Source organism: Thalia democratica, chromosome 5, assembly GCF_965202585.1.
Source record: "Thalia democratica chromosome 5, ktThaDemo2.hap1.1, whole genome shotgun sequence".
Classification (NCBI taxonomy): Eukaryota; Metazoa; Chordata; class Thaliacea; order Salpida; family Salpidae; genus Thalia; species Thalia democratica.
In genome coordinates, this window is record NC_139169.1 from 4,261,141 (window position 1) to 4,549,498 (window position 288,358).

At 22.7% G+C, this 288,358-nt stretch overlaps 2 protein-coding genes across 2 annotated transcripts; one reads left to right on the plus strand and one right to left on the minus strand.

The window, feature by feature from the left end:
* Nucleotides 1-55,319: 55,319 nt before the first annotated feature.
* On the minus strand, nt 55,320-65,784 carry LOC145835644 (kelch-like protein 23). The gene is made up of 3 exons (XM_082943323.1): nt 65,184-65,784; nt 58,262-58,444; nt 55,320-55,447 (listed from the first exon to the last, which is right to left on the minus strand). The coding sequence occupies exons 1-3, from the start codon at nt 65,782-65,784 to the stop codon at nt 55,320-55,322; spliced, it is 912 nt and encodes a 303-aa protein (XP_082799449.1).
* Nucleotides 65,785-77,507: 11,723 nt separating this feature from the next.
* Nucleotides 77,508-211,483, plus strand: LOC145835645 (outer dense fiber protein 2-like). Its single transcript, XM_082943324.1, has 25 exons — nt 77,508-77,627; nt 79,788-79,940; nt 83,413-83,510; nt 83,953-84,094; nt 85,902-86,048; nt 86,354-86,491; nt 86,967-87,098; nt 87,227-87,393; nt 89,060-89,128; nt 89,435-89,581; nt 89,865-90,021; nt 90,351-90,485; nt 91,498-91,596; nt 93,278-93,460; nt 94,547-94,660; nt 103,099-103,191; nt 103,575-103,691; nt 126,749-126,841; nt 127,187-127,303; nt 166,089-166,181; nt 166,511-166,627; nt 184,750-184,842; nt 185,236-185,352; nt 210,856-210,948; nt 211,352-211,483. The coding sequence occupies exons 1-25, from the start codon at nt 77,541-77,543 to the stop codon at nt 211,481-211,483; spliced, it is 3,033 nt and encodes a 1,010-aa protein (XP_082799450.1). The 5' UTR covers nt 77,508-77,540.
* The last annotated feature ends 76,875 nt before the right edge of the window (nt 211,484-288,358 follow it).

Below are 288,358 nucleotides of genomic sequence, written 5' to 3' on the forward strand. Positions count from 1 at the left end.
ATCATTATTATTGTCCCATTGATAAACGGATTTAAGCATAGAAGAAAGCTGTTTTCCCATATGTTTATATTGTGTTGTATTATTAAAACTACCTGTATAATTAAGATGCATTATCTGATAGTTTTTTCACATTGTAGTTATAAATAGCAAAACTGTTTCAAAATTCAATGCAAATTTTTTAAATATAATTTTTGAATACTATAAACATTTTATAAGTTTAAATTAAAAACTTTTTTTTTCAATTTCATAGCTTTTTTAAACTTTGTTTAACACTTTTTTGTCCGCAGGCTTTTATTTTTATAAATTTAGAAATTATCATTATTGTATAGCTGAAAAAATAATAAAAAACTTATTCTTTTAGTTCTTTCTAAACAATATTGCTTGTTCTATTCCAGCTAACTAATTTATTATTTGTTTATAACTTATTTCTAGACTGTTATTTGAATTATAAAAACAAAATTTGCAAATTTTTCTGTTTGCATTATAAAGATATTAATTAGTAACTTAATAATATACTATTTAAAAAACAAAAAAAGGACCAAAATGTTTGATCTTAGGACCCGAAGCACGAAGATTTTTGGTCATCGAGTCGCACATCTTATATATACAATTAAAGGTCTTGTCCAGGACAAATATACATACAATAAACAAAGGACAATGATATGTATAATCAATATCTAAGCAATTTTATTTTTTAATGTAAATATTTTTTGTTGCTAATAATTTATATGTTTAAAATTATCTATTTAATAGACAACAATATGAATAAATTATTTAAACTAATAGTTAATGAAAAGTAAAATAGTAAAACAAAATTTTTGTATATCATATGCATAGTAATATATATTCAAAAATTAAACTCTCTACTGACTCTTTATCATGTATACACACAAATATTACTAATCAAAAAGTTTTAATTAGTAGAAATCATCGAAATAAATCAGAGCCTGTTTTAGTATTAAATTTTATTTTATCCTGAATAGTATTTCCCATTTAATTTTATTGTCTGTGTTGTTGTTTCTAAAATTCAAAACTTTATTTAGAATTCAATAATAAAAAAACAAATTAAAATATAAACAGAAAATACTATTCAAGACAAAACCAAAATTAGATACTAAATTCGGCAGCAGGCTTTACAAATTAGAAAATATTAAAACTTGTAAATCAGTCAAGACCAAAAAACTAAAAAAGAATAGCGAAAAGAAAACATATGCATTCATTACAAAAATACTTTTTAAACAAGGTTAAACTAATTTTTACTAATTCAAAACTAAGTTAAGCCACTAACACGAGCAGTTTAAACCATTTTTCCATACAGCCTTTTCAAACTTCAAAACATGCACAAATTTTAAAACCAACAACAAAACTAAAATCAGCATATTTAAAAATTACATTTTTATGCACAAAATACTTATATAATTATTACTTTTTAATACTTATAAGGTTTTTAAACTCTTAAATTTTGTTAAACCATTTTAATAAACTTAAGCTTGATTTAAAAAAGTTTTGAATAATATAAAAAATACAAAACGGTCATAAATATTTATTGTTTTTTTATATAACCAAATAGATAAACATAATTAAACAAAACATACTTTTCATAAAACTGAAAGCTTTAATCTTCAGCTAGTACGGTTTAAAATAAATACCATTTTTTCAAAAAAATGCTATTTCCTAAAACCAAAATAGCTGAAGATTAGAACATATAGTTTTACGTATGTTCTGTTTTTTTATAGCTACTTTTCTTAATAGTTTATCTAAACAACCCTTAAATGGGCTCTTTGGAAAGTTTTTGAATTCAATTTATCACACCAATTTTATTAGTTTTTATGGAAACTGATCAGTTTTGCTCAAAGACACTTTTGCACGAAGACACTTATAAATCAATGACAATTTTGCAATTGATGAAAAGAATATGATATTCAATAATAATATAAATAGTAATAAAATGACTTCTGACCAAAAGATAAGGTATAGGGGTATCAGGGACAGTAAAAAACGAATTAGTAATAAAAAGAAAAAGATGAAAAAGTTACAGACCAAGGGTAAGGGTAGCTTAGGGGTAACAGTGGTATTAGAAAAAAAATAGTTCAGAAAAAATAATGAATAAAGAAAAACCTTAGTAATCAAGACTATAGATTAGGTGTAACAGTGATTGTAAAAATTAAGATAAAAAATGTATAAATTTATAATACGTTTTTATATATTAATACGTATAATAAAACAAAAAAAAAACAACCTGTAAAAATAGTCTTAGTATTAATGTGATCATTCGTGCAAAAGTTTCTTCATGCAAAAGTGTCCCGTCTTGCATTTTTGACACATTCTAATATATATATATATATTATTAATAAATTATTCATAAATCTAATGAATTTTGATTGCCTTGGATCGTTAATTTTCTATCGTTTTACAGAGCGATAACTTTCTAATCTTGCTTACAATAAAAAATCTCAAAATAACTGACAATTTCAATTAAGTAAAAATAAACTATGTAACTGTTATAAATTGAATATATTAAAAATAGTATGATTAATCTTATATTTTTACAGGGTTGCCACTGTTTTTGCCAATAGAACTGTATTGAGTAATCTTGAATTTTACCGAATGTTTAAAAAACAATGTTTTTAACTTTATTTAATCAACAATTTTTATTGAGAAAAGGTAATAAGAACTAAATTAAATTTAATTCAACTAAATCTTACTTAAACTCAAGAACATTTATTTAAAAACTAAAATTAGCATGAAATTAATAAGTTGAGCAACATTTAAAATGTACAAATTTTTATAAAACATTTATATGCATAAGTATTAGACATAATGTTTTAACAATGTGCAGAAAGGGTTGACATAAATTTTATTAAAAATCTGTCCTGAGTGAGTTTAAACTGTCTTGAGTCAACCTGATTTTTTGATATTCTTAAAAAAAGTTAATTTTAACTTTTTAAAATTAATAAAAATCTAGTTTTTTTACAAAATTTGTTATGCTATAAAATTAAAAAAGTTAAAGATGAATTAAGTAAATATTATTTAAAATCTAGAAAAAAATCTTTTGTCAGATTTTGTTGAAGGAAGCAAATTATTTTTAGTCAGCCTCAGTTTCAAATGTCCAAAGTGTCAAATGACTCTCAAATTTATATTGAAAAACCTTATTAAGTTCAAAACATAAACAAAACAAGTTTTTTTTATATTAAAATTCAATAGAACTTTTTAACAATAAGTTTTAGTGTATCATAAAACTATTAACAAAAATAATGTTATTTAGTATTAAAATTATTTAAAGGTACTAATTAAAAATATTTTTTAAAAACATATACAACATTTTTATTTATGAAAAATTTGTGATTAGCAGTTAATTTTTAATATTAGTTTAACTTAGATCAGAGAAAAGCTACTATTTTAAATTAAATTACATATTTAAAAAAAAATCTAAAAAATCAAAAAATATTTTTTTTTTAGTTCCTAAATTTAAGATTATTATTATAAAAAATTAAAAACTTTTCTGAAAATAGTCAAATTGATATTTAATTGTCAAAAACTGCAATTTATTCCATGACGTCTCTTTTAACTTCCAGGTATTTTTTTTATGATAATAATAAATATAAAAAAATTTATATTTGTAGGTTGTTTTACTTAATGTTCTCAATTCTAAATTTTTAGTGTATCATGTATAAAAAAAAAAATAGCACAAATTTAAAATATGGTCGCCTTCATAAATTATAAAATAGTCCTACAAAACTAAAAAAAATATTTTGTAACCTAAAACTGGCCTGAGTTATTCTAATTTTTAATATCTTAATAAAATATTCTGCTATCAAAATACTTCTACCTAGGACTTTTTTATCTTTAAGAAAGTTATAAAACAGTTGTAAATCATGAGTGTTGTTGAAGTTAAAAAAAGTAAAAAAACACCCTGAGTATCCTAAGTGTTATTAATATGTTGGGTTTGAGGCTGCCAATTAAGTTTTTTACAAAAGTTTTCCTAATAAATATACTTTGTTTATCTATATATATATAAAGAGTATATGTCATAAATTATTTAGTTTAGAATATTAGTTTGCTATAACTATAAGCGGTAGCAGTTGTTCAACTAAATTCTATACTTTTAACAGAAATTTTTTATACCACTGTATAATATTTGTCATCAAAACCAGGGCTATATATAAATTTAATGAGTAAAATTAATAAAAAATAAATAAACAACTGTTGAAATATTGAACAACTGCACAATGAAAATTTTGCTCGGAGGGTTACTTTTGCACCAAGGGTCATTTTGGCACAAGCGTATAAATTAAAAGAATTAAATTTTACAGGAATATGCTTTAAAAGTGCACAATAAAATTAAAAATCAACTAGTTTGAACTTAAATCAAAAAATTAATCATGTTAGTAATCAACATTATTTAAAAGAGAAGTTCACAATAAACGGCATATTAAAATTTTTATTTAGTTTTGTAACTACTTCTGTAATGTCTTGATTAGTATTTATTTGTAGCTGGTTTTAATAGTTCTGTGTTATAAATGTGAATACTTCATAGGATCAACTTGCTTTCTGGTTGACTTGTTTTACATTTTTTGATGTTCAGTAAATGGAACAGCAATAAAACTGGTGGTCAGTTACACAGTATTTAAACTTATATTTAGAACATTATGGCCTAATGTCACTACTAGATTTTAGCAGCTGTTTACGATATCTATATAGTGTAGGAAGACACTAAACAAATCAGTTAAAACTTTCGAAAAATGAAACTTTTTAACTTAATTATTTTAAAACAAAACGTTTTTATTCAATGTGTTTTATTTCGAAAAGAAAAACTACAACACTAATTGATATATATTATTGTTAGCGGTTTTGTATATACAACAGATTAAACAAGAGTTTTCAGAGCTTTTTTAGATTTTTATTATTTTTTTTTTTAGGTTCTTATTTAATTTACTCTTATCAAAATTTAGATGTAAATAACAATAACTTTCTAACAGAACACTTTCTTTGAACATTAGATAGGTTTTACAAAGTTAACATAATTTAATTTTAGAAAATTTTATATTCTTTTTATAATAACAATCTTAATTTATTTATAAATAAATGCTTAAGTTGCTAGCGTTTGTACATTCTATGATAATATCGTAATTAAAATATTGATAAAAATTAATATCTTTATTACATAATTTGTTATTTTTGCTTATATTAAATAGTAATTAGTTAAAATTAAAATATTGTGTCAGAACTAGTCAATTAATGCTTATTTTTATTTGTATACGTAATTAGTTATCTGTTTTGTTTAACTTTTTTTGCTAACAATATACAACTAGCCCTGGGTCATAGAAAAAATTAACTAAGAAACACTTTAGTCATAAATAACTAACCAACTAAATAACAGGATTTAGAATTTTCGTTACTATACTACACAAGCGGTTTTAACTGAAAATTATGAATTGAGATTAGTAACTTATCCTATTGAAAAAAATACTTGTTTAACAGAAAAGATGTTTGTTTTATTTTGAAAATATCATAAATGAATGATAACCAACAACTTCTCAATTTAAGTTTATAATACATTATATAACACACTAGCTTAGTCTGATGTTTGTTTATTGTTGCAAAGGGTAGGGTATGAGACTGATTTATTTAAAAAAAAAAAAATGTTAATTTTTTTTCATTTTTTAACTTAGGCTTTTATTTTTCGTTAGAATGTTTTTGATAAATTTATTAAAGTATGTGATATATATAACTGTTTTTTTTTTGTATATATATATTTTTAAAATATTTGTTTATTTATTTTTTCTATGTTGGCAACTGTGTTTAACTTCAACACATTTTTAATCTTCCAAAATTGTAAAAAAATGGTAAAACTAACTTTACTTGTCTTAATTAACATTTATAGTTGTAGAGGTATAGTTGTATTTATATTGCTTTTTTCTATATTTCTACCATAGAAAATAAATCTTTAACTTTTCAAAACAATCATTAGGACCCTTACTTTATGTCCCAAAAATTTATATAAATAGTTTGTTTTGCTTGTAAACTTTTCATTTAAATATATCAACAAATACTTTTAAGATTGTTTAAGATGAAGCTTTTTCAGTAAAATTAATTCCCTTAACTTTGGTTGATAACTAAAAATTCATTTTTTTGTAAAGAATAAGATTTTATTATTTTTGTGTTGTTTTTGAACTGTTTTATGGTTCCCTTTGTTGTGAGTTGATTGGCCATAGGAGTTTCATTTGTAAAGTTAGTAATAGTTTTTACATAAAAATCAATAGGTCAGTTTTGCATAGAGGTACTTTTGTACGTATCACTGTTGCATTGAGAATTGATTTTGGACAAGACACAGTTTTGCACTAGTGCCAGTTTTATACAGGTGTCACTTTTTCCAAAACGTCATTTTATGCATCATTGATTTCATCTTTTTTAACTTCACCACTACAGTTGTCACTCACCAAGCAGAAGAAACCGGAAATGGTTGGTGGTAACAACGTAAGTAAAAAATAAAATCTAAAAGAAGGAAGAAGAAAAAAAGGTTTACTTGTGCCAAACTGGTGCCACGCAAAAGTGACTACCAACGCAAAAGTAAAAAAAATGTAAAAGTTTCCTTTCATGCATATCCAACACTTACTTTGAAAAATAGGAAATCAGTTGATATGATTAAGAAAAATTCAAAGTCCTTTTTCTTTATTTTGATGTATAAGTGATCAAAAATTTAGTAAGTTCAATAGGTTCTTTATGCACAAATTCAAAAGTTTAAACATTGTGTTTGACTAAAAGTTTATTTCCTCTCCTTTAGATTTTGAGCAATTATTTTAAAATTTTCTCAGAGTAATCATTAATAAATATTAAACAACTTGTTATATACAATTTTATAATTTTTTTATTAAAAAAGTTTTTTTTTTAATTATATCAACAAAACTAACTTTTTACTTATTTTTGAAAAATCTGTTTTTAATCTTTCATCTACTATTCATTCTTTAAAATTTGAAGTAAAATGATTTACAATTACAATACAATGATTTAAAATGATTTACTATAAATGAAAAAAGATAATTTTAAATTTAAGAAAATTTATTTGTAGCTTAGATTTTAAATAAAAGTCTGTATTAAATTGTGTAAAAAAGAAAATGACCCCCTGTGGCCTGAGCCTCTGTAGGTGAAATTGTTAAATAATTAACCTAATAATTAATCATTAACTTGTTAATTAATAAACCAGAAAATTTATAAATATATATTACTTGATTGAAGACCATTAAAGACAGAGTAACAAATAATTTAATGAAAAGAAATAAATTTTACTTAATTTGTAAATATTAAAATGAGCCCGTATTTTCCTAACAATAATTGAATAAGTATAAGTTTAAAAAAAAAAAATAAAAAAAAGTATAAACACTTATCACAAAAATCGTACTATATTTATGACATTGATTTATTTTAAAGTAATGTTTTTAACTCTAATAGTATAAATATAAGGCTACTTTGATATTACATTGAATCTATTAGTGTTTACCAGGCACGTGGCTTGGTACGTTTCTGTAAATCTACAGAAACGTATACTTGTATGCGCAAACACTTGCTTTTATTTCAGCTTAAAAAGACCTTGCTTTCTTAGCTTTTAGTATTCACTTTAACTTAGTTATGCACTCCTGAAAGATAATTTCGACATGTATGTATTCTCTAGCGTATTTAGTGTTTAAAAGATTAAACAAATTAAATACATCAAAATTGTAACATTTAGCACGTTAAAGCTTTTAATTTGACAAAAATCTGCATGCAAAATTGATCCTAATGGAAGCTGTAGCTTCAAAAATCAAAATCATATAATTTTATGTTACAAAAAATTGCATAACTTGTTGTTACTATTGACTACGTTAAATGTTTGATTTAATGAATATAAACGTTTTTGAGTTAAGTTGTGATTTTTTTATACTTATTTTTATGTTTTCTGGGTTTACACAAGTGGCAACACATAAAGAGTCATAGAGGGTTTGGAGCAAAATAAATTGCCTTGTATACACTTATCACTCGTACTTCAACATTCCATTTTTAATGTATTAACACAACTGCAGAGTTTCAGATTAAATTCAATAACATTAGAGGTAGCTGTGTTCCCGTTAGGACGTTATCACGCGTCATTTCATAGGTTGAAATTTTTGTAGATTCGTAACTTTTTTGAGCTAGCTACGTCCCTGCTCGGAAGTATTTGACGCAAATGTTATTTATAAATATACCTGCTCTGCAGATCAGAGCATCTCTTACATTGGATAAACATCAAGGCAAATATTCCGACAAATTACAGACCACTGCGGAACAGATAAAAACTGCGCTATATTTGAACATCTTTTTAATTGCACACCCTGTCAAAACTCTGACATTGTTCAACACTTTAAAGGTTTAAAACGATGAAAGCAAAGCGAACTCTACAGCCTGAAATCAATATTAATTGTTGAAGAGCGACCTAATTTAAATACGCAAGTAGGACTAAATGGAAAAACAAAATTATCAACAATCTACTAATAAAAATACCTTTAGTTTTTAATTGCTAAATATATAATTTTGTAATTTTTGTATTTTTGAATCTATTCATACGTCATAGTTTAAAGTTATTTTCCGAGCTGTTCACTTAACAAAAAAAATTTAAATTTCATTTAAAATTTATCACTTAAGAATGAAACTCGTATGGTTTTGAAAAGTTTTTTGTAATAAAATATAAAAAACAAAATGAATAATCTATTGAAATTAAGTTGCAAATGGTAGATAAAAAAGCAATTAAAATTTTAGCTTAATTTGTTTTGGTAAGAATACTTAATTTTTAGCCATACTGATCGGCTACATGTAAATCTTATTGAAAAGAAGCTACAATTTATTGAACACATACGTTCATAACGTAAAATATGTTTTTATTTTCCTAACCTATATGAAAATAAAAATATATTAATAACTTTGCATAAATTTTAAGTAAACTTTATAACTTGGTGCTAAAATTTTCATTAAATACTACCATAGTTAAAATTTTAAACTGCTGTGATAAAAACACTTAAATTGTTTCTATAAGTTTATTGAACACCGAAAAGAAATTGACGATCAAAAGTGTTGGTCTAAGGAGATGGTGCACTGATATTTTAAAGCATAAGATTTAAGATAATAGAATAAAAAAATTATGAAGAAAGCTAATCAGTACAAACTTAATTAAAACAAACATTTTAAATTTTAGTAAATGATAGTTGGTTATTTTTTTGTCATTTGTTGGTAAAATAAAGTTTAAAAAATTTATTTAAAGAACTTAATTAGAAAGAATCTTAGATATAAATTACTGAAAACTTTCACTTAATTAGTTTTCCCAACTCCACACAAGAATAACCATATATTCTTTTTTCAGGTTTAAGAAAATAATTATCAGACCAATTGTTTGTATTTATATTGTATATATAATATTGTCTACCAAAAGTTACAATAACATTGTTATCGTAAGATTGAGTACAAAATAAACTAATAGAACATGGTATTTCAGAAATACTTGCAATAAAAGTAAACTTTTGTGATATCGAATCATAAACTTCAGATGTTTTAATTGACTCATATTCGAGATCAATTCCACTAAAAACAAACAATTTGTTTCCTTTAACAACAACACCTGGACAACGCCTAGCAACTTGCATATCTTCAAGAGATGACCATTTATTGAGGTAGTGGTCATATGACTCAACAGTTTTAAAGATTTTACCAGAAAAATTTTGACCTCCTAAGACAACGCATTGACCTTGGAAAACTATACAAGAACATTTATATCTTTTAAAATTCATTCTTAAAATTTTGTCCCAATTATCTTTAAATGGATCATAAACCCAACTATTGTAGCTAGAATATCCAAAAAAGTAAATCTTACTCATAAAAGAACAAACACTAACAAAATAAGTGTTTATATTTGGTAGAGGAGTTGTATAAGTCCATCTTTTAAATTTTCTACAGTAAACTTCAACAGAGTTTAGATTTTCTCCCTTAAAATCTATCCCACCGAAACAATATACTTTTGAACCGATTACAGCAGTTTTGCAGTAACGTCTTTGTACTAACATTTTACTTGTTTCGATAAATTCCGTAGCCATTGATTTTCTAAATTCGTATTCTATACCATTTTGTATTAAATCGTCGTTGATTAAAGATCTTCCTCCGATAAACATTATTTTTTTTGTTTCAAATTCACAACTGAAAAAGCGATTTTGAAACTGTAAATCTGTTGCATTGTCTTTACAATTAGTTTTACTTTTGATGGCGTTATCAACAATACTTTTACACTCAAGACAGTCTTTGCAAAGCTTATTGTTTTTTATGATATCTGTTAATATTTCAATAGTCAGCAAAGGTAGTCTTATTAACTTTAGAAAAGTTTTCATGTGATTCCTCCTTTCAATTATTTTGTAATTTATCCAATCGACTGCTGCATTAAAAGGTTCCAGCTCTGAACTTATTTGCAGTTCTTCACAAGACAGTACATCAATTAAATCTTCATACTTTCGTTTGTAAAATGTTGAAATGTCTTCATTTAATATATACTGTTGCAGTAAAATTTGAATAAAGAATTCTTCAAACTTTTCAAATTATATAGTTTTGTTAGCTTGTAATTAAAAAAGTAGTTTTCCATTGTTAATTTATCATATGTGTATTAATTTATTCTTTTCTTTGTCTTTTCAGATCCTAAATAATTTGCTGTTTTCAAAAGTGAAATTATATATTCTTCTTTTATTTCCTCTATACCTATAAAGTATTGAACGTAAAATTTTTTAAAACTTTATGATGATCTTAAAATTTTTAGAAACATAAACAAAAGCCAAGTATATTTCAAATTAAGACTTACCATTAGTTGCTAGATTAAGTAAAGTTTTAAAACCAGCTTTAGATAAATTTGTAGATTAAGAACATATTTATTGTCATCAAGCTGTTTTAGATTACTTTTAGTTATAAGTAAGCAAAACTATCAAAAAGCTTATTTAGGTTTTCATCAGTTTTATAACTATCTGAATCAAATAAAATAGTAACTGAGTTTTCTTTTGAATTTTTTTTTTCTTTTTTTGAAATGTTTTCTTTTATTTTATTATCAACTTTGTTCTATCGGTAAACGGATTTAAACATAGAAGACAAATGTTTTCCATATGTTTTATACTGTTATTCAAAATATTGAAAGTTATTCAAGTTGTAGTTTTTATTAAATAAAAAGGTAATAAGAACTAAATAGAATTTCATTTAACTAAATCTTACTTAAAATCAAGAATATTAAAAAAATAAGATAAAATGACCTCATCAAAATTGAAGCCGTATAATTTCATTCAAATAAACTAAAATTCTGAAAACAGAGTGAATTAGATTATTCGTTATCCTTATTTAGCTAATAAGAGCTTTTATTTATGTTTAGTTGTTTATTTAGAATTTTGATTACTTTTTTGTTTTGCTTGATTAACTAATTTTTGACACGCAATTATTAGGCTATATAAATTAAATATTTTCTTTAGTTTGTAAAGATTGTAACACACTGAAAAAAACTGTTGAATTATTTTTGTGTTTAGTAAAAGACCTTGTTTGTTTTTATAAAGTACAATAGCAGACCAATGTTTAATATTCATTTAATCATGATTCTGTATCTAAAGTATTTAATGATGTAATTAATAAACTTTAGCTTCATTTACTGTTGTATAGTTTACTTAAGTTTACCTCAAATTTTACGAGAGTTATTCAATTTTAAACATCTAATCTGATGGTAAAATATTTAATTTTTGTTGAATCTAGATACGAAAGTAGTATTATGTAAAGTGTAAATAATATAAGTTAATTCTTGTTCTTTAATTAAAATTTATTAACATTGCTGTTTTCTACATCTGTTTTGTATAATTCTTGTTGTTTTTCAAAAAAAGCTTTGCTGTAAAATATTTTTATTAATTGTTTTCTAAATAGTAAATTTAAAATTAATAATAATAGTAGTCTTATATCAAGTTTAGTGCTTTTATCAATAAAAGAACATTTGTTGTACGTACTTAACATTAAAACGCTTATGGAATATTTTCATTTTGAAGTGTATTCATTTTTGTTGCATGCAACATTTAAAGTTAGTATTTTTGAGTTGTTTTTTATTATTTTATTTAACAAATAAAGTTATATACGAATTTGAAATTTTCATTCTATTGTAACCAAAACAAAGTTTTTACACTTATTTTTTAAATTATTGTTTCTCACACTTAATTTCTTATAAAACTATTTTGTTATAGATTTAAACAAAATATACTTTAATGAAATAAATACAAACGTTTTAAAACAGTTACATAACTAAAAGCTGTTGAAGAAACAAAGTTATATTTTCAATACATGTTTTAATTGAATTTTGTTTTACCGATTGTATAATATATTAATGACGTAGTATTTTCAAAATCATTAGCAGTAGTTTTCTATAAAAACATATTAATTCAACTAAATGTGAATTCAGTGAGTAAACTATTTTAGTTTTATATTTGTAACCACTGTCATAAGTGGTATTATACAAAGTCATTAAATTAAGAAAGCGTTTAAATTCACTTCAGTTATAAGAAAATTTATAAATTTTTTCATTTAGAAAAGAAAACTAAACATGTTTTTATTCGAATAAAAATACTATAAGTAATTGTGTGTCGTTTTATTTTGTAATACTAAACGTCATTTACTCTCAAACAAGACGTTATAAGGTATCCAAGCAATGTTGATATCCAAAGGATTCTTTGTGCAATAGGTCCTACGACCAAATATATTTAGCGCTTTTTTGTCGTTCTTTTATACTATATTTGTTGCGATATGATTTGATTTTGTAAACAACTAAATATTAATCTACTATTGACAAAATAAAGTTTGCTCTTTTTTTACATTTTCTTCATAATTAAAAATACAATTTTATACTTAAAGCATTGATATTTTTTAATTTATAATTATTAAATGTTTGTGTCATTCGTAACAATAATTATTTTGTTTATTAAACAACAATAAAAAAGCACTCAAAAATATTGGTCTTAGGACCAAGTGTTTAAAAAAAAACATTTTGATTATTTAAATCGTACACTACTTGGATACAGTTTTAAATTTTGTCAAAGACATATTTATACAATAAACATTTATAGACTATTTTATTATTAGTTTAAAATCAAATTTTAACACAAAATTTCAAAAACTAAAACGTAATATGTTATAATACTTTCAATTTTTCATTTGATAATATAAAATGTCATTTCTTAAAATCGTATAAAACAGACCATTCTTTAAGTTTTTAGTTTATTAAGTTTGAAAAAATTTTTAAGTTAATATTATTATACTTTAAAGATATTTGACTGCGATTATTTGTTAGACGTATTTTGGTTAATAAGACTTAAAATTTCAAAAAAACAATTTTGTAATCATGCATTGTTGATGGTAGTTTTAAATATTTTTTTTTGCATTTATTTTGTAAAGAAAACTGGTTTTATGCAAAATTAAAATTAACCAATACCCTTAATACATGCGCAAAATTACTAAAGAGTAAGCAAAAACACATGTTAACACCTCGAAACTTAGTTTTTTACACTTTTGTTTTTTAATTGTAGTGTTTGGAAATTTAATTAAGAAGGTTACGTCATGTTTATTTTACAATATTATTAAATCCAAAGTATCAAATGACGTAAATAATTGAAAATATCAAACTTTAGGTGATTTTTCATGTATAAAAATTGAACAATTTTAATAAGAATAATTTTCTAAAATGAAATCTAATTTGTATCCATGTAAACAAATGGAAATACACAAAATTACAATTTATTAATTTATTGCTTAGAATTTTTAAGGTGTTGATATTTTGATATAACTGTTTCTGTTTTTAGAATAATTTATGTGTCAAAGTTTTTTTTTTCAATTTTTTTTATCATATTTGCATTGTGATCATTTTTTGCTAGTTTTTTAATCTGTTATTATTTTGAACAATTAAAACTAAACAAATAACTTTAAAAAGATAAAGCAAACATTTAACAATAATAAAATATAGTTCAAATGAGTAGAAAAAAAACAGAATAAACCTGATTTTTCTTTAAAGTTTGTTTATAATTTATGCATATATTGTTTTGTTGGTATACTATCAAAATGCAACCGCGTAAAAAATCCATCCGATTTTTATTTATATTTTCTTTATTTATTAATTTATTTTATATATTTTTTGATAATTTATATATTTTTTTATTCACTATCACTGTTACCCCTAACCCTTACCCTCGATCAGTAAGCGGTTCTCAAATTTGATCGGTCGGATTTTGATCGCGGGTGGGTTTTGAACGTAATCCGTTTTATTTTTGTCAAAAGTTGTAAATCAAACGTTTTTTGTAAGCCTAAAATTAATTATTTTAAGTTCTTTTTAAATTAATCATTTTGTTTTTAAATGTTTATAGTAAAAATCGTAAAAAATATTTACATTTGAAGCTAAAACTTTTTATTTAACAGTGTTAAGTGTATATATAATGCATTTAAATGACTAGATACAAGGAAAAATTAAGTAAATTATTACAAAAGCAGTTGGTTTGCATATAAGATTACAACATTGTACTTTAAGTTAAATAAACAATAAAAGAAATTCTATTTTTTTTTTCATAGGACCTGGTCCACGTAAAATACTTTCGGTTATCGAGTTGCATAACTTGGATAACTTCTAACGTCTTTTTTGTTTAATTGGGTGCTATATTAATAATTTAAAATCAAACATTTTGAACCAATATAACTGTAAAATATTTTTAGTAACAACTTTATAAAAAATATAATTATAAAAGTCTATGTTACCTATTTTTTAGTATTTCTTGATTTTTACTATATTTTGTTTCAGACTAAGTTAACTAGACCATATGTATTTTTGATATTTAAGGGTTATTAAAGAATTCTAATACATAACTCTTACAAATTTAAAAGAAGAGAACTTCAAACTTTAAACGTTTTTTTTTAAGAACTTGTTTAGATCTAAACTGTCTAACAATTTGTAGCTTACTTTAAAAATTTATTTAGTTTTTTAAATAAAACTCACAATCATATTCGTTCGTTAAACAGTTGATAAACACTTAAAGATTTAGTTAATCAGAACTGTTAATAAAAACTTTGAAATGTTTACATTTGTTTAAAAACATATTAACCTTGTCTAAAAAGTACTGTATTTCTATAAAAAATATTTATATTTATAATTATTTTTTAAAAAGAATATAAGTTTATATTTAGTCCAATTGAAATATATATTTATATTATGAAATACAAATCACAAGCTGCATCTTTTATTTGCTATCTGTGTTTTGTAGTTAGTTATATTTTTTTTAGTTTTTTCATCTATTTTTTAGTTTTCTAGTTTGAAACTATCCAAACCGGTGGTAAAGTAAACTACTAAAATTTACAAACAGCCAGCATTTAAGGAAAACATTCGTTAAAAAGGTTTTATGTTTAAAACAGTAAAAGTCTAACATAATAATAGTAATAAAATATTGATAATAACTATACTTAATTAAAATGTGTATAATTTTAAATGTAAGCTCAAAATTTTAATTTGTAATTTTTTTTTGGTTATAAATAGTAATATATAGTTTCTTTGCTAAACATTTATTTACTTGACTGATGTACTTCTCTATAAAGTCATTGCATTTACAATTTTTTAAAAATTTTAGTTTATGTTAAGTTCATATTTGTATCTAATCCATATATATATTTTTTATTGTTAACTTTTCGATTTTTTAGTTTTTATCATCTGTTTTTTATTCAGCTTTATAGTATAAACATTTGTTATACAATGAAGTCTCGTAGCTAAAATATGTATCTTAAAATGTGTTTTTTTTTACAAATCTGCTTTAACTATACATTTATTAACTGTCTAAAAATTTATTAGTTGTAGGACCAAATTATATAAAATTAAAAACTTTTAATTATCAGTTAAGAAACGTATTAGCTTATTAGTTTTTACTCCTTTATTAAGGTCTTAAATACAGACTTTAATTAATTTATGGTCTTGAGTTCAAATAATTTTAGTTTTTGTTTTTTGTTATTGATATCTTAATATATATTTAAAACTATTTAAAAATGATACATTTGTTTCTTTTAGATTGTTCTTGATTTCTCGGCATTTCAAATTTTGTCTTATCAATAGGTCTGCCCAAATAGAAAAGAAAAAAAAAAGAAGAAGTAAAAGTATACTCATTAAACGTTCAAGTGTTCAGATTACACTTGTATGAAATAAAATTACAGTGCAAACGTTTGAAATTTGTAGTAGTAACTTTATAGTAGATCTTGCCATTTACTTTCAGAATTTTTTTTTTAATAAAATACTTCATCTAAACTATTTATAAAAGTAAAAAAAACAAGTAAACAACAAACTTGTTTACTTAATTTTAAATTGATAATATTCAAGTTAGTATGTAAAACAGTTTAGAACTGTTATAGTAGGTAGTAAATTTGTTAAAAACTAAAAAAAAATATAACTTGATATTTAGAAAAAGTTAATTACACAACTTTAATATTCTTTTATAAATTAGTTTACACAGAAAACTTTTCTCATAACTAAATAAATGAAGAGCAGTCTCAAAACTTTATACTAAAATAATTACAGTTTTTACAAAATATTATTACATACACAAAACTTGCTGTCCGCAAAAAGTTACAGTATGTTAGTATTTCGTTATGTTAGTACCTTTTTATTGTTAGAAACATTGTGTTAGTCTTAATTTTTTTTTGAATAAACTTTCAGCATCTATTGACGTATTAAAACGAAACCAACAAACAGTGATTTTTATTTGGTAAATATGATTTAGTTATTTAAAATATTACTGTCAATAACTTGCCATACTTATTTTATAACCATCGAAACTGGTGGTAAACTAATCAAGTAACATTGTAACGTTCAGTAAAAGTTAAATTGTTTTATAATTTTAATTTTTTTTCGTGTAAAAGCCGTATATATACTTTTTACTTCTTTCGCAAATTTTAATAGATTTTAGAAGAATACCCACAATACTTATGCTAGCATTCATTAAACATAAATCGATAAGTAATTGTAAGTATCTTCATAATAAACATTTAATAGAGCTAAATTCATAAAATTCTTTGCTAGTTTTACAAACGTTTACGATTTAAAAAGTGATTAGGTTTTTAGCAGAGAAACCTCATTTTAAAAACTTATAACTTATATTGAAAAATAAAGTTTTCTAATCAGAAAAACAACTAAGTAATTCGAATTCGTAATAGATTTGGACGCACGTTGCGTTATAAACTAGGCCCTTAACATTGTATAAGTAGCATACTCCCCGTTAGCGACAATCTAACCTGATAGTAAAATTATTAGCATATTGCAACCGTTTATTTTATTTAAATTATTCAACTTATTGTTACAATAATTTGATGTAGTATTTTTAAACTAGTCTTTTTCATTTATTATTTACTATCATTTTTGTGAAAATACTATTCTAATGATTTGTTCTTTACTAGTTTTTAATATTATTTATTTTCGGAAGAATTAAAGTGGTCAAATTGTTGTAACTGTTTATTTTATTCAAGTTGTTTAACCTAATGTGTTTAAATACTTTCTATATTTTTTAAACAAATTTTGTAAATTATACTCATTTTGTATAAAAATATATTCTTTTTTTTGTTTATTTATATCATTATTTTTTTAGTAATTTTTTTCTCAAGAATAAAACACTACCGCTTATATTCTTCGGAAAAAAATTACTAAAAAAATAATGATATAAATAAAAAAAAAAGAATATTATTTTATACAAAAGGAGTATAATTTACAAAACTTGTTTAAAAAATATAGAAAACGTTTATGAACTTCTAAAACCTACTGGTTAGGTTACTAAAATTTTAGCTACAAGTTTACGTTTTGTTTTTGTGTATGTTAATTAGTTTATTTTTGTTTACTTGAGCAGATAAGTTTTATAACATTTTGTAACTATTTAAATTGTAGTAAAAATCACTTTCTTACACTACTTAGATAGGAAGCTAACTAAAATTAAATAAATTTTCAAAAAATAGATGTCGGAAAACTGCGGCTTGTGAAATATAATTCAAATTTGCGAAAAAAAAAAATGCTTTAGATACTCTTGGCATCGGAATAAAGAGTAAAAAAAGGGTTAAGTATACTTGGTGTTAGTTTTTGTCGGGTAAAATGTGTTAATTTTTTTTTGAAACTTATATATTTTGGGTCCATAATAAAGATTAGAAGCCGGAAACCATTAAATTCTTTACTTGAAACTTTAAATCTATTTGTGATGTTTTTAATTTAAAACCACGAGTTTTAGTTTTATATAAATTAATTGTTTTTTTTTGATAGCGATAACATATGTAGACTTTTATTTGTAACTATCTATAAACTAATGATTAAGTATTTACCCGTCAATATAAAACTATTTAAAATTTGTTGTGTTTAATGAGCTTTAATATACTTACACTACTTGTTTTAGTTTAACTTGAGTATGTGTTATGTGGATAATTTTTGACCAAAATATAATTTCAATGATTTTTTTCTGCTAGTTATATCTATTAGTGCTTTGTTAAAAAATAAATGCTTGTAAAAATTTATTACGGATAGAATAGACAACAAGTATAAAGTTAACATGCCATTAGTTTTAAAACAAAAGCACTTTGAAAAACAATACAATATGAGTATAAACAAAAAAAAAAGTAATAACTTGATATTCAGTTCTTTTTATTTGTTTTACAACTTTATTTTGTAAACAAATTAAGTCAAACTAAACGCAAAACTTGCATTATATTGTTTATGTAATTTATATATTTAACTTTTGTTGTTTTAAAATTTTGATTTTAAACTAACAGTTATTATGGTGCATTAATTATCTTCTATGAAATATTTCTTATGAAATACTTATTCTCAAGTATTTATTCACTAAGCTTATATCATTGATTGACATTATCAATATAGCAAACGGCTGTGAAAATTAAAAAAAAGAATGTGTTTAAAAACATTGGAAAAACTTTTTAGCATACAAGAAACAAATAGAATAAACTTTATTAATCCACACAAATATACTTTTAACCTTATTAAACAAACAAACATGTCATTACTTAAATTTCAACAATAACTAAAAATAATTACTATACTTTTTGTATATAAATTTGAGCTAATTGTTTTTTTTTTTTTTTTTAGAGCTTAATTGTTTTTTAGCTCAATGAGTCTAAGTTTTTTAAATAACTACTTTTGGTCTATAATTTATACTTATGTAGTTTTTTGTTGGTTTAACTTATTAAAATGTAATTGTAAAATTTACGTTTAAAAAAATTATGCTTAATCGTAAACACATTTGTAAATAGTATTTTGTTTTATTATTTAAAAGTTGATCATCACGTTTTGACATTTTAACTATTTGAATTGCGTCATTAAATGTAAACCACATATTTTTATCTTTTATTTTATCATAAATTTCTGTCAAACTTTTAATTTAATCGATACAAAACGTCAGACAGACTTTGTAACCACAGAAACTGATGGTAAATTAATTAATTAATATTTATCTAATCTTAAAACTTTAATTTACGTTTTGATACACAAACTTGAAACTTTTTACCTAAATGTATGAATTTATGAGAATTATGAGCAGGAAGTATTTAGTTAGAAACACGTTTAAAGTTGTGTCTAATATATTGTTCTTATTCAGTTTTGTTGACTACATGAAAAGTTTAGATATTTCTTTTAAATTATTATTCAATAAAAGTTTTTCAAAACCGTTTTTGAAAACCATTCTACCTTTCGAACACACTCTTTTTTATTTCTTTTTTATTCTGATTTTAAATAACTTGTTTTTTATATAAATAAAGTTATTGTTAAGGAATAATTATCTAGCTGTACAAAATTTGGTTTTAAAACATACGCTTTGGTACAATTTTTTCTTCCTTAATTATATCAAAAAAAGTTTAACTTAAATTTTCAATGACGTATAAAACGTAAAATCACAAAAAGTAGTTTATTATAGTTTTTTAACATCGAAACTAATGGTAAAATAATTAATTATCATTTATCTGATCGAGAATTTAACAATGTCTTGTTTTCTTAAGAAAAAAATGATTTTCAAATAACTTAATAAAAAAAAAGTTGAATGCAACAACATAAACTATAAAACTACACAAAAACATTTGCAACAACATTACAGTTAAATGCTATTAGATATTTTTAATGTTTTGGTTTAGCTTTTTCATAACAATGTTAGTAAACTATATAATGTATAAAAATTTGTTTATTTCATATAAGTTTTTTGATCGCTTATATCTCAAAAACTACTTTGAATATTTTGAAGCGGTTGAAAATGTATGATAGCTCTTATTAAGTTCTATAAAATAAGGTCAACTGTCAAAAATCAAGATGGTTCTCTAATATGTCCCTAACGTTTTTACACTAAAAAAAGCTGAAGAACTAGTTTTGCTGTACTTTTTTTCTTAATTTTTAGAGCATCTAATATTCTTAGTGATATAGTGATTAAAATCAATTGAGAAGTGAAGCATTTATATCCTATAATAAATATTTTTAGCCCTAGAATAGACTGAAATACTTTAATTGTTAAATCATACTAAAGTTTTGTTGTTTCAAACAAACTTATCAGAAACTATTCTTTTTTTAAATGCGTAAAACTGATTTTACTTTAATAGTTAATGAAAAAAAAATTCACATTCTATTTCTAATCATATAGCTAAAAATTTCTACTTGAACGTTTTTTGAATTAAAATATTTCAAAAAAAAAAATTAGAAAAGTGTTTGTTTTAAAACATTCTAATCTATTACTTTACAAGTATTTATTTAAAATCCATAAGTATTGTAGGAAATTTATAGAATTTATCTTTTTTTTAATGATAGTGACCAAATGAGTGTAATTATAAAAGTTCGAAAAACAAAGTTTTCAAATAAGTAACTATTTATTTATTTTATTCTGTGTTTTAGATCTTTTGTCTCAAAAATAAAAATTTAAATCTAAAAAATTAACACAAAATCTTACTTAGATCATCATTCATGAGACAACAACTATATATAACTCAGTTCATAAAAAATAATTGCTAGATATAACCGAATACAAAAATGCATATTACAAATATTTATGCTTTGAAATCTGAATTTATTTTTAAAAGAAAGGTTTTATGATACGTAACTGTATTACAGTACATTTCATACTTGTATAAGCTTTTTGTAAACAATATAAAAATTATTGCAACAGTACTAGACCTAATTTTCACGTCATTAGTTTAAAGTCACAAGTCAAGGTATTTATTTTGTTTATGGATTATACTAAATATTTGTTTATGTAATGCACTTGCAAAGATAACAATTTATAACCGTCTTAACCGATGGTAAAATAACTAGTTAGCATTGCAACTTTTCATATGGATTTAATGATTTAATTTGAAGCGACTTTAAATTAAATTGTGTTTTAATCTTTTTTGAAAAATATAATGGAGAACATGTAATACAGATAAAATTTTTGTACCATTTTAAACATTGTGATTAACTTTAAAAAAAGTAATTAGCACAAAAGATTTTATTATTATTATTATGATTATATTATTTATTGTGCAATGTTGGACTCAGGCATCAAAACCTGAGCCACTTAAACAGAACACACAAAAAGAGAAAAAGAGAATAAACTTATATTCAAAACTTTAAGATAAATTATATATATATATATATATATACAAACATAATTTAAATGAAAACACAAAGTTAAACACAATATGATAAACAAGTGAACTAAATTGAAAATTCAATTAAAAAAATTCAAACTTATATATTACTTAGTACACGCAGTAAAGAAGTTTGTCTAAAATTATGGCTTATAAAACAAAATTCATAACTACAAAATATATAAGTAAACTAATAATTTGTAGGGGGGAAACGTAGGGAAACAAATATTTTTTCTTTTGTTTACAGTGGAAAATTAGTGAATTTTACTGGTATTTATCGTATTTAAATCAAATATTTTTAGCTTTAACCGAAATTGTTCTACCCTCTCACAAGATTAATTTTAAATTTATTTTAAAATAAGTTTCAATATGCAGAAAAATCAAGTTATGAATTAAAACAAGAGTTTTAAGATTAAAGTGTACAAATGTTATCACATTGACATTTGTATGTGCACATTTGACACTTTGAAATATATTTATGATTAAAACTTCAATTTTTATAGTAATAAAAAACTAAATTTGACTTTTTATTGTAAAACTTTACAAAAATAAATTCTCAATCTACAATTGCATGTAACGTCTTTAAATGCTAACCACAAATGTCAGCTTCATTTTTTTGTAAAAACTTAAGTCAACATATGTTGCCAGCAATGACACGTAACTTTTAAAATTTTAAATCATCTCAATTGATGGTAAAACAATATTATAATATTTTAATCAATTTGTTTTTTGTTATTTTGATATATTTTATTTTTATGATTAACTGTAATGTTGTACTATTTTTAAAGTCTTTTTCTTTTTTATCAATAATAACATCGCGATGATTTGTTACGAACAGTTTTTCTCCTATATAAATTAAATATTGAAATAATATAAATCAATGTTTACTTTAAATGCTAACCAATAAATGTATTCACAAAAACAAAATTTTTGATCGCAAGTCGAATATTGCAAAAATAACCTTTATGCAAATTTCAAAAAGCTGGTGTATTCGTTAGCACTAGTAACATTGTGCTTTAATTTTATTTTTATTGAATTTGAGTTGCTGTGCACTGTGCAGTATGTTCAAAAAAAATCTTCACTATTTTGCTAAGTTTGTTTTATCAATAAATTTTCTTAAAATAAAAGTTTTGCTCTTCAACTTATATATGTCAAACAATTTAGAACTATCTAAGTTTGTATTAAATTTATCTACAACTAAATTAATTTAAAGCTTGACATTAAAAAATTAATTACATTACTTTCTTTTTTATTAAACAGTCCAAACAAAAAATTTTTTTTTCTAAACTAAAAACTAAAGTGTAATCACATAAATTTCTAGCATTCAACAGATAATTACAAATTTGACAAAAAATTGTATAATGCACACAAAACTTTGTTGTGCACAAAAAATTGTTGGTTTACATTTCGATAGTAAATTTTTTATTGTTAGAAAAATCAAGTTAGCTATAATACATTAGCTTGAAGAAAAAAATTGCCTTTCAAAAATAACTAGTGACGTAATGAAATCGGACCCACAAATTTTTTAATTTATTTAGTATATAAATTAAAGCTTATTTCTAGACAAATTTCATTTTTTTACAAAACTAACTTGTTTTCCATTTAAGCTAATTTTTAATTCTGTTGGTGTTTGAAGCAGCGTTTATTTTTTTTCAAAACACCTTCTCCAACCAAGTTAAACAGCAAAGGCCCAGCAAATAACAGTTATCAAAAAGCTAACCTCAAACACACCTATTTTTTTTTCCTTTGCCGTTCTTCATTAACTCCAGATTATTTGTTTACAAATTACAAACTTATGGCCCTCTTATGGCTCCATAGCATAAATAGATCATTGCCCCAAGTTGCCATATGACTCTTTTTGAGAAACCCTGGTGAAACGATTTGTTTAAATTATAGTTTATTGAAAATTTTTTGGTTTATTTTAAATGTTTACTCAGATATAAGGCGAATACTGAATAACTTGTGCCACAGTTCGTATTATAAAAGTTAATAGTAAGTACCATGAAGTTTATAAAAATGTGTTAGTTGAATTTAAAAATAAAACAAACTTTTTGAACATATATTTTCCAAAGACTAAAACAGCAAAATTTATTTTGAATAACTATATAAAAAATTATACAAACCTTTTTCCTTGAATAAATATTTGTGCAACAATGATACATTTAAGCAACCAAGTTGAGTTAAAGCCAGAAGTTTTAAGTTTTATTTCGTGATGCTTTGTAATTAGAAATTGTTGAAACTTATGATTAAAACGAAGTATTTTTAACCACTAAATCTGGTGGTAAAGTAGAATAAGATTTAACAGAAAATTAGTTTCATGATTTTGATATGATTTAGTTTTTATATAACATTAATTTAATATAGTTGCCTAGTACAATCTCGTATATAATTCTTTTATACTAAAACAATAATGTGATAATATTTACTCATAAATTACTTCTTCTAGTTAGTACTTTTTTGAAGATTTAAAATGTAAGTGAGTATTAAATTTTTACAAATACAGTAGACATTGAAAAAGATAAAAAAGTCGTTCTAAATACATAAAACTAATATACTTAAAAAAATTGTTTATGATTGAATTTTAGAGGTTTAAAAATTAATAGTTATAAATTTCTCTTCATTTAGTGATTTAAAAAATTGTATTTATAAAGCAAAAGAAACCTCTGGTAACTTAGTATTTCAACCAACCCTTTTTAGCCTTTTTTGTTTGCCTTTAAAGCATCTTTTCTGTACATCAAGTATTACTTTATAAGTCTTGCATGTCATATAATACTAAAAACTTTTTATACATTATTATTGCTTTTAAACTTACTTGTGATGTAAAACAGGGATAACAACAAGTTTTAGCTTAAACTTGTTTGTATATAAATTACTAAGTTATTGTTTTAATATCAAATAGTTTTTTTAGTAGTTAGTAGCTATCAAAATTGATAGTATAAGTTATCATCAACTAATAAAACTTATGACAGTAAATCAAAATTATAAGTACAGACTAACTAATTTAGACCTTTTTAATATTATATTTGTATAAATAATTAGATAATAAAGATAAGGTTAGCTCATTTTTCGTGTTATTAAAAAAGTTATTATAAAAATTTCTTTATTTAAAAAAAAATCTTTTTGTTTATTTACACGTAATTTTTTTTTACATACTAGTTCTTAATTTATCTATTTGTATAAAGAAAAAGAAAATGTTAAAAGATTAATTATTAACTTTTTTTCTTAGAAAATCATAACCTTTTTTTATAGATAATCTTTAAATTTAACAGAAGTCTATACGAAGGGTAACAAATTTACAACCACAAACAGTTGCTTTCATAAAAGTATACGATTTTGATACATTTTAAACTATTTTCAATGGATTTGAATATGATTACTTATTTTAACTAAGTTTGTTAACGCAAAATTTATATTTGTTATTATTTGTTATTATTTGTTATATTTTTATTTTTTTTTTACTTTGTTATAAATTAACAGTTTGAACTTTACTTTTTTAAATTTGGAAAAAAATACAGAAAAAAGTAACATGTAGGTTATTTCAGAATAGGTTTTTATAGTTGCCCACATAATTAATATAGTTAAGATAAATTCTATTTGTATTAATAACTTTATAACCTATTTATGTTACTACTTAATTAGATTATTTATTTATACGTAATATACTATCTATTGATATTCATTGTGATTATTTATTCTAAAATTGCTTACTATTTAGTTTTTTATAAAATACTTCATCTAAACAATTTATGAATGTAACAAAAACATTTAAACAACAATTTTAATATTTTTAATTATAAATTGATAATAATAAAAGTTAGTATGTAAAATAGTTTAGAACTATTAGAGTTTGTAGTAAATTTTTCTGAAACTAAACTGAAACTTGACATTAACAAAAAGTTAATTACACTATTTTAATTTTCTTTTATAAATCAAATAAAGAGTAGTCACAAAAGTTATACTAAAATAATTACAGTTTTGACAGAAAATTTTTACATACACAAAACTTGCTGTCCGCAAAAAGTTACAGTTTGTTAGTATTGCGGTAGTACCTTTTTTTTGTTAGAAACATTGCTTTAGTTTCGAACTTTTTTTAAACAATTTTATACATCTATTGACGTATAAAACAAAACCAAAAAGTAGTGATTTTTAGCTGGTAGATATATTTTAATTAATTTTAAATATTCGTGTTAATAATTTGCCATATCTATTTTATAACATTCGAAACTGATGAAAAACTATTTAAATCACATTGTAACTTTTAGTAAAAGTTAAATTGTTTTACAGTTTTTATTTTGTAAGTAAAAACTGTATTGATATTTAATTTGTTTCGCACATTTAAATAGATGTTAGAAGAATACCTATAATACTTATGCTAGCATTCAATAAATATAAATCGCTAGGTGATTAAAAGTATCTACTAAATATTAAATATAACTAAGTTCAAAAAATTCTTTACTAATTTTACGAACTTTTACAATTAAAAAAGATGAAAAGATGATATAATTGATGATTAGATTTTCATCACAGAGATAACTATGATTTATAGTTTTTTTAAAATGCATATAAATCTTTCGGTTTAAATTTGCTTTTTTTTTTTGTTTAATTATTCTTTTTTTTATTGTAAGATTATGTTTTAAGATCTATAATAAGATTCTGTATTTAATAACTTTTTACAAGGTTTATAAATAGTTAGCTAGTTAATTACATTTATCAGAGTTTTGTTAGTATCATAATCAAATATAGAAATAGAAAGTGGTTGTAACTTAATAAATAAAAATATGTAAGATTCGATTAATTTCATAAAGTTTTTATATTTACAAATGTGTTTGTTTTCAAAAGCTGTATTATTTTTGACAAAAAGTTAAACAATAAGACACAAATTTATTAAAGTTATTTTTTAGATAGATATTATTTAAAATTATACGATTTAGTATAGTCATAAAATGATAACTACAAATGGCAGCTTTTTATAGTAGATTAAATAGTAAGTAGACTTGTACGATTAAAATCAACGGTAATTTGAACTTGTAACCATCTTAATAGATGGTATAATGAATAGCCAAAATATCAATTGACTAAAAGTCAAAATTGCTTTAACTACTAGGTTGTAGTTTAATGTATAATAAGTGTAACCCAGTACTAACTATTTAAAATAAAGTTAAAAACAAAAATGTATAACTATAGTAAACATAATTCTTAATGTTATCTTAAGATTTAAATTTATAAACACTATGTTATACAATTTGTTTTTGTCTATTGTGTTATACTTTACTTGTTTAGTAGTTCTTAATAGTTTTTTTATTTAAATAATGCTTATTTTTTAATTTTTTTTACTTTAAATATATTAATAATTTTACAATTTTTTTTTTGCATGTTTAACAATTATTGTAAGTCTATCATTTTTATTTGTTTTAAGATTCATAGTTTCTAATACGTCATATACATTGAAACTTGGTATTTAAAAATAAGCTAACAAATGATTAATCTCAACTTGAAGTTCTTTGTCTAATAAAATGAATTTTAAAAAACATGTAACATTTTAAATTCAAAAGCTAGATATTATTTAATCACCAGATTAAAAACGTTGCTAGGATCTATTACAATAGTAAAGCTTTTTTTTTTTGCAGAGTTATACTTTAAATATTCTACAGTTTAAAGATATATGAGTTGCTTATAAAAATAAAATTCATTATAAAAATGTTATATTTTGAATTTTTTTTATTTAAACTTTTTTTCTGCGATAAATCTGAAAGTACATTCAGTACTAAAATTTAATATGTAGCATTCACTACAAAGCTTAAAAAATTAAAACGTTTACTGTTTTATCTTCAATCTTTTAAAAAATTTATTTCAAAAGTTACATTAATTATAAGCAAATTTATCAGCTAAAAAAAAACTTTTTCATTAAATCTGTATGTATTAATAGTATTTGGGTGCATTTTTTTTGATTATACTTTTTTTTATTCATAAAAAATTTCCAAGTTATCACTAAAAACGGTTTTATACACAAAATTAAAACTTATTATTTGTATGTACTAATTTATGAGAATACCATGAATAAGATATCAAGCTAGAAACACGTCTTAAACAGTGTCTATTTTATCTAGTATTTAGTGCTCTATACTACGTTCAAAATATAAGAACCAATTTTGAATTATCATTCATAAAATGGTTTTTAAAATACATTTTTTAGTCATTGTAAATAATTATACCGTACTAATATGCTTTAATTTAATATTCTTATCTTTTTAACTTACAATAAATGTATACGATCATTTTTATAAAACAATGTTATCAATGCTGAAAATAATTTTGCTGTAAAATCTATACTCTCAAAACATTTATTTTATTTTAAATTTTTCTTCTAACAGTAATTTACTAATTTACCTTAAGTTTTCAAAGAATTTATTTGATTTTCATTATTATGTTGACTTTTTAAACTATTAATACACTCAGGATTATTTTTTTTTGTAATCACCATCATACGTGTATAACATTACTACTTTTGTTTCTAGGAAAATCTAAAGTTTCGTTTTTTTTTTTAACAAATATAACTAAGGATAATCAGAAAAGCTGTAAAGCTCAGAAATAAACTGTCTTAAAACAACTATTAACTCACTCAGCTTTAATCAATTATTGACATTATCAATGTAGCAAATGGCTGTGAAAATTCAAAGTAAAATAAAAACAATTATTTTAAAAATATAGAAAAAACTACTAAAAAAGCTACAAAAAACAAATAGAATAAATTTTACTAATCTACATAAATATATTTTCAACCTTACTACACAAACAAACATTTCATTTACGGCTTACTTGAATTTCCACGATAACTAAAATAATTACAATATTTTTGTATTTAAATTTGAGCTAATTGTATTTTATTTTGTTTCTTTTAGAGCTAAATTGTTTTATAGCTCAATGAATCTAAGTGTTTTTTGTAACTATTTTTTGTCTATAATTTAGACTTATGTAGTTTTTTGTTAATTAAACTAATTAAAATTCACTTATACAATTTATTGTTTTTCAAAATTAAGTTTAATCGTAAGCATATTTGTTCGTAGTATTTAACTTTATTATTTAAAAATTGATCTTCACGTTTTGATATTTTAAGTATTTCAATGACGTCATTAAATGTAAACCACATATTTTTATCTTTGTTTTATCATAAATTTCAGTCAACATTTAAATTTAATCGATATAAAACGTCAGGCATAGTTTATAACCATAGGAACTGATGGTAAAAAAATTAGTTAACACTTATCTAATATTAAGTTTACGTTTTGATGCACAAAATTGAAACTTTTTCTGTATGAATTTATGAGAAATATGTGCGTTAAGTATCTAGTTTAACTATTTTTTATCTATTTTATCTTGTCTGTTTATTTTATCTGGTCTGTTCTATTTAATTTTGTATTCAGTTTTGTTTACTACGTACAAAATTTAGATATCTCTTTTTAATTGTTATTTAATAAACTTTTTTCAAAACCTATTGAAAAGCATTTTAGTTTATAAACATACTCTAATTTGTTTCTTTTTTATTGTGACTTTAAATAAGTCGAACATATTCTTTTATGTAAATAAAGTTATTTTTAAGGAAATAACTATCAAGCTGTACAAATTATGGTTTCAAAACATACGCACTACTTTGATTTTTTTCTTCTAACATTGTATTAAAAAAGTTTAACTAAAATGTTTTACGGCGTATAACACCTAAAATCACAGAAAGTGGTTTATTTAAGTTTTACTTATATTGTAAAATACAAAATAATAATATTTTTAAGTTTTTGTAATCACCAACATAGGTTTTTAAAACTAATAAAACTTTGTCTAGGAACACTTTAAAGTTTGTTTTTTGATTTAAGTTGGTATAACTAAGAACAGTTGCTGTTTTTTTTGTATATAAATTTCAGCATACTGTGTTTTTTTATCTCTTCTAGAGCTTAATTTTTTTTTCTCAATGATTAAAGGTTTTTTCAGAAATTAATTTTAGTTCTAATTATTATAGTTGCATACTTTTGTGTTAATTTAAGTTATCAAAAGTGCAAAGATACAATTTATATTAAAAACAAATTATCATACTCGTAAAAACAATTATTCGTAATATTTATTTAAAAATAGAAATTGATCATCTGACTTTCTAAAATGTTTATGCCAAGTTTTGACATCTTAAATATCTGGTGCGTCATTAATTAAAATCCAAAAATTTTAACCTTTTATTTCATTATACGTTTTTGTCAATTTTTGTTTTCTATTTTAAAGAACCTTTACAATTTGTACACATCGAAACTGATAGTAAAATAATTAACTAACATTTATCTGATCAAGAATTTAGTTATTTAAATAATATCTTGTTTTCTACAGAAAATGGTTATTTTTAATTTCATCGCATAATTAAATGGTTTTTAGATAACTTTATGAAAATAGAATAAAGTTGAACGCAAAAACATAAACTATAAAACTATTAAACTCAATAAAAGTATATCAAAAAAACTCAATAAAAACAAAAAGGTATGAAACAACGTTATGGTTAAATGCTGTTGATATTTTCAGCTTTATAAATTTAGCTTTTTCATAATAATGTTAGTAAACTTTGTAAGGTACAAAACTTTGTATACTTCATATAACTATTTTTTGATCGCTTATATCTTAAAAACTACTTTGATTATTTCGAAGCGGTTGAAAACTTATGATAGTTTTTATTAAGCACTATAAAATAAAATCAACTTGTAAAAATCATTGTAGACCCTATATATATATATCACTAATATTATATCCCCTTAATATTTTTACTTTAAAAAAACTGAATAACTAGTTTTGCTGTTCTTTTTTTCTCAATTTTAGAGCACCTGATAATCTTAGTGATATAGTGATTGAAATCAATTGAGAAGTTAAGCATTAAAGTTTTATAAGTAATCTTTTTAGACCTAGAATAGACTAAAATACTTTAATTATTGAATCATACTTAAGTTTAGTAGTTTTAAACATACTTATCAGAATTTATTTGTTATTTTGAAATGCGTCAAATTGGTTTTACTTAAATATTGAGTGGATAAAAAATCATATTTCATTTTTAATCATATAGCTGAAAATTTCGTTTTTTAAATCAAAAAGAGTTCAAAAAAATAACAAAAAGTGTTGTTTTCAAACATTCTTATTTATCACTTTACAAGTAATTATTAAAAATCCATTAGTATTGTTGAAAATTTATAGAACTTTTCTTTTTTTTATTAACAATAGAGACAAAACGGGTTTAATTATGAATGTTTGAGAAACAAAGTTTTCGAATATTTTACTATTTTTTTATCATAGTATGTGTTTTTTATCTTTTGTTTTTAAAATAAAAAGTTAAATGCAGAACATTAACACAAAATTTACTTAAAACATCATTTATGAGACAACAACTAGGTATGACTCAGTTTTAAAAAAAATTGCGAGATTTAACCAAATCCAAACATGTATATTACGAATATTTATGTTTTGAAAACTGATTTTTTTTTTTTAAACGAAGCTTTTATAAAAAGTAACTGTATTAAAGTACTTTTTATGATTTTTTGAGCATTTTTGTAAAAAAATATAAATGCAATTATATTTTTATAATTAAAATTAGACATTTGATTTTTTTTTCAATAATAACCTATGTTGATTGTTGTCTCGATAAGATAACCCGGGGTGGTCTTCAATTATCCCGATAAGAATAGCCGTTGTGATGTCTAATGTAACCAATCTAAATTGCTAGGGGTAGTTAAATGAGGATAGATATGGTTAGATAAGATAAATACATTTAAGATACTTAAAAGTCAACAAAAGTTTATTTACAAATATAAAATAATCACACGACACACTAAAACTACAATTGAACACAAGTAATAAGAAGTATCTTAAACTAAAGAAAACGAAGCATTTCAAACTTAAACTTAAACATTTTATAATACAACATTTCGAGCTTTACCAAACACCAATGATACTGCTACTGCCGAAACTTCTACTGCTACTGCAAGTAAATGCAAGTAAAATACTGTTTTATAAGCACTGAAACAAATGTAACTCCTAACAATAAAAAATGTTTGTTTTTTCAATACTGGAAGCTCGTCACGAAATCTGCGTAAAACAGTTTACAACATCCGCTTTTAAATAAATTTGAAAAAGCTTGTTTTGAGAATAATGAAAAATGTTTTGGAAAAGCTTTTAATGTTACAAAAAAATTACATATTTATTCACGAGCTTTAAAATATTAAAATGAAATGTTAGTTTCATTACATTGTGATGTACAATTTTTTTTTAAATTTCATTTTTAGCTTAAGCAATGTTTTCAACACTACTTATACTAATGTTTTTTGTATAGTAACTAGTTTAAAGGTTACAATTAATTTATTTTTATTTATTATTATTTTTTTAATTTTTATTTGTTATATTTTATTTTTACTATCACTGTTACCCCTCACTCTTACCCTGGATCAGTAAATTACTTTTTCATTAACTATTCAATATATTTTTTTACTTTATAATACATTGTTTGTACCATAAATGAAACAAAGTAATTAGTTATTTAAAACATATTTTTGACTTAGACAATAAAAAGTGATGAAAACATACTACTAGTAAGACTTTAAACTAGTTTTTGTATCGACTTGTTCTAAATAATTTTAGCACTGGAGCGTTATTTTAATGGCCAAAAAAAGTTCTTTAAGTAATTTTTAAATTCATTTTAAACTGTGTTAATTATAATAAAAAAAGGTTTATCGAAAGAAACTCTACTGTCTACAGGGACAAAATATTTTATTAGTTTCTAAAGTTAAATAATACTTTATTTAAATAAAATGTTTACTTTGTGTTCATACCTTAAGAAATTATGTTTTTTTTATTTTAACGTTAATTAGTTTAACTAAACATTTTTAAGAAAATCTTAATAGTTTTGTCATGTTTTTCTACTCTTTTAGGTGGCTAAATCTTTCATCATTACACATTTTGTTTTTAATTAGGTATAGTAGACTTATCTACAGTTCAATGAAATAAGAGTTTGTGTTTTAAGTAAAATCTAAACCCTTTTTTTAATTTTTTATTTATATCTTAGAAATAATTTATTATCTTAACAAAAGATTATTTTTTTTTTTAAATTGATTTCACTACAGACGCTATATTTTTTTTTTGGAAATTTTAAGATTAATTCACTGATTATTTTCACCTTTAGACTAATTTCTTGGATTTGTAAATTATAGCTTATTTTAAATAAATTCTTTAATTACTATATGTTTAGTAAAGGTTTTTTTTGTTTTAGTTGTAGAAAAAAACTATTAATGAATTCTATTAGACAAGCAGAAACACAAAATAACATTCAATAAAAAACTTTATTCTAATACATCAATATGTACTAAAAATTATTAAAAAAACGAAAGTTAAACAACGTCAACAGTTGAAAAATATTTTTTATCTTTTCTAAACCTAGACTATTCTCTAGTAAAGTTATTCATTAATTTTCTAAATATGTTTAAGCTTGATTTGTTTATAAAGAACCATAAACTATTTTTTTTTCTTAATTGTTATTTAGACATATTAACGCTATTTAAAATTTCAAATCTTCAATAAATTATAGCTTAGACTATTTTATTTGCGGTATTATTCATTTTAAATTACAAAGTATCTAATAAAAATTCGCTAAATTAAACCAATTAATTTTACTGGTTTTTTTTTATTTATCACAAAATATCTAAAATAAGTTGCATTGAAATTCGACTTTTAGGTTTAAATTTTCGAGGTCCGAAGTTTTACTTTTTGCGGGCTAAAATTAATGTAAGTTTAGCGGGTCGGGTCTGACCCTTCTATACTTTGAAATATTTAATTAAAATATGTTATATTGTATCAAATTAAGTTCAAAGCAAACTTTTACCGTGAAATATAAATTTTGCTCTTCAAATACTCAAGAAGTATTAATTGTTTGCAAAAGTAAATATTACTACCTATTTAACAGATTACTAAATGAACTTTAACAAAAACGCTAATTGTGTCATCTTTTTTAAATGAACGTGTTTTAGCTGTAAATTGTGAGATAGAATTTTTGGAAGAAACAAAAAAAAAGTATTACAATTTTTAAACAACGCCTTGTGACGTTTTAAAACTTTGAAGCTTGTTGTACATACATTTAAAATACTTTCGTTCATTTTAACTTTGTTAATTAACTTACATCAAAATCTGAAGACTTACTATAGTTTTTAAGAGATGTCATGTCTTCAAATAAACACCAAAAAAACTTTTAATTTTATTCATTATTTACTTTTGTTGTTTTCCAACATTTGCAACTTTTATTGAAACTTTATAAAAAATGGTATACATGTATAAAAAGATTAATTTCAGTAGGAAATAACCTAAACTATATCAGTATAATGTTAAATATTATTATTAGTGTTGTTTTGGTAACTTGGCATTATATTTGTTTTTCAAAATAGTTTATTAAATTAGGTATTCTTGATGTAAAGACTACACTTATTTTATTTCTTATTTTATTTCTTCTTATTTTATAATTTTACTTCTACAATTTCTTGTTTAAATTAACTAATTCTTTAAAAGTATAAATAAAGCATATCTTTTAAATATTTATTTTACTTTAGATAATGTTATATTTCAAATCAACATACCTCTATTTTTCTCAGAAAGTTAATAATAAATATTTTTTTGTGTCATTTTACAAGATTTTTATTTTACTTTAATTTTCTTTTTGTATATAAATTTAAAAACAAATTTTCATTAATCTTGATGAAAAAATTTATTACACTATAGTATCAAATGACAGTTTATATTTCCTTTATAAACAATTTTTTAGACTTTGATAAAACAGTTTGTTCAAGAAACTATAGTTTGAAATTCCTTATAAAGATAACAAAATTTAAACTAAACAATTAATTAATTTTTCACTTAGTTATAAATAAACTATATTTTTATGGTATGTTTTACAATTTTAACTAACTTCCTATTTTTACATTTTTCATTAATGCAAAAAAAATATTTATATTATTAAATATTGGTAAACAAATATATATTTTATTGTACCATTTCAGACTTTAAAAGACTTAGTTAAGTTTAAACTTATGACTTTGAACGAAATTAAAACATTTAGAAATGTTAAAAAAATATACTAGTAAATATCGTATTAAGTTCAGATAAACAAACACTCTATACTTAATTTTAACAGACATAAGTTAAGGTTTGATCTAGGTAAACATCTATTTTGTATTAAAATATTTTGTTACTATCGATATAGATAGCTAAAAAAACAACTCAAGTAGAAAAACTAATAATCACCAAAAAACTTATGATTTAAAAAAACTACTGAAGTAATAATTTGTCGCTAAAACTTTACCACTATAATCTTTAGTAGAGAAAATTGCATATACTATTGTGCTTAAATATTGTTATTTTTGCAATTTTTACTTAAATTGGGTTGATTAAACTTTTTAAATCTTAAAATTTAATAAAAGACTTTTTTTTTGTATTACTAAGTTTTAAAACATTCTCTATGATATTTTACGTGAAAGTATAAATAAAACAAATAAAAAAATTATAAGCTGTGCATCAAATCAAAGAAAGTTATTTACTTTTATAAAATAAATTATTTTTAAAGTTATATCATCATCAGCAGTAAGCTTGGTATCATCATCCAATTTTTTAATAAAAAAAAAAGTAATTTAGAAAAAAGGAAATTGTTTTCATTGCAAAATTATGGGAGCTTTATAACAAGCATAACAATTTACAATAGGTTTTAAAGATTAGTTGATTAGCTTTATATAAATTTGAAAAAAATAAATTATAGTATTTTATTGATGTAAACCGAAAAATCATAATTGAAATTAAACAAAACTTTTTCACAAAGTATTAACATCAACAGAGCATTAGTGTTACTAGTTGCTAACTTAAATCAACTTTGGCAGTTATTTTCAGTAGATTGTTTATTATGTCATGATCTTATCACACATTACAAAAGTCAAGAATAAAAAAACATTATACTAATTAGGAAATTTAAACATATATACCATTAATTAAAATCGAAGTTTGTGATTTTGGCTTCAATTTGTCTATAAACGTTTATTTTAATCTATAAATTGAAAAAAAAAATCGTTATCTTAATTGAAAAAAAACAGTTATTTTGTCAATAAAAATATTTTGTGATTTTAACAATATATTTATAGAAACCCTAGTTTTTTTTTTATCAATTTGAATTAATTTAAGCAACTTCTTTATAATCGAAGTGTCTAAAAATTACAAATGTCATGTTTTTGCCACACTTGTCAGTATATATAAACTTCAAAAAAGTATAAAACTAATGTGAACCTGGAAAAGTAAATATATATTTGAGTCAATTTCGACAGATCATTTTCATCGGAAGTATTAAGCTCTTTTTAAGTGGTTTAAAGCACAGTTGTTTTGTTCACATTAACAAAAACATTTCGTTATGTTCTTTAACTAACTAGTTTGTTGTATAACTTTAGTTTCTTTGTACTTATATGTTGTAAATTCTAATATAAATCTGTTTCTGTTATTAAATATTATGCATGTGTTAATTAACTGTTTTTATTAAAATAACATAGCGGTACAATTTTTTAAATTATATAATATACAGTAAATTATTTAAAGTGTTAAGTATCAAACATTTAGTTTAACATTTACATTTAAGACTTTTAATATAGAAAGTTTTTAGTTTAATAGCTAGATAGTTTAATAATTTAAGAGTCAGGAAAAAGAAAAGTTTATTGTAAGTTGTTCAAAGTTTTAAAACTTTTTGTTTGTAGATTACATTGTTACAAACGTTAGAAACTGTTGTACTACATTGTAAATAAATATTTACAAGTCAGTATGTTGTTTAAACTGATAAAGATAATTTTAAATGTTTAGAGTCTAGTTTACTTAAAACAATTAAAAAAAAAAAGAGTTACCTGCAATTTTAAATACTTTTACTTTTTATTAATTTCAAGACTATGTTTAAGAGACTTCGTCTGTTTCTAAACTGTAAAATTAATAGTTTAATAAATAAATCTAAAAAACTACACATTAAACGTTTAAGGCTTAAGGTATTCTTACTGCTCTAAGAACTTGAACAAATTTTCATTTTTAAAGATCTTATAGCTTACATAAAAATTAATTATATTTAAGAGAAATCTCGAAAAACTTTTGCTAATTCCATACAATGGAGCTTAACAAGTGACTGTGACTTTTTTCATTAAAATATGTTAACAACAATTAACGAAAAAAAATATTACCAGTTTGTATGTCCTTAGAGTTATTTTATTTAAACAAAAAAATATTTATCAACAGTATATATTTAGAATATTACTATTATTATTTTTTTTTCTTTTAATGTTTTATTTTTTAACAAGAAAACATATTAAGTATCATGCATACGTCTTAAACTTAAAACAACAATTTTAGATTTTTATTTAGTTTTAAAATAATTTGTAATTTTATCCGAAACTGATGGTTAAATAAATTACCAAAATTCTTACGTGTAGTATAGTATCTATAATTTATTGTTGTTGAAAATAAATATTATTTATCGTTTATTACATTGTTATGTGTTATTTTATTGTTTCAAAATAGTGTTGCAATGATATTTTCTCATTAATTTGTCAGTTTTAGAAAAAATTAGTGTTAACTTTAAAATAAAATTTCACGATTAAATATTCAAAACATCTTTTTTAATTATATAAGACAGAACTATATTAGTTATACATAAATTATTTTTACATAAAACATTTAAATTTTTAGTTTTAAGCTTTTATTTGGAACACCTTTATTTAAAAATAAAAGACTGACTCAATTAAGTCAAACAACTTTATATATGTTTTTTTTAAATTTGATTGAAACCGATATACATATGTGGCTTTATAACTTTTCTTTTTTTTACTTTAGTTTTAATTCATTTAAGTTCATACAGTCTAACATATATGTTGAAAATTAACTGTTTTGTACTACTAACTTTTAGGTTTAAATTTAAATTTTTAGGCAGAAAAACTTGTTTTAAACCCAGCCTATTTTGGCATTAAAGAGTAACTAAACAGCCATGCGTATCAAAGAAAGCTAATTTTACAAAAACAAAACTGTGCTACTTCACTGAAAAAGTCCAGACACGCCCCTGTACTATACTAAATATGTGTGTATTATTATATCTAGTGACGTGGTTTATTGAAAACCACAAGTCTAAGTATTGTTTTAAAGTATTATAGTTAGTTTTTGTTTATCCACATAACTTTTATTTCTTCAAAACAGTTTGTAATTATCTTATTTGTTAAATAAAATATCGATCACCCAACTTATGATAATAATTAAAAATATTTACAGTATTAACTACATATGTAAAATATTAAATATAGTGACATAACACAATGAAAACAAAAAGTATATGCTTTTTTTGTTTGAAATACATGAAGTATATTGTTTCTGTCTACTTGAGATTTTTAATTTCAGAAAAGTTTCTAATCAAAATTAAAATTAATAAAAGTTAAACATATGATCGTAGTTTTAGGAAAAGTTATAAAAGTACTGTACTAGAACAAAAAACATCGGCGAAAGTCTGCAAAGCAGAAGTCCGGACTTTCGTTTGCCGTGAGACAAGCTTATGTTTAACAAAAGCATGTGAAAACATGATAAACCGTTTGTAGATTGACGACTGCAAGTTTTTCGGTTGTGACTGACTGACGAGTCCTAATAAGGACGAAACCTGTCTCAGTCTACCGAAACTTGTAGTCTGATGATCGAATTGGCATGATCAACTCTTTTGTTTAGTACTGTACTAAATGTATCAAGTAGTATTATATATGTAGAAATCGTAAGATGAAACCACAAGTTTCAGTTTTTTTCATTTATTTAAACTAGTTATTACTGTTGACAAAAGTAAGCTTAAAAACATTTAAATTTGTAGTTGTAAAAACTGATGGTAATTTCTAAAACGTTAAGGTTGCAAATAGTTAGTCATTTAGTTGAAGCTGTTATGTATAAAGTATTGCCAATTAAACATAATTTTATTCTGTCTTTAGTTGAATGCTGTACATCTTTTATGCACAGGTTTTATGTCAAAACAGTATTGCTATAAAAAAAAAATTCATTATTTTTTTTAATTAGTACTTCTAGAAAGATTTGAAACGTTTGCGCTATCTTTTAACAGAAGAAGTTTAGTACACATTAAAAAGCAAGAAATCTTTCTTAAGTAAGAAAAACTAAAAAACTTTTAAAACACTGTTTTAATAAAGTACATAAACTTTTGTACATAAACTAGTAAACACTTATTTGAAAAAAAGAAGATGAGTTAGGTTTATTTTGCATTATATTTATTTTTGCAAAAGTGCTTGTTTAAGTATACAAAATCCTAAAAATTTTCATTTAAATTTGAGACTTAATTTTTAACAAATCTTTTACCATTTACATGCTAAACAAGATATAAAGTGTTTTAGTTCCAACTTAATTATAAATATAATTTTAATTTGATCAAATTTTTATAATACAATACATACATAGATAACTTTTATCTATATTAGTTAATAGTAAAACTGTTTGTACTTAGCTCAACTTATTGTAGAAAGATAATAAAAATATTTACAAAACTAAACTAATTGTGCTACGTAGTGTATAACGTGTTGACGTCCTTAAATGCAAAACAAAAAATTTTTTTTCCTGTATATAAAATAGCAAAACCTGGTGATTTACGCATGGTAAATAGGAAAATAGTTTGTAAACATGTTAAATTATGTTAAAATAATATAGCAAGTTATAAAACGCTATGTATTTAAATTATTTTGTGAAAACTTATGTTAATTTTTTTTAGTAACGTTACAAACATATTATGTATAACTTTTTGTACCAAAAATAGAACTGAGTTGTTTTTTTTTTACTTTAGTTATTTTCTTATAAGAATTTAAGTAAATAACTAAAATAAAACTATTAACTTTAACAGATTAGTTGATATCTAATATCAATAGTCTGCTATAAATTTAAAAAAGTGTCACATTTTATAAAACATTGTTTTGTGAAAGTATATTAACTATTTCAGAAATACATAAAAAATTTTTATTTGTTTATCAAGTTTTTTAAAAAATTCAAGTTTTCATAAGCAAAGTGAAAACTTTTATTTTTGGGTTTGAGAAAAATAAAAAAGTATTTACTTGTTGAAGACTGGCTTATGTTCAATTTTATTTTTCATAAGCTCAAAAGTATTTATTTTAATATTTTACAAAAATCTACAAAACTCAATTAGTTTAATTTTAACTATGTTTAACTTTTTATGAACTTATAAGAATTGCAAATTATCTAAAAACTTTAACTTTGACACATTTTTATCAGGAAAATATTTATTTACATATTATAAAACTAGTACAAAATTTAAAATTCTATTTTTTTATTGTTTTATAGTTTTAATATAACGAAATGTATTCTAAATTTATTTTGAAAATTTTAAACTAGCTTGAGCATGCTTTAACTATAGTGAGTTTTTCTAAAAAATTTCAAATATCCGAGTTACCTGTGTACCACCTTCTTAAATAGTTTTAATTAAAAAATTTACAAAAGTGTCTTAAACTAGATTGCAACTAACTAAGTGCAAAAAAGATAACCAGATTCAATCTAAAACAATAAATTAAATGTAATCAGTACTAGGCTTTTGACATAAGATGTAGTAAAAGAAGTGTTATATAAAAACTAAATGACTTTATACAAGAAAACTTTAATTAAAATGAAATAAAATTAAGTAGTAAACTATAACTTGAGATTATAAAAAAAAACTGTAATTTATCCTGAGATAGTTTAGGATATATCAAAGTTTTTAAGTTTTAGTAGAGTAAGTAAAAATTAAAGCATTGAGTTTTTATCTTACACATAATTGATCAAAAATTTATAACTTCAATGTCTTAAAACTAATACAGCATAAAGTCTAAAAACTAATGACGTCGAAGTATTTTATATTTTTCTTCTGACTTAAGTTATTTTTTTTATATCATAATGAAAATAATATAATTTCAATAATTTTTAGAACAGCAAAAATAAGAAGTTATTAACAAACAGTAAGTAAAATAGTACTTAAGTCAATTAAATCTAACTACAATATACTTGGAAACATATTAATTAAGTTTTAAATTTATCAAAACCAGTTGTCTAAATGATTATGGTAACAATAATTACAGCAGTTAAAAAGAACTGTGTCACAAACATAGTTTTGATTTTTGTGATACTTTAAAATAGAATAAAACAAATGAACACGTACATACTAATACTCAATTAAAAAACTATAATTTTAAAATACTTATTTAGACAAGATACTTAGGTGAAATTTAGTTACAAAACAATTTAATTTACTTATCATAACAAGCAAGATAATTTTAGTTTTAATTTGTTTTGTAAGATTACTTTTTGTTTATCACACTAATTGGCTACAATAGATCTTATTGAAATAACATAATACTAATTTGTTACAATTTATTGGACACATACGTTCATAACCTAAAATATATTTTTATTGTCTAAGCTAACAATCAATTAAAATTAAAATTATATTACTATGTTTGCACAACATTTTAGTAAGCTTATTAACTTGTTACTCAAGTTTTCAATTTAAATACTACCACAGTAAAAATTTTAAACTAAGGTAAATAAGAACATTTAATTGGTTTCTTGAAGTCTATAGAAAAACATAAAGAAACAGTTTAATTCACTAACCATAAAAGCAATAAAAACTTTAGTTTGTTTTTCTAAGATTACTTATTATTTAGCAATACTAGTAAGCTACATATAAATTTTAATAAAACGAAATAACAATCCATAGGAGACAAATGTTCATAAGCTAAAATACATTTTTATCGTCCTAACCTAACAATCAAAGAATATAAAAACATAATTAAATTTTACACAACATTTAAGTAAGCTCGATATCTTGGTGCTATAGTTTTTAATTTTACTACTAAGACAGTCAAAATTTAGACTACGGTAAATAAAAACACTTTATTGGTTTCTAGAGGTTTATTGAACAAAAAAAAGTAAATGAAGATCAAAAATGTAGCGCTATGGAGTTGGTGCACTGATATTTTAAAGCAAAAGTATCAAATTAGTACTATAGATAAAACATGTACAAAAATAATTAAAAAACTTAATCGAAGCAAACATTTTCAATTTTGTAAATTAAAGTTAGTCTTTTTTATTTCAACTTGTTAATAACATGAAATTTAAAAAGTATATTTAAAGTAGTTAGTTAGAAAAAGTCTTAGATAACATTTACTAAAACTTTTACTTAATAAGTTTTCCCAACTCAACACAAGAATAACCATGTATTCTTTTTCCAGTTCCAAGTAAATATTTATCAGACCAACTGTTGGTATTTATATTGTATATATAATAGCAGCTAGCAGAAACTACAATAATGTTGTTATCGTAAGAGTGAGTACAAAAGGAATTAAAAAAACATGGTATTTTAGAAATACTTGCAATAAAAGCAAACTTTTGTGATATCGAGTCATAAATTTCAGATGTTTTAATTAAGTTATATTTGATATCAGTTCCACTAATAACAAATAATTTGTTTCCTTTTGTAACAACACCTGGACAGCTCCTAGCAACTTGCATATCTGAAAGAAACGACCATTTGTCGAGGTGATGGTCATATGACTCGACAGTTTTAAAGACTTTTCTATAACAATCATATGTACCTCCCAAAACGACGCATTGACCTTGCAAAACTACACAAGAACAGTTATATCTTTTAACGCTTATGTTTGATATTTTCAACCAATTATCTTTAAATGGATCATAAACCCAATTATAGTAGCTAAAACCTCCAAAAAAGTAAATTTTATTCATAAAAGAACAAACACAAACAAAACAAGTTTTTAAATCTGGTAGAGGAGTTGTATTAGTCCATTTTTTAAATTTTCTACAGTAAACTTCAACAGAGTTTAGGTTTTCTCCCTTAGAATCTATCCCACCGAAACAATAAACTTTTGAACCAATTACAGTAGTTTTGCAGTAAGTTCTGTGTACTAACATTTTACTGGTTTCGATAAATTCCGTGGCTATTGATTTTCCAAATTCGTATTCTGTACTAGTTTGTATTAAATCATCGTTGTTAAAAAACTTTCCTCCGATAAACATTACTTTTTTAGTTTCAAATTCACAACAGTAGAAGCGATTTTGAAACTGTAAGTTTGCTGCTTTGTCTTTAAAATTAGTTTTATTTTTGATGGCGTTATCAACTAAAATTTTACACTCAAAACAGTCTTTGCAAAGCTTATTGCTAATTATAATTTCTGTCAATAATTCTATGGTCAGCAAAGGTAGTTTTATTAACTTTAGAAAAGTTTTCATGTGTTTACTCCGTTCAATTATTTTGTAATTGATCCAATCGACTGCAGCATTAAAAAGTTCCAACTCTGAACTTATTTGTAGTTCTTCACACGACAGTATATCAAATAAATCGTCATATTCTAGTTTGTAAAATGTTGTAATATCATCATTTAAGATATACTGCTGCAGCAAACAATTGCACAAAAACTTTTTCAAACTGTTTAACTTATATAGTTTTGTGAGCTTGTAGTAGAAAAAATAGTTTTTCATAGTTAGTTTGTTATATATGTGTTGACTCATTACTTTCTTTGCTTCTTCACATTCCATGTGATTTGCTGCTTCCAGAAGTGTAATTAAGTTTTCTTCTTTTATATCAATTTTTCCTATAAAATAATTTCAAAAATTGTATCATTACAGTAGCATAAAAATAATTAAAAAATATAAGTAAGAAATTGAAGTAGAAATGTATATTTTGTTTATTAACTTACTTTCATTTGCTAAATCAAGTAAAGTTTTAAAACTAGCTTTAGATACATTAGTGAGAGTTACAACATTTTTGTTTTTATAAAAATATGTAAAATTACTTTTCTTTCTAAAGTAATTATAACTTTCAATAAGCTTATCTAAGCTCAAACTAGTTTTATAACTTTCTGATTCCAGTTTAACAATAACAAGGCTCTCTTCCGGATTTTGTGGTATTGTTTTGCTTTCTTCTTTGGTACTGTTTTCTTCAATGCGTTGAGCAATATTTTTCATTGGTATTTCTAGACTTGTGCTCAATAGTATTGAACTTTTAATCAGCTTTTTTTATCACAGTTTATTATCTTATTTAAAAATATTATAAATACCTATAAGATAATAAGTAACTTTAGAATATGAAAAGAATATTTGCATAATTCCAAAATATAAGCTTGCAAAAAATCAAAATGTTTGGATAAAAAAGTAAATCAGTAACCCACTTAAGATTGTACTTATTTAACTTTATTATACGTCATAATTTAAACTTATTTTCTAAACTGTTAACTTATTAAGTTTTTTCAAACTTCATTTAATATTTACCACTTGAAAATGAAACTAGTATAGCTTTGAAAAGCTTTGCGAAATAAAATATTAAATAAAAATGAGTAATCTTTTAATAATAAGTTATAAATGGTATATAAATACGTTTAAAAACATTCTTATAATAGTACTTATAAAGGAGAAGTGATGTACAATTTAGCAGCATTATCTTTTTTAGTGAGTTTATTTCAAAAATTGCAAGTTATTAAAAAAGGATTAGACGTTACAGCATCTCCATACAGTTAAAAACATAAATAAAACTAATAAAAATAAAATATATTATAGTTATATATTAATATTTTTGAAAATAATTTTGTTAATCTAATAATTTTACAGGGTTGTCATTTTTTTCCCAATAAAACTGTACTGAATCATCCAGAGTTTCATCAAGTGCCTTAAAATGAAATAAAAATCTGAAAGTGATTAAAACTAAATTTTTATCAAAAAATAAGGTTATAAAAGTTCTATAGAACAAATTCAACTAGAGCTTACTTATATTCTAGAAAAGATAATTTTTAAAAATTCAAAAATTCTTAAAACAACAAAACTGTCCTGAACTGTTCTGAGTATCCTAATTGTGTGTAAACACTGTTTCTGATTACTTATTTAAAAGAAAGAACAAATAAGATCTCCCTAAAATTATGTATGTGTATAAAATATAAAATATAAATAATAAAAACCTGGATTTTTGATTTATTTTACCATATAGAGTGGCAATTTTTTCGAAAGAACTTTGGATATTTATTAGAAATAAAAAAATATATACTTAAACATTTTTAAACTAGCATCAAAATAAATTAAATAATGATCGCAATTAAGAAGATAACTTAGTAACATTTTAATAATGTAAAAAAATATTTACATAATTTAAGGTTTATTTCTTTATATTTAATAAATATCCGAAACTCTTAAAAAAAAATTGCCTTTCTATATGGTAAAATAAATCAAAAATCCAGGTCTTTATTATTTATAATTTATACTTTATACACATCTTGAGCTTAAGTTTTTTCAGGTTTATACTCACGGCAAATTTTAATATTTTTGTTGATCTACTATAAGAATATACATTAGTTAATAAGGTAAGGTTTTCTACTATATTACTATTAAAAGCAAGCTTGAGTAACATAAAATTAGTCTGATTTACATCAAGCTATTCTGAGTTGGTAAGCTACTTTTTGAGTATAATGATTAGAAAATAGTTCAACAATACGATACCTTAGGTCAATCTATATTAAATACCTAAAATTGTAGTTTTATATCTTAGAAGACTAAATAACTTCAAAAGAAAGATTAAGCTATCTAGCTAAGTCAGGCTCTTTTCGAAAAACTATCTAATCTGAGCTAGATTGCATTTTTACCTAAAACAAACTAGCATGAATTACCTGAAAGTAGGTGATTTATTAGACTTTTAAATTTTACAGTCATGCATTACAAATATAATTGGAAAAAAATTATGCTTTTATTTTTTTTTAAACTATGTTTTAAACTTTTACTTTAAATAGTTCTACATATTGTAAGCTTAAAAAATGAAATATTTATTAAAACATTTAAAATTTACATGAACTAACTTAGTTGAACAACAATTAAAAAAAAAAAAAAATTTATTGTGTAAATAATAAATAGAAATAATTTTATACAATATGCAGGGTTAACTTGATTTTGATGAAAAATATTGTCTTGGGTAAACTTAAACTGTTTTTAGTAACACAGATTTTATGCAATTCATATAAGAAAATAATTTTAACTTTTAAAAAATAGAAAATTCTGGTTTTTCTAAAAAAACTTGTTACCTAATAATATAAAAATATACTGAATCAAAACCAACTAAATGTCATTCAAAATCTAGAAAAAAATCTGTTTTGATTTTTATTTTAAAAACAAAAAACTATTCTTAGTCAGTCTGAGTTTTAAAAAAATTCAAAATGAATGTTCTGATCGTCCCAAGATTTTTGCAACCCTGAATTTATACTAAATTTATACTTAGGAGCCTGGTTAAGTTAAAAGATAAACAAAACAAGTTTAATTAAATAAAAATCTATAGAAATCTTGTTTGTTTTCTTATTTGTTTTATTTTTTTATTTTTATTATATCATATTTACAACTACTGAATTTTTTTTTTAATTTTTAAAAAGTATTAAAGATACTATTGTAAGACTCTTTTACATAAATATATTTTAAGTTAATATTATAAAACATTATTTTAATATAAAATAGTAGCTTAATTTTGGTAAGTGAAAAATTTTGATTAAAAATTAATTTAAGTATTTAAAAAAAAATTTTAATTATCAAATTATTAATGAGTCTTTTCAATTTTAAAATTTTAGATTTTTTACAAAAAATTGAAAATTTTTTGAAAAATAGTGAAACTAATAAATAATTTTTAAAACTAAAGATCAACCGATGAGTTTTCTTCAATTTCTATATTTTAATTTCAATTAATACAAAATACCTGATTTTTGCAGGTTTTTTTTTACTTAATTTTCAAAAATCCAGGATACCAGGTTATTTGGGCTAACCAAAAGTTTCATGTATGTGTAGTATTATAAGTTAAAAAAATAAGGAAAACTATAAAATATATTGACTCTAACACTAACTATTCATATCATGTATATATATTTATATCTACATATATTATAAACAAAGTTTTATTTGTGTTTTTATACACATATTTATTTAAAAAGTTTGTACGGTGGTTGTTTAGTGTAACTAGAAATTATATTTAAATCTAAACTTTACTTAGATCTAAATTATTACTAAATTTATTGAGTACTCAAATGTTATTAATAATTTTTTTGGTTCATATTTATTTAGATGTCAAACACTAAAACATAAAGAGCATCATTTTAAAGAAAAGACTTGTAATTAGATTAAAATTTTACAAAAAAACTAAATCTAAGAGAAAATACTACAAAAAAAATAATTTAAAAATAAATTAATTTGAATTAGAATAAAAAAATAATTATAAGTAATATGCACTATTAAAGAAAGAACTATACAGTATTTACAATATAAAAACTAATAAAATCATTTCTGCAACTCCACCTGGAAGGTGTTGGCTATAATATCAATGCAATCACACTGTGGCTAGTTTATAAAGCTATCTGTTAAAAATGTAAACATTCTCTTATCAATTTGTTTTCTGGTTGAATGATTTTATTATACTTGATGTTCAAATATATGGAACAGCAGTAAATCTGGTATTCTTTAAACTTCCTTTTGATGCAATTTTCACATAGAATCTCACTCTACCTTTACTCTCGCTTTTTGTTCGACGAGAATCTGATTTCACTCTTATTCTTCCTACTTGCGGGGATAATGGTGACGAAAAGTGATATTTACTGTCAAACTTGTTGATTTACTATAAGAATATACAGTTGTTAATAAGGTAAGATTTTTTACTATATTACTATTAAAAGCAAGCCTGAGTAACATAAAATTACTCTGATCTACATCAAGCTATTCTGAGTTGGTAAGCAACTTTTTGAGCACAATTAATAGAAAATAGTTCAACAATACCTTATGTCAATCAATATTAGATACCTGAAATTGTAGTTTGATAACTAAAGGACTTAATAACTTAACAAGAAAGATTAAGCTACTTAGCTAAGTCAGGTTTCTTTTCCAAAAACTATCTAATCTGAGCTAGATTGCATTTTTACCTAAAACAAACTAGCATGAAAAACCTGAAAATAGGTAATTTATTAGACTTTTAAATTTTACAGTCATGGATTACAAATATAATGTGAAAAAAATTATAATTTTATTTTTTTGAAATTCTGTATTAAACTTTTACATCAAATAATTCTACATATTGTAAGCTTAAAAAATGAAATATTTATTAAAAAATTTAAAAACTACATGAAATAAATAAGTTGAACAACAATTAAAAAAAAATAATATTTTTAATATTTGTGTACGTAAGAAATAGAAATAATTTTATACAATATGCAGGGTTAATTTTATTTTGATGAAATATACTGTCTTGAGTAAACTCAAACTGTTTTTAGTTATACTGATTTTATGCAATTCATATAAGAAAATAATTTTAACTTTAAAAAAATAGAAAATTCTGGTTTTTCTATAAAAACTTGTTACCTTATAATAAAAAAATATACTAAATCAAAATCAACTAAATCTCATTCAAAATTAAAAAAAAATCTGTTTTAAAATAAAAGAAAAAAAAAAGAAAAAAGGCTATTCTTAGTCAGCCGGGTTTTAAAAAATTTAAAATGTTCTGATTGTCCCGAGATTTTGGCAACCCTAAATTTATACCAAATTTATACTTAGGAACCTGGTAAAGTTAAAAACATAAACAAAACAAGTTTGTTTAGATAAACATTTATAGAAATCTTATATATTTATTCTTATATATTTATGTTTTTAAATTTTTAATATATCATATTTATAATTACTAGAAATATATGTTACTTATTTTTTGAAAAATATTAAAGATACTATTGTAAGTGTCTTTTTCATAAATATATCTTAAGTTTATACTTTATTATATTTTTAATTGGGAGTTAGTATACAATTGTAGTTAAACTTTGGTAAGTGAAAAGTTAAAATTATAAACTAAATTAAGTATTAAAAAAATATCTAAAAATTCATATTATTAATTTTTTATTATAAATAAAGATTAAAAAACAAAAATTGAAAAAATACTTATAAGTAGTGAAACTAATAATAAAATTATTAACAACTACACGTTATCGAATGAATTTTCTTCAAAATCTAATTTTTTTATTTAATTAATACAAAATACCTGATTTTTGCAGCTTTTTTTTTAATCAATTTATTCTATTTCAGTGCTAAAATCCAGGACACCAGGTTATTTGGCCAAGTCTATAAGCTGAAGAAAACTAATGAGATAAGCGGTAATAATTAACAATAACAGTATATTCAATATAAATTCAAGTATGGTGGCCACTCTAAGTTTTAAAACTGTCTTGAAAGACTAAAGACTATATTTTGTAACCTAAAACTAGCCGAGTTGTCTTTATTTTTCAATATTCTAAAAAAAATATTTTTCTTACTACATACTGATACCTTAAAACTTTTTTATTTAAAAAATGACATAAAATCTATAAATTCTGCTAAATGTAATGTTTAATAAAATTTTGTTGTAATAGTATTTTAAAGTGTGAAATAAGAGAGCTACAGGAATAACAGAAAATTAAATTAAATTTTATTATCAAGTGATTCAATAAAGTTGTTTATATAAAACAAAAAAAGTAATAACAAAATATTGTTAATATTTAGTTTTATTCTCTTTTAATATCTTATAAAACAGATATTTAGTTTAAAACCACATTAAAAATACCAGATGTTTTTATAAGAAGTCTTAATATCATAAATTTTAAATACTTTTAACAGGCATTAACGTCTTGAGTTATCCGAACATATTTACCAAATTAGATTCAAAGTTGTTTGATAAAATCTTAACTTTTCCCAGAAACATTTTACACTAATTTTTACCAAGGATTCACTATCAAAAAATCACTATCAAAAAATCCCCGTCAGTAAGATTTTTTTAGATCTAAGAGATAAGTAAATTTTTACAAAATAGTTAAAATAATAAATTTTATATCCCAATGTTGTTTCTCATTCTAGAGAAATCAAAAATTGTTTAAGTTAAAATTTTTTGAACTTTATTATTCAAACCATTTATTTATAATTTAGCCACAAAGTTATACTATAAACTAAGTATATATTTCTTTAGAAAAATTAAGCGTACTAATTTACAACTTTGACTTGTTGACAAAAAATGCATAAAAAAAAACTTATTTTATCATATAATAAATTTACTTAAAAATGAAACATTAAACTAACTCTTCAAAAATGCTTTTCATAGGTTTTAATAACTAATAAGGATATTTAAACATTAAAGTTTGTTACACCTTATAGATATTATGTATTTAACTTTTAAAATATGTTTATTTAAGAATGATAGTAAACAAAATATAGTGTTGAACAAAAGGTAAAGTTACAAAAGAAAATTATACTATACTTGAAAATCTGTTTCATTTTTTAAAGCTTAAACCTAAAGAAATTACATAAGAAGAACTTTATTTTTCAATATAAGAAAAAAATTAGCTAACATGTTAAAATATTATAAGAAACTGTTATAATTTTTCAAACAAAGTATTGTAATAACAAAGTACATTGTGAATAAAACCTTATGTAATTTAACATTGCAGTTAAGTTATTACAACAAAAGTAACAGCTATTAAGTCCTAAAATTTAATAACATGTAGCAAATAAAATAAAAAATAGCTATAATCTGTTAATTTAACTTTCTAATTATCATAGCGATGAGACAGCTGTATTTAGTTAATCTTAATTTTTATCAAGCCTACCATACGCTATTTTTCAACTAAACCAGGGATGGCAGGCAACTAGTGCTCGCGGGCCGAATATCACGTCTAAAATCTTAGCAGGCCGTAGTTTTAGTTTTAGTGACATTTTTACAACTTATTGGTTTTAGTTTGAGTACAAAAAACAAAAAAGTTTCTTTTTTATTCAGTTTATTATTTTAAATAAGATTTAGCTTAAACATAAAATACCTATTTAAATTACACACATTTTTTTGATAAAGTTTACGTTGAAAAATTTCTAAACATTTACTTACTTAGCCACTTAAAAAAGATAAACTGCAAAAGAAAATGATTTTGGTTATTAAGTTATTTAGATCAAGTTATTAGTAATGATTAACTTTTTTACATTGCTTTTAATATGCATGTTTATACCAAATTTCCTGACTGTTATTGACTAATTTTTAAACGTTATTATTTTTTTCTGATTTTTTCTGAATTTTGTATTTTTGTTTTCCAGACTTTATCTGGTTTTCTGACTTGTTGTATAAAAAACATAAACTTTTTTTTTAACTTTTTTTATCAACATGATAGTTTTTTGTGCCCAAAGCGAAATTTCACTGCTTTAAGTGTTGAAATCTAATACTATGGTCTTTCTAATATTCTTTCAAAGTTTTTCAAATTTCAAGGTTTTCTGTTTTTTAGCCTAAAGTTCAAAATTTTGGGTTTTCCAGGTTTGGTGGTCACCCTGGTTCTTCAAACTTACATGCATACACTTAATATAAATAATCCTTTGAATAATAGCAGCTGCAACACTTTTAATCTAACATACAATATGATTAATACCAACTGTGAACTGATAAAAAAAATCATAAATTTTTTATAACACTCTTCAAAGCAAAATAAGTCAGGCTAAATGATCAAAAACTAGTCTGATATTTCAGAACAAAAAAAGGTAATCAAACCATGAACTGACAAAAGATGCGTTTGGTCTGATGCTTTAAAAACTCTCAAAATAGTCTGACTTAGTCTGAGTTTTTGGCAATGTTTAGTTATTTATTTTCTTAATATTTAATTATTCTAATTTACAACATGTGAACTTAATAAATTTATCATCCTAAATCTAGCTTTGTTTGTATAATGTAAAAAAAATCTAGTTTTGTGATTAATCTCCTAAGGTATTATAAAATTTCTTTGTACATAAAATTAATCAGATATAAAGTATATGAATCATGTTGTTTCCCATTTCTTTAGAAAAATAAAATGTACATTGAAATATTGTTTGTTAATTTTTTTGTAAGTTCAAACTAGTGGATTGTAGGTTATTGAATTACATACCTTTTACTAAGTCTTTTGTAGTAACAATTAAAATACCAGTTTAGTAGTAAAAAACTACCAACTGTTTAAATGGATCAGGGTTAAACAGTTATATTAAAAAATAAAATAAAAAATAATTTATTTTTGAAAATGTAAGAGGAAGATAAAAAAATTACAGACTAAGGGTAAGGGTTAGGGGTAATAGTGATACAAAAACAAAAAGAAAATATTAGTTAATAAAATTATTACATGAAGGTAGGATAAAAAAGCTACCAATCAAGGTTTAGGGTTAGATGTATAAGTGATAGTAAAAACTATAGCGATAAATTAAATATATACAAAATTATAAAAAACTAAAAATAAATAAAACTAGAAAATTTTAACTAGTACAAAAGTGTTCTCGTAAAAAAGTTAACATTCGAGCAAAACTTACTTCGTGAAATAGTCTCTTGTCTCTTTTTGACCCATACACATACCCATACATATATATTAATAAAATATCAATATAAAGAACGATTAATAAATAAAATTTTTGTTTTTTTTCTACACAGGTAGCTAAGATCAATTAGTAATATTGTGTATTTGATATTTTGTGAAAATTTAAGTGCCATCTTTACTTCTAGGGGAGAATAAATATAATTTTTTTTTCAAAATTTTTATTAGTAAACTAAGTTTCGGTCAAAGACCTCGTCAGTACTTATAACAAAATCTTAAAAGACTAACTAATAATCATAGAAAACAGTATGTAAACAAAACTAAAAATTTAAACAAAAAAAAATTTTACTTGACCCAAACAAACCAAATTTTAATCTTTAAGATAAATGTATGGTGTAGTTTTAGTTTTATTTCATTTTCTGCTTAGTAATTAATACTCAAAAATCTTAAAATAAAAATCAAAAGTAATAGAAACCTAGAGGTAGTCTTTAATAAAAACACTGTCAAGGTCTTTGAACGAAGCTTAGTTTACAAGTTAAAGGTTTTAAAAAATAAACTATATGAATTAGTAGCATTAAGTTAACAGGTTTTGATGATCTATGGTGGTCGTTTTCAGAGAACTCTTTAAAAATGGTAACTTTTTTTTAATTAACGTCAATACTGACTCCAAAGTTTTTTTTCAACAATTATTTTTTAAGACCTTGTATAGTTTTGAGTATTTAACAAGTTTATATATGAAAAATTTAAATTTTTTTAACATGTTTAATATGCTAATTATATTTGTATAAAAGTTTGTAGCATACAAACGTAGAAATAAATGAACTACTAAGTAAACTAAAAATTTTTAATATACACTAGATGTTGATTTAAGTAATTCAAAATTGTTTTGAATACGATTAAACAAGGATTCTAACTTCTACTGCATAGCTTTTTAAATAATTAAATTAAAATCTATTTTTAATTCCTTCTACTTACATAACTTAACATATTTTTTCTTACTTTTATAATATTTTTATCAAACTAAACTTTTGGATTCTGATTTATGTGGATGTTTTCTTTTTCTGTTAAACAATTTCTATCACATAATTAAAGTAAACTATTTGGCATTTTACTGTTTATTATTAGTCTTTTATGACAGTACTTATTTATTTGTAGCGACAGCGGTAGGGATCAATGCATTTTATAACTTGATAACTTTAAGTAAGTCCGAAATGTTCTTTAATAGAAATAAACAAAGCTATGTAGTTTTTATTAGTCTGAAAAAGTGTTTTAATAAACTAATAAAATAAAATATACCCGATAAAAAATTTCTAAAACTTTTATTTAATTAGTTTTTTGTTTCTTTAAACTTTTTAGTGGATGTACTAATATCTTTGCAAAAATTATCTCATTAAATAATCTCTTCTAAACTTATTAAGTTGTTATTATATTTAAAAATTGTTTTTATTCATATCAAGTGCATTAAAAAGTATATTATTATTTATTAAAGTACCCGCTTATTTTTTTATAAACAATGATAAAGAAATATAATATTATACCTTATTTAATTTACTAACAACTTAACTTTAAAAATTTTAACAACTTATAGTAAATAGACAAGTTTAAAACTGAAAATTATAATACTAAGGATTAGTTATAAAAGAAATTAAAACACTTTACCACAAAGTAAAAAAATTTTGAAGTTAAAACAACTTATTTCTTTGAATTAAACTTATTGTATATCTACTTTTTAACTACTACCACTTTTTTCTAAATTTCCTATTGTACAGGCTACACTTTAGCTGGGATTTAGATTTTTTTCTGCTTGTCACTTAGCCTTAAAACATTGCGGCTTTTTGCTGCATTTATTTTGTAAATGGTACGATCTCGTTTAAGCAAACTATTAGTTTGCTTTTGTTTTGTTTCATAAGTTTAGTTTAAACCAGGGGTCGGCAAGTAGTTGGTGCCCGTGGGCTAAATTTCAAGTTTAAAGATCTTCGCGGGCCGTAGTTTTAGTTTTAGTGACGTCTAAATAATCGTTTGGTTTTAGTGTTAGTAACAGTTTTAGTTTTATTATATTCAGTTAATTAGTTTACTTGCTTTTAGCTAACCATAAAATACCTATTTAAATTATCAATATTTGTTGAAATCAAATTTACATTGACTAATATAACTAAGTCTTAATATTTATGTACTATCTTAAACAGTCAATGAGTTTAACTTATAAAATAACTCTCTATAATAACCAAGCTTTCATAAATTTATGGGTCACTTTTATACATTTTTTATTTTGTTATCAACCACTTTTCATATTTAAAAATACATTAACCGATAAAAATGACTTTTGCATTTTTATTAGTTTGCAATATTTATAAAAATCAGTAAATAGTTAACTAAAAAAAATACCTTTTTGTAATGTAAGAATCTAAAACAATTTTTTAATACGATTAATGTTCGAATAGCTTATTATTAATATTTAGTGTTTTACATGATTGTCACTTTTATAACAAAAATATTTGAGTTGTATCAAACCATGCTAAGTTTTCTAAAAGCTGAAAAGCTAAAAACTTGCTCTTAATCAAGCTTAAATACCGGACTAAAACATCATCATTATTAAAAAGTACATATTATGTAAATAGCCTCGAAAAATTACAATAAATAAACTTCACTAAAGTCATAAAACCTATTGTGAGAATTCAAAGATTTACTCAAAGTACTTAACATAAAAGTTTCACACACATCTGAGTTTTTAAAAATATCTTAAACATGTTACACCTTGTCTGAATTATAAAACTTTTAAATTAGCCTGTTTGCTTGGAAACCCTGTTTAAAATAAAGCTCACAAAACAGAGAAATAATAAAGTTTATCTAGAGTGAATGAAATATATACAGTAAAAAAGTATTGTTATAAGTCAGCTTGTATGACAGTTAAGTTTCTTAAATACTTATAACGAATATACAAAAATTTATCAAGCCATTAATGAGGTATAAAAACTTATTTTTTACGCAGCATTATAGCAGTTCATTATCTGAAAAAACAAGTTGTATTTAAAAAGAGTAAATGTGTAATACAAGACGAGCTCAAAGAATTAAAAAACGTTAGTTAGGAGTAGTGTTGTACCAGACTCACTATCCGGGTCCGGATCCGGCCAGATATTGCCATTTTTGTCAGATATCCCGACCCGACCGGATCTTGATATGAAACTGATAGATGTTAATATTTTGTCCTGTTCAAATTCCACCAGTTTAAAACTTCATCCTATCAGTTTCTGCATTCAAGTTTTTTTTTTTAGCAAAAAAGCCCTTTATATCTGCTTCGATTTCTTCATTAATAGAATCATGTTGCTCGTCCTCCTGAGTAGCTGTGTTTAATTCTGTTTAAAATAAATGTAAGTTGAAAAATTTTTCGGATCACAATTTAGAGAGTCATGTGGTTTTGGTCTCTAGGGGCAATATAGGAAAATAACCACCTTGATTATCCTCGAAACAGACGATAATAATAACCTATTAAAGTTTGATTTTAGCTTTTCTCAAATCAATAAATTATAAAATCAATAGAAAAGTCTTATCTGCCAGAAACTTTGAATTTTAAATTTATTATTTTTACTTTAATCCTATTGGATGTATGTACCTGTGTGTTTACAACAAATGATTGAATTAACTAAACTTTAAATAGTCTGTTTCGCTTGAATATAACTTTATATATACATATTGGGAACGGGTCAGAAAAGCACGAGTGACACTTTAGCACGGAGTGACACTTTAGCACGATGTGACATTTTAGCACGGTGTGACTTTTTATCACAGAGTGACACTTTAGCACAGATTGTCACTTTAGCACGACGTCAATTTAGCACGGAGTGTCATTTTAGCGCAGAATTTATTTTGCATTTTTTTTTTCATTGCTTAAATCATATTATGCACTGTATTGTTAAAAATCTGAAAACAAACTATTCAACATGTAAAGTTAATTTAACAAGCTTTTAATTATTTACAAGTTTAAGCTTTACTTAAAACTAAAAAAAAGGTAATTGAAAAACTTTATTAACTTGTTTTACTTTTTTATTTTAGACTAAAACATTTTGATGCTTTTACTTTAGGTTTTCGACATAAAATTGTTTTAATGACAGAAGCAATAAATACAACCTCAAAGATTATTAAAACGTTCTTTTAATACTTTAATTAGTTCTGATAAGACTAAACTTTAAGCGTAAGTTTTAAATAAAAAGTGAGAAATATAAAAATCAATAAACTTTCTTATTTCATTTTAAGCCCATAGTAAAAACTTTATTCATAATTTTTTTAAGATGATAATTTTAATAGTGTTAAAACTAATTTTCAGAATTTTTTGTTTGTTAAGACAATTGTTTTAGATAATTAAACATTATTCAAATAAACTTTTTAAAAAAATTAAAATTATTACGTGCAAAAATGTCACTCTGTGCAAAAGTGACGCCGGGCTAAAGTGTCACTCTTAGCAAAAGTGTCACCCCGTGCTTAAGTGACGCTGTGCTTTTCTGAAACCTACCCATACTGATTATTTAAAACACAACAACCTGTGTATATAAAACTGAAAGAAAGTTAATGCGGTAAACAAAATTTTTCAAAACTAACTGTAGCCGAACACTTTTTAAAATTAAGACCCGTCCGGATCTGATTCGGATCTTTTTTCAAAAGTTAAGATTTGGCAGGATAAGGATCTTAAATCCTGTAGATAAGTAATTTTAGGGAAGAACTAATGTATTTTATATTTAAAAACTTTTATTAGTAAAATATGTGATGTCAAAACCGTGTAAGTATTTTTATTAAAACACTAAAAGATATATTTGATAATCATGGAAAATTTCGCTCTTTATGGCAAAAAATACAGAACAACAAAAGCTGTTAAGTAAGCTATAAATTAGAGAATATATTAGAGTTAAATTTAAGTTATCATATAAATATTGCTTAAAATACGATAGAACAAAAGTTGTTACTTTTACTTTTTAGCTCCCAAGAAAAAAATTAAACTAGTATTCTTAAATCCTTCTACTGACATAATTAAACAATTTTTTCCTTTACTTACTAAGTTTCTTATCTATGTAAATTTTTCTAATTAAGTATTTAGGTCGGGATTTCTAAAAATTTTTAAACTAGCTTTTAAGCTAATATATAGAAAGAATATATATAAAACATAGAGACTTTTAAAACTGTTTATCACTTTACTAACTATCTTTTTTTTATTTAAGTATTTTTTTCTAGGAAATGATTAACAAAACGTATAAAATTTAAATTGTAACTTTTTTTCTGACAGATTATTTTTTTTGCAATACTAAACTTTACAACTTACAGGTTTGCTACTATTTTGTAGCAAAAATTGGGCTTAGTGAGTATAAGTTCACATAAAAAGACTTCGAAATTAGAAACTACATTTAAATAAAAATCTTTAATTTTATTTTAATATATAAATCTAAAAAAAGAAAATTTGAAAATACGGCCATTTTTGGCATAAAATGTTTGGCTTTATCTAATTGAACTTATAATTTATTGGATACTAACGTTTAAATTTTTATTATGTCTAAAACTATTAATTAATATAATTTCAAAGTATATTGATATTTTTATAAAGTAGTTAAGCAACCTGTTAACTTGGTGTTTAAGTTTCAAATTTAAATATTCATGAACAGTTAAAATTTTAAACAACGTTAAATAAAAACACTTAGTTGTTATCTAGAATGAAAAAAATAAAGAAATCGACGCTCAAAAACTTCAATTTTAAGATAAAAAAAAATACTTATAATGGATATCAAAATTCTAATACTAACTAAATAAATTTTTTTTTACATATGTTAACTATTAGTAAATAATTGTTTTGAAACTCGTAAGTTAAAATATTATTTATTGTAAGTTGTTTGATTTAATTTAAGAAAGATTTTTTCAAAACTTTTACTCAATCAATTTGCCCAAGTCAACACATGAATAATCTTGAAATTCTTCAAATTTAAGAGAATGGGATTTTGACCAACTGTTGGTATTTATATAGTAAAAACAGTAAAATTTTTCGTTAATCATAATAATACTGTCTCGATTAAAATTGAAGCAATAAATATTACTTGACCATAACGTATTAGAACTGCATTTAATAAAAGTAAAACTGTTTGATATCGAATCATAAATTTCTGATGTTTTTGAAAAAATATAGTCAATACCTATTCCTCTTATAACAAACAATTTATTTCTGTTTGTAAGAACTCCAGCTTTGAATCTTCCAGTTTGCAAATTTGGAAGATATGACCATCTGTCAAGGTAATGGTCATATGACTCCACAGTTTTTAAGACTTCATCAGAATAAGGATTTTTACCTCCTAATACGATGCATTGACCTTGTAAAACTACACATGAAGAGTAACATTTTTTAACATACATAGCCTATATCTGATCCCAACAATCTTTAAAAGGATCATACACCCAATTGTAGTAGTTATCATTTTGAAAAAAGTAAATTTTATTCATAAAAGAACAAACAGAACCTCCAAAGGCAAAAGATCCTACCCGAGTAGCTATAGAAGCCCATTTTTTAGTTTTTCTACAGTAAACTTCAAAAGAGTACATACCTCTAAGGTCAGAATCTAGGCCACCATTACATATATTTTTGAACCAATTACAGCACTTGGACACTTATTTCTTTGTACTAACATTTTACTTGTTTTGCTATACTTCAGTTCATATGATTTTCTAAACTCACATACTATACCATTTTGTATCAAATCATCGTAAGAAAACTTTCCTCCGATAAACATTACTTTTTTGGTTTCAAATTCACAACAGTAAAATCGATTTTGAAACTGTAAGTTTGCTGCTTTGTCTTTAAAATTAGTTTTATTTTTGATGGCGTTGTCAACAATACTTTTACACTCAAGACAGTCTTTGCAAAGACTATTACTTTTTATGATGTCTGTCAATATTTCAGTAGTAAGCAAAGGTAGCCTTATTAATTTTAGGAAAGTTTTCATGTGTTTACATCTTTCATTTCTATTGTAATTTATCCAATCGACTGCTGCATTAAAAAGTTCCAGCTCTGAACTTATTTGCAGTTCTTCACAAGACAATATATCAATTAAATCTTCGTAATTTACTTTGTAAAATGTTGAAATGTCTTCATTTAAAATATACTGTTGCAGTAAAAAATTGCATAAAAACTTATTCAAACTTTTCAACTCATATAGTTTTGTTAGTTTATAAGAGAAAAAGTAGTTTTTCATAGTTAAATTATCATATATGTATTGGTTTATTCTTTTCTTTGCCTTTTCACATCCTTAATAACTTGCTGCTTCCAAAATTGAAGTTAACTTTTCTTCTTTTATTTGTACTTCGCCTATAAAACATTAAACTTAACATAAAAATCAACTTTATGATGATCTTAAATTGTTTATAAAAAATAAGCAAATGCTTTAAGTATAAAACCAAAATACATTTATAAATTTAGACTTACCTTTAGTTGCTATTTTAAGTAAAGTTTTAAAATCAGCTTTAGATAAATTAGTAATAGTAATTACATTTTTATTGTTATTAAGCTGTTTTAGTTTACTTTTAGTTTTCAAGTAAGCAAAACTATCAATAAGCTTATCTAGGTTTTCATCAGTTTTATAACTTCCTGATTCAAATAAAATTGTAACTGAGTTTTCTTTGAATCTTTCTTTTCTTTTTTTTAAATGTTTTCTTTTATTTTATTATCAACTTTGTCCCATTGATAAACGGTTTCAAGCATAGAAGAAAACTGTTTTTTCATATGTCTATTCTGTGTTGAAATATTTCAACGACCTGTAAATAAAAGATGTCGTTATCTGATAGTTTTTTGCAAGCTATTAATAAATAGCAAAACTGTTTTAAATTACTACATGAGTGTTTAATTAGTTAAAATCTTAGACTATTTAGAAGTCAAAAAGCGATTTTTTTTAACTTCTTTATCTTATAGACATTCAAGATAGAACATTAAGCTATACTAAAATTATATTAAAAATTATGCATGAAAGTTCGACAATAAGCTTATAACTTTTAGTTATCTTAATAACATTGCTTGCTTTTTTTTTTCTTGCTTAAAGACTAATTGATGATTTGTATTTAACTAATATTTGAATTGTTATTTAAAAAATATAAGGAATATTTTAACAATACCAAGAATATTTTTGCACAAAACTTATTATGTTCTAAGTTAAAAAATAAGTTAAGTTACTAATTTTCTTAACAACTTTTCATTGACAAATTTTATTTTATAACTATTCATTTATATTTTTATCAAATAATCCATTTTAAAAACAAAAACATGAACCAGTAATTAAAACTAATACTTAATTAATAGTAAATTTTTAAGGCAAAAGTTTTATATGTGTGTAGTACTATGTACTCAAAAAACTATAAAATTAAAATTCTTTTTGATTCTAGCAGTATCCACTCACATCATGAATATATATATATATGTATATTAAGACAATTTGTACGACTATAGTGTATTTTTGGACCACACTAAATACCATGATTAATTTTAAGCTTAACTTAAAACTAAATTATACTTAAAGGTAATCTATACTACTTTCAAAAAATAGGCATGATTTTTGGTGAGTATGGTTCATATTCAGAACATATCAAACATTAAAGAATAAAAAAACATAATATTTTAGAAAATACTTTAAATGAGGACAAAACTTAACACAAAACTTAAATTTCACAGGAACTATTACAACAATGTATAATTAAATTAGGAACTAATTATTTTGAACAAAAATAAAAAAAAATAGCTCTAAGTAACACACATTATTTTAAAAAGAACTTCACAGAATAAAATATAATAACAAATAAGTTCAGTACCGGAACCCCATTTGAAGCGTCTTGACTAGAATATCACTACATTCACAATTTGCCTGATACAAATACTATCTTTTAAAATTCTAACTATCTTTAAATCAACTTGTCCATTGGTTGACTGATTTTATTATACTTGATGTTCAACTATATGGAACAGCAGTAAAACTGGTAAAACTTTCTATTCCTGACATTTTCAAAGAGAATCTCACTCTATTCTCCCTCTTCCTTTTTGCTTAAAGAAATTCTGATCTGACTTTGTTTTTTATTATATGCTTTTAGAATGTATTTTCTGTTGTCAAACTGTGTAACTTTATCTAGTTCTCTAAAAAAAACTATTATAAAATTAATTTTTTTTGAAAACTTTTTTAAAGCTTCATGTTTGAAAAAAATATGGTTCTTAAAATATTCCCTAAGTTTTTGCAAAATATTTTGTCGGAAAATTTTTTAATAACTAGGCAAAAAATAAGACCAACGTTATAATGGAAGCAACTTTTTAAACTAAAACTATCACTCCATCGTCATGCCTACGCAAACTCCTACAATACAAATTTCTGAAAATTGCAGCATATTACTGGTCTTTGCTGTTTTATTTACTAAGTAGTGCTGTGATTTTATATAATTCTATCAAGATTCAAGAGTCTTAGGTTAATTTAACATAACTTACTGTGACTTAAAATTAGTCACCATTTTTTGTAACTTAAGTGTACTTCTTCTAGACTATTTTGTCATATCTTTTTCAACCTTGTGTACTAAAAGTTTGTTAGTTTTATTTTGATATTACGGGTAAAAAGTTTGTCTGTTCTATTTTGACTTGGTAGATTTAAATGTTTCTGTTCTACTTTGGCTTTGTGGGTTTAAAACTTGTTAATTCTATTTTGACTTTGTAGACTTACCATGAACAATACCATTTGCTGTTTACATTTTATCTCCCTATGGTTTTTTTATTCATATGACCTTTTATTGCCTGATGTTTTTTCTACCCCCCTATGTTTTTTATTATAAACCCTTAACGGCTTTAAAAGGGCATTTAGTAAATGTGAGTCTGGCTTCTTTAAAAATAAATGCAAGCTCTACTGTAAAATTTCTCTGAATCTACTGAAAATTAAAATTCGTCACTAAATGAAATGTCAGAAAAATAAGAACGTCAGATAAAAATATGATAAATACTGCCTTGAAAATAAAAAGTTACGTATAAAAGTATAAATTCTTTGGGTTAAATAATATCTTGGTCTTATTCAACTGTTACTTACAAAACTGCTCATTCTAAACTTTTAGGACGCAATGTAGTTTCATAATGTACTGTACAACCACACTAAAAACTATAACTAAATTTAAACTTGACTTAAAATAAATGATGCTTAAATAGGCTATATTTTGTAATATTTAAAAACACTAGGCAGGATATATTTTATATTAAAAAGCCAATCAAACATAAAAAATTAAGAATTCCATTCTTTAGAAAAATTTTTATAGTGTACAAAACTTTTCTACAAGAAATAAATCTACCAGAAAATATACTATACCAATCTATATTTAAATTAAGAATTAACTGCCATGAATTCAAGTCAAAAAATTTATTCTATGTTATAAACATAATTAAAAAAAAAAACTTTACAATATACAAAATAATAACAAATAGTTCAGTTCTTGAACTACATCTAGAATGTCTTGACTAGAACACTGTGGTTTGTTTATATAGCTATCTCTTATAAATGTAAACTTTTTTAGACCAACTTGTTTTCCGGTTAAATGATTTTATAACATTTAATATTCAACTAAATGGAACAGCAGTGAAACTGGTATACCATTACAAGGTCAGTTTTGCCAGGAGACACATTTTCACAAAAACATTTTCAACAAACAAACTTTTAAACTGATGACTATTTTGCACAAGGGTCAAAAACGATAGAAGAAAATGATACTTATTAACAAAATAGTAAGTAATAAAAGTTCAAACTATTTTTATAATATATTTTTTCTAATGTTTGTTAAATCTGTCCTTATTAAGTAAATTAACTTAAGAATTTAGACCAAAATAAATGAAAAACTTTTTAAACTATTAAATTCACTCTAACTTTTAGAGTCAAGCTTCTGATTGAGTTTAGTAGTTGCTGTGTTGTTTGACAACAAATATTTTAAAAAAAATTTTTTTTTTTATAAAAACTTCAAAATGGCTTTTCAAATTATGGTATTTAAAAATAAAATACAGATATAGAATCATTAATTGAAGTTTTATGTGTTTTTATAAGCAAAGTGAAATCTTTTTTATTAAGTTTTGAGAAAAAAAAAAATTGTTGAAAAACTAGCTTAAGCTCATTTTTAATTATTTTACAATCTAAACCTATCTAAATAATAATGTTTAGCATTTTATAAACTCATAAGAATTCCAAAATATCTAAATATTAAAATAAAAAAAATTAAACAAGAAAATATTATTGCCACGTCATAAAACTAGTACAAGATTTAAAATTAAAGATATTGTTTTTTATTTCATAGTTTCAACCTAAGCAAAATAAATTATAAATATTAATTTCAAAACTTTAAACTAGCCTGAGCATGGTTTAAATATACTTAGTTTTTCTAAAAATTTCAGAATAACCGAGTTACCTGAGTTGGAAACATTTTAAATTTAAAAATCCATAAGACATAAACAGGGTTGCAACTAATTAAACCTGATTAAGTTTAAATTGATAAATGGAAAGAAACCAATGCTAAACTTAAATTACATAAGCTAAATTATTAAAAGTTTTATACAAAATCAATTTGAATTCAAATTGTAAACATTGTTTATAATTAAGTAGAATTAAGAAGTAAAACTTAACTGGAGATTAAACTGTGATGTAGCCTGAGATAGCCTAGATTATATTAAAATCTTTAAGTTTAAGTAAAGTAAGAACACTCGAATTGAATTTTTATCTTACAAATAAATCATAGAAAAGTTATGAATATAGTGTTTTAAAATTAAAATAGCTAAATATTCCTGTAAAATTAAACTAATGATGTCAAAGATTTTAATAGTTTATCCCTTATTCTAGTAACTTTATTTTAGAAACAGAATGAGAAGGGTATAAATATAAAAATTGATAGAACAGCAAACTAAATAAGTTTTTAAAATTTAGCAAGTAAAACGTTGTTTTAGTCAATAAAACTAATTTTAAAATGTACTTAAAATTATATTACTTTAGTAAGTATTGAAATTCGTAAAAACCAGAATTGTCTAAATGATTATAGTTCTATTAACTAAAGCAATTAAAACGAACTGTTTTACAAATATAGTTTTGACTTTTGTGATAGTTTAAAATAGAATAAAACTGAATAAATGCGCAAGTATATACTTTTTTTCATCAAAAAAATTACATAATTAAAATAATAAGTTTGACAAGACATTCAAGTAAAACTTGTAATAAATAAAATTAAAACAACTGAGTTTCAATTTACTAATTATAACAAGCAAATAAATTTTTAGTTTATATTTTTTTTTTTGGTAAGATAACTTATTATTTAGCTATACTACTTTGCTCCATATAAACTTTAATGTAACAAAATTTTAATTCATTAGACACAATGATCATAACAAAAAATATGTTTTTATCGTTTTAACCTAACAATCAAAGAAAATAAAATATTTATAAATAACTTTACATAATAATTGTGTAAGCATTACAACTTGGTTCTCAATTTTTAAGTTTAATACTACGACAGTTAAAATTTTAAACTACGGTAAATAAAAACACTTAATTGATTTATAAAAGTTTATTTAATAATATAAATAAATCGAAGCTTGTAAATGTAGCGCTTTGGAGCTGGTGTATTAGTATTGAAAACTCTAAGATTTAAAATATTAGAAAAAACTTAGTATGTAAAAAAAACAGTCAATACAAAATAAATCAATACAAAAATTTTTAATTTTGTAAATGATGATAACTTTTTTATTTAAACTTCTTAGTAATATTAACTTGAAAGATATATTAAAAATAGTAAATTAGAAAGATTCTTAGATATTATTCACTAAAAACTTTCACTTTATTAGTGTGCCCAACTCAACACAACAATAAGAATAAGTTCTATTTTTAAGAACATGTTCATCAGACCAACTGTTGGTATTTATATTGTATATGTAATAGCGGCTACCGAAAACTACAATAACGGTGTTATTATATGAGTGTGTACAAAATAAATTAATTGACCATGGTATTTCAGAAATACTTGCAATAAAAGTAAACTTTTGTGATATCGAGTCATAAACTTCAGCTGTTTTAATTGACTCACTTTTGAGATCAGTTCCTTTAATAACAAACAGTTTGTTTCCTTTAGTAACAACACCTGGATTACGCCTAGCAATTTGCATATCTGAAAGAAATGACCATTTGTCAAGGTAATGGTCATATGACTCAACACTTTTCAAGATTTTACCAGAAAAATTTTGACCTCCTAAGACAACGCATTGACCTTGGAAAACTACGCAAGAACAGTGAAATCTTATAACATTTATGTTTGATATTTTCATCCAATTATCTTTAAATGGATCATAAACCCAATTATAGTAGCCAAAACCTCCAAAAAAGTAAATTTTATTCATAAAAGAACAAACACAATCAAAATCGTCGTTTAAATCTGGTAGAGGAGTTGTTAAAGTCCATGTATTTGATTTTCTACAGTAAAATTCAACAGCGTTTAGATTTTCTCCCTTAGAATCTAACCCACCGAAACAGTATACTTTTGAACCAATTACAGCAGCTTTGCAGTAACTTCTTTGAACTAGCATTTTACTTGTTTCAATAAATTCCGTGGCCATTTGTTTGTCAAATTCGTATTCTATACCAGTTTGCACTAAATCGTAGCTGTTAGAAAACTTCCCTCCGATAAACATTATTTTTTTTGTTTCAAATTTACAACTGAAAAAGCGATTTTGAAACTGTAAATTTGCTGCTTTGTCTCTACAATTACTTTTACTTTTGATAGCGTTATTAACAATTCTTCTGCACTTAAGACAGTCTTTGCAAAGCTTATTACATTTTATGATGTCTGTTAATATTTCAGTGGTCAGCAAAGGTAGCCTTATTAACTTTAAAAAACTTTTTATGTGTTTACTCCGTTCAATTATTTTGTAATTTATCCAATCGACTGCTGCATTGAAAAGTTCCAACTCTGAACTTATTTGAAGTTCTTCACAAGATAGTATAACAAATAAATCTTCATATCTTAGTTTGTATAATGTTGAAATGTCTTCATTTAATATATACTGTTGCAGTAAAAAATTTAATAAAAATTTCTTCAAACTTTTCAACGTATATAGTTTTGTTAGCTTGTAATAGAAAAAGTAGTTTTTCATAGTTAAATTATCATATACGTATTGATTTATTCTTTTCTTTGCCTTTTCACATCCTAAATAATTTTCTGTTTCCAAAATTGAAATTAAGTTTTCTTCTTTTATTTCTTCTATACCTATAAAGTATTAAACGTAATATTTATAACAACTTAATGATGATCTTAAGATTTTTAAAAAAACATAAGCGTAAGCTTTAAGTATAAAATCCAAATATATTTTAAATTAAGACTTACCGTTAGTTTCAAGGTTAAGTAAAGTTTTAAAGTCAGCTTTAGATAAATTAGTAAGAGTAAGAACATTTTTATTGTTTTTAAGCTGTTTCAGATTACTTTTAATTTTCAAGTAAGCAAAACTATCAACAAGCTTATCTAAGCTTTCATCAGTTTTATAACTTTCTGAATCAAATAAAATTACAACTGATTTCTCTTTTGATTTTTTCAGTTCTTTTTCTATAGTGTTTTCTTCAATATCATTATCATTATTATTGTCCCATTGATAAACGGAATTAAGCATAGAAGAAAGCTGTTTTCCCATATGTTTATATTGTGTTGTATTATTAAAACTACCTGTATAATTAAGATGCATTATCTGATAGTTTTTTCACATTGTAGTCTAAATAGCAAAACTGTTTCAAAATTCAATTGAAATTTTTTAAATATAATTTTTGAATACTATAAACATTTTAAGTTTAAATTAAAAACTTTTTATAAATTTTATAGCTTTTTTAAAACTTTTTTTAACACTTTTTTGTCTGCAGGCTTTTATTTTTATAAATTTAGAAGTTATCATTATTGTATAGCTAAAACAATAATAAAAAACTTATGCTTTTAATTCTTTCTAAACAATATTGCTTGTTCTATTCCAGCAAACTAATCTATTATTTGTTTTTAACTTATATCTAGACTGTTATTTGAAATATAAAAACGAAATTTGCAAATTTTTTTGTTTGCATTATAAAGATATTAATTAGTAATTTAATAATATACTATTTAAAAAACAAAAAAAGACCAAAATGTTTGATCTTAGGACCCGGTGCACGAAAATTTTTGGTCATCGAGTCGCACATCTTATAAATACAATTAAAGGTCTTGTCCAGGACAAATATACATACAATAGATAAAGGACAATAATATGTATAATCAATATCTAAGCAATTTTATTTTTTAATATAAATATTTTTTGTTACTAATATATTATATTTTTAAAAGTTATCTATTTGATAGACAACAATATGAATAAATTATTAAACTTAATAGTTGATGAAAAGTAAAATAGTAAAACAAAGTTTTTGTATATCATACGTATAGTGCTATATATTCAAAAATTAAACTTTCTTCTGACTCTATATCATGTATACACACAAATATTACTAATCAAAAAGTTTTAATCAGTAGAAATCATCGAGATAAATTAGAGCCTGTTTTAGTATTAAATTTTACTTTGTCCTGAATAGTATTTCTCATTTAATTTTTTTGTCTGTGTTGTTGTTTCTAATATTCAAAACTTTATTTAGAATTTAATAATAACAAAACAGATTAAAACATAAACAGAAAATACTATTCAAGACAAAACTAAAATTAGATACTAAATTCGGCAGCAGACTTTACAAATTAGAAAATATCAAAACTGGTAAATCAGTCAAGACCAAAACACTAAAAAAGAAAGCGAAAGAAAACATATGCATTCATTACAAAAATACTTTTTAAACAAGGTTAAACTATTTTTTATCAATTCAAAACTAAGTTAAGCCACTAAATTGAGCAGTTTAAACCATTTTTCCATACAGCCTTTTCAAACTTCAAAACATGCACAAATTCTAAAACCAACAACAAAACTAAAATCAGCATATTTAAAAATTACATTTTTATGCACAAAATACTTATATAATTATTACTTTATAATACTTATAAGGTTTTTAAACTCTTATATTTTGTTAAACCATTTTAATAAACTTTAGCTTGATTTAAAAATGTTTTGAATAATATGTAAAATACAAAACGGTCATATATATCTTTTTTTTTATATAACCAAATAGATAAACATAATTAAAACAAAACATACGTTTCATAAAGCTGAAAGTTTCAATCTTCAGCTAGTAAGTTTTGAAATAAATACCATTTTTTCAAAAAAATGCTATTTCTTCAAACAAAATTGCTAAAGATTAAAACATTTAGCTTTACGTATGTTCTGTTTTTTTACAGCTACTTTTCTAAATAGTTTATCTAAACAACCCTTAAGTGGGCTCTTTGGAAAGTTTTTAAATTTCTTTTGTAAACCAATTTTATTAATTTTTATGGAAACTGATCAGTTTTGCTCAAAGATACTTTTGCACAAAGACACTTTTAAATCAATGACAATTTTGCAATTGATGAAAAAAATATGATATTCAATAACAAAATAATTAGTAATAAAATAACTTCTGACCAAAAGATAAGGTATAGGGGTATCAGGGACAGTAAAAAACGAATTAGTAATAGAAAGAAGAAGATGAAAAAGTTACAGACAAAGGGTAAGGGTAGCTTAGGGGTAATAGTGATATTAGAAAAAAAGTATAGTTAAGAAAAAATAATGAATAAAGAAAAAAAAAATAATAATCAAGGCTATAGATTAGGTGTAACAGTGATTGTAAAAATTAAGATAAAAAATGTATAAATTTATAATACGTTTTTATTTATTTATAAGTATAATAAAACAAAAAAAAAACAACCTGTAAAAATAGTGTTAGTATTAATGTGATCATTCGTGCAAAAGTTTCTTCATGCAAAAGTGTCCCGTCTTGCATTTTTGACACAAAACAATATATATATACATACCTGTAGGCGTTATATATAGTTTCATAAAACAAAATAGTAAAAGTTAAGAATAAATTAATATAAGATGTGTTTAATAACAGAGTTGACTAGTATTTTTCTAAATTTAGAAGCATAAATAAGTGAGGTATATGTTTTGATTTTTTATAAACAGTATATAGAGGTACATGTTATAGAAAAATCTGACTAATTTGTCGTCGAATTTGTCGAAGTGTCAATTGTAAACGACAAAAACGAAGCTTCTGATGACTCAGTTTATATTTTAATCTTAAAACTATCTTAAGTTTGAGGAAGTTTAGTATCAGTGAAGAACTTAGTATTTGACTCTTAAGCTGCCAACAGGTCTAAAAAAGCTGATCGCTAGTAAATAAAAATGATTGGTTAACCATAACAGTCCTATTCATAGTTTTTTTATAAAAATTTTTATAAAAAATTTTTGAATATGATTGTTATGGTTAACCAATCATTTTTATTTACTAGCGATCAAGCTTTTTTAGACCTGTTGGCAGCTTTAGAGTCAAATACTAAGTACTTCACTGATACTAAACTTCCTCAAACTTAAGATAGTTTTAAGATTAAAATATAAACTGAGTCATCAGAAGCTTCGTTTTTGTCGTTTACAATTGACACTTCGACAAATTCGACGACAAATTAGTCAGATTTTTCTTTAACATGTATCTCTATATACTGTTTATAAAAAATCAAAACACATACCTCACTTATTCATGCTACTAACTTTAGAAAAATACTAGCAAACTCTATTATTAAACACATCTTATAATAATTTATTCTTAACTTTTACTATTTTGTTTAATGAAACTATATATAACGCCTACAGGTATATATATATATATTGGTTTGTGTCAAAAATGCAAGACGGGACACTTTTGCATGAACAAACTTTTGCACGAATGATCACATTAATACTAAGACTATTTTTACAGGTTGATTTACAGTCCTATTCATAATTTTTTTATAAAATTTTTATAAAAAATTTTTGAATATGATTGTTATGGTTAACCAATCATTTTTATTTACTAGCGATCAAGCTTTAATAGACCTGTTGGCTGCTTTATTTGTATTAAATGCTGTGGATAGTTAATTTTCTATTGTTTTACGAAGCAATAACTTTCTGTTCTAGCTTGGTTCAGCAATTACTTCTTTTAATGAGTTTATTGCATCGATTTAATTTTGCATAAGAAATAACATCTTTTACTACGTTAAAAAATCTCAATACAACTAACAATTTCATTTAAGTAAAATAAACTATGTAACTGTTATAAATTGATTATATTAAAAATAGTATTATTAATCATATATTTCTACAGGGTTGCTACTTTTTTTGACAATAGAACTCTATTGAGTCATCTTGAATTTTACTGAATGTTATAAAACACTGTTTTTAACTTTATTTAAACTACAGTTTTTATTAAAAAAAGGTAATAAGAATTAATTAGATTTTTTTAACTAAATTTTACTTAAAATCAAGAACATTTATCTAAAAATAAAAATTAGCATAAAATTAATAAGTTGAGCAACATTTTAAAATGTACAAATTAATATAAAACAATTATTTACATAAGTATTAGACATAATGTTTTAACAATGTGCAGAAAGGAACGACATTAATTTTATTGAAAATCTTTCCTGAGTAAGTTTAAATTTTCTTGAGTCATCCTGATTTTTTGATATTCTTAAAAAAAAAAATTTTAATTTTTTAAGATTAATAAAAGTCAAGTTTTTTTACAAACTTTATCATGCTATAAAATTAAAAACATTAAAACTTAATTAAGTTAATATCATTTATAATCTGGAAAAAAATCTTATATAAGATTTTGTTCAAAGAAATAAAATATCCTTAGTCAGCCTGAGTTTTAAGTGTCCAAAAAGTCAAGTCTCTCTGTGTATAACATAAAACCTTGTTAAGTTCAAAACATAAACAAAACAATTTTTCTTTATGTTAAAAATAAATAGAGCTCTTGAACAATAAGTTTTAGTATATCATAAAACTATTACTAAAAAATTATGTTATCTAATATTTGATTATTTAAAGATACTAATTAAAAATATTTTTCAAAAACATATTTAAATTTTTATTTTCTAAAAATTTGTGATTCTGAGTTAATTTATAATAATAGTTTAATCTAGATCAGTGAAAGTTTATTTTAATTTAAGTTACATATCAAAAATATATATCTAAAAAATCAAAAGATTAAGTTTTTTTTAGTTCCTAAATTTAAGATTATTTCTATAAGAAACTAAAAAACCTTCTGAAAATAGTAAAATTGATATTAAAATTATGAAAAACTACAACTTATTCCATGACTTCTCTTTTAACTTCTAGGTATTTTCTAATAATAATAATAAATATAAAACATTTTAAATTTGTAGGAGAATTTACTTAATGATCTAAATTTTAAATTTTTAGCTTACCATGTATAAAAATTAAAAATAACTGTATGTTTAGCATAAATTTTATAACAGTCCTACAAAACTAAAAAAAATATTTTGTAACCTAAAACTGGTCTGAGTTATTCTGATTTTTTCAATATCTCAAAAAAATATTCTACTATCAATTTACTTAAACCTAAGATCTTGTTTTTAGGAAAGTTATAGAACAATTGTAAAACATTCTAAATTTATATTTATTGAACTTATTTAGTGATAGCTTGTTAAAGTGTAAAAGGAGATAGCTACAGTTTTAAAAAAAAAATAATTAAGCCTTTAAATAAAGATTATTATATTAAACATAATGTTTAAAACATAAATTTATGTTACTGGTTCATTTATTCTCATTTAGTATCTAAAATACAGTTTTAATTCTTAAAAAATCTTAAAACTACCCAGAAGTCTTTATAAAAAAAAAAACTTAGTTTGCATTAAATATAAAAAATGTTTAATTAGGCATTAATGTCTTGAGTAATCTAAAATGTTGAAGTAAAAAAACACCCTGAGTATCCTGAGTGTTATGAGTATTTTGGGTTTGAGGCTAAAATTTTAGTTTAAACAAAAGTTTTCCTTATAAAAATACTTTGTTTGCATATATAAATATACATATTTATAATATAAAAAAAAACAACTAATTTTCGAATTATTTACTAAGTTTTAATGTTTAGTTAACATATATATGTATATTATAAAGTATTTAGTTAAGAATATTAGATTGCTTTAACTATAAAAGTAGCAGTTGTTCAACAGAATTTTAAACTTTTCAAAGAAACTTTTTATACCATTGTATGATATTTTTCATAAAAACCAGGGCTAATTAGAAATTTATCAAATAAAATGAATAAAAAATGTAGAAAAATTTCTGCTTCTTAAAGTTACAGTACCCAATTGTTAGATGATCTTAATGGTTGAGTTTTTACATTTATTTAATATAAATTGACAATGATCAGAGTTAGTAGATGTATATCAAAAACTTTAAAATTATTAAAATTGGTAGTAAATTTATCAAACACTTCAATAATTTATAATTTAACACTTACTAAAAACGTACTCAATTCTTTACTTTATTTTCATGAAGTCAGAAAACTTTTCTCTAAATTAAAAAACTGAAAATTATTAACTAAAACTTTCTAGTGTACTAAAAAAACTAGCCTCTTCAAAATAAAATATAACATGAATTCTATTTCAACTATATTGACTAAAAATTTGTCAGTTCTAATTTTGACTTGTTGATTTAAAATTTGTCAGTTCTGTTTTGGCTTTGTGGACTTATAAATTTATCAGTTCTATTTTGGCTTTTTGAATCTAAAATTTGTTAGTTTTAAAGTGACTTTGTGGACTTACACTGAACAATGCCCTTTTATGTTTACAATTTATTTCCCCTACGGTATTTTTATTGATATGACCCCTTATTGCTTGATGGTTTTTTTTTACTCCCATATCTTTCTGGTTAAACTTCAAGGGCTTTTAAAAGAGCAATTAGCAAATGTGAGTATTGCTTCTTAAAAATTAAATGCAAGCTCTATTCTGAAATTTTTCTAAATCTACTGTTAGTTGAAATGCACTATGAACTTGAAATGTCAGACACATAAAAATGTCAGATAAAAATGCGATAAATACTGAATTAAAATTAAAAGCTTATATGTAGAAGTAAATTTTTTTTTTGGTAAAATACTTTCTTGGTCTTATTTAAGTGTTACTTAAATGACTGGTGATTCTTAACTTTGAGGATGCAATGTATTGTCATAATGTACAACCACACTAAAAATCACAATTAAATTTAATATCGAACTTAATAACACTAAAGAGTATTCCATGCTACTAAAAAAAAATAAGCAGGACTTTTAGTTGTTATACTTTATTTATAGAACATAGCAAACACTAAAAACAACAAAATAAAATTTTTGAAAACACTTAAGATGTGGTCAAAACTTTTACAAAAGAATTTAATCTATCAGGAATATAATAAAACAATGTAAAACTAAATTAAGAATTGACTAATTGGAATGAAAATCAAAAATTCAATTATGTGTAATAAACATAATCTAAAAAGGAACTTTTACAATACTTAAGGTCTTGACTAGAACATAGCTGCTATCACAAAATGTATAATTTTTATGGGAACGGATCTAGTATGCACGAAAACATTTCGGACAAAGATCAAGTATGCACAAAAAGACAATTTTGCACGATGACAATTTTGATCAGAGGTTTACTTTTCACAAAGGGTCATTTGTGCACATGAGTCTAAATTAAAAGAATTAAATCTAACAGAAATATATTTGGAGAGTGCATCATTAAATTAAGAATTAACTACTTTGAAATCTAATCAATAATCTAATCAAGTTAGTGATCAACATTATTAAATCTAACAGAAACATACTTTGAGAGTGCATAATTAAATAAAGAATTAGCTATTTTTAATTCAAATCAAAAAATTAATCATGTTAGTAATCAACATTATCTAAAAGAGAAATTTACAATGAACAGCATATATACAATTTAGTTCAGATTTGTATCAACTTCTGTAATGTCTTGATTAGAATCTATTTGTAGCTGGTTTTTATAGTTCTGTGTTATAAATGTGAATACTTCATAGGATCAACTTGTTTTCTGGTTGACTGGTTTTACATTTTTTGATGTTCAAGTAAATGGACTGGTGGTCAGTTACACAGTATTTAAACTTTTATTTAGAACATTTCAATCAAATGTCACTAGTAGATTTTAGCAGCTATTTGCAATCTCTTTGTAGTGCACGAATAAACCTTTTGGTTATCGAGTCGCACACCACTTGGATACCTTTTAACGTCTTGTCAAGGACAAATCAATTAAAAAACTTAAACAGTAAATAAATCAATTATAACTAAAAAAAACTATTACTTTTTATGTCTATTTGTTTAAAAAAACACTTTTTTTCAATATGTTTTATTTCGACAAGAAAAACTACAACACTAATTGATATTTATTATTTCTAGCTGTTTTCTATATACCACAGATTAAACAAGAGTTTTTCAGATCTTTTTTTAAATTTTTTTTAACTTAAAATTTTTTTTACAACTTTGTTTTATTTTACTCTTATTAAAACTCAGATGTAAACCAACAAAAACTTTCTAACATAATACTTTCTTTGGACATTAGATAGGACTTACAAAATTAACATAAGTTAATTTTAGAAAACTTTATATGTATTTTTTTTATTTTAGTCTATTTTTTTTATAATTAAATGTTGAAGTTGCAAGTTTAAGTACATTTAATGACGATATCGTAACTAAAAGTGTTCATAAAAATTCTATTTTTATTAATTTGTTATTTTTGCTTGTCTAAAATATAATTTAGTTATTATTACAGAAATATTTTGATAGAACTAGTCAAGTAATTTTTATTTTCATTTGTATAGGTAATTAGTTATCTTGTTTGTTTAACTTTTTTTGCTAACAAAATACCATCAGCCCTGGTTCATGGAAAAAATTAACTAAGAAACACTTTAGTCATAAATAACTAACCAATTAAATAACAGGATTTAGCATTTTTGTTACTATACTACACAAGCGGTTTTAACTGAAAATTATGAATTGAGATTAGTAACTTATCCTATTGAGAAAAATACTTGTTAAACAGAAAAGATGTTTGCTTTATTTTGACAATATCATAAATAAATGATAACCAACAACTTCTCAATTTAAGTTTATAATACATAATATAACACTCTAGCTTAGTGTAATGTTTGTTTATTGTTGCAAAGGGTAGGTTATGAGACTGATGTTTTTTAACAAAAAACTATTGTTTAACTTTTATGCAATTTTTAACTTAGGATTTTATTTTTTAATAAAATGTTTTTGATAAATTTATTTAAGTATGTGATAAATATGTCACTGTTATTTTTTTTTATGTATATATATATTCTTAAGTATATTTTTATTTATTTTTTATTGTTGGCAACTGTGTTTAACTTCAAAACATTTTCAATCTTCCAAAGTTGTATAAGTTGGTAAAACTAACCTTACTTGTCTTACTTAACATTTACAGTCGTAGAGGCATAGTTGAACTTATAATTTTTACACTATATTTCTACCATAGAAAATAAATCTTTAACTTTTCAAAGGAATTATTAGGACCCTTAATTAATGTCCCACAAATTTATGTAAATAACAGTTTGCTTTGCTTGTAAACTTTTCATTTAAATATATCAACAAATACTTTTAAGATTGTATAAGATGAAGCTTTTTCAGTAAAATTAATTCCCTTAACTTGGGTTGATAACTAAAAATTCATTTTTTTGTAAAGAAAAAGATTTTATTATTTTTGTGTTGATTTTGAATTGTTTTATGGTTCCCTTTGATGTGGTTTGATTGGCCATAGGAGTTTCATTTGTAAATTTAGTATTAATTTTACATAAAAATCAATAGGTCATTTTTGCACAAAGATACTTTTGCACGTATCACTCCTATGGAGGGTTAATTTGGACAAGTGACAGTTTTGTACTAGTGCCAGTTTTGCACAGGTGCCAGTTTTTCCCAAAATTTCATTTTTGCATCATTGACTTGTTTACTTCACCACTACAGTTGTCACTAACCGACCAAGGGTTAGTGGTAACAGTGTAAGTAAAAAATGTAAGTAAAAAGAAGGAAGAAAAAAATTAAATCTGTGATAAACTTGTCCCATGCAAAAGTCACTACCAGTGCAAAATTATATAAATTTCCCTTCATTCATTTTTGAATCATACCTAAAAAAATAGGTTATCAACTGTTTTTACTGTTTAAAAATAAATCAAAGTAATTTTTGATGTATAAGTGATCATAGTTGAAGAGTTGAATAAGTATTTTATGCACAAATAAAAAATTTATAAATTTGACATTTTACTAAAAGAATAATTTTGAGTATTAGTATTAAAACTTAAAAGTGTTAGTAATTTTTGAAAGATTTTTAGCAACTTGTACATTTCAATGATATAATTTTTTTATTAAAAATTTTTTTCTATAAAATAAACAAAAGTGATATTTTTATTTTTTGTTCATAATTGTTTTTTATCTGCCTTCCACAATTTATTGTTTAAAATTTGAAGTAAAATATTTAAAAAATTGAATGATAAATTTTAAATTTAGTAAAAACTGTCTTGTAGCTTAGCTTTCAATAAAAGTCAATGATAATTTAGAAAAAAAGAAAGATGTTGGACCTCCTATGACCTTAACCTATGACTTCCTTTTAGATTGTATACTTTAAAAAATGCAGAAAATATCCTAAAAAAATATTTATTTTTTCATACTTAGTCAATTAGTTATGACACACTCACTAATTGCTTCGTTTTTAACTTAAAGTTTGATTTTAAAAGGCAGAACCTTTGTATCTTAAATCTATAATCATATTAGTGGTAAGCAAAAATTTTTAACTAACATAAATTTTAAAACCAAAAATCTAAATTCAAACAAGTTTTTATATTCTGTTGATGTAATTTTATTTTCTTAGCTTTATCTTCTGGGCCATCATGAAAATCTATTTGTTTAAAAATCTACTTTTTATTTTAGTTGAAAGTTGTCTAAACAATGTTTAGTCAATAAATGGCACATTTTCGACTTCTACCCTAAGCACCTGATACAGTAATTTAAAAAATAATTTTACATGTTTTCAATAACTTTGTTTAATTACACATTTTGTATCTTTTTAATTACGTTTTTCTAACAAACCAAGTCTTTAAAATTTAAGAGGAATGACTTGAAATAACTAAAAATATTTTTTTATAAGTATTTGAACTAGTATAGTTAAATGAATTTAATTAAAGATGTTTCTAAAGTAAAGATAAATACTAGGCAAAAAAAACCTAAACTTTAATTTCATTTAGAACTGATATTAACTCTCTTTAGAGTTTATGAGTTTTCAAGCTTGAATGAAGTTCTTAACACTTAATTGTTAAAAAAATAATTAGATTGGGATTTAAACATTGATTCATAAGTAAATGAAGATTGTTAAATTATGAACTGGATAATACTTTTAGTTATACTAAATAATAGTTTTTAGTTTGTTTTAATACTTATAAATCTATAAATGGGCAAAAAGAAACAAATAACTGAACCTTGGATACCTGCCCCCGGTAGAACGAGTATCAGAAACAAATTGAAAGATAAATTGCATGTTAGTTGTGTTAAATTATAAATAAACAAAAAAAAATATGTTTTTCCAACTTCAATAGTAGGTTTATTGAAGGAAGGCCTTTAGTTCTTTAAATAAAAAAATTGAAAGATTTTAAAAAGCTGAGTATGAAAAAATTACTGTCCATATTTAGTGTTAAAAACTTTTTACAAAAACTGTTATGTCATAACAGTTAATTGAAATTTTAATTTTCTCAAAAAGTAACTTATACTATTTACTTAAGCTTTTATGTATGACCCAATGTTTATTATTGAAAAATATTTTTGATTCTTTGTGGCCCTATTCATATTAGTAAAAAGTATATATTAAAAAAAAATGCATGCAGGGTTTAATTAACCATTATAATTGAAATATAAATTGCATGTTAGTTCTGTTAAACAAACAAAAAAATTAATGTTTTTCCAACTTTAATAGTCAATGTATTTTTTAAGCTTGAACGAATGTTCTTTAAGGTCTTTAGTTCAAAAAATTTATAAAAAGTTAAAAGATTTTAGAAAGCTATATCTTAATTTCCCAAAAAACTAAATAAAAAAAAATACTGTCTATGTTTAATAATAGAAACTTTAATAAAGTGGATATGTCATAAAAGTCAATTGAAATTTTAATTTCTTCAAAAAGTGACTTATACTATATACTTAAGCTTCTATGTATGACCTATGTATGGATCTTTTATAGCCCTTAATCATATTAGTAAAAAGTATTTATTAAAAAAAAAATTGCATGCAAGCTTTAATTAACCATTTTAAAAGTTATAATTTATTGACAACAACTTTTTATTTGTTTTACTTTTATTTACAGCAGTTGTGTGAAGCATAGAAACAAACTTACATACATTGTAAAGACTGTTTATTTGAAGTAATTATGATTTTAATTTAAAAACTTATTTCATATTGGTGTGTGATGAAAATTTTTATCAACCTAATAAAAGTCTGAAAGCTACCTCAAGTTTTTACTTGAATTTTAACCTACAAAGTTTTGTTGATAAATTTACAAGCCAGTTTAATTAAATACTATTTAAGGGCATAGGGGGATGGGGGATAAAACACTTTTTTTAAAAATTTCATCTTGATTTATATAGTTTTTACTAATCTATAAGATGCTTTTTACAGATTTAAAAAATCAGAAATAATTTTTGTGATATAGCCGGTCAAAGTCAGAGGCAACATTAGGGTCCTTATAGGAGGCAAAACGGCAAATAATTAGAAATCACTAAAAATATATCTTCTCCTACGTTTTTTGAGATAACTACCTCAAATTTTTAGGAAATGTTCCTTGCAATAGTTAGAAAATTCTGTCAGAACAGAGTTTAAAAAAATAAAAATTTTATAATAAAAAAACAAAAAAAAATGTTTTAAAATTTTCTTTCCGACAGAATTTTTTAAATATATCAAAAAAATACTTCCTGAAATTTTGTAGTATTTATCTCAAAAAACGTAGGAGAAGATGGATTTTTAGTGAAATAGTCTATTTTTGCCGTTTTAGTTTGTGCCTCCCATTAGGAACCCATAGTTGCCTCTGACTTTGATTAGCTATATCTCAAAAGTTGTTTTTAATTTTTTAATGTGTAAAAAGTTTGGTAAAAACTGTATAAAATAATATCAAATTGTAAAAAAAAGTAAAAAATCCCCTATACCCTTAATGTTTTTTGCTAATATAACATTTTACAAGTAAATGATTAGCTAAACTAACCTAAAATGTATTGTGTTTAATTTAATAAATACTGAAATTTTTTACTCTTTACTTACAAATTTATGTTTGTTGACTTAATGGGTAATCCTAGAAATCTTTAAAATCAAAGTTAAAACATGAATAAAAAGAAGCTTTCAACTTTTTTATTTTTATACAAAATACAGTCTAAAACTTTGTTATTTTTTCTAATCTTTTTCTCCAGAAATTCCAGTTTTGACTATTATATAATAACAGTTGCTTGAAGTTTTATATTTATATGTGAAGTTAAGTATTAAATAAAAATTAAATAATTAAATACTTTAAGCAATCACAATCATCAACATTAGCTTTGTAGTCATCTGCTGCAAATTAATTTTATTTCAAATATTAAAGTAATTACTAAACAATGCTAGATTTATAATTTTACAAGTATTCTTAAATACTAGAATTAATTAATATATTAAAAACTTCCAGCAATCACAATCATCCACAATAGCTCCTTACCCATCTGCAGCTAATTCCCTGAGGAAGAGCAATAAGGTAGAAGAAGAAGTAAATGAAAAATTGGATGAGTATGAAAACAAGATTGAAGATCTCATCACTCAAGTTGCCTTGCTTCAAAACCAAGTTGGTGTGTTTCAACAATTTTCTACACTTTTTAGTAAATCATGTAGTTTCGGACACATAAAGCTTGTTTTGATCAAAATCATTTCGAAAAACACTCTGTGATATTAATTTTGAAATTATTGAACATATGATAACCCAGGTTGCCACATTTTAAAATCAGATCTGTGAGCAAATTTAAATTACTTTAATTTACTTTAAAGTGTCCTACTTAGCGGTTTTGGTATGCAGAAAAAACAGGTTTGAACCATTATTAAAACTATACATTATATACATTATATATATATATATTGCATTTATTTTGGTATGCCTATTTTGCTATGTAGTTTTGAAACACCTTAAGTTTTTTAGAAAACAAACTAAGATTTAAACAAACTTATAAATAACTTTATTTGAATATCAATTTTAAATTCTTTAACCCCAAAGTGAGGTGTTTTGCTCCCTTGGGTGTCTTTAATTTAAAGAAATTTATGGGACAATTTTAATATGCCAAACATAGATTAAAGAATTCCTAGCACAGATTTCAATAAACCCCATGAGTGTTTTCTTAATTTTTATACAGACAATTTTTTAACCCAAGTAATTGAAAATCCAACCCATAAGAATGGTAACATTCTTGATCTTATAATTTGCAATCATTTTGGTCTAGATAGAATCGTATCACACTCAACTAATTTTCCATTAACAAACACTTGTGACCATAACTTGTTTTCACTAAAAATTAAAATTGAAAATAAAATAGTACCTATTGCTAAAAAAGTCTCATATGATTATAAAAAAGCAGATTATGAAAGCATCAATGATTTTCTGTCAAAAAGTAATTGGACCTCTTTATTTAAAAATTCAGAAAATCTCCAGCATTTCTACGATCAATTCATTAGCTTAATCCAAATCTCAATCAAACGTTTTTTTCCAATTTATTCTAAAAATAACAAAAGTAAAAAGTATCCATCTCATATTAAAAAGTTATTAAAAGAAAAAGCAAATCTATACAAAAAAAGTAAGACAAATAAATCACTTTTGATAACATAGAAAAACAAGTCTAGCAATTAGCTGATAAAAAATACAACTTTGAATATGAAAACCCAAAATATGAAAACAAATTCTGCAAAAACCCAAATTTAAAAAAGTTTTATAGCTACGTGAAATCTAAACCTAAGTTAAATAATTCTATAATTTAAATAATTTTTCCCAAAATAAATATCAACTAAGAGGAAATAATTTAAAAATAAAATGTAAACATGATTTTCAAAACAGTCAGTGGCAAGGCGCATTTTTTCACAGAGCAAAAGCTATGTGGAACAGACTACCTCAGGATATAGTATCTTGTGAGAGGATAGAACAATTTCGTTTAAAGCTAAAAATATTTGATTTAAATACAATAAATACCAGTAAAATTCACTAATTTTCCACTATAAACAAAAGAAAAAATATTCGTTTCCCTACGCCTCCCCCCTACAAACTATTAGTTTACTTATATATTTTATAGTTATGAATTTTGTTTTAAAAGCGATGTTTTTAGACAAACTTCTTGGTTGTGTGTACTAAGTAATATATAAGTTTGAATTTTTTGAATTGAATTTTTAATTTAGTTCATTTGTATATCATTTTGTGTTTAAATTTGTGTTTTCATTTAAATTATGTTTATATATATATGAATAATTTATCTTAAAGTTTTGAATATAAGTTTATTTTCTTTTTCTCTTTTTGTGTGTCCTGTTTAAGTGTCTCAGGTTTTGATGCCTGAGTCCAACATTGCACAATAAACAATATAATAATAATAATAAGCAGCAAAAGAGCCTAAGGGGGGGTGGGAGGCATGAGTAGAATAGGAGCCATAATGCCTTGATTTGAAACTTATACTAGGTATTTTGGAGTTGATGATGAAGAGCAAAAAAGGTCTTAGATGTAATTAAGGGCATAGGGGGTTTAACACCATTTTTTAAACTTGATCCTATTTTATATAGTTTTTACTAAGCTACAGATTGCTTTTTAGAGATTTAAAAAATTAAAAAAATTTTTTAGATATAGCAGGTCAAAGTCAGAGGCAACAATAGGTTCTTTATGGGAGGCAAAAACTAAAACGGCAAAAATAGACTGTTTCACTAAAAATCTATCTTCTCCTAAGTTTTTTTATGTTAACTACCTCAAACTTTCAGGATATGTTTTTAAATATTGCAAGGAAAATTACCTGAAAGTTTGAGGTAGTTATCTTAAAAAACGTAGGAGAAGATAGATTTTTAGTGATATCTAGTTTTTTGCTGTTTTAGTTTGCGCCTCCCATAAGGATCCTATTGTTACCTCCGACTTTGACCGGCTATATCTCAAAAATTATTTTGAATTTTTAAAATCTGTAAAAAGCATCTTGTAGCTTGGTAAAAACTATATAGAATAGGATCAAATTTGAAAAAAATGGTGTTAACCCCCTTATGGCCTTAATGGTAGTTTTTACTGTTGTACAAAGTTTAGTCTTGACAAATAAAGTTAAAAAAGAGACACTTTATTACCTCTAAATTTAAGAAAATTTATTTTTAAGTTTAGGTTTGACAGTTATTTGTAGTTTCATTACCTTAGAGGCAACTGTCATGTTCCTTAGAGTATTTCATGTAGTTTTAACGGCTCAATACTTCTCTTAGATTGGAACACATTTAAAACAACATTTTGTAATCTTTTTTGCTCTTTAAAAATTTCAAAATTTAAAACAATATTTTTAAAATTTATTTACATTGAGTATGATTTGTACTTTAAACAAGATAATTTTTATTTTTTACTAAAAAAATATGTTATCATTTCATTTAGTTTTTTTTTTATTCATTTTTATCACGGTGTGCAGAGTGAAATAAATAAAAGTGTCCAAGAGATTCAAGAAAAAGACACTGAAATAGAAGCTCTTAAAAGTGTAAGTCAAAAAATTAAATAAACAAAAAAAATTAAATTTTTTATTTTGTTGTAGATAGACTTTAATGAATGTTTTATTTAAAAATATAAATACTGTATATTATTAATGTAAAGATTTTTAAGTTAAATTTTTTGTTATGAATATTTTGTCATCTAATACAAAAATTTTAAATTTGATATCAATAGCTTTAGTTCACTTCATTTTTCGATATAGCACAATCATTTTCTTATGGTAATGTTAGCTAAACTTGTTTTGCTTTGCTTTGTAAATATAAACTTTTTTTTGCCTTATAAATGCTTTTAAAATATAAAAAGTTTATAGCTTATATAATGTTTGACTTTTTAGTTTATACGTTTGTAGAAGAAATACAGCCATTGTGCATAATTTGTATTGTTTTTTAATTTTTTTTTGTGAAATAAAACATTAAGTTTTGTTTAGATTCTTTTTATAAGAATAACTTGTGTTTTAAAGAAACTATAGTATCACACTTTTAAAAGTACAATTAAAAGTAGTGTTTATAAAAAGAAAAAATCAAACACTTTTCTGTGTACATATCCATACAAAGATTTTTTACAGGCTGTTGAAGAAAAAGAACAAAAATTGATTGAAGTGATGAAAGAAAGAAATAAAAGCGAAGAAGAAAATGAAAAACTAAGGAGCAGTTTTAATGAATTGTAAGTAAAAAAAGTATATAAAATTAATGATCAGTATGAATAAAATGATAAATTGAAGAATTAGTTTTAATGAATTGTAAGTAAAAAAAACTGGAAGATAACTAAAAAATAGGGTAATAAAAGTTAAGGAACAGTTTTTTTGAGTTATTAGTAAAAAACATCATGAAAATAAAAATCAAGCAGTAGTTTTAGTAAACTGTAAGTTATAATTTAAAATTAAGGTAAAAAAGAATTAAGAAGTAGTTTTATTAAACTGTATGTACAACAATTAAATTTTTATTAAAATTGTAAGCAGTTTTTTGAATTGCAAGTTAAATAAAAATACATGAAAATTTTTGTTACGTAGTTTTATTTGATTGAGAAGCAGTTCTATTAAATTGCGAGAGTTTTGAACTATATGAATGAAAACTAATTGAGTTTCTTACTTCCTTTGATGTTTCAGACGACTGAAAACATCATCAAATCGAATCAGTCCAACACCTCAGGAAAACCTTCTCCACAATCTAGTTGAAGCCGAAGTCAATGGAATGGAAATATCGAAACTGATGACTTCCTATTGTGACGTCATAAGTAGAATACAAACTGTGAGTTATTTTTATACATTCAACTACATGTTGATATTATAATAGTACTAATAAACAGTAATAAATTATAGTATTTATAAATAAACAGTTTTTCACATTTTTCGAATTATTATATTTACAAGTTGAAAAATATTTATTAATGTCACAACATTATAAAACTCCGTTTATAAGTTACGAACCGTAAAGTTTTTTATTTGTTTAACATTTAAATTCGTTTTTTATAAGCGTAATAGCTTAAAAAGTATTATTATTAGTTATTTGTTAAATGCTAATATTTCAGATTTTATTCGTATAAAAATTATCAACAGACTAGAAATCTATCTTTGTTTAGGTCAGTATTCCTAAAAATAAATGTTGATTTGGTCTTAAAACAGGATTAGTTTATATTAAACTTCATACTTAAAGATAGCTATAACAGTTTATAACAGTAATATTAGTTTTAAATAAAGTTGTTTGTCCTAAATGTTCCTTTAAATAAAATTCAGTTAACTATATACTGTATAGTATTCAGTCTAGTCTGATACTAAAAAATTATTATAACTAATATAATTAATATAAAAAATATAGATTTCTCTACATTACAATTTTTTTTCAATATCTTATTCAATGTATTTTTGTTTTAATTCCATGTACTAGCATTTAAGTTTTTACTTTTGCAGGCTGAAAACTGTTTATAGAAACATTATAAAATGTTATAATAAAGCATCTGTTTAGCGTATTTATTAGTAGAGGTTTTTCCTACTAATAATGATGTTGTTTTAAAACACAAAAAGTCCTTTGTTAACCATATTTTACATACGTATTGTTTGTAACGGTGTTATTTTTGCCTGTAACTTAAAGTTTTTGTTTTTTAGTTATTTTGACTTGTACCATTCTTTTATAAAAGTTGTCAAAAATTAATCAAAAACGACCTCAAGTTTTTTTTGATAAAGTTAAAGTTTTTTTTTTATGTTGTGTTAAATTTTCAAATTAGTTTTTTTAAGTTGTATTTATTAGTTTTGCTCTAAAATTATTAAATTTTTTTTTTATACATCAGTAGCATAGTATTTATGTAAGGTTTTTTTTTTAATTTTAGCTTAATATTTAAACTTTTACAACAAAATAAAACAAATACTGATATTTTTAGCTTACTTTGAAGTAACTTTTAAAGTTTGTTTAATGTAATAAAATGATAACGACATCTCTGTAAGTAACTTTTACAATAAGTATAAAAGTTGTTATTTATTTCTAAAACAAACAACTTTAAAGGTTTTATTATTTGCTATAAGATTTTGTAGTGTAAATTTATTTAAAAATGTTGAATGGTAGTGTCAAAAATAAACAAGTTTTATTATCTTAAAACTTTTAACTACTTACTTATTATAATAACTATAAACTATTAGTAAAAGGCAAATAGTTTGTTACAACTTTACTAGATAATAAAAAATATATTTTTCCTTGTAAGTACAAAACTTAAGTATTTCTTACATGTTATAGTAAGTTCAAGACAGTTTTATACTTTAATTTTGACATATTGAACAATATAGTCTATTTTTATTCAAAATTTCCATTAAAATGTTTTACTAAAAATATTCTTAATTAGTACTTTTATGACACGCATTTATTAATAAAAAGTTATTGAGGATATTTATAACGATTTTGTTTAAGAAACGATTTATTCCTTCAGAATACAAATGTTTCGCAAGAAAATTAAGTTTTTACTTTAGGTATGTTTTTACAAAGGTCTTATACACCTTTAAATTGAATTAATTATATTTTTACAAAAAAGAAAAACAATTTAAAATAATAACAAAATTGATATTTTCAGAATAAAAATGACTCAGATGAAGCTAAGTTGAGATTTGATTTGGATTTGGAAATTATGGAAAAAACAAAAAGATTGTTACAAGATAAAATGTCGGATTACGACAGAACTAACAAACATTTGAGAATTCAATTACAATCACACTATAAAGTTTGTTTATTATAAATATATTATATTTATTCTTACAAGACTTTGTTATACAAAATCAAATTATAAAATCTTTTTATTTTAAAAATTCATACATATAAAAAAATATTATTTTCATTTCATAACAAAAAAGATCTAAAATAGCAATAAAAACCACTTTATAAAGTTAGCTTGTTTATTAGCATTATTATTATGTTAGTACTAAAACATACAAAAGTTATAGTAAGTTGGCTTGAACATGACAAAAATTGTTATAGAGATCAATTATCAAACAAATATAATGATTTAGATTATCTTTTTTTATTCAGGACAAAACGAACATAAATCGACTTGAAAATGATAAAAACGGGTATAGAGATCAACTGACAACTGTTGAAGCTTCCATGATTAGAATGAGAACTGAACTTGAAGAAAAAAATGTTTATCTTGATAGACTCTTGGCAGAGGTGAGTTAACTATGTGAATATTATGTAAAAATTAATTATTATTGTTTGTTTTGACTTACAACTTGCAGAGTTTAGTAATATCTTAGTTTATTATACTGACCAAATTGAATATTTTGAAATAATTTTTTGCAAAGGGGGATTAGTTGTAGAAAACTTAAAGTTTTTATATAACAGTTTTTCTTTATATATTATTATTAGTTGTAGAAAATTTAAAGTTTTTACACATTAAGTTTTGACGAACTTGTTTTTATTTTGTCGTTAATGACAGTTTTGCATAAATAGCCACCAGTTTGAAACTAATTAGTACTTACAAAGCTTATAAAATATTTTAGAACCTAAATATTTAGTTCTTATTTATGACCTCAGTGTTTATTTTATGCTTAACATATTTTCAGACTAAAATTTAAACTATTCTTGAAAAGTTAACACATCTTTATATAGTCTTAATTTATTAAAATCACAAAAAATTTTAAAGGTAGAAGAAAACAAACGAAATTTGCACTCTTTGAATGAATTAAACAAATCAATAGAAACTACAAGAGCTCATTTGCAAAGAGAATTAAGAAGTCGAGACATGGAGATAAGTAGGCTGCATATTCAGATCAGGGTAAATGTATATATTTTAAGTAGAAATAAGTAGACTGCATATTCAAATAATAGTTATTTTCAATGAATTATATTGAAATAAGAATATAAATATTCAAATAAGAGTAACAGTATTAATTTTATTCATAGAAAATCGAAGACAATACGGCGGGATTGCAAGAGGAGGCGAAAGATCAAACAAAGAAGATGAAAATTGAGAGAGAGAAGATCAGTAAAGAGAAGGAAGAAGTTAAAAAAGCGGCGAGGATCAGCCGGAACAGGGTTGAGAAGATAGAGGAGAAACTTTGTAGTATGAGGTATATAGAATATTAGATATATCTTATATTAGTAGTATATTTAGTAAGTATCAGTAGAACAGGGTTGAGAAGATAGAGGAGAAATTGTGTAGCATGAGGTATGTAAAGTATTAGATAAATAATTTCATTTTACTATTAGTCACAATTATATTTATAATAAATAGAGAAGAAACTTTGTTGCATGAGGTGGTTATATGCATATAGTTCATACTTATTAGTACTTCTAGCATGAGGTATATAAGGTAACTAATTTCATATTACTATATGTCATTCTTATATTTAAGTATTTGCTGCAAGTATCAGTAGGATAGAGTTGAGAAAATTGAAGAGAAATTGTGTAGTATGAAGTGGTTATATACATATATTTAATACTTATTAGTATTTGTAGCATGAGGTTTGTTAATAAGGTTTCATTTCAATTACATATAAATGTTTGTATCACTAGAAATAGAGTTTAAATTGAAGAAAATTTGAGTATAATGAGATAAATTAGTAAATAAAATAAAATGAATAGTTAGTTATAAACAGTGGTATTAGTAGAAACAGAGTTGAAGGAAATTTTGCATTAGGGATTGTTTAATTTAAAATAAATAGTTTAAATATAAACAGCTATATTAGTAGGAACAAGGTTGAAAAAATTGAAGGAAAATTGTGTAGTTTTATAATATTTGTATATAATTTATCTTCTAATGTTAGTGTATTTAAGAATATTCAGCGGTAATAATCAGAACAGAGTTGAAAAATTGAGGAGAAGTTTTCTAGTATTTTTGTAGTATGAGGTTATAAATGTATAATAATTAACTATTAGTTACTAATAATTTTAAATGTGATAAAGTGGGATTTAAAAATATTGAAAAGTTAGTTATTTTTTAATATGTGGTGCACAAGTAAATTAAAAAAATTCTAAATAGGTTTTAGTTACTATAAAAACAAATTATACAGTAATCTTTCTTCCTTTATTCTACCAGTATATGTTTCTGTGTGTCAACGAATCAACAATGTTGATTCGTTGACACACAGAAACATATGTTGGTAGAATAAAGGAAGATTACTGTATAATTTGTTTTTATTTATATTCCAGTGAAGTTACTTCACTAGGATCTTTTGTTAGCAAACAGTTAAACCTAAATTTTGAACAGTTTTAGTTACTATATAAATTAAGTGGTATTAATATCAACAGAGTTTCACAAATAGTAGAAAATCTATTTAGTATGAGGTAGTCAGATGTATACCATAAAACATTTTTGGCTAATTGTAAACTACTTTTTATTTTGTTAAACTTACTTATTTTATTTCGACTGTTAATGTAATATTGAAGTGCAACTTTCATTTATACTTGAAGCCTTCATGAAAATGCTAATGTTAATTTTTTCTTTAACAAATTGCTTATCACTATGAAATACATTTTTTAATTTATGTTTCAATTTTTTTTAATAACCAAGTCAGTATACTGTTTATGTTGAATTGTATTAATTTAATTTCAAGTTAAATTTGATTAAACATATGCTTTAGTAATATGTATGTTTGTACAAAACTTTTTTTTGCACTTATAAAATCTTCATACTTTTATGACATATTATTATGTAAGTAACAATTTTCAATACAACTTGTAGTCATGTCTATTTAATAATTGAATTATATTAAACTAAACATGTTTATTTTAAAGGTGCAAAATGGCAGAGAAAGAAAAAGTTTACCAAGAAAATATCAGCGAAATAAAAGTGTTACAAGAAAAGTTTGTCACTATTTAATTTTCTAACTCAAAATACAATTTGAGTTGATTTTTTTAAATTTTACCAAGTAACGAAATGTTATTAAGTCTTTTGTAACATGCTCTTATTTTAAGTAATATTTTAAGCATTAACTTTTTTGCTCAAAAGTTATTATTTAACAAAAGTTTATTCCGGTGGTTTACAATAGTTACAATTATTTAACCAAGCATACTGAAAGCTTGAAAATTTTCAAAATGTGTGTTTGACATAAAATATTGAAGAAAAAGCATAATTTTTATTTTATTTTTAAATGTTAATATTAATTCAAGATATAAAAATGCTTGCGAAGACAAAATAAAGCTAGAAGATAAGTTCGATGAAACAAGTAAAAAATTAAACGAAATACAAATAAATTCAATCGCGAATAAACAAATAGACGAAAACAAAATAAACGAACTAAATCATCAAATTGAGTTGTTAGTTTTTATCTATTTTCGACTTATATCATCAACTTAAATTGTTTTTAATATGTTTTTTGACACTAGGCTTATTGTAACATTATGTTAATGACTAAACAATTTTATAGTTAAAGAAAGAAATGTTAGAAATAAGTTTTAGAAATAAAAAGAGCACAAAATTAATCTTTACATTAGTGTTTAAAGTTTATTACTATTCATTTATTATGTACTGTTAAAAGTTGAAATAATATTTTCTTATACTTTTGAAAGTTTGTTTTTCTAATTGAGTTTTTTTTTTCAGATTGAAAGCAGAAAAGGACAGGGCGAGCTCAGATTCTGAGGAACTCAAAAACACCAAACTGCAATTAGAAGAAATAAAACAAGAATTGAGAAGAAAAAATATCGAGTGTAAAGACAATGAAGATGAGCTCATCAAAAATAAACTGGAACTCGAACAAGTAATTAAAAATCATTAAATATAAGTTTCTATTTAAGATTAATATATCAAAAATCAGTTGGAACCTGAACAAAAAATTTTAAATTTTGTCATAAATACGTACTTAAGTTTTTTTTAAAGATGTACTAATCAAAATATATTAGAACTTGAAATCTAATTGATATAGAACTATATTTGTGCAAAACTTGAGTATTTAATTGAAAAAGCGAATATTTTTTAACTTATCAGTACTTTTAAACTGCCATTATTGGCATAGAAAACAGAATAACACTAGTGTAAGCTGGCACGATATCAATATTGGATCTTCAGTAACTCTCTCATATTTTTCAGGTTATGAGGTCGCTTGAGAGACTTGAGAGAAGTTCGCAGAGAATGAGAGAGGAAGGTTCTGATGAAATCGAGAGAGTTAAAAACGAGATGCTTGAAAAATTACAGCAGTTACAACCGCTTCCTCAGATATTAAAAGTAAATAAATATTAATTATTTTGTTCGTTTATTATATATTAAGTAATTTTTTTCTTTAATAGTATAATATATATAAATTGCTTGAAAAAATACAGCAATTACAAGCACTTCCTCAAATTTTAAAAGTAAATAAACTATTTTTTACATACATTTATTTGTTTCATATGCTTAAACTTTCTGTTTGTTATTTTGTTATAAACATAGGGGACAAGCGGTAGTTGAAACACTTTTGGTAATCTTATTTTTCACACAGATAACTAAGCTACCGGTCGCTTTTTACATTTTGATAAAATTCAAAGCATTTGTCGAGATATCAGCAGTCAAAGTTAGAGAGTTCAATAGGTTGCTCATGGGAGGCGCAAAACAAAAAGGCAAAAAAAGACTACTTTACTAAAAACATATCTTCTTTATGACAAATCTCGTTACTTAAACTTTACTTATATAAAGTTTTAAGTAATTAATTCAAAAGAATTATATAAGATATGTTTTTAGTGATTTTTATATTCACCGTTTTAGTATTCTCATCCCACAAGGGACTTATTGTACTCTCCGTATTTAATACGCTATATCACAAAAGTTTGTTTGATAGTTTAAAAATTTGTAAAAGCAACCTTAGTTAAAACTCTGCGAAGTAAGATTAAAATGAAAACAAAGTGATTTACCCCACATATTACATAATAATAACATTTGTTTTCTAAATTATAATCCTTGCCTCAAATATTAAAAGTTTGTTGTAAATTAATAAATATTTTGATTATCTCTAAATTTCAGTAGTCAAAATTCTTTTGAAATCTTTTAATTTTTATTTTTACAACTGCACATATTAAATTTATGCTATTTTAGTGGTATAGAGGCAAAAAATATAAGTATAAATACATTTATAAATACAAGCACAAAACTTATTAAGGCAATTCAGTAAGTGAATAATAATAATTATCATTTTTAAAGACGTATTTATAATGAAATAAATGATTAAGTGTAATTTTTCTTTTTATGATGTAATAATTGACAGGAAACAGAATTGAAACTCCGCGACGCAGAAGACAGATTACAGTTGTATGAAGAAAAAAATTTGGAAAAGAATAGATTAATTGATACACTCACTAACAAAGTTAGTTTAAATAAATAAAGTTTAAAATAAAAAGGTACTTCAAATAATATATTAAGCTTTGAAACTTAAAAAAAATTAAATTATAGACGCTTACAATAAAAGACGGAGTGCTTTCCCCCTTAATAACTTACTCAAACAATAAACAAAAATTTAGTAAGTTGTAACTAAAATATCCAATATTTTTTTCAACAGTTTTATTACAAACAAAACAATGTTTCACTCCTATACTTGCATATAGGAGATCCTCAGTTGTTGTAAATAGGTCTGAAAAAATTTTTAGAACAAAATAAATGGAAGTGAAACAAAAATAAAAACTAAAAACTAATGGTTTAAGAGCAAAAATAAATCTTAAATATACTAAACTTAAGTAAAAAATTTTTTTAATTTATGTTACGCTTTTAAGAATTTTGTTGGTAAGATAGACAAAAAAAAAATATAGTGCTATATACGTTAAAATAGTAAAACATGACTCACATTGAAGTTAGTTGCTAGAAAAAACAAATAGAATACTAAACACAACATTTGCAATTGATAATGCTATAAATTGACTGTTTAAACTTAAAGATAAAAATTTCAAAGTTAGGTTTATGACGTAACTATATTGGCGCACAATTTGAATTAATATACTTTAGTTACAAAGTTAGAAATTTTTTGTTAAATTGCCTTATTGAATAAAGACTATGTAAAAAAAAGTTTTAATTTGGTATCGTGCTTTGGTGTAAATAAAAAAAAAGGAAACAACTTTTACATGGGCGATAAAGACTCTTTACAATTACAAATAATTTAACTTACTAATCAGCGGGTGCTAGTTTAAGTTTTAAAGCAGAGCTTTTGGAAATGTGGACAGTTTGCAAATAGTTCGTACCTCTTATCGTAAAACTTAAACTAGCACCCGCTGATTAGTAAGTTAAATTATTTGTAATTGTGAAGAGTCTTTATCGCCCATGTAAAAGTTGTTTCCTTTTTTTTTATTTACACCAAAGCACGATACCAAATTAAAACTTTTTTTTACATAGTCTTTATTCAATAAGGCAATTTAACAAAAAATTTCTAACTTTGTAACTAAAGTATATTAATTCAAATTGTGCGCCAATATAGTTACGTCATAAACCTAACTTTAAAATTTTTATCTTTAAGTTTAAACAGTCAATTTATAGCATTATCAATTGCAAATGTTGTGTTTAGTATTCTATTTGTTTTTTCTGGCAACTAACTTCAATGTGAGTCATGTTTTACTATTTTAACGTATATAGCACTATATATTTTTTTGTCTATCTTACCAACAAAATTCTTAAAAGCGTAACATAAACTAAAAAAAATTTTTTACTTAAGTTTAGTATATTTAAGATTTATTTTTGCTCTTAAACCATTAGTTTTTAGTTTTTATTTTTGTTTCACTTCCATTTATTTTGTTCAAAAACTTTTTTCAGATCTATTTATAACAACTGAGGATCTCCTATATGCAAGTATAGGAGTGAAACATTGTTTTGTTTGTAATAAACTGTTGAAATAAATATTGGATATAAATCTCCTTAAAGACATTTAAGTCGAGAACTTTAAATTGTTTGATTTAAAACAAGTTACATTATTATAGTAACTAAAATATGCACAGAAACTGATTCTATGAGTTTAGTATGATTTATAGCTTTAAACTTTGAAAAATCCCCTACATTGAAATTAGGTAGAGGACGATCTGGACGAGACGCAGCAGACCAACTTGAAATTGTCGCAACTAACCAATGAGAAGCGAGCATTGGACGCTCAACTGCAATTGGTCAGTTGCGAGCTGCAGGATAAAAACAACAAGGTAAAGTATGGAGAGAAGGAACTGTTTGAAAAAGACGAAATAATTACCAATTTGGAAGTTTGTTTTATAATTTTTTAAATTAAGTAGTTTATAACTTATTTTTATTTAAACGACTAAAAAAAAAACACTCAAAAAGTTTGGTCTAAGGACCTGGTGCACGAAAAAAACTTTCGGTTATCGAGTCATGCACCAGAACAGTTTAACGTCATGTCCAGGACTTAAACTGTTCTGGACATGAGTATAGCTCTTTTTTGTTTTAGAAAGAATTTAAGATTTTATTAAATTAGTTTTTAATTACTTCTAATAGTTCATTTAATAACACAGTTTTAAATTAATTTGCGCAGGGCAATGTTACCGCTAAGAGGGCAATATTGCTCTCTATTTTAGCGACTTTAGTAATTCGGGCGAAAAACAATATAATTTTTTTTATTATTGGGAGTCATAGAGTTTTAACTTTTTAGCTTGCACTTCAATATTTTTAGGTGAAATAAATATAGGTAATCATAGAAAACTTTTACTTTTAAGCTTGCTATTTTACCCTTTACAGCTTACTTGAGGTAAAATTTAAACCAGGGTTTCACAAAGTAGGCGATACCTAGGGGGAATAACTAGATTAACTACATCTTTTTATACTTTATACAGGCACTGGAATCCTGAAAAAAAAAACCTTGAATTTGACAATTTAGGCTAAAAAAAACCTGGAATTTCAAACAAATTTAACATGTTTACATGTTAATCAATAAAATTTTGGTTTGACTTGAAAAATCTATCATATAAACAAGAATTATTTGTTATCATCTAATTTTTGTTTATAAAAATACAATTAAAGTAGCTTTACAGTATCTTTTCAATGTTGTTATACTGTTTAACAGATTTTATTTTACCTTAAAATTAGCTTTAATCTAAAATTGTACCCAAAAATATGTAGTTTCAAAAATCTGGTTGAAATTCGAAAGTTTCTCAAAAACCAGTAGCAACCCTGTATATACTACTTTTTAATGTCTGTTAACATTTTACTTATTTTTTCCCTATTTTTATTACTTGAAAGTAAAACTGCCGTCAGTTTGTAAAGATAAGACAGTTTTGAAACAATGTATCTAAATTGCTAATATCCATACTTTTTTATTTGCTAATTTTTTATAGGTAAAACTTTCATCAGCTTGTAAAGAACGAGACAGTTACAGAAGACAACTGGATTCGGCTTTTCAGGAGTTCAGAAACAAAATTGAAAACGAAAAAGACAAATCACTAACCAGGGTTTGTTTTTTCTTAATATTTTATTTTAAAATGATGTTGGAAACTTATTTGTAGTATAAATAAAAGTGTTTAAAATAAACTATAGACAAATCACTAAACAGAGTTGTTTACATATATATTAATGATATTTTTAATAATTGTTATTATTGTTTTTGTTAACTTCTTTCATATTTGCGTAAACATGCATTTAAACTATTTTAAGAACGACAAATCATAAACACAGAGTAACTATATATTTTATTAACATACTGATCCAAAACTTTAAAATATTTGTTAGTTTTAACTTTAAATAACTATTAATTTATACCAGTGTACAAAGTTATTATCTATTAAAAGTTTCATTTTAAGTTCAAACAAATAGTAAAGCTGTTTTTGTATTTGAAAATGAAAAAATCGGTTTGTAAAAATATACAAAAAAATAAATAAGAAGATAAGTCAAATATCTAAGTACTAAATGAAATTTAATATTCTAAAAAGTATAATCAGTTTTTAATCTCTTGAAATATTTTGTTGTTAATAAATTTCCTAGGGTAGTGTTTCTATGTATAGAACCATGTGTTATGATTATTTATTTTATGTAAAATAAAAACTTTAAAAGTTGTAAACATAATATATTATATGTATAAAATGGCTTATAGTTTTTTCATGAATAGTTTTGATGTGTATTTTATAATTCAAATAACTTAGTAACGTTTTTCAATTAGTATGTGAAACTGATTGTTAGGAATGATAATGTTCCTTTTACTTTTTATTCTTATATTTTGCTTATTTTTGAAGACATTCCTATGGTATAGATATTCCTATACGAGAATACTATTAAATACTCTATATAAGTTCTTCACTTATAATTTTTTTAAATTATAAATTTCTTATGTTTTATTATAAGATACTATACCTATTTGAATTTGAAATTTTTAAAACCAATTAGTTAATTTATAATTCCTCAAGTGAAATAGGTACAGAGATAGTAAATTTTAGACAAAGACATTCAACAAAGTGTCAAAGTTTTTTTTTTTTTTTGCTGTCAAAATTGTCAGCTAATATATTATAAATAATTAACAACTGAAACTATATTTTAATCGCTCAATGAAGTAATAAAACAAAGCTCAAAAACTCTTAACTTAATCTCCATATATACATATGTAACAAAGTTAGTTTATATGATAAAAATTGTTACCATAAATTTTTAGAATTCGTGTAGAGTTTTTAAATCACCTGTAAAAGTGATAATTCTAATTTAATAAAATACATAAGCTCTCATAACAAAATTCAACTGATATTAAGACTTCAACTCACAAATAAAGACAATCAAAATAGCCTTATTTCTAAAAGTATTTATAATACAGTTTTAATAGTTAAATTTCATCTTGAATTAAAGTTTTAATAAGTGTTAAACTAGTTTTTGGTACTTTTCATTATTTACTTAAAATTTTTAAACATAATCTAGTTCATGCTAGTGAGTGTATTTCACTTGTTCATATTGTTACTTTATTAATATTACTTGTAAACTTTATTTTATGTTTGAAAAATAGATAAGGAACTAAATAAAATATTTAAGTGCTGAATGAATTTAAACTCTGAATAGTATAATTAGTTTATTATTCTGATGAAAGACTTCTATTTTTATTGATAGTCGAAATTAAGATAAAGAACTATATTTTTTAATATATTTTATTTGTTTACATGCTTCTTACGGTAGCTTTCCCATGTATAAAACTTTAAGTAGGAATTTATGAGCATTTAATTATTATATTACATACAGTTGAGTTTTATATAATTGTATATAAAATATATGATAAATACAAGTGTAGGAATTTTTTTCTGTGAATAGTTTTTGTTTATATTTTTAAACTTGAACAGTTTACTATTGTTTGAGTTTGTTTCGTTTGTTGTAATAAAACAATAATTTTTCACAGTTTTACTTCTTCTCATTTTTATATTTTGTTTGTTGTAAGATATTTCTGTAGAATTTATAAACATACATTTTAGACTATAAAATACTCTATATAGTAATTAACTTTTTTTATGGTTATATTTTTTATTAAAAAGTAGTGTCAAACGAAAATTTATAATCTTAAATTTAATATTTATCCAGTAACTAGAAAAAAAACTTTAAATTCGAGTAAAATTGTTGTTAAAATGCGTCATAACTTCTAAAAAATATATTGCGTGTAAATTGCTTAGTGACGTAATATAAAAAATGTTAAAAAAAACTAAATTCATTTCAGTATATATAATTTACTGTTGCCGTATAGAATTGAAATATTTGTCTTTGATGTTACTGTTTAATTTTTAATCACTTATAAAAGTGTTCAAACCATTAATAGCATATCATATTAACTCATCTTTAATTAAAATTAAATTTACTAGTAAAATATGCTTGAAATACTAGCTATTGTTATTATTTTCTACTAAATGATCAAACAGTAAAGTAGTTGCAGCTAACTATAAATTTTATTCATTGAAATTTAAACTGTTTAAAATTGATAAACAAACAATTTCATTGCACGACCAACAGCAAGAGCATCCGATACAACCTACGACCGGTTTTTACCTTATTAGGACTCATTTTTAATAAAGATGAAATCGGTCGTAAGCTGTCTCGGATGCTGATGTTGTTGTAGGTCGTGTGGTAAAGTTCAATATTTATTGTTGATGATGGCAATGATAAATACTTATTTAAACTGATGATACATTTAGACAAAACTTTCATTAGTTTTTATATGTTAATTGAAATAGTAAGTAATACTTAATTGAAATAGTAGGTATATGTTAAAATTTTGTTACGTTTGTTTTGCAAATGTGTTTTTTAATAATTGTTTTTCTATATATTTAGTACATTTGTGTTTTCTTGTTCAAAAAGTTTTAAAGTAATCAATGAAAAGTGAATCGAATCAAGGTCGTTAGAATATTGTAACAACAACTTACTATGTTTTTTTTTATTAATAATACAGTACAATAGAACTTCTGTACTAGTATGATTAACCCTTGCTAAATTTTCGTTTAATTGTTAAAAAATTAGTTGAGAAAAATCACTTGGTTTAAATAAATTAAGTTATTTTAAAGCACAATAAGTTAACTTCTATTAAAATTGTTGCAAACTTTAGTTTTTAAATGTGTTTTTTTTGAAAATATTTTTCTATTTAATACTGTTTTTTTTTTGTCAAGTTATTTTGCTTCTACTTTTAATTGAAGCCAATGATATAATTTCTATCAATGTAATTTATTTTATAGTTTCTTAAATTTAAACAATTATTGTCAACAAAAATAAATTTCAACTGTTTTGAAAAACCTTATTGTTATAACACAACTGTCTTTATTATTTCTTATTTATCATTATTCTGGAAGAGAACTATATTTTTTAGTATATTTTATTTTTTACATGCTTCTTACGGTAGATTTCCCATAAAACATTATATAGAAATTTATGAGCATTTAGTAATTATATTACATAGCGTTGAGTTTTTATAATTGTAAATAGAATATATGATAAATATAATTGTATGAAAGCATTTTTTTTTATAAATAGTTTTTGTTTATATTTTGAAACTTAAACAGTTTACTATTGTTTTCTAATCAGTTTGTTTTATTTTATATAATAATAATAACACAATAAATTTTCACAGTTTTGCTTTTCTAATTTTTATATTTCGTATGTTTTAAGATATTTATGTAGAATTTATAAACATATTTTTTATTACTATAAAGTACTCTATATAGTACTTAACTTTTTTTATGGTTATATTTTTTATTAAACAGTAGTGTCAAACGAAAATTTATAATCTTAAGTTTAATGTTTATCCAAAAATTAAAAAAAAAAGACTTTAATTGTGAGTAAAATTGTTGTAAAAATTCGACATAAGTTCTAAAAAATATATTGCATGTAAGTTGTTTATTGACGTAATATAAAAAAAATTAAAAAACTAACTTCATTTTAGTACATATTGTTTACTGTTGCAGTGGTGATTCATTGTATATGTCTTAATATTTCAAATTGTAATCACTTTTTAAGGTGGTAAAACTAATTATAGCATATCGAGTTTGTACTCACGTAAATAGAAATTAAACTTACTAGTAAATTTATTTGAAATACTAACTATTGTTAATGTTTTCTAATAGATGATCATACAATAAAATAGTAAAAGTTTTCTGTTAAAAATTAACAAACAAACAGTTTCACCACACGACCAACAACAAGAGCATCCGAGGCTATCTAAGACCGATTTTTCTTTATAAAGACTCATTGAGTGGCGAAACCTCGCGTACGTTGTCTCGGATGCTGTTGTTGTTGGTCGTGTGGTGAAGTACATTGTTTATTATCGATAGCATAAAACATTTCGACCTTGTTGATGATGGCCATAATTAATAGTATTTTAAACTGATAATACAGTTCAACTAAACTTTTAGTACTAGCACGGTTTAAGGTTGAAAATTTATTTTAAATAGCTATTTATTTAAAATAGAGAAACTTAATTAGTTTTTATATGTTAATTTATATTAAAATTTTGTTAAGTTTGTTTTGCAACTGTGTATTTTTAAAATCCATTTTTCTAAATACTCAGTACATTTGTTTTTTTTTTGTAAATAGTTTAGTACTTCAATTTGTTTCTTTGATGGGTTACACATGTTATATTGATAACTTGTTCGAATAGTTGTAAAGTGAAACGAATCAAGTTAGATAAAATATAATAACAACAACTTACTATGTTTTTTTTATTAATAATACATAGAACTTCTGCACTAGTACAATTAAATCTCACTAAATTTTCGCACAATTGTTACTAGGTTAAGAAAATCACTTTGTTTTAATAAACTAAGTTCTTTAATAGCACAATAAGTTTAATTCTATTAAAATCGTTGTAAACTTTAGTTTTCAAATGTGTTCTTTTAAAAAATATATTTCCTCTAAGGACTGTTTTTTTTGTTAAGTAGTTTTTACTATTAATTAAAGTCAATGATATAGTTTCTATAAATATAATTTATTTTTTATCTTGATAACTAACTGCTTTACGTGCACATTATCTTGGGGTTTTTAAAACACTAGTGACATAATGAATTTTTAACTAAAGTCTTTATACTAACTTTATATCAATATAAACTAGTGAAAAGTTTCAAAAGGTAACGTTAAACTTGAGGAAGTTATATTTGTAGACAAAATAGTTATTTTGACAGCTACTTTTAAAGATTTACACAGTTGGGAAAATTTTTTTATTACCTATTTTTAGTTATTGTTTTACTTTTTCTTTTTTGAGGCTGTCATAATGTAAAACAAAATGAAAATACAAAAATTAAAACACATATTACAAACGAAAAATAAACTATACACTTTTTCAAATTGTCAAACAAATTTTTACATTTAGCTGTTTTGAGATAGGTAAAAATTTAGATGAACTTGATAATTCTTCATAAAGCAAATAAGCACAAAAACAAGTTGTTTTTGCCTAACAAACATTTTTCAAATATATGCAAATTTAATCTTAAAATCGTTATTAAGATTTTTCATAATTTTTGAACAACTGAAACTCAGGGTTGCCACTCGGTCAGGAAAAGTCAGGAAATCAGGAAAAGTCAGGAAAAATTTGAAAAAATTACAAAAGTCAGGAAAAAATGGGGGGTTTTGAAAAAAGTCAGGAAAAGTCAGGAAATTTGATTAAAAAAAAAAAAAAAAAGTCAAATTTTGTCAGGTTAAATTTACGAAATTCCTTGTTTTCCAAAGCCTTTAAGTGGTAAAAGTTAAATAAAAGTCCTTTAAAGTCAGAAAAAAATTCCAAAATTTTCCTAAAAATTTACAAAAATATTTAGTTTTATTTCCAATGCCTTCAGCTGGTATAAATTAGTAAAATATCCTTTATAATACTGCAAAAATTTTCTATTAACATATTGAACAAGTACCCTACTTGAACAAGCAGATTTTGTAAGCTTTTTAGTATTTATGATCTGTAGCAAGGACACTTCCATAGTGAAACTGTGATATATACACAAAAGTTTATCTAGCATAATTTTAGAATCAAAGAGTTTTTTGTTCAAGTAAACAATTGAGTTCTTTATAACTAAGCAGTTAGTTTAGTGTTTGATGTAACAAGTTAATGTGTATACTTTACCTCTTTATAACTTTTTCAAATTTGTTTAATTTTTTTAAACAAGTTTTAAGAGAGGTATAATATGCCAAGATTAAATTTACTTATTATTTGTATTTTTTGGAGAGTAACTCAAGTTTTTAAAGTATATAAGAGTATATTTATTTGTTACAAATTTTATACTAAATGATAAGAGGAAATATTTTATACATCAGATATATAGTTTACTTTTTTATGTCTTTTTTTACAGTCACTTAAGTATATTCTTTTTTATTTTTTATTTAAGGATTTTATATTAAATATTGGGTGTATTTTATTGAACTAAGTGAACAATTTATATAAGTAAAACATGTTTTAAGTAAATACTTTTTATTACTAGATATTTTTAACTTATACGCTAAATTTTTATCACTAGATTTATTTTACAACTTATATGCTAAATCTGACTAAAGTTTACTTTTTTAGTTAAATAAATAGCTTATTACTGATAGAGAGTAAATTTATTTTTGTATTAAGGTGTTAGATTAGATTTATTTGTACAGAAAACTAACACTTTATGTATTGGGTTTTTAAACTCAGACTAACCATTATTATTTTTTTCAGATCAGTATTTAATTGTTTTTTTATATTTTAATTATGCCAAAGTTTACATATTTCAAAAATTCTTGGCTTTCTGAAAAAGATTTTTCTGAATGAAAGTTCCTTATTAATTTAAGGTTTTAATTGTAAAAGTTCCTTATATGTCGTTTCGTTCATTTAGATACATTTATACTAGTGAACTCTAAAAAATTGCGTTCTTTATTGTTTTAAGGTTTCAACTGTAAAAACTTGTTATTGTTTTAAGATTTTAGTTGTGAAAGTTCGTTATTAATTCAAGGTTTTAATTGTAAAAGTTCCTTATATGTCGTTTGTTTATCTAGATACATTTATGCTAGGATTTGCTAAAAAACTGTTTCGTTTTTCAGACAAGCTGTGTTTATAAGGTAAAAATACAAGAATTTTGCTAATAGAGCTGTTTATTACAAACATCAATCATACACAGATGGTTTAAGTGATGTACTGGAAGTTTGATTATAGAATTCAGCAAAAAACTATTGTTTAAAACCTGTATTAAAGTTAGATTGGAAGTTTTATATAGTTTTAAGTGTTAGATTATGTATTTTAGAATAAGTCTAGTTTAAGAGTTTGATTTAGAAAAGTCAGGAAAACTTTGGTAAAAAGTCAGGAAAAGTCAGGAAATTCTTCTCAGCTTTTTGAGTGGCAACCATGGAAACTGCATGTAAATAACTTGGTGACGTAAAATAAAAACAACACCAAAACACTTACTTCATTTTATTATGTATAAACTTACTAAATTGAACATTAAACCTTAGTATTTTTTTAAACTTAAATTTATAATCACTTATAAAAGTGGTAAATTTAATGTTACTAAACAGCTTGTTATTTAAGCTTATCATCATCTCAACTTACACATTATTGCAGTATTTTTGTAAAACTTTTTATTTGAATGTAGATTGATATAGTGTAAAAGTTTCAAAATTGCTTTAATTTTTATAAATTCAAACTTATTATGTGTTTCAGATACCTATTGTAATATTTAAATTTTAGTTCTCTGAACTCTAAACAAAATTTTTAATTTTGAAATTGAATAATATAACCTCAGTTTTTTATAAAGATATTCACAAAATTTAGAATCCTAAAAACCTGGATTTTGAAAAATTGAAAAAAAAACTGGAAGTTTGAATAGAAAATACTAAAAATCCTTGAATTTTAAACAATTTTTATACTTTAAGTAGTAAAATTTTTATTTGACACGAAAAATCTATCATATTTTTTTTTGGATTGTCAAATTTTTTTTTATTAAAAAATATATTTTACAAAGCTTTACAGTATCTTTTCAATTTTTTTATTCTATTTGACACAATTTTTTACTTTGAACTTAACTTTAAGCTAAAAATTGGCCCAAAAAAGTGTACTTTCAAAAGCATTGAAAAAATTCATAAAATCGAAAAAATATTCTCAAAAACCAGTGAGAACCCTGGTAGAAGTAATAATTAAATTCAAAATATTTTTCAGAAAATCTCCCTGTTATTAGAGTTTGTAACTGCTACAAAAGTTTCTGGTTTTTTACTATTTTCAAACAAATTTAGGCAGATTATTTGAAGTACAACTAGTTAGATACATTTTTAATGTTTTATATTTCAGTTTTCTGTTGTTTAAAGAAAACTAATATTAAAAATAAATTATTTTAACTTAGTTTTTTAAATCTGAATTTGTATCAAACTCAATTTTTTTGTCTTTGGAAAATGTATTTCTATTTATTTTGCTTATAATTCTTGTTTAAATTTGACATTACTACAGGAAAACGCTTTACAGTCGAAACTAATAAGTTTGGAATCAGATTTGACCAGAATGAAATCGGAAAATCTAGAAATTAAAAGGTCAAAGGACGATGTTAGTAACCTTTGATTATATATTGGTTTTCAATATGTAAAATTAATCTAACACCTGTTAAAAAAAAAGTTCAAAAAAGTAGTATGAAGATTCATAAGCACAAAACTTAACTTTTAGTGATTGAAGTCTTATTTTAATTTACTTAAAGTTATGAATTATAGTTAGTTGTCTTGACTATTTTCAATGTTAAATTCAAAATAAAGTAACTTGAAAAAATAGATAAATTAAGGTTTTTTTTAAACTTTTCTTAATGTATTTAGTTTATAAGAACTCATGACGGTTCAAGTTTGTTTCAATAAATTATTTACAACCGTTACAATAATTTCATTTATAGCAACTTTGAAGTATTACATAAAAATCCCCTAACACAAAACTGTATTCAGGCGGTGCGGAAATGGCAGATGCGGTTTGATGACGTCAGGGAACAATTGGACCAATCGGAGAAAAGCATTACGTCAATGAGAAGTTACGTGGATTTTCTAAAGAGCAGTTACAATCAAGTTTTTACAAAATAATAAATGTGACTCCACCTAGACTCGAACCTAGGACCTGTCGATTTATAATTTTTATAATTTTATCAAGTCAAAAATACTGAATACTTATTGAAAGATTAAAATTGATTCACTTTTTAAAGTTTTTGTTTGTTGAAAGTATTCTTACTTTTTGAATAATTATTTTTATAAGTATGATATAAAAAAAAATTCAAAGATTTTTTTTTGAAAATTGTTAACTTACAAGTGACGGAAACAAATTAATCTCACTTTTTAATTAGATATAAGCAATTTTATTAAAGCTTTAACTATTAATAATTTAACTATTAATAATGCAAAACTAAATGAAAATAGTAACAAACACCGAACTTTATAAATATGTATAAAATTTTATGACATTTTATTAAAGTTTACAAGCTATCTTATATGCATACAAAATATCATGAAATTTAATTCACCAAATTTAAATCGACTATTTTATTAGTTCTTTATCTTTGTAATAATTTGATCAAATTTATTTTTTTGTGCCTTTAATCTAACACTTTTTAAAAACTCTACGAAACTTTTTAATGTTCGCTGCTTAAAAATTTTTGACACAGTGATTTTTAAATATTGACCAAAATACTTTTTTTTTTTTTTTTTAACTTTCTATTTCGTCCAGGTTTCTACCAAACTGTGCTTTTTTGTGATTTGTTTAATTCTTTTCTTTGCTAATAAATTATTACAAAAATATTTGTGTTTGATTTTATGGTTTTCAAAAGATTTTTGGGGGAATTGTATTGTAAAGATTTTCTTTATAATATCAAAAGTATAATAGTTGTTTGTATTAACTAAGAAGCATTGCTCAATTTACTGTAAAGTAAAGAGCCTATTTAAATTATAAAAAAGTGCTAATAACTTTGTTATTTTTTACCCGGTTTAATTGAAAAAAAAACTCTGAACTTTTCAAGTATAGTAAAACAATAAGTTGGACTGAGCTAATTTGTAGTAAAATTAAAAATTTTAATGCCTGAAAATTTAAACAAAGTTATGATTAGGCATATTCAAAAGTTTCAAAATTATAATATATAGATTGGTAAAAATTTGCTTATTTATAAATATACTAAATAAATGCAAAATCTCAAAATATAAATAAACGTTGTTTATAATTTTAAATTAAATCAAGTATCAACAAAACTGTATAAAAAAGAAACACTATTGTTGATAGTATGAGTTACGATATTAAAAATTATTACCAAAGTTCGTCATAACTTATGATGAAAATAGCTTTTATCATAACGAACGTTATATTTAAATTGTTTAGTGACGTAATATAATATATCTCCGAAGTATTAATTTCATTTCGATTCAAAGCTTTAAACAAATCTCAAAGAACCTACGCACCCAGATTTAATATATGAACACTTATAAAACTTATTAATTATTTTCGAACAAAGTATTTTAAAATAACTTTACTGAATTATTAACACAAATAATAAGAAAACCTAATTACTTTAATCAAATAGATTAGTGTAAAGCTGTTCTTAACACATTTTAATCTTGTATAAAATTATATTTTTTTAAAAACTTTAAATTTATTGAAAGTTTTTGAATATCAATATTTTCTTTTAGTTATATTATACTAAAAGTTATGATTTTGTTTTACATATTACTTTTTGTTGATGCTTCTAAAAGAAGATCTAAACGAACTAATTTCGTTGTAATATAACAACAACAACTTACTAAGTTATTATTTTAATAAAACTTTTTACCTTTCTGTTAAAATAAAGTTTAATATAATTTTTAAGTACTAGTACGATTAAAGCCTATCCAAAATTCCATTGAATTGTAACTAACATAACACATAAAAACGTACGTTTATAAAAACATTTTTTGAACTACTGTTAAGTTTATTTTGCAAATAATTATTTTTTGTCAAAATTTCCTATACACTAAGTACGCTTTTATATTTTTTTATGTATTATGTTTAAAACTTCTTTGTTAAATACTGATTTTTAATTCACATTTTTGTAGTTTTAAAGCAATTATTGAATAATTAGGTTTCAAAATAACTTTTTATTATATATTTCAATAGGCTAGCAATTTCTGCATCGTAATAAATTATTGTTTCAAAGTTGTGTAAGTACATACTTTTGACTGAACAATAAATACTGTTGTATATAATGAAGGTATGTAATTCAAAAATTATATTGAAGTTCAAATACAACTACCTATTGAAATTATAAATATTGAAGTCTCAATCAAGGCCATGTTACCTATTTTTTAACAGTATAAACTAGCAGTTTACTGTTGCTTTAGTTTGAAATATATTAGAACTGCCAATGAAAACAGTCACTTATGTTGCCAAATTAAAACATTCTTTACATTTTAATAACTTTTTTTTAAACAACTGTTTTAAATTATTTTATTAGTTTTAAGGCTTTTGTTTTGAAACTTTTCACGAATAAGGTTTTTTTTATTAATCTATTGAAACTTTTTTATCAAAATGAAAATTATATAAAGTTGTTTTGCTTTACCATTTTAAATAACTTATAATCATTTAGTGTATTGGATATTGATTTATTAAAACGACCATACACCGAGTTATTCATTTTTATTATCAACTATCCTAAAATGTGAGTTGATTTGTTTAAAAATGTAAGAAAATTTCGTCATAACTTTTAAAAAAGTCTTATTCAAATGCTTGCGAGTTTTTTTAGTGACGTAATATAATAAAACTCAGAAACACTGACTTTATTTCCGTATGTATATAATTACCGGTTTCTGATAAATTTGATGAAGAGTTTGAGGGGTTAATTATTTCTAATCACTTGTGAAAGTGATAAAAAAACTTGATTGTAAGTGTAAATTTAATCAAAACTTTTTCTGAGAGTAAACAAGAATGTTGTAAAATACTTAAAACATTTCGTTTTTATTAAATAATGCTTTGTTTGATCTACAAAATAAAATTTGAAATCATAATAATCATCGTATTCTTTTTATACTTTTTATCAAAAGTATTAAATTAAGTTGTTTAAAATGATGTTTTTATAAATATTTTTCCATTAATATACAGATGAAAACGTCCGTAACAATAAAATAACAACAATTTGTAAGTATATAATTTATAAAAACGTCTTTTTTTATTTTAAATTCATAACATTTTTAGTATTAGTAAGATTAAAATCTTTGGTTTTATGAATGTTTTTTAATTATAAAATTGTGAAAAGTTGTTGGTTATAATAAACTTATTTCTTCCAAAACTATTGGTCATAAAAATCTGAATGCATTTGAATTGTTTATTGACCTAACATAATAAACTTTCGAAATACTAATTGTTGTTTCATTATCAGTTTTAAGCTCTATATTTGTTGCACATCCAAAGATAATTTGTGATCACTTATACAAGTTATTAATTACTAGCGACCAAAGTATTTTATTGTAATTTACCCAATCATAAATAAAATTAATAAGAAAACCTTATAACTGTAAACAAAAAAGTCTAGTATCTTTACCCAACTTTACACAACCAGTCTTTAACGCATTTCTATTTTGAGGAAATTATACTTTTTTAAGAGATTATAAATGGTATATTGAACATTTATAATTTGCTAAGGTTCTTTGGATATAAATATTTTGTTACAGTTATATTATACTAAATGTTATGATTTGATTATATTTTAATTAATAGTTTGTATTAATGCTTCTTAAAGAAGATCTAAAATTCTAAACGAACTAAATTCGTTGCAATTTAAAAATAAACAACTTCCTAAGCTCCTACTTAAATGAAACTTTTCATTTTTTCTATGTTAAATTAAATATAAAGTTCGATAGAAATTTCAAGTTCTCGTAGGACTAAAGCCTTGCCAAAACTTCATTGAATTGTAGCTAACTTAACATAAGAAAACGTAGCTAATTTCTATAAAATAAGTTCTTTTTCAGTTGCTGTTAAGATTAAATTGCAAATAATTTTATTTTATAAACTTTTCCCATACACTATGTCTACTTTTTTTTTGTGTTATGTTTAACACTTCTCTGGTAAGTAATCTGTTTTTGATTCATATTTTTGTAGTTTTAAAGCAATTTTTGAACAATGAGCTCTCAATATAACTTATTAGTCTATATTTATATACGCTATTAATTTTAGTATTATATTAAACTATTGTTTCAAAGTTGGGTAGGTATATTCTTTTGACTGAACAATAAATACTGTTGTACATATTTAAAGTATGTATTACAAAAATTTTAAATTTTTTAAACTTTGTGCACTATTTGTTGAAGTTCTTAAAACTGTAAAAATAATTAAGTTTCATTCAAGACTAAATTACTAATTTTTTATCACACTAGCAGATTATAGTTCTCCTAGCTTGAAATAAAAAAAAGCTTTTAATTAAAATAATTATTTTTGCTACCTTTATAAAAAGTTCTACATGTTTAACCAAATTATTTAATTATAAGAGTTTTGAAAGTTTTGGTTAACTTTAGGCTTCTATTTTCAGACTTTTAAAATTCACGGATAACTTTTTCAGAAAGTTTTAAATTTTTTAAAAACAAAATTAAACTTAATTAAAATTGTTTATGTTTTGAATTATGATAAACTTTTAATCATTTAATACGTAGGGATTTTTTTTCTTAAAACACCTATACTTAGAATTAATCATTTTTATTATTAACTATCCTGAACTTAAGTTAATTTATTTAGAAGTGTAAAAAAACTTTTCCGTAGTTTTGGAAAAAATCTATTTGAATTATTTAATGACGTAATATAATAAAACTTATAAACACTGACTTTTTTAGTATGTATCTAAATGCCAGTTTCTAATAATTTTTATTTAAACAATCGTATTTAATTATTTGTAATCACTTATTAAAGCGATTAGAAAATTTTGTGAAACGACTATGGAACAATTACATATCAAATTGATAGCTAAACTGGACTGTAAGTGCAAATGTATATAAAAATTGTTCTGAGAGTAAATAACTATTTTGTAAATAACTTATAACATGTTTAATTTGTTATTAAGTTATACTTTGTTTAAACTGTATAATATAAGTTGAAATTAAACAAGCTTTAATAATCAACATATTCTTTTAAATATTTTCTATCAAAAGTATAAACTTTAAGTTGTTAGAAATAATATTCTTTCATATAATCTAACGAAAATCCAAATTAAAATATCCCTATGAACAAAATAAAAACAACTTGTTAAGTACTTAAAATATAAAATAAGTATTAAAAAAAATACTACTAGTATAATTAAAACCTTATGTTTTCTGAACTTAATTCATTTATAATAAAAGTTCTTAGTAATAATAATTAAATTTCATTCAAAATTCTTGATTAGTTTAAATTGCAAATGTACTTTTCAATAAAACACTTTTCCGTACATAGTTTAGCAAGTAATACATTTGTATGATTGTGTTGTATTTTTAACTTTTCTATATCTTTAATATACGATACCTTTTTAATTGATTCCTTATTTAAGTAGTTTTAGAATAATCAACGAATGAGCTATAAAATTGATTAGTTATTTAGTGACGTAGCATGATAAACTTCTGTAGAACTTACTCTATTTTCATATTTAAATTATTCTGCTTACGGTCATGATAACTTTACCTATCGAATACCAATTTCTAATCACTTATTATAGTGATAAAAATTTAAGTATCTATCACTTGTTAGTAGAAAATAGCAACTTAATAAAGCATAATAAAGTTGCTACTTTTAAAGAAGCCTTTTTCTGAAAGTAAATAGTTTAAGTAACAGTTTCAACTTTTTTAAATAAATTAGTACTTTATTTGTGAATAAATGTTATTAGTAATTTTATTACTGCTTAAATATTATTTTTCATTGTTATATTTTATTAGAAGTATAATATTTTATGGATGTTTACTTATGAAAAATTTCGTTAGAACATATTAACAACCGCTTACAAGCTAGTTAACTAGTTATGAATTTTTATTTTCAGTTGTTATGAATAAACAACCGCTTACAGGCTAGTTAACTAGTTATGAATTTTTATTTTCAGTTGTTACCACAGCTCGACAAACTTAATACTAGTGTTAAAACTTTGGAATAACATTATTAAGTTATTTTTAGTTATAATAGAAAAGGGTAGTTTCATTTAAAACGGTACGCTGTTTTAAAATTTGCATTAATTTTAATGATAATTTAGATTTTTATTAGAAAAACTTTAGTCTACACTTAGTAAACTTTAATATTTTTTCTTTAATTGTTTTTTTTAAGTAATGTATGTTTACTCCATATTTTTTTAGTTTGAAATAATCAACAAAAAATGAGATTTTAAGATAAGTATTCATTCTATACTTATATATGCTAATATTTGTAGTGTATCAAACTATTGTTTCAAAGTGGCACTGAACAATAAGTATTGTAGTAAATATTCTAAGTATGTAATTCGAAAACTTTAAATTTTTTTTAATTATGTGCACCATTTATTGAACTTTTTAAACTGTAAAAAATAATTAAGTCTCAATCAAGACCAATGTACTAGTTATATATCAATCTACAATAGAATATATAGTTACAGGGTTACCAAAAAGCCTGGAAAACCTGGAATTTGAGAAAATTAAAAAAAACCTGGAGTTTTGATCAGTAATTACCAAAAACTTCAGAATCTTAAACAGCTTTTATTTGTTAAGTAGATAAATTTCGGTTTCAAACAAAAAATCGATCGTTTTGATAAAGTTTTTTTTGCCATCATGAATTTTTTTATTATTAATAAACTAATTTAAAGTATCTTTACGGTATCTTTTCAATGTTGTTAACTAACGTTCACAGTTTTTAACCTAAACTTATCTTCAAACTATAAATATACCTAAACACATGTACATGAAAAGTATTCAGAAAATTTAGAAAAAAAAAATTTAAAACCAGTGGCAACCTTGATGTAAACTACCAGCTTTTGTTTATGGCAGCTTACAGTTCTCTTAGTTTTTAGTAAACTGAGCTGTCAATAAATATATAATTTCATTTATACCAATTTAAAACATTTAACGTTTTTAAAAAAACATTTTGAAACTTTTTCTTAATTTTGAGGCTTCTGCTTTAGGACTTTTAAAATAAAAGTTAAAAAACTTTAACACTTTTCAAATTTAAATTGAACTTCTTTTAAGTTGTTTTACTGTTATGAACAACTTATAATCATTTATGTGTTCATTTTTTCTTAAAATAACTATACACTGAACTACTTATTTTTATTATAAACGGTGTTGAACTCTTATTATATACATTTAAAATATGTAAACAAAGCTTGCTGTAATTTTTGATAAAAAGTTGAATTATTTAATGACGTAATATAAAAAAAAACTCAGATATACTGACTTCATTTTCGTGTATATATAATCGGCGGTCTCTGAGGCAATAGCAGGTAAATGAGGCCCGTAATTTATAATCACATGTAAAAGTGATAAAACACTATGATAATCGACGATTCAGGAACAATTGTTTATGTTATTGATAATACTTTAACTTAAGCATTAGTGCAAATGTAAATAAACCTCATTTCTGAGAGTAAACAAAAATAATATAAAATACTTCTAAGATATCTCTTTTTTATTAAATGTTACTTTGTTTAATCTGTAAAATATAAGTTAAATAAATTAAATCTTAATAGTGGACTTTTTATATCGCGATTAACAGTACAGAATTTAAATTGTTTGAATTAATAATTTTTTTGATGTTTTCCAATAAAAGTCTCCACAGAAACATCAGTAAGAATATTATAACAATAATTTGTTAAGTAATACGATTAAAACTTTGGAAAACATTGTTAAATTGTTTTCGATTAACACAGAAAAAAATAGTTAAATTTAAAACATCAAGTCTTTTTTAAAATTTGAGTTAAGTTATTGTTCGTTTACTTTCCTAGAAATACTTTTTTACACTTAGTACATTTTTATATTTTTTAAATTGTCTTTATTGTTTTTTATTAAATAATGTATGTTAAATTTAAATTTGTGTAGTTTCTTTAAAATCAACGTAAAATGAGCTTATAAGATAACTATTTGTTCTATTTAATTTAAGTAGTGTATTAACAGAGTTGCCAAAAAACCTAGAATTTGACAGTTTAGGCCAAAAAACTCAGGAAAAACCTGAAATTTGATAAATTTTGAAATAAAAACCTTGAAATTTAAACAAAAATAACTAAAAAGCTTGTAAGAAAATTGCCATTAGTATTTGGTAACTTTGTTTCAATTTATTTCAAAGTAGTGTTGGTACACTTTTCGACTGAACAATAAGTAGTTTGGTATAGAGTCAAGTGTAATTCTAAAATTTGAAAGTTATTGAAATTTTGTGCACAATCTGTTAAAGTTTTCAAAACTTTAATGTAGTTTCTATCAAGGCCATGATACTTGTATTTCAGCAATATAAACTAGCAGCTTAATGTTCTTTTAGTTTGAAATAAATTGAGCTGTGAAAACAAATAAATATTATTGTTACCAATTAAAAAATTTCTACAAGGTAAAAAAATGTTAACATGATAAGCTTTAAAGTTTTTCTTGATTTCGAGGTTTCTTCTTTGAGACTTTTCAAATTCACGAAAAAATTTTTAAAGTATTTTTATCATTTATAGTTCAAAATTAAACTTATTTAAATTTTTTAGCTTAACGATTTTGAATAACTTGTAATCATTTAATATGTTGAATGTTGTTTTATTTAAACTACTATACACAGAGTTATTCATTTTCGTTATTAACTGTTCTAAGCTGTAAGTTAATCTGTTGTAAAAATGTGAGAAAAGTTCGTCATAAATTCTATAAAATGTGAGTTATTTTAGTGACGTAATATAATAAAATTTAAAAATACTGACTTTATTTTCATATATATATTAAAAACCCGTTTCTATAGTATTCGTGCTTGGAAGATGAGTGTTAATTATTTGTAATCACTTGTATAAGTGATAAAACTTTTGTTGTTAACGGCTATTGAACAACTACATATCAAAATGATACCAAAACTTGAGCACATTTGCAAAATTAATTAATACTTATTTGTGAGAGAAATAAGTATATTGTAAAATTCTTTTAACATATTTCGTTTTTTATTAAATAACACTTTTTTTAATCTGGAAAATAAAAGTTAAAAATCAAGTTAAGTCTTAGTATTCAACATGTTCTTATTATCGAAAGTTATTTTAAGTTATTTGAAATGATATTTCTATATATAATCTTATAAAAATCCTAACAAAAAGTCCGCAAATTTATTATTAAGTAATTAATTTATAAAATAAGTATTTTTTAAATTGAAATATTATTAGTGTTAGTACGATTAAAACCTTTTTTTTAATATTTTTAATTATTACATTGTAAAAAGTGCTAAAGTGTTTAATTATAAATTTTTTTTTTAAACTCTTGGTCATATTAATTTCAAATGTCCCTTAAAAAAAAAAAACTTTTCTGCACTTATTTAGCAATTAGTACATTTGTATTATTGTATTGTATTTTTAACTGTTCTATATATTTGTTTTTAATACCTGTTAAATTCCAAACGTACTAAAGTACTTTTAAAATAATTAACATTTAAAGAATTTTAGAAATGACAATTTCTTTGAATGGGTATAAAAAAAATTTAATTTTTTTTTTTCAATTTAAATATTTATTTAAAGTTTTTTTTTTCGTACATAGTTACATGCCTAAATCGTGTATTCGTATCAGAAACAGTAAAATTTAAATCAGTTTATACTTCCATTGTTTGTTGAAGCTTTTAAAACTTCAGAGACTTCGGTATAAATATTAATCAGAGTACAATCAGAGTACTGTTTTATATCAATTTAAATTTGTAAACAATTCATATTTTAGTTCTCCTAGTTTGAAAACAATTAATAACTTTCAAAAACAAAACTATTTTTCATAGTCTTATTTATTTTTTAAATTAATTACACAGTAGAGAAATTTTTTTATGACAGCAATGTTGATAAATATTCTTATTTTATAAAGCTGTCATAATTCAAAAACAAAGTTTAAAACCCAACATTCATATAATTTAACTAAACATTGATTCAATATTTTTTTATACATTTTTTGAATAACTTAAAAGCGATGATTATGTTGGATTTCTTTTATAATAATCCAATATAATTTAAATATTTTGCATTAAACACGTATAAAGTATAAGTAGATTTATCATAACAATAGAAAAAAGTATCAAAATCTTTAAACAAATACATTGGACTTGAATGTTTAGTGACGTGGTATAATAAAACATCACTAGTTTAACTTTTTTTCATTTTTTAAATTAGTTAGTTTTAGATTACAAGTTACATCACTTTTTGAAAAATAACATTTTGTAATCACTTATTTAAGTGATAAAAATATTCATAAGTAACGACTTGAAAAGAAACATGTATACGAATAATTATTATTGAGGCTAGCATATTTGTATATATTAATTTAGCAGAGCTTTTTTTAAAGTAATTTATTATAGTCTAAAAGTTTCAAATAATTTTAGTTTTTTGTAAACTTATACTTTTTCGAAGTTCCAGGTAATAAATTGTATAAGTTAGTGAAACTTTGCCTCTTAAAAAGCATTTTTGTTTCACTAAAATCTCTGCATTTGCAGTTTTACACTTTTCGGTGTTTTATTTTTTTTTAAGATTATATTAATAGATTACTAACTTGGTTTTTTTTCCGATTAAAAAGTATGAAGTCGATTAACTGACTATTGAAATATTAATTTGTTAGTTTTTTAGATCTTTTATTCATTGTGTTTAGTTTTGAATTCCTATTTGTAATAATGAAGACTTTTTAATGTTAATTAATGTTATATTATTTAATTAATGAATTCGTTAAGTTTTATGACTAAACGAAAACAATTTTAAGTTAATCAAAACTTTGTATTTTACAAATAAACAACCATTCTGATATTGAATTTTTTAAAAATCTGATAAACTATTAATCTCATTATACAGTTTTTATAATTTAAACTACTTACAACATCAGTTGTTACTAAATCTCTTAAGTTTGTTATTTGCTACTGTGACAAATTTTATAGATTTTTCTCGTGTAAAATTATTTTATTCAGATTATTTAAAATACAGCTGGTTTGGTATTTTCATGATATATTTTAGTTCTTTGGCCTTCAAAAAAGAAAGTTTTGAACTTTGATTATATATACATATATATTATAAAATAAGTATCACAAAATAGACTTCTGCTTGGAACAACTGTCTCTGGCAATACTCAGCCGAGTATATTATTCAATAAAAAGCAAATTTTTTAGTACAAAAACTAAATTATACAAAAGTTATTTATTACATAATAATAGGATAGTAAGTTCATTTTACATATATAACAAACATATAATACTTAAGTTTTTTACTTAAATTAAATCTTTACTAATAAGTTTAGAATTAGATTTTACAAAAATTAAATTGGAAATTTTAGAAATTAAAATGTCTTAAGACGATGTTCGTAGTTTTTAAATAAATCTGTGTTTTTATTATTTAATACTAATCGTTTAAATATTTTAAAAAATGTAGTTTAAAACTTCAAAATCAAATATCTAAAATTTTGATTTTTTTAACTAAGTTTTAAATGTCAAAATTAATTGATATGCTTCTAGTTTTGAAATAGTCAACGAATAATAAGTATTTAAATTAGTTACAATTCTAAATTTATATATGCTAATACTTTCAGTACTATATTAAGCTATTGTTTTAAAGTTGGGTTGGTACATTCTTTTTACTAAACAATAAATACTCTTGTACATGTTTAAAGTATGTATTACAAACATTTAAATTTTTTTAAACTTTGTGCACTATTTGTTGAAGTTCTTAAAACTGTAAAAATAATTAAGTTTATTCAAGACTAATTTACTAATTTTATATCAATACACTAGCAGATAATAGTTCTAATGTTGCCAAAATGCCTGGAAAATCTAGAACTTGAGAAAATTTGAATAAAAATCCTGGAGTTTTGATCAATAATTACTAAAAACTTCAGTTAAAACCTGGAATTTTAAACAGCTTTTACTTGTTAATTAGTAAAATTTCGGTTTCAAACAAAGAATCGATTGTATAGATAAAGTTTGTTTTGTCATCATCAATCATTTCTTTATTATTAAAAATATTTGAAGTATCTTTACAGTATCTTTTCAATGTTGTTTTACTAACTTTCACGGTTTACCTAACTAAAAATATACCTAAAAACTTGTATTTTTGAAAACCAGTGGCAACCTTGATATAAACTATCAGCTTATAGTTTTCTTAGTTTGAAATTAATTAGAGTTGTCCATAAAAATAATTATTTAGTTACCAAATTCAAAAATTAAACACGTTATTTTAAAACAAAAAAATTGAAATTTTTTCTTTTTTTAAGACTTCTATTTTGAGACTTTTAAAATTACAACAAATTTATGATATATTTTTATCATTATTCAAATCTAAATTATTCTTTTTTTCTATAATCTTACAATTTTAAATAATTTATAATCATTTTAAATGTTGTATTTTTCATTTATATTAATTTATATTTATATATTTATTTGTTCATGTTTGTAATAACAGTTTACAATCTAACAAAATTTTGAATGAATTTTTACAAGTTTTTTAAAATTAAAAGATGGTAGTTTAATATTGTAATGTTACTTAAATTCTGAAAAATATTATTAGTGTAGCCTCGAGTCAAGGATTACCAAAAGTAGATAATTTCGAATAGTTAAAAATTTAAAATGTTATAGTTTGAAATATTAGGGTTGAGTAACTTTTAGTAAAAAAAATATTGTTTTTATAAAACTAACTAGTATTAATTCGGTCCAGAGCTGTAATAAATATAGCATTATGAGTACTTAATAAAAATTAACTTAATTTTGTACTTGATAACCTTGGTTATTAATAAATTGATTCAAAATTTTAAAACACCAGATCAATTAGCATCCATCCGAATCCAAGTCTTAAAAAATTAGTTATATTCGAATAGGAAACCTTGTCTAAAATTAATATTAAGCCGGATCCGGATAACATTTTTGAATAAAGATCCGGATCTAAAAAAGGATCCGACTGAATCCGGTAGATCACTCACTCGAAATGCTCCGGCCCGCTGAGGACTATTTTTTTTTATCCGGCCCGTCAATTATTTACGTTGCTAACCCCTATTCTAACTATTCACTGTTTGACATCTAAATTTATTTTTTGTAAAATCCATTAACTAACGTTTACTTTTATTAATAGATTCTTTGAAATTTACATGTTATAATAAAATTTTATAAGCATAAAAAAATTTCTACAAAAAAAAATTAAATTCAGTATGTTTAAAAGTTTAAAGTTTATAATGTATAAATGGCTAAACCTTTGCTAACTTAAAAATTAAGTAAACAAATTCAATATTTCAAAATCTAAATTAAAGTTTAAAAAAAAAAATTAACTTATATTAAGAGTATCAACAAAACTGCAAAGAAAATGAAACTATTTTAAGAAAAAATATGAGTTTAATTACTAAAAAAACATTATTGAAGTTCGTCATAACTCTGGTCAAAATATTCTGCATTTAAATTGTTAAGGGAAATGATAAAATAAATCTCCGAAATACTAATTTATTTTTCATATGAGTTCTAAGCTTAATAAAAATTTTAAGAAAATATGCACATCCGTAGTCCACTTAAAATATTTTACTAACGCAATAAAATTATTAATATTTAGCGACCTTAACTACTCTAATGTAATATTGCCTTACTAGACATTGACACAAGTAAGATGAAAATCTTTTTACTATAAACTAATAATCATAGTCTAAAGTATTTTTCTTCACATTTAAATTTTGCAAAAAATTATGGTTTTTAAGCGGTTGAATATTGTTTATTAAACAGTTTAAGTTTATTTAAGTTCTTTGAATATAAATATTTTCTATTTGTTATATTGTAATAAAAGTTATGATTTTATTTTGTTTTAAATATTAGTTTTTATTAATGATTTTAAATGAATATCTAAACAAGTTAAGCTCGTTGGAATATAATAACAGCAACTTACTAAGTTCTTATTTAGATAAGTTTTAATTATTGCTATGTTGAGTTAATTATAAAGTTCGATAAAAGTTAAGATCTAGAACGATTAAAGCCTTGCCAAAATTCCATTGAATTAAGATTAACTTAACATTAAAAAAAGTATTTACTTTCTTTAAATAAGTACTTATTAAAATTAATGTTAACTTTAATTTGCAAAAAATTTTTTTTGTAAACACTTCCCATACAGTAAATACGCTTTTAAATTTTTTAGTTTATTTAAGTTTAATACTTCTTTGTTAAGTAATTTGTTTTTCATTTACATTTTTGTAGCCTTGAAATAATTAACAAACTTTAAGCTTGAAATATATCTATTTATTGTATTTTTATATGTGCTAATAATTTCAGTATTGTATTTAATTGAACAGTAAGTACTGTGGTAAATATCAAAGCATATAATTAAAAAATTTCAAATTGGTTAAAAATTTCTTAGCTATATTTCTTAAAACTAAATTATAGTTAAGTTTCATTTAAGGTCGATGTAATAATTTCTTATCAATATAAACTAGCACCTTATAGTTATTTTAGTTTGAAATAAATTAAAACTTTTAATGAAAAAAATGTTTTTATTACAAATTTTGAAAGTTTTATAGGTTTAAACTAATTGTTTTAAAACAACAATTTCGAAATTTTGCTTTATTTTAAGGCTCTTTTTTGAGATTTTTCTAAGTCACAAAAAAAGTTATTTTATATTTTGTTACACTTTTCTAAACAAAATTAAACTTCTTAAGTTGTACTGCTTATCATTCAGAATAACTTTTTATCATTAAATATGTTCGACTTTTTATTTAAATAACCAGACACAATTATAATGTAAGTTTTGTGTTGAAACATCTTAAACTGTAAGTTTTTTATTTTAAATATGTAAGAAGAGTTTTCTGTAATTGAAAAAAATATTCAGTGATGTAATATAATAAAACTTAGAAATACTGACTTCATTTTCATATATATTAAAAACCAATTATCAAGTATTTCTTGTTGAGTACTAGTATTAGTAATTTGTAATCACTTGTAAAAGTGATAAAAATTTTGTTGAACCACGACAAAACAATGAACTACGGGAACTATTATATATTAGGTTGATACCAAAAATTTGAGCGCAAAAACAAATTTAACTGAAACTTATTTGTGAGAATAAGTAAGTATATTATAAAATTCTTATACATATTTCTTTTTTTATTAAAAAATATATTGTTTAATCTAGAAAATATATGTTGAAATTAAATTAAGCCTTAATTATCAACATTTCCTGTAAATACTTTGATCAAAAGTATAGATTTTAAGTTGTTTAAAATAATATTCTTATATATACTAATGAAAATCCAAATGAAAATATTCTTAAGAATTAAATAAAAACAACCTGTTAAGTACTTAAATTATAAAATAAGTATTTTTCAAAATAAAAAACTCTTAGTACTAGTACGATTAAAACCTTGAATTTTCTGAATTTATTGCAATTATAACAAAAGTTCTAAGTTATAATAGTTAAATTTCATTCCAAATTCTTTATTAATTTAATTTGCTATTTAAAGAAACACTTTTCCGTACATAATTTAGTACTTAGTACATTTGTATTATTATATTGTATTTTTAACTAATCTATATCTTTATTTTATAACACCTGTTAAATCGATACCTTATTTAGTTTTAGAATAATCAAGGAACAATTAGCTTTAAAAACGACAGTTTGTTGTAAATGTTTAGGCAAAATGATTTAAATAGTTTATGAGCATTTATCTACCATGTTACAGCTTATTTTAAAGTTGCTCAATTGTAGATAATTGTATGAGTAAATTGTTTAAAAATGTCAAAAATATAAAATATTTAATTATTAAGAATTTAGTTTATTGTTTGTTGAAGGTTTTAAAACTATAGTAACTTGAGTAAAAATTAAATAAGAGAGAATTTAAAATGTTTAGTGACGTAGTATAATAAAAATACCAGTAGTTTACTATATTTTCATGTATAAATTTAGTTAATTAAAATAAGTCGTATCAATATTAAAAAGAAAGCACTTTGTAATCATATGTTTAAGTGATAAAAATATTAATAAGTAACGACTTGCAAAGAAATATGTATACAAATTGTTATTATCGCAGCATAAATATGTATATAACTATCAAGGAAATCGTTTTTTAAGTAATTAAGCTTAGTCTAAAAGTAATTAAACAAGTTTTGTTTTTGTAGACTTATACTTTTTTTAAAAGTTTTATATAATGAATTTTATTTATAAGTGATAAACTTTGCCTTTAAAAATTTGTTTTTATTTTCTAAAAAATCTGCATTCAAATATTATAAGTATTTAACAGTTATATTATGAAGATTTAAAAATTTATAGAATTGTATACATAGTATATTCTTCATAAAAAAGTATAAAATAGTTTATAATTTTTTTCATAAATTATTTTATTTTAGAAATTATTAAAATTAGTTATGTTTTTAAATAAAATTGTAAATCTTATTGTAGTAAAAACAACGTTAGGAAATTTTTCTTTTATTTTTTTATCGATTTTACTTTAAAGGTGTTTTTATAGTATATGTTTTCCTAATTGTGTTACTAATAAATACTGTATATAAATACAGTATTAATAGCTTTATTTATTTTATATTTTTAAAGCTTTTTTTCTATTTTGAATTTTAAATTTCTAAAACCAATTACTTAATTCATATTTCAAGAAATCAAATAAGTACAAACATAGATATTTTTTTACGTAATACTCTCTTTATGTAAAATCTGTTTATAAAAAATTTTGTTATGATTTAAAACTAAAACTGAAGTTTAATTGTTAAATGACGAAATAAAACAAAGCTTAAAAAACATTTACTTCATATGCATATTACAAAATTATGCCCATAGTTAAAGTTATTACTATAAAATTTATAATGCTTGAAAATTTTTAATTAACTTTAAAATGATAAAAATGTTTTAATCTAATATACAAACTGAAACAACAAAATGCAACTAAAACAAAATTCAGATGTATAGTTTTCGTTTATATTTTCGAATATTGTTAATTTACTACTGTTTTTTAATCAGTATATTTTATTTATTATAGAAGCACAATGTTAAATTTATGCCATATTGTCAAACAAATAGAGTTTAAATATGATTAAAATTACTAAAACATTGTTTTCTAAATTCGCCATAAATTCTGAAAAATGTTATGTAAAACATTTTGTTTAGCGAAATGATATAAAAAAAATTAAAACTTTAATACTGTAAAAAGGTAATTTAATCAATTTAAAATAAGCTGGTACAACTCTGCTCAACTTAGAGAACTTTAAAAATATTCAGATAATAGATTAAGTTATACTACGTTTATTTAAAAGCTAGTTATAATCATTTCATATGTTCGATTTTTTCTTAAAACAACTATACACAGAGTTATTAATTTTTATTATAGACTATCCCAAACTGTAATTCAAATATTTGAAATATGTAAGAAAAGTTTTCTGAAACTTTTGAAAAACTTGTATTTCAGTTATTTAGTGACGTAGTAAATAAAAATTACATTATTTCCATATATATTAAAATAAAATTATTATAATATTGGTAATTAAATATGAGGGCTAAAATTTGTTATCACTTATTAAAGTGAAAAAAATTATAACTACGACTAGAAAACAATCATATATCAAATTGATACCAAGACTTGAAAGCAATTGCAAATTTAGTTAAAACTTATTTTTAAGAGTAAATAAGTATACTCTAATATGCTTATAACCTATTTCGTTTCAATTAAATAATACTTTATTAAATCTGGAAAATATAAGTTGAAAACTTAATAATCAACAAACTAATTTAAATACGTTTTTTCGAAAGTATTAATTATTAGTTATATGAAAAGATGTTTTTATTTTTTTTTACAATAGAAACTCAAACAAAAATGTCCGTTAGAATAAAACAAAACAAGTTTGTTAAGTACTTAATTTAATAAATAGTTGAACTTTTTTTAATTATGACATTGTAAAAAGTTTTAGTTATGATAAGTTTTTTTTTCGAAAATCTACGTCAGTTAAAATTTGAAAATTTGTTCTCTTAACAAACTGTCTTTCGTATAGAATTTAAAACTTAGTGCATTTGTATTTTTGTATTGTTTTTTACTGTTTTTTTTCTTTGCTGTACAATACGTGTTTAATTGGTAACTTCTTAAAACATTTTAGAACAATCAACGAATGGTCAGCTATACAAATATCGATTTACCGTATATTTTTATATAATAATATGAATAAAGCTTTAATTAATTCAAATAAAGTCTTTTTGTTATTTTTTTTTTAAATTAAATTGATTTTGGTGTAAATTTTAATTATATAAAGGCAATATACAAATTTTATATAAGTTTAAACTAATAAATAATTCATCTTATAATTTTTCTAGTTTGAAGTAATTTGTAACTTCCAACAAAAATAGCTGTTTATGGACAGTTTTTAAAATAATTACAGGTTTAAGAATTTTTATTACAATTTTTTTTTAATAAATTATGGTTAACACAACAATACTGATAAGTTGTTTTACCTTTTTTATTTTCGTGGCTATAATTACTACCAAAAACTTTATAGACCATCATTTAAGAAAGTTTAACTTTTTATTAATCTAAGACTGAATTATACATCGTGCAATTTACTGCAACATACAAATGAAAATTAAACTATTTATTTTTTCATAATTGTCAAGTATATCTTCTAAACTAACCGTTTTGATTACTTTTTAATACGTCATTTTCGATAACTTTTTACAAAAGAAATAAGCAGTAAAATAAATATTTTAGATAACAAACATGAGGTGATTTATTTCAAAAATTTGCCATAACTTTATGAAACTTTATTTAGATTATTTACTGACGTAATCTAATATAATTCGAAAACACTTACTATATTATCGTAAATATTAACCTAGTATAATATATAATTATAATGTTTGCTTAGCGTAATCGAGTTTATAATCACTTATTTAAGTGATAAATTATACTAATTATTATTATCTTGACTAAATGCACTACTTAAGTAAAAACTATTTTTCATGGTAAATTAATATAGTCTTAAAGTTTTAAAATTGATTTAGTTTTATAATTTTGTACTTTATTGAATTTTTAGATTATAAAATTTTTTCAATAATTTAAAACTTTACCATAAGAAATAAAAGTTTATATACAAATTTATAATAATCGCTTTTCTAAATAATTAATGTTCTTGTAATAGTTTATAGAAGGTTAATTAACAATTATAAAATAATAACAATATTTAGGATATTAGTAAATCTACAAATATTAGTGAGTTTGTTTCTTATTTTACGTTATGTTTATAAAATCCAAGAATTATTCTTCTAATTTTAAAATTCAATCGATAATTTAGCTTTATAAACATTAATTCTTTAAATATTGTTTAATACTAAAAGCTTATTATTTTATAAGACACTTGATTAATGATTGTACTGTTTATTTTGTTTAGCTATTTTGCTTCTACTTTTAAATAAAGCCAATGATATAATTTCTACCAATATATTAAATTTTAGCTTCAAAAGCTCTATTTATTAAAGTTAAAAAATAATTTTCAATAAAAAGTATTTTTAGCTGTTTTAAAAAACAACATTGTTACAACACAACAGTCTTTATTATTTATTCTACTTTTTTTATACTTAATTGACAAAAAAATTGAAAAACCAACAATTATGAAAATTAAACTTTACATTGAACCAAATTGTCTCATACTTCTTCTTTATTATTTTTTTTAATATCCTGCAAAATTAGTTGTATTCTTTTCTTTTTTATTGTACAACAAATAAGCATTGAAACATATTTATTTTTGCATAGTAAAAATTTGTAAAATAAGTATAATTTTTTGAAAAACTGTAAGAAAAGTTTGTCGTAATTTTTGAACAAATATACTGCATGAAACTTGTTTAGTGACGTGATACAATAAACTTCGCAAGTACTAGTTTTATTTTTACTTATATTAACAAAAGCCGTTTGAGATTTGCCTAAACATTTTCAACATTCTGTAATTTATATCATCACTTGTAATAATGATGAAAACTTATAACTTTAAGTACATTTCATCCATTTCATCAACGAATATTGCTCGAATTTACACCCGAATTTTGTCCGGAAACTCAAACAGTGATCAATTCATTTGTTAGAAATATTTTATTTATTTACGTTTTTTATAAAAGGTCCAAATGTTAACGTTTGTTAAAACAAAAAGACAACAACTTACTTAGTTAGGGGTTGGCAACGTACAGCTTTTTAAAAGTTATCTAAACTTTATAAGCTTAAGGTTTTTCATAGCTCCAACAACTAATGATTCTTTTAAATAATAGCTTTTGAACAAATAAACAATTTCTTTAACCTGAATTCATATCTGACCAATAGTCAATTATTTTGTCAACAAGTTTAAACATTTTTAAGAGTTGAGCAGATTATTTTAAAACAACTACTTTGTTGTTTTTAAAAAATTTTAGTCTTGTGTTTAAATTGAACTATCCTAAGCACATTAAAGAAGAAAATTAAAGTATACATTAAATCAAAATAGTTTTGTATACTTTCTACTTTACGTTTTTGAATACCTTAAAATAATTGCTAACTTTTGATGTTTTCATGTAACAAAAATATTTTTTGTTTTCGATTGTTGTTACTTATACAACATACTTACTAATAATATTTGTGTTATATAAGTTGGTCAACTCAAAAAAAAAATGTTAAAAGTTATCATAACATAACAACGCATGTGAATTGTTAAGTGACGTATTTTAATAAAACTCAGAACCACTAACTTTATTTTAGTATATATAATTTTTCTGTTATGTAGGCAAGTAAGATGACACTGTAACCCTAATTTCTAATCACTTGTAACAGTGATAAGATTTTATATTATCAAAGACTTAAAAGTATTTAAATATTTTATTTATATCTCAACTTACACATAAATGCAAGCATTAATAAAACCAATTGATGTTAGTAAACAGAATATTTAAATAGAACTAATTTTAAAAGCATTTTACTTAATTTAGCACGTAAATACTGTTAGTTAATAAAATAAGCTATGAAAATCAAAAATATTTATTACTTTTTTTTTTTACTTTATAAGTTTTTTCGTTTTAATTACTAGTTATTGTTCATGTTTTAAAAGTAACACTCGAATAAAACAAACTTGCCAAAATATAAAACTACTAAAGACTTAATTTATATTTATACTAAATTAAAGTGATCTTAAGTTCTGACTAAATTTATCTGACTAGTGACTAAAATCTTCCTAATTTCCGTCAACTCCGCAATTTTTTGTCACCGAAACCCGGTTGTGAACGAAATATTAAATTTGATTACTTTATATAATTTAACATGTAAAATTTTTACTTTGTTGCGAAGTAATTATTTTCTTAATTAACAAATGATAAACAGGTTTTGAGTTCTTATTTATACGATAAATTTATATAATAATAGTTTAAACATTTTAAAATATATCTAAGTTTTATATTACTTTTAATTGTTTAAAATTATGCAGTTTAAAATTATTTAATTGATTGAATTTTATGAAATTGGGACTTTTAAAGCTTTAGATGAACTTTAAATTAAAATTTTTGCACTGACTTTATGTCAATATAATCCAATAAATAGTTTTAACAGCTAACATTAAACTTTAGAAAGTTATATTTGTAGACAAAATAATTATTTTGACAGCTACTTTTAAAGATTTATACAGTTGGGAAAATTTTTTATTACCTATTTTTTATTACTGTTTTACTTTTTCTTTTTTGAGGCTGTCATAACATTAATATAAAAGTACAAAAATTATAAACATCTTAAGTGTAAAAAATAAGCTAAACACTATTTCAAGTTGTCAAACAATTTTCATAACTAACTGTTTTGAATTCCGTAAAAAGATTAGTTAAACTTGAGAATATTTCCTAAAACAAATAAGCACAAAACAAATTGTTTTTGCATAATAAATTTTTTAAATAAAATCTCGTTTATTTAAAAAAGAATTGTTAAGTTTTATCATAATTTTTTAACAACTGAAACTGCATGCAAATAATTTAGTGACGTAATATAATAAAATACCAAAACACTTACTTCATTTTAGTATATATAGTCATAGTAAGTTCATCAGCAAGCGGTGGTATTTATTGAAAATGAAATTTTTAATCACTTACGAAAGTGATATAACAAATTTTACTAAACTATTTATTAATAAAACGTAGCATCACCTCAATTTAAACATTATTGCAGTATTTTTGTAAGTCTTTATTTTAATGTAGATTGACATAGTCTAAAAGTTTGAAAATTGCTTAAATTTTTATGAATTCAAACTTGTTTTGTTTATCAATAACCTTGTTTTAATACTTTATTTTAGTTTTTCGGCTTTAAAAAAAATAATAGATTTGAAAAAAATTTTTTGATTAAAACTTTGATTTAATAAAGATTTACACATGCCAGGTTTGCCACAAAACCTGGAATCCTGAAAAAAGCTAGAATTTGAGAAATATTGAAAAAAAAACCTCGAGTTTTGAACAGTTTTTACGTGTTAAGTGGAAAAGTTTCGATTTAACACGAAAAATCTATCATATTGATGATATTTTCGTAGTCAGCAAATACTTTTTATTTAAAACTCACATTTAAAGTAGCTTTACGATATTGTTATACTACTTAACACAGTTTTTTACCTTAAACTAGACTTTACCTTAAGAAATTCGAAAAATCTGGAATAAATTTCTCAAAAACCAGTGGCAACCCTTATATGAATATTGATTAAGTATTTTTAATCAATTTTTATAATCAAAATGTTTTACAGGAAAACCTCTCTGTAATTAAAGTTTGTAGCTGTCACAAAAATTATTGAATTTCTACTAATTTTAAACAGCTGTAAGGCAGATTATTTGAAATACAACTAGTTAGCGTACCTGCTTAATATTTTAATTTCGGTTCTCTGGCATTCAAACAAAACTAATACTTAAAATAAATGCGTTTAACCTAGTTTTTTTTGTCTGAACTTTCATTAGATTCAATATTTTTTTCTGGAAAATTTATTATTATATGTTTTACTTATGACCAATGTTTAAGTTTGTTCATTTTTACAGGAAAACGCACTACAGTCGAAACTAATAAGTTTGGAATCAGATTTGACCAGAATGAAATCAGAAAATCTCGAAATTAAAAGGTCTAAGGACGATGTTAGTGATTTTTTAGTTATATATTTGTTTTAAATATCTATTATTAATCTAACATGTTTTAAAAACAAACTCAAATAAGTAGAATAAAGCTTCATAAGCTAAAAACTTAAATTCTAGTGATTGAATTCTTATTTTAATTTACTTAAAATTATAAAGTGTTGAAGTTTTGAATTATAAATAAAGTAAATTTTAAAAAAGAAAAAGAAAATTAAACTTATTTTAATGTAATAAATTTATAAGAACTAATGACGGTTCAAGTTTGTTTCAATTTACAACCGTTACAACTTCATTTGTAGCAACTTTGAAATATTACATAAAAATCCCCTAACACAAAACTGTTTTCAGGCGGTTCGGAAATGGCAGATGCGGTTTGATGACGTCAGGGAACAATTGGACCAATCGGAGAAAAGCATTACGTCAATGAGAAGTTACGTGGATTTTCTAAAAAGCAGTTACAATCAAGTTTTTACAAAATAATAAATGTGACTCCACTAAGACTCGAACCCGTGACCTATCGATCTATAATTCCTATAAGTTAATAACTTTAACAAGTCAAAAAATCTTAATATTTGATGAAAGATTTAAGTTAAACAACTTTTTAAAGCTTTTTTTTTTGGTGAAATAACTCTTATATTTTAAATATTTATTTTTACAAGTATAAGTTAAAAAGGATTTTTTTTTAATTGCTTGCTTCAAGTAAATATTACAAGTTAAGTCTCGGTTTTTAATTATATAAAATAAACTTTTATTTGAACTTTACGGTTTTTTTAGCTGAAAATAACACAAAACTAAATGAAAAAGTAATTAACTCTGTATTTTATAAAGATAATTATAATTTTATAACGTTTTATTAAAGATAAGAATCTATCTTGTATACATACAAAATATCATGAAAATTAATTCACCAAATTTAAATCAATTATTTTACTAGTACTTTATCTTTAAAATAATTTGATCAATTTCTTATTGTTTTGTGCCTTTAACCTAACACTTTTTTGTTAAGCTGCTTAGAAATTCTGCTTGAAAAATTTTAACACAGTGACTTTTATAATATAGACCAAAACACTTTTATTTTTATTTATTTTTGACTTTCTATTCCGTCCAGGTTTCTACCAAACTGTGCTTTTTATAATTTATTTAATTCTTTTTTGCTAATAAATTATTACAAAAGTATTTGAGTTAAATTTTAAAAGTTTTCAAAATAGTTCTAGGTGTATAAAATTTTTAAGATAATTTTTTGATATCAATTGTAGCACAATTATTCATATTAACTAAAAATGATTGCTCAACTTATTGTAAAGTAAAGAGCTTATTTAAATAATAACAAACGTTCAAGTAAACTTTATTATTTATTACCCGGTTTTATTGGGAAATAATGTGAATTTCTGAAGTGTAATAAAACAGTAAATTGCACTAAGCTATTTTTGTAATAAAATTTTTAAAATTATGCCTGAAAATTTAAACAAAATTATGATTAGGCATATTCAAAAGTTTTAAGTTTATAATGTATTAATTATTTGTATAATGTATAGATAGTTAAACGTTTATTAATTCATAAATAAAGTAAACTAATGCCAAAATACAATTTAAAGTTGTTTAAAAAAGTTACTTAAGTTAAATATCAACAAAACTGTAAAATAAATGAAACTTTTGTAACAAATTGTATGTGTTAAATTATTAAAAAATAATTGTTAAAGTTCGTCATAGTTTTTGATAAAATATGCTACTTTTAAATCGTTTAGTGACGTAACGTAATATATCTTCAAAATACTTTTTTTTTCATGTAAATACTGAGTTGACTATTGATTTTAGAAAATCTGCACATTAAAAGCACTAATTACATTTGTATTATTTTATTGTATTTTTAGCTTTTTTATATCTTTATAATACAATGCCTTTTTAAATGATACTTTATTTAAATAGCTTTAAAGTTAATTAATTGAGTAATTAAGTGATAAAGAGTTTAATAATCTATTAATTGTTAGTAGGAAATAGCAGTAGAATAATGCATTAACATAATTGAAGATTTAAAAATAGCCTTTTTTTCTGAAAGTAGATAATTTAAGTTAAAATTTCAATTTTTTTAATAAGGTAATACTTTATTTTAGACCTTATGTTATTAATAATTTATTCATAGCTTTTAATATCATTCTTCATTGTAATATTTTATTTGAAATGCAATTTTTTTTTTGATGTATTCCAATGAAAAACTTCGTTAGAACATATTAACAACCGCTTACAAGCTAGTTATCTTATTATTTTAGTTTTAATTTTAAGTTGATAATACTGCCCGAAAAATTTTATACTAGTACGATTAAAACTTTAAAAAACTTTTTTGAATTATTTTCAGTTAACATAGAAAAAGTTAGTTTTATTTAAAATATTCATGTTTAATGTCAATTTACGTTCTTATTAAAAACACTTTCATATACACTTAGTAAATTTAAATAATCTTTTTTTATGTTTAGAGTCTTTTCATTAAGTAATATATATTTAATTGATATTTTCTAGTTTTGAAATAATCAACGAGTAATGAGCTTATAAAATAACTGTGCTCTATATTTATTTATGTTTATACTTTCAGTATTGTATTAAATTAGAATCAAAATTGTTTTTTTTTTCATTATTTCGACTGAACAATAAGTATCGTGTACATATTCGAAAACTTTAGATTTGTTTAAACTTTGAACACTATTTGTTGAAGTTCTTAAAACTGTAAAAATAATTAAGTTTAATTCAAGACCAATGTACTAATTTTATATCAACACACAATAGCAGATTATAGTTCCAGGGGGTTGCCAAAAAGCCTGGAAAACGTAGAACTTGAAAAGTTTGAATAAAAAATCTGGAGTTTTGATCAAAATTTACTAAAAAAATCTGAAAAATCCTGGAGTCCTAAACAGCTTTTACTAGTTAATTAGTAAAATTTTGGTTTCATACAAAAAATTAATCGTATAGATAAAGTTTTTAGTCATCATCAATTTTTTTTTATCAATTAACACATTTCATGTAGCTTTACAGTATTTTTATAATGTTATTAAACTAACAATTACAGTTTTAAACCTTAAACTTATCTTTAAACTAAAAATATACTTAAATCCTGTAGTTTTAAAATCTTAACATATTTTCAAAAAACCTAAATAAACTTCTCAAAAACCTGTGACAACCTTGATATAAAATAGCAGCTTATAGCTTTATTTATTTTAAAATAAATTAGAGCTGTTCATAAAAATAATTATTTAACTACCAATTTCAAAAATTAAACAAATTATTTTAAAACAAAAAATTGAAATTTTTTCTTCATTTAAGACTTCTATTTTAAGACTTTTAAAATCACAAAAAATTATGAGGTATTTCAAACACTTTTCAAATCTAAATTAATCTTTTCTTCTATAGCCTTACCATTTTAAATAATTTATAATCATTTAATATGTTATATTTTTTAATTATAACAATCATACATATAATTACTGTCTTAAATAAGCTCATACATATATAAACTGTCTTAAACTTTAGGTATACATATTTATAATATGTAAGAAAAGCTTGCTGTAATTTTGAAAAATATTGAATTATTCAACGACGCAATATAAAAAAAGTCAGAAGTACTGACTTTATTATCGTATATATAATTGGTTAATTCTGAAGATGTATTGGTGCAGGGTGATTCAAATATTTATAATCACTTGTAAAAGTGATAAAGTAATATGATAATCGACGACTCGGGAACAATTGTATATGTTATTGATAATACTTCAACTTAAGCATTTAAGCAAATGTAAATAAACCTTATTTCTGAGAGTAAACAAGAATAACGACAAATATTTATAGAATATTTTTTATTATTAAATAATACTGTGTTTAATCGATAAAATATAAGTTGAATCGATTAATAGTCAACCTTTTGTTCTATTATTAATAGTATAGACTTTAAATTATTTGAACTGATTATTTTATTAAAATTTTTCAATAAAGTCTACACAAAAACGTCTATAAGAATGAATATAATAACAACAACTCCTAAAGTATAAAGTTAAATCTTTACAAAAACTTCATTAAAATGTTTTCCTTTAACACAGAATAACGTAGTTAAACTTGAACGTTTAGTTATTTTAAAATTTATCTTTAGTTAAATGTTCTTTTACTTTTCACTTTAAAACACTTTCACATACACTTAGCACATTTTTATATTCTTTGAATTGTGTTTATAATTTTTCATTCTATAATGTATGTTTAATTGATGTTTGTGTAGTTTTTAAAAAGTCCACAAAGAATGAGCTTTTAAGGTAACTATTTAATTTAAGTTTATATATGCTCATAGTTTAATCTGTATTAACAGGGTGCCAAAAAACCTGGAGTCCTTAAAAACCTGGAATTTGACAATTTAGGACAAAAAACTCAGGAAAAACCTGAAGTTTGAGAAATTTGAAAAAAATCCTGGATTTTTTAACATAAATAACTAAAAAGACTGAAAAAAATTTGCCATAAGTGTTTGGTGACCGTGTATCAAACTATTGTTTTAAAATTGTGTGGGTACATTTTTTCAACTAAACAATAAGTACTGTAGTACATTTTTATAGTATGTAATTATAAAATTTGAAACTTATAAAAGTTTTGTGCACCGATTCCCAAAGTTTTCAAAACTTTAATAAAGTTTTAACCAAGGCCATGATACTTATTTTTTAACAATATAAACTAGCAGCTTAATGTTCTCTTAGTTTGAAATAAATTAGAGCTGTGACAATAAAACCAGTTATTTTTGTAACCAACTAAAAATGTTCTACAGGTTTAAGTCTATTATTTTAACATTACAAATTTGAAAGTTTTTCTAAATTTTGAAGCCTTTTCTCTGAGACTTTTGAAATTCATTAAAAAAATTGATAAGGTATTTTTATCATATTTAAATTAAGTTTAAGCTTATTTAAAGTTGTTTTTCTTTACCATTTTTAATAACTTATAATCATTTAATATGTTCGATATTTTTTTATTGAAATGACTCTACACAGAGTTAATAGTTTTTATTACTAACTATTCTAAACTGTAATTTAATTTGTATAAAAAATGTAAGAAAATTTCGTCATAACTTTTGAAAAGTTTAATTTAAACGCATGTAAGTATTTTAGTGACGTAAAATAACAAAACTCAGAAATACTTAAATTTTTTTCGTATCTATATAATTATCGGTTTCATAAAAATTTTCAGATGACAATGGGGGCTAATTATTTGTAATCACTTGTAAAAGTGATAAAAACATATTAATTTAAAAGAGCTACAACTAAGGAACAATTACATATCAAATTAATACCAAGATTATAAAAGTATAAGATATTGATAAATATGATGTTAAGTATTTATAACATATTTCGTTTCACCTGGAAAATATAAGTTAAAATCATAATAAATATCGTTTTCTTTATATACTTTTTATCAAAAATATTATTTTTAAGATGTTTAAAATGATATCTTAATTGATATTTTCAACAAAGATACAAATAAAAACGTCCGTAAGTGTAAAACAAAAATAACTTGTTAAGTACTTTTTTTATAAAATACGTGTTTTTTAAATTGGAAATTTCTTTAGTACTAGTAAGATTAAAACCTTAGATTTTTTGAATTTTTTTCGATTAAAAAATTGTGAAAAGTTATTAGTTATAATAAGTTTATTTCTTTCAAAACTCTTGGTCGTTTTAATTTGAATGCGTTTAAAATTGTTTATTGACGTAACATCATTAATCTTCTAAATACTAATTTCTTTTTCATATAAATTTTAAGCTCAATCTTTGTTTCACCTCAAATACAATTTGTAATCACTAATAAAAGTTATTAATTACTAGCGACCAAAGTATTTTATTGTAATTTACCCAATCATAAATAAAATTAATAAGAACACCATATCACTGTAAACAAAAATGTTTAGTGTAAACACACAACCAGTCTTTAGCGCATTTCAATTTTGAGAAAAACTTTTAAAAGATAAAAAATGGTATAATAAACATTTATAATTTGTCAAGATTCTTTGAATATCAGTATTTTCTTTTAGTTATATTATACTAAATGTTATGATTTTATTATATTTTAAGTGGTAATTTGTATTGATGCTTCTAAAGGAAGATCTAAACGAACTAAGTTCGTTGAAATTTGAAAACAACAACTTCCTAAGCTCCTACTTTAATAAAATTTTTCATATTTTCTATGTTAAATTAATTATAAAGTTCGATAGAAATTTCAAGTACTCGTACGACTAAAACCTTGCCAAAACTTCATTGAATTGTAGCTAACTTAAAATAAGAAAACGTAGTTAACTTCTATAAAATAAGTTCTTTTTCAATTGCTGTTAAGATTAGATTGCAAATAATTTTATTTTATAAACATTACCCATACACTATGTCTACTTGTTTTTTTTGTGTTATGTTTAACACTTCTCTTGTAAGTAATCTTTTTTTAATTCACAATTTTGTAGTTTCAAAGCAATTTTTGAATAATGAGCTTTCAAAATAACTAATTATTCTATATTTATATACGCTATTAATTTTAATATTGTATTAAACTCTTGTGTCAAAGTTGTGTTGGTACATACTTTTGACTGAACAATAAATACTGTAGTAAATATTCAAAGAATTCAAATCGAAAATTTTAAATTCTTTAAACTTTGTGCACTATTTGTTGAAGATCTTAAAACTGTAAAAATAATTAAGTTTAATTCAAGATCAATGTACACTAGCAGGTTATAGTTCTCCTAGTTTGAAATAAAAAAAAGCTGTTAATAAAAGTAATTACTTTTTTTACCTTTATAAAAAGTTCCACAGGTTTAAACAAATTATTTAATTATAAGAGTTTTGAAAGTTTTTGTTAACTTTAAGGCTTCTATTTTCAGACTTTTTAAATTCACGGATAACATTTTTAGACAGTTTTAAATTTTTTTAAACGAAATTAAACTTAGTTAAAATTGTTTATTATTTCAATTATGATAAACCTATATTTATTTTACACGTAGGGTATTTTTTTCTTAAAACACCTATACTTAGAGTTAATCATGTTTATTATTAACTATCCTGAACTTAAGTTAATTTTGAAATGTAAAAAAAACTTTTCAGTAGTTTTGGAAAAAATCTATTTTAATTATTTAATGACGTAGTATAATAAAACTCATAAACACTGACTTTTTTAGTCTAAATGCCAGTTTCTGAAAATTTTTATTTAAACAATCTTATTCAATTATTTGTAATCACTTATTAAAGTGATTAGAAAATTTCGTGAAACGACTATGGAACAATTACATATCAAATTGATAGCTAAACTGGACTGAAAGTGCAAATGTAATTAAAAATTAATTGAGAGTAAATAAGTATTTTGTAAATAACTTATAACATGTTTAATTTGTTATTAAGTTATACTTTGTTTGTCTGGAAATTTAAGTTGAAATCAAGTCAAGCCTTAATAATCAACATATTCTTTTAAACACTTTTTATAAAAAGTATAGATTTTAAGTTGTTTGAAATGATATTCTTTCATATATTCTAATGATAAACAAAATAAAAATGTCCGTATGAACAAAATAAAAACAACTTGTTAAGTACTTAAGTTAAAAATAAGTATTAAAAAAAATACTACTAGTATTATTAAAAACAGTATATTTTTTTTAATTATTTTAATTATAAAAAAAGTTCTTTTTTATAATAAGTTAGTTTCTTTCAAAATTCTTGATAAGTTTAATTTGCAAATGTACTTTATAATAAAACACTTTCCCGTACATAATTTAGCAAGTAATACATTTGTATTGTTGTATTGTATTTTTAGGTTTTTTATATCTTTATTATACAATACCTGTTTAACTTATTACTTATTTAGATAGTTTTAGAATAATCAACGAATGAGCTTTAAAATTGATTATTTATTTAGTGACGTAGTATGGAAAACTTCCAAAAAACTTAATCTATTTTCATATATAAATTATTTGTTTATGGTCATTATAATTTTACCTACTGTAGTATCAATTTCTAATCACTTATTATAGTGATAAAAGTTTAAGTATCTATCAATTTTTAGTAGGAAATAGCAACTTAGTAACGCATTATTAAGATAATATTTTTAAAGAAGCCTTATTTCGAAAGTAATTATTTTAAGTAAAAATTTCAATTTTTTTTTTCAAGAAATACTTTAAGAACAAAGTTAATTAGTAGTTCTATTACTGCTTAAAAATTTTTTTTTGTTATATTTTGTACGAAGTACAATTTTTTATTGATGTTTTCGAATGAAAAAGTTCGTTAGAACATTTTAACAATCGCTTACAAGCTAGTTAACTTATTATGAATTTTTATTATTTATTATTAATATCACAGCTCGACAAACTTAATACTAGTATTAAAACTTTAGAAAAACATTGTTAAATTATTTTCAGTTAACATAAAAAAACGCAGTTTTATTTAAAACGTTATGCTATTTCAAAATTTGCATTAAGTTTAATGTTAATTTACATTCTTCTTAGAAACACTTTCATACATAATTTAAAAATTAAAAAAAAATATTTCTTTTATGTTTTCAATATATTAAGTTTCAATTATAACCAATGTACTAACTATAAATCAATATACACTAGCAGATTATAGTTCTCGGGTTGCCAAAATGCCTGGAAAACCTAGAACTTAGAAAATTAAAAAAAAAACCTTGAGTTTTGATCAATGATTACTGAAAACTTCAGTTAAAACCTGGAATTTTAAACAGCTTTTACTTGTGAAGTAATTAATTTTCAGTTTAAAACAAAGAATCGATCGTATAGATAAAGTTTTTTTTTGTCATCATCAAACATTTTTTTTATTGATACAAATATTTGGTGTATCTTAACAGTATCTTTTCAATGTTGTTTTACTAACTTTCACGGTTTTAAACCTTAAACTTATCTTCAAACTAAAAATATAACTAGAAATATACTTATAAACTTGTATTTTCAAAAACATGGAATATTCTCAGAAAATTTAAAAAACAAATTCTCAAAAACCACCGGCAGCTCTAATGTAAATTAGCAGCTTATAGTTCTCTTAGTTGGAAATAAATTAGAGCTGTCAATAAAAATAACTATTTTGTTACCAATTTAAAACGTTTCACAGCTTCGAACATATTGTTTTAAAACATCCAATTGAAACTTTATCTTAACTTTGGGACTTCTAATTTGGGACTTTATAAATTCACAAACAAAGTTTGTTAAAAAAAACTTTAAAACTATTTAAATCTAAATTAAATTTTTTTTTAAGTAGCTTTACTATTTTGAATAACTTATAATCATTTATTTGTTCGATTTTTTCTTATAATAACTATACACAGAACTACTTTTTTTTTATTATAAACTGTGTTGAACTCTAAGTATACACATTTAAAATATGTAAAAAAAGCTTGCTGTAATTTTTGATAAAAAGTTGAATTATTTAATGACGTAATATAAAAAAAACTCAGAAACACTGACTTTATTTTCGTGTATATATAATCGGCGGTCTCTGAGGCAATAGCAGGTAAATGAGGCCCGTAATTTATAATCACATGTAAAAGTGATAAAACACTATGATAATCGACGATTCAGGAACAATTGTTTATGTTATTGATAATACTTCAACTTAAGCATTAGCAAACTTAAGAATCATATGCAAATGTAAACTTTTGATAAACTAAATGATAATAAGTAAACCTCATATCTGAGAGTAAACAAGAATAGTGTGAAATACTTCTAAGATATTTTTTTTTTTATTAAATGTTACTTTGTTTAATCTGGGAAATAAAGTTAGACCAAGTAGGTCTTAATAGTCAAGATGATTTGTACTTATTAGTAGTATAGAATTGAAGTTGTTTGAACTAATAATTTTATTGATGTTTTCAAATCAAAGTCTCCACAAAAACGCCCGTAAGAATATAATAACAAGAATTTGTTAAGTTATACGGTTACAACTTTTGAAAAACATTATATTCTAGAAATACTGACTTTATTTTCATATATATTAAAAAGTTTTATAAAGTATTAATAACGAACTTTTGAAAATGGTTTTTAATATATATGAAAATAAAGTGAGTATTTCTAAATTTTATTATATTACTACACTAAAAAACTCACATGCAATTAAATAAAACTTTTTCTTAAGTTATGACGAGCTTTTTTTTTTGCATTTTTGAAGCAGATTATATTACAGCTTAAAATAGTTAAGAATGAAAATGAATAAATCTGTGTAAAGTAGTTTTAATAAAACAATATCAAACATATTGAATGATTACAAGTTATTCAAAATGGTAAGGCTAAAAAACTTTAAATAAGTTTAATATTGAACTAAAAGTGATAAAAATATCTTATAATTTTTTTTTGGTGAATTTGAAAAGTCTCAAAGTAGAAGCCTGAAAATTAAAAAAAAACTTCGAAGATTATCATGTTAAAATTACTTGCTTAATTCTGTAGAACTTTTAATTTTGAACTAAAAATGATAAAAACACCTTGGAAATTTTTTTCGTCAATTTAAAAAGTCTCAATATTTGAAAAGTCTTAAAATTGAAGCCTGAAAATTAAAAAAAAACTTCGAAGATTATCATTTAAAAATATTTTAGTTAACCCTGTAGAACTTTTTTAATTGGTAACAATAATAATTGACGAGCATAAAGTTAATATTATAGGCAAATTTATAAATTTTTCAAAAAAACATAAAACTTTAATGTCAATTATTTTCCTTATCTTAAAAGCTATCTAAAAGTTTTTTTTTCTTATTTTAGAGAACGCACCTTTTTCTTTGATTTAAAAAAAAAATTGATTTGGGGTTTGAATTATTTCATGGGGCTCCTCCAAAAATAAAGGTTTTTTTTTTCATTATTATTGTATTAAAACCAAAAATAATTTTTTTTATATATATTTTTTTCCCATAATTTGCATGTTATTTAAACTGTTAGATGTTTATTTTATAAATAATGTTAATATTTTTTACGATTTGGCCCCAAAGCAAAATGATGTATTTTACACTATCATTTGCCTTGGCCATTTCCTAGATAAAAATTGATAAAAAGAAAAAAAAACAATTAATAAGAATGTGATTTACGACAAATTTAAATAAGCTAAAATAATTTAATTAAGTTTGTTGTAATTCGCATTCTTATTAATTGTTTTTTTTTCTTTTTATCAATTTTTTATATAGGAAATTGCCAAGGCAAATGATAGTGTAATATACATCATTTTATTTTGGGGGCAAATCGTAAAAGATATTAACTTTATTTATAAAATAAACATCTAACAGTTTATATAACATGCAAACTAAGGGAAAAAATATTAAAAAAATATTTAAACTTGGTTTTAATACCATAATAAAAAAAAACCTTTATTTTTGGAGGGACCTCATGAAACAATTCAAACCCCAAACCAATTTTTTTTTTAATTAAAGACAAAGGTGCGTTGTCTAAAATAATAATAAAAAAATATATAGCTTTTAAAGTAAGGAAATTAATTGACATTAAAGTTTTAAGTTTTTTGAAAAAATTATAATTTTGCCTATAAAATTAATTTTATGCTCGTTAATAATTGTTTATTTTGACAGCTCTAAATTATTTTAAACTAAGAGAAAATTAAGCTGCTAGTTTATACTGCTAAAATACAAGTATTATGGCCTTGATTAAAACTTCATTAAAGTTTTAAAAACTTTAACAGGTTGTGCACAAAATTTCAATAACTTTGAAATAAATAACTTGGTTATGTACTACACTACCTATTGTTCAGTCAAAAAGTGTACCAACACAACTTTAAAACAATAGTTTGATACAACTTTACCAAATACTTTTGGAAATTTTCTTACCATCTTTTTAGTGATTTTTGTTCAAAATTACAGGTGTGTTTTTCAAACTTTATCAAATTTCAGGTTTTTCCTGAGTTTTTTAGTTAAAACTATCAAGTTAAAATTTTGTGCACCTTTTAAGAAGTTTCAGTCAAGGTCATTGTACTTTTTTTTTCAATGTAAACTAGCGGATTGATGTTTTCTTAGTTAGAAATAATTTAGAGCTGTAAATAAAAATAATTTTTGTTGTTAAGAATTTTAAAATTTATACACGTTTAAACAAATTGTTTTAATTTTTTTTAAAATTTTAGTTTTCTATTGAGAATTTCTAAATTCACGAAAAAACTTCATAGAAAATTTTAATACTTTTAAATCAAAATTAAGCTTGATTTAAGTTGTTTATATTTTCTAATTTTATTAACTATTAATCATTTAATATGTTTTGTTTTCTTAAAATAACTAGACACAGAGTTATTCATTTTAGTTATAACTTATCCAAAACTGTAAATTAAATTATAAAAAAAAATGTAAAAAATAGCTCGCGGTAATTTTTGAAATTAAAGTGTTCAAACCATTTAGCGACGTAGTCTAATAAAACAAAGAAATAATGACTTTATTTTCGTATATATAATTGGCGGTTTCTTAAGATTTACTTGGGAAGGAAGGCTTAATTATTTATAATCACTTGTAAAGGTGATAAAACATTATGATAATCAACGACTCGGTAACAGTTGTATATGTTATTGATAATACTTAACATTAGTCCAAATTTAAGTAAACCTCATTTCTGAGAGTAAACAAGAATAATGTTAAATACTTCTAAAGTATTTCTTTTTTTTATAAAATATTACTTTGTTTAATCTGGAAAATATATGTTTAATCAACTAAGTCTTAATAGTCAAAATTTTTTGTAGTTAATAATAGTATAGAATTTAAATTGTTTGAACTGATAATTTTATTAATGTTTTCCAATCAAAATCTCCATAAAAACGTCCGTAAGAATATAATAACAAGAATTTGTTAAAATTCTGATTTTGTTTTTCGATTAACATAAACAAACGTAGTTAAATTTAAAACATCTAAATGTATTAAAATTTGTCTGAAGTTAAATGTGTGTTTACTTTTTTAGAAACACTTTTATATATACTTAGCACATTTTTATATTTGTGAATTGTGTTCAATTTCGTTTTTATTAAGTAATGCATGTTAAATTGATATTTTCCAAGATTTGAAATAGTCAACAAAGAATGAGATTTTAAGATAACTATTTATTCTATACTTATATATGGTAATTTAAGTAGTGTATTAACAGAGTTGCCAAAAAAACTGAAATCCTTAAAAACCTAAAACTTGACAGTTTTGGCTGAAAGACTCGGGAATAACATAGAATTTTAGAAATTTAAAAAAAAAACAGGAGTTTTTAATAAAAATCACTAATGAGAAATACTGCTAAAAGTATTTGGCAACCTTGTATCAAACTATTTTTTCGAAATTGTGTTAATATATACTTTTGACTGAACAATAAGTACTTTAGTACAGTAACAAAGTCTGTAACTCAAAAAACTTTTAATTTAAATTTTGAGCACAATCTGTTCAACTTTTTAAATGTTTAATTAAGTTTTAAACCAAAACTTAAAGTTTTCTAAATAATTTAAATCTAAAAATATATGCTTCAATCATAGTCAATGTAATGATATTTATAAATATAAACTAGAAGCTTATAGTTTTCTTAGTTTAAAATAAGTTAGAGCTGTAAATAAAAATAATTGTTTATGTTACTAATTAAAAAATTTCTGCTCGTTTAACAAAAATTACTTTAACATAATAATTTCAAAAGTTTTTTATAACTTTTCTGCTTCTATTTTGAGACTTTTTTTATTTACGAAAATTATTTATAAAAAATTTTAAAACTCTTCAATTAAAAAAAAACCTTATTTAAAGTTTTTTATCTTTTCTATTTTGATTGACTTATAATCATTTAATATATTCTTTTTTTCTTAAGACAACTACACACAGAATTAGTGATTTTTCTAATAAAATATTTTAAACTGTAAGTAAATATATATAAATTATGTAAGAAAAGCTCGCTGTAATGAAAAAGAATTAAACTATTTAGTGACGTAGTATAATAAAACTGCGAAACACTGATTTTAATATCGTATATATATGATTGGTGGTTTCTGTAAATATTGTTTAAAATAGCGTACATGTACATTAATTATAATCATTTGTATAAGTGATAAAACACTATGATAGGAACAATTGTTTATGTTATTGATATTATTTCAACTTAACCATTAGTGCAAATGTAAGTAAACCTCATTTCTGAGAGTAAACAAGAATAATGTAAAATGCTTCTAACATATTTTTTTTATTAAATGTTACTTTGTTTAATCTGTAAAATATAAGTTATAATACATCAAGTCTTCATAGTGAACTTTTTTTATTGTTATTAACAGTATAGATTTCGAATTGTTTGAATTGGTATTTTTTTTGATTTTTTCAAATAAAAATCTCAACAAAAACATCCGTAAGAATATTAGAACAAGAATTTGTTATAAAATATGATTAAAACATTAATGAACATTGTTTAATTGTTTTCGTTTAACATATAAAAATTAGTCAAATTTAAAACATCAAGTTGTTTTAATATTTGTGGTAAGTTATTGTTCGTTTATTTTCCTAGAAACACTTTCATATACGCTTAGTCATAATATATTTTTTAATTGAGTTTATGGTTTTTTTTCAAACAATGTATGTTTAAATGATATTTATTTAGTTTTGAAATAGCAAACAAAGAATGAGCTTTTAAGATAAATATTTTTTTTAATTTAAAAATGCTAATAAATTAAGTACTGTATTAACAGTGTTGCCAAAAAACCTGAACTTCTCTAAAACCTAGATTTTGACAGTTTAGGCCAAAAAACTCAGAAAAAACCTTAAATTTGATAAATTTTGAAAAAAAACCTAAAATTTTGAACAAAAATCACTAAAAAGCTTATAAGAAAATTGCTAAAAGTATTTGGTAACCTTGTATCAGGCTATTCTTTTAAAGTAGTGTTGGTACAGTTTTCGACTGAACAATAAGTAGTGTAGAGCATAGTCATTTTTATTCGAAAATTTGAAAGTTATTGAAATTTTGTGCACAATCTGTTAAAGTATTTAAAACTTTAATATAGTATCAATCAAGGCCATGATACTTGTATTTTAGCAATATAAACTAGCAGTTTAATGTTCTTTTAGTTTAAAATAAATTAGAGCTGTCAATATAAACAATTATTATTGTTACCAATTAAAAAAGTTCTACAGGGTTAATAAATTATTTTAACATAATAATCTTCGATTTTTTTTTTAATTTTGAGGCTTCTACTTTGAGTCTTTTTTAATTTACGAAAAAAAGTTAAAAAGTATTTAAAACATTTTCAATTCAATACTAAACTTATTTAATGTTGTTTAGCTTTATCATTTTGAATAACTTATAATCATTTTATATGTTGGATATTGTTTTATTAATCTTACTATACACAGAATTATTTATTTTTATTATTAACTATTCTATGTTATAAAACAATCTGTTTAATTTTTTTTTTAATTCGTCATAACTTCTGAAAACGTTTTATTTAATTGGATATGAGTTTTTTAGTGACGTGTTGTAATAAAATTCAGAAATACTTTATTTTCTTTTATATTAAAATTCGGTTTTTATAATATTAATACTTTGATGATGGGAGTTAATTATTTGTAATCACTTGTAAAAGTGGTAAAACTTTTGCTGTATTACGACTAGAAAGCAATTATATATTAAATTGATACCAAAACTTGAACGCAAATACAAACTTAATTGAAGAAATAAAAATAAATTTAATTGAAACTTATTTGTGAGAATAAAAAAGTGTATTCTAAAATGCTTATAACCAATTTATTTTTTAAAATTATACTAAATTTAATCTTGAAAACATAAGTTGAAAACTTAATAATCAACATGTTAATTCAAATACCTTTTATCTAAAGTATTTATTATAAATTATCTGAAATTATGTTTTTATTGATTTTTTACAATAAAAACACAAACAAAAATTTCCGTAAGAATATAATAAAAACAAATTGTTAACTACTTAAAATAAAAATAGTTTTTTTTTTAAATTAACAAGATTATAGTACTTGTACGACTAAAAACTTATTTTTCTGAATTTAATAAACTGTAAAAATAGTTCGTAGTAATAATAACTTAATTTCATTCAAAATTCTTGATTAGTTTAATTCGCAATTGTGTTGTTTAAAGAAACACTTTTCCATTCCTAGTTTAGTACTTAGTAAATTTGTATTATTGTATTGTATTTTTAGTATATTATTTTTTTTATATCTTTATAATACATAACCTGTCGAATTGATACATTATTTAAATAGTTTTAAAGATATCGACGAGTGAGCTTTAAAATTAATTAATTGAGTAATTAAGTGATAAAAACTTTAATGGTCTTTCACTTGTTAGTAGGAAAAAGCAGTTTAATAATGCATTTACATAGTTGCTACTTTTAAAGAGCTTTTTTTCTCAAAGTTTATTGTTTAAATAAAACTTTCAATTTTTTTAATAAGTTAATACTTTAAATTAGAATATATGTTATTAATAATTCTATTACAGCTTTTAATATCAATTTTCATTGTAATATTTTATTTGAAATGTAATTTTTTATTCATGTTTTCCAATGAAAAATTTCGTTAAAACATAATAAAAACCGCTTACAAGCTAGTTAACTTAGCATTTTTATTTTAAGTTGGTACTACAGCTAGACAAACTTTATACAAGTATTGAAACTTTGCAAAAACTTTCTTAAATTATTTTCAGTTAACATAGAAAACGTAGTTTCATTTGAAACGTTATGCTATTTTAAAATTTGCATTAAGTTTAATATTAGTTTTCTTCTTTGAAACACTTTCATATACATTTAGCAAACTTTAATATTTTTTCTTTAATTTTTTTTTTAAGTAATGTATGTTTACTTGATATTTTTGTAATTTTGAAATAATCAATGAACAATGATCTTTCAAAATAACTTCTTATTCTATATTTATATATGCTAATAGTTTCAGTATTGTATTAAACTACTGTTTTAAAGTTTTGTTGGTACATACTTTTTACTGAACAATAAATACTGTTGTACATATTTAAAGTATGTATTACAAAAATTTAAAATTTTTTAAACTTTGTGCACTATTTGTTGAAGTTCTGAAAACTATAAAAATAATTAAGTTTAATTCAAGACTAATTTACTAATTTTATATCAATATACAGAAGCAGATTATAGTTTCAGGGTTGCCAAAAAGCCTGGAAAACGTAGAACTTGAAAAAGTTTAAATAAAAAACCTGGAGTTTTGATAAATAATTACGAAAAAGTTCTGAAAAAACCAGGAATCTTAAACAGCTTTTACTTGTTAAGAAGTTAAATTTTAGTTCAAAACAAAGAATAATTCGTATAGATAAAGGTGTTTTTTTATCATCAAAAAAAATTTTTTTATAAAGTACCTTTACAGTATCTTTTCAATCTTGTTATACTAACGTTCACAGTTTTTAACCTTAAACTTATCTGTAAACTAAAAATATAACTAAAAATATATCGAAAAACTTGTGTTTTTAAAAACCTGGAGCATTAGAAAATTTAGAAACAAAATTCTCAAAAGCCAGGGGCAACCTTAATGTAAACTAGCAGCTTATAGTTCTCTTAGTTTGAAATAAATTAGACCTGTCAATAAAATAATTATTTTGTTACCAATTTAAAACGTTTTACAGCTTCAAACAAACTATTTCAAAAAAAATCATTTTGAAACTTTATCTTAACTTTGAGACTTCTACTTTGGGACTTTATATTCAAAAATAAAAGTTGTTAAAAAATCTTTAACACTATTCAAATCTAAATTAATTTTTTTCAAAGTAGCTTTACTATTTTGAATGACTTATGATCATTTATGTGTTCAATTTTTTTTTAAATAACTATACACAGAACTACTTTTTTTTATTATAAACTGTGTTAAACTCTAAGTATACACATTTAAAAAATGTAAAAAAAGCTTGCTGTAATTTTTGATAAAAAGTTGAATTGTTTAATGACGTAATATAAAAACTCAGAAATACTGACTTTTTTTTTCGTGTATATATTTGGCGGTCTGTGAGGTAATTGTTGGAAATAAGTTACATTATTTATAATTACATGTATAAGTGATAAAATGTTATGATAATTGACGACTCAGGAGCAATCGTTTATGTTATTGATAGTACTTCAACGTAAGCATCAGTGCAATCATATTTTTGAGAGTAAACAAGAATAATGTAAAATAATTCTAAGATATTTCTTTTTTTGTTAAATGTTACTTTGTAAAATCTGGAAATTATAGGTTGAACCTAATAAGTCTTCATAGTGGACTTTTTATATTGTTATTAACAGTATAGATTTAAAATTGTTTGAATTGATAATATTTTTGATGATTTTCAATAAAAGTCTTCACAAAAACGTCCGTAAGAATATTTTAACAAGAATTTGTGATGTAATACGGTTAAAACTTTGGAAAAACATTGTTAAATTGTTTTAGATTAACATAAAAAAATAGTTAAATTTAAAACATCAAGTTGTTTTGAAGTTTGTGTTAAGTTATTGTTCGTTTACGTTCCTGGAAACACTTTCATATAAACTTAGTACATTTTATACTTTTTTAATTGTGTTTACTGTTTTTTAATAAATAATGTATGTTAAATTGATATTTGTGTAGTTTTAAAATAGCAAACGAAGAATGAGCTTTTAAGATAACTATTTTTTCTACATTTATAAATGCTGATAATTCAAGTACTGTTTTAACAAGGTTGCCAAAAAACCTGAACTTCTCAAAAACCTAGAATTTGAAAGTTTAGGCCTAAAAACTCAGGATAAACCTGAAATTTGATAAATTTTAAGAAAAAAAACCTGAAATTTTGAACAAAAATCATTAAAAAGCTTCTGAAAAAATTTCCAAAAGTATTTGGTAACGTTGTATCAAACTATTCTTTCAAAATAGTGTTGGTACATTTCTGACTAAACATTAAGTAATAGTGTAGAACATCGTCAAGTGTAATTCGTAAATTTTAAAGTTATTGAAATTTTGTGCACAACCTGTTAAAGTTTACAAAACTTTAATGAAGATTTAATCAAGGCCATGATACTTGTATTTTAACAATATAAACTAGCAGCTTAATTTTCTTTTACTTTGAAATAAATTAGAGCTGTCAAAATAAACAAATATTACTGTTACTAATTAAAAAAAATTCTACAGGGTTAAACAAATTATTTTAACATGATAATCTTGAAAGTTTTTCTTGATTTTGAGGCTTCTTCTTTGAGACTTTTCAAATTCACGAAAAAATTATAAAGTATATTTATCATTTTTAGTTCAAAATTAAACTTATTTAAATTTTCTTTAGCTTAACGATTTTGAATAACTTATAACCATTTAATATGTTGAATGTTGTTTTATTTAAACTATTATACACAGAGTTATTAATTTTCATTATTAACTATTCTAAGCTGTAAGTTAATCTGTTTAAAAAATGTAAGAAAAGTTCGTCATAAATTCTGAAAAATTGAGTTTTTTAGTGACGTAATACAATAAAATTGAAAAATACTGATTTAATTTTCATATATATTAAAAACCGGTTTCTATAGTAGTCGTATTTGGATGATGAGTGTTAATTATTTTTAATCACTTGTAAAAGTGATAAAACTTTTGTTGATAACGGCTATTGAACAGTTACATATCAAAATAGTACTAAAACTTGAGCACAAATGCAAATTTAATTAAAATTTATTTTTGAGAAAAACAAGTTTATTGTATTCTTATAACATATTTCGTTTTTTATTAAATAACACTTTGTTTAATCTGGAAAATAAAAGTTGAAATCAAGTTAAGCCTTAATAATCAACATATTCTTATTATCGTTATTAATTTAAGTTATTTGAAATGATAATTTTATATATAATCTAATAAAAATCCAAACAAAAAAGTCCGCAAAAATAAAAAAAAAACAACTTGTTAAGCACTTAATTTGTACAATAAGTATTTTTTAAATTGAAATATTATTAGTATTAGTACGATTAAATCCTTTTTTTTTTAATATTTTCAATTATTACTTTTTGAAAAGTGCTAAAGTGCTTAAATATATATTTTTTTTTAAACTCTTGGTTATATTAATTTACAAATGTGCCTTTTTAAAGAAATACTTTTCCGTACATAATTTAGCACTTAATTATTTTGTTTTGTATTTTTAACTGTTCTATATCTTTGTTTTCAATACCTGATAAATTGCAAACGTACTAAAGTATTTTTAAAATAATTAACACTTAAAGAACTTTAGAAATGACAATTGTTTTAAATGTGTATATGAACATTTAAATATTAATTTAAAGTTTTGTTATCGTACATAGTTACATGCGTAAATTGTGTATTCGTATAAGTAATGGTAAGATTTAAATCAGTTTGTATATTTATTGTTTGTTGCTTTAAAAAAAAACTTCAGAGATTTGAGAATGAGCTTTAATCAAATTCTATTGACATATTTTATATCAATTTAAATTTGTAAATAATTCATACTTTAGTTCTCCTAGTTTGAAACAATTGATTACTTTCAAAAAAAAGCTTTTTTTCAGTATCTTACTTATTTTTTAAATTATTTACTTTAGTTTGGAAATTTTTTTACGACAGCAATGTTGATAAATATTCTTATTTTATAAAGCTGTCATAATTCAAAAACAAAGTTTAAAACCCAAAGTTAATATATTTAACTAAACATTGATTCAATATTTTCTCATATATTTTTTTTTGAATAACTTAAAAGCGGTGATTATGTTTGATTTCTTTTGTAAAAAATCCAATATAATTTAAATATTTTGCACTTAAAACACGTATAAAGTATAAGTAGATTTATCAAAACAATAGAAAAAAGTATCAAAATCTTTAAACAAATAAATTGGACTTGAATGTTTCGTGACGTAGTATAATAAAACATCAGAAGTTTAACTTTTTTTCTCATGTATTAAATTAGTTAGATTTATATTACAAGTTGCATCACTTTTTAAAAAACAGCATTTTTGTAATCACTTCTATAAGTGATAAAAATATTAATAAGTAGCGACTCGAAAAGAAACACGTATACGAATAATTATTATTGAGACTTGCATATATATATATATATATATATAAATTTAATTTATTAGCAAACCTTTTTTTTTAAGTAATTTATCATAGTCTAAAAGTTTTTAAATAATTTAAACTTTTTGTTAACTTATACTTTTTCGAGTTTCAGGTATTAAATTGTAAAAGTTAGTGAAACTTTGCCTTTTAAAAAGCATTTTTGTTTCACTAAAATCTCTGCATTTGCAGTTTTACACTTTTTAGTGTTTTATTTTTTATAAGATTATGTTAATAGGTTACTAACTTAGTTCTTTTTCCCAATTAAAGAGTATGAAATCGATTAATTGACAATTGAAATATTAATTTGTTAGTTTTTTAGATCTTTTATTCATTGTGTTTAGTTTTGAATTCTTATTTGTTTTAATGAAGACTATTTATTGTTATACACTGTATGAATCCATTAAATTTTATGATTAAACGAAAACAGTTTTAAGTTAACTAAAATTTTGTATTTTACAATTAAACAACAACACTGATATTAAATTTTTTAAGAATCTGATAAACTATTAATCTCATTATGCAATTTTCTTTATAATTTTAACTACTTACAACATCAGTTGTTACTAAATCTCTTAAGTTTGTTATTTGCTACTGTGACAAATTTTATAGATTTTTCTCGTGTAAAATTATTTTATTCAGATTATTTAAAATACAGCTGGTTTGGTATTTTCATGATATATTTTAGTTCTTTGGCCTTCGAAAAAGAAAGTTTTGAACCTTGATTATATATACATATATATTACAACATAAGTACCACAAAATAGACTTTTGCTTTGAACAACTTTTTATGCCAATACGCTTTATTATTCAATAAAAAGCAAACTTTTTAGTACAAAAACTTAATTATACAAAAATTATTTATTACATAATAATAGAATTGTTAGTTCATTTTATATATATAACAAATATATAATACTTATGTTCTTTACTTAAATTATCCTTATTTGTAGGAAAACGCTATACAGTCAAAACTAATAAGTTTAAAGTCGATTTGACAAAAACTAAATTGGAAAATTTAGAAACTAAAATGCCTTAAGACGATGTTAGTAGTTTTTAAATAAATCTGTGTTTTTATTGTTTAATACTAATCGTTGAAATACTTTAAAAATTGTAGTTTAAAACTTCAAAATCAAATATCTAAAATTTTGATTTTTCTAACTAAGTTTTAAATGTCCAAATTAATTGATATGCTTCTAGTTTTGAAACAATCAACGAATAATGAGTATTTAAATTAATTACAATTCTAAATTTATATATGCTAATACTTTCAGTATTATATTAAACTATTGTTTTAAAGTTGGGTTGGTATATTTTTTTTACTTAACAAAAAATACTGTTGTACATATTTAAAGTATGTATTACAAAAGATTAAAATTTTTTAAACTTTGAACACTATTTGTTGAAGTTCTTAAAACTGTAAAAATAATTAAGTTTCATTCAAGACTAAAGTACTTATTTTATATCACACTAGCAGATTATAGTTTCAGGGTTGCCAAAAAGCATGGAGAACGTAGAACTTGAGAATATTTAAAAAAAAACCTGGAGTTTTGATCAATTACTGAAAACTTCAGTTAAAACCTGGAATCTTAAACAGCTTTTACTTGTCAAGTAATTAAATTTCAGTTTAAAACAAAGAATCGATCGTATAGATAAAGTTTTTTTGTCTTCATCAAACATTTTTTTATAAATAAACTCATTTAAAGTAGGTTTACAGTATGTTTTAAATGATGTTATACTAACGTTCACAGTTTATAAGCTCAAACTTATCTTTAAACTTAAAATATAATTAGAAAAATACCTAAAAACTTGTATTTTAAAAACCTGGAATATTCTCAGAAAATTTAGAAACGAAATTCTCGAAAACTACCGGCAACTCTAATGTAAACTAGCAGCTTATAGTTCCCTTAGTTTGTAACAAATTAGATCTGTCAATAAAAATAATTATTTTGTTACAAATTTAATATTTTATACAGCTTCAAACATATTATTTTGAAACATCCAATTTAAAACTTTGTCTTTACTTTGAGACTTCTAATTTGGGTCTTTATAAATTAACAAATAAAACTTGTTAAAAAAATTTTTAACACTATTCAAATCTAAATTAAACTTTTTTCTAAGTAGCTTTACTATTTTGAATAACTTATAATCATTTATGTGTTATATTTTTCTTAAAACAACTATACGCAGAACTGTTTATTTTTATTATAAACTGTGTTGAACTCTAAGTATATACATTTAAAATATGTAAAAAAAGCTTGCTGTAATTTTTGATAAAAAATTGAATTGTTTAATGACGTAATATAAAAAAAAAACTCTGAAATACTGAATTTTTTGTCGTGTATTTATAATTGGCGATATCTGATGTAATTGTTAGACAAAAAGTTACATTATTTATAATCACACGTACAAGTGATAAAAAATTATGATAATCGACGACTCGGTAACATTTGTATATGTTATTGATAATACTTCAACTTAAGCATTAGTGCAAATGAAAGTAAACCTTATTTCTGAGAGTAAACAAGAACAATGTAAATTACTTCTAAGGTTTTTCTTTTTTCATTAAGTAATACTTTGTTTAATGTGAAAGATGCAAGTTAAATAAATTAAGTCTTAATAGTCAATTTAAATTACTATTGATAGTATATGTTTTAAATTGTTTAAACTGATAATTTTACTGATGTTTTCCAATAAAAGTCCAGACTAAAACGCCCGTTAGAATATAATAACAAAAATTTGTTTAGTTATAATATTAAATTAAAAAAAAAATACTTTGTTAAAATGTATTTCTTTAATATAAAAAAAACTAGTTAAATTTAAAACATTAGGTTAAATTTAATTTTGTGTTAAGTTAAATGTTTTTTTACTTTACTAGAAACACATTCGTAGACTCTTCGCATGTTTTTAATTTTTTCGCACTATGTTTAAAACTTTTTTTGTTAAGTAATTTACGTTTAATTGATATTTATGTAGTTTAGAAGTAATCAATGAACAATGAGCTTTAAAAATATTTTTTTTATTTTATTACTTTTTATGTAAATAATTCAAGTATTGTAACTAACTATTGTTTTAAGGTTGTGTTGTCACATACTTTCGACTGAACAATAAATACTGTAGTACATATTCAAAGTTTGTAAATTCAAAAATTTTAAACAAGTTAAAACTTTGTGCACCATGTGTTTTAGTTTTTGAACTTTAAAGAAGTTTCAATCAAGGTCATTGTACTATTATTAATATAAACTAGCAGCTTGTTGTTGTCATAGTTAGAAATAATTTAGAGCTTTAAATAAAAATAATTTTTATTGTTAAGAATTTAAAAAGTTATACACGTTTAAACAAATTGCTTTAAAAGTTTTTTTAACTTTGAGTCTTCTATTTTCAGACTTTTTAAATTAACGAAAAAAACTCATAGAAAGTTATAGTACTTTTCAAGTCAAAACAAAACTTTTTTAAGGTTGTTTATCTTTTGAATTTTGGTTAACTTATAATCATTTAATATGCTGGATAGAATAACTATACACAAAATTATTCACTTAATATTACAAACTATCCTAAACTTTAAATTAATTTACTTTTTTAAATATGCAAAAAATAATAGGCCGTAATTTTTGAAAGCATTTAATTTGAATTATTTAGTGACGTAATGTAATAAAACTCAGAAATACTAACTTTATTTTCATATATATTAATAACAGGTTCCTAGTCTCATTTCTATATATAACTTCATTATTTATTTGTAATAATTTGTAAAAGTGATTAAAAAATTTTAGACCTTGACTATAGAAAAAATACAAATTGATACCGAAACTTGATCGTAAATGCAAATTTAGATAAAACATATTCTGAGAGTAAATAAGTACGTTGTAAATTGTTTATAACATGTTTTGTTTTCTATTAAATAATAATTTGTTTAGTCTGCAAGATATAAGTTGAAATCAAGTTAAACTTTAATATACGACATTTTTTTAAGTACATTTTATCAAAATTTTTTATTTAAGTTGTATGATATTTTATTGATATTTACAAATAAAGATACAAAAAAAAAAATCCGTCTGAATAAAATAAAAACAATTTGAAAGTACTTAATTTATAAAATGAGTCTTTTTTATACTTTAACTTGACAAAATTTTTAGTACTAGTAAGTATAAAACCTTAGATTTTTTGATGTTTTTTCAATTATAATATTGTAAAAAGTGCTTAGTTATGATAAGCTGTTTTCATTCGTTAACTTTTGGTCAGATTAATTTGCAAATGTGTTCATTAAGAAAATTTAACACTTTTTAACTTTTTAACTGATACTTTATTTAATTTTTTTTTAGGTTAATTAACAAATAATGACCTTTAGAAATGATAATTTATTGTAAATGTTTAGACAAAATAATTTAAGTAGTTTAAAAACATTTGACTATGATTTTAAAGTTGTGTTATCAAACATTATTGTTTAAGTGAAACCTTAAAGTTTCAAATTAGTTCAAGTTTATTCATTGTTTGTTGAATCCTTGAAAATTTTATAGACTCAGTAAAAATTCTAATGAGAGTCAATACACTAATTTTTTATCAGATAAAAAAGTAAATAACATATCTTGTAGTTATCCTAGATTAAAGTAAGTCATAACTTTTAACAAAAATAACTTTTTCAACCGTTTTGAAAAGTTTTACAGGGTTAAGAACATTATTACACAGCAGTATTAATAACTATTGCTATTTTTTGAAGCTATCATAAATCACAAACAAAGTTTAAACTTAAAAATTATGAAAATTCAACTTAAATTGATCTAAATTTTTTTATATATATTTTACACTATTATACTTTTTCAACACCTTAAAAAATATTGATTGTATTTTTAAGTTTTCAATAAAAAAAAGCATATAAAGTTTGCTTTTACAAAACAAACACTTAAAAAATATAAGTTTATTTATTCAAAAACAAACTTTAAAATTTTTTTTTGAATAATTTGAACTGTATTTGAATTGTTTTTAGACGTAACAAAATAAAGAAATACTTACTCTATTTTCGTATATATTTTTTTTTTCTGTTGAAATAATAAATTAATTAAATAACAGTACTACTAGTTTATATTGTTTTTTTAAGGTCGCATATTTCTAAAATTTATCTTGAATTTAATGAAGTAGTTTTAAAACGTTTATACTTTATTAAACAATGTTAATAAATCAAGTAAAACTGTTTTAATCAATATTTTCTTAAAGTTGTCATAATAAAATAAGAAGTTTATTTTGTTGAAATTTTTTGTTCATAGCTTAGAACAAAAACACTTGCCAGAATATGATAAAAACAACATACTAAGTGCTAGATTTTTTTAAATATTCTGTGTTAAATTACTTGTACAGTTCAAAAATTTCTTAGTACTAATGATTAAAGCCTTGTCGCAAAATTAACCTTTGCTACTAAAACCTTTAAACCTTTGCTACTAAATTTTCAAAGAAAAGCTTTATTTTTGTGAGGTAATTAATATTAAACTAATGATTTTTTTTCGTTATTTTAAAATAATGCATGGATTTTTACTTTTTAAAACAACAATTTACCTAATAGATTTATATACTTTTAAGTTGATTATTTTACAATATTTTCGAATTCAAACCAAAAATATGTTGTTGTTGAAAATATATTGTAACGAACCCAGGTTAGTTAGGGTTGTTACCTTTTGAAGCTTTGCTTCTTTTTTAGCCACACGAGTTGAGCGTTTAACTCTAAAAGTACTATCTGAGCTACTCATTACAAATAATATCACAGATTGTTAATAGTTATTTACTGCAGAAAATATTTATCAAATTTTAACAATAACCGTAATCAAGAGTTTTATTAAACAAAGGCAATGCAACAAACGCTAACTAAATTTTTAAACAACTGGTAACACAAATCAAATAAATACTCTTTAGCGCCAAATTAGAAACAAGTGTGGTGAATCAAAATCAAAAACAACAAAGACCGATTTGTTACAGTATAGTTTGAAATTTATGAAAGTTTTCTTAATGTTTTTAAACCGTAATGACAAAAAAAAATTAATAAAAGATTTTAAAGCTTTAGTAACAAAAAGAACTTTTAATTTAAGTTATTCCGATAACTTTATATCAATAAAAACAAGTTAATATTTTTAATAGTTCATAAATTTCTTAAACTTAAAATAATTTGTAGTTTTCGACAAATTGTACTGAGTAAATAGATTATATAACATTTATTTTTTCTTATTGTTCTAATTCTTTTATTTCAGGCTATCAAAAAATAAAGAAAATAAAATAAAACTAAAACTATTGCAATATAACAAATGAAAATTAAACTAGATATTTATTTTAAATGTAAAATATATTTTCTAAATTAACTGTTTTGATTTTTTGTTTAAAACATTATATTTGATAACTTTTTATAAAACAAATAAGCAGTTAAGTAATTATTTTTGGATAAAAAACACTTATAAAACATGAGTTGATCTATTCAAAAATATATTTGAAAATGTTTTCCTAATTTTGATTAACTGAAACTGCATTTTGATTATACACTGACGTTATATAATAAAATTGCAAAACACTTACTTTATTTTCGTATATATTAACCGAGTGTAACTTTAATTGAAAACATTTCTTAGCAAACTCAAATTTCTGATTACTTACTAAAGTGATTAAACTATAGTAACTTGAACTACTATAGAAGAATTATACCAATAATTATTATATTACCTTAACTTACACTTTAATGCATATTTTAGTCTTTTTTTAAATTAAATCAATATAGTCTAAATGTTTCAAAAACGTTTCAATTTTTATAAACTCACACTTAACTTTATTTTCACATGATAAATATTATTAGATAGTTTTAAATTTATTCATAAAAAACTATATTTATTTTTTCTAAAAATGTGTAAGTTAATGTAAAAAATTATTACAAACCATTCTAAAAATAAGTATTTGTCTTTATTATAGTTTACAAATAGCTAATCCGATACTTTTAAATATTCAATATACTTAGGGTATTAATATTGCTAAAATTTTTATTGACTTTTTTTTTTAGGGCAGGTTTATAAAATCACATGTTTATTTTTCTAGTTTTATAAATATCAATCGAGTAACTAAATGTATGAACAATAGTTTTTTTAATATTATATATACTAAAACTTGAATACTTTATAAGAACTTTTAATGTTTGTTGCACGTTTGAACAAGATTAAAGCTATCAAGGTGTTTATTATAAAAAAAACAAATAGATTAATACTAAATACCAATATAAACTATAATGAAACGTATTTTTCAAAGTATGCATTTGTCCTCAAAATTTATTTAGGTGTGCATTCAATCTTATGAGTATCAGATACATTTTTATTAGTACATAAGTTATGTTATGTTGTAGTTCAAGCTGTGTTTTTTGATAATTATTACTACAGTTTTTAACACAACTGTCAACACAACTAACAACTTAATTGCGTTAAGTACATTATTTTTTAACAGCAGAAGTTAAATAAAGTGTAAACTTTTTTTTGACTTAAGGATTTGTAAAAACAATTGCTAACCTAAAAGTTGTAACTTATGTTTACTTTTTAATGATTACTAATCAAATTCAAATTTATTTTAATAGGAAAACACGCTTCAGTCGAAACTAATGAGTTTGGAGTCAGATGTGACAAGAATTTAATCGGGAAATCTAAAAATTAAAAGGTCTAAAGACAATGTAAATGATTTTGAATTATATATTTGATATTATTACTTAATACTAATAAAACATATATTAAAGTAGACAAAAATGTAGTGAGAATCTTAAAACTAAATTTTCAGTGATTAAAATATTATTAATTATAGTTAATCTTATAAAGTGTCGAAATTTTGAATCAAAAATAAACTATACTCGAAAAAAAATTCGAAGTTAAGTCTTTAACACTGTTATTATCATAAGAGATTAATGTTAATTTATTTTCATAGAAATATTAAAGTTTTTCCAAATTAAAATGTTTTTATGTTTTTTTCTATTATATTCGTCTGAACTTAGGAAAGTCTAAGTTTTATAAACTATATAACTTACCACCGCTAGATTAAAAAGTATATATAGTATACTTTAACAAACTTACTTATTAAGACATGTTCTCTATTACCAACAAAAACATCGGCAGAAGTCTGCAGAGCATAAGCCTGGACTTTCGTGAGACAAGCTCAAGTTTAACAAAAGGCTTGATCATACCATCCATGTTCTATGATCATGTTCTATGTATAAAAATTAGAACTATTTAACTTTTGGTTTAAAAGAAACAACATCTAATTATAAATTTAAAATATAAATAAAACATTAAAATAGTAAAAAATAACCTAGAAAACAAATAAAAAAATTCTAAAAAAGTGTTTGACTTAGACAAGTGGTCACCAAAGTGTACACTAGTGTATACTTAGAATTTAGATTAAGGTGCACAAAATTTTCAGTGTGCATGAGAATCTTCAGGGGTATGCGAAATTTTTTTATTACATTTATTTATTCTTAACTTACACTAGTTTATCTAGATTAGTGATAAAAAGCAAAAAAAAACCCTAAAAGAAAATTAATCAAATTAAACTGTACTATTCAATACTATTCAAGAAATTTTGGGAGTACATAAAATTATTTAATCTGAATTCAACTCATTGTACAGAATTGAAAAAATTATCAAGAATAGATGCAGACCAATTATAATTAAGCTCAACAATTTGGAAGCTAAGCAGAGACTTTTAAAGTTGAGAAATTTAAAAGTTATTAGGAATGGAAAAGAAAACGCAATATATATTAATCCTGATAGAACAGTTTCAGAGCTATTGGCTTTTAAAAAATTGCGAGAAGAGTTAAAAATAAAACAAAAACTGGCTGATGATAAAAATCTGAGAGTACAATATGTAATAAGAAACAACAAAATAGTTGAGAAAATACAGCAGCCCTTTCGTTTCACCACCCTGGAAATCTGGGGTTAGTGTTAGTTGTAACAACTTTGTTAAAAACTTTAATATATTTAGTCAATCTGTTAATTTTGATGGTAATTGTAGTGACTTTTTTCTTAATGATAGTACTGTTAGTTCTTTAAAAAATAAGTGTACTGAAGCCTTAAACACAAATTTTCTCAATAGGTCAAAGTCTAGTAAAAATTTTATAATAAAAATATCCTATACAAATATTAGATCTATCTTAAACAAAATAAGTTTCGTTGAGTTTCATATGTGCACAAACAACATAGACTTAATTTTCTTTACTGAAACTTGGTTAAATCCAAACATTATCAATTCTATTTTTTGTCCATCTGGTTATAACTTTATTCGCAATGATAGATTGAGCAGGGGGGGAGGCGTTGCTGTCTTTGTTAAAAATTATTTCAAAATTATTGAAGTCAAAAGTGAATTTATTGCTTTTGACGGTTTTGAATTTATATGCTTTGATTTAATTCTCAACGGATTAAAGTTAAGATTTCTATGTATTTATATTCCTCCAAATCTTTCTAAATCTATAAAAATTGTATCAAACATGATTGACCTCATTAAACATTTCACACCAAAAGATTTTTCTTTCTATATTATTGGTGATTTTAATTTTCCCAATATTGATTGGAGTATTCCGAGTTCAACTTTCAATGAATGTAATAAAAATTTTATTAAGTTTTGTTCAGAAAACTATTTAACTCAAGTTATTGATTCACCTACACATAAAGACGGTGGTATTCTTGATTTAGTGCTTTGTAATTGCATGGGGTTGGATAGAATTAAATTTCATTCAGTAGATTCACCTTTAACTAATACTAATGACCATTCCCTTATATCTTTTGGCATTAGTGTTAAAAAGAGCATGAAATCAGCTACTGTGACACTTTACCCAGATTTTTCCAGAGCGGATTTTAAGTGTATCAACGAATATTTGTCTAGTATAGATTGGAAATTTATTTATAATAAATCAGAGAATTTACAGGAGTTTTATGATAAATTTGTTAACATTATTAATCTTACAATCAAAAAATTTGTACCCTTGAAGAAGAAAAATAGAAAACGTAAGATATATCCTTCTAATTTAAAAAAGCTACAAAAAGAAAAGCAAAAACTATACAAAAAATGCAAGTTAGATCAGCAGATTACTGAAAAATACAAGCTAGTTTCAAAAGCATACGAAAAAGCTGTAAAAAAATTCGACATACAATATAAAAAAAGCTTCTGTCAAAATACTAATTCAAAAAAATTTTATTCTTTTGTAAAATCAAAGCTAAATCTATCACCTTCTTTTCCTCTTTTACTTGATGAAAATAACTTACCATTAATTTCCGACTTTGATAAAGCCTCTTATTTTAACAAATCATTCCAAAAAGTATTTAGTAAAGATTATGAAGATGAACATTTTATACTTATTGATAAGAGTTGTCCTGAAATTCAGGATTTTTTTATTAGTAATAATGAAATAATTGAATCTGTAAATCATTTAAAAGATAGAATACTCAGAACAGCAGAAAATATACCTTCGTATTTTTTAAAACGAACTATTAGCTCTCTCATTTTTCCAATCTCGTTAATTTTTAATTGCTCTTTAGCGACATCTTTCATACCAAGGCAATGGAAAATATCTTATATTATACCAATATTCAAAAAGGAAACAAAAATAATCCATTAAACTATAGACCAATTTCACTAACTAGTAGCTTTTGCAGATCTTTTGAACATATAATTTCCTTAAAAATACTTAATCATCTTTTCTTAAATAATCTTATTTCTCCGAAACAATTTGGTTTTCTTCCTAAACGAACTTCGTGTATTCAATTATTGGATTGCCTTCATTCATGGTTAGTATCTTTTTTACCAATAAATCTATCAATGTAATTTATACAGACATTCAGAAAGCGTTTGACTCTGTCTCTCATTTTAAGTTAATTAAAACATTATCTCAATACAAAATTAATAGAAATCTAGTTGAATGGTTCAAAGAATTTCTTCAGGAAAGAACACAAAGAGTAGTTATCGGTAACACGTTCTCAGAATCCTTACCAATTTTTAGTGGAGTTCCGCAAGGAGGGGTTATAGGTCCACTGTTATTTATAATCTATATAAGTGATATAGCCTTAGAGATTGATTCTAATAGCAACATTAAGCTTTTTGCAGACGACACAAAAATATTTAGCCAATCTAACTTAGTTTTACAAAAATCTTTAGATAAAATCTACAATTGGTTAAAAGAAAGGAGATTAAACCTAAATCCCAGCAAATGTCATGTTTTGAATATTCACAAAAGTACACCTATTTCAACGTTTGATTTTAAAATAAACAATGCAATCTTACCTAAAACTGAGGTATTCAAAGACTTCGGAATTTTTATTTCAGATAATTTAAAATGGAACCATCATATTAACTATATTTACCGTACTGCATCAATTTTATCTTTTCAAGTTCTTAAAAGCTTAAAATGGAATACAACACACCATAATGGTCACCATATTCTAAAAAAGACATCAACCAACTAGAATCTATTCAAAGAAAATTTACGAGATTAATCTTTAATCGGTGCAACATTTCATATACGTCTTACATAGACAGACTAACAAAGCTTAATATAAAAACTTTAGAATACAGAAGACTTGAATTTGATCTAATTGCTTTTTTTAAACTGATTAACAATGAAACTACTATTGATTCTCAAACTTTCTTTAAACCTTATGAAAATAATTACTCACTCAGAGGTAATAATAGAAAATATACATGCAAATATCATTTCAACTATGTTGGTTGGCACGAATCTTTTTTCTATCGTTCGGTAAAAATGTGGTACAAACTTCCAAATGAACTAGTATCGTGCGAAAATCTTAAACATTTTCGATTAAACTTAAAAAGATTTGATTTAAATAAAATATTTACCAGTAAAATTTATAAGTAATTAGTTTTGTTCATCTCTTTAGCCATTGATTTGGTGTGTGGTATGTAGTTTATTGGTAGTTTAATCTGTAAGCTACACCTTCCCCTTATAGATTTTAGGTACTTTTCAACTTTGATTTTTTCGGAAGGGCTGTTGTTAATGTGCTTTGGGCTTTAGATTTTGAAGTTATTGGATTCTCAGTTGATTCCTAAGCTAGATTTGTGAACTGTTGCTGCCACATTTTTGAAGTGATTTTTGACTGAATTTGCCGTCATAACGAGTGGCAAATAGTAGCTCAGATCAGTGTTCTGCGAGATGAAGACAGGTTCTGAAGATTTGACAGAAACGCTTGTTACAGGTATTTGTTGCTTTGGAACGTATAATTGGAGATTGGTGACTTTGGAAACGTTGAATTGTGAAAGTTTTGATTTATTCAGTTTGTACTTTGTATAAGTTTTATGTTTATGTTTATTTTATCACTTTAACTTGTTTTTTTTCTTTTTAGTGTCTTTCAGTTTAAGTGGTCTAGGTTTTAATGCCTAGGTCCTTTGTTGGACAATAAACTTAATAATAATAATAATAATAATAAACCAAACTACTTAAAAAAAATTGAATTAAAATATGTTTTTGTTCAGCTGTCCACATTTACATACTCGCGGGTCGCATTACATTCAAAAAAAATTACATGCTCGCGGACCGCAGATTTACTCTTTAAGGGCCGCAGCTTGCCGATGCATGGTATATATATATGTATTTTTTAAAAGAGTTACATTTAATTTCTTAAATATAAACTTTCTTAGTTTTTTTTTTCAATTTGAGCAGTTTATAAACAATACTCTATGTAGTACTTAACTTTTTTTTACTTAGATTTGTTGAAAAACTATAGTGTCAACAAAAATTTATAAGCTAAATTTATATATTTATCCTTTAACTTGAAAAATTTAACTGTAAGTTTTAGTTAATTTATTTTTAAAATTATTTTCTAAAAAATTAAGCTACATGTAAATTGTTAAAAAACATAAATATATTTATCAATTTATTTAGTAGTTAATTTTTCTTTTAACTAAAAATGTGTTTGGCAAATATTCTTGACGAAAAATAATTTTAAACAGCAAAATTAAAAATATATACACAAAAAAAGCTGTTAGGGTGTTATGTTCAGATATATTTTAGGCAGAACACCGTGACAGCTATTAGGCATAAATATAAATCTGATATATATACGCCTCAGTTAGTTTTAAGTGATAACTTGTTGGTAAATATTCGGTAACGTGTGAGATTATCGTAAACAACTAAATGAGTTTCATTCGTTAAGTTATATTACAAAGAAAAATTAATAAAAAATCAAGTTTACATTTGATAATTTTAAACTTAAATGCATAAAACAATCTAAAAACAGATATCACAAAGATGTAAACTTTTTTATTAATTACTCATTTTATACTGATGTTTAGTGTTTTAAATGTCTTTTTTATTAAGTAGTTAATTTTGGTAGCAATATACTTATAGTATACATTATTATGTATTTATAGAAATAGTTATATCTTAAATATCAACTTTCAGTGAACCAACTTAAATTTTTCTTTCAACTTTAGCAGTTTCTTAGTAATACTGTATGTAGTGCTTAACGTTTTTTTTGCTTAGATTTTTTGAAAAACTTTAGTGTCAACAAAAATTTATAAGCTTTATTTTTATATTTATCCTAAAACTTTGAAAAACATAACTGTAAGTATTAGTGAAACTGTTACAAAATTATTTTTAAAATTAGTTACTGAAAAATTAAGCTACATGTAAATTGTTAGAAAACATAGATATATTTATCAATTTAATTACTAGCTAATTTTTCTTTTAACTAAAAATGAGTTTGGCAATTATTCTTGACGATAAATGATTTTAAACAGAAAAATTAAAAATATAAACACAAAAAAAGCTGTTAGGGTGTTCTGTTTAAGTATATTTTAAGCAGAACACCGTGACAGCTATTAGGCATAAACATAAAACTGATATATATACGCGTCAGTTACTTTTAAGTGAAAATTTAATGGTAAATATTCAGTGACGTGTGGTTTTGTCATAAATGATGATTAAACTTCGTTCGTTCTGCTAAACTACAAAGAAATATGAATAAAAATAGAATTAACATTTGATAATTTAAACTTTAATGCATAGAACAATTCAAAAACAGGTATCACAAAGATGTAAGCACTTTTATTAGTAGCTCATTTTATACTGTCGTTTAATTTTTTAATTGTCTTTTTTATTAAGTAGTTAATGTCGGTAGCAATATATTTATAGTAAATTGTAAACTTATATATTTAAAAAATAGTTATATTATATATAAACATTCATTAAACCAACTAAATTTTTTCTTTTAATTTTAGCAGTTTATGAGTAATACTCTATGCAGTACTTAACTTTTTTATTGCTTAGATTTTTTGATTAACGCTAGTGTCAACAAAAATTTATAAGCTTAAAGTTTATATTAAACCTTTAATACCTGTAAATATGAATTAAAAGTTACAAAGTTTGTGTTAAAATTAATTACTATAAATTTATACTACATGTAAATTGTTTAAGTTAAATATGTCCCGACCACTAATACAACTAATAAGACTACTATGTTAGATAATTTAAAGCTTTAGAATAAGAAAAAAAAATTATATACAAATTTATAATAATCGCTTTTCTAAATAATTACTGTTCTTGTTATAGTTTATAAAAGGTTAACTAGCAATTATAAAATAATAAAAATATTTAGGATATTAATAAATCTATAAGTATTAGTGAGTCTGTTTCTTATTTAACGTTATGTTTATAAAATCAAAGAATTGTTCTTCTAATTTTGAAATAATTTAGCTTTATCAACATTAATTCTTTAAATATTTTTTAAACTAAAAGCTTAATATTTTATAAGACACTTTATTAATGACTGTACTGTTTTCTTTTTGTTGAGCTATTTTGCTTTTACTTTTAGATAAAGCCAATTATATTAAAGCTCTATGTATTAAAATTAAACAATAATTTACAATAAAAAGTACTTTTAGCTGTTTTGAAAAACAACATTGTTACAACACAACAGTCTTTATAATTTCTTCTTCTTTTTTATACTTATATAATTGACAAAAACATTGAAAAACCAACAGTTATGAAAATTAAACTTTACATCGAACCAAATTGTCTCATACTTCTTCTTCATTATTTTTTTTAAATATCCTGCCAAATTAATAGTATTCTTCTCTTTTTTTTTTGTACAACAAATAAGCATTGAAACATATTTATTTATGCATAGCAAAAACTTGTAAAGTAAAGATAATTTTTTGAAAAACTGTAAAAAAAATTTGTCGTAGTTTTTGTACAATTATACTGCATGAAACTTGTCTAGTGACGTGATATAATAAAATTCGCAAGTACTAGTGTTATTTTTACTTATATTAACAAAAGCCGTTTGAGATTTGCCTAAATATTTTCAACATTCTGTAATTTATATCATCACTCGTAATAATGATGAAAATTTATAACTTTAATTGCGTATCATCAACGAATATTGCTCGAATTAATACCTGAATTTTGTCCGGAAACTCAAACAGTGATTAATTCATTTGTTTGAAATATTTTTCTTATTTACGGTTTTTAATTAATGATCCAAATGTCAACGTTTGTTAAAACAAAAAGGCAACAACTTACTTAGTTAGAAGTGGGCAGCGTAAAGCTTTTTAAAAGTTATCTAAACTTTATAAGTTTAAGCTTTTACATAGCTCCAATAACTAATGATTCTTTTAAATGATAACTTTAGACCAACTAAAAATTTTCTTAAACTTCAATTTATAATTGACCAATAGCCAATTATTTTGTCAACAAGTTTAAACATTTCTAAAGGTTGAGCAGATTATTTTAAAACAACTACTTTGTTTTTTTTTATAAACTTTTAGTCTTGTGTTTAAACTGAACTATCCTAAGCACATTGCAGAAGAAAATTAAAGTATACATTAAATCAAAATTGTTTTGTATACCTTCTACTTTACTTTTTTGAATACCTTAAAATAATTGCTAACTTTTAATGTTTTCATGTAACAAAAATATATTTTGTTTTTGATTGTTATTACTTATACAACATACTTACTAATAATACTTGTATAATATAAGTTGATCTACTCGAAAAGAAATTGTTAAAAGTTATCATAACATAACAACGGCATGTGTGTTGTTAAGTGACGTATTTTAATAAAACTTAGAACCACTAGCTTTATTTTAGTATATACAATTTTTCTGTTATGTAGGCAAGTAAGATGAAACTGTAACCCTAATTTCTAATCACTTGTAAAGGTGATAAGATTTTAAATTATCAAAGACTTTGAAGTATTTAAATAATTTATTTATATATCAACTTGTACATAAATGCAAGCATTAATAAAACCTATTTCTTAAAGTAAACAGACTTAATAATCCCTAAAATAATCAGTATTAATTTAAAAAATATTCTACTTTGTTTAGCACGTAAATACTGTTAACTAATAAATTAAAGCTTTGAAAATCAATAATATATTTTATTTATATTTTTTTACTTAGTGAGTTTTTTTTTTGTTAAAATTATTACTTTAAGCTCATGTTTTATTTAAGTAGAATAAAAAAATATCTAAAATATTAAAAAACATTTACTATGTACTTAATTTATATTTTTTACTAAGTTAAAGTGATCAATCGGTCCGACTGAATTTGTCTGACTAGTGACAAAAATCTCACTAATTTTTTGTCAACTCCACAATTTTTTGTCACCGAAACCCGGTTTTGAACAAAATATTAAATTTGCACATCTTTATTTAATTTAACATGTATAAACTTGTACCTTGTTGTAAAATAATGAATTGTAAATTAATAACTTATTTTAACTGAATTTATAACTAAAAATGTTCCACTTACTTCATATCAATATAAACCAATAAATAGTATTAACAGCTAACATTCAACTTTAGAAAGTTATACTTGTAGACAAAATAATTGTTTTGACAGCTATTTTTAGAAGATTTACAGAGTTGGAAAGATTAATTAATACCTACTCTTAATATTTTTTTACATTTTCTTTTTTGAGGTTTTCATAATGTTAAAACAAAATTAAAAAAACGAAAACTATAAATATCTTACGAGTAAAACATAAGCTAGACACTTTTTCAAATTGTCAAAAAACTTTCATAACTAACTGTTTTGAATTCCGTAAAAAGATTGGTTAAACTTGAGAATATTTCCAAAAAAAAAAGCCCAAAACAAATTGTATTTGCATAATAAATTTTTAAAATAAGATTCTCGTTTATTTAAAATAGAATTGTTAAGTGTTTTCATATTTTTTAACAGCTGAAACTGCATGCAAATAATTTACTGACGTAATATAATAAAATACCAAAACACTTACTTCATTTTAGTATATATAATCATAGTAAGTTCATCAGCAAGCGGTGGTATTTATTGAAAATGAAGTTTTTAATCACTTACGAAAGTGATATAACAAATTTTACTATACAATTTATTAATAAAACGTAGCATCACCTCAACTTAAACATTATTGCAGTATTTTTGTAAGTCTTTATTTTAATGTAGATTGATATAGTCTAAAAGTTTGAAAATTGCTTAAATTTTTATGAATTCAAACTTGTTTTGTTTATCAATAACCTTGTTTTAATACTTTATTTTAGTTTTTCGGCTTTAAAAAAATAATAGATTTGAAAAATATTTTTTGATTAAAACTTTGATTTAATAAAGATTTACACATGCCAGGTTTGCCACAAAACCTGGAATCCTGGAAAAAGCTAGAATTTGAGAAATATTGAAAAAAAAACCTCGAGTTTTGAACAGTTTTTACGTGTTAAGTGGAAAAGTTTCGATTTAACACGAAAAATCTATCATATTGATGATATTTTCGTAGTCAGCAAATACTTTTTTATTTAAAAAACACATTTAAAGTAGCTTTACGATATTGTTATACTACTTAACACAGTTTTTTACCTTAAACTAGACTTTACCTTAAGAAATTCGAAAAATCTGGAATAAATTTCTCAAAAACCAGTTGCAACCCTTACATGAATATTGATTAAGTATTTTAATCAATTTTAATAATCAAAATGTTTTACAGGAAAACCTCTCTGTAATTAAAGTTTGTAGCTGTCACAAAAATTATTGAATTTCTACTAATTTTAAACAGCTGTAAGGCAGATTATTTGAAATACAACTAGTTAGGGTACCTGCTTAATAGTTTAATTTCGGTTCTCTGGCATTCAAACAAAGCTAATACTTAAAATAAATGCGTTTAACCTTTTTTTTTTGTCTGAACTTTCATTAGATTCAATATTTTTTTCTGGAAAATTTATTATTATATATTTTACTTATGACCAATGTTTAAGTTTGTTCATTTTTACAGGAAAACGCACTACAGTCGAAACTAATAAGTTTGGAATCAGATTTGACCAGAATGAAATCAGAAAATCTCGAAATTAAAAGGTCTAAGGACGATGTTAGTGATTTTTTAGTTATATATTTGTTTTAAATATCTATTATTAATCTAACATGTTTTAAAAACAAACTCAAATAAGTAGAATAAAGCTTCATAAGCTAAAAACTTAAATTCTAGTGATTGAAGTCTTATTTTAATTTACTTAAAATTATAAATTGTTGAAGTTTTGAATTATAAATAAAGTAAATTTTAAAAAAGAAAAATAAAATTAAACTTATTTTAATGTAATAAATTTATAAGAACTAATGACGGTTCAAGTTTGTTTCAATAAAATATTTATAGCCTTGAAATGTTTCATAAAAATTCCCCTAACACAAAACTGCTTTCAGGCGGTGCGGAAATGGCAAATGCGGTTTGATGACGTCAGGGAACAATTGGACCAATCGGAGAAAAGCATCACGTCAATGAGAAGTTACGTGGATTTTCTAAAAAGCAGTTACAATCAAGTTTTTACAAAATAATAAATGTGACTCCACCTAGACTCGAACTTAGAACCTATCGATTATAAAGTTTTATTAAACGAAATGTGACTCCACTAAGACTCGAACCCGTGACCTATTGATCTATAATTCCTATATGTTAATAACTTTAACAAGTCGAAAATTCTTAATATTTGATGAAAGATTTAAGTTAAACAACTTTTTAAAGCTTTTTTTTTGGTGAAATAACTCTTATATTTTAAATATTTATTTTTACAAGTATAAGTTAAAAAGGATTTTTATCTAAGGAATTTTTTAATTGCTTGCTTCAAGTAAATATTACAAGTTAAGTCTCGGTTTTTAATTATATAAAATAAACTTTTATTTTAACCTTACGGTTTTTTTAGCTGAAAATAACACAAAACTAAATGAAAAAGTAATTAACTCTGTATTTTATAAAGATAATTATAATTTTATAACGTTTTATTAAAGATAAGAATCTATCTTGTATACATACAAAATATCATGAAAGTTAATTCACCAAATTTAAATCAATTATTTTACTAGTACTTTATCTTTAAAATAATTTGATCAATTTCTTATTGTTTTGTGCCTTTAACCTAACACTTTTTTAAAAATCTAACAACTTTTTTGTTAAGCTGCTTAGAAATTCTGCTTGAAAAATTTTAACACAGTGACTTTATAATATTGACCAAAACACTTTTTTTTAATTGTTTTTAACTTTCTATTTCGTCCAGGTTTCTACCAAACTGTGCTTTTTTATAATTTATATAATTTTTTTTTGGCTAATAAATTATTACAAAAATATTTGTGTTAATTTACAAAAGTTTTTAAAGTAATATTGTTATTAATTTTTTTTTTCTAATATCATATGTAATATAGTTATTTGTAATAACTAAAAAGTATTGATAAATTTACTGTAAAGTAAAATGCTTATTTATGTTCTAACAAAAGTTCAAGTAAATTTTATTATTTTTACCCGGTTTTATTGAAAAAAAACTCTAAGACTTTTTAGGCACTGAGCTATTTATGTTTATGTAATAAATAAAAAATAATAATGCCTGAAAATTTAAACAAATTTATGATTTTGCGTACCCAAAATTTACAACAAAAAGTATGAGTTTAATTATTAAAAGATTATCGTCATGTGCGTCTTAACTTATGATAAAATATACTGCATTTAAGTTGTTTAGTGACGTAACATGATATACTTTTAAAATACTTATTTCTTTTTTATATAAATTCTAAGCTTATTATTAACTGTAAAGATTCCGCACATCCAAAGTTAATTTGTGAATACTTATAAAATTTTACAAATTTTAGCGACCGAAATACTTTTATAAATTTTTTCCGGAATATTAACACAATTAATGAGAAAATTTTATTACTGTATCAAATAGGTTTAAAGTTTTTCTTAACTTCGATTTTGAGAAAGTTAAACTTTTTTTAACCGTTTAAATATTGTTTATTAAAATTAAATCTTTATTAAAATTCTTTGAATATCAGTATCTTCTTTTAGTTTTATTATACTAAAATGTTTTAAATATTATATTTTACAGATGCTTCTAAAAAAAGATCTAAACGAACTAAATTTGTTGGAATATAACAGCGACAACTTACTAAGTTTCTATTATAATAAGATTTTAAACTTTTTCTATATTAGATTAATTATAAAGTTTGACATAAACTTCAAGTACTAGTACGATTAAAGCTTAGCAAAAAATCCATCGAATTGTAACTAACTTAACACAGAAAAACAATCTAAAAATATATATTTTTTTAATTAGTGTTAAGTTTAATTTGCAAATAATTATATTTTACAAACATTTTTTACACTAAGTACTTTTGTACATTTTTTATATATTATGTTTATAACTTCTATGTTAAGTATTGTATTTTTAATTTTAAACTACGGCTAAGGAACAAATATATATCAAATTGATACCAAAAAAATTGAGCACAAGTGCATATTTGATTAAAACTTTTTCTGAGAGTAAACAAGAATGTTGTAAAATACTTAACATATTTCGTTTTTTATTAAATAACACTTTGTTTAATGTGGAAAGTATGAGCTAAAATCAAATTAAGCCTTAATAATCAACATTTTTTATTATCAAAAGTATTGATTTTAAGTTTTTTGAAGTTATATTTTTATATACAATCTAATAAAAATCCAAACAAAGAGTCCGCAATAATAAAATAAAAACAGTTTGTTAACTACTAGTTTTATAAAATAAGTATTTTTTGAACTGAAATATTATTAGTATTAGTACGATTAAAACCTTTCTTTTTGAATATTTTAAATTATTACTATGTAAAAAGTGCTAAAGTGCTTAATTATAATAATTTTTTTTTCGAAACTCTTAGTCATAAAAATTTACAAAGATGCGTTAGAAACTCTTTTCCGTACATAATTTAGCACTTAATACATTTGTATTATTCTATTGTATATTTAACTGCTCTATGTCTTTTTTTTCAATACCTGTTAAATTGCAAACGTACTAAAATATATTTAAAGTAATTAACATTAAAAGAATTTTAGAAATAAATTTTTTTTTATGTAAATGTGCAAAAAACACATTTAACATTTTTTTAAATCTAAATATTAATTTAAAGTTTTGTTATCGTACATAGTTACATGCGTAAATTGTGTATTCGTATCAAAACTAGTAAGATTTAAAAAAGTTTGTATATCCATTGTTTGTTGAAGATTCTAAAACTTTAGAGACTTCGGTATAAGTATTAATCAGAGTACATGTACACGTTTTATACAAAGTTAAATTTCTAAATAATTCATACTTTACTTCTCCTAGTTTAAAACAATTGGAAACTTTCAAAAAAGCTTTTCATTATCTTATTTATTTTTGAAATGATTTACAGAGTTCAAAAAACTATTTATGACAACAATGTTGATAACTGCTCTTATTTTCTAAGGCTGTCATAACTCAAAAACAAAGTTGGAAACCTAACAGTATGATATTAACTGAACATTGATCCAAAATTGTTAAATATACCTTATACAATTTTTTTTTTTGAATAACTTAGGAGCGAGCTTATGTTTAATTGCTTTTATAAAAAGTCATAAAAACATGTTTTGCATTTAAAACAATAAAAATATTTTGCATTTCAAACACGTATGAAATATGAGTAGATTTATCAAAACAATAAAAATTATCAAAGTTTTTGAACAAATATATTGGAACTTAAAATGTTTAGTGACGTAGTTTAAAAAAATACCTATAGTTTAACTTATTTTTATGTATAAATTTAGTTAGTTTTTTATAATAAGTTGCATCTCATATTTAAAAAAGAATTTTTGTAATCACTTGTATAAGTGATAAAAATATTCATAAGTAACGACTCGAAAAGAAACATGTACACGAATAATTATTATTGAGGCTTGCATATATATATATTTGTGTATATTTTTATGTATAAATTTAGTTAGTTTTTTATAATAAGTTGCATCTCATATTTAAAAAAGAATTTTTGTAATCACTTGTATAAGTGATAAAAATATTCATAAGTAACGACTCGAAAAGAAACATGTACACGAATAATTATTATTGAGGCTTGCATATATATATATTTGTGTATAAAAATTTAGCAGACCTTTTCTTAAAGTAATTTATTATAGTCTAAAAGTTTTTGAATAATTTTAATTTTTTGTAAACTTATACTTTTTTGAAGTTTCAGGTAATAAATTGTATAAATTAGTGAAACTTTGCCTTTTAAAAAGCACTTTTGTTATACTTAAATCTCTGCATTTGCAGTTTTACATTTTTTAGTGTTTTATTTTTTATAAGATTATGCTAACAGATTACTAACTTAGTTTTTTTTTTCAATTAAAAAATATGAAGTCGATAAACTGACTATTGAAATATTAATTTGTTAGTTTTTTTAGACCTTTTATTCATTGTGTTTAGTTTTGAATTCTTATTTGTAATAATGAAGACTATTTAATGTTACACGTTGTATGAATCCATTAAATTTTATAATTAAACGAAAACAGTTTTAAGTAAATTAAAATTTTGTATTTTACAAATAAACAACAACTCTGATGTTAAATTTTTAATAATCTGATAAATTATTAATCTCATTAAACAGTTTTTTATAATTTAAACTACTTACAACATCAGTTGTTACTAAATCTCTTAAGTTTGTTATTTGCTACTGTGACAAATTTTATAGATTTTTCTCGTGTAAAATTATTTTATTCAGATTATTTAAAATACAGCTGGTTTGATATTTTCATGGTGTATTTTAGTTTGTTGGCCTTCAAAAAAGAAAGTTTTAACTTTGATTATACATACATATATATTACAACATAAGTACCACAAAATAGACTTCTGCTTGGAACAATTGTCTCTGCCAATACGCTTCTTCAGCCAAGTATTCAATAAAAAGCAATTTTTTTAAGACAAAAACTAAATTATACAAAAATTATCCATTACACAGTAATAGAATAGTTAGTTCATTTTACATATATAACAAACATATAATACTTATGTTCTTTACTTAAATTAATTCCATATTTGTAGGAAAACGCTATAAAGTTAAAACTAATAAGTATAAACTAGGTTTGACAAAAACTAATTGGAAAGTTTATAAATAAAAATGTCTTAAGACGATGTTAGTAGTTTTTAAATAAATCTGTGTTTTTATTATTTAATACTAATCGTTGAAATACTTTAAAAATTGTAGTTTAAAACTTCAAAATCAAATATCTAAAATTTTGATTTTTAACTAAGTTTTAAATGTCCAAATTAATTGATATGCTTCTAGTTTTGAAATAATCAACGAATAATGAGTATTTAAATTAATTATATTTCTAAATTTATATATGCTAATACTTTCAGTATTATATTAAACTATTGTTTTAAAGTTGGGTTGGTACATTCTTTTTACTGAACAATAATTACTGTTGTACATATTTAAAGTAAGTATTACAAAATATTAAAATTTTTAAAACTTTGTGCACTATTTGTTGAAGTTCTTAAAACTGTAAAAATAATTAAGTTTCATTCAAGACTAATGTACTTATTTTATATCACACTAGCAGATTATAGTTTCAGGGTTGCCAAAAAGCCTGGAGAACGTAGAACTTGAGAATATTTAAAAAAAAACCTGGAGTTTTGATCAATTACTGAATCTTAAACAGCTTTTACTTGTTAAGTAGTAAAATATCAGTTTCAAACAAAGAATCGATCGTATAGACAAAGTTTTTTTTTTGTCTTCATCAAACATTTTTTTATAAATAAACTCATTTAAAGTAGGTTTACAGTATGTTTTCAATGATGTTATACTACCGTTCACAGTTTATAAGCTCAAACTTATCTTTAAACTTAAAATATAACTAGAAAATACCTAAAAACTTGTATTTTTAAAAACCTGGAATATTCTCAGAAAATTTAGAAACAAAATTCTCGAAAACTACCGGCAACTCTAATGTAAACTAGCAGCTTATAGTTCCCTTAGTTTGTAACAAATTAGATCTGTCAATAAAAATAATTATTTTGTTACCAATTTAAAGTTTTTACAGCTTAAAACATATTATTTTGAAACATTCAATTTAAAACTTTGTCTTTACTTTGAGACTTCAAATTTGGGACTTTATAAATTAACAAATAAAATTTGTTAAAAAAAACTTTAACACTATTCAAATCTAAATTAAACTTTTTTCTAAGTAGCTTTACTATTTTGAATAACTTGTAATCATTTATGTGTTATATTATTTCTTAAAACAACTATACGCAGAACTATTTATTTTTATTATAAACTGTGTTGAACTCTAAGTATATACATTTAAAATATGTAAAAAAAGCTTGCTGTAATTTTTGATAAAAAATTGAATTGTTTAATGACGTAATATAGAAAAAAACTCAGAAATACTGAATTTTTTGTCGTGTATTTATAATTGGCGATATCTGATGTAATTGTTAGACAAAAAGTTACATTATTTATAATCACACGTACAAGTGATTAAAAATTATGATAGTCGACGACTCGGTAACATTTGTATATGTTATTGATAATAATTCAACTTAAGCATTAGTGCAAATGAAAGTAAACCTCATTTCTGAGAGTAAACAAGAACAATGTAAAATACTTCTAAGGTTTTCCTTTTTCATTAAGTAATACTTTGTTTAATCTGAAAGATGCAAGTTGAATAAATTAAGTCTTAATAGTCAACTTAAATTACTATTGATAGTATATGTTTTAAATTGTTTAAACTGATAATTTTATTGATGTTTTCCAATAAAAGTCCATACAAAAACGCCCGTTAGAATATAATAACAAGAATTTGTTTAGTTATAATATTATATTAAAAAAAAACTACTTTGTTAATATGTATTTCTTTAATATAAAAAAACTAGTTAAATTTAAAACATTAGGTTAATTTTAATTTTGTGTTAAGTTAAATGGTTTTTTACATTACTAGAAACACTTTCGTAGACACTTCGCATGTTTTTAATTTTTACGCACTATGTTTAAAACTTTTTTTGTTAAGTAATTTACGTTTAATTGATATTTATGTAGTTTAGAAGTAATCAATGAACAATGAGCATTAAACTTTTTTTTTTTTTTTATAACTTTTTATGTAAATAATTCAAGTATTGTAACTAACTATTGTTTCAAGGTTGTGTTGTCACATACTTTCGACTGAACAATAAATACTGTAGTACATATTCAAAGTTTGTAAATTAAAAATTTTAAACAAGTTAAAACTTTGTGCACCATGTGTTTTAGTTTTTGAACCTTGAAGAAGTTTCAATCGAGGTCATTGTACTATTTTTTTAAATATAAACTAGAAACTTGTTGTTGTCATAGTTAGAAACAATTTAAAGCTTTAAATAAGAATAATTTGTATTGTTAAGAATTTAAAAAGTTAAACACATTTAAACAAATTGTTTTAAAAGTTTTTTTAACTTTGAGTCTTCTATTTTCAGACTTTTTAAATTCACGAAAAAAACTCATAGAAAGATTTAGTACTTTTCAAATCAAAACAAAACTTTTTTAAGGTTGTTTATCTTTTGAATTTTGGTTAACTTATAATCATTTAATATGCTGGATAGAATAACTATACACAAAATTATTCACTTAATATTACAAACTATCCTAAACTTTAAGTTAATTTATTTTTTTAAATATGCAAAAAAAAATAGGCCGTAATTTTTGAAAGCATTTAATTAGAATTATTTAGTGACGTAATATAATAAAACTCAGAAATACTAACTTTATTTTCATATATATTAATAACAGGTTCCTAATCTCATTTCTATATATAACTTCATTATTTATTTGTAATCACTTGTAAAAGTGATTAAAAAAATTTTAGACCTTGACTATAGAAAAAATACAAATTGAAACCGAAACTTGATCGTAAATGCAAATTTAGATAAAACATATTCTGAGAGTAAATAAGTACGTTGTAAATTGTTTATAACATGTTTTGTTTTCTATTAAATAATAATTTGTTTAGTCTGCAAAATATAAGTTGAAATCAAGTTAAACCTTAATATACGACTTTTTTTTTAAGTACATTTTATCAAAATTTTTTATTTTAAGTTCTTTGATATTTTTATTGATATTTACAAATAAAGATACATAAAAATTTCCGTCTGAATAAAATAAAAACAATTTGAAAGTACTTAATTTATAAAATAAGTCTTTTTTATACTTTAACTTGACAAAATTTTTAGTACTAAGTAAGTATAAAACCTTAGATTTTTTGATGTTTTTTCAATTATAATATTGTAAAAAGTGCTAAGTTATGATAAGCTGTTTTCTTTCGTTAACTTTTGGTCAGATTAATTTGCAAATGTGTTCATTAAGAAAATTTAACACTTTTTAACTTTTAAACTGATACTTTATTTGAATTTTTTTAGGTTAATTAACAAATAATGACCTTTAGAAATGGTAGTTTATTGTAAATGTTTAGACAAAATAATTTAAGTAGTTTAAAACCATTTGACTATTATTTTAAAGTTGTGTTATCAAACATTATTGTTTAAGTGAAACCTCAAAGTTTCAAATTAGTTCAAGTTTATTCATTGTTTGTTGAATCCTTGAAAATTTTATAGACTCAGTAAAATATCTAATCAGAGTCAATACACTAATTTTTTATCAGATAAAAAAGTAAATAACATATCTTGTAGTTATCCTAGATTAAAGTAAGTCATAACTTTCAACAAAAATAACTTTTTCAACCGTTTTGAAAAGTTTTACAGGGTTAAGAACATTATTACACAACAGTATTAATAACTATTGCTATTTTTTGAAGCTATCATAAATCACAAGCAAAGTTTAAACTTAACAATTATGAAAATGAACTTAAATTGATCTAAATTTTTTTATATATATTTTACACTATTATACTTTTTCAACACCTTAAAAAATATTGATTGTATTTTTAAGTTTTCAATAAAAAAAAGCATATAAAGTTTGCTTTTACAAAACAAATACTTAAAAAATATAAGTTTATTTATTCAAAAACAAACTTTAAAATTTTTTTTTGAATAACTTGAACTGTATTTGAATTGTTTTTAGACGTAACAAAATAAAGAAATACTTACTCTATTTTCGTATATAATTTTTTTTCTGTTGAAATAATAAATTAATTAAATAACAGTACTAATAGTTTATATTGTTTTTTTAAGGTCGCATATTTTTAAAATTTATCTTGAATTTAATGAAGTAGTTTTAAAACGTTTATACTTTATTAAACAATGTTAATAAATCAAGTAAAACTGTTTTAATCAATATTTTCTTTAAGTTGTCATACTAAAATAAGAAGTCTATTTTGTTGAAATTTTTTATTTATAGATTAGAACAAAAACACTTGCCAGAATATGATAAAAACAACATACTAAGTGCTAGATTTTTTTTAATATTCTGTGTTAAATTATTTGTACAGTTCAAAAATTTCTTAGTACTAGTAGTTGAAACCTTGTCGCAAAATTAACCTTTGCTACTAAAACCTTTAAACCTTTGCTACTAAATTTTCAAAGAAAAGCTTTATTTTTGTGAGGTAATTAATATTAAACTAATGATTTTTTTTCGTAGTTTTAAAATAATACATGACATTTTTTTTCTTATAACAAAAATTTACCTAATAGATTTATATACTTTGTAAGTTCATTATTTTACAATATTTTCGACTCCAAACCAAACATATGTTGTTGTTTGAAAATATATTGTAACGAACCCAGGCTGGTTAGGGTTGTTACCTTTTAAAGCTTTGCTTCTTTTTTAGCCACACAAGTTGAGCGTTCAACTCTGAAAGTACTATCTGAGCTACTCATTACAACTAATATCACAAATTGTTAATAGTTATTTACTGCCGAAAATATATAACAAATTTTAACAATAACCGTGATCAAGAGTTTTATTAAACAAAAGCAATGCAACAAACGCATTTTTTTTAAACAACTGGTAACACAAATCAAAGTGAACATAAATACTCTTTAGCGCCAATTTAGAAATAAGTGTGGTAAATCAAAATCAAAAATATAAAAGACCGATTTGTTACAGTATAGTTTGAAGTTTATAAAATTTTCTTAAAGTTTTTAAACCTTAATGAGAAAAAAAAAACTTTTAATTAAAGATTTTAAAGCTTTAGTGACAAAATGAACTTCTAATTTAAGTTATTCCACTAACTTTATATCAATAAAAACAAGTTAATATTTTTAACAGTTCATAAATTTCTTAAACTTAAAGTAATTTGTAGTTTTCGACAAATTATACTGAGTTAATAGATTATATAATGTTTATTTTTTTCTAATTGTTCTAATTGTTTTATTTCAGGCTATCACAAAATAAAGAAAATAAAATAAAACTAAAACTATTGCAATATAACAAATGAAAATTAAACTAGATATTCTAGTTAAATGTAAAATATATTTTCTAAATTAACTGTTTTGATTTTCTGTTTAAAACATTATATTTGATAACTTTTTATAAAACAAATAAGCAGTTAAGTAATTATTTTTGGATAAAAAACACTTATAAAACATGAGTTGATCTATTCAAAAATATATTTGAAAATGTTTTCCTAATTTTGATTAACTGAAACTGCATTTTGATTATACACTGACGTTATATAATTAAATTGCAAAACACTTACTTTATTTTCCTATATATTAACCGAGTGTAACTTTAATTGCAAATATTTCTTAGCAAACTCAAATTTCTGATTACTTACTAAAGTGATTAAACTATAGTAATATGAACTACTATAGAAGAATTATACCAATAATTATTATATTACCTTAACTTACACTTTAATGCATATTTTAGTCTTTTTTTTTAAATTAAATCAATATAGTCTAAATGTTTAAAATACGTTTCAATTTTTATAAACTCACACTTAACTTTATTTTCACATGATAAATATTATTAGATAGTTTTAAATTTATTCATAAAAAACTATATTTATTTTTTCTAAAAATGTGTAAGTTAATGTAAAAAATTATTACAAACCATTCTAAAAATAAGTATTTGTCTTTATTATAGTTTACAAATAGCTAATCCGATACTTTTAAATATTCAACATACTTAGGGTATTAATATTGCTGAAATTTTTATTGACTTTTTTTTTAGGGTAGGTTTATAAAATCACATGTTTATTTTTCTAGTTTTATAAATATCAATCGAGTAACTAAACGTATGAACAGTAGTTTTTTAATATTATGTATACTAAAACTTGAATACTTTATAAAAACTTTTTAACTTCATAATGTTTGTTGCACGTTTGATTAAAGCTATCATGGTGTTTATTATAAAAAAACAAACAGATAAATACTAAATACCAATATAAACTATAATGAAACGTATTTTTCAAAGTATGCATTTGTCCTCAAAATTTATTTAGGTGTGCATTCAATGTTATGAGTATCAGATACATTTTTATTAGTACATAAGTTATGTTATGTTGTAGTTCAAGCTGTGTTTTTTGATAATTATTACTACAGTTTTTAACTGTCAACACAACTAACAACTTAATTGCGTTAAGTAAATTATTTTCTAACAGCAGAAGTTGAATAAAGTGTAAACTTTTTTTTGACTTAAGGATTTGAAAACACAATTGCTAACCTAAAAGTTGTAACTCATGTTTACTTTTTAATGATTACTAATCAAATTCAAATTTATTTTAATAGGAAAACACGCTTCAGTCGAAACTAATGAGTTTGGAGTCATATTTGACAAGAATTTAATCGGGAAATCTAAAAATTAAAAGGTCTAAAGACAATGTAAATGATTTTAAATTATATATTTGATATTATTACTTAATACTAATAAAACATATATTAAAGTAGACATAAATGTAGTGAGAATCTTAAAACTAAATTTTTAGTGATTAAAATATTATTAATTATAGTTAATCTTATAAAGTGTCGAAATTTTGAATTAAAAATAAACTATACTCGAAAAAAAATTCGAAGTTAAGTCTTTAACACTGTTATTATCATAAGAGATTAATGTTAATTAATTTTCTTAAAAATATTAAAGTTTTTCCAAATTAAAATGTTTTTATGTTTTTTTCTATTATATTCGTCTGAACTTAGGAAAGTCTAAGTTTTATAAAATAAATTATTTACCACCGCTAGATTAAAAAGTATATATGGTATGCTTTAAAAAATTTACTTATTAAGACATGTTCTCTATTACCAACAAAAACATCGGCAGAAGTCTGCAGAGCATAAGCCTGGACTTTCGTGAGACAAGCTCAAGTTTAACAAAAGGCTTGATCATACCATTCATGTTCTATGATCATGTTCTATGTATAATAATTAGAAATATATAACTTTGGGTGTAAAAGAAACAACATCTAATTATAAATTTAAAACATGAATAAAACATTGAAAAGTAAAAAATAACCTAGAAAGCAAATAAAAAAAAATTCTAAAAAATTGTTTGACTTAGACAAGTGGTCACCAAAGTGTACACTAGTGTATACTTAGAATTTAGTTTAAAGTGCACAAAATTTTCAGTGTGCATGAGAATCTTCAGGGGTATGCGAAATTTTTTTATTACATTTATTTATTTTTAACTTACACTAGTTTATCTAGATTAGTGATAAAAAGCAAAAAAAAACCCTAAAAGAAAATTAATCAAACTAAACCAAACTACTTAAAAAAAGAGAATTAAAATATGTTTTTGTTCAGCTGTCCACATTTACATACTCGCGGTTCGCATTCTATTCAAAAAAAATTACGTGCTCGCGGGCCGCAGATTTACTTTTTAAGGGCCGCAGCTTGCCGATGCATGGTATATATATATGTATTTTTTAAAAGAGTTACATTTAATTTCTTAAATATAAACTTTCTTAGTTTTTTCTTTCAATTTTAGCAGTTTATAAATAATACTCTATGTAGTACTTAACTTTTTTTACTTAGATGTTTTGAAAAACTATAGTGTCAACAAAAATTTCTAAGCTTAATTTATATATTTATCCTTTAACTTAAAAAATTTAACTGTAAGTTTTAGTTAATTTATTTTTAAAATTATTTTCTAAAAAATTAAGCTACATGTAAATTGTTAAAAAACATAAATATATTTATCAACTTATTTAGTAGTTAATTTTTCTTTTAACTAAAAATGTGTTTGGCAAATATTCTTGACGAAAAATAATTTTGAACAGCAAAATTAAAAATATATACACAAAAAAAGCTGTTAGAGTGTTCTGTTCAGATATATTTTAGGCAGAACACCGTGACAGCTATTAGGCATAAACATAAAACTGATATATATACGCGTCAGTTAGTTTTAAGTGATAACTTGTTGGTAAATATTCGGTAACGTGTGAGATTATCGTAAACAACTAAATGAGTTTCATTCGTTAAGTTATATTACAAAGAAAAATTAATAAAAAGTCAAGTTTATATTTGATAATTTAAAACTTAAATGCATAAAACAATCTAAAAACAGATATCACAAAGATGTAAACGTTTTTATTAATTTCTCATTTTATACTGATGTTTAGTGTTTTAAATGTCTTTTTTATTAAGTAGTTAATTTTGGTAGCAATATACTTATGGTATACATTATACACATGTATTTATAAAAATAGTTATATCCTAAATATCAACATTCATTAAACCAACTTAATTTTTTCTTTCAATTTTAGCAGTTTCTGAGTAATACTCTATGTAGTACTTAACGGTTTTTTTGCTTGATTTTTTGAAAAACTATAGTGTCAACAAAAATTTATAAGCTTTATTTTTATATTTATCCTAAAACTTTGAAAAACTTAACTGTAAGTATTAGTTAAATTGTTACAAAATTATTTTTAAAAATAGTTACTGAAAAATTAAGCTACATGTAAATTGTTAGAAAACATATATATATTTATCAATTTATTTACTAGCTAATTTTTATTTTAACTAAAAATGAGTTTGGCAATTATTCTTGACGACAAATGATTTTATGCAGAAAAATTAAAAATATAAACACAAAAAAAGCTGTTAGGGTGTTCTGTTTAAGTATGTTTTAGGCAGAACACCGTGACAGCTATTAGGCATAAACATAAAACTGATATATATACGTGTCAGTTAGTTTTAAGTGAAAACTTAATGGTAAATATTCAGTGACGTGTGATATTGTCATAAATGATAATTAAACTTCGTTCGTTCAGCTAAACTACAAAGAAATATGAATAAAAAATAGAATTTACATTTGATAATTTAAACTTTAATGCATAGAACAATTCAAAAACAGGTATTACAAAGATGTAAGCACTTTTATTGTTAGCTCATTTTATACTGTCGTTAAATTTTTTAAGTGTCTTTTTTATTAAGTAGTTAATGTCGGTAGCAATATATTTATAGTATACAGTATACACATATATTTAAAAAAATAGTTATATTATATATCAACATTCATTAAACCAACTTAATTTTTTCTTTTAATTTTAGCAGTTTATGAGTAATACTCTATGCAGTACTTAACTTTTTTTTTGCTTAGATTTTTTGATTAACTCTAGTGTCAACAAAAATTTATAAGCTTAAAGTATTTGAAAAAATACCTGTAAATATGGATTAAAAAGTTACAAAGTTTCTGTTAAAATTAATTACTAAAAATTTATACTACATGTAAATTGTTTAAGTTAAATATGTCCCGACCAGTAATACAACTAATAAGACTACTATGTTAGATAATTTAAAGCTTTACAATAAGAAAAAAAAAATTATATACAAATTTATAATAATCGCTTTTCTAAATAATTACTGTTCTTGTTATAGTTTATAAAAGGTTAACTAGCAATTATAAAATAATAGAAATATTTAGGATATTAATAAATCTACAAATATTAGTGAGTTTGTTTCTATTTTAACGTTATGTTTATAAAATCAAAGAATTGTTCTTCTAATTTTAAAATAATTTAGCTTAATAAACATTAATTCTTTAAATATTGTTTAAACTAAAAGCTTAATATTTTATAAGACACTTTATTAATGACTGTACTGTTTTCTTTTTGTTGAGCTATTTTGCTTTTACTTTTAGATAAAGCCAATTATATAATTTCTATCAATATATTTAATTTTAGCTTCAAAAGCTCTATGTATTAAAATTAAACAATAATTTTCAATAAAAAGTATTTTTAGCTGTTTTGAAAAACAACATTGTTACAACACAACAGTCTTTATTATTTCTTCTTCTTTTTTATACTTATATAATTGACAAAAACATTGAAAAACCAACAGTTATGAAAATTAAACTTTACATCGAACCAAATTTTCTCATACTTCTTCTTCATTATTTTTTTAAAATATTCTGCCAAATTGATTGTATTCTTCTCTTTTTTTTTGTACAACAAACAAGCATTGAAACATGTTTATTTTTGCATAGTAAAAATTTGTAAAATAAAGATAATTTATTGAAAAACTGTAAGAAAAATTTGTCGTAGTTTTTGTACAAACATACTGCATGAAACTTGTTTAGTGACGTGATATAATAAAATTCGCAAGTACTAGTGTTATTTTAACTTATATTAACAAAAGCCGTTTGAGATTTGCCTAAACATTTTCAACATTCTGTAGTTTATATCATCACTTGTAATAATGATGAAAATTTATAATTTTAATTTTATTTCATCCATTTCATCAACGAATATTGCTCGAATTTACACCCGAATTTTGTCCGGAAACTCAAACAGTGATCAATTCATTTGTTAGAAATATTTTATTTATTTACGTTTTTTATAAAAGGTCCAAATGTTAACGATTGTTAAAACAAAAAGACAACAACTTACTTAGTTAGGGGTTGGCAACGTACAGCTTTTTAAAAGTTATCTAAACTTTATAAGTTTAAGCTTTTTCATAGCTCCAACAACTAATGATTCTTTTAAATAATAACTTTCGAACAACTAAAAGTTTTCTTAAACTTGAATTAATAATTGACCTATAATCAATTATTTTGTCAACAAGTTTAGACATTTTTAAAGGTTTAGCAGATTTTTTTTATACAACTAATTTGTTTTTTTTAACCTTTAGTCTTATGTTTAAACTCAACTATCCTAAGCACATTGTAGAAGAAAATTAAAGTATACAATAAATCAAAATTGTTTTGAATACCTTCTAATTTACTTTTTTTTGAATACTTTAAAAAGATTGTTAACTTTTGATGTTTCCATGTAGTAAAAAACTATTTTTATTTTGATTATTATTACTTATATAATATACTTACTATAAGTATTGATATTACTAATAGTATTCGTATAATATAAGATGATCTATTTGAAAAAGTTGATAAAATTATCATAACTTTTGAACAATTAAAACGGCATGTGAATTGTTTTGTGACGTAATGTTAAAAATTTCAGAACCACTAACTTTATTTTTTTAACTGTATTTTTTTCTGTGATGTAAGCAAGTAAGTTGACACTGTTTCCTTAATTTCTAATCACTTGTAAGCGTGATAAAATTTTAAATAATAAATGACTTGGAAGTACTTGAGTATTTTACTAATACATGAACTTTTACGTAACTGCAAGCATTAATAAAACCTTTTTTCTGAAAGTAAACAGAATATTTAAAATAGTATTAATTTAAAAACATTATACTTAATTTAGCACGTAAATACTGTTAGTTAATAAATTAAAGCTTGGAAAATAAATAATATATTTTAGTTATATTTTTATACTAAGTAAGTTTTTTTGGTTAAATTACTAGTTATTGTTCATGTATTTTATATTAGATCTGAATAATACAAACTTACTAAAATATAATAAAAACAGTTTACAAAGTACTTAAATTATATTTTTACTAAAATATTAATTATACTTTTCGACAAATACTTTAGTTTTAGTAGGTAAAAATTTGGTCACAATTATTACTAATTTAAGATAGAAAAAATTTTACTTTGTTGTAAAGTAGTAAATTTTAAATTAGTAGCTATTTTTTTTCTAGTTTAGAAATAATAAACGGGTTTTGAGTTTTTAAAACAACAATTTAACCGATAAGTTTATATAAAAATACATCCAACATTTAAAAATGTATTTAACTTTTATTCATTTGTAAAATGTTTTAAAATATGTTGTTTGAAATTATTAAAATTTTTTGAATTTTATGCACTTTTCCTTGGGGTTGTTAGAGCTTTAGTGACATAATGAGCTTTTAACTAAAGTCTTTATACTAACTCTGTATCAACATAAATTAGTAAATAGTTTTAACAGCTACTAATTTAATTTTAGAAGTTTGTATTTGTTCACAAAGTAACTGTTTGACAGCAATTTTGAAAAGTTTTGCAGATTTGGAAAATTATTTAGTACCTTTTTTTTATTATTGTTGTACTTTTTTATTTTTTGAGGCAATCATAATGTTAAAACAAAAATTAAAAAACAAAAATTATAAACATCTTACAAGTAAAAAAAAACTGTACACTTTTTCTAATTGTCAAACCAATTTTTTTGTTTAGCTCTTTTGAGATCCGTAAAAATTTAGTTGAAGTTTATAAACTTTCATAAAGCAAATAAGCACAAAAAAAAAGTAGTTTTTGCCTAACAAACATTTTTCAAATTTATTTTAATTTATTCTAAATATCGTTGTTAAGATTTTTCATAATTTTTGAACAACTGAAACTGCATGTAAATAACTTAGTGACGTAATATAATAAAATACCAAAACACTTACTTCATTTTATTATGTTGAACTTACTAAATTGAACATTGAACCTTAGTATTTTTTTAAACATAAATTTATAATCACTTATAAAAGTGGTAAAACTAATGTTACTAAACAACTTATTAGAAAATTTATCATCACTTCAGCTTACACATTATTGCAATATTTTTGTAAAACTTTTATTTTGAATGTAGATTGATATCGTCTAAAAGTTTGAAAATTGCTTTAAATTTTATAAATTCAAACTTTCTATGTGTTTCAGATACCTTACTGCAATATTTAAATTTTAATTCTCTGACCTCTAAACAAAATTAATCTAATCTTTGTTTTTTTATATTTAAACAAAATCTGAAATCCTAAAAACCTAGATTTTAAGAAAAAAAAACTGAAATTTTAAATAGAAATCACTAAAAATCCTTGATTTTTAAGCAATTTTTATACTTTAAGTAGTAAAATTTTGATTTATACGAAAAACCTACCATAAAGATTTTTTTATTTGCATTGTCAAAATTATTTTAATTAAAAAACACACTTTAATAAAATTTACAGTATATTTTAAATATTGTTATACTATTTAACACAGTTTTAAACCTTAAACTAAATTTTAAACTAAAAATTTGCCAAAAACGTTTATTTTCAAAAACCTGAAAGAAATTTCTCAAACACGTATTTAGTTAATACGCAACCCTGGTATGCGTATTAACTAAACTAAAAATATTTTTCAGAAAAATCTCCCTGTACTTAGAGTTTGTACCTATCACAAAAATTATTGGTTTCTTAATTTTTTAAAATAAATGTAGGCAGATTATATGAAGTACAACTAGTTAGATACATTTTTAATGTTTTATATTTCAGTTTTTTTGGTGTTTAAAGAAAACTTATATTAAAATGAATGCATTAACTTAGTTTTTTAATCTTATTTTCATTAGATTCAAATTTTTTCTGGAAAATTTATTGTTATATATTTTACTTGTAATCATTTTTTAAACTTGTTTATTTTTACAGGAAAACGCTTTACAATCGAAACTTATAAGTTTGGAATCAGATTTAACCAGAATTAAATCGGTAAATATAGAAATTAAAAGGTCTAAGGACGATGTTAGTGATTTTAATTATATATCTTTTTAAATAAATGATATTAATCTGACACGTATTAAATCAAAAAAGTAGTAAGAAGCTTCATAAGCGCAAAACCAATTTTTCAGTGATTGACGTCTAATTTTAACGTAGTCAAAGTTATAAAGTGGTGAAGTTTGGATTTATAGTTATTTATTTTAACTATCTTTAATTTTAAAATTTGGAATTCAAAATAAAATAAACTTAAAGAATACTAAAATAGCGTTTTTTTAGTTTTTATTTTAATGTATTTAGTTGGTAAGAACTCATCACAGATTAAGTGTTTTTAGATTATTTACAACCGTTACAATGACTTCATTTATAGCAACTTCAATGTGTTACATAAAAATTCCCCTAACACAAAACTGTATTCAGGCGGTGCGGAAATGGCAGATGCGGTTTGATGACGTCAGGGAACAATTGGACCAATCGGAGAATAGCATTACGTCAATGAGAAGTTACGTGGATTTTCTAAAAAGCAGTTACAATCAAGTTTTTACAAAATAATAAATGTGACTCCACTTAGACTCGAACCCAGTACCTGTCGATTTATAATTCTTATAATTTAATAACTTTAATAAGTCAAAAATACTGAATACTTGATGAAAATTTATTTTAATTCACTTTTTAAAGCTTGTGTTTGTTAAAAATAATCATACTTTTTGAATAGTTATTGTTATAAGTACGATATAAAAAATAAGTTCATTTTTTTTTTAATTTTTTACTTACAAGTGACTAAAACAAATTAGATTTCACTTGTTAATTATATGTAAATTTTTTTATTTAAACTTATAAAAAACTTCAACTAAAATTTATGCAAAACTAACTGAAAATATTATCAAACATTTGTATTTAAAAAGATATAAACACTTTTGTAACATATTATTAAAAATACAAGCTATGTTGTATGCATACAAAATATCATGATTTTTAATTCACCAAATTTAAATCGACTATTTTATTAGTACTTTATAATAATTTGATCAATTTATTATTGTTTGTGCCTTTAATCTAACACTTTTAAAGAATTTTAACAACTTTTTTAATATAAGCTGCTTAGAAATTCTGCTTGAAAAGTTTTAACACAGTGACTTTTATAATATTGACCAAAACACTTTTATTTTTATTTATTTTTGACTTTCTATTTCGTCCAGGTTTCTACCAAACTGTGCTTTTTATAATTTATTTAATTCTTTTCTTTGCTAATAAATTATTGCAAAAATATTTGTGTTAATTTACAAAAGTATTTTAAGTAGTTTTAGCCTAATAATTTTATTAATATTTTTTTTTTTAATATCAAATGTAATATAGTTATTTGTAATATCTAAAAAGTATTGATAAATTTACTGTAAAGTAAAAATTTTATTTATGTACTAAAAAAAGTTTAAGTAATCTTTTCTATTTTTACCTGGTTTGAAAAAAAAAACTCTAAAAATTTTTAAGTTTAGTAAAAAAGTAAATTGCACTGAGCTATTTATGTTTATGTCATAAAACTTAAAAATTTATAACTTGAAAATTTAAACATGTTGTGATTTTGCTCATGTGATGATTGCTTTGTGATAAAGTTTATAATGTATAAATGGGCAAACATTTGCTAGTTTATACATTAAAATTTATAAAATATATTGACATGTTGCATTAATTTAGATTATTGATAAAGTAAACTAATGCAACATGTCAAAACTTCTATTAAAGTTGTTTTTTAAAGTTAATTTAAATTAAGTATCAACAAAACTTAAAAAAAAACTTTTATAAGAAGAAGTATGAGTTAAATTAGTAAAAAAATTGTTAAAATTCGTCATAATTTTTTATAAAATATGCTTTATTTAAATTGTTTAGAGACGTAAGATAATAAATATTTAAAATACTTATTTCTTTTCCATATAAAATCTAAGGTCAATACATATTGCAAAAAAAAAATGCATATCCAAAGTTAAATTGTTAGTGACCAAAATATTTTAATGTAATCTTGCCTAATCATTAACACAAATAATAAGAAAACCTTATAACTGTAAACAGTAAGTATAGTGTAAAGTTTTTCTTAACACAATTCAATTTCGTAAAAAAATCTAAGTTGTTAAACATTTTTTGTTCAACTTTTTAAATTTATTAAAGTTTTTTGGATATCAGTATTTTCTATTAGTTATATTATAATAAAATTTATGACTTTTTTTTTTGTTATAAATATTAGTTTTTATTGAAGCTTGTAAAAGAAGATCTAAACGACTAAGTTCGTTCGAGTAAAATAAACGCAATTTAATAAGTTCTAATTTTAACTAACTTTTGCTATGTTTAACTAATTATAAGTTTTTATAAAATTTTCAAGTATTAGTACGATTATACCCTTGCCAAAAATTAATTGATTATAACTAACTTAAACAGAAAAACGTAATTACTTTTTATAGAATAAGTTATTTATAAAATTGCTGTTAAGCTTAGTTTGAAAATAATTTTATTTTATAAACGTTTACCACACACTAATCACGCTTGTTCATATTTTTAATGTTATGTTTAATACTTGTTTGATAAGTAATATATTTTTAATTCACTTTTTTGTAGTTGTAAAACAATTATTGAACAATGAGCTTTTAGAATTCCTAGTTGTTCTATATTTTTATATGCTAATAACTCGAGTCCTGTATAAAACTATTGTTCCAAAGTTGTGTTGGTACACACTTGTGACTGGACAATGAATACTAATGTATATATTAAATAATATGCAATACTAAAATTTCTAAATAGTTTAATTTTATGCACCATCTGTAAAATTTTTCCAAACCTTAATGAAGTTTCAATCAAGACCATGATACTTATTTTTAACAATTTAAGCTAGCAGCTTATATTTTTTTAAGTTTGAAGTAAACTAGAGCTGTCAAAAAAATCTTTTTTTTTGTTACCAATTTAAAACGTTTTACACGTTTGAAAAAATTATTTTAAAATAAAAATTTTCAAAGTTTTATTTAGTTTTGTGGCTTCTATTTTGAATTTTTTTTAGTTCAAAAAAAATATTTATAAGATTTTTTCAACAGTTTTCAAATTTTAATTAAACTTGTTTAAAGTTGTTTTGCTTTACCATTTTGAATTACTATTAATCATTTAATATGTTTGATACGTTTTTTTATTAAAACGACTATACACAGAATTATTCATTTTTATAATTAACTATCCTTAATTGTAAGTTGATTTGTTTAAAAAATGTAAGAAAAGTTCTTCAGATATTTTGAAAATGTTTTATTTAAATGCTTGTCAGTTTTTCTAGTGACGTAATATAATAAAACTCAGAAATACTGACATTGTTTTCATATATAATAAAAACCAAATATTATAACATTGCTAACTGAACATGAGGATTAGTAATTTGTGATCACTTGTAAAAGTGATAGAATTAATTTTGAACTACGGCTAAGGAACAAATATATATAAAATTAATACCAAAAAAATTGAGCACAAGTGCAAGTTTGATTAAAATTTTTCTGAGAGTAAACAGTAATGTTGTAAAATACTTAACATATTTCGTTTTTTATTAAATAACACTTTGTTTAATCTGGAAAGTATGAGCTAATATCAAGTTAAGCCTTAATAATTAACAATTTATATTGTCAAAAGTATTGATTTTAAGTTGTTTGAAGTTATATTTTTATATACAATCTTATAATCCAAACAAAGAGTCCGCAAAAATAAAACAAAAACAATCAGTTAAGTACTAGTTTTATAAAATAAGTGTTTTTTGAACTGAAATGTTATTAGTATTAGTACGATTAAACCCTTTTTTTTAATATTTTCAATTATTACTATGTAAAAAGTGGTAAAGTGCTTAATTAGAAAAAGTTTTTTTGCTTCGAAACTCTTAGTCATAAAAATTTACAAATGTGCCTGTTTTTAAAAGAAACACTTTTCCTACATAATTTAGCACTTAATACATTTGTAATATTGTATTGTATTTTTAACTGCTCTATGTCTTTTTTTCAATACCCGTTAAATTGCAAACGTACTAAATATTTTTAAAATAATTAACATTTAAAAATTTTAAAAATGACCCTTTTTCTTAAATGTGCATAAAACACATTTAAATATTTTTTTAATTCTAAATATTAATTTAAAGTTTTGTTATCGTACATAGTTACATGCGTAAATTGTAAATTCGTATCAAAACTAGTAAGATTTAAATAAGTTTGTATATCCATTGTTTGTTGAAGCTTTTAAAACTTCAGAGATTTTAGAATGAGCTTTAATCAGATTCTATTGACATATTTTATATCAATTTAAATTTTTAAACAATTCATATTTTAGTTCTCCTAGTTTGAAACAATTGGTAACTTTCAAAAACAAATCTTTTTTTCATTATCTTACTTATTTTTTAAATTATATACTTTTATTGGGAAATTTTTTTATGACAGCAATGTTGATAAATATTCTTCTTTTATAAAGCTGTCATAATTCAAAAACAAGGTTTAAAACCCAACATTCATATGATTTAACTAAACATTGATTCAATATTTTCTTATACATTTTTTTTGAATAACTTAAAAGCGGTAATTATGTTTGATTTCTTTTGTAAAAAATCCAATATAATTTAAATATTTTGCACTTAAAACACGTATAAAGTGTAAGTAGATTTATCAAAACAATAGAAAAAAGTATCAAAATCTTTAAACAAATATATTGGACTTGAATGTTTAGTTACGTAGTATGATAAAACATCAGTAGTTTCACTTTTTTTTCGTGTATTAAATTATTTAGTTTTAAATTTCAAGTTGCATCACTTTTTGAAAAATAACATTTTGTAATCACTTATATAAGTGATAGAAATATTCATAAGTAACGACTCGAAAAGAAACATGTACACGTGTTATTATTATTGAGGCTTGCATATATATACATATATATAATTTATTAGCAAACCTTTTTATTTTAAAGTAATTTTTTATAGTCTAAAGTTTTTTAATTAAACTTTACTTTTTTGTAAACTTGTACTTTTTGGAAGTTTCAGGTAATAATTTGTATAAGTTAGTGAAACTTTGCCTTTTAGAAAGCACTTTTGTTTCACTAAAATCTCTACATTTGCAGTTTTACACTTTTTAGTGTTTTATTTTTTATAAAATTATGTTAATAGATTACTAACTTAGTTTGTTTTCTAATTAAAAAGTATGAAGTCGAATAAGTGACTGTTGAAATATTAATTTCTTAGTTTTTTTTTAGATCTTTTATTTATTTTGTTTAGTTTCGAATTCTTATTTGTAATGATGAAGACTATTTAATTTTATACGTCGTATGAATCCATTAAATTTTATGATTAAACGAAAACAGTTTTAAGTTAATTATAATTTTGTATTTTACAAATAAACGACAACCCTGATTTTATTTTTTAAAGAATCTGATAAACTATTAATCTCATTATACAGTTTTTCATAATTTAAACTAATTACAACATCAGTTGTTACTAAATATCTTGAGTTTGTTATTTGCTACTGTGACAAATTTTATAGATTTTTCTCGTGAAATTATTTTATTCAGATTATTTAAAATACAGCTGGTTTGATATTTTCATGATATATTTTAGTTTTTTGGCCTTCAAAAAAGAAAGTTTAGAACTTTGATTATATATACATATATATTATAAAGTAAGTATCACAAAATAGACTTCTGTTTGGAACAATTGTCTCTGCCAATACGCTTCTTCAGCCAAGTATATTGTTCAATCAAAAGCAAATTTTTTAGTACAAAAACTAAATTATACAAAATAATTTACTACATAATAATAGAATAGTTAGTTCATTTAACATTAGAACATATGATACATATGTTCTTTACTTAAATTAACTCCTTATTTGTAGGTAAACACTATTCAGTCAAAACTAATAAGTTTAAAATTAGATTTGACAAAAACTAAATTGGAAAATTTAGAAACTAAAATGCCTTAAGACGATGTTAATAGTTTTTAAATAAATCTGTGTTTTTGTTATTTAATACTAATCGTTGAAATACTTTAAAAATTGTAGTTTAAAACTTCAAAGTCAAATATCTAAAATTTTGATTTTTAACTAAGTTTTAAATGTCCAAATTAATTGATATGCTTCTAGTTTTGAAATAATCAACGAATAACGAGTATTTAAATTAATTACAATTCTAAATTTATATATGCTAATACTTTCAGTATTATATTAAACTATTGTTTTAAAGTTGGGTTGGTATATTTTTTTTTACTTAACAAAAAATACTGTTGTACATATTTAAAGTATGTATTACAAAAGATTAAAATTTTTTAAACTTTTAACACTATTTGTTGAAGTTCTTAAAAGTGTAAAAATAATTAAGTTTCATTCATGACTAATGTATTTATTTTGTATCACACTAGCAGATTATAGTTTCAGGGTTGCCAAAAAGCCTGGAGAACGTAGAACTTGAGAACATTTAAAAAAAAACCTGGAGTTTTGATCAATTACTGAAAACTTCAGTTAAAACCTGGAATCTTAAACAGCTTTTACTTGTTAAGTAGTAAAATATTAGTTTCAAACAAAGAATCGATCGTATAGATAAAGTTTTTTTTTTGTCTTCATCAAACATTTTTTTATAAATAAACTCATTTAAAGTAGGTTTACAGTATGTTTTCAATGATGTTATACTAACGTTAACAGTTTATAAGCTCAAACTTATCTTTAAACTTAAAATATAACGAGAAATATACCTAAAAACTTGTGTTTTTAAAAACCTTGAATATTCTCAGAAAATTTAGAAACGAAATTCTCAAAAACCACAGGCAACTCTAATGTAAACTAGCAGCTTATAGTTCCCTTAGTTTGTAATAAATTAGATATGTCAATAAAAATAATTATTTTGTTACCAATTTAAATTTTTTACAGCTGTAAACATATTATTTTGAAACATCCAATTTAAAACTTTGTATTTACTTTGAGACTTCTAATTTGGGACTTTATAAATTAACAAATAAAATTTGTTAAAAAAAACTTTAACACTATTCAAATCTAAATTAACATTTTTCTAAGTAGCTTTACTATTTTGAATAACTTATAATCATTTATGTGTTATATTTTTCTTAAAACAACTATACGCAGAACTATTTATTTTTATTATAAACTGTGTTGAACTCTGAGTATATACATTTTAAATATGTAAAAAAAGCTTGCTGTAATTTTTGATAAAAAATTGAATTGTTTAATGACGTAATATAAAAAAAAACTCAGAAATACTGAATTTTTTGTCTTTTATTTATAATTGGCGATATCTGATGTAATTGTTAGACAAAAAGTTACATTATTTATAATCACACGTACAAGTGATAAAAAATTATGATAATCGACGACTCGGTAACAATTGTTTATGTTATTGATAATACTTCAACTTAAGCATTAGTGCAAATGAAAGCAAACCTCATTTCTGAGAGTAAACAAGAACAATGTAAAATACTTCTAAGGTTTTTCTTTTTTTATTAAATAATACTTTGTTTAATCTGAAAGATGCAAGTTGAATAATTTAAGTCTTAATAGTCAACTTAAATTACTATTGATAGTATATGCTTTAAATTGTTTAAAATGATAATTTTATTGATGTTTTCCAACAAAAGTCCATACAAAAACGCCCGTTAGAATATAATAACAAGAATTTGTTTATTTATAAGATTAAACAAAAAAAAAAACTACTTTGTTAAAATGAATTTCTTTAATATAAAAAACTAGTTAAATTTAAAACATTAGGTTAAATTAAATTTTGTGTTAAGTTAAATGTTTGTTTACTTTACTAGAAACACTTTCGTAGACTCTTCGCATGTTTTTAATTTTTTTGCACTATGTTTAAAACTTTTTTTGTTAAGTAATTTACGTTTAGTTGACATTTATGATGTTTAGAAGTAATCAATGAACAATGAGCTTTAAGAATATTTTTTTATTTTACAACTTTTTATGTAAATAATCCAAGTATTGTAACTAACTATTGTTTCAAGGTTGTGTTGTCACATACTTTCGACTGAACAATAAATACTGTAGTACATATTCAAAGTTTGTAAATTCAAAAATTTTAAACAAGTTAAAACATTGTGCACCATGTGTTTTAGTTTTTGAACTTTAAAGAAGTTTCAATCAAGGTCATTGTACTATTTTTTTAAATATAAACTAGCAGCTTGTTGTTGTCATAGTTAGAAATAATTTAGAGCTTTAAATAAAAATAATTTTTATTGTTAAGAATTTAAAATGTTATACACGTTTAAACAAATTGTTTTGAAAGTTTTTCTAACTTAGAGTCTTCTATTTTCAGACTTTTTAAATTCACGAAAAAAACTCATAGAAAATTTTAGCACTTTTCAAATCAAAACAAAACTTTTTAAAGGTTGTTTATCTTTTGAATTTTAGTTAACTTATAATCATTTAATATGCTGGATAGAATAACTATACACAAAATTATTCACATAATATTACAAACTATCCTAAACTTTAAGTTAATTAATTTTTTTTAAATATGCTTAAAAAAAATAGGCCGTAATTTTTGAAAGCATTTAATTTGAATTATTTAGTGACGTAATATAATAAAACTCAGAAATACTAATTTTATTTTCATATATATTAATAACAGGTTCCTAATCTCATTTCTATATATAACTTCATTATTTAATTGTAATCTTTTGTAAAGGTGATTAAAAAAATTTTAGACCTTGGCTATAGAAAAAATACAAATTGATACCGAAACTTGATCGTAAGTGCAAATTTAGATAAAACATATTCTGAGAGTAAATAAGTACGTTGTAAATTGTTTATAACATGTTTTGTTTTCTATTAAATAATAATTTGTTTAGTCTGCAAAATATAAGTTGAAATCAAGTTAAACCTTAATATACGACATTTTTTTAAGTACATTTTATCAATTTTTTTTATTTTAAGTTGCTTGATATTTTTATTGATATTTACAAATAAAGATACAAAAAAAAATCCGTCAGAATAAAATGAAAACAATTTGAAAGTACTTAATTTATAAATTAAGTCTTTTTTATATTTTAACTTGACAAAATTTTTAGTACTAGTAAGTATAAAACCTTAGATTTTTTGATGTTTTTCAATTAAAATATTGTAAAAAGTGGTTAGTTATGATAAGCTGTTTTCTTTCGTTAACTTTTGGTCAGATTAATTTGCAAATGTGTTCATTAAGAAAATTTAACACTTTTTAACTTTTTATATGATACTTTATTTAATTTTTTTTCGGTTAATTAACAAGTAATGACCTTTAAAAATGATAATTTATTGTAAATGTTTAGACAAAATAATTTAAATAGTTTTAAAACATTTGATCATGATTTTAAAGTTGTGTTATCATACATTATTGTTTAAGTGAAACCTTAAAGTTTCAAGTTACTTCAAGTTTATTTATTGTTTGTTGAATCCTTGAAAATTTTATAGACTCAGTAAAAATTATAATCAGAGTCAATACACTAATTTTTTATCAGATAAAAAAGTGAATAACATATCTTGTAGTTATCCTAGATCAGGGGTCGGCAGGCAGTTGGTGCTCGCGGGCCAAATTTCAAGTTTTCAAAATTTTCGCGGGCCACAGTTTTAGTTTTAGTGACGTTTGAATAATCTTTAGGCTTTAGTTTTGTTTAAGTGATCGCCTTTGGCCCCCCTTTTGGCCAATTGGTTCGTTAGCAAATTAAAAACAAGTCTTCTAAATGAAATTCAACCTAAAATGTACACGAGATATGTGGACGACATTTTTACTATCTTTTCAAATGAAGAAATGGCAAACGAATTCAATCAAAAATTAAATACTCTACATCAAGATCTTGTTTTCACAATGGAAACATGTACATCAGGTAAACTTCCTTTTCTTGACATAAGTGTTAAGCTGGAAGAGAACAAATTTACTACCTGAATTTACAAGAAACCATCAAACACAGATGTACTATTAAATTTTCACTCTTGTACCCCGAAGTCATGGAAGAAAAATTTGGTTAGACAGTTGTTCATCAGAAACAAAAGATTAGTGTCAGAAGAACTACAGAACATAGAAACAAACAGAATAAAGAATCTTCTTTTGAGAAACGGCTATCCGATTAACTTCATAAACAATGAAATAGAAAAACTTCAAAAATTAGAAGATAAGCAACAAATTCCTAAACAACAGTATCTAACAGTTTCTTATATAAAAAAGGTTTCAGAAAATTTCAGCAAAAATATAACAAAAAATTTGGAAACAATTGGAATCAACATCAAAGTAGCTTTCAGAACATCTAAAGTTGGAAACTATTTTTCACTGAAAGAAAAGATCAACAAACTCTACAGAAGTTGCATCGTTTATAAGTTTCAATGTCCAGGTGACCTGGATACCCAATATATTGGAGAAACGGAGCGACAACTGTTCGTCAGAATTAAAGAACATACAAAACCTACAAATAGCGCAGTTTTTTCACATATAGAACAATGTAGAATTTGTCAGAATCATAATGATATTTTTAATTGTTTTGAGGTAATTAAATTTTGTAAAAATAGAAATATTTTACTTGCAGTAGAGGCTATTATGATTAAAAAATTTAAACCTAAACTTAATCAACATCTAGGTCCTGATAAAGGATCTAGAATTACAATTAACATTTTTAAATAGTCCATTTTTGTTCTAATTATCTATTTTAGTTTTTATGATTAATTTGATTAGTTTTATATTGATTGCTTCTTTAGTTTACTCGTATTGCGTTTGATTAATTAGTTTTTGTGAGTATTTATTTTGTTTTGACAAGGAAATTAGTTAAATTTTGAAAGCATTGCTCAATAAACCGTTTAAATGAAAAAAGTTTTTAATGTTAACTTTAAAAAATAGTTTTTGCGTCTTAAATAATTTACACTCTTTAGAAAATTAAGCGATTAGTTAATTAAATAAAATTAATACCTATTTATACTGTTGATAAGCTAAATCAATTTTTTTAGCATAATTAATGCTAGAATACTTTAATAAAATACTTTATTGTAGTTAATTAAACTTTTACACGGTTGCCACTTTAAAAGCAAAAATGACTTAATTATATAAAAGTCTACTAAAACTTAAAATAGCTAAAATCTTTCTACTAATCAAGCTTATATACATAACTAAAATATAATTATTATCAAAAAACACGACATTTTTTTAGTCAAAAACTTACAATTAGTAAACTACACAACAGTCGTAAAAACTGTTCTGAGAATTAAAAGTTTCAGATACACCTGAGTTTTTTAAAAATTTCTTAAACAGCTTTAACCTAGTCTGAATTTGAAAAAAAATTAAACTAGCCTATTTGTATGACAATCCTGTTTAAAATAAAGTTCAAAAAATAAAGATATACGGAAGTTTATTAACAATGAGTTAATTATATAAATAAAAAAATTATTATAATTCAGCTTGAATGAACAACTAAGTTTTTAAAATTTTTTAACAAGTGTATAAAAATTTATTAAGCTAATAATGAATTAGAAAAACTTATTTTTTATTGAGCAGTATAGCAATTCTTTATCTGCAATAATAATATTGCATTTAAAAAGACCAAATGTGAATTATAAAAGAACTATTATAATACGTTAGTTTGAAATTATTGCGAGAAATGACAAAAAAAAAGCGTATAAGTCGGTTTCAACAACGCACATAATTATTTTCAGTAATTACAGACTGATCAGAAAAAACTGTTTAGGCAAGTTATAAAGTAGCTAAAGCAACTAATAAAAAGAAGATACCGTTGAGAGTTGAAAACTTATTTAAATAATTTGTGTTTGCATTAGTAAAATATTTGTTTAATTTCTTCAATATCAACAAGAAGTCATGTTTAGGAAATGTCTGAGATTAAAAAGTTGAATAAACCAAATTAAGGCGTAAATCAATCTGTTAAGATGCGAGAATTGGTACAACATATGTTGCTAATTTAAAAATTTTCATACAGGTGGTTTTAATAATCGTTACATTTTAAAATAGTTTCTAGGTTTAGTTCCAATACAAAGCACAACAATAGGAAAATATATTTTAAAAGCAAATGTGCATTGCACTAATATAAAGTTTTTAAGAGTACAACATTTTGCTTCTACTTTAAGTATATAATTAAGATAAAGGTAAAAAAACTGTATTAAATAATATAGAAAAATTTAAAAGAGTTACGCTCCTTTAAATTTTTTTTAATAAAATATAATTATATGATATATTTTTTGTGTCAAGTCGAAATTTCATTACTTTACATGTAAAAATTGTTTAAAATTCAGGTTTTTTCGATAACTCTCAAATTCAAGGCTTTTTTAGATGTTTTGAGTATAAATTGTCAAATTTCAAGCTTTTCTGGGATTTTTTGGCAACACTAACTGTTCAAACTTATATGTATACAATTAGTATAAATAACAGTTCAAATTATATCAGCTGAAAGACTTAAAATTTAAAGTATTCTTTAATTAAAACCAACAGTGTGCATTGAACAAAACATACATTATAAATTCAGATTACCACTCTTTAAAGCAAAAAAGTCAGTCCGAGTGACCAAAACTAGGCTGATATTTAAGCATACAAAAAGCAATTCAAGCCAAAAACTGAAAAATGACTAAATTGGCCTGAGATTTGAAGTCTTCAAATAGTCATAGTCTGAGTGTGTAGCAATTTTTATTTGTATATTTGATCTAATTTGAACTATTTTAATTAGAAATGTACAAACTTAATAAATTACTATTTCTCAATCTAGTTTGTATTAAATAGGTAGTTACAAAAAACAGCAACTGTTTATATTAGTATGCAACGCATGAAAATTAATTTATTTAGTTTGAAAATTAAAAAGTATACCTAACAAAAGCTTTTTTAGTTTATGTCATATATATATATATATTGTTTTAAATGAGTCTGTACACACTTAGATATTAAATGTAGAAACAACAATGTTACAAAACTGTGCATAAACTAAATTTTATTTTGTTAAGTACTGAATAAAAAGTGGTTTAAAATATGAGCATCTTTGTTCATTGGTGTGCTTAGGAATAAATTTAAAATGCAAAGAAAACTTCTTAAAATCAAAGGTGTAAAAATGAAAAAAAAAAGAACTTTTTATCATTATTTTTATTATTATTATTATTATGTTATTTTTAATGTTTTTGTCTAAGCTAGAATATAACTATTAGAAATAAAGCATCTGTAATAGAAACTTAGGTATAAAAAACGTGTAAAAAAAACTAAACTTGAAAGAAATGACATTTTAGTTAGTTAATGTGAGTTACTTTTGTACAAAACGGAAAACATTTGCAATTAGTTTTTACCAAATAGGTATTTTAAAACTATCTTACTAATTCAAAGCACTTTTTACACTCTTTTTTCAGAAAATAACTTGCTGCTGTAAGAAGAAAGTTATTATGAATTGATAAAAATAAACCTGGTAGAATGCTAACCTGTATTTATTATTTTATTTTTAAGCTAAATCAGTAAAGTATTTTAATTACTTTAAAAATTTTATATAGGACCTTAAAACTAAATTTATCAAACAGATTTAACTTAAAATATGTTTTTGCTCAGCGGGCAACATTTACATGCTCGCGGGCCGCAAAATTTTCTTTCGCGGGCCGCATTCCATTCAAAAAAATAACGTACTCGCGGGCCGCAGATTTACCCTTTGCGGGCCGCATTTGGCCCGCGGGCCGCAGTTTGCCGACCCCTGTCCTAGATTAAAGTAAGTCATAACTTTCAACAAAAATAACTTTTTCAACCGTTTTGAAAAGTTTTACAGGGTTAAGAACATTATTACACAACAGTATTAATAACTATTGCTATTTTTTGAAGCTATCATAAATCAAAAACAAAGTTTAAACTTAACAATTATGAAATTGAACTTAAATTGATCTAATTTTTCTTATATATATTTTACACTATTATACTTTTTCAACACCTTAAAAAATGTTGATTGTATTTTTAAGTTTTCAATAAAAAAAAAGCATATAAAGTTTGCTTTTACAAAACAAACACTTAAAAAATATAAGTTTATTTATTGAAAAACAAACTTTTGAATTTTTTTTCGAATAACTTGAACTGTATTTGAATTATTTAAAGACGTAACAAAATAAAGAAATACGTACTCTATTTTCGTATGTAATTTTTTCTCTGTTGAAATAATAAATTATTTAAATAACAGTACTACTAGTTTATATTGTTTTTTCTAAGGTCGCATATTTTTAAAATTTATCTTGAATTTAATGAAGTAGTTTTAAAACGTTTATACTTTATTAAACACTGTTAATAAATCAAGTAAAACTATTTTAATTAATATTTTCTTTAAGTTGTCATACTAAAATAAGAAGTTTTTTTTGTTCAAATTTTTTATTTATAGATTAGAACAAAATCACTTGCCAGAATATGATAAAAACAACATACTAAGTGCTATATTTTTTTTTAATATTCTGTGTTAAATTACTTGTACAGTTCAAAAGTTTCTTAGTACTAGTGATTAAAACCTTGTCGCAAAATTAACCTTTGCTACTAAATTTTCAAAGAAAAGCTTTATTTTTGTGAGGTAATTAATATTAAATTAATGAATTTTTCTCCATTTTAAAATAATACATGAATTTTTACTTTCAAAACAACAATTTACCTAACAGATTAATATACTTGTAAGTTCATTATTTTACAATATTTTCGACTTCAAACCAAACATATGTTTTTTGAAAATATATTGTAACGAACCCAGGATGGTTAGGGTTGTTACCTTTTGAAGCATTTAGCGTTTAATTCTGAAAGTGCTATCTGAGCCACTCATTACAAATAATATCACAAATTGTTAACAGTTATTTACTGCCGAAAATATGTATCAAATTTTAACAATAACCATGATCAAGAGTTTTATTAAACAAAAGCAATGCAACAAAGGCAAACAAATTTTTTAAACAACTGGTAAAACAAATCAAAGCCAACATAAGTACTCTTTAGCGCCAATTTAGAAATAAGTGTGGTAAATCAAAATCAAAAATAACAAAGACCGGTTTGTTACAGTATAGTTTGAAATTTATGAAAATTTTCTTAAAGTTTTTAAACCTCAATGACAGAATACACTTTTAATTAAAGTTTTTAAAGCTTTAGTAACAAAATGAACTTTTAATTTATGTTATTCCACTAACTTTATATAAATAAAAACAAGTTGATATTTTTAACAGTTCATAAATTTCTTAAACTTAAAGTAATTTGTAGTTTTCGACAAACTATACTGAGTTAATAGATTATATAATGTTTATTTTTTTCTTATTGTTATAATTCTTTTATTTCAGGCTATCACAAAATAAAGAAAATAAAATAAAACTAAAACTATTGCAATATAACAAATGAAAATTAAACTAGATATTCATTTTAAATGTAAAATATATTTTCTAAATTAACTGTTTATTTTTTTTGTTTAAAACATTATATTTGATAACTTTTTATAAAACAAATAAGCAGTTAAGTAATTATTTTTGGATAAAAAACACTTATAAAACATGAATTGATCTATTCAAAAATATATTTGAAAATGTTTTCCTAATTTTGATTAACTGAAAGTGCATTTTGATTATACACTGACGTTATATAATAACATACCAAAACACTTACTTTATTTTCGTATATATTTACCGAGTGTAACGTTAATTGAAAATATTTCTTAGCAAACTCAAATTTCTGATTACTTACTAAAGTGATTAAACTATAGTAATATGAACTACTATAGAAGAATTATACCAATAATTATTATATTACCTTAACTTACACTTTAATGCATATTTTAGTCTTTTTTAAAAATTAAATCAATATAGTCTAAATGTTTAAAATACGTTTCAATTTTTATAAACTCACACATAACTTTATTTTCACATGATAAATATTATTAGATAGTTTTAAACTTATTCATAAAAAACTATATTTATTTTTTCTAAAAATGTGTAAGTTAATGTAAAAAATTATTACAAACCATTCTAAAAATAAGTATTTGTCTTTATTATAGTTTACAAATAGCTAATCCGATACTTTTAAATATTCAATATACTTAGGGTATTAATATTGCTGAAATTTTTATTGACTTTTTTTTTTAGGGTAGGTTTATAAAATCACATGTTTATTATTCTAGTTTTATAAATATCAATCGAGCAACTAAATGTATGAACAATATTTTTTTAATATTATGTATACTAAAACTTGAATACTTTATAAGAACTTTTTAACTACATAATGTTTGGTGCACGTTTTAACAAGATTAAAGCTATCATGGTGTTTATTATAAAAAAAATAAATAGATTAATACTAAATACCAATATAAACTATAATGAAACGTATTTTTCAAAGTATGCATTTGTCCTCAAAATTTATTTAGGTGTGCATTCAATCTTATGAGTATCAGACACTTTTTTATTAGTACATAAGTTATGTTATGTTGTAGTTCAAGCTGTGTTTTTTGATAATTATTACTACAGTTTTTAACACAACTGTCAACACAACTAACAACTTAATTGCGTTAAGTACATTATTTTTTAACAGCAGAAGTTAAATAAAGTGTAAACTTTTTTTTGACTTAAGTATTTGAAAACACAATTGCTAACCTAAAAGTTGTAACTCATGTTTACTTTTTAATGATTACTAATCAAATTTAAATTTATTTTAATAGGAAAACACGCTTCACTTGAAACTAATGAGTTTGGAGTCAGATGTGACAAGAATTTAATCGGGAAATTTAAAAATTAAAAGGTCTAAAGACAATGTAAATGATTTTAAATTATATATTTGATATTATTACTTAACACTAATAAAACTTTCAAAACCTCTTGTTTACGAAAAAATTAAAAAGTCAACGTTTAGATTGATGTCTGATATCGGTTTTAAAATAACTTTAGAAATAGAATAAATCAGATACAGACATTATATTCCATTAGTGCGACTCTTTGCTTTTTTCGGGTGATGATGTATGGAAGAAAAATGATACCGATAGTTTTTTTGATATACCAATGGTTAGTTTTCATGGAGCGGAGGTATGCGATCTTGTAGGCTTATACATCCTAGATAAACTCAAAAGTATTTTTGATAATTGTGGGTTGTATAGAGATGATGGACTCGGTGTTATTGATCTTTCAAAACCTCTTGTTTACGAAAAAATTAAAAAGTCAACGTTTAGATTGATGTCTGATATCGGTTTTAAAATAACTTTAGAAATAGAAGCGCAAATAACGAATTTATTAGATGTTACTTTAAATTTATCTAATAATACTTACCGTCCGTACCGTAAACCGAATTCTTTATTAAACTTTATCAATATTAATTCTGACCACCCTTATCATGTAAAAAAATGCCTCCCGGTAATGACACAAAAACGTCTAAGTACCCTCTCTTCGAATGAAAAGATATTTAACGAAATAAAAGCACCGTACGAAAATGAATTAAAAAATCGAGGTTTTAAATGTAAATTAAAGTATGAAAAATTAGATGTAGATAAAAAACGCAAAAACCGCGTAACCGACATATAATGTGGTATAATCCTCCATATTGCTCTTCAGTTAATATAAACTTAGGTAAAGAATTTTTAAAGCTAGTCGATAAACACTTCCCCGATAGCCACTTTTATAACAAAATTTTTAATAGAAAGACAGTTAAAATTTCTTATAGTTGCATGACAATGTTAAAACTTTAATACAATCGCACAACAAAACAGTAATTTCAAATTTTAAAAATAGACATATCAAAGCTAACACAAATAATAACTCTAGTAATAAAGTTAGTAATAACGTAGATATGAACAAAATTTCTAATTATACTAATGAAATTAATAATAACAGTAATAATAATAATAATAATTTTAATAACAGTAATAATAATGATAATCCTAATAGTAAAAATTTTAATTATAGTAACAATAATGTAAAACATATTAAAACTTTAAACATTAAAGATATAAACTATAATGATAACTTTAGTATTAATGATAATGAAAATATCCATATCAATAGTACTAACAATAGTGTAGATTATAATAATCAACGTATAACTAGAAGTATTTCTAAAATGATAAGAGAAAACTTAGAACAAGTAAGTGATAATAGCGCTAAAAGTATAAGTAAAATGTATAACAATAAAACTATAAATAAATACTCAAAACAAACTAACCCTAATAGTAATAAGTTAAGTAATATGCCTAAAACATGTAATTGCCGTAAACTAAACAAAGATAACTGCCCATTAAAAGGTAATTGTTTAATTAAAAATGTAATTTATAAAGTTAAAGTTGAAAGTAAGGGCCCAGATAAAATTTATATCGGAAGTACAGCAGGTAGTTTCAAGGATAGATATGCTAATCATAAACATACTTTTAAAAATATAAATAAAAAACAAAGCACGCGTTTATCGGATTATTTCTGGAGCTTTTTTCACAGGTACGGTAAAAGGCCAAACATGGAGTGGAGTATTGTTTCAAAGATCAAACATGCATCCAACGGAGTAAGTAGAATTTGCCTAACTTGCAATACAGAAAGAGCAGTAATTGCAGCAGAAGATAAAGACCTACTTCTGAATAAGCGGCAAGATTTATCGAATATCTGTCCCCATAACCGACGATTCTACTTTAAATAACTCTGTCTATTTATGTTCTAATTTATTTCACAAAACTCACATATACTTGCAAGTTTAATACTTCATGTTTTTAAGCTGTATAAATTATTGAACAATTTGTTAAAATTATTATGACGTAACATTTCTGCACAACTCAATTTAATTTTCATTTTTAAAACTTGCCTATTCTTAGAGCTTATTGAGGTTAGTGCCTACTTTTATTAAATTTGTTTTTTTTTGTAGACAATTTTATAATTTTATGCTTTTATCCCAAACTTTGTTTTTAAACCATAAAGTCCATTTATAGTTACTACCTAGATAAATACTATACATAATTATACATGCTTTTTTCTGCTTTTTTTCTAATGTGTGTTAACATTTTATAGAGTCCGTAGATCTGTTCTTAAATTTATTTGAGAGCAGTGAAACGCCGTTAGTTGAAATAAAGTTTTAGCACAAGAACATCTGTGGTATACATTCCGATAAGCTTAGCTTATCAGGATCTCCAGGATTTAACGCCTTATAACGTTACATCTTACTAATAAAACATATATTAAAGTAGACATAAATGTAGTGAGAATCTTAAAACTAAATTTTCAGTGATTAAAATATTATTAATTATAGTTAATCTTATAAAGTGTCGAAATTTTGAATTAAAAATAAACTATACTCGAAAAAAAATTCGAAGTTAAGTTTTTAACACTGTTATTATCATAAGAGATTAATGTTAATTTATTTTCTTAGAAATATTAAAGTTTTTCCAAATTAAAATGTTTTTATGTTTTTTTCTATTATATTCGTCTGAACTTAGGAAAGTCTAAGTTTTATAAACTAAATAACTTACCACCGCTAGATTAAAAAGTATATATAGTATACTTTAACAAACTTACTTATTAAGACATGTTCTCTATTACCAACAAAAACATCGGCAGAAGTCTGCAGAGCATAAGCCTGGACTTTCGTGAGACAAGCTCAAGTTTAACAAAAGGCTTGATCATACCATTCATGTTCTATGATCATGTTCTATGTATAATAATTAGAACTATTTAACTTTTAGTTTAAAAGAAACAACATCTAATTATAAATTTAAAATATGAATAAAACATTAAAATAGTAAAAAATAACTTAGAAAACAAATAAAAAAAATTCTAAAAAAGTGTTTGACTTAGACAAGTGGTCACCAAAGTGTACACTAGTGTATACTTAGAATTTAGATTAAGGTGCACAAAATTTTCAGTGTGCATGAGAATCTTCAGGGGTATGCGAAATTTTTTTATTACATTTATTTATTCTTAACTTACACTAGTTTATCTAGATTAGTGATAAAAAGCAAAAAAAATAACCTAAAAGAAAATTAATCAAATTAAACCAAACTACTTAAAAAAAAGAGAATTAAAACATGTTTTTGTTCAGCTGTTCACATTTACATACTCGCGGGTCGCATTCCATTCAATAAAATTACGTGCTCGCGGGCCGCAGATTTACTCTTTAAGGGCCGCAGCTTGCCGATGCATGGTATATATATATGTATTTTTTAAAAGAGTTACATTTAATTTCTTAAATATAAACTTTCTTAGTTTTTTCTTTCAATTTTAGCAGTTTATAAATAATACTCTATGTAGTACTTAACTTTTTTTTACTTAGATTTTTTGTGAAAAACTATAGTGTCAACAAAAATTTATAAGCTTAATTTATATATTTATCCTTTAACTTGAAAAATTTAACTGTAAGTTTTAGTTAATTTATTTTTAAAATTATTTTCTAAAAAATTAAGCTACATGTAAATTGATAAAAAACATAAATATATTTATCAATTTATTTAGTAGTTAATTTTTCTTTTAACTAAAAATGTGTTTGGCAAATATTCTTGACGAAAAATAATTTTAAACAGCAAAATTAAAAATATATACACAAAAAAAGCTGTTAGAGTGTTCTGTTTAAGTAAATTTTAGGCAGAACACCGTGACAGCTATTAGGCATAAACATAAAACTGATATATATACGCGTCAGTTAGTTTTAAGTGATAACTTGTTGGTAAATATTCGGTAACGTGTGAGATTATCGTAAACAACTAAATGAGTTTCATTCGTTAAGTTATATTACAAAGAAAAATTAATAAAAAATCAAGTTTACATTTAATAATTTTAAACTTAAATGCATAAAACAATCTAAAAACAGATATCACAAAGATGTAAACGTTTTTATTAATTACTCATTTTATACTGTTGTTTAGTGTTTTAAATGTCTTTTTTATTAAGTAGTTAATTTCGGTAGCAATATACTTATAGTATACATTATACACATGTATTTATAAAAATAGTTATATACTAAATATCAACATTAATTAAACCAACTTAATTTTTTCTTTCAATTTTAGCAGTTTCTGAGTAATACTGTATGTAGTACTTAACGGTTTTTTTGCTTAGATTTTTTGAAAAACTATAGTGTCAACAAAAATTTATAAGCTGAATTTTTATATTTATCCAAAAACTTGGAAAAACTTAACTGTAAGTATAAGTTAAATTGTTACAAAATTATTTTTAAAATAAGTTACTGAAAAACTAAACTACATGTAAATTTTTATAAAACATATATATATATATATTTATCAATTTATTTACTATTTATTTTTTCTTTTCACTAAAAATGAGTTTAGCAATTATTCTTGACAAATAAAGGTTTTAAACAGCAAAATTATAAATATATACACAAAAAAAGCTGTTAAGGTGTTCTGTTTAGGTATACTTTAGGCAGAACACCGTGACAGCTATTATTTGTAAATATAATACTGATATATATAGGCGTCAGTTAGTTTTAAGTTATAATTTGTTGTTTTATATTCGGTGACGTGTGAGATTATCATTAATGATAATAAAACTTCGTTTGTCTTATTAAATTACAATGAAATATAAATAAAAAATCAAATTTATATTTGATAATTTTAAACTTTAATTGCATAAAACAATCTAAAAACAGATATCACAAAGATGTAAACACTTTTATTAATTACTAATTTTATACTGTTGTTTAGTTTTTTAAATGTCTTTTTTATTATGTAGTTAATGTCGGTAGCAATACAGCTGTAGTATACAGTATACACATATATTTATGAAAACAGTTATATCCTATATATCTACTTTCAGTAAACCAACTTATTTTTTTCTCTCAATTTTAGCAGTTTATGAGTAATACTCTACGTAGTACTAAACTTGTTTCTTGCTTAGATTTTTTGATTAACTCTAGTGTCAACAAAAATTTATAAGCCTAAAGTTTATATTAAACCTTTCACTTAGAAAAAATACCTGTAAATATGAATTAAAAAGTTACAAAGTTTTTGTTAAAATTAATTACTAAAAATTTATACAATATGTAAATTGTTTAAGTTAAATATGTCCCGACCACTAATACAACTAATAAGACTACTATGTTAGATAATTTAAAACTTTACATTAAGAAAAAAAAGTTTATATACAAATTTATAATAATCGCTTTTCTTAATATTTACTGTTCTTGTTATAGTTTATAAAAGATTAACTAACAATTATAAATTAATATAAATATTTAGGATATTAGTAAACCTACAAATATTAGTGAGTTTGTTTCGTATTTTATGTTATGCTTATAAAATCAAAGAATTGTTCTTCTTATTATAAATTCAATCGATAATTTAGCTTTATAAACATTAATTCTTTAAATATTGTTAAATACTAAAAGCTTATTGTTTTATAAGACACTTTATTAATGATTGTACTGTTTTCTTTTTGTTGAGCTATTTTGCTTTTCCTTTTAGATAAAGCCAATGATATAATTTCTATCAATATATTTAATGTTAGCTTCAAAAGCTCTATTTAGTAAAATTTAACAATAATGTTCAATAAAAAGTATTTTTAGCTGTTTTGAAAAACAACATTGTTACAACACAACAGTCTTTATTATTTCTTCTTCTTTTTTTATACTTATATAACTGACAAACAGAAATTGAAAAACCAAAAATTATGAAAATTAAACTTTACATCGAACCAAATTGTCTCATACTTCTTCTTCATTATTTTTTAAAATATGCTGCCAAATTAATTGTATTCTTCTCTTTTTTTTTTACAACAAATAAGCATAGAAACATATTTGTTTTTGCATAGTAAACACTTGTAAAATAAAGATAATTTATTGAAAAAAGATAAGAAAAGTTTTTCATAATTTTTGAACAAATATATTGCATTAAAATTGTTTAGTGACGTGATATAATAAACTTCGAAAGTACTAGTTTTATTTTTACTTATATAAACAAAAGCCGTTTTAGATTCTCATAATAACACCAAACTTCAGTAATTTATATCATCACTTGTGATAATGATGAAAGTTTCTTATTTTGATTACATTTCATCAACGAATATCGCTCAAATTTACACCTGAATTTTGTCCTGAAACTCCAACAGTGATTAATTCAAAATTGTTTCAAATATTTTATAAATTTACACTTTTTAATAAAAGGTCCAAATGTTAACGTTTGTTGAAGTAAAAAGACAACAACTTACTTAGTCAAGGGTGGTCAACGTACAGCTTTTAAAGTTTATCTAAAGCTAATAAAATAATATTTTATAATTTTATGCTTATTCATAGCTCCAACAACAATGATTCTTTTAAATAATAGCTTTCGAACAACTAAAAGTTTTCTTAAACTTGAATTAATAGTTGACCAATAATCATTTATTTTGTCAACACGTTTAAATATTTTTAAAGGTTAAGCAAAATATTTTAAAACAACTACTTTGTTTTTTTTACATAATTTTAGTCTTATGTTTGATCTCAACTAATGTTTGAGCTCATTGTAGAAGAAAATTAAAGTATACAGCAAATAGAAATTGTTTTGTATATCTTCTACTTTAATATTTTTTGGTATATCTTAAAAAATTGCTAACTTTTGATGTTTTCATGTAACAAAAAACAAAAAAATAATATTGTTTTTGATTGTTAATACTTATATAGTATACTTGCTATTAATATTGATACTACTAATAGTATTCGTACAATATAAGTTGATCTACTCGAAAAAAAAAAGTTAAAAGTTATCATAACATAACAATGGCATGTGAATTGTTAAGTGACGTATTTTATAAAATTCAGAACCACTAACTTTATTTTCGTATATAAAATTTTTCTGTAATGTAGGCAAGTAAGATGACACTGTAACCCTAATTTCTAATCACTTGTAAAGGTGATAAAAATTTTAAATTATCAAAGACTTTGAAGTATTTAAATATTTTATTTATATATCAACTTATACATAAATGCAAGTATTAAGAAAACCTTATTTCTGAAAGTAAACAAAATATTTAAAATAGTATTGATTTAAAAACATTATACTTAATTTAGCACGTAAATACTGTTAGTTAATAAATTAAAGCTTGGAAAATAAATAATATATTTTAGCTATACTTTTATACTTAGTAAGTTTTTTTGGTTAAATTACTAGTTATTGTTCATGTATTTTATATTAGATCTGAATAATACAAATTTACTAAAATATAATAAAAACAGTTTACAAAGTACTTAAATTATATTTTTACTAAAATATTAATTATACTTTTCGACAAATACTTTAGTTTTAGTAGGTAAAAATTTGGTCACAATTATTACTAATTTAAGATAGAAAAAATTTTACTTTGTTGTAAAGTAATAAATTTTAAATTAGTAGCTATTTTTTTTCTAGTTTAGAAATAATAAACGGGTTTTGAGTTATTAAAACAACAATTTAACCGATAAGTTTATATAAAAATACTTTCAATATTTTAAAAAGTATTTAACTTTTATATCATTTGTAAAATGTTTAAAAATATGTTGTTTGAAATTATTAAAATTTTTTGAATTTTATGCACTTTTCCTTGGGGTTGTTAGAGCTTTAGTGACATAATGAGCTTTTAACTAAAATTTTTATACTAAATCTGTATCAATATAAATTAGTAAATAGTTTTAACAGCTATTAATTTAATTTGAGATGTTTGTATTTGATCACAAAATAACTGTTTGACAGCAATTTTGAAAAGTTTTGCAGAATTGGAAAATTATTTAGTACCTTTTTTTTATTATTGTTGTACTTTTTTTTATTTTTTAAGGCAATCATAACGTTAAAACAAAAATTAAAAAACAAAAATTATAAACATCTTACAAGTAAAAAAAAAACTGTACACTTTTTCAAATTGTCAAACCAATTTTTATATTTAGCTGTTTTGAGATCCGTAAAAATTTAGATGAAGTTGATAATCTTTCATAAAGCAAATAAGCACAAAAAAAAAGTAGTTTTTGCCTAACTAACATTTTTCAAATATATTTCAATTTATTCTAAAAATCTTTGTTAAGATTTTTCATAATTTTTGAACAACTGAAACTGCATGTAAATAACTTAGTGACGTAATATAATAAAATACCAAAACACTTACTTCATTTTATTATATATAAGCTTACTAAATTGAACATTGAACCTTAGTGTTTTTTAAAACTTAAATTTATAATCACTTATAAAAGTGGTAAAACTAATGTTACTAAACAACTTATTAGATAAACTTATCATCATCTCAACTTACACATTATTGTAGTATTTTTGTAAAAAATTTTTTTGAATGTAGATTGATATAGTCTAAAAGTTTGAAAATTGCTTTAATTTTTATAAATTCAAACTTATTTTGTATTTCAGACACTTTATTGTAATATTGAAATTTTGGTTCTGTTGCCTCTAAACAAAATTAATACTTATGAAAAATATGGTTTTTTATTTAACCTTTGTTTTTTATATAGACTTACACAAAACCTAGAATCTTAAAACCTGGATTTTGAAATATAAAAAAAAAATTGAACAAAAATCACTAAAATACTTTGAATTATAATCAATTTTTACATGGTAAGTAGTAAAATCTTGATTAGATACGAAAAACCTATCATATATATTTTTTTGCATTATCAATTTTTTTTAAATACACATTTAAAGTAGCTTTACAATATCTTATAGTGTCCTATTCAACACAGTTTATTACCTAAACTTAACTTTAAACTAAAAATAGACCCAAAAACATGTACTTTCAAATACCTGAAATAAATTTCTCAAAAACCAGTGACAACCCTGATATGAATATTAATTAAGTTTAAAATGTTTTACAAAAAAGTCTCTCTGTAATTAAAGTTTGTAACTGTCACAAAAGTTATTGGATTTACTATTTTTATTTACTATTTTTAAAAAATTATTACTATTTTAAAATAAACGTAGACAAATTATTTGAAGTACAACTAGTTAGATACATTTTTGATATTTCATATTTCAGTTCTATGGCATTCAAACAAAACTAATACTTAAAATGAATGCTTCTACTTAGTTTTTTAAATCTGAATATTCACTAGATTCAATTTTTTATGTAAAATTTATTTCTTTATATTTTACTCATGATCTTTGTTTAAGTTTGTTCATTTTTACAGGAAAACGCTTTACAATCGAAACTAATAAGTTTGGAATCAGATTTGACCAGAGTTAAATCGGAAAATCTAGAAATTAAAAGGTCTAAGGACGATGTTAGTAATATTTGATCATATAATTGTTTTTAATATGTAATATTAATCTAACACGTATTAAAAAACAAGTTCAAAAAATTAGTATGAAGCTTCATAAGCACAAAACCAAATTTTCAGTGATTGACGTATAATTTTAACGTAGTCAAAGTTATAAAGTGGTGAAATTTAAATTTATAGTTATTTGTCTTAACTATCTTTAATTTTAAAATTTGGAATTCAAAATAAAATAAACTTAAAGAATACTAAAATAGCGTTTTTTTAGTTTTTATTTTAATGTATTTAGTTTGTAAGAACTCATCACAGATTAAGTGTTTTTAGATTATTTACAACCGTTACAACAACTTCATTTATAGCAACTTTAATGTATTACATAAAAAATCCCCTAACCCAAAACTGTATTCAGGCGGTGCGGAAATGGCAAATGCGGTTTGATGACGTCAGGGAACAATTGGACCAATCGGAAAAAAGCATCACGTCAATGAGAAGTTACGTGGATTTTCTAAAAAGCAGTTACAATCAAGTTTTTACAAAATAGTAATTGTGACTCCACTAAGACTCGAACTTAGAATCTGTCGATTTATAAAGTTTTGTAAAACGAAATGTGACTCCACTGAGACTCGAACCCGTGACCTATCGATCTATAATTCTTATAGTTTAATAAGTTTAACAAGTCAAACATTCTTATTACTTGATGAAACATTTTAATTAAATAATTTTATAGAGATTTTGTTTGGTGAAACTCTTATATTTTAAATTTTTATTTTTATAAATATAAATTAAAAAGGATTTTTTTTAAGTATTTTTTTTAATTGTTTGCTTACAAGTTAATAATACAAATTAAGTCTCCGTTTTTAATTATATTTAAACTAAATATCTTAAAGCAATTTTTATTTTAACTTTTAGTTTTTTTTTAGTTGAAATATAACACAAAACTGAATGAAAATAATATTGAACATCTGTACTTTATAAAGATAAATAAAACTTTATATCATTTTATTAAAAATAAGAAGCTATCTTGTATACACACAAAATATCATGAAAATTAATTCACCAAATTTAAATCTATTATTTTTTTAATACTTTATAATAACTTGATCAATTTCTTATTGTTTTGTGCCTTGAATCTAACACTTTTTAAAAAATCTAACAACTTTTTTGTTAAGCTGCTTAGAAATTCTGCTTGAAAAATTTTAACACAGTGACTTTTAAATATAGACCAAAACACTTTTATTTTTTTTTATTTTTGACTTTCTATTTCGTCCAGGTTTCTACCAAACTGTGCTTTTTTATGATTGTTATAATTATCTTTTTTGCTAATAAATTATTACAAAAATGTTTGTGTAAATTCTAAAAGTTTTCAAAATAGTTTTAAGCGAATAATATTATTAAGATATCTTTTCTAATATCAATTGTACCGTATTTATTCGTATTAAATAAAAAGTATTGGTCAATTTACTGTAAAGTAAAGAGCCTACTTAAATTATAACAAAAATAACGTATAATAATGTTAACTTTTTAATTTATTACCCGGTTTAAGTGAGAGAAATGTGAACTTTTAAAGTATAATAAAACAGTAAATTGCACTGAGCTATTTTCGAAATAAAAATAGAAAAGTTTAATGCCTGAAAATTCAAACAAAATTATGATTTGGCATATTCAAAAGTTTTAAGATTATAAGGTATAGATGGGTAAACATTTGCTTATTTATAAATAAACTAAATTAATGCAAAATCTAAAAATATAAATAGAGGTTGTTTAATTAAATAACTTAAATTAAGTATCAACAAAATTTAAAAAAAATGATACTTTTATAACAAAATGTAAGAGTTAAATTATTAATAAAAATACTGTTAAAATTCGTCATAACTTTTGATAAAATATTCTGTATTTGAATTGTTTAGTGACGTAACATAATAAATCTCCGAAATACTAATTTATTTTTCAAATAAATTCAAATCTTTAGATAAATTGCACATCCGTAGCTAATATGTGATCATCATAAAAGTTATAAACTAATAGCGAGACCAAAACATTTAAACATTATTTTACCTTGACATTAATACAAACAGTTAGAAAACAATATCACTGTAAACAATTAAGTTTAGTGTAAAGTCATTCTTAACTCAGTTCAATTTTGAGAAAGTGACATTTTTTAACCGGTTAAATGGTGTTTATTTAACACTTTAAGTTTATTAAAATGCTTTGGGTATCAATGTTTTCTTTTTGTTAAACTATGCTAGATGTTTTGAATTTATTTTGTTCTAAATATTAGTTTTTTATCCTAAAAGAATATCTAAACGAACTAAGTTTGTTAAAATATAATAACAACAACTTCCAAAGTTCCTGTTTTAATAAACATTTCAATATTTTTATGTTAAGTTAACTATAAAGCTCGTTAGAAATTTCAAGTACTCGTACGGCCAAAACTTCATTGAGTTGTAACCAACTTAACATAGAAAAACGTAATTACTTTCTATAAATAAGTTTTTTATAAAGTTGCTGTTTAATTCAATTTGCAAATAATTTTATTTTGTAAACATTTTCCTATACACTAAGTACGTTTGAACATTTTTTTATATATTATGTTTAATACTTCTTTGATAAGTATTGTATTTTAACTCACATTTTTTTAGTTTTAAAGCAATTATTGAATAATTAGGTTTCAAAAAAATATAATTTTATATATTTTTAATAGGCTAATAATTTCAGTATCGTATTAAATTATTGTTTCAAAATTGTGTTAGTACAAAATTTTGACTGAACAATAAATACTGTCGTATATATTAAAAGTATTTAACTCGAAAATTATATTTAAGTTCAGATACAACCACCTGTTGAAGTAGAACATATTAAAGTTTTAATCAAGGACATATTACTTATTTTTTAACAATATATACTAGCCGTTTACTGTTGTTTTAGTTTAGAATAAATTAGAACTGCCAATAAAAATAGTCGTTTTTGTTACCTATACAAAACATTCTCCACGTTTTAATAACTTATTTTAATAGGTTTTATTAATTTTAAGGTTTCCATTTTGAGACTTTTATTTCACGAACAAGAATTAAAAACCAATATTTATAGGCGTTTCTTAAATCAATTTTAAACTATATAAAGTTGTTTTGCTTTACCATTTTAAATAACTTATAATCATTTAATATGTTGGATATTTTTTTAAACGATGGTACACAGAGTTATTCATATTTATTATTAACTATCCTAAACTGTAAGTTGATTGGTTAAAAAATGTAAGAAAATCTCGTCATAACTCTTTAAAAAGTTTTATTTAAATGCATGTGAGTTCTTTTAGTGACGTAATATAATAAAACTCAGAAATGCTTTCTATTTTTTCTTACTTATTATAAACCTGTTTCTGAAGTTATCGTTGGTGTTAATATGATTCTGATATTTGTAATCACTTGTGAAATAATAATAAAAAATTTGAGCTTTGACCATAGAACATATACAAATTGACACCAAAACTTGATCGTAAGTGCTATTGTAGTTAGAACCTATTCTGAGAGTAAATAAATGTTTTGTAAAATACTTATAACATATTACATTTTTATAAAACCATACTCTGTTTAATCTGGAAAATATAAGTTGAAATCAAACAAGCATTTATAATCATCATATTCTTTTAAATACTTTTTATCAAAAGTATGAATTTTAAGTTGTTTTTTAGCTTTATGATATTTTTTTGTATATTCTAAGATAAATCCAAATAAAAATCTCCGTAAGAATATACTAAAAATATTATGTTAAGTACTTAAGTTATAAAATTTTTTTTTTTATATTTCAATCTGATACAATTTTAACTTTTATTACGATTAAAACCTTAAACTTTTTGATTTTACTTCAATTATAACATTGTAAAAAGTACTGAGTTATAATAAATTAATTTCTTTTGAAAATCTTTGTCATACTAACATACAAATGTGCTTTTTTAAAGAAACAGATTTCGTATATAATTTAGCACTTAATACAGCATTTTTTGCATTGTTTTTTAAACTGTTTTATATCTTTGTTGAACAATACCTGTAAATTGATAAATAAATTAAACAGCTTAAGAATAATTAACTAATAACGAGCTTTAACAACGACAATTTAATGTAAGTGTTTAGACAAAATGAATTAAACCGTTTTTAAACATTCAACTATTTTTTTAAGAATTGTTTATAGTGCATAATTGCTTATGTAAGCCGTGTATACATATTAAGTTATAAATCTTAAGTTAGTTTAAATTAAATTTATTGTTTAATAAAGCTTTTAAAACTATAGTAACTTCAGTAAAAATTTAACTACAGTCAGAAAACTAACTTTATATCAATTTAGATTACTAAATACATCATCTTATAATACTTCCAGTTTAAGTTAACTGGTAATATTTTACTAAAAAGTTTGAAATATTATTTTAACACAACAATGTTGACAACTTTTTTTACTTAATCAAAGTTTAAAAACCAACAGTTATGAGAATTAATCTTAATATTGATCTCAAATTGTATTATACATCTTCTACATTTTTTTGAATGTCTTAAAAACGCTGACTATATTTAATTTTATTTAAAAATAAACACAAAAAAATATATATTTACATATTAAACACGTATGATATATTAGTACATTTATAAAAACAATAGAAAAAATTATCAAAATTTTTGAATAAAATATTGAATGTGAAATGTTTAGTGACGTAGTAAAATTAAATACCAATAATTTACTTTATTTTCATGTATAAATTTAGTTATATAAAACAAATTGCATCATTTAAAAAAAAAGATAACACTTTGTAATCACTTATATAAGTGATATAGTTATTAATGAGTAACGACGCGAGAAAAAAATGTATATATTGTTATAATAAATAATATATTATAATAAAGTATAATAGTTAACTATTGTTACTATCGCAGCTTACATATGTATATAAAAAGGTTTAGCAAAATAAACATAGCCTTTAAAAAATCATTTTATTTTGCTAAAAGTTCTGCATTCAAATATTATGATTATTTGATAGCTATATTATGTAAAATAAAAACTAGTTCCAATTCTATACATAATGCATTCTTTATAAAAAAGTAAGAAATGGCTTACAGTTTTTTTTTTTGCAATAATGTTTTAATTTTATAAATAGTTTAGTTATGTTTTTTTTTAATGTTAAACTTGTTATAGTAAAAATTATAATTTAAGGAGTTTTTATAGTATAGATTTTCCTATTCGTGTCACCAATAAGTACTGTATATGAAAACAGTACTTACAGCTTTATTTATTTGATACTTTTAAAGTTATTTTTATATCATATTGAATTTACTTGAATTTAAAGTTTTAAAACCAATTACTGATTTCATATTTCTTAAAATGAAATAAGCACAAAATAATTATACATAATGCTCACTTTAAATATAATCTGATATATGAAAATTAGCAATGAATAATTAATAGCTGAAACTGAGTTTTAATAGGTAAATTATGCAATAAAACAAAGCTCTGCGCCTGTCACACAATGTTGTTACCGAGGTTGTTACCTAGATATATGCGGACCTGGCAATTAACTGACTTAACGCGTTTTAATAATATCGATGACGGTTGCTTAAGCTAGAGTTTAGAATTGACTTAGCTATCATTTAAACTTAGCCTATTTAAGTAGTAAGATTGTTAGAATGCTTAAACTATTAGTATAAAGAAATCGAGTCTTAGAAACAAAAAGGTGTATTACAATGAATAAAAAATGCAATAAAACACAACACAACAAACTGATAACAGAAAAACAAATAAACTGCTTTGGCTCGAAAGCCAAAGTGAAAAACATCGCAAAATTTCAAGAAAATGGCATTAGCGTCAAGCTACAACAAATAAAAACGTAAGCGATAACAAAACTCAGCGACAAAAGTAATTAAAACTAAGCCCTTTTAAGCTAAGCGATGAGAAAAAAAAAGAAAGCCACTTTCAAATGCTAAAAAACTATTAAGTGTTACAACTCCAAAGGCATGTATTTCCTCTTCATATATAGATAACACTAAGTTATTTACTACAGAGAAAGTTGTTACCATAAAATTTTGTAATGCTTTAAAATTTTTAATTCACCTGTGTAAACAATAAAATGATTTATTCCAATACATAACCTCAAATAACAAAATGCAACTAATTTAAACTAAAACTCTTACTAAACTACAGTTTAAATGCAAGCCATACTTTTAAAGGTATTTACATTATAATGCTAGAAAATTTAATTTAATTTTTAATAGAAAATTTACCATTTTTTTTATAGATTACTGTATAATTTGTTTTTATTAAACTAGTTTTTAGTCATTTTCGTTTTTCAGTTTTAATTCTTAAACAAAAATTTTCATGCTAGTGATTGTTTTTTTTATTTGAATAGTTTTTTATTGTTTTATTTTAATAATATCACTAGTTAATTTAATTTTTTATTTGGAAATTATCAATCGGTATGAAAAATAAATAAAGTAGTAAATTAAATATTTAAGGCTAGATTAATTTAATATCCTAATTTGGTTTGATAATCAGATTAAATACAATCGCCATACTTTGTTACTAATAGTCAAAGTTTAGATAAAGAACTATATTTCTTACTATTTAGTTTTTATATGTTTTCTTACCGTAGTTACCCATGTATAAAACTTGTAGCATTTTATGAGTTTTAAATACTTATACCATATAGAGTATAATCTTTTATAACTAATAAAAAAAACATATGTTACGTTTTGGTTTCTATTTTCAAGTTTAGTAATTTACTATTGTTTTATTTTTTATAAAGACATAATGATTAATTTGTGTCATCTTCTTAAACAAATAAACTTTAAATACGAATTAAATTATTAAAATTGTAGTTTAAATAAACCATAGTTTTTGAAAAATGATACGACGAATATTTTTTTAGTGACATGACATAAAAAAACATTAAAAGGTTAATATTATGAAAAGTTAATTTAATCACTTTAAAATAAGCTAATATAACTTTGCTCAACTTAAAGAAACTTTAAAGAACTTCAGATAAACGATAAAGTAATTTTAAGTTTATTTTAGAACTAGCTATAATTATTTCATATGTTCGATTTTTTCTTAAAACAACTGTACACAGAGTAGATCATTTTTACAATAAATATCTATAAATGTAATTTAATTTAATTTTTAAATATGAAAAAAGTTCGTCATAATTTTTGAAAAAATTGTGTTTAAATTACTTAATGACGTAATTTAATAAAACTTAGAAATACTGATTTTATTTTCATATACATTTAAAACCGATTTCTATAGCAATTTTACTCGGACATTGATACAAATTATTTGTAATTACTTGCTAAAGTGATAAAAACACTTTAGAGCAACGACTATGGAACGGTTATAAATATAATTGATACTAAAAGTTGAGCACAAGTGCAAAAGTAATTAAAACTTATTCTGAGAGAAATAAGTATATTGTAATATGCTTATAACATATTTCGTTTTAAACTTGTTAAATCTGGAAAATATAAGTTGAAATGTTAATAACAAACATAAAATTTAAAATACATTTATCGATAGTATTAATTATAAAATGTCTGAAAGATGTTTTTATTGATTTTTATAATAAAATACAAACAAAAATTTCCGTAAGATTATAATAAAAACAGTTTCTTAATTACTGAAGTTATAATTTTTGTTTTTAATTAAAAAATATTTTAGTACAAGTACGAATGCAACTTTAGATTTTTTGAATTTATTTCAATCATAACAAAAGTTGTTAGTTACAATAAATCAATTTAATTAGAAATTCTTAATTAGTTTGAATTGCTTTATGTGCTTTTAAAAAAAGAGCTTTTCTTACATAATTTAGTACTTAATAAGTTGGTATTATTGTATTGTATTTTTAACTTATTTTATCTTTTTTATACTATTCCTGTTAAATCAATACCTTATTTAGCTTTAAAATAATCAACGAACAATGAGCTTTAAAACGACAATTTATATTAAATGTTTAGACAAAATGATTAAAATATTTTATGAATATTTATCTATTATTATAAAGTTTTGTTTTCGTACATATTTTTACGATGAATTGTTTAAACATGTCAAAAATATAAATTATTAAATAAGTTAGAACTGAATTTATAGTCTGTTAAAGCTTTTAAAACTGTTATAACTTCTATAAAATTAAATTAGAGTCAATATAATAGTTTTAAATCATTTTAAAATATTAAATAATTAATCTTAAAGTTCTCCTAGTTTAAATTAATTCGTAACCTTATTCACAAATAAATATTTTTCATTATACTCTTTTATTTTTGAAATGATATGCAGAGCTAAGAAAATTGTTTTTACATGTTTAAATGTTGATAACTATTCTTATTTTATAAGGCTGTCATAATTTACAAAGTTTAAAAACCAACAGTTATGAAAATTCAAATTAATATTGATTAAAAATTGTCTTATTTGTCTTTTACACTTTTTTTTTAATATTCAATAAACTGTAACTTTAATAACTCATAAAAGTGATAATATTTTTAATTATTTTCATCCAACAGGGTAATATAATTCTACCTAAACTTTAGTACAAATTAAATCTTTTTTTAAGCCTAATTTTTTCTCAGTTAAATTAGTAATAGAGTTTGACAACAATTTTAGCTTCTAGTACTATAAAAATTACATTAAACTATTACTATTTAACATAGAGAAAAGACATTAGTTTTTATGTGCTAGTTTCTATTAAAATTGTGGGTAAGCTTAATTTTCGTATGAGTTTTTATAACTTTATAATGCTTTTTGAATTATACCTAGTACACTATTTTAGTAGTTTTTAATTTGTTAATCTTGTTCTAAAACAAATAGCCTCTAAAACTACAATTCATACAGTATTTTATTTATGATGTTAGTATTTCGTAAACTATTTTACTATTATTTTAAAGTTGTTTATTTATTTGATTAATTGTGCAAACATATATCTAATTCGAAAGTATAATTTAGTTTAAATTTTGTAGGCTATTTGTAAAAGTTTTTGAAGTTTAATAAAAGAACAAAGTTTCAATTAAAATTACTAAAATAATATTTAATTAGTATAAACTAGTAATAGTTTCAAAAACTTTTATTTCTTTAATTCGAAATAATTTGTATTTGTTAACCAAAAACAACTGTTTGTCACTATTTTTATAGTTCTAAAGGTTTAAATAAGATTATTTTAACATAAAATTTTTAAAATGTTTTCTTAATTTTTAGACTTCTACTTAAGGGTTTCGTATTTCACGAATAAGATTTAAAAAAAAACATTTATAAACACTTTAAATTCAAATTATTTTAATTTAATTAAAGTTTTTTTTTGCTCTACAAAACTATATAACTATTTATATTGTTATAAAATTATAATTATTTGAAATTTTCGATTTTTGTTAGAACAACTACACACAAAATTAGTAATTTTTCTAATACACAATCTTAAACTTTAGGTTTATTTAAATAAAAAATGTAAGCATAGTTAATCATATTTAAAAAAAAAGTATTTAATGACGTAATATAATAAAACTGAGTAATACTTACTTCTTTTTGTATATATTTATATACCGGTGTTTAAGATCATTGGACAGCTAGTGGGGAAGATTATTTATAATTACTTGTAAAAGTGATAAAACACTATGATAATCGACGACTCAGGAACAAGTGTTGATGTTATTGATAATACTTCAACTTAAGCATTAGTGAAAATGTAAATAAACCTTATTTTTGAGAGTAAACAAGAATAATGTAAAATACTTCTAACATATTTCTTTTTTTTATTAAATAATACTTTATTTAATCTGGATTATATAACTTTAAAATAAGTTAAGCCTTAATAATCAACGATATTTTTAAATACTTACTATCAAACGTATTAATTTTAAGTAGTTAAAATGATCATTTTGTTGATATTGTTGTTGTTTAAATTAGCCATAGTTTCTGAAACATGATATGACAAATAATTTTCTTAGCAACATGAATTAAATAAAATTTAAACTTTAATACTATATAAGGTCAATTTAATTACTTTAAAATAAGCAAATATAACTTTGCTCTAATGAACTTCAGATGAGCGATTAAATAATTCTAAATTTGTTTAAAAACTAGTTATAATTATTTCATATGTTCGACTTTTTCTTCAAACAACTATACAGAGTTGATTATTTTTGAAATAACTACCTTTAACAGTAAGTTAACTTCTTAAAAAAAAGTATAAGAAGGTTTTGCTGTTTAAAAAAAAAATATTTGAATTGTTTAGTGACGTAATATAATAAAACTTAGAAATACTGATTTTATTTTCATATATATTAACAACCTGTATTTTAAACATCGTGATTGATTTTAGGTATTAATAGTTTGAAATCACTTGTAAAAGTGATAAAAAATTTTTGAACTACGACAAGGGAGCAATTATATTTCAAATTGATACCAAAACTTTAGCGCAAATAAAAATTTAATTAAAACTTTTTCTGAAAATTTAATTAAAACTTTTTCTGAGAGTAAGTAAGTGTATTGTAAAAGGCTTATAACTTATTTCGTTTTTTATTGAATAGTACTTAATTTAATCTTGAAAATGAAAATGGATTAAAATCAACTTCAAATAAACAATATATTCTTTCAAATAATTTTTATAAAAATTGCAATTTTTATAAAATAAAAAAAATACAAAAAATATTCGATAAATCTTGCTGCTTGTTTAGAATTATTTATTCAGAAGTTGCGGCAAGATTTATCGAATATTTGTCCCCACAACCGACGATTCTACTTTAAATAACTCTGTCTACTTATGTACTAATTTATTTCACAACAATCACATTACAATTACATACACTTGCAAGCTTAATACTTCATGTTTTTAAGCTGTATAAATTATTGACCAATTTGTTAAATTCATTATGACGTAACATTTCTGCACAACTCAATTTAATTTTAACTTTTATAAACTTGCCTATTCTTAGAGCTTTTTGAGGTTAGTGCCTACTTTTATTAAATTTGTATTTTTCGTAGATAATTTTATAATTTTATGTTTTTATCCCAAACTTTGTTTTTAAACCATAAAGTTCATTTATAGTTACTACCTACATAAACACTATACATAATTATACATGCTTTTTCTGTTTTTTTTTTCTAATGTGTGTTAATATTTTATAGACTCCGTAGATCTGTTCTTAAATTTATTTAAGAGCAGTGCAACGCCGTTAGTTGAAATAAAGTTTTAGCACAAGAACGTCTGTGGTATTTATTCCGATGAGCTTAGCTTATCAGGATCTCCAGAATTTAACGCCTTATAACGTTACATCTTATAATTTATTTCTATTTTTTATATTGTTTGTTGAAGCTTTACAACTTTAGTAACTTTTAATCAGAGTAATAATCTTATATCAATTTGAAATAGTACCTAATTCCTTCTATAATTCTCCTAGTTTGAAGTAATTTGTAACTTTTAACAAAAATAACTGTTTTTAAACGGTTTTTAAAATGTTTACAGGTTTAAGAAATTTATTTTAATACAACAATGTTTTTAAATATTCTGTATTAATTTACCAAAAACTTTAAAAAACAACAATTAAGAATAATTTAACAATATATTTTTTAGTCCGAATATATCATTAAATTGTTCAAATATATAAGTTTCAACAAGTTTATGATATATTCGGACTAAAAAAACATGCAACATAAAGATATATCCGGACTAAAGTAACATGTCAGATAAAGATCTAAACAACTTACTATATACTACAAAAATCGAATTTTTTTCCTTTGTTACATTGATTGTACAGTACGAAAAATATTTAGTACTAGTGATTAATTAAAACCTTGTCACAATAGCTACTAAATTGTCAAAGAAAAACTTTGTTTTTGTGAGGTAAAGAATATTAAACTAATGATTTTTTTTTCCTAGTTTTAAAGAAAAATTATTTTTATATTTTAAAACAACAAGTAAAAAAAAAATATTTTTGTATTACAAATAAAAATTAAACCTTTCACTTTTTCAAAATAATAAAGTATATCATCAATTAAACTGTTTCGATTTTGTGTACGTTATACTTGAGAACTTTTCATAAAACAAATAAGCACTAAAGTAATTATTTTTGGATAACAAACAATTATAAAATATGAATTGATTTATTCAAAAATATTTTTGAAGTTTCTCCTAATTTTTGAATAAGTGAAACTGCATTTTAGTTAGTTACTGACGTAATATTATAAAGTTCGAAAACACTTGCTTTTTTTTCGTATACATTAATCGAGTGTAATTAAATTTGATATTGTATTTTTAGCATACTCAAATTTATAATCATTTATTTAAGTGATAAAACTATAGTAACTTGAATGACTAGAGAAGAATTATACCAGTTATGTTGACTTACTCGTTCATGCATATTTTAGTCAACTATTTTTAAAGTGAATCAATATAGTCTAAATTGTTTTAATTTTTATAAACTCGTACTTAATTTAAATTTCAGATGATATGCTTATTAAGACTGTTTTAGAGTTAGTCATAAAAGTTTATATTTATTTTTTTCCAACAATATGTAAGTTTATGCACAAATTTATAACAAACCCTACTAAAAATGAGTATTTTTCCTTATATAAATTACTTATATCTAGGCCGAAACTTATAAATATTCAATATACTTAGAGTAGTAGTATTTCTAAAATTTTTAGTAATTTTTTTCCTTTTTTTTTGGGCTTGGCTTTGTATATAAAGGTACAAACTTATTCTACTAATTCAGAACATATCAATCGATTTATTATCGGTATGAATGAACAGTAGTTCTTTTAATATTTCTTAATAGTAAAAACTTGAGACTTTACAAGATACTTTTTTAATGTTATTGTTAAAAATCTTATTTAATACTTACTTAGTTTGCGTGATCATATTAAAAACTGCATTACTAAGCTGATCTTTTTTCAACTTTCTAAAATGGGCAGGATTTAAGCTATTTTATTTTTATATAGATTTATATTTATCACCAATACAAAATATAATGAAACCGTTTTATTTTCAAAGTATGCATTTGTCCTAATTTTTGTAAATAAAATTGTTTTAGGTCTGCATTCAATCTTATAAGTATTAAATACATTTTTGTTTATATGTAAATCAGGTCATGTTATATAGCTTAAAGCTGTGTTTTCTTTTAATTATTATAGCAGTTTTTAACTTACAACACAAATAACAACTTTTTTTCATTATTTTATTGCGTTAAGTAGGTAGTTTTTTTTAACAGCAGAAGTAAGATATTTTATTAACTTTTTTTTGACATATGGATTTAAAAAAAAAAAAATGCTAAACTAAAAAGTGAGCCGTAACTCATATTTAATTTTTTTATAAATAATAATTAAATTAAATTTATTTTTACAGTAAAACGCTTTACAATCTAAACTCATAAGTTTGAAATCAGATTTAACAAAAGTTAAATAAAAAATCTTGAAATCAAAAAGTCTAAAGACGATGAATTTTATGTTTTTATTAAGTTTTGAATGTTTATTTCGTCCTGGTTTTTACCAATCATTAATGGCTTTTTAATTATTTGTTTAATTGTTTTTATTTTTGCTAATATATTATTATAAAAATGTTTGTTTTTAATTTTAAATGTTTGTAAAATAGTTTTAGGCGAATTATATTCTTTTTTTTATTTGAAATATCAATTGTGATATAGTTATTTGTATTAAATAAAAAATATTGCTCAATTTACTGTAAAGTAAAGAGCCTATATTACAACATAAGTGTATGTTAACTGTATTATTTGTTACCCGGGTTAAATGGGAAAAAGTACTGATAATTTATATAATGATAAAACAGTAAATTGCACTGAGCTATTTTGGTAATAAAATTCAAACATTTAATGCCTGAAAATTTTAAAAAATTATGATTTGGCATATTCAAAAGTTTTAAGTTTATAAAATATAAATAGGTAAACAGTTACTTGTTCCTAAATTGACTAAATTAATGTCAAATTAAAAACAGAAATTGTTTAAAGAAATAACTTAAATTAAGTATCAACAAAACTGTAAAAAATAAAACTTTTATAACAAAAATTATGAGTTTAATTAAAAAAAAAATATTGTCAAAGTCTGTCATAACTCTTCATGAAATATGCAGCATTTAAATGTTTAGTTACTTAACATAACATACCTTCAAAATACTAATTTTAGTATCATATAAATTTTAAGCTCAGTGTTAGGCACTCATATAAATTGTACATACAAAGTTAATTTGTGATCGCTTTTAAAAGTTAATAATATTTAGCCACCAAAGTATATTAATGTAATTATGCCCCGACCATTAAAACAAATAATAATAAAAACTCCCTATTAATGTAAACAAATAACTTTAGTGTAAAGTTTTTCTCAACACACTTCCATTTTGAGAAAGTTATAATTTTCAGCCTATTAAATATTCTTTATTTAAAAATTTAAATATATCAAAGTTCTTTAGGTATCATCATTTTCTTTTAGTTATATTACACTAAAAAGAGTTATTTTACTTTATTTTAAATATTTTTTTTGATGCTTCTAAAAGATGATTTCAACCATAGTTTCCCTAACTTTTTTTCAAATGATATAATGAAATTAATAGAGCTTTGGCCCCGTTGTACCAAGATTACTCAAAGTACCATAAAAAACACTTAAGACCTATATTTTTGTTTTCATCAGTAACTTAAGAATAATCTAGTGTAAGTTTCAAATTATGACCTCATGCCCCCCCTTTGGACCCGTTGCTGCTCGTGGCCCCCTAAGTATCTGTCATGGCCCCTTGGCCCATTTTGGGAAACCCTGATCTAAACGATCTAAGTTCGTAATATAATAACAAGCTTACTAATTTCCTGTTTGAATAGAAGTTTGAATTTTATTTGTTAAATTAATTATAAAACTCGTTAGAAATTTCACGATTATATCCTTGCCGAAATTTCTACAAATTGTAACTAACTTAACACAAAAAAACGTTACTTTCTGTAAAATAAGTTATTTTTAAATTGCTGTTAAGTTTAATTTGCAACTAATTACATTTTATAAACGTTTTCCCATACACTAAGTACGCTTGTAAATTTTTTATGTATTAAGTTTAATACTTCTTTGTTAAGTAATATATTTTTAATTCACAATTTTTTAGTTTTAAGTATTGAATAACAAGCTTTCAAAATAACTATTTATTATATTTTTTATAGAGTAATAATTTCAGTACTGTATTAAATTGTTGATTCAAAGTTGTGTTAGTACAAACTTTTGACTGAACAATAAATACTGTTGTATATATTCAAAGTATGTAATTCGAAAATTATATTTAAGTTCAGATACAACCACCTGTTGAAGTAAAACATAATAAAGTTTCAATCAAGGCCATGTTACTTATTTTTTAATAATATATACTAGCAGTTTACAGTTGTTTTCGTTTGAAATAAATTAGAACTGTCAATAAAAATAGTCGTTGTTGTTACCTATGCAAAACATTCTCCACGTTTTAATAATTGATTTTAAAACAACTATCTTATATTTTTTTTTTTAATTTTAAGGCTTCTATTTTTAGAATTTTGTATTTCACGGATATGAACTAAAAGCCAATATTAAAAGACATTTCTTAAATTAAATTTAAACTATATAAAGTTGTTTTGCTTTACCATTTTGAATAACTTATAACCATTTAATATGTTGGATATTTTTTTATTAAAACGATCATAAACACAGTTATTTATTTTTATTATAAACTGTCCTAAAAAGTAAGTTGATTGGTTTAAAAAATGTAAGAAAACTTCGTCATAACTTTTAAAAAGTTTTATTTAAATGCATTTGAGTTTTTTAGTGACGTAATGTAATAAAACTCAGAAATACTTACTCTGTTTTCGTATTTATTATCATTCGGTTTTTAAAGTTGTCGTAAAGATAAATATGAGTTTGTAATTTGTAATCACTTTTAAAAGTGATAATAAAAAATGTGTGCTTCGACTATAGAATAAATACAAATTGATACCAAAACTTGATTGTAAGTGCAAATATAATTAAAGCTTATTCTGAGAGTAAATAAGTATTTTGTAAAATACTTATGATATATTTCGCCTTTTATAAAAATACACTTTATTTTTATCTAAAATAATATAAGTTAAAAATTTTGATAACTAACATAATATTTTGAGTACTTGTTATCAAAATTATTAGTTTTAAGTTGTTTGAAATATCATTTTTTTATATATTCTAATGAAAATCGAAATAAAAATGTCCGTAAGAATAAAAAAACAAAAACTTCTTAAGTAATAAGTTATAAAATAAGTATTTTATATGTTAAAAAAGTTGTTAGTACTAGTACGATTAAAACCCAAGATTTTTTGAATTTATTTCAATTAAAACAAAATTTCTTAGTTAATAAGTTAATTTCTTTCGAATTTCTAGATTAGCTTAATTTGCAAATATACTTTTTAAAGAAACACTTTTCCGTACATAATTTAGCAAGTAATACATTTGTATTGTTGCATTGTGTTTTTAAATTTTCTCTAAAGTTTACTCTTAAGACGATGTTATTAGTTTTTAAGTAAACCTGTTTTTTATTATTTAATACTAATCGTTTTAATACTTTAAAAATTGTAGTTTAAAACTTCAAAATCAAACATCTAAAGTTTTGATTTTTTCTAACTAAGTTTTAAACGTCCAAGTTAAGTGATATGCTTCTAGTTTTGAAATAATCAACGAATAATGAGTACTTAAATTAATTACAATTCTAAATTTATATATGCTAATACTTTCAGTATTATATTAAACTATTGTTTTAAAAATGGGTTGGTACATTCTTTTTACTGAATAATAAATACTGTTGTACATGTTTAAAGTATGTACAACAAAAATTTAAATTTTTTTAAACTTTGAACACTATTTGTAGAAGTTCTAAAAACTGTAAAAATAATAAAGTTTAATTCAAGACCAATTTCCTAATTTTATATCAACACACACTAGCAGGTAATAGTTTCAGGTTTGCCAAAACGCCTGGAAAACGTAGAACTTGAAAAATTTTGAATAAAAAATCTGGAGTTTAGATCAAAATTTACTAAAAAAATCTGAAAAAAACCTGGAATCATAAACAGCTTTTACTAGTTAACTTTTACTAGTTAACTAGTAAAATTTTGGTTTGATAAAAAAATTTATCGTATAGATAAAGTTTATAGTCATCAACCAATTTTTTTATTATTAATAAACACATTAAATGTAACTTTATAGTATTTTTATAATGTTGTTAAACTAACATTTACAGTTTTAAACCTTAAACTTATCGTTAAACTAAAAATATACCTAAAACCTGTACTTTTAAAACCTTAACATATTTATGAAAAACCTATATAAATTTCTCAAAATCCTGTGGCAACCTTGATATTAAATAGCAGCTTATAGTTTTCTTTATTTTGAAACAAATTAGAGCTGTTCATAAAAATAATTATTTAGTTACCAATTTCGAAAATTAAACAAATTATTTTAAAACAAAAAAATTGAATTTTTTTCTTTTTTTTTAAGACTTCTATTTTGAGACTTTTAAAATCACAAAAAATTATGAGGTATTTTTAACACTATTCAAATCTAAGTTATTGTTTTTTCTGTAGCCTTACCATTTTGAATAAATTATAATCATTGAATATGATGTATTTTTTAATTATAACAATCATTCATATAATTACTGTCTTAAATAAGCTCATACATAAATAAACTGTCTTAAACTTTAGGTATACATATTTATAATATGTAAGAAAAGCTTGCTGTAATTTTTGAAAAAATATTGAATTATTTAATGACGTAATAAAAAAAGTCAGAAGTACTGACTTTATTATCGTATATACAAAATTGGTTATTTTTGAAGATATATTTGAGCAGGGTGATTCAATTATTTATAATCACTTGTAAAAGTGATAAAGTAATATGATAATTGACGACTCGGGTACAATTATATATGTCATTGATAATACTTAAACTTAAGCATTAGTGCAAATGTAAGTAAAAATTTCTGAGAGTAAACAAGAATAACAATAAATACTTTGGAATATTTCTTTTTTTATTAAATAAACAATGTTTAATCGAGAAAATATAAGTTTAATCAATTAATAGTCAACCTCTTATATTACTATTAATAGTATAGGCTTTAGATTATTTGAACTGATTATTTTATTAAAATTTTTTAATAAAATTTTACACAAAAACGTCCATAAGAATATAATAACAAGAACTCCTTGAGTATACAATTAAATCTTTGCAAAAACTTCGTTAAAATGTTTTCCTTTAACATAGAAAAACGTAGTTAAACTTAAAACGTTTAGTTATTTTAAAATTTATCTTTAATTAAATGTTCGTTTACATTGTTTAAATGTTCAGAAAAACACTTTCATGTACACTTAGCACATTTTTATATTCTTTGAACTGTGTTTATATATTTTTTTATTAATAATGTATGTTTAATTGATATTTTTGTAGTTTTAAAATAGCAAACGAAGAATGAGCTTTTAAGATATTTATTTGTTCTATATTTATATATATGATAATAATTTAAGTATTGTATCAACAGGGTTGCCAAAAATATAGAGTTCTTAAAAACCTAGAGATTTGACAATTTAAGCTAAAAAACCAAGAAAAACCTGGAATTTTGAACAAAAATCACTAAAAAGCCTGGTGAAAATTTTCCTAAAGTATTTAGTAGCCTTCTATCAAACTATTGTTTTAAAGCTGTATTGGTACGTTTTTTCGACTGAATAATAAGTAGTGTAGTACTTAATAAAAGTATGTTATTAAAAAGTTTTAAACTACTTAAAATTTTGTGCACCATCTGTTAAAGTTTTTAAAACTTAAACGGAGTTTCAATCAAGGTCATTGTATTTTTTTTCAATGTAAATTAGCAGCCCGTTGTTTTTTTAATTAAAAATAGTTTAGAGCTGTAAATATAAGTAATTATTATTTTTAACAAACAAAAAAGTTATTTATTGTTGAACAAATTGTTTTAAAAATTTTTTTTAACTTTGAGTCTTCTATTTTGAGACTATTTAAATTCACGAAAAAACCCCATAGAAAGTTTTAATACTTTTCAAATCAAAACAAAACTTGTTTAAGTTGTTTATCTTTTTAATTTTCGTTAACTTATATTCATTTAATATGCTGGATAGAATAACCATGCACAAAATTATTCACTTATTATTATAAACTATCCTAAACTTTAAGTTAATTTATTTTTTTATTAATGCAAAAAAAATCAGCCGTAATTTTTAAAAGCGTTTTATTTGAATTATTTATTGACGTAATATATTATAACTCAGAAATACTAACTTTATTTTCATATATGTTAATAACAGATTCCTCATGTTATTGCTATCTATAAATTCATTATTTATTTGTAATCACTTGTAAAAGTGATAAAAAAATTTAGACCTTGACAATAAAACAAATACAAATTGAAACCGAACTTGATCCTAAGTGCAAATTAAGATAAAAAAATTTCGGAGAGTAAATAAGTATGTTGTAAATTGCTTATAAAATGTTTCGTTTTTTATTAAGTAATACTCTGTTTAGTCTGAAAATTATGAGTTGAAATTCAGTTAAACCTTAATATACAACATTTTCTTTAAGTACATTTTATCAAAAGTTTTTATTTTAAGTTATTTGATTTTTTTTTGCTATTTACAAATAAATATTCACATAAAAACGTCCGTCAGAATAAAATAAAAACAATTTGAAATTATTTAATTTATAACAATTTTTTTTTTAACTTGACAAAATTTTTAATAATAGTAAGATTAAGCCTTAGATTTTTTGATTTTTTTTCGATTATAATATTGTAAAAAGTGTTTAGTTATGATAAACTGTTTTTTTTCGTCAACTCTTGGTCAGATTAATTTGCAAAAGTGTTAATTAAGAAAGTTTAATACTTTTTAATTAATACTTTATTCAAATACTTTTAGGTTAATCAACGAATAATGTTTATTAGTAATAAAAACAGTTTATTGTAAATGTTTAGACAAAATCATTAAAACAGTTTAAAAACATTTAACTATGATTTTAAAGTTGTGTTATCGTACATTATTGTTTAAGTAAAACCTTAAAGTTTCAAATTAGTTTGAATTTTTTCATTGTTTGTTGAATCGTTGAAAATTTTATAGACTCAGTAAAAGTTTTAATCAGAGTCAATACACTATTTTTTTATCAGATAAAGAAGTAAATAATTTATCTTGTAGTTATCCTAGATTAAAGTAAGTCATAACTTTAAAAAAAAATAACTTTTTCAACCGTTTTGAAAAGTTTTACAGGGTTAAGAACATTATTACACAACAGTATTAATAACTATTGTAATTTTTTTAAGTTATCATAATTCACAAACAAAGTTTAAACTTAACAATTATGAAAATTGAACTTAAATTGATCAAAATTGTCTTATATATATTTTACACTATTAAAACACCTTAAAAAATATTGGTTGCATTTTTAAGTTTTCAATAAAAAAAGCACATAGAGTTTGCTTTTACAAAACAAACACTTAAAAAATATAACTTTATTTATTCGAAAACAAACTCTAGAATTTTTTTTTATATTACTGAAACTGTATTTGAATTGTTTAGTGACGTAATAAAATAAAGAAATACTTACTCTATTTTCAAGTATAAATTTTTACTGTTGCAATTGTGAATTAATTAAATAACAGCACTACTAGTTTATAATGTTTTTTTTTTTAAATAGCATATTTTTAAAATTTATCTTGGATTTAATTAAGTAGAATAACTTTTATAGTTTTAAAACGTTTGTATTTTATTAAACACTGTTAATAAATCAAGTAAAACTGTTTAATCAATATTTTCTTAAAGTTATCATACTAAAAGAAGAAGTTTAATTTGTTCAAGTTTTTTAATGATAGATCAGAAGTAAAACATTTGCCAGAATATGATAGAAACAACTTTCTAAGTACTAGATTTTTTTTAATACACCAAATTCAAAAATAACAAAGACCGATTTGTTACAGTATAGTTTGAAATTTATGAAAATTTTCTTAAAGTTTTTAAACCTTCATGACAAAATAAACTTTTAACTAAAGTTTTTAAAGCTTTAGTAACAAAATGAATTTTTAATTTTATTTATTTCACTAACTTTATATCAAAAAAAACAAGCTAATATTTTTAACAGTTCATAAGTTTTTTAAACTTAAAGTAATCTGTAGTTTTCGACAAATGCAACTGTTTTGATAGCAATCTTTAAAAATTATACTGGGTTAATAAATTATTTAATGTTTATTTTTTTCTTATTATTCTAATCCTTTTATTTCAGGCTATCACAAAATAAAGTAAATGAATTAAAACTAAAACTATTACAATATAACAAATTAAAATTAAACTGGATTTATTTTTAAAATGTAAAATATATTTTCTTAATTAACTGTTTTGATGTTTTTGTTTAAAACGTTATATTGGATAACTTTTTATAAAAAAAAATAATCACTTGAGTTATCATTTTTGGATAGTAAAAACACTTATAAAACATGAGTTGATCTATTCAAAAGTATGTTCGAAAATTTGTCCTAATTTTGAATAACTTAAACTGCATTTTGATTATTTACTGACGTAATATAATAAAATTGCAAAACACTTACTTTATTTTTGTATACATTAACCGAGTGTAATATAATTTGATAATGATTCTTAAACCATTTATATTTATAATCACTTACAGAAGTGATGAAACTATAGTAACTTGTATGACTATAATATAGTTATACAAATCATTATTATATTACCTTTACTTACACTTTAATGCAAATTTCAATCCATTTTGTTTTGAAACTAAAGCAATATAGTCTAAAATTTTAACACTTGTTTCAATTTTTATGAACTCTAAGTTTATGTAAAAATTTATAATAAACCGTTTAAAATATAAGTATTTGTCCTTATTATAGTTTACAAATAGCTAAGCCGATACTTCTCATATTAAAAAATAATTAGGGTATCCATATTACTGAAATTTTTAGTGACTTTTTTTTTCCTTTTTTAGGTTATGTTTAAAAATCACATATTTATTTCTTTTAGTTTTACAAATATCAATCCAGTCATTAACTTGGTTTTTGATATTTTTTATACTAAACAATTGAATACTTTATGAGAACATTTTAACTACATAATGTTTGGTGCACCTTTAAACAAGATTAAAGCTATCATGGTTTTTTTTAATGAAAATAAACATATTAATATATAATACCAATGTAAATTATAATGAAATCGTATTTTTTAAAATATGCATTTGTCCTCAAAATTTATTTAGATCTGCATTCAATCTTATGAGTACCATATACATTTTTATTAGTATTTAAGTTATGTCATGTTATAGTTCAAAGCTGTGTTTTCTTATAACTATTACTACAGTTTTTAACTGTCAACACAACTAACAACTTAATTGCGTTAATTAGATTATTTTTAACAGCAGAAATTAGATAAGTTCTGATTTTTTTTTTGACTTGAGGATTTGAAAACCAAATTGCTAACCTCAAAATCGTAACTCATGTTTACTTTTTAACTGTTACTAATTAAACTCAAAATTATTTTTACAAGATAACGCGCTTCAGTCGAAACTAATGAGTTTGGAATCAGATTTAAAAATATTTAATCGTAAAATCTAGAAATTAAAAGGTCTAAAGACAATGTTAGTGATTTTTGGTTTTATATTTGTTTTTATTATTTAATATTAATAAAACATATATTAAAAATAAACATAAAATGTAGTGTGAAGCTTTAAAAGCATAAAACTAAATTATCAGTGATTAATATCATTTTTTATAGTTAAAGTTATAAAGTGTTGAAATTTCGAATAAAAAATAAAGTATACTCAAAAAAAAAACGAAGTTTACTACTTTAAGTCTGTAACATCGTTATTACCATTAGAGAGAAATATTGATTTATTTTGGAAGAAAAATTAAAGTTATTCTAAATTAAACTGATTTTATTTTATTTTTATTTAATTCGTCTGAGCTTATGACGGTTTAAGTTTTATAAAATAAATTACTTACAACCGCTAGATTAAATAATATACATAATATACTTTAATGAACTTACCTGTTAAGATCTGTTCTATATCATCAACGAAAACATCGGCGAAAGTCTGCAGGGCAGAAGCCTGGACTTTAATGAGACAAGCTCAAGTTTAACAAACGGGTTGATCATGCCAATTCGATCATCAGACCACGAGCCTTTGGTAAACTGAGACAATACTGACGTCACTGATAAAAATCTGCAAACGGTTGCTTCATGCTTTTACAAACGGTTTGTAAATTTATGTCTTTTAGTTTTTCGGTTGTTGCTGACTGATGAGTCCTAATCAAGACGAAACCGGTCTCAGTCTAACGAAGGCTTGTGGTCAGATAATTGAATTAATATAATCAACCCTTTTGTTAGCAGACTATCAGCCAGTATTTACAAATAATTAGAAATAATAAACTTCTAAAGGATTAAAAAGATGAAGAATAAAAATATTTGTTATATAAGCATTAAAAAAAGGTATAGTAAACAACGATATTTATACACTTATATGGTACAAATTATATCCTAAAGTTATAATTAAAAATTTTTAATTGTAAATTTTTCGAGCATTTAAAAGTCTATGTATTTTGTTACCAGTTGTAGATATTTTTATAGGTGATTAATTGTTCAGCATTTTATTATTTCGTTTTGTGGAATACTTGTAATATTTTCTAATATTAAAAATGTATCTAATTTAGTAATTAAATAAAATCAATTTAATAAAAACTTTTAATTTTTTTCAACAAAAACAGTACAAAAATAACTGAAAATAGTATTAAACATCTGTATTTTATAGATATATTTAAAATTTCATAACATTTTAATAAAGATAACAAGCTATCTTGTATCCTACAAAGTATCATGAAATTTAAATCGACTATTTTATTAGTTCTTAAATATTATTATTTATTTTGATCAATTTTGTTATTGTTTTTGGCCTTTAATCTAACTTTTTAAAAAATAACAAACTTTTTAATTTTTTCTGCTTAGGAATGATGATTGAAAAATTTAGTCACAGTGACTTTTATAAAAAAGACCAAAACACTATTTTTTTTCACCTTCTATTTTGTCTAGGTTTAGAAATTTAATTTCTATAGTTTTTTTAATTCTTATTTTTTGCTAATAAGATAATATAAAATAATTATGTTAACTATTAAAAGTTTTTTAAATATTTAAGCTAATAATTTTATCAATATTTTTATCTAACTTCAAATGTAATATACTTATTTGTATTTACCAAAAAGTATTGCTCAATTTATTGTAAAGTTAAGAGTCTATTTATAATATAACAAAAGTGCATGTTAACTTTTTAATTTATTACGTGGTTTAAATGGAAAAAAAAATCTGAATTTTCTAAATATATCCTAACAGTAAAATGCACTGAGCTAATTTGTAATAAAATTAAAAAACATTAATGGCTGAAAATTTAAACAAAATTCTGATCTTGCGTATTCAAAAGTTTTAAGTTTATAATGTTAAGATGAGTAATCATTTTCTTATTAATAAATAAACTAAATTAATGCAACATGTCACAATATATATTAACTTTTTTTAAAAAGTTAACTAAAATTAAGTACCAACAAAACAGTAAGACAATGAAAAATTTTTAACATATATAGATTAAACAATTAAAAAATTATTTTTAGAGTTCTTTTAATTTTTGATAAAATATTCTGCATTTAAGTTGTTTAAAGACGCAAAACAATAAATCTCCGAAATACTAAATTCTTTTTCATATAAAATCCAAGCTTAATATATATTGCAAAAGAAATTGCACATCCAAAGGTAGTTTGTGATCAACTATATAAGTTCTAACTATTAGCGACCAAAATATTATAATGTAATTTAGCGTAATCATTAATATAAGTAAAAAGAAAACCTCATTGTTGTAAACCAGGGGTCGGCAAACTGCGGCCCGCAGGCCAATTGCGGCCCGCGAAGGGTAAATCTGCGGCCCGCGAGCATTTTATTTTTTTGAATGGAATGCGGCCCGCGAAAGAAAATGTTGTGGCCCGCGAGCATGTAAATGTGGCCCGCTGAGCAAAAATATATTTAAAGTTTTTTTTTTTCGTTAATTCGACTTAATTTGATTAGTTTGGTTTTAAGTCTGTGCATAACTTTTTAAAATAAATAAAAGAAATTACTGCTATAGTTTAAAAGTGTGAAAAGGACAGATTAGCATTTTAACACGACATTTTTCTCAGTTACATAATAACTCCCTTTTTATAATAGCAAGTAATTATCTGAAAAAAGAGTGTAAATAGTACTTGGATTTAGTAAATTAGTTATATAACACCTATTTTTTAAATAAACTAAATGCAAATGTTTTCCATTTTGTACAAAAGTAATGCACAGTAATTAACTAAAGTGTCATTTCTTAATAGTTAAAATATTCTTTTTCAATATTTTTATACCTAAGTTTCTTTTATAGATTTTTATTCGTAAATGTTATATTTAGTTTTAAAACGTTGAAAATAACATAGTAATAAGAAATAAGATTTATTTCATTTTTGTTTTGACACATTTTAATTTTTTAGAAGTTTTCTTTACACTTTAAATTAATTTCTATGTACACCAACTTAAAAACATGCTCATATTTTAAACAATTATTCATTTAATACTTCAGTAGGTTTAGGTTTAATTTATGCATAATTTTCTAACATTGTTGTTTACAGACACATTTTAAACAATATATTTGACATAAATTAATACAGTTTTTCCTAGGAATACATTTTCATTTATAAACATTGTTTTTGTCAAACAAAATTAATTTTTATGCGTTGCATATCAATACACACAATTGCTAATTTTTGGAGCTGCCTTTTTAATATAAACTAGATTTAGGGGTGGTAAATTTATTAAGTTTGCGAATTGTTAATCAAAGTAGTTCAAATTCAAGAAAATAAACAACTAAACATTGCCACACACTCAGACTATTTGAAGACTTCAAATCTCAGGGCAACTAAGTCATTTATTAAGTGTTTAGCTAGAATTAATTTTTGTGTACAAAAATATCAGGAATGATTTTGTTGACTCAAGCTGGCTTTTTTGCTTTAAAGATTTGCAATTTAAAATTGTGAATGTTATGTTTTGCTGAATCCATAGTGTTAGTTTGAGTTATAAAATTTTAAGTCTTGCAGCTGATATAATTCAAAATAAAATTTATATTATTGTGTACATTTAAGTGTAAGCAACCTGTGTTACCAAAAAACTTGAATCCCGCAAAAGCTTTGAATTTGAAAATTTATGCTTAAAATCTCTAAAAAAAAATCTTGAACTTGAGAATTTTTGAATAAACCTGGAATTTCAAACAGTTTTTAAATGTAAAGTGCTGAAATGTCGATTTGACACAAAAAATTTACCAAAAAATATTTTTTTATTCAAAAATATAGTAAAGTAGCTTAAAAGTATTTTTTGATATTGATATATTTATTAAGACAGTTTTTTTAAAATTTAATTAAACTTTATACTAAAAATAAAAGAAGGAAATGTACTTCCAAAAACTTTGTAGTGGTGCATTGCACCTTTACTTGTAAAATTTCACCGGTTGTTGTGCTTTGCGTTGGAACTAAACCAAGAAATTCTACTAAATTATCAAAGTTAGTAAAAACATCTCTAATAAAAATTCTCAGATGAGCAATAGTTTTTCTATCAGTGCTCTCATGTTAACAGATTGATTAAAGTCCTAATTTTATTTATGCGATTTTATAACCTTAATGAATTTCCTAAACACGACTTCTTGTTGTTATTGAAGAAATAAACAAAGTTTTTCATTACAGCCAACATAAACTCTTTAAAAAAGTTTTCAATTTTAAACGGTATCTCATTTTGAGTAATAAGTTTTGCTACTTTATAACTTGCCTTAACAATTTTTTTCTGGTCATTTTTTAGTTACTGTAGATAAGCATGTGCGTTATTGGAACTGACTTAGGTGATTTTTTTTTATAGTTTCTCGCAATAACTCCTAACTAACGTACTTTTATTCTTGTAGCTCGTTTTATATTTGACAATTTGATTTATATGATAAAAATATTTGCTATAACACCTAATAAAAAATAAGTTTTTCTACTTTGCTAATGACTCAATAAAGTTTTTACTTTAGTTAAATTTGTTTAAAAAACTTTATTGTCCATTCCAGCTGACTTATATTTTTTTTATATAATTTATCTACTGTTAATAACCTTCGTTTTTTCTTTGTGTTGTAACTTGCTTCACAAAAGACTATACAAGCAGGCTATTTTAAAAGCTTGAAAACTCAGGTGTGTGTGAAACTTTTATTCTAAACACTTTAGAGAAGACTTCGAATTCTCAGAATAGTTTTTATGACTGTAGTGTAGTTTACAAATTGTAATTTTTTCTTGTTTTCTTAGACTTTGTGTTCTTTTTTATAATGATAACCTTTTAATTAGGTATTTAAGCTTGATTATTAACTATCTATTAGCTTTTTCAGTTTTTGATAAACTTAGGCTGGTTTGATACAACTCAGACATTTTTGCTTTTTAAATGGAAACTATTAAAAGACTAATTACTAATAAAATATGTTATTAAAGTATTCGAGAATATATTATTTTAAAGAATTTGTTTTAGCTTTCTGGAAAACAAACAGGTATTTATTTTATTTACTTAACTAATTACTAAATTTTTAAATAAGTGTAAATTATTTAACACGCAAAAACGTTTTTTTTTTTTGAAATAAATATTCTTAGAAATATGAAAAGAGGTTGATAATATAACAAATGTATAAAAGTAACTCATAAATTGTCTTTCAAGTTAGGTTGTCGTAGAGAGTTAGGTTGTATGTAATAGTATAAAATATTTTTAATTTTAAATATTAAGTTTAATTTTTTAAGTGCTTATGAAAGTACATAGTTGATTAACACTAAAGTATATTAGTCAATGTAAATTCTATTCTAATAAATATTAATTTAACTAGGCATTCTTTTTATAGCTAAAAGTAATTTAAAATAATACGGTGAATAAAATAATAAATTTCTCTAGTGTGACTAAAACTAAAACCAAAAGATTATTTAAATGTCACTAAAACTAAAACTGCGGCCCATGAAGACTTTAGAAACTTCAAATTTGGCCCGCGACCACCAATTGTCTGCCGACCCCTGTTGTAAACAAATAAGTTTAGTGTAAGTAAACACACAAACACTTCCTTACGCACTTCAATTTTAAGAAAAGTATGCTCTATAAAGCGGTTAAATATAGTTTATTAAGTACTTTAAACTTATTAAAGCTTTTGAGAAATCAATATTTTCTTTTAGTTATATTGTACTAAATGTTATGATTTTATTTTCTTATTAATATTAGATTTTATTTTAAAAAGAAGATCTAAACAAACTTAGATCATTGGAATGTAATAACGACAACTTTCAAAGTTCTTAATTTAATAAAAGTTTTAATTTTTCTATGTTAAACTAATTATAAAATTTGATATAAATTTCAAGTACTCGAACGACTAAAGCCTAGCCAAAAATCCATTGAAATTTAACTGACTTAACATAGAAAAACGTAGTTAAATTCTATAAAAAAAGTTCTTATAATTAAATCGGTTTTAAAACTGCTGTTAAGTTCAATTTGCAAATGGTTTCATTTTATAAACATTTTCCCATACACTAAGTACACTTGTACATTTTTTAACTTTTTTTAATAATTTTTTGTTAAGTATTGTATTCTTAAATTACAATTTTGTAGTTTTAAAGCAATTATTGAATAATAAGCCTTCAAATTAACTATTTACTCTATATGGTTATAGGCTAATAATTTCAGTATTGTAATAAATTGTTGTTTCAAAGTTGCGTTGGTACATACTTTTAACAAAATAATAAATAATATTGTGTATATTCAAAGTATGTAAATCGAAAATCATATTTAAGTTCAGATACAACCACCTATAGAAGTTAAAAATAATGAAGTTTCAATCAAGGCCATGTTACTTATTTTTTAACAATTTAAGCTAGCAGTTTACGGTTGTTTTAGTTTGAATTATATTAGAACTGTCAATAAAAATAATCCTTTTTGTTACCAAATTAGAACATTCTTCACGTATAAATAACTTATTTTAAAAGTTGTTATTAATTTTAAGACTTTTCCATTTTGAAACTTTCGTATTTCACGAATAAGATTTAAAAGCCATTATTTATAGACATTTCTTAAATCAAAATTAAACTATATAAAGTTGTTTTGCTTTAACATTTTGAATAATTTATAATCATTTAGTATTTTGCATATTTTCTTTCTAAAACGATCATACACCGAGTTATTCATTTTAATTATCAACTATCCTAAAATGTTAATTGATTTGTTAAAAAAATGTAAGAAAATTTCGTCATAACTTTTGACAAAGTTTTATTTAAATGCATGTGAGTTTTTTTAATGACGTAATATAATAAAACTGAGAAACACTGAGTTTATTTTTGTATCTTTATAATTATCGGTTTCTGGAGAATTTGCAGATGACAACAGGGGATAATTATTTCTAATCACTTGTAAAAGTGATAAAAAAAAAATTTGATGTGCAAATTCAATTAAAACTTTTTATGAGAGTAAACAAGAATGTTGTAAAGTACTTACAGTATTTCGTTTTTATTAATTAATACTTTTTTTTATCTAGAAAATAAAAGTTGAAATTATAATACTCATCGTTTTCTTTACATACTTTTTACCAAAAGTATTAATTTAAGTTATTTAAAATGATATTTTTATTGATATTTTCCAATTAAGATACGAATAAAAACGTACGTAACAATAAGATAAAAACAGTTTGTAAGTATATAGTTTATAAATACGTCTTTTTTATTTAATTTATAAAAATTTTAGTAATAAGATTAAAACCTCAGGCTTTATTATTTTTTTCAATTATAAAATTGAAAAAAGTTCTTAGTTATGACAAGTTTATTTCTTCTAAAACTCTTGGTCATAAAAATTTAATTTAAGAATTGTTTATTGACCTTAAATAATAAATCTTCGAAGTGTTAATTATTGTTTCATTCAAGTTTTAAGCTTTATATTTATTGCACATCCAAAGATAATTTGTGATCAATTATAAAAGTGATAAAAGTTTTGTTGATCTACGACAAGGGAATAACTCTTTATCTGAATAATTGATAAAATTCAAAAATACTGACTTTAATATTGTATATATTAAAAAACCGGTTTCTAAAGTATTCAAGGATGTACAATTAGGATTAACTGTTTGTAATAATTTGTAAAAAATAAAACCAAAACACAACGACTAGAGAACAATTGTATATCAAGGTGGTGCCTAAACTTGAGCACAAGTGTAAATTTAATACAACTTTTTTAGAAAGTAAATAAATATGTAGTAAAATTAACATGTATCGTTTTTTATTAAATAATACTTTCTTTAATCTAAAAGTATAAGTTAAAATCTTAATAATCATCGTTTTCTTTAAAATAATTTTTAACAAAAGTTTTGATTTAAATTGTTTAAAATTATATTTTTATTGATATTTTCCAATAAAGATACAAGTAAAAACATCCGTAAGAATTAAATAAAAAAAATTTATAAGAACTTAATTTTTAAAATACGTCTTTTTTATAATTTAAATTAGTACTAGTAAAATTAAAACCTTAGATCTTTTGAATATTTTTTAAACTATAAAATTGTGGAAAGTTCTTTGTAATAACAAGTTTATTTCTTTTAAAACTCTTGGTCATAATAATTTGAATGCCTTTGAATTGTTTATTGACCTAACATAATAAACTTTCGAAATACTAATTAATGTTTCATATAAGTGTTAAGCTCTACATTTATTGCACATCCAAAGATGATTTGTGATCACTTATACAAGTTATTAATTATTAGCGACCAAAGTACTTTATTGTAATTTACCCAATCATAAATACAATTAATAAGAAAACCTTATTACTATAAACAAAAAAGTCCAGTGTAAACACACAACCAGTCTTTAACGCATTTCAATTTTGAGAAAGTTATACTTTTTTAAGAGGTTAAAAATGGTATATTAAACATTGATAATTTGTTAAGGTGCTTTGGATATCAATATATATATATATATATATATATACTATAATAAACGTAATGATTTGATAATATATTTTAAGTGGTAGTTTGTATTAATACCTCTAAAGGAAGATCTAGACGTATTAAGTTCGTTGAAATATAAAAACAATAACTTTCTAAGATAATATTCTTATAAAAGTTTTCATATTTTCTATGTTAAATTAACAATTAAGTTCGATAGAAATTTCAAGTACTCGTACGACTAAAACCTTGCCAAAATTTCATTAAATTTTAACTGACTTAACATAAAAAAAACGTAGTTAATTTCTTTAAAAAAAGTTTTTTTTTTAAACTTCTGTAAATAAGATTAAGTTGCAAATAATTTTATTTTATAAATATTTCCCATACACTATGTCTAATTTTTTTTTGTGTTATCTTTAACATTTCTTTGGTAAGTGTTCTATTTTTAATTCACAATTTTATAGTTTTAAAGCAATTTTTGAATAATGACCTTTCGAAATAACTATTTATTCTAAATTTATATATGCTAACAATTTAAGTAGTGTATTAAACTACTGTTTAGAAATTGTGTCTCTACATACTTTTGACTAAAAAACAAATACTGTTGTATATATTCGAAGTATGTAGTTCGAAAATCTTTAATTTGTTTACATTGTTGACAAATTTTAAGTTCAGATACAACCACCTGTTGAAGTAAAAATAATGAAGTTTCAATCAAGGACATATTACTTATTTTTTAACAATATAAACTAGCAGTTTACGGTTGTTTTAGCTTGAAATAAATTAGAATGTCAATAAAAACAGTTATTTTTGTTACCTATACAAAACATTCTCCACGTTTTAATAACTTATTTTATTAGGTTTTATTAATTTTAAGGTTTCCATTTTGAGACTTGTATTTCACGAACAAGAATTAAAAACCAATATTTATAGATGTTTCTTAAATCAATTTTAAACTATATGAAGTTGTTTTGCTTTACCATTTTAAATAACTTATAATCATTTAATATGTTGGATATTTTTTTAAACGAAAATACACAGAGTTATTCATTTTTATTATCAACTATCCTAAACTGTAAGTTGATTGGTTAAAAAAATGTAAAAAAATCTCGTCATAACTCTTTAAAAAGTTTTATTTAAATGCATGTGAGTTTTTTAGTGACGGAACATAATAAAATTCAGAACTACTGATTTTATTTTCATAAATATTTTAAACCGCTTTTTATGTGTTCATATGTTAATATGATTATGATATCTGTAATCACTTGTAAAATAACAATAAAAAATTTGAGCTTTGACCATAGAAAAAATACAAATTGATACCAAAACTTAATCGTAAGTGCAAATTCAATTATAACCTATTTTGAGAGTAATTAAGTGTTTTGTAAAATACTTATAATATATTACATTTTTATAAAACCATACTTTGTTTAATCTAGAAAATATAAGTTGAAATCAAACAAGCATTTATAATCATCATATTCTTTTAAATACCTTTTATCAAAAGTATGAATTTTAAGTTGATTTTAGCTTTATGATATTTCTTTGTATATTCTAAGATAAATCCAAATAAAAATATCCGTAAGAATACACTAAAAATATTATGTTAAGTACTAAAGTTATAAAAAGTTTTTGTATATTTTAATCTGATACAATTTTAACTTTTATTACGATTAAAACCTTAAACTTTTTGAATTTATTTCAATTATAACATTGTAATAAGTACTGAGTTATAATAAATTAATTTCTTTTGAAAATCTTGGTCATACTAACATACAAATCAGCTTTTTAAAAAAAAAGATTTCGTATATAATTTAGCACTTAGTACAGCTGTTATTTTGCATTGTTTTTTAAACTGTTTTATATCTTTGTTGTACAATACCTGTAAATTGATACATAAATTAAACAGCTTTATAATAGTTAACGAATAACAAGCTTTAACAACGACAATTTAATGTAAATGTTTAGACAAAATGAATTACACAGTTTTTAAACATTCAACTATTCTTTTAAAAACTGTTTATCGTGCATAATTGTTTATGTAAGCTGTGTATACATATTAAGTTATAAATCCTAAGTTAGTTTAAGTTTAATTTATTGTTTCTTGAAGCTTTTAAAACTATAGTAACTTCAGTAAAATTTTAACTACAGTCAGAATACTAATTTTATATCAACTTAGATTACTAAATACATCATCTTATAATACTTCCAATTTAAATTAACTGGTAATATTTTACTAAAAAGTTTGAAATATTATTTTAACACAACAATGTTGACAATTTTTTTTTACTTAACCAAAGTTTAAAAACCAACAGTTATGAGAATTAATCTTAATATTGATCTAAAATTGTATTATACATCTTCTACATTTTTTTGAATATTTAAAAACGCTGACTATACTTGTTTTTTTTATAAATAAACACAAAAATATATAACTTTACATATCAAACACGTATGATATATTAGTACATTTATAAAAAAAATAAAAAAAATTATCAAAATTTTTGAATAAAATATTGGATGTGAAATGTTTAGTGACGTAGTAAAATAAAATACCAATAATTTACTTTATTTTCATGTATAAATTTAGTTAAATAAAGTAAGTTTCATCATTTTAAAAAAAGGTAACTGTTTGTAATCACTTATATAAGTGATATAAATATTAATGAGTAACGACGCGAGAAAAAAAAAGTATATATTGTTATAATAAATATTATATTATAATAAAGTATAATAGTTAACTATGTTTATTATCGCAGCTTACATATGTATATAAAAAGGTTTAGCAAAATAAACATAGCCTTTAAAAAATCATTTTATTTTTCTAAAAGTTCTGCATTCAAATATTATGAGTATTTGATAGCTATATTATGTAAAATAAAAACTAGTTCTAATTCTATACATAATGCATTCTTTATAAAAAAGTAAGAAATGGCTTACAGTTTTTTTTTGCAATAATGTTTTAATTTTATAAATAAATAAATTTAGTTATGTTTTTTTTTAATGTTAAACTTGTTGTAGTAAAAACTATAATTTTTAAGGAATTTTTATAGTATAGATTTTCCTATTCGTGTCACCAATAAGTACTGTATATGAAAACAGTACTTTCAGCTTTATTTATTTGATACTTTTAAAGTTATTTTTATTTTATATTGAATTTACTTGAATTTAAAGTTTTTAAACCAATTACTGAATTCATATTTCTTAAAATGAAATAAGCACAAAATTATTATACATAATACTCACTTCAAATATAATCTGAAAATTAGCAATGAATAATTATTGGCTGAAACTGAATTTTAATAGCTAAATTATGCAATAAAACAAAGCTCGCGCCTGTCAAACAATGTTTTTACCGAGGTTGTTACCTAGATATATGCGAACCTGGCAATTAACTGACTTAACGCGTTATTACAATATCGATGACGGTTGCTTAAGCTAGAGTTTAGAATTGATTTAGCTATCATTTAAACTTAGCCTAATTAAGTAGTAAGATTGTTAGAATGCTTAAACTAGTAGTATAAAGAAATCAAGTCTTAGAAACAAAAAGGTGTATTACAATGAATAACACATCAAAAAAATGCAATAAAACACAACACAACAAACTGATAACAAAAAAACAAAAATACTGCTTTGGCTTGAAAGCCAAAGTGAAAAACATCGCTATTTGTCAAGAAAATGGCGTTAGCGTCAAGCTACAACAAATCAAAACGTAAGCGATAACAAAACTCAGCGACCAAAGATACTAAAACTTGTAACGCCTTTGGTGTTAATATTTCATTATATTGAAATTATCTGTAATTTGATTTTACATAAGTTTAAATAAATAAACTCTGCTGTTGATAAAATTAAATTGAAGTTAATTGTACTTTTGATTTTACATAAATTTAAATAAATAAACTCTGCTGTTGATAAAATTAAATTGAAGTTAATTGTACTTTTGGTTTTGCATAAATTTAAATAAATAAACTTTGGTGTTAATACTTCATTATATTGAAATTATCTGTAATTTGATTTTACATAAATTTAAATAAATAAACTTTGGTGTTAATAGTTAATTATATTGAAATTATCTGTAATTTGGTTACATAAAATTGAATAAATAAGCTTTGTTGTGGATAATTAATTAAGAAGCAAGCTGCTTTTGGTGCTCTTAATAATCTCTGAAATTTACAAATCAACTTTAATCAATTTAAAATAAACTAGTGGGCCACACCTAACTCTTGGTATAGCATAATGAGTAATAGATCCAAGCCCCCAAAAAAGGATAGTATGTTCTCTAAAGAGAACATACATCATACTTTAGACAAGGTCAACAACCCCGAAACTCGCTGTAGCCAACGTAACATTGACAGAGGGATCAACAAAAGGGGTGTTGACCCACACTCTTCGCGCCGTAGCCAACCTGGTCCATCAGACCAACCACAAGCAACGTGCGAAAGATAAACTAAGCCCTTTTAAACTAAGTAATGAGAAAAAAAAAAAGAAAGCCACTTTCAAATGCTAAAAAACTATTAAGTGTTACAACAACTCTAAAGGCATTTATTTCCTCTTCATATATAGATATTACTAAGTTCTTTACTATAGAGAAAGTTGTTGCCATAAAATTTTGCAATGCTTGAAATTTTTTAATTCACCTGTACAAATGATGAAAATGATTTATTCCAATACATAACCTCAAATTAAAAAATGCAACTAGTTTAAACTAAAACTCTTACTAAACTATAGTTTAAATGCAAGCCATAATTTTTAAGGTATTTACATTATAACTGTAGAAAATTTAATTTAATTTCTATTGTTATTTAAATAATTGTTAAACTAGTTTTAAGTCCTTTTTGTTTTTTAGTTTTAATTGTTGAAAAAATTTTGTGCTAATGATTATATTTTAATTATATATTTCTTCCTATTGTTTAACATTAATCATATAAATGGTTAAGTTTATTTTATATTTGGAAATTAACAATCGGTATGAAAAATAAATAAAGAAGTAAATTAAATATTTAAGGCTAGATTAATTTAATATCCTAATTTAGTTTTTTAATCTGATTAAAGAAAAACACTTTACTTTGTTACTTATAGTTAAAGTTTAGATAAAGAACTATATTTCTTAGTATACGTTTTTTATATGTATCCCTACTGTAGTTTCCCATGTATAAAACTTGTTGCATATTATGAGTATTAAATACTTATATTATATAGAGTATAAACTGTTATAACTAAAAAATCATATTTGTTTCGTTTTGGTTTCTATTTTCAAAATTTGGTAATTTACTATTGTTTTTTAATCAGTTTGTTTTATTTGTTAAAAAAGCACAATGATTAATTTATGCCATATTCTTAAACAAATAGTCTTTAAATATAAGTTAAACTATTAAAAAATTGTAGTTCAAATTAACCATAGTTTCTGAAAAATGATACGACAAACAATTTTCTTAGTGACATGACTAAAAAGACATTAAAAGGTTAATACTATGAAAAATTAAAATTAATTACTTAAAAATAAGCTAAGATAACTTTGCTAAACTTAAAAACTTTAAAGAACTTCAGATAAACGATTAAGTAATTCTAAGTTTATTTAAAAACTAGTTATAATTATTTAATTTATTCTATTTTTATTAAAACAACTATATACAGAGTTGATCATATTTACAATAACTATCTATAACTGTAATTTAATTTTAATTGTAATCTTTTAAAAAGTATAAAAGAAGATCGTCACAACTTTTGAAAAATTTGTATTTTAATTATTTAATGACGTAATATAATAAAACTCAGAAAAACTGATTTTATTTTTATATACATTAAAAACCTATTTCTATATCAATTATGCTTGGACATTTGGGCTAATTATTTGTAATCACTTGTATAAGTGATAAAATAGCTTTAGAATTACGACTAGGGAACATTTATATATCAAATTGATAACTAATCTTTTGAGCGCAATTGAAACTTATTTGTGAGAGTAAAAAAGTATATTGTAAAATGCTTATAACCTGTTTATTTTTTAAAATTGTACTTAATTTAATCTTGAAAATATAAGCTGAAAACTTAACAATCAACATATTGATTTAAATATGTTTTATCGAAAGTATTATTTATAAATTATCTGAAATGATGTTTTTATTGATATTTTACAATAAAAACACAGACAAAAATGTCCGTAAGAATATAATAGAAACTGTTTTTTAACTACTTAAATTATAAAATAAGTATTTTCTAAATTAACGAGATTTTAGTACTTGTACTACTAAAAACTTATATTTTCTGAATTTAATCAGTTGTAACAAAAGTTCTTAATTACAATAACTTAATTTCAGTCGAAATTCTTGGTTAGATTAATTTGCAAATGTGTATTTAAAAGAAACACTTTTCCATTCTTAATTTAGCACTTAGTACGTTTGTATTACTGTATTATACTTTTAGATAATCTATATCTTTATAATACAATACCCGTGTAATTGATATATTATTGAAATAGTTTTAAAATCATCAACAAGTGAGCTATAAAATTATTTTATTGAGCAGTTAAGTGATAAAAACTTCAATAAAACATCACTTGTTAGTAGGAAATAGCAACTTAATAAAGCATTAACATAGTTGCTACTTTTAAAGAAGTTTTTATCTAAAAGTAAATTGTTTAATAAAAACTTTCAATTTTTTTTATAAGTTAATACTTTAGTTTAGAATACATGTTTTTAATAACTCTTATACAGTTTTCAATATAATTTTTCATTGTAATATTTTATTTCCAATGTAATTTTTTATTGACGTTTTCTAATAAAAAATCTCGTTAGAACATATTAACAACCGCTTACGAGCTAGTTAACTAACCTATTAATAATTTTTATTTTCAATTGTTACCACAGCTCGACAAACTTAATACTAGTATTAAAACTTTGAAAAAACATTGTTAAATTATTTTTAGTTAACATAGAAAAACATAGGTTTATTTAAAACGGTATGTTGTTCTAAAAATTTCATGTTTAATGTCAATTTACGTTCTTATTAAAAACACTTTCATATACACTTAGTAAATTTAAATAATTTTTCTTTTGTGTTTAATTTTTTTTTTATTAAGTAATGTATGTTTACTTAATATTTTTGTAGTTTTGAAACAATAAACGAATAATGAGCTTTTAAAATAACAACTTATTCTAAATCTATAAATGCTAAAAACTTAGTATTGTATCAAACTATTGTTTCAAAGCTGTGTTGGTACATACTTTTCACTGAACAATAAATATTGTAGTCAAGATTCAAAGTATGTAATTCGAAAATTTTAGATTTGTTTAAATTGTGTGCACTATTTGCTGAAGCTCTTAAAACTGTAAAAATAATTAAGTTTCAATCAAGACCAATGTACTAATTATATATCAATACACACAAGCAGATTATAGTTCCAGGGTTGCAAAAAAGCCTGGAAAACCTATAAATTCAGAAAATTATAAAAAAAAAACCTGGGATCAATAATTACCAAAAACTTCAGTTAAAACCTAGAATCTTAAACAGCTTTTACTTGTTAAGTAATTAAATTTAGGTTTCAAACAAAGAATCGATCGTATAGATAATTTTTTTTTTGTCTTCATCAAACATTTTTTTATTAATATTCATTTGAAGTATCTTTACAGTATGTTTTCACGGTTTTTATACTAACGTTCACAGTTTTTAACCTTAAACTTATCTTTAAACTACAAATATAGCTAAAAATATACCTAAAAACTTTTATTTTTAAAACCTGGAATATTTTAGAAAATTTTGAAAAAAAATTCTCAAAAACTAGTGGTAACCTCAATGTAAACTAGCAGCTTATAGTTCTTTTAGTTTGAAATAAATTAGATCCGTCAATAGAAATAATTGTTTTGTTACCAATCTAAAACGTTTTACAGCTTTAAACTAATTGTTTTAAAACATCCATTTTGGAACTTTGTCTTAACTTTGAGACTTCTACTTTAGAACTTTATAAATTCACAAATAAAATTTGTAAAAATAAATTTAACACTATTCAAATCTAAATTAAACTTTTTTTAAGTAGCTTTACTATTTTGAATAACTTATAATCATTTATGTGTTCGATTTTTTCTTAAAATAACTAGACACAGAACTTTTTGTTTTCATTATAAACTGTGTTGAACTCTAAGTATACACATTTAAAATATGTAAAAAAAACTTGCTGTAAGTTTTGAAAAAAATTGAATTATTTAATGACGTAATATAAAAAAAAACTCAGAAATACTGACTTTATTTTCTTGTATAAATAATCAGCGGTCTCTGAGGCAATTGTTAGAAAAATGAGGTATGTTATTTATAATCACTTGTAAAAGTGATAAAACACTATAATAATCGACGACTCTTGAACAATTGTTTATGTTATTGTTAATACTTCAATTTAGGCACTAGTGAAAATGTAAGTAAACCTCATTTCTAAGAGTAAACAAGAATAATGTAAAATACTTATAACATATTTCTTTTTTTATTATACTTTATTCAAGTAGGTTTTAGTAGTCAGATTTTTATATTATTATTAATAGTATAGAATTTAAATTGTTTGAACTGATAATTTTATTGATGTTTTCCAATCAGAGTCTCCATAAAAACGTCCGTAAGAGTATAATAACAAGAATTTGTTAAAACTTTGAAAAAACTTTTTTGAATTAATTTTGTTTAACATGAACAAACGTAGTTAAATTTAAAACATCTAGTTGTTTTAAAATTTATCTGAAGTTAAATGTTCGTTTACTTTTCTTAAAACACTTTTATATACACTTAGCACATATTTATATTTGAGAATTGTGTTTCACTTAAGTAATGTATGTTAAATTGATATTTTCGAAGTTTTGAAATAGTCAACAAAGAATGAGATTTATGATAACTATTTTTTCTATACTTATATATGGTAATAACTTAAGTATTTTATTAACAGAGTTGCCGAAAAAACTGAAATCCTTAAAAACCTGAAACTTGACAATTTCGGCTAAAAGACTCAAGAAAAACTTAGAATTTGAGTAATTAAAAAAAAAACCTGAAATTTTTAACAAAAATCACTAATGAGCCTGGAAAAAATTGCCAAAATCATTTGCAACCCTGTATCAAACTATTTTTTTTCAAAATTGTGTTAATATATACTTTTGACTGAACAATAAGTACTTTATTACATATTCAAATTCTGTAACTCCAAAATTTTAAAATAGTTCAAATTCTGAACATAGTCTGTTAAACTTTATAAATCTTTAATTAAGTTTCAAATCAATAATTAAAGTTTTCAAAATAGTTTAAATCTAAAAATATAAACTTCAATCAAAGTCAATGTAATGATGTGTTATCAACATAAACTAGCAGCTTATAGTTTTCTTAGTTTAAAATAAATTAGAGCTGTGAATAAAATAGTTTTTGTTACTAATTAAAAAAGTTCTGAACGTTTAAGAAAAACTATTTTAACTTAATAATTTCAAAAGTTTTTTTATAATGTTTTTGCTTCTGTTTTGAGACTTTTTTATTTGCTTTTTTTTACGTGTTTTTTATATTGACGAATACAATTTATAGAAAGTTTTAAAATTTTTCAATTCAAAACAAAACTTATTTAAATTGTTTTATCTTTTTTATATTGATTGACTTACAATCATTTAATATCTTCTTTTTTTCTTAAAGCAACTACACACAGAATGAGTAGTTTTTTTAGTAAAATATCTTAAACTATAAGTAAATACATTTAAGTTATGTAAGAGAAGCTTCCTGTAATTTTAGAAAAAAAAAGAATTATTTAATGACGTAGTATATTGAAACTCAGAAATACTGATTGATTTTCGTGTATATATAATTGGTGGTTTCTGTAAGTATTCTCAAAAACGTTATGTACATTATTTATAATCACTTGTAAAAGTGGTAAAAGATTACGATTATCGACGACTCGGGAACAATTATATATGTTATTGATAATACTTCAACTTAAGTATTAGTGCAAATGTAAGTAAACCTCATTTCTGAGAGTAAACAAAAACAATGTAAAATACTTTTAAGATATTTTTTTTTATTAAATGTTACTTTGTTTAATCTGTAAAATATAAGTTTAATACATTAAATCTTCATAGTGGACTTTTTATATCGCTATTAACAGTATAGAATTTAAATTGTTCGATAATTTTTTTGATTTTTTTCAATAAAAGTTCACAAAAACGTCCGTAAGAATATTATAAAAATAATTTAATAAGTAATACGATTGAAAATTTGGAAAACATTGTAAAGTTGTTTTCGATTAACACAGAAAAAAAAAAAAGTTAAATTTAAAACATCAAGTTGTTTTGAAATTTTTTTTTAAGTTACTTTCCTAGAAGCACTTTCATATACACTTAGTACAGTTTTGTATTTTATCGTTTTTAAATAAAAAATGTATGTTATATTGTTATTTGTGTAGTATTGAAATAATCAACGAAGAATGAGCTTTTAAGATAATTATTTGTTCTAAATTTATAAATCCTGATAATTTAAGTACTGTATTAACAGGGTTGCCAAAAAACCTGAACTTCTTAAAAACCTAAAATTTCACAGTTTAGGCCAAAAAACTCATGAAAAAACCTGCAATTTGATAAATTTTGAAATAAAAATCTGGAATTTTGAACAAAAATCACTAAAAAGCTTGTAAGAAAATTGCCAAAATTATTTGGTAACCTAGTATCAAACTATTTTTTTCAAAGTAGTGTTGGTACACTTTTCGACTGAACAATAAGTAGTGTAGTACATAGTCAAGTGTAATTCAAAATTTGAAAAATTATTGAAATTTTATGCACAATCTGTTAAAGATTTCAAAACTTTAATGTAGTTTCAATCAAGGCCATGATACTTATATTTTAGCAATATAAACTAGCAGCTTAATGTTCTCTTAGTTTGAAATAAATTAGAGCTGTCAAAAAAAAAAAATTTTTGTTACTAATTAAAAGATTTCTACAGGGTAGAAAAAATATTTTAACATGATAATCTTTTTCTTGATTTTGAGGCTTCTTCTTTGATACTTTTCAAATTCACGAAAACATTTTCAAATTATATTTATCATTTTTAGTTCAAGGTTAAACTTATTTAAATTTTTTTAGCTTATCGATTTTAATAACTTATAATCATTTGATATGATGAATGTTGTTTTATTTAAACTACTATACACAGAGTTATTAATTTTCATTATTAACTATTCTAAGCTGTAAGTTAATCTGTTTAAAAAATGTAAGAAAAGTTCGTCATAAATTCTTAAAAATTTGAGTTTTTTAAGTGACGTAATATAATAAAATTGAAAAATACTGGTTTTATTTTCATATATATTAAAAACCGGTTTCTATAGTAGTCGTACTTGGATGATGACTGTTAATTATTTGTAATCACTTGTAAAAGTGATAAAACTTTTGTTGATAACGGCTATTGAACAATTACATATCAAAACAAAACTTAAACTTTAGCACAAGTGCAAATTTAATTAAAACTTATTTGTGAGAGAAACAAGTATATTGTAAAGTTCTTATAACATATTTCGTTTTTTATTAAATAATTCTTTGTTTAATCTGGAAAATGAAAGTTGAAATCAAATTAAGCCTTAATAATCAACATGTTCTTATTATCGAAAGTTGTTTTAAGTTGTTTGAAATTATGATTTTATTTGTAATATAATAAAAATCCCAACAAAAAGTCCGCAAAAATAAAATAAAAACAACTTGTTAAATACTTAATTTATAAAATAAGTGTTTTTAGTATTAGTACGATTAAAACCTTTTTTTTTTAATATTTTCAATTATTACTTTGTGAAGAGTGTTAAAGCGCTTAATTATATAATTATTTTTGGGAAACTCTTGGTCATATCAATTTTAAATGTGCCTTTTTAAAGAAACACCTTTCCGTACATAGTTTAGCACTTAATACATTTGTATTATTGTATTGTATTTTTAACTGTTCTATATCTTTGTTTTCAATACCTGTTAAATTGCAAACTTACATAAGTATTTTTAAAGTAGCTAACGAATAAAGAACTTTAAAAATGACAATTTCGTTTGGTGTGTATATAAAATACTTTTAAATAGTTTTTAAACATATTAAAATAAATTTAAAGTTGTGTTATCGTACATAATTACATGCGTAAATTGTGTTTTCGTACCAAAACTAGTAAGATTTAAATCCGTTTGTATATTCATTGTTTGTTGAAGCTTTTAAAACTTCAGAGACTTCGGTATAAGTAATAATCAGAGTACATGTACATGTTTTATATCAATTTAAATTTGTAAACAATTCATACTTTAGTTCTCCTAGTTTAAAACAATTTGTAACTTTCAAAAAAAAATATTATTCATTATATTATTTATTTTCAAAATGATTTACAGAGCTGGGAAAGTTATTTATGACAACAAATTTGAGAACTTTTTTTTATAAGGCTATCATAATTTACAAACAAAGTTTAAAAAACCATCAGTTATAAGAATTAAAATGAACATTGATCTAAAGCAGGGGTCGGCAGGCAGTTGATGGTCGCGGGCCAAATTTCTAGTTTCCAAAGTCTTCGCGGGCCGCAGTTTTAGTTTTAGTGACATTTGAATAATCTTATGGTTCTAGTTTTAGTCACACTAGATAAAAGTTTTACTTTTATTCACCTTATTATTTAAAATGATTTTTAGCTATACATAGAATGCCTATATAGATTAATATTCATTAGATTATGATTTACATTGACTAATATACTTTAATAATTATGTACTAATATTGTTAATAAAATATGTACTTTCATAAGCACTTAATAAGTTAAACTTAATACTTTTTTTAATTTTTCTTACAACCTAACTCTCTACAAAAACCTAACTTGAAAGACAATCTATGGGTTACTTTTATACATTTGTTATATCATCAACACTTTTTCATATTTCTAAGAATATTTACTTCGAAAAAAGTTTTTGCGAGTTAAATAATTTACACTTATTAAGAGATTTAGTAATAAGTTAACATAATAAAGTTAATCCAAAAAGCTAAAACAAATGATTTAACATAATTAGTTCTCAAATACTTTAATAAAATATTTGATTAGTAGTTAGACTTATATGTATCTAACCTGTAGAGATGTATCAAACCAGCTTAAACTTATTAAAATTTGAAAAAGCTTATAAATAGTTGTCAATCAAGCTTAAATACCTAGTTAAAATATCATCATTATCAAAAAGTGTAAGAAAACAAGAAAAAAATACAATTAGTAAACTACACAACAGTCATAAAAACTATTCTGGGAATTGGAAGATTTCTTTTAAGTGTTTGAAATAAAAGCTTCACACACACCTGAGTTTTCAAGCTTTTAAAATAGCCTGTTTGTGTAGCAATCCAGTTAATATAAAGTTCACTACATAAAGAAATAACAAAGGTTATTAACAGTAAATAAATTACATGCAAAAAATATATAAGTCAGCTGGAATGGACAATTGAGTTTCTTAAACAAGTTTAACAAAAGTATAAAATTTTATTAAGTCATTAGCGAAGTAGATTGTTTTTTTATTAAGCATGATAGCAATTCTTTATTTGCAATAAGAATATTGCATTTAGAAATATTAATTGTAAAATATAAGACGAGCTACAAGAATAAAAAAAGCGTTAGTTAGGAGTTATTGCGAGAAACAATAAAAAAAAATCACCAAAGTCATTTCCGACAAAGCACATTAACATTATCTTTAGTAACTACAGAATAATCAGAAAAAATTGTTAAGGCAAGTAATAAAGTAGCAAAATTTATTACATAAAATGAGTTATCGTTCATAATTGAAAACTTTTATAAAGAATTGATGTTGGCGGTAATGAAAAACTTTTGTTTATTTTTTTAATGACAACATGAAGTCGTGTTTAGGAAATGCATTAAGGTTATTAAGTCTCATAAATCAAATTAGGACTTTAATCAAACTGTTAACATGAGAGCACTGATAGAAAAACTATTGCTCATCTGAGAATTTTTATTAGAGATGTTTTTACTAACTTTGACATATTAGTAAAATTTCTTGGTTTAGTTCCAACGCGAAGCACAACAATCGGTGAAATTTTTCAAGTAAAGGTGCAATGTATCAATACGGAGTTTTTGGAAGTACAATTCCTTTTTAGTATAAAGTTTAATTAAAGTTTAAAAAAATGTCTTAAAACATTTATCAATATTAAAAAATACTGTTAAGCTACTATAATAAATTTTTTAATAAAAAAACATTTATTTGGTAATTTATTTTCAGTCAAATCGAAATTTCATTACTTTAAATGTAAAAATTGTTTGAAATTCCAGGTTTGTTCAAAAATTCTCAAATTCAAGTTTTTTTCTAGAATTTTTAACCGTAAATTCACAAATTCAAAGCTTTTCCGGGATTCAACTTTTTTGGCAACACTGATTGTTCATTCTTTAATGTACACAATAATATAAATAATATTTTGAATTATATCAGCTGCAAGACTTAAAATTTAACATATATTAAAACTTAAACTAACACTGTGGATTGAGCAAAACATACATCATAAGTTTAATTTGCCACTCTTTCAAGCAAAAAAGCCAGCCTGAGTCAACAAAAACATTCCTGATATTTTTGTATACAAAAAGCAATTCTAGCCAAAAACTTAAAAAATGGCTGAGTTGGCCTGAGATTTAAAGTCTTCAAATAGTGATAGTCTGAGTGTGTGGCTATGTTTAGTTGTTTATTTGCTTGAATTTAACTATTTTGATTAACAATGTACAAACATTATAAATTTACCATCCTTATATTTAGTTTTTAATAAATAGGTAGCTCGAAAAAACAGCAATTGTGTGTATTGATATGCAAGGCATAAAAATTAACTTAGCTTGAAATAAACAATGTTTGAAAAATGGAATGTATACAAAACAAAAACTATATTAATTTATGTCATATATATTGTTTTAAATGAGTCTGTACAAATTTAAATATGACATTATAAATAACAATGTTAGAGAAGTATACATAAACTAAACTTAAACTATCAAAAAAATGCAATAAAACACAACACAACAAACTGATAACAAAAAAACAAAAATACTGCTTTGGCTTGAAAGCCAAAGTGAAAAACATCGCTATTTGTCAAGAAAATGGCGTTAGCGTCAAGCTACAACAAATCAAAACGTAAGCGATAACAAAACTCAGCGACCAAAGATACTAAAACTTGTAACGCCTTTGGTGTTAATATTTCATTATATTGAAATTATCTGTAATTTGATTTTACATAAGTTTAAATAAATAAACTCTGCTGTTGATAAAATTAAATTGAAGTTAATTGTACTTTTGATTTTACATAAATTTAAATAAATAAACTCTGCTGTTGATAAAATTAAATTGAAGTTAATTGTACTTTTGGTTTTGCATAAATTTAAATAAATAAACTTTGGTGTTAATACTTCATTATATTGAAATTATCTGTAATTTGATTTTACATAAATTTAAATAAATAAACTTTGGTGTTAATAGTTAATTATATTGAAATTATCTGTAATTTGGTTACATAAAATTGAATAAATAAGCTTTGTTGTGGATAATTAATTAAGAAGCAAGCTGCTTTTGGTGCTCTTAATAATCTCTGAAATTTACAAATCAACTTTAATCAATTTAAAATAAACTAGTGGGCCACACCTAACTCTTGGTATAGCATAATGAGTAATAGATCCAAGCCCCCCAAAAAGGATAGTATGTTCTCTAAAGAGAACATACATCATACTTTAGACAAGGTCAACAACCCCGAAACTCGCTGTAGCCAACGTAACATTGACAGAGGGATCAACAAAAGGGGTGTTGACCCACACTCTTCGCGCCGTAGCCAACCTGGTCCATCAGACCAACCACAAGCAACGTGCGAAAGATAAACTAAGCCCTTTTAAACTAAGTAATGAGAAAAAAAAAAAAGAAAGCCACTTTCAAATGCTAAAAAACTATTAAGTGTTACAACAACTCTAAAGGCATTTATTTCCTCTTCATATATAGATATTACTAAGTTCTTTACTATAGAGAAAGTTGTTGCCATAAAATTTTGCAATGCTTGAAATTTTTTAATTCACCTGTACAAATGATGAAAATGATTTATTCCAATACATAACCTCAAATTAAAAAATGCAACTAGTTTAAACTAAAACTCTTACTAAACTATAGTTTAAATGCAAGCCATAATTTTTAAGGTATTTACATTATAACTGTAGAAAATTTAATTTAATTTCTATTGTTATTTAAATAATTGTTAAACTAGTTTTAAGTCCTTTTTGTTTTTTAGTTTTAATTGTTGAAAAAATTTTGTGCTAATGATTATATTTTAATTATATATTTCTTCCTATTGTTTAACATTAATCATATAAATGGTTAAGTTTATTTTATATTTGGAAATTGCTACATAATAATATAATAATGTATACAAGCGTCAATTGATCAAACAAAAAATAATGATATCTTTAAATTAATCTTTTCTAGAACTTGTGGGCAACTTTAGCAATACTGATAATTAATAAAACTAAACTTTTCAAAAACGTTATCAGGTCGTTTATCATCAGTCTACTGGAATAAACGACGTGATAACTGAAATGTAAAAATACAAACCTTCTATATATACGCGTTAGTTAATTAAATGTGATAATTTGTTGGTATGTTGTCGTGACGTAAAAATGTTTTTACTACAAAAGATATAATACATATAAAAATATGTTTTAATATGAGAAAGGTGTTATCTATCTAAATTTTATTAACATGAAATTAAACATTTTTTTATGTTAGACAAAGTTTAAATATTAACCTACAAATTCAATACTAATTTAAAATAAAGAGTTATTAGGAACTAGTTTAACCTAGTAAAAATAAAATAAGTTAAGAAATAATTTTTTTTGAACTTTAACCGTTACAGAATTACTTATTTTAACATTATTCATATTGCCTAAGATTTTTTTTATAATTACTATAGTTTTCTGTTTAAAGTGATTGTGCATCAGGTATTAAACTGTAATAATCTGATTTTTTTCACATTTCAGTCTTGATATACAAAATAAACTGTTAAGCAAATACTAAAATATTTAAAACAAGTTTTAATACGTTTATGGAACTAGAACAGACCCGTATCAACTTTGTATTTGTTACGATACTTTAATGGTTTAGATCTCCTTAGATATCTTAACAAGTTTTTGAAATTTTTTTGTTGTTAAAGTCCATTGTAAGTATACTTACCGAATGTATAGTTTTTTTTTAATTTAATTTTTTTTTACAGAGAAAAAGTATCATTTTCTTTAACATATTAAAATTCAAGAAAATATGGTCTAGTTTCGATTGGTTAGTATTTTTATGAAATATTCCCTGATAAAAAGCCTTAACACAGTTCAATAATTTTGTTTTTTTTTAGCAAATAATGAACTTTACAATACGATCATCAACAAAGTTTTTCTAAACACTTTACGAAAGTAAAAAAATCAGTAAAGCTAGTAGTTAATATGAAAGTTATCATAAAACCTACTTTTAGTTTTAAATTTACTCAAACTAAATAATAATTTTTTCAAACTATGTAGTAGTTGATTTAGTTTTAAATTTACTCAAACTAAATAATAATTTTTTCAAACTATGTAGTAGTTGATTTTTGACTAAAAAAATCGGCATATGTTCTGGACACATAAAACTCCTTAGCAGCATAATTAAAAAAAATTATACCCGAAAGCTGTTAAAGTTTGTTTTTTAAGTATACTTTAGAATGTAAGGTAGTTTACCGTGACAAATAATATTTTTGTATATAAAACTGATATATATACGCGTCAGTTAGTTTTAGCTGATAAATTGTGGGCAAATATTCGGTGACTTATGAGATTATTATAAATAATTAAACTTTATTCGTTAAGTTGTATTAAAAAGGAATATTAAATGTTTAGTTAAATTTACGTTTGGTGATTTTCAAACTTAAATAAGTAAAAAAATCTGAAAACAGATATCACATAGAAATAAGCACAATTGTTTTGTAATTGATAATTTTAAACTGTTTTTTACTTTTTTAAGTGTCTTTCTTATAAAGTAGTTCAATGGCCGGCAGCCTTATGTAACGCGCAGGCCAACTTTCCTTGGAAAAATTTCTCGCGGACAGCACTTTTTAGAACAAAACATTTGAGAGCCACATTTATTAAAAATAAATTCTAATAACAAGTAGAAAAATACTGTTTAATATTAACAAAATGATAAATTAAGCAATATTAGAGCACTGATAAAGATTACTTAATGAATTAAGAGCCAAACTGTAACTTTTTATTATCAAATTTTTATTTTTTATTGTTTTAGAAATGTATTTTTCGGCTAAAGAGGAGGTTGTGGGCCGCAGATTTTGACTTACAGGGCCTCATTTGGCCCACGGGTCGCAGTTTGCCGACCCCTGAAGTAATTAATGTTGGTAGCAATATATTTATTGTATATACTATACACATACATTTATAAAGTATAATTGCAATTTTAGTGATCCCACTTAACTTTTTTTTTCAATATTTCACTTTTAATATTATTTTTTTATTTTTGTTATTATTCTAACTATACGTCACTTGAAATTTAGCAATAAACTATCATAAAAGATCAACTCTACGCGTATATACAGAAATTTTGTAGTTTTCAATAACAGTTGTAGCATCATTCACACTGATAATCAATGTGGTACTTCTTACAATTTTTTGTTAATAATCAGTTTTACTGATGAACATAATAATGTTTAAAGAATCATAAATATAAGTTTGATTAAAATAAAGTTGTATTGCCGGTCAGCTGTGTAATTTTTGGTTAAAACATGATGTGACTTATAAAGCTAAACATAATTCTACTTTAATTTCAAACAGAAAATCGTTTTTACCATTAAACTTTATGTGCATTGAGACAATCCTTATATAATCATATTATGCTTTACTAAGAGTTTGTGGTTTGATAATTATTTTAGTGTGATCAAACTTAAAGTTACTTTTATGATAAAATTAAATTGATTACTTTAAAATATTACCAATATCAAGTAAATACAAGCAGTAGAGCAAATACATTATCTTTTTGTTTAAAAAAGAAGAAAATGCATCTAATATTATTTTTTTTGGCAAATTCGCTGATTACTTTACAATAAAGTAACAGCTTCTCGTATTTAAACATTATTTTATTATAGTTTAACGCATATCCTCGTGTAAACTTGACTTTTTTAAATATAAGGATACGCAGATTAAAACAAAACACTAAAACAAATAAATACTAAGAATTCCAGGACTAGTTGGAAGTATAACAATATAATATGACAAAAAGAACCTAACAACTAGTAATTTTTTAAACTTAGTTTGATTTTTACAGGTAAGTATTCGATAAAAATCCTAACTAGTCGAAACAGTGCCACTATCTATTGTTTGTAACACTCTTACGTTACAATATGTTTTGATTTTCGTTTTTTTTAAGTTGTAAGTGTTAAGTCTGGTGGATCTAACAGGCCAAGTATAAAAATAGTATACTTACTCATTTTTAAAACTCATTTTAGAAAAAAAAAAAAACACTCGATTACTGTCATTTTGTTACATTTAAGCAAGTAAAAAATTTTTATGTCACCTGTGTCAATTTATATAATTCACATAACTTAAAAACAATAACAACAAATACAAAACTAATACTTATGTACGCGTAGGTTAATTTTAAGTGATTTCTCGGTATGCTTTCAGTGACGTATTTATTTATGTTTACAAGTAAGTGCTTTGTGTTAATTTAAACAAATATTTTTTGTATAGATTATTTTAAAACATTATATATTTTGTAACGAGCATATTAGTAAAAGTTTATTCAACAATATAAGTGAACTATTTAGTTCAACAAACTGAAAAATAATGTTTTATTATAAAATGCGTTACATAATAATTAATTCTTAACAAACAGGGATTTTTGAAAAATTGATTATATGAATTGTTTACACAGTTCTTTTATCTGAAATATAAAAATACGTGTTACTTATAAATAAAAGTTGGTTGATATAAAACAGAACTAAGTATTTTTCTTATTATATCACCATATAAATTTTACTGACAGTTATGACTTATAATGAATATTTACCTACTTAGCGTAAAATTTATCTGTTTAGATTAGACGAAATCATAGATGAATTAAGTTTTAAACAATAAATTCAGACAAATTTGTAGTGAGAATACTAATATCACTGTTTTTTTTTTAATTGTTCAATAAAACTAACGAACTTGTGAAATAAACAAACTTTGAGAATAAAAAAAAAAGAAAAGTGTTCTAACAATCGTTTTTGTTTAAATCTTATTGAAAGACACCAAATACTTATTATTTCAAAAAACTTAACATTAACACTTTTTATAAAATGATTTTAAAAGAAAATGTGTTTATTTAGTTTCAACTTAAAACAATATTTTTGAGATAATTTTTTTTTTTTTAACGAAATATTTTATAAAACTTTACAACATACTAATTTAATCTAAGAAATGACGTTTAATTAAAATTCCACAAAGATAAGTTATCAATAAAAAATATTATTGCTCACCGTTGAACGATTATCATAAGTTTTGAAAATTATACGAGTGATTTAAAATAATTAACCTGTTGTACATTAACGATATCCACAGAAACCGGATTTATGTAAATAAAAATAAGGTAACTGTATCTAAGTTTTACTATATTACGTCACTAGAAAATGTTTTCGAAGATTATAACAAACGTTTCTAGCATTTGTAATAAATTAAATCGCCGATAAAGATAGTTTATTACAAAATAATTGGTAATGAGTGTTAATTATTTGCAATTACTTGTAAAAGTGATAAATCTTTTGTTGATAACTACTAGGAAATAATTACATATCAAATTGACAAACTTAAGCATAAGTGCAAAAATAATTAAAACTTATTTGTGAGAGTAAGTAAGTATACTGTAAAATGCTTATTACATTTTTCGATTTTTGTTAAATAATACTTTAATGAATCTGGAAGATATAAGTTTAGTCAATTAGGTCTAAATAGTTGACTTTATATATTATTATTGTTAGTATAGATTTTAAGCTGTTTTAACTGATGATTTTCTTGATATTTCCAAATAAAAGAATACACATAAACGTCCGTTAGAGTATAATTACAAAAAATTATTAAGTAATACTCTAAAAACTTCGGAAAACTTTGTTAATTTTTTTTTATTAAGATAGATAAACGTAGTTAAATTTAAAACATCAAGTTGTTTTAAAATTTGTCTAAAGTTAAATGTTCGATTAATTTTCTAGACACACTTCAATATACATTTAGTACATTTTGTATAGTTCGAATTGTGTTAAAATTTTTATTTGTTAAGTAATGTATGCATAATCGATATTTATGTAATTTTGAAATATGAACCAAATATTTAGCTATTATCTAACTTAATTTAATATAACTATTTATTCTATATTTAAATATGCTTGTAATTCAAGTATTGTATTAAACTATTGTTTCAAAGTTGTGTTGGTGCAGCATTTTGACTGAACAATAAGTACTGTAGTAAAAATTCAAAGTATCTTATTCAAAAATATTAAACTAATCAAAATTTTGTGCACTATCTGTTACAGTTTTCAAAACTTAAGTCAAAATTCAGTTAAGGTCATGGTACTAATTTTTTATCAATATAAACTAGCAGTTTACGGTTGTCTTAGTTTGAAACAAATTATAAAATAAAAATATCAATAGACCAATAAAAATAATCATTTTTGTTACCAATTTAAAACGTTCTACAGCTTTTAACAAATTGTTTTAAAACAACAATTTTGATTTTTTATCTTAATTTGAGGCTTCTACTTGAATACTTTTTTAATTCTCGAACAAAACTAAAAAAAATTAAACTTAAATTAAAGTTGTCTTTCAGTACCATTTTAGACAATCTTTCATTTTTTTCAACCTTTTAACATGTTCGATTTTTTCTCTTAAAATAACCATACATAAAATTAGTTACTTTTCATATTAAACTTTCATTAACTGTAAGTTTCTTTATTCAAAAAATGTATTATAAAGTATATAATTGCATGTGAACTTTTTAGTGACATAATATAACAAAACTCAAAAGACTTACTTTATTTTCGTTTATAAATAAATGCCGGTTTTTTATCATTATGTTAATGATAGTAGACTTATAAATTGAAATCACATATAAAAGTGATAAAAATTTTGTTGAACTACGACTGAAGAACATGTTCTATTGATATCTCTAGTTACAAATATGTGCAGTTTTAAGTACATCATGTCCTAAAAATGAACAAGTACAATATTCAACTTTCAAACCGGTTTAATTTTAAATAAATTTTATTTTATTCAAACTAAAAAAAAAACAGAAATTAAATCATTTTAATTTATTATTTTTAATAATTGATATTTTTTTTTATAACTTAAAAAAAAAGTTATTACTTAAATGGCACGAGAAGAAACATGTATACGAATTATTATTATTGAGACTGACATTTTTATATAACTTATTAGCAAACTTTTGTTTTTAGTAATTTATAATAGTCTAAAAGTTTTTAAATAAATTTAATCTTTTCTAAATTTATACTTTTTCTAAGTTTCAGGTAATAAGTTGTATAAATTAGTGATAAACTTTTGAAAAATTTTGCCTTTTAAATACCACTTTTATTTTATTAAAAATTCTGTATTCAAATGTTTGCAGTTTTACACTTTTTAGTGTTTTATTCATTTTTAGATTATGCTAATAGACTACTAACTTAGTTTTTTTTTTCAATTTAAAAGTATTAAGTTGGTTAACTGATTATTGAAATATTGATTAGTTAGATGTTTTAGAGATTTTATGCACGGTGTTTAGTTTTGAATTCTTATTTGTAATAATTAAGCTTAACTCATTTTATATGATGTATGAACACATTAAAGTATATAATTAAATGAAGACAGTCTTAAGTTAATTAATGTATTTACAAATAAACAACAACCCCGCTATTAAAATTTTAAGAATCTAATAAATTATCAACCTCAATATGTAGATTTTTTTAAATTTACACTACTTACAACATCATTTGTTACTAAATCTCTAAAGTTTGTTATCTGTTACAGTGACAAGACTTACAGATTTTACTGATGTAAAATTGTTTAATTCAGATTATTTAAAATACAGCTGGTTCTATGTTTTCATGATATCGTTACATTTTAGCTTTTTGACCTTCAAAAAAACTTCATAACACTTTAAAAATTTTTGAACTTTGATTATATATACATATTATGTTTGCATAATTTAAATGAGTAACACAAAAACTTTTGCTGTTTCTGCTAATACGCGTCTTCAGCCAAGTATATTGTTCAATGAAGGATAACTTTTAAGTAAAGTAATAAAATTATACAAAAAATATTTATTGCATAATAATAGAATAGTTAGTTCATTTTACATATATAATGTATATATTTTATACTTATGATCATTACTTAAAATAATTCTTTTTTTGTAGCAAAACGCTTTACAATCTAAACTTATAAGTTTGGTATCAGATTTGACAGAAATAAAATCGGAAAATTTCGAAATTAAAAGGTCAAAGGACGATGTTAGTAATTTTAAATAAGTATTGTTTTTATATAATATCTAATATTTATCGTTTAAATACTTAAAAAAATGTAATTAAAAACTTCAAAATCAAGTATCTAAACTTTTAGTCTTTTTTAATTATTTTTTTCTTGTAACTTTTTGACTATTGAAATTTTTAAAATCTTAAATGCATTTTTTTTAAATAAAAAAGTTTTAAATTATTAAATACTATTGTTACTTAGCATCTTTTTTTTTTGTTTTAAAGATAATTTTAATGGAATGTTTTGCAGATCTAGCTGTATTAAAAACAAATTATTTTATCTAGTTTGGCAACATTAGACATATGACGGCTTAAATTTTTAAATTTTATAAAATTAATCATTTACAACCGCTAGATTAAATAACTTAATTTATAGCAATGTTACACTAAAACTTCCCGTAACACAAAACTGCTTTAAGAATGAATGAAACTTTTTAAAAATAATAATAAGTTAAATTATTAAAAAATATTGTTAAAGGTCGTCATAACTCTTGATAAAACATGCTGCATTCGAATTGTTAAGTGAGGTAATATAATAAATATTCGAAATACTAGGTTCTTTTTTATATAAGTTTTAAGCTCAATTTATAAATCAAAGAAGAATTTCACATCCAAAGTTATCATATGATCACTTATATAAACTACTAATTATCATTCAATATGACAATTTTGAAAACCTTTCTTACTTTAGAGGCTTCTATTATGAGTCTTGTAATTCACTAAACTAATTTATAAAATCTTTAACACTTTTCAAAATAAACTTAAAGTATTTTACTTTGCTATTTTGAATTAATTTTTAAATTATTTATTATATTCGATTTATTTTAACAACTAGATATAGAATAAGTCATTTTTACAATACGTTTAAGTAAATTTATTTATAAGTGCAAGAAAGGTTCTTCATAATTTTTAAAAAAAGTATTTAATTGCATGGAAATTGTTTAGTAACGTAATATAACAAAAATCAGATATACTTAATTTATTTTCGTTTATAAATTAGTACCGGATTTTGGAATAGTTGCCAATAAAAATGGGATTAATTATTTGTAATCACTTGTAAAAGTGTTAAAGTTTACTGAAATACGACTAGGGAACATGTCATTGAGGTATCAAAATGTTTTATTGTCGTTTTCTAACGAAATATACAACATAAAGGATTGTTAGAATAAAGTTGCAACAATTTATTTAGTACATATTTTGTAAAAATAAACTTTTGTATGGTGACAATACAGTTCAACAAAACTTTTAGTACTTGTACGACTAAAACCTAGAAAAACGTTTTTAAAATGTTATTAATTATAACATAGTGAAAAGTCCCTAGGTTTAATAAGTAAAGTTCTTTTAAAGTTCTTGATGAGATTAGTTTGCAAATAAGCTTTTTTTAAAGTTCTATACATTACTTAGTATGTTTGTATATTTCTAATGTTTTTTACTTTTTTATACCATACCTGTTTAGTTAATAAATTATTACAATAGTTGTCAACGGATAACGAGCTGTAATTATTAAAATTTATCATGTACATCTAACAGTAATAATTTAAACAACTTGTAAATATTTAACTATTATTTTAAAGTTTAGTTATCGTACATAATTTAATGAGTAAATTGTGTAAAAATATTTAAAATATTAAGTTTTAAAAACAATTCGTATTTAATCATTGTTTGTATTAGCTTTAAAAACTTTATAGACTTCAGTGATAATTCTAATCAGAGTTTATAAACTAAATTTATATCAACTTAAACAAGTAAATAATTCATCTTGTAGTTCTCCTATCTCGATTGAATTAGTAACTTTCACAAAAGTAACTACTATTCAAAAGTTTTGATGTTTCCTGGGTTAGGAAAATTATTTCAACACAGCAATATTGATAGTTATCCTTTTTTTGGGGGGCTATCATAATTGACAAACTAAGTTTAAAAACCAACATTTAAGAAAATTAAAGTTAACACTGATCCAAAATTGACTTATATATGTTTCACCCTTTTTTATATTTAACACCAAAAAAAAAACATATTGATTATACTTTCAAAATTTTTGTAAAACATATAAGCACAAAAACATTTGCTCTTACATAACAAACACTTATAAAAAACATGTCGATTTTTTCAAAACAACTTTGGAAAAATTCCGTTCAACTATTGAACAACTGAAACTATATTTGGATTGTTTAGTGACGTAACAAAATTAAAACTATAAACACTAACTTTATTTTTGTATATCGAATTTCACTGCAAAATAAGTGACATAATATTAAGAAAGTTTCATTAATTTATAATTACTTATTAAAGTGATATATTTAAAAAACCAATACCTTTGATGTAAAGCAATATTTTAATTATACCTCAACTTACACATAAGTGTTAGTATTAAAAACCGTTATTTAAGAAAATAAATATGTATACAGTAAAATTTCAAAACAGGCTTTATTTCTAAGACGTTCATACCATATTTTGTAAGTTAATACTGTTAATAAATGAAACAAAGCTTCGTAATTCAAATATATTTTTAGTTATTGTTTGTTACGTAGTATGTCTTTTATTTATTAATTACTAGTTAATGTTCATGTTTTTTTTAATCATTTTACACTTAAAAAGGTAGTTTTTTTTGTTTATGTTTTTTAATGATAGATCCGAACCAAAAAAGCTAACTAGATTATGATAAAAACAACTTATTAAATACTAGATTTTTTAAAATTTTCTGTGTAAAACTAATTGTATAGTTAGAAAAAATCTTAGTACAAGTGATTAAAATCTTGTAACAGTTGCTACTGATTTTTAAAAAGGAAAACTTTGTTTATGTGAGGTTATGAATCTTAAATTAACGATTTATTTTTCGTAGTTCTAAAACAATAAACGATTTTTTTTAAAAACAACTATTTATCTAATGGATTTATAAATGTATAAGTTCATTATTTTACAATGTTTTCTACTTTTAAACCAGACGTATTTTGTTGTTTGTAAATTGTTTAAAAGTATATTGTAACAGAGCCAAATATTATTGTAAAGGTACAAATAAAAATGTCCGTAGGAATAAAATAAAAACAATTTGTAAGTACTTGATATACAAAATAAGACTTTTTGAATTCTAAATTGACAAAATTGTTAGTATTAGTACGATTAAAACTTTGGATTTTTTTAATATATATCAGTTATACAAAAGTTCATAGGTATAACAAGTTAGTTTCTTTCAAAACACTTGATTAGTTTGATTTGCAAGTGTGCTCTATTACGAAACAATTTTCCATACATAACTTAGAACTTAGTCGAGTTGTTTTGTTTTGTATTGTGTTTGTTAACTGTTTTATTTCTTTGTTGTAGAATTCCTGTTAAATTATTACTTATTTAGAGAGTTTATAGTAATCAACGAATAATTAGCTTAAAAATGACTATTTATCAAATACTTTTGTGAAACTATGATTTGAATAATTGATAACTTTTATTTTAAAGTTGTGTTGTTGTACATAAATGTTTGAGTAAATTTTATAGACATATTGAAAATATAAAATATTATATTAGCTCGTATTTATTTACTGTTTTTTTTAAGCTTTCTAATATCAAATGCAACAGAATTATTTGTGTTATCTTAAAAGTATTGATAAATAGTACAGAGCTTATTTAAATAATAACTGTTTTAGTAAGAAAATAAGAAATAAATCATGCATGAAAGTATAAACAAAACTATAATAGTACATACTAATATATGTGTTGGCCACGAAGTTGATTCTTGGTTCTTTGAAATTTTTAACTCAGTGAGATTTCAAACCCATCATTAAAATCCCTGCACCATCAGACAAACATTTAATTACAATTTAAAGATTTATAAATTTTATTGTAAAAGTCTAAACATTTTTTTTAGTGAAATTTCAATTTTTATAGATTAAGTTACTTGAAAAAATATTTTTATTATGAATAGATATATAAATGTATAGAGTTTAAATAAAAGTTTGTAAGAACTCCATCCATACTAACATTTAAATCAAAACTTGTAAGTTCAAAAAATTTTTTCTGCTTCTTTTAATTTTAGTTTATCTAAATTTATTATAGTATAAGAAAAAACTATATCTTCAGAAAAAAGTATTTTAAACACAAAGATTTTCGGCCAAATATTGCGTACTTAACTAGCAGTGCATACCTAAGAAATGCGTACTTAGCAGCAAATTAAGAACAAAAAAAGTTGTGAACCCCCTTTGAAAAAATTCTCTACATGCCCCTGGTGTTTAATACTTCTTTGTTAATAATTATATTTAATTTACATTTTTTTAGTCTTGAAAGAACCAACAAATGTTAAGCTTTTAGAATATCTATTTATTCTAACTTTATAAATGCTGATAATTTATATTATTGTATTTAACTTTTGTTTCAAAGTTGTTTTGGTACATTATTTTACTGAACAATAAGTACTGTAGTAAATATTAAAAGTATGTAATTCGTAAACTTAAAATTAGAATGAAATTTTGTGCCATACCTGTTAAAGTTTTCTAAACTTAAATGAAGTTTCAATCGAGGCCATTGTAATAATTTTTTTTATCAATATAAACTAGCAGTTTAGGGTTGTCTTAGTTTGAAATAAATTAGAGCTGTAAATAAAAATAATTATTTTGTCACCAATTTAAAAATTTCTACTTGTTTAAACAAATTATTTTAAAACGACTATTTTGAAAGTTATTCTTAATTTTAAGGCTTCTTCTTTGAGGCTTTCGGTATTTCACAAATAAGATTCAAAAACCAATATTTGTGGACATGTTTTAAATCAAAATTAAACTAATATTAAGTTGTATTGCTTTACCATTTTGAATAACTATTAATAATTTAACATGTTTAATACTTTTTTATTAAAACGACTATACACATAGTTATTCACTTTTATTATTAACTATCCTAAACTGTAAATTTATTAGTTTAAAAAATGTAAGAAATTTTGACATTACTTTTGAAAAAGTTTTATTTAAATGCATGTGAGTTTTTTTTTAGTGACGTAATATAATAAAACTCAGAAACACTGACTTTCTTTATTATATATATAAATTCCGGTTTCCAAAAATTTGTAAATGAGCTGAGTAAATAAATAATTTGTAATCACTTGTTTAAGTGATAATAAACTTCGAGAAACGACTATGGAACAATTACATATCAAATTGATAGCTAAACTGAATTTTAAGTACAAATGTAGTAAAAACTTATTCTGAGAGTAAATAAGTGTTTTGTAAAATACTTAAAAACATTTCTATTTTTATTAAATAATACTTTGTTTGGCTGGAAAATATGAGTTGAAATCAAGTCAAGCTTTAATAATCAACATATTATTTTAAATACTTTTTATAAAAAGTATAGATTTTAAGTTGTTTGAAATGATATTCTTTCATATATTCTAATGAAAATCCGAATGAAAATGTCCGAATAAACAAAATAAAAATAACTTGTTAAGTACTAAGTTAAAAAATAAGTGTTCTTAAAAAAAAAATATTACTACTAGTATGATTAAATCCGTATATTTTTAAAATTTATTTTAATTATAACAAAATTTCTTAGTTATAATAATTAAATTTCATTCGAAATTCTAGATTAGTATAATTTGCAAATGTACTTTTTAATAAAACACTTTTCCGTACATAATTTAGCAAGTAATACATTTGTATTGTTGTATTGTATTTTTAACTTTTCTCTATCTTTGTTATACAATACCTGTTTTATTGTTTCCTTATTTAAATAGCTTTAGAATAATCAAAGAGCTTTAAATTTAATTAATTATTAAGTGACGTAGTATGAAAAATCTCTGAATATTTTACTCTGTTTTCATTTATAAATTATTCTGTTTATTGCTATGACAACTTTATCACAGTAGTACCAATTTCTAATCACTTATTACAGTGATAAAAATTTAGGTATCTATCACTTGTTAGTAGGAAATAGCAACTTAATAAAGCATTATTAAGTTGCTACTTTTAAAGAAGCCTTTTTTCTGAAAGTAAAAAGTTTATGTATAAATTTAATTTTTTTTAATAAGTTAATACTTTGTTTGAGAATAAATGTTATTAGTAATTCTTTCACAGCTTTTAATATCATTCTTCATTGTAATATTTTATTTGAAGTACAATTTTAATTGATGTTTTCTAATGAAAAAGTTCGTAATAACATATTAACAATCGCTTACAAGCTAGTTAACTTATTAATAATTTTTATTTTCAGTTGTTACCACAGCTCGACAAACTTAACACTATAAAACTATAACATAATATAAAACTTTGAAAAAACATTATTAAGTTATTTTTAGTCAACATAGAAAAACGTTGTTTTATTTAAAGCGTTATGTTATTTTAAAACTTGAGTTAAGTTTATATTAATTTACGTTCTTCTTAGAAACACTTACGTATAAACTTAGTAAATTTAAATAATTTTTCTTTTATATTTAACCTTGTTTTTATTAAGTAACGTATGTATAACTGATATTGATTTTACTTTTGCAATAATTAACGAATAATGAGCTTTTAAATTAACTATAATTCTAAATTTATATATGCTAATATTTTAAGTATTGTATCAAACTATTGTTTTAAAATTGTGTTGGTACATACTTTTCACTGAACAATAAGTACTGTAGTAAATATTCAAAGTATGTAATTCGAAAATTTTAAATTTTTTTCAATTTTGTGCATCATTTGTTGAAGCTCTTAAATCTGTAAAAATAATTAAGTCTAATCAAGACCAATGTTTTATTATATATCAATAACTAGCAAATTGTAGTTCTAGGGTTGCCAAAATGCCTAAAAATCTAGAACTTGAGAAAATTTGAAAAAATACCTGGACTTTTGATCAATAACTACTAAAAACTTCAGTTAAAACCTGGAATCTTAAACAGCTTTTATTTGTTAAGTATTAAATTTCGGTTTCAAACAAAGAATCGATCTTATAGATAAAGTTTTTTTGTCATCATCAAACATTTTTATACTAATAAAAAAATTTTAAGTATCTTTACATTATCTTTTCAATAATGTATTACTAACTTTCACGGTTTACCTAACTAAAAATACATCTAAAAACTTGTATTTTTAAAAACCTGGAATATTTTCAGAAGACTTAGAAAAGAAATTTTTTAAAAACCAGTGGCAACCTTGATATAAACTAGCAGCTTATAGTTTTCTTAGTTTGAAATTAGTTAGAGCTGTCCACGAAAATAACTATTTAGTTACCAACTTCAAAAACTAAACACATTACTTTAAAACAAAAAATTTGAATTTTTTTAAGACTTCTATTTTGTGAATTTTATAACCACGAAAAATTTATGAGATATTTTTATCATTATTCAAATCTAAATTAATCTTTTTTTAAGTAGCTTTACCATTTAAATAATTTATAATCATTTAATATGTTGTATTTGCTTTATTATAACAATCATTCATATAATTATTTATTCTTGTTATAATCTGTCTTGAACTTAAGTATACATATTTATAATATGTAAGAAAAGCTTGCTGTATTTTTTGAAAAAATATTGAACTATTTAATGACGTAATATAAAAAAAGTCAGAAATACTGACTTTATTTTCGTATATATATAATTGGTTATTTTTGAAGATTTGTTTGAGCAGGGTGATTCAACTATTTATAATCACTTGTAAAAATGACAAAATATTATGATAATTGACGACTAGGGAAGAATTGTATATGTTATTGATAATACTTCAACTTAAGCATTAAAGCAAATGTAAATAAACCTTATTTCTGAGAGTAAACAAGAATAAAGATAAATATATATAGAATATTTCTTTTTTTATTTATTAATACTATGGTTAATCAAGAAAATATAAGTTAAATCAATTAATAGTCAACCTTTTATATTATTATTAATAGTTTAGACTTTAAAATATTTGAACTGATAATTTTATTTTTATTTTTTAATGAAAGTGTACACAAAAACGTCCGTAAGAATATAATAACAAGAACTCCTTATGTATACAATTAAATCTTTGCAAAAACTTCGTTAAAATGTTTTCCTTTAACATAGAAAAACGTAGTTAAACTTAAAACTTTTAGTTATTTTAAAATTTATCTTTAATTAAATGTTCCTTTACTTTTCTTAAAACCCTTTCATATACACTTAGCACATTTTTATATTCTTTGAATTGTGTTTATGTTTTTTTAATAAATAATGTATGTCAAACTGATATTTGTGTAGTTTTAAAATAGCAAACAAAGAATGAGCTTTTAAGATAATTATTTGTTCTATATTTATATATGATAATAATTTAAGTATTGTATCAACAGGATTGCCAAAAATAAAGAATTCTTAAACACTTCGAAATTTGACAATTTAGGCTAAAAAACCCAAGAAAAACCTGGAACTTTGAACAAAAATCACTAAAAAGTCTGGAGAAAATTTTCCAAAAGTATTTGATAGCCTTGTATCAAACTGTTGTTTTAAAGTTGTACTGGTACGTTATTTCGACTGAATAATCATAATCTGTAGTACATAATCAAAGTATGTTATCCAAAGTTTTAAACTACTCAAAATTTTAACCACCATGTGTTAAAATTTTTGAGCTTTAACGAAGCTTCAATCAAGGTCATTGCACTATTGTTTTCAATGTAAACTAGCAGCTTGTTGTTTTTTAAGTTACAAATAATTAGAACTGTAGATAAAAATAATTTTTATTGTTAAGAGTTTAAAAAGTTATACACGCTTAAACAAATTGTTTTAAAAGTTTTTTTAACTTTGAGTCTTCTATTTTCAGACTTTTTAAATTCACGAAAAAAACTCGTAGAAAGTTTTAGTACTTTTCAAATCAAAACAAAACTTGTTTAAATTTATCTTTTTAACTTTGGTTGACTTATAATCATTTAATTTGCTGGATAGATTAACTATACACAAGCTTATTCACTTAATATTATAAACTATCCTAAACTTTAAATTAATTTATTTTTTTAAAATGCAAAAAAAAATCGGCCGTAATTTTTGAAAGCGTTTTATTTGAATTATTTAGTGACGTAATATAATAAAACTTAGAAATACTAACTTTATTTTATATATATTAATAACAGGCTCCTAATGTCATTGCCATGTATAAATTCATTATTTATTTGTAAACACTTGTAAAAGTGATAGAAAAATTTTAGACCTTGACCAGAGAACAAATACAAATTGAAACCGAAACTTGATCGTAAGTGCAAATTTAGATAAAATATATTCTGAGAGTAAATAAGTATGTTGTAAATTGCTTATAACATGTTTCGTTTTTCATTAAGTCATACTTTGTTTAGTCTGAAAAATATAAGTTGAAATCAAGTTAAACCTTAATATACAACATTTTCTTTAAGTACATTTTATCAAAAGTTTTTATTTTAAGTTGTTTGATATTTTTTTTGCTATTTACAAATAAAGATTTAGATAAAAACGTCCGTCAGACTAAATAAAAACAACTTGAAATTACTAAATTTATATTTTTTTTTTAGCTTGACAAAATTTTTAATAATAGTAAGATTAAGCCTTAGATTTTTTGATTATTTTTTCAATTATAATATTGTAAAAAGTGCTTAGTTATGATAAGCTGTTTTATTTCGTTAACTGTTGGTCAAATTAATTTGCAAAAGTGTTAATTAAGAAAGTTTAATACTTTTTAACTTTTTAATTGATACTTTATTCAAATACTTTTAGGTTAATCAACGAATAATGAGCTTTAAAAATGATTGTTTATTGTAAATGTTTAGACAAAATGATTTAAATGGTTTAAAAACATTTAACTATGATTTTAAAGTTGTGTTATCGTACATTATTGTTTAAGTAAAACTTTAAAGTTTCAAATTAGTTCGAATTTTTTCATTGTTTGTTGAATCCTTGAAAATTTTATAGACTCAGTTAAAATTCTAATCAGAGTCAATACACTAAATTTTTATCAGATAAAGAAGTAAATAATTTATCTTGTAGTTATCCTAGATTAAAGTAAGTCATAACTTTCAACAAAAATAACTTTTTCAACCGTTTTGAAAAGTTTTACAGGGTTAAGAACATTATTACACAACAGTATTAATAACTATTGTTATTTTGTAAAGTTGTCATAATTCACAAACAAAGTTTAACTTAAAAATTATGAAATTTGAACTTAAATTGATCAAAATTGTCTTGTATATATTTTACACTATTATACCTTTTCAACACCTTAAAAAATATTGGTCGTAGTTTTAAGGTTTCAATAAAAACAAAGCACATAGAGTTTGCTTTTACAGAACAAACACTTAAAAAATATAAGTTTATTTATTCAAAAACAAACTTTAGAATTTTTTTTTATATAACTGGAACTGTATTTAAATTGTTTAGTGACTTAATAAAATAAAGAAATACTTACTCTATTTTCGTGTTTAAATTTTTACTGTTGAAATTGTGAATTAAATAAATAACAGTACTACTAGTTTATAATGTTTTTTAAGGTAGCATATTTAAAAAAATTATCTTGGATTCAATGAAGTAGTTTTAAAACGTTTGTACTTTATTAAACACTGTTAATAAATCAAGTAAAACTGTTCTAATCAATATTTTCTTTAAGTTATCATACTAAAAAAAAAAGCTTATTTTGTTCAAGTTTTTTAATGATAGATAAGAACTAAAAAAATTGCCAGAATATGATAGAAACAACTTACTAAGAACTATTTTTTTTTTAATATATGTGTTAAATAACTATAGTTCAAAAATTTCTTAGTACTCGTGAAAAAGTCGCAAAATTAACCTTTGTTTCTGAAACATTTGCTACTGAATTAACAAAGGAGAAATTTATTTTTGTGAGGTAATTAATATTAAACTAATAATTTTTTTTCGTAGTCTTAAAATAATACATGAATTTTAACTTTTTAAAACAACAATTTACCTAATAGATTTATATACTTGTAAGTTCATTATTTTACAATATTTTCGACTCCAAACCAAACATATGTTGTTGTTTGAAAATACATTGTAGCGAACCCAAGCTAATTAGGAATGTTACCTTTTGAAGCTTTGCCACTTTTTTAGCCACACTAGTTGAGCGTTCAACTCTGAAAGTACTATCTGAGCTACTCATTACAAATAATATCACAGATTGTTAATAGTTTTTTACTGCCGAAAATATATATCAAATTTTAACAATAACCGTGATCAAGAGTTTTATTAAACAAAAGCAGTGCAACAAACGCTAAATAATTTTTTTAAACAACTGTTAACACAAACAAAAGCAAACATAAATTCTCTTTAGCGCCAAATTAGAAACAAGTGTGGTAAATCAAAATCAAAAATAACAAAGACCGATTTGTTACAGTATAGTTTGAAATTTATAAAATTTTCTTAAAGTTTTTAAAGCTTAATGACAAAACAAACTTTTAATTAAAGTTTTTAAAGCTTTAGTAACAAAATGAACTTTTAATTTATGTTATTCCACTAACTTTATATCAATAAAAACAAGTTAATATTTTTAACAGTTCATAAATTTCTTAAACTTAAAGTAATTTGTAGTTTTCGATAAATTATACTGAGTTAATGATTATATAATGTTTATTTTTTTCTTATTGTTCTAATTCTTTTATTTCAGGCTATCACAAAATAAAGAAAATAAAATGAAACTAAAACTATTGCAATATAACAAATGAAAATTAAACTAGATATTCATTTTAAATGTAAAATATATTTTCTAAATTAACTGTTTTGATTTTTTGTTTAAAACATTATATTTGATAACTTTTTATAAAACAAATAAGCAGTTAAGTAATTATTTTTGGATAAAAAACACTTATAAAACATGAGTTGATCTATTCAAAAATATATTTTAAAATGTTTTTCTAATTTTGATTAACTGAAACTGCATTTTGATTATACACTGACGTTATATAATAAAATTGCAAAACACTTACTTTATTTTCGTATATATTAACCGAGTGTAATTTTAATTGAAAATATTTCTTAGCAAACTCAAATTTCTGATTACTTACTAAAGCGATTAAACTATAGTAATATGAACTACTATAGAACAATTATACCAATAATTATTATATTACCTTAACTTACACTTTAATGCATATTTTAGTCTTTTTTTTTAAATTAAATCAATATAGTCTAAATGTTTAAAATACGTTTCAATTTTTATAAACTCACACATAACTTTATTTTCACATGATAAATATTATTAGATAGTTTTAAGCTTATTCATAAAAAACTATAATTATTTTTTCTAAAAATGTGTAAGTTAATAGAAAAATTATTACAAACCATTCTAAAAATAAGTATTTGTCTTTATTATAGTTTACAAATAGCTAATCCGATACTTTTAAATATTCAATATACTTAGGGTATTAATATTGCTGAAATTTTTATTGACTATTTTTTTTAGGGTAGGTTTATAAAATCACATGTTTATTTTTCTAGTTTTGTAAATATCAATCGAGTAACTAAATGTATGAACAATAGTTTTTTAGTATAATGTATACTAAAACTTGAATACTTTATAAGAACTTTTTAACTACATAATGTCTGTTGCACGTTTGAACTAGATTAAATCTATCATGGTGTTTATTATAAAAAAACAAATAGATTAATACTAAATACCAATATAAACTATAATGAAACGTATATTTCAAAGTATGCATTTGTCCTCAAAATTTATTTAAGTGTGCATTCAATCTTATGAGTATCAGATACATTTTTATTAGTATATAAGTTATGTTATGTTGTAGTTCAATCTGTGTTTTTTTATAATTATTACTACAGTTTTTAACACAACTGTCAACACAACAAACAACTTAATTGCGTTAAGTAGATTTTTTTTAACAGCAGAAGTTTAATAAAGTGTAAACTTTTTTTTTGACTTAAGGATTTGAAAACACAATTGCTAACCTAAAAGTTGTAACTCATGTTTACTTTTTAATGATTACTAATCAAATTCAAATTTATTTTAATAGGAAAACACGCTTCAGTCGAAACTAATGAGTTTGGAGTCAGATGTGACAAGAATTTAATCGGGAAATCTAAAAATTAAAAGGTCTAAAGACAATGTAAATGATTTTAAATTATATATTTGATATTATTACTTAATACTAATAAAACATATATTAAAGTAGACATAAATGTAGTGAGAATCTTAAAACTAAATTTTCGGTGATTAAAATATTATTAATTATAGTTAATCTTATAAAGTGTCGAAATTTTGAATTAAAAATAAACTATACTCGAAAAAAAATTCGAAGTTAAGTCTTTAACACTGTTATTATCATAAGAGATTAATGTTAATTTATTTTCTTAGAAATATTAAAGTTTTTCCAAATTAAAATGTTTTTATGTTTTTTTCTAATATATTCGTCTGAACTTAGGAAAGTCTAAGTTTTATAAACTAAATAGCTTACCACCGCTAGATTAAAAAGTATATATAGTATACTTTAACAAACTTACTTATTAAGACATGTTCTCTATTACCAACAAAAACATCGGCAGAAGTCTGCAGAGCATAAGCCTGGACTTTCGTGAGACAAGCTCAAGTTTAACAAAAGACTTGATCATACCATTCATGTTCTATGATCATGTTCTATGTATAATAATTAGAATTATTTAACTTTTGGTTTAAAAGAAACAACATCTAATTATAAATTTAAAATATGAATAAAACATTAAAATAGTAAAAAATAACCTAGAAAACAAATAAAAAAAATTCTAAAAAAGTGTTTGACTTAGACAAGTGGTCACCAAAGTGTACACTAGTGTATACTTAGAATTTAGATTAAGGTGCACAAATTTTCAGTGTGCATGAGAATCTTCAGGGATATGCGAAATTTTTTTATTACATTTATTTATTCTTAACTTACACTAGTTTATCTAGATTAGTGATAAAAAGCAAAAAAAAACCTAAAAGAAAATTAATCAAATTAAACCAAACTACCAAAAAAAAATTGAATTAAAGTATGTTTTTGTTCAGCTGTCCACATTTACATGCTTGCGGGCCGCATTCCATTCAATAAAATTACGTGCTCGCGGGCCGCAGATTTACTCTTTAAGGGCCGCAGCTTGCCGATGCATGGTATATATATATATGTATTTTTTAAAAGAGTTACATTTAATTTCTTAAATATAAACTTTCTTAGTTTTTTCTTTCAATTTTAGCAGTTTATAAATAATACTCTATGTAGTACTTAACTTTTTTTTACTTATATTTTTTGAAAAACTATAGTGTCAACAAAAATTTATAAGCTTAATTTATATATTTATCCTTTAACTTTGAAAAATTTACCTGTAAGTATTAGTTAAATTATTTTTTAAATAAATTTCTAAAAAATTAAGCTACATGTAAATTGTTAAAAAACATAGATATATTTATCAATTTATTTAGTAGTTAATTTTTCTTTCAACTAAAAATGAGTTTGGCAAGTAAACTTGACGAAAAATTATTTTAAACAGCAAAATTAAAAATATATACACAAAAAAAGCTGTTAGGGTGTTCTGTTTAGATACATTTTAGGCAGAACACCGTGACAGCTATTAGGCATAAATATAAAACTGATATATATACGCGTCAGTTAGTTTTAAGTGAAAACTTAATGGTAAATATTTAGTGACGTGTGATATTGTCATAAATGATAATTAAACTTCCTTCGTTCAGCTAAACTACAAAAAAATATGAATAAAAATAGAATTAACATTTGATATTTTAAACTTTAATGCTTTGAACAATTCAAAAATAGGTATCAAAAAGATGTAAGCACTTTTATTAATAGCACATTTTATACTGTCGTTTAATTTTTTAAGTGCCTTTTTTATTAAGTAGTTAATGTCGGTAGCAATATACTTATAGTAACAGTATACACATATGTTTAAAAAAAAAGTTATATTATATATCAACATTCATTAAACCAACTTAATTTTTTCTTTTAGTATTAGCAGTTTATGAGTAATACTCTATGCAGTACTTAACTTTTTTTTGCTTAGATTTTTTGATTAACTCTAGTGTCAACAAAAATATATAAGATTAAAGTTTATATTAAACCTTTAACTTTTAAAAAATACCTGTAAATATGAATTAAAAAGTTACAAAGTTTTTGTTAAAATAAATTACTAAAAATTTATACTACATGTAAATTGTTTAAGTTAAATATGTCCCGACCACTAATACAACTAATAAGCCTACTATGTTAGATAATTTAAAACTTTAAAATAAGAAAAAAAAGTTTATATACAAATTTATAATAATCGCTTTTCTAAATAATTACTGTTCTTGTTATAGTTTATAAAAGGTTAACTAGCAATTATAAAATAATAAAAGTATTTAGGGTATTAATAAATCTACAAATATTAGTGAGTTTGTTTCTTATTTTACGTAATGTTTATAAAATCAAAGAATTGTTCTTCTAATTTTAAAATAATTTAGCTTTATAAACATTAATTCTTTAAATATTGTTTAATACTAATTGTGTTTTCTTTTTGTTGAGCTATTTTGCTTTTACTTTTAGATAAAGACAATTAAATAATTTCTATCAATATATTTAAATTTAGCTTCAAAAGCTCTATTTATTAAAATTAACCAATAATTTTTAATAAAAAGTATTTTTAGCTGTTTTGAAAAAAAACATTGTTACAACACAACAGTCTTTATTATTTCCTCTTCTTTTTTATACTTATATAATTGACAAAAACATTGAAAAACCTACAGTTATGAAAACTAAACTTTACATCAAACCAAATTGTCTCATACTTCTTCTTCATTATTTTTTTAAATAAATTAGTTGTATTCTTCTCTTTTTTTTTTGTACAACAAATAAGCGTGGAAACATATTTATTTTTGCATAGTAAAAACTTGTAAGATAAAGATAATTTATTGAAAAAGTGTAAGAAAAGTTAGTCGTAGTTTTTGTACAAATATGAGAATTGATTAGTGACGTAATATAATAAACTTCGCAAGTACTAATTTTATTTTTACTTTTATTAACAAAAGCCGTATGAGATATGCCTAAATAGCTTCAACATTCTGTAATTTATATCATCACTTGTAATAATGATGAAAATTTATAATTTTAGTTACATTTCATCAACGAATATTGCTCGAATTTACACCCGGATTTTGTCCGGAAACTCAAACAGTGACTAATTCATTTGTTTGAAATATTTTATTTATTTACGTTTTTTAATAAAAGATCCAAATGTTAACGTTTATTATATAGTTATTGTATAGTTATTACTATATAATTATTAACTATTCTAATATTCATAATAATAAAACAAAAAGATAACAACTTACTTCGTTAGGGGTGGGCAACGTACAGCTTTTTAAAAGTTATCTAAACTTTATAAGTTTAAGCTTTTTCATAGCTCCACCAATTAATGATTCTTTTAAATAATAGCTTTCGAACAAAAGAAAATTTTTCTTAAACCCGAATTCATAACTGACCAATAGTCAATTATTTTGTCAACAAGTTTAAACATTTTTAAAGGTTAAGCAGATTATTTTAAAACAACCACTTTGTTTTTTTATAAACTTTTAGTCTTGTGTTTAAACTGAACTATCCTTGGGACATTGCAGAAGAAAATCAAAGTATACATTAAATCAAAATTGTTTTGTATACCTTCTACTTTACTTTTTCAAATACCTTAAAACAACTGCTAACTTTTGATGTTTTCACGTAACAAAAAGCAAAAAGATGTTTTTTTTTTTGATAATTATTATTACTTATACTATATGCTTACTATTACTATTGATACTACTAATAATACTTGTGTTATATAAGTTGATCTACTCGAAAAATATTGCTATAAGTTATCATAACATAATAATGGCATGTGTATTGTTAAGTGACGTATTTTAATAAAACTCAGAACCACTAACTTTATTTTCGTATTTATAATTTTTCTGTTATGAAGGCAAGTAAGATGACACTGTAACCCTAATTTCTAATCACTTGTAAAGGTGATAAGATTTTAAATAATCAAAGACTTGGAAGTATTTAAATATTTTATTTATATCTCAACTTATACATAAGTGCATGCATTAATAAGACCTATTTCTGAAATTATACAGACTTAATAATTCCTAAAATAATCAGTATTAATTTGAAAAATATTATACTTTATTTAGCACGTAAATACTATTAATTTATAAATTAAAGCTTTGAAAATCAATAATATATTTTTGTAATATTTTTTTTTCTTAGTAAGTTTTCTGTTGAAATTATTAGCTGTTGTTCATGTTTTTTAAATTAGATTCAAATAAAACAAACTTGCTAAAAACTTAAAAAAAGTTTACTACGTACTTAACTTATATTTATACTAAAATAAAGTGATCACACGGTCTGACTAAATTTGTCTGACTAGTGACAAAAACTCGCTAATTTTCCGTCAACTCCGCAATTTTCTGTCACCGGAACCCGGTTGTGAACAAAACAACAAATATAAACATCTTTATTTAATTTAATATGTAAAACTTGTACCTTGTTGTGTTTTAATAATTTTATTAATTTAAAAATTATATGCGGGTTTTGAGTTCTTGTTTATCTGATAAATTTATATAATAATAGTTTAAACATTTTAAAAACTATTTAACTTCTATATTACTTTTAATTGTTTAAAATTATGTAGTTTAAAATTATTAAATTGGTTTGAATTTTATGAAATTGGGATTTTTAAAGCTTTAGATGAACTTTTAACGAAAATTTTTACACTGACCTATGTCAATATAAACCAATAAATAGTTTTAACAGCTAACATTAAACTTTAGAAAGTTATATTTGTAGACGAAATAATTGTTTTGACACCTATTTTTAAAAGATTTACAGAGTTCGGAAGATTATTAACAATTATTTTTTATTATTGTTTTACTTTTTCTTTTTTGAGGTTGTCATAAAGTTAAAACAAAGATTATAAATATCTTACGAGTAAAAAATAAGCTATAAACTTTTTCAATTGTCACAAAATTTTCATAACTAACTGTTTTGAATTCCGTAAACAGATTAGTTAAATTTGAGAATATTTCCAAAAAAAAAGCACAAAACAAATTGTATTTGCATAATTAAATTTTTAAATAAAATCTCGTTTATTTAAAAAAGAATTGTTAAGTTTTTTCATATTTTTTTAACAACTGAAACTGCATGTAAATAACTTAGTGACGTAAAATAATAAAACACCAAAAGACTTACTTCATTTAAATATATATAAACTTAGTAAATTCAACAGCAAGCATTAGTATCTATTTAAGCTCAAATTTGTAATCACTTTGAAAAGTGATAAAACTGATGTTGCTAAGCATATTATTAGAAAAACTTATCATCGCCTCAACTTACACATTATTGCAGATATTTTGTAAATTTTTTTTTTGAATGTAGATTGATATAGTCTAAGACTTTAAAAATTGCTTTGGTTTTTATAGATTGAAACTTATTATGTGTTTCAGATACCTTAATATATATTTAAGTTCTAGTTCTCTAACCTCGAAACAAAATTTATACTTTTGAAAAAAAAAAATCTAGCCTTTGTTTTTTATAAAGATTTACACAAAATCTGGTATTCTAAAAACCTGGATTTTAAGAAATTTTGAAAAAAAACTGAAATTTTAAATAAAAATCAATGAAAATAGTTGAATTATAAACAATTATATAAAAATATTCTGTAATTAGAGTTTGTATCTGTCACAAAAGTTATTGGTTTTTTACTATTTTCAAATAATTTTTTTACTTTTTTAAAATAGCTGTAAGGCAGATTATTTGAAGTACAACTAGTTGATACATTTTTGATATTTTATATTTCAGTTTTCTAGCGTTTAAACAAATATAATACTAAAAATGATTGCTTTTAACTTAAGTTTTTTAACCTGAATTTGTATTAGACTCAATTTTTGTCTTTGGAAAATTTATTTCTATATATCTTACTTTTAATATTTGTTTAAATTTGACATTTTTACAGGAAAATGCTTTACAGTCGAAACTAATAAGTTTGGAATCAGATTTGACCAGAGAAATCGGAAAATCTAGAAATTAAAAGGTCCAAGGACGATGTTAGTAATTTTTGATTATGTAATTGTTTTAAATATTTAAAATAATCTAACACGTATTGAAAAACAAGTTCAAAAAAGTAGTATGAAGATTTATAAGCACAAAACTTTACTTTTAGTGATTGAAGTCTTATTTCAATTTACATAAAGTTATGAAGTGTTAAAGTTTTGAATTATAGTTATTTGTCTTAACTGTCTTTAATGTTGAAATTTGAACTCAAAATAAAGTAAACTTAAAAAATATAAAAATAAAGGTTTATTTTAACTTTTCTTAATATATTAAATTTATAAGAACTCATGACCAGAGTTGGTAAAATGCTAATAGTTACTATGGTAATTCAGCAATGAAGCGTATAAACTTTGGTTTGTTTTAAGTTAGTAATTTCACGCTCGAGTAAACAAAGCAGAGCTTTTTAACATGTCTGCTCATGACGGTTCAAGTTTGTTTCAATAAATTATTTACAACCGTTACAATAACTTCATTTGTAGCAACTTTGAAATATTATAAAATTCCCTAACCCAAAACTATTAACAGGCGGTACAGAAATGGTAAATGCGGTTTGATGACGTCAGGGAACAATTGGAGTAATCGGAGAAAAGCATCACGTCAATGAGAAGTTACGTGGATTTTCTAAAGAGCAGTTACAATCAAGTTTTTACAAAATAATAATTGTGACTCTACTGAGACTCGAACTTAGAACCTGTCGATTTATAAAGTTATAATAAACGAAATGTGACTCCACTGGGACTCGAACCTGTGACCTATCGATCTATAATTCTTATAAGTTAATAACTTTAACAAGTCAAACATTCTTATTACTTGATGAAACATTTTAATTTAATAATTTTATAGAGATATTGTTAGGTGAAACTCTTATATTTTAAATTTTTATTTTTATAAGTATAAATTAAAAAGGATTTTTTTATGGTATTTTTTTTAGTTGTTTGTAAATAATACAAATTAAGTCTACTTTTTAATTATATTTAAACTTAAGACTTTAAAGCAATTTTTATTTCAACTTTTAGTTTTTTTTTAGCTGAAATATAACACAAAACTGAATGAAAATAGTATTAAACATCTGTACTTTATAAAGATAAATAAAACTTTATATCATTTTATTAAAGATAACAAGCTATCTTGTATACATACAAAATATCATGAAAATTAATTCACAAAATTTAAATCTATTATTTTATTAATACTTTATAATAACTTGATCAATTTCTTATCGTTTTGTGCCTTGAATCTAACAATTCTTCAAAATTCTAACAACTTTTTTAATATAAGCTGCTTAGGAATTCTGCTTGAAAAGTTTAAACACAGTGACTTTTATAATATAGACCAAAAATATTTTATTTTTATTTATTTTTCACTTTCTATTTCTTCCAGGTTTCTACCAAACTGTGCTTTTTTGTGATTTATTTAATTCTTTTCATTTGCTAATAAATTATTACAAAAATATTTGGGTTTGATTTTATGGTTTTCAAAATATTTTTGGTGGAATTGTACTATAAAGATTTTTTTTTATAATATCAAATTGTATAGCTGTTTATATTAACTAAGAAGTATTGCTCAATTTACTGTAAAGTAAAGAGCCTATTTAAATTATAAAAAATTGCTAATAACTTTGTTATTTTTTACCCGGTTTAACTGAAAAAAAACTCTGAACTTTTTAAGAATTGGACTGAATAAATTGGACTGAGCTATTTTGTAGTAAAATGAAAAATTTTCATGCCTGAAAATTTAAACAAAGTTATGATTAGGCATATTTAAAAGTTTCAAAATTATAATATATAGATGGGTAAACATTTGCTAATTTATAAATATACTAAATAAATGCAAAATCTCAAAATATAAATACAAGTTTTTTAAAATTTTAACTTAAATCAAGTATAAACACAACTGTATAGAAAAGAAACACTTAAAATAAAAGTATGAGTTACAATATTTAAAATTATTATCAAAGTTCGTCATAACTTATGATAAAATATGCTTTTATCATAACGAACGTTATATTTAAATTGTTTAGTGACGTAATATAATATATCTCTGAAGTATTAATTTCAATTCAAAGCTTTAAATAAAGTTTAAAGATAGATTTGCCCGTCCGTAAACACTTGTAAATTTTTTTAATTATCAGCGACCAAAGTATTTTACAATAATTTTACCAGATTATTGACACAAATAATAAAAAAACCTTATTACTTTAACCAAATAGATTAGTGTAAAGCTGTACTTAACACATTTTAATCTTGTATAAAATTATATTTTATTAAACACTTTAAATTTATTAAAAGTCTTTGAATATCGATATGTTCTTTTAGTAATATTATACTGAAAGTTATGATTTTGTTTTAAATATTATTTTTTGTTGATGCTTCTAAAAGAAGATCTAAACGAATTAATTTCGTTGTAATATAATAACGACAACTTATTAAGTTCTTGTTTTATTATAAATTTTAACTTTTGCTATGTTTAATTAACTTTAAAGTTCGATAGAATTTTCAAGTATAATTAGAGCCTTGCCAAAATTCCATTGAAATGTAAATAATTTAACATAGTAAAACGTATATACTTTCTATAAAATAAGTCCTTTTAAAATTGCTGTAAAGTTTAATTTGCAAATAGTTTTATGTTTTAAACATTTTCCTATGCACTAAGTGCTCTTGTAATTTTTTTTATATAATGTTTTTAATACTTCTTTATTATGGGTTATCTTTAATTCATATTTTTGTAGTCTTGAAAACACCAAGAAAGGTAAATCTTTTAGAATATCTATTTATTCTAACTTTGTAAATGCTGATAATTTTATTATGGTATTTAACTGTTGTTTCAAAGTTGTTTTGGTACATACTTTTGACTGAACAATAAGTACTGTAGTAAATATGGAAAGTATGTAATTCGTAAACTTAAAATTAGAGTGAAATTTTGTGCCATATCTATCAAAGTTTTTTAAACTTTAATAAAGTTTCAATCGAGGCGATGATACTTATTTTTATAATCAGCAGTTTAAGGTTTTCTTAGTTTAAAATAAATTAGAGCTGTAAAAAGAAATATTTATTTTTTTTTACCAATTTAAAAAGTTATACACGTTTAAACAAATTATTTTAAAACAATAATTTTGAAAGTCATTCTTTATTTTAAGGCTTCTACTTTGAGGCTTTCGTATTTCACAAATGAGATTAAAAAACCAATATTTGTTGACATGTTTTAAATTGAAATTAAACTAATATAAAGGTGTTTTGCTTTACCATCATTTTGAATAACTATTAATCATTTAACATGTTTGATATTGTTTTATTAAAACGACTATACACATTGTTATTAATTTTTATTATTAACTATCCTAAACTGTAAAATTATTTGTTAAAAAAATGTAATAAAATTTTTTCATTACTTTTCAAAAAGTTTTATCTAAATGCGTGTGTGTTTTTTAGTGACGTAATGTAATAAAATTGAGAAACACTTACTTTTTTTAGTATATATATAAACACCGGTTTCCGAAAATTTGTAAATCAACTAAGTTAATAAATAATTTGTAATCACTTGTAAAAGTGATAAGAAAACTTCGTGAAACGAATATGGAACAATTACATATCAAATTGATAGCTAAATTGAAATTAAGTACAAATGTAATTAAAACTTATTCTGACAGTAAATGACTATTTTGTGAAATACTTGAAACACATTTCATTTTTTATTAAATAATACTTTGTTTTTCTGAAAAATATAAGTTGAAATGAAGTCAAGCCTTAATTATAAACATATTCATTTAAATACTTTCTATCAAAAGTATAAACTTTAAGTTGTTAGAAATGATATTCTGTGATATAATCTAATAAAAATTTAAATTAAACATTCGTATGAATAAAATAAAAACAAC

What these genes read in the sequence shown, in the direction of transcription:
- LOC145835644 (XM_082943323.1), bottom strand. Translation starts at nt 65,784, where the DNA reads ATGTTTATCGGAGGGAAGTTTTCTAACAGCTACGATTTAGTGCAAACT. An exon ending in TAAAGGAACTGATCTCAAAA is followed by an intron (nt 58,445 to 65,183) that starts GTGAGTCAATTA and finishes CTTCATGTGTAG; the next exon opens with TTTTACAAGGTCAATGCATC. An exon ending in GTTTGTTATAAGAGGAATAG is followed by an intron (nt 55,448 to 58,261) that starts GTATTGACTATA and finishes TATTTTAAACAG; the next exon opens with AATTAAACACAGCTACTCAG.
- LOC145835645 (XM_082943324.1), top strand. Translation starts at nt 77,541, where the DNA reads ATGGGCAAAAAGAAACAAATAACTGAACCTTGGATACCTGCCCCCGGT. An exon ending in AAATAATTACCAATTTGGAA is followed by an intron (nt 93,461 to 94,546) that starts GTTTGTTTTATA and finishes AATTTTTTATAG; the next exon opens with GTAAAACTTTCATCAGCTTG. An exon ending in TAAAGAGCAGTTACAATCAA is followed by an intron (nt 103,692 to 126,748) that starts GTTTTTACAAAA and finishes TCATTTTTACAG; the next exon opens with GAAAACGCACTACAGTCGAA.